Consider the following 288358-nt stretch of genomic DNA (forward strand, 5'->3'; position numbering starts at 1 on the left):
AATAGCCAAAAGAATAGGTTAACTCAAAAAACTTAAGGAACATTTCTCGTACAGATTTTTCTGAGCTTCACTTTTTATTTGAAATTTATTTCTTCAAAATCAATATTTTCTGAGATATTTAATAATATTGTTTTAACTTTAAAGGGGGCTGGGTTGCAAACGAAACTTTTTCGGAGAAAATCCTTTTAGAGATTATCTTCTTCGACGAAGGACAAGCTTTGGTAAAAATTTCGGCAAAATCGACGGGTTTGTCTTCTTAGAACCTCATCTTTTTTATTTTTTTTTTTAATTATGATATAGATGCCTGGAAACTTTGAGTTCTGCCGAGATATTTTGAGTCATAATAGCCAAAAGAATAGGTTAACTCTAAAAACTTACGAAACATTTTTTGTAGAGCTTTTTATGAGCTTCATTTTTTATTTAAAACTTTTTTTTCTAAAATCAATATTTTCTGAGATATTTAATAATATTGTTTTAACTTTAAAGGGGGCTGGGTTGCAAACGAAACTTTTTCGGAGAAAATCCTTTTAGAGATTATCTTCTTCGACGAAGGACAAGCTTTGGTAAAAATTTCGGCAAAATCGACGGGTTTGTTTTCTTACAACCAAACCTTTTTTATTTTTTTTTAAATTATGATATAGATGCCTGGAAACTTTGAGTCCTGCCGAGATATTTTGAGTCATAATAGCCAAAAGAATAGGTTAACTCAAAAAACTTAAGAAACATTTTTTGTAGAGCTTTTTATGAGCTTCATTTTTTATTTAAAACTTTTTTTTCTAAAATCAATATTTTCTGAGATATTTAATAATATTGTTTTAACTTTAAAGGGGGCTGGGTTGCAAACGAAACTTTTTCGGAGAAAATCCTTTTAGAGATTATCTTCTTCGACGAAGGACAAGCTTTGGTAAAAATTTCGGCAAAATCGACGGGTTTGTCTTCTTAGAACCTCATCTTTTTTATTTTTTTTTTTAATTATGATATAGATGACTGGAAACTTTGAGTTCTGCCGAGATATTTTGAGTCATAATAGCCAAAAGAATAGGTTAACTCTAAAAACTTACGAAACATTTTTTGTAGAGCTTTTTATGAGCTTCATTTTTTATTTAAAACTTTTTTTTCTAAAATCAATATTTTCTGAGATATTTAATAATATTGTTTTAACTTTAAAGGGGGCTGGGTTGCAAACGAAACTTTTTCGGAGAAAATCCTTTTAGAGATTATCTTCTTCGACGAAGGACAAGCTTTGGTAAAAATTTCGGCAAAATCGACGGGTTTGTTTTCTTACAACCAAACCTTTTTTATTTTTTTTTAAATTATGATATAGATGCCTGGAAACTTTGAGTCCTGCCGAGATATTTTGAGTCATAATAGCCAAAAGAATAGGTTAACTCAAAAAACTTAAGAAACATTTCTCGTACAGATTTTTCTGAGCTTCACTTTTTATTTGAAATTTATTTCTTCAAAATCAATATTTTCTGAGATATTTAATAATATTGTTTTAACTTTAAAGGGGGCTGGGTTGCAAACGAAACTTTTTCGGAGAAAATCCTTTTAGAGATTATCTTCTTCGACGAAGGACAAGCTTTGGTAAAAATTTCGGCAAAATCGACGGGTTTGTCTTCTTAGAACCTCATCTTTTTTATTTTTTTTTTTAATTATGATATAGATGACTGGAAACTTTGAGTTCTGCCGAGATATTTTGAGTCATAATAGCCAAAAGAATAGGTTAACTCTAAAAACTTACGAAACATTTTTTGTAGAGCTTTTTATGAGCTTCATTTTTTATTTAAAACTTTTTTTTCTAAAATCAATATTTTCTGAGATATTTAATAATATTGTTTTAACTTTAAAGGGGGCTGGGTTGCAAACGAAACTTTTTCGGAGAAAATCCTTTTAGAGATTATCTTCTTCGACGAAGGACAAGCTTTGGTAAAAATTTCGGCAAAATCGACGGGTTTGTCTTCTTAGAACCTCATCTTTTTTATTTTTTTTTTTAATTATGATATAGATGACTGGAAACTTTGAGTTCTGCCGAGATATTTTGAGTCATAATAGCCAAAAGAATAGGTTAACTCTAAAAACTTACGAAACATTTTTTGTAGAGCTTTTTATGAGCTTCATTTTTTATTTAAAACTTTTTTTTCTAAAATCAATATTTTCTGAGATATTTAATAATATTGTTTTAACTTTAAAGGGGGCTGGGTTGCAAACGAAACTTTTTCGGAGAAAATCCTTTTAGAGATTATCTTCTTCGACGAAGGACAAGCTTTGGTAAAAATTTCGGCAAAATCGACGGGTTTGTCTTCTTAGAACCTCATCTTTTTTATTTTTTTTTTTAATTATGATATAGATGACTGGAAACTTTGAGTTCTGCCGAGATATTTTGAGTCATAATAGCCAAAAGAATAGGTTAACTCTAAAAACTTACGAAACATTTTTTGTAGAGCTTTTTATGAGCTTCATTTTTTATTTAAAACTTTTTTTTCTAAAATCAATATTTTCTGAGATATTTAATAATATTGTTTTAACTTTAAAGGGGGCTGGGTTGCAAACGAAACTTTTTCGGAGAAAATCCTTTTAGAGATTATCTTCTTCGACGAAGGACAAGCTTTGGTAAAAATTTCGGCAAAATCGACGGGTTTGTTTTCTTACAACCAAACCTTTTTTATTTTTTTTTAAATTATGATATAGATGCCTGGAAACTTTGAGTCCTGCCGAGATATTTTGAGTCATAATAGCCAAAAGAATAGGTTAACTCAAAAAACTTAAGAAACATTTCTCGTACAGATTTTTCTGAGCTTCACTTTTTATTTGAAATTTATTTCTTCAAAATCAATATTTTCTGAGATATTTAATAATATTGTTTTAACTTTAAAGGGGGCTGGGTTGCAAACGAAACTTTTTCGGAGAAAATCCTTTTAGAGATTATCTTCTTCGACGAAGGACAAGCTTTGGTAAAAATTTCGGCAAAATCGACGGGTTTGTCTTCTTAGAACCTCATCTTTTTTATTTTTTTTTTAAATTATGATATAGATGCCTGGAAACTTTGAGTCCTGCCGAGATATTTTGAGTCATAATAGCCAAAAGAATAGGTTAACTCAAAAAACTTAAGAAACATTTCTCGTACAGATTTTTCTGAGCTTCACTTTTTATTTGAAATTTATTTCTTCAAAATCAATATTTTCTGAGATATTTAATAATATTGTTATAGCTTTAAAGGGGGCTGGGGTACTAACTAGTTTTTCGGTAAAAATCCTTCAAGATATTATCGATTGAGGACGAGCTTTGGCAAAAATTTCAGCAAAATGGGAGACTTCTCTTTTTTATAACCACAACGTTTTTATTTTCTGAATTACGATTTAAGAATGCGAATTTTAACTTAACCTAACCTGAAAATTTTTTCACAATCTGTAAAAATTATTCAAATTATGACACCAAATTGTTTTTTTTTGTATATATAATTTTCAAAAAAAGTACTACGTTCTCCGAAAAAACATTGTTTGGTATAGTTTTCGGAGACAAATCTGTGAACTTATGGTTTTGCGTTGAAATTTTTATTTTTATCGTAAATGTGCCGAAAAAATAAATAAAATAGAAAAAATTAATGAAAATATCAATTATTTATGTCCAAAACTAGGGTGAACTCCACTAACCTTAACATAAAATATTTTTTATTGATTTGAAATATTTCAAAAATTTCGGGCAATAACTTATATAGAAAATTCCGAAATTTGGGGACCTATTCCTCGTACTATGGTAAGGAATAACCGCGAAATATTGTTTATAAAATGTGGGTCATGTTTTTACATTTTTATTTTTACGATAACGAGGTTGGTGCAGTTAACCTTATTTTACACAACTTTGAAACTACAAGGACAGACATAGTATTACGTGTTCTAGTTAAAAATCGAAAAAAGTAACGTTGCTTTCTTAAATTCAATTCAGGCGAATAAATTTTTATTTTATACCAATAATATAATCACTTCCGTTGTCAATAACACGCGAAATTTCAATGAAAATCCAATTTTGAGTGAAATATAACGGGATAGAATCAATCCAATTTCTCGATGCTAACCAGACTTTCGGTATTGTTCGAAGACGTAGAAGAAAAAGTCGGAGAGGTCGGATTCATCATCAATGAAAGTAAAAAGCAGTATATCATCGCTTCAGCAGATAAACCTTCCAACACAGAAGATCTTGTAATAGAAAATAGGAGTACAAATCTTTCTTATATAACAACCGTTAAAAATTCTCAAGCTGGATTCAGGACATTAGTACTATGCAAATCTGGATCTTCTTCTAAATTGCACCACGAAAATGCATACTACAACAAAATACGACAAAGAAAGGTTAAGAAGAGAAGTTATCAGAAAAGTTGTAGATGAATAGAGATCTTAACAAAACCAACAGGTTGTTCCATAAAGGCTTGAAACTCCTAAACTTCCGAACGGAATAATAAGTTTTGATTGTTGAAGACAAAATACTATGAGGTTCGTAGTGCCGCGTGGTATTTCTAATATTTTCAACATTTTTGTTCAATTCAGGAAAGATACAACTGATGAGATTGTTGTTTTGTTCATCTCTTCTGATGATAGAGTCCAACAACTTGTCCTTGTTGCCTCACATTGTTGTCAGCACATTCGAGGCGTTTTTCCTCGGAATCAGTATCCTAGGGACCCAATTTAGGGGTTTTTGCGTCAGGAATACGTTCACGGACAGTGATATTCCGATTTTAGAGCAGCTCATTGTTGCACTTCAAATCAGAAACCACAGCCTTGCAGAATTTGCGGATACCATAAAATTTTCACGGGTGGTAACTTTCATTTGTAGGCACTATCGTTGAATTTAGCCTAGTAACTTCCCTCGAGGCTGTAGCTCATTGGGAACCTTGCAACCCTTGTACTTTTTGTATAAATCCAAAAGTTCACAAATTGTTTGATTATTTAGAGGTGAACCAGTCGCAATAACCTTGAAATGTCTTTGACTTAATTCACATTTAGTTTTTTTATCTTTCCAGTTTAGAATTTACGAGCTTGATTTGTTCTGAAATCGAGGTTAGCTATAATTAAAACACGTTTAATTTTTTTCTCAATTTATATATATTTATGAATTTTTTATATAACTATCACACGGTACGTCTTTGCTAGTACACGAGGCGAAAGCCATTAAATGTGCTATCACATTTTGCTCCACGACACCGGTGAACAAATGTGCCCAAGGTCCACGAGTAAATATCCCAACATCGTCGGCTCCGTGTGTTTCTTTTGCCAAAGGTGCTACGGCCGGCCAGGCGAAATTAATATCACCTGATATATTTTAAAACAACATTATTAATAATTAGCGTGAATATGCAATGTAAAAACTTCGTCAAAAAGAGTATAAATGAAGTTGTTGTTGTGCACGATTGGAGTAGAGTGATTTTGGGAACGCGGGAAAAAATCGGCCGTTGGAGGGAGCAGATCTCTTGTACTTAAACTCTTATCGAAGCGCCTCGTCATGGAGGATCATGGAACGTTTAATGGAGCAGCGATACGCGTTCAAATTTTGCGCAAAACTCGATAAAACGGACAAAGAAACTCATGATATGATTAAGGAACACACTAGATTCAGCATTCTTCAAACCCAAGTGATTTGGTAACGGAAGTGTTGTCAAATGAATGAAAGACAATCTTCCAGGATTTCCTTGACTCTATCAGACTTTTTTCTATAATAAAATCGACGCTGAAGCATCACGGCTCAATAGATGAGACTGAACATTGAAGACCTGAACAGAATTCCGGTGTAGGCGTTTCTGAGATAGATATCGAAGGCGGTTACTTTGAATATTTCTAATCGTTTATACTAAACTATATGAATGTCATACCTAAATCCTCCAGCGTAGGTACAATTCTCTTCTTATTCTTTTTCGTAGGTTTATATCCTGGTCCATTCGCGTAAGATAAAATTGTATAGAGGTCGTCGTCGTTGGCTACACCTCCATATCCAAACACGTCACTTCCTCTTTTCGCGTAACCGGCGTAACTCATAGTATGAGCGTGGTCTGCAGTAACCACAATCAAAGTATCTTGTTCGTTAGTTAATTCAACTGCCTTTTGAACGGCCTTAGCAAATTCCGCTGTTTCATCGAGAGCTTTATGTGGGGTAGTTTCATGGTGAGCTTTATCGATTTTTCCACCTTCCACGAAAAGAAAATAACCTTCGGGACCTTTTTGTAGTACTCTGATGGCCGCTTCGGTCATTTCTTCTAGAGATGGATCAGTTTTGTTGTCTCGTTCCAGATTGTACGCCATGTGATTGGAATCGAATAAACCTAAAGCATATTTGATATAATTTTAGTTGTATGATTGAGAAATGTATTACCTAATACGAAGTCTGTGTCATTTTTCAGATTGAGTAACTGATCTTTATTCCAAACGTATTCATATTTAGCTCCCGCCTTGTCTTTCTGTTTGCCCCATTCGCGAATTAAATCCAAATGATCGCACCTCTCGCCTCTCTTTCCCTCTTCGTCTCTATCGTAAGCTGGTATAAATTTCTTTCTACCACCTCCGAGAATGACGTTGAGGTTTTTACCAGTGGCTTCAAAAATTAATTGGTGGGCTATATCTTGGCATTCCTTGGGATTTTCGTGCGAATCTAAAACGTCGCTATCACTTTCCCAATGTCTGTAAGCTGTATGAGCGAAAACTCCTGAAAACAAACACAATCAACAACGTGTAATAAATTTTAATTAACTATATGGTAACTTTTGACATTCTTAATATTGTTATAAACAAGAAGCTATTTGAACTACGTAAATATGATGTACGTTCCGTAATTTTCTTTGGTTTTTGTTATTTGGAACGTACGAAATTGAATTCCGCCTTTGGCTTTACTAAATTGATATTTTCACTACAAAAATCTCATAAATTTTCGAAGGAAACTTAATCAAGACTTTTCATCGGCGTTGGTGAAACTTTTATGTTGTTGCTCCGGTTCATTCGAGCCAGAAAAAATTATTCTGCAGAACAGTTCAAATAATAGCGTATAAACACATCCTGCTGATAATATTTTGTACTACAATTTGTATTGATGTAGAAGTTTAGTCCTTTCGGTATTTCATTCTTTAGAACTAAGATGTTGAAGTGGACGGTTCGCGGATGTTTTCATTTTCCTGATGGAATATCGCGGAGCTCGTATAAGGGTTGAAAAATTTTTGTGCTACTTCTATTTTTTTAGATGTTTCCTTCTGCTACGTTGGCCGTTTCCACCAACACGGTTGCCGAAGAAAGCCTTAGCCCATGTCCGGTATATTCTTCGGGATTTTTCAATATCAGTTTCGAGACAGCACTGATTGTATGGCATCCAGCTTGTTGTCGATGAAACAAATAATCTTCTGCTGTTCATATTTTTAGGTCTTACGTCTGCAATTTACGGAAGGTATATCATTGGGAATGTCTTGACATGATTTGTTCCATCTGACAAAATCAGAACATCGTCTGAACTCAAACGTTTTAAATCATCTCCATGGCATGCGCCTAAGAACTCTAAAATCAATTTTGTATAAAAATGTAGTTACTTTCTTTGCCATTAGGACCAAGGACTTTTTTGGTAGCCTTGACGCTTCAAAATAGGAATCGTTTTTGGATATTTGGTGTTACCAACAATTTCTTTTATATCTAAACAATTCCTTAGCAATGAGAACTGTAACGTTCAAGGTTTCATTTTGGTTTTTTTCGAAAAAATAAACTAGAAGTTACACACTTTTTGAGATCACGCAATTCTGGATTTTCTTCTGAGTGCCTTTCTTTAAACTAACGTGAATAATATAGACAGAAAATAAAACAATGAAAATAAAATGTTCTAAATTTAATCCTTATCCTTTTTAAGTTGTTTTCAGATAAGTAAAATGAAAAATATCGTTCCCTACACGTCCGGAAATGAGTTGTTCGCCTCACACGATAATTTGTTTGATTCTTTTTTTAATTGTTAATATTTTCGAAGTTTAAGACAAGGGAATTTTTTGTAAGCGTTTACTTTTTCGTTAATATAAATACTGTGGATTATTTCGGACCAGTTGATTACTTTTCCATTTGAAAAGTATTTGAATTATAGTCGTTTTTTTGAATATTTCAATCTGTAACCACTTGTCAAATCTATGGTATTTTTTATCAAAATTTTGCTGAAAACTTTGTCAAGCGAATTGCTTGCCCCCAGTTTTAACAATTTTACTAGATATCTAAGAAAAGATTGATTCTGGAAAAGCTTCACAAAAAATGTTATGAACGTTTTCTAAGTTAACCTATTCTTTTGAGGTTAAATTTCACCAACATAACCTAATATTCTAAAAGAACAAATGTATTGAACCTTTTTTCGTAGAGCTTTTTATGAAATTCATGGTTTTTTATTAGTAAATTTGCTGAGGTTAAAACGAAGGTTGATCTAATCGGAACTAAAGAAAATATTGATTTTGGAAAAGCTTCACAAAAAATGTTATGAACGTTTTCTAAGTTAACCTATTCTTTTGAGGTTAAATTTCACCAACATAACCTAATATTCTAAAAGAACGAATGTATTCAACCTTTTTTCGTAGAGCTTTTTATGAAATTCATGGTTTTTTATTAGTAAAATTGCTGAGGGTAAAACAAAGGTTGATCTAATCGGAACTAAAGAAAATATTGATTTTGGAAAAGCTTCACAAAAAATGTTATGAACGTTTTCTAAGTTAACCTATTCTTTTGAGGTTAAATTTCACCAACATAACCTAATATTCTAAAAGAACAAATGTATTCAACCTTTTTTCGTAGAGCTTTTTATGAAATTCATGGTTTTTTATTAGTAAATTTGCTGAGATTAAAACAAAGGTTGATCTAATCGGAACTAAAGAAAATATTGATTTTGGAAAAGCTTCACAAAAAATGTTATGAACGTTTTCTAAGTTAACCTATTCTTTTGAGGTTAAATTTCACCAACATAACCTAATATTCTAAAAGAACGAATGTATTCAACCTTTTTTCGTAGAGCTTTTTATGAAATTCATGGTTTTTTATTAGTAAAATTGCTGAGGGTAAAACAAAGGTTGATCTAATCGGAACTAAAGAAAAGATTGATTTTGGAAAAGCTTCACAAAAAATGTTATGAACGTTTTCTAAGTTAACCTATTCTTTTGAGGTTAAATTTCACCAACATAACCTAATATTCTAAAAGAACGAATGTATTCAACCTTTTTTCGTAGAGCTTTTTATGAAATTCATGGTTTTTTATTAGTAAAATTGCTGAGGGTAAAACAAAGGTTGATCTAATCGGAACTAAAGAAAATATTGATTTTGGAAAAGCTTCACAAAAAATGTTATGAACGTTTTCTAAGTTAACCTATTCTTTTGAGGTTAAATTTCACCAACATAACCTAATATTCTAAAAGAACAAATGTATTCAACCTTTTTTCGTAGAGCTTTTTATGAAATTAATGGTTTTTTATTAGTAAAATTGCCGAGGGTAAAACAAAGGTTGATCTATTCGGAACTAAACTTATATTATCTAATGTAGTAGTACCTGCAGGTGAAGCATGGGTAACTCTAGTCGTTGTAACCAACCCCGTTCTTTTTCCATTCAACTGAAATAGCCTAGCAATAGAATCTACTTGGTTTTCCGGATTTTTCATGGCCGAGCAGTTTTTTCTTGATACGGCCGCCGAAACACCGATCGTCGCTTTATTGGCTTTAACTCCTCCTAAATATGCAGTCGCTGAACACGCTGAATCTGCAGTTTGGTGATCAACACAGTAAGTCTGCGTTGAAAATGTTGAAAATCGTTAAATACGTAGTTTTCAGTCAAAAAGATTATCAAAATTAAATGTTATTTCGATTGCATGTTGAAAAACTTCATTTTAATATTGAACTAATGTTTGGACTGCGTGTTATTGCGATGTTAGTTGAGTTTCAAAAAAATACAGACTGTCCGAGAAAACTCTAGAGAAGTAAGTTGATTGTAATATTTTGGAATTTATAATAATTGGGAAACTCGGACAAAAAAGATGATTTGGATGGATTCGGTGATTCACTAGATTTTGAGATGCCCGAAGATGATGTTTGATGATCAGTTAGTAAAAAAGTAGTTTTGATTCTTCTCCTGTATCAAATACTATTCAATAAATGAAAAGAATGTAATAAATTGAGTTTTTTAACGAAACTCAAAACTGAAAGACATTTTTTCTTTTGTAAAACTGGTACTTGGTCATAATATGCTCCAATTATGACTTCATGTTAATCTCCAACCTCAAAATATGGTTATCGTCTTGCTTCTTGACTTTTAGTTGCGTTTTGAGTGTTCCATGTAGTGAAAGTGACAGTTCCGTACTGCAAAACGCTTTCGGAACGTTCTGGAGTAGACATTTAACTTTCTTAAATGTGACCCAGCCACTTCAATGTTGACAGTTGACAGTTTCACTTCGATGATTTTGCATAACCTTAAAGTTTTGTCTAAATGAATGTATAACAATGAATGATGATGATCTACAAATTGTATCGAAATCACAAACACATCTACAGAGATTTCATTAACATCTTGTATAGATATACATATTCCATCTACATCCTTGGCATATAAATAACTATTTTCATCTTTGTTCTATGAAGAATTAATGACAGATGTTGGTTATTATTCATAGGTTAAGAAAAGTAGCAAAATTAATATTTTTTAGGTTAGATAAGTGATGAAACGATTAATAATATGATTTTAATTTTTTTATAAACCTAAAAATGTGAAAAAAATGGGAACAAATATTGAAAATGACACCAAAATTTAAATAATTCATGAAAATTGTTTGATTTGTGATATTGAGTGTAATTTTTCCCAAATTGTTCGTTTTCGTACGTACTTCTCGAAAAAAAAAAACACGGTATTCTTCGAAAAAAATTTTGAAGTACAATTTGCAGGGAACTATGAGAGAATTTATGGTTTTTGGATTTTTATTTGATTGAAAAAAATGTTGAGATTCTGATTGTCAAAAATATGTCTCATTTTTACCTTAAATTCGCAAAAAAAATGAACAAAATGATGAAACAATTATTGAAAATATTAATATTTGATTGTTTATGATCAAAAATAGGATGTATCCCTGTCCAAACGTGTTAAATGAAAAATATTTACCTTGGAAAAACCTGCATAAGGAAACTTTTCGAATGACAGCTGTTTTTCTTCACCTCCAATATACACTCTGGTGGCAGATATTGTTGGAATGGACATGCCATCTCCAAGGAAGAGGATTACATTTTTTGCTAAATCTGTACAAATTGAATGAAATGATTTCAAAAAATTCAATTAACGTAACTAATCGCGTGATTTTTTGATATTTTTTTTAGCAACAAACAACAAAGTTTTAATGAAAATTCTCAAAATTTCATGAGCTCGTATTCAACTTTCTAATAAACATAATGCATTTAAATAATTTTATATAATAATAATTATAATAATAATAGATTTATAGTAGTTTTTTCTATTATTCTGAATTTATTCTCTTGTGAAAATAAGACAAAAAAAAAATAAAAGGATGTGAATGACAAACAAATAAAATTTAAATTGAATTACTTCGATTCAATTTCCTCAGAAGCTTTTCTTTTACGGTTGAAACAGCTTGTTGATTCCAATGAAGCTTCTTTTTTTCCGATTCGATCTCAGCCGGTGGCCGTTTTCGTACTAAAGTGTACGTAAAAGGAAATTCGTCATCCTCGAAACCGATTCTACTCTGCCCTTCATCTATAAACATTGAAATAATATCAGTTCAACGATTTATTATTAATTTCAATGCGAATATTTATTACAACGGACCTTTATTAGTTTTCATTTCATACGATTTATTTTGCTTCAAGTCAAGGTTAAGTTCAAGAATCTTTCTTCTAAATCTTGGTTATTGGGTATAAGTAGGCTTCTGTTTTTAAAGTTGAACAAAAAACATACTTAATACCTCCTCAGCTTCAGAAAGTTGCCAATAATGTTGAATAATTGTTTAATTTTTAAAATAACATCCCTTTGAATCGTTTGCTAGTCCTGCATACACAACAAACTTTCCGAGATCCTACGGGATTTAGACGAATTAAAGCTTCGAATTTGAGAAACTGTGCAAGTGCTAAAAAAGCAACGCTTTCAAATGAGCGCAGGCAATCCAGAGTAGTGCTAGCACTTAAAATTATATCGTGGGCTTACTACAAGAAACCGCTAAGTCCAGTTTTGTTAAATTTTCAACTAAAAATACAGTTAGTATAGTCCAAAGTCCAAGTCCAAATACCATAAGTGCTCTGTACCGGCTCTTGCATATCCAATAATACCAATCGATTACATTGTTTACTGTAAAAACCCAAGAATCCTGCAATAGAACTCAAATTCGAATTTCGCGCTCTGTAAAGGGAATTTTGAGAGGTTAGGTTGGTAACACCGATCGAGACTTGCGTCAGATAGACGTAAGCACTATAAAAATAAAGATTATTTTGAAAAAGTTTTTTATTTGAATTTATTCTGGCAATTCAAGAAAGAAGTTTACACCTGAAAGTTTTTGAATCCATTTACAATTTTTTCGGAGTAAATAGAAACTTTAAACTCAATTATCTAGAGACTATACATTTTGTACATAACTTGTTTTTGCAGCAAGCCCACGATATGTATGGTTATCTGGAGTTTTGGTAACGAATTATCTTCTTAGACATTATTTATAAGACCTACATTTATGAACGTGTTACACTCAGAAAGAATAATCACGTGACTTATCAATATTAACGAAAACAATGAAACAATAAGCTTTTCCGCAAATACATTTCGTTATAAAACTATTACAGTCATTTATTGGAACAAAACAAGAATTACTGTCATGCAATCATGTCAACGCAAACCTTGAATCATTTTATTACGTTCTTAAGTTGGTTTTATAAACTTTTACGCTCGCGCTCGTCCTGACGCTCGCGTTACGAGTTCGAGCTGGAAACTATCTCTAAACTTTTTGACTTTTCTTTGTCATTAGAATTTAATTGACTGGCATTTGTTTAGATTTTTTGTTAACGTTGTTTCTAACCCAGTTACATTTGTACTTTTTTAGGTAGCAAGTAAACCAAGTATTAGAACGCGTTCACTGGAATTCTGTGTCTCCATGCTTTGGTAAAATAAAATAAGAAAATACACCCACAATTCAAACACAAATTATACCAAGAAAATAAACAGAAAATGGTTGAACTTTGATGACATATATATTTGTTTTTATTGGCAACATAAAAATCGGCCTTATTCCAGTGCGAGCTAGGCGCGAGCTTTAGCGCGAGCACAGACGTTTGTGTTTATAAATCACACTTCGTAATCGATTTCAATTGCCTTTGAAGCAGATGCTTAGTCTACATCTATTATTGAGAAAGTATCAGTTAAATCCATTTTGAATTGTACTATGAACCATATACAAATATATTAAATTTTTATTGAGACTTTATAATAAATGTTAAATGTTGACAATAACCCTCTAAAAGTATGTTACAACATTCATTTTCACTGAATTGCCCATTCACGAAATTAACGCCCGACTGATCACTGAAATATGTCGAAATATTAACACAATTATTAAAAACAAAAACGTTACCTCAAACTAACCGATTTTATTAATAGATATTGTATATATATGTATCTAGACACTTTCTATATTGAGTTTTTTGGAGTTGTAATCGAGTTGATGCAACATAATATACAACTAAAAACAATCGTTTCTTCATAGCATTATTATTATTATTACATTAAATTGCAAATATATACATATTTAAATAATAAAACGTTTTTATAAATATTCTGGACACTAAATTTTATAATTATAAAGTTATCTACATTTTTAATTCGGAATAATCAAAGAGATTAATCTAAAGAAGTTGATAGGTTAAAGTAATCTTCTTTTTTTAAATGTAGGACTTGTCATTTAGAGCTTGCTTGACATTTTTCGCTTTCTATCAGATCATATCTTTCTCTAATTAGCTCGTTCTATGCTTACCAAAAAATAAAAAGATTTTGGTACAAAAAGGGCTCAAAAACTTATCATCTAAACTTTCTTCTTTTAATTATTGATTTACTCTCTATAAGCATTTCTCGTACAAAAGTTCTCCGGATATTTTGAGAATAAGAAATTTAAAAAATCGAGAAAGTATGACTTTACTTTTTATTCGATTGATGCTGAATCGAGACATTAGTATTCGATTTATGAAAGCTTTGGTTCATAAAGAATCGATTAATAAATATTTCTTTATCATTTATTCGTCTGACTTTACTCTTTATTCGATTGATGCTGAATCGAGTCATCAGTATTCGATTTATGAAAGCTTTGGTTCATAAAGAATCGATTAATAAATATTTCTTTATCATTTATTCGTCTGACTTTACTCTTTATTCGATTGATGCTGAATCGAGTCATCAGTATTCGATTTATGAAAGCTTTGGTTCATAAAGAATCGATTAATAAATATTTCTTTATCATTCATTCGTATGACTTTACTTTTTATTCGATTGATGCTGAATTCAGTCATTAGTATTCTATTTATGAAAGTTTTGGTTCATAAAGAATCGATTAATGAATATTTCTTTATCATTCATTCGTATGACTTTACTTTTTATTCGATTGATGCTGAATCGAGTCATCAGTATTCGATTTATGAAAGTTTTGGTTCATAAAGAATCGATTAATAAATATTTCTTTATCATTCATTCGTATGACTTTACTTTTTATTCGATTGATGCTGAATCGAGTCATCAGTATTCGATTTATGAAAGTTTTGGTTCATAAAGAATCGATTAATAAATATTTCTTTATCATTCATTCGTATGACTTTACTTTTTATTCGATTGATGCTGAATCGAGTCATCAGTATTCGATTTATGAAAGTTTTGGTTCATAAAGAATCGATTAATAAATATTTCTTTATCATTCATTCGTATGACTTTACTTTTTATTCGATTGATGCTGAATTCAGTCATTAGTATTCGATTTATGAAAGTTTTGGTTCATAAAGAATCGATTAATAAATATTTCTTTATCATTCATTCGTGTGACTTTACTTTTTATTCGATTGATGCTGAATCGAGACATTAGTATTCGATTTATGAAAGCTTTGGTTCATAAAGAATCGATTAATAAATATTTCTTTATCATTCATTCGTATGACTTTACTTTTTATTCGATTGATGCTGAATTCAGTCATTAGTATTCGATTTATGAAAGTTTTGGTTCATAAAGAATCGATTAATAAATATTTCTTTATCATTCATTCGTGTGACTTTACTTTTTATTCGATTGATGCTGAATCGAGACATTAGTATTCGATTTATGAAAGCTTTGGTTCATAAAGAATCGATTAATAAATATTTCTTTATCATTCATTCGTATGACTTTACTTTTTATTCGATTGATGCTGAATTCAGTCATTAGTATTCGATTTATGAAAGTTTTGGTTCATAAAGAATCGATTAATAAATATTTCTTTATCATTCATTCGTGTGACTTTACTTTTTATTCGATTGATGCTGAATCGAGTCATCAGTATTCGATTTATGAAAGCTTTGGTTCATAAAGAATCGATTAATAAATATTTCTTTATCATTTATTCGTCTGACTTTACTCTTTATTCGATTGATGCTGAATCGAGTCATCAGTATTCGATTTATGAAAGCTTTGGTTCATAAAGAATCGATTAATAAATATTTCTTTATCATTCATTCGTATGACTTTACTTTTTATTCGATTGATGCTGAATCGAGTCATCAGTATTCGATTTATGAAAGCTTTGGTTCATAAAGAATCGATTAATAAATATTTCTTTATCATTCATTCGTATGACTTTACTTTTTATTCGATTGATGCTGAATCGAGTCATCAGTATTCGATTTATGAAAGCTTTGGTTCATAAAGAATCGATTAATAAATATTTCTTTATCATTTATTCGTCTGACTTTACTCTTTATTCGATTGATGCTGAATCGAGTCATCAGTATTCGATTTATGAAAGCTTTGGTTCATAAAGAATCGATTAATAAATATTTCTTTATCATTCATTCGTATGACTTTACTTTTTATTCGATTGATGCTGAATTCAGTCATTAGTATTCTATTTATGAAAGTTTTGGTTCATAAAGAATCGATTAATAAATATTTCTTTATCATTCATTCGTCTGACTTTACTTTTTATTCGATGGTTGCTGAATCCAGTCATTAGTATTCGATTTATGGAAGTTTTGGTTCATAAAGAATCGATTAATAAATATTTCTTTATCATTCATTCGTATGACTTTACTTTTTATTCGATTGATGCTGAATCGAGTCATCAGTATTCGATTTATGAAAGCTTTGGTTCATATAGAATCGATTCATGAATATTTCTTTATCATTTATTCGTATGACTTTACTTTTTATTCGATTGATGCTGAATCGAGTCATCAGTATTCGATTTATGAAAGCTTTGGTTCATAAAGAATCGATTAATAGATATTTCTTTATCATTCATTCGTAATCCTTAACTTTATTTTTTATTCTACTGATACTGAATCGATGTAAAAGAGATTCGATTTATAATTCTTTTCATATTAATTCGATTCATATGGATTCATTCGCTACAGATTCACTAAAATTCGATTTATATAGGTTAGGTTCAAAGAGAATCTTTTCTAATACATTTAATTACTTTAATTTTCGTTCATAGATATTTATTATATTTTTATAATAATTCGATCAATGTTAATTCGATATAAATCAGAAAATCGATTCATGATTCGTTTCATATTGATTCGATTCATACATAATCTTGAGAACTAGATTTATATACGCTAGGTTCGTAGAGAATCGATTCGTTTATAATACATTCATTTAGTTTATTTTCATTAATAGATATTTATTATATTCTTATCATAATAATTCGTTTAATGTTAATTCGATATAAATTAAAAAATCGATTCAAGATTTCATTTCATATTCATTCCATTCATATGGATGTATTCTATATAGATTCGATTTATGATAACTCGATTTGATTTGAATATAATCGATTCCTACTAATTTGATTCATGTAAATTCGATTCGGAATTAGCTATAATACGTAAGGGCTAAAAGACTTTACGTGAAAGGTAGTTTTAGTAATAATAATATAATAAAAATAATATAAATTAAAACATCGATTCAAGATTTTATTTCATATTCATTCGATTCATATGGATGTGTTCTATATAGATTCGATTCATGATAAATCGATTTATATAGAAAATTTGATTTGAATATAATCGATTCCTACTGATTTGATTCATGTAAATTCGATTCGGAAATAGTAAAACTTTTTATAATGAAAGGACTCACGCGAAAAATTGTAAAAGGAAAGTATAAATGCTTGGGAAAACATTAATACTTTCAAATTTATGATAGAAGCTTAAGGATTAATCTGAGATTGGTTATGATTCATCTTAATTTTTTGACATGAATTTAAAAGTATATTGATAACGGTCGAAATTGAGTCGGAACATAAAAAATTGATTATAGAAATAAAAAATTAAAAAATGAAAATTATTTAAATCGCTAAACAATTAAAGAAACGAATAAATTCATTATTTAACGTACCTTTTTTGTTATTCTTGGGTTTGGCCGAAACGTCAACGCTCGAAAGGCACAAAGCGACAGCTAATAATGTCTGAATTAACATTCTGTTTCATCAACACCACTTTTGTTAATTAAATTCAGACTTATCCAAATATATACCTATATAAACTTGAATAACATTACCTTCCCCACTATTCAAAAATCAATTAATTTTTTTTTATTCGAATTATAACCGCAATCGTTAAATTTTTAAGTACGGGAGCGAGGAAGTCCTTATGGTTTATACCGGAACGAGGACAACTATCACAACAATTATATTAATGGTATCATTAGCTCTAATCTACTTTGACCAGATACCTATCGCTGAGGAAACGACATGGAAAGTGATCGCTTAGTATAGAATCGCGCATTGTTTCGTTAATATTTAACAACCTTCAGGAACTAACCGCTCTCTGAATTGTTTAACAATAACTTGATATTATTAACTATATTTATATGAATTATATCGCACGGGGATTAAGAGAAAGCGATTTAGGATAGTATAAATACTGTTCTGCAAGAGTTGATAAATTTTCATTGGAAAAAATTATTCATTTACGAGGTCTGGCTATTAAATAACGACACTACGCGCCTAGAGGGCGCAACAGGAGCAACGTATCCATATATTGAGAAAAAAAAACTCCGACTGAGTGCTATAAATTGTTGCAAGAGGCCTGAGGGGACAATTATCTATCTCATGCGCGTTTTTTTGAGTGGTGTAAGCACTTTAGTGAGGGCCGAGATGATCAACATCCACGTCGCTCTGTAACTGTTTCAACGGTGACCAAAATCAACCAAATTGTGCGTGAAGATCGTCGATTGAGCATGCGGATGATTATCGAGGCGGTAAACACCGATAAAGAAACGATTAGAAAAAGATCTGCTTTGAAAGGGATCTGATTTGAGTCAATGGAAGGGGTAAAACAAAAAACGGCAGAACCTCTAAAGGCTCTAACTAAAGATGACTTCCAGCACTGCTTCGATCAATGAAAAAAACGTATGGAAAGTTGTGTGGCGAGAGGAGGGAAGTATATTGAAGGGGAGCATTCGAACGTAGAGTAATTTTTGTAATAGAAACCTTTTTCGTAACCAGTTTCGTTATTTAATAGCCAGACCTCGTATATGGTTCATATAGTAACGATTTTGGTTAGGTTTACAAAATAATTGATGATTGAAAGTTTGTTCAGATTCAATTCAAACCATCTATATTGAAGTATATACATACACCGTTACTTTAAAATAATTTCTTACATATTTTTTTAACCAGTACTTTTGTAATTATGGATACAACCGTCAATACCGGATAATTTTACATTTAATGGTTGGCGAAGTGACGGTCGTTTGAAATTAATATTTGTGTATATCAATTGTAGGTTTTTCTCTAATTAATCGTGTTCAAATGTCATGGTTTCGCATTGACATTTAATGGATAAAATAATTGGCAGAAATTTGGGGTTGATTTTAAAAATCTTAAATCACTATTCAGCTCTAACACTATGAGCCCCTGCCTTATATTTATTTTGTTATATTCCAGAGCTTGGTAGAACAAAGTTCCAAACTCTTTCTAGAAATATTGAAACATATTTCAATGATTACAGATCGCTATAGATGAAGACACCCATCAAGATTTCAAGACTAATCTTTAAGGTTATGTCAGTGCTATACTTTGAAGGTTGTCACGTGATACTGGTCACGTTGACGTAACTTTAGAAGCAACTAGTGCGTGATTTTCAATAGTTTATGTTGCTTATGTTTATGGTATCAGAATCGGTACAAAGAAAAATTCCAATCATGACCATGACCAAATCAAAGTCATAACTGTTCGAGAAGTTGCGAAGAGGCTGCATGTATCGCACACAATAATTGAAAAACACTTAAAATGTCTTCGACAAGTTAAGAAGGTTTATAGTTGGACACAACTCGAATTGAAAGAAATTCATTTAACACAAAGATTAAACATTTGGGATATGAACCTTAAACGAAACGAAAAATTTAACAAAAAAAGTCCATGTTGTCAGTTTGGTGGGAATACAAAGGTGTTGAGTTTTTTGAGCTGCTTCCAAGGAACCAAACGTTCGATTCTGATGTTTACTGTCAACAATTAATGGAACTGGATGAATCAATCAAGGTTTAGTGTTCCACCATGATAATGCAAGGCCGTATCCCTGAAAACTATTGGAACTTGACTTTGAAGTGATGCCACGTCCTCCATACAGCCCTGAACTGGCACCATCTGATTACCATTTATTTCAGAATTCTTAGAATGGACAAATTTTCACAAAAGACGATGACTTTCAATCACACCTGGTTCAATTTTTTGCTGATAAGAATAAGAATCACAAAATGAACAATATATAATTGATTAAAAACTATTCTTTGTTGAAAAAATTGTTTTATTTTACTTTATACTACAAAACTACTTGTCTCCAATCAATAGAAATATTGGGGTACGTAAAATGTGTTGCCTATACGGATATATTATGGACGAAAGTTTTGGTAGGTTCACTAGAAGTTTTGAATTTTTCAAATTAATAACTTGCAATAATAAATATTAATGATTCAGTGATTTAGGTTTTATTCTTTTCTCAGCCGCTACTAGACGAAGGTCTTCTCTACGTTTGCCTGCTCTACGAATATCATTTGTTTATGAACGTACCAGTGACACCAACTTCGTTTTTTTTTCTTCTAAATTTCGGAAAAAACTATATAGATATAATTGAGGTCATAATTTTGGTTTTGTTTTATTTAGATTCAACTACCATTCGCGATTATATTCAAAATGTAAATTGATTAAGTTATATTTATACCATATTATAGGTTATTTCGAGTGTAATGATTTGAAACGTCGGCCATATTGTCTTGGTTGTCAAGCGAAGGTTTTTTTTATTTGTGTATTGAGAATTGATTGTTTGGAGCTCTCTTTTTTATTGAAATGAATACATTTAGACAAAAAATGAAAATAAAACATGCTTCTAATAATAATTTCAATGTAAATAATGTAACATTTGTCCCACAAGACATTATGATGGTTGTGACGTCATCCCGGTTTGAATGTAGTAACTTTTGAAATATATTTAGGGAAATTTTTTTCTAACAATTGATGACACTGAATTGTTATCCCATATCTCCATTAGTTGTTACTCTATGATATTTATAATACAGGGGGTAACGATTTAATAATAAATCCGGTACGAAAAAATTATTTTTTTATATTTTTATTATTTGGTATGAGGATAGGAAGGGCGTTTAAGAAAAGAACGAATAAACAAGACTTACCTTTATTAAATAGTTAAATAAATAATATAACACATTGGGAAGAAATGTTTTCAATCATGTATACTTAAAAGACATGGAAACGAAAAATATCTAGTACAATGGAAAGGAAAAAAAAACGAACATTCTAATAAATGAAAAACTCAAGTAGTGGTTGACGCAAAAAGTTAATTTACAATATTCAGTAACGCAAGGCGATCACAGATAAACAACTGTCAAATGTAACATGCATAACTTTAGAAATTTTTCAATTTTAAAATTGCACATTTCGATTGATATGAATTATATCAACGCATTTTATAATATGTATATAATGTATATTCAATTATTTAAAAACATTCAGCTAATTCTAAGTGTACTGGAAATGCACTAAACCGAGACTTTCCTCGTTTTTACAGATAACACATACAAAAGATTTGGCAATTTGTCTTTTTTACCCCTTTAGTGTTTCCCAGAAGATTATCGAGCAATTTTTCTACGTAAGGTATTACTAGAGATTCATTCCAATTACAATAGACCGAAATATAATGTCATTCCAGGGGAAACGAAATATTCAAACTGATATTTAAATTACTCCAACACAATTTGGTTGGGAATTTGAAAAAGAAGCTGCATTGGAAACAATGTTTCATTCTCTTTCTATTTGAATCATTTCCAACTTCCTTAATCCACGTTTCATTCGGTTTTCCTTTCTTCCCTTCGCTTTTCCACCAATCTACTGCTTACCATCATATTGTACAGATAATTAAAACAGTTCAACGCACTTAAAAAGAGTTTTGAAAAGAAACTGCATTGGAAATAAGATTTTTCTTTCTATTTTCCAGCTTCCTTAATCCACGTTTCATTCAGTTTTCCTTTCTTCCCTTCGCTTTTCCACCAAACTACTGTTTACCATCAAACTGTACAGATAATTAAAACAGTTCAACGTACTTAAAAAGAGTTTTAAAAAGAAACTGCATTGGAAATAATGTTTTTCTTTCTATTTGAATCATTTCCAACTTCCTTGAGTCACTTTCATTCGTTTTCCTTTCTTTTCTTCGCTTTTCCACCAAACTACTGTTTACCATCACACTGTACTGATAATTAAAACAGTTCAACGTACTTAAGAAGAGTTTTAAAAAGAAACTGCGTTGGAAATAATGTTTTTCTTTCTATTTGAATAATTTCCAACTTCCTTGAGTCACTTTCATTCGTTTTCCTTTCTTTTCCTCGCTTTTCCACCAAACTACTGTTTACCATCAAACTGTACAGATAATTAAAACAGTTCAACGTACTTAAGAAGAGTTTTAAAAAGAAACTGCGTTGGAAATAATGTTTTTCTTTCTATTTGAATAATTTCCAACTTCCTTGAGTCACTTTCATTCGTTTTCCTTTCTTTTCCTCGCTTTTCCACCAAACTACTGTTTACCATCAAACTGTACAGATAATTAAAACAGTTCACCGTACTTAAAAAGAGTTTTAAAAAGAAACTGCATTGGAAATAAGATTTTTCTTTCTATTTTCCAGCTTCCTTAATCCACGTTTCATTCAGTTTTCCTTTCTTCCCTTCGCTTTTCCACCAAACTACTGTTTACCATCAAACTGTACAGATAATTAAAACAGTTCAACGTACTTAAAAAGAGTTTTAAAAAGAAACTGCATTGGAAATAATGTTTTTCTTTCTATTTGAATAATTTCCAACTTCCTTGAGTCACTTTCATTCGTTTTCCTTTCTTTTCTTCGCTTTTCCACCAAACTACTGTTTACCATCACACTGTACTGATAATTAAAACAGTTCAACGTACTTAAGAAGAGTTTTAAAAAGGAACTGCATTGGAAATAATGTTTTTCTTTCTATTTGAATAATTTCCAACTTCCTTGAGTCATTTTCATTCGTTTTCCTTTCTTTTCTTCGCTTTTCCACCAAACTACTGTTTACCATCACACTGTACTGATAATTAAAACAGTTCAACGTACTTAAGAAGAGTTTTAAAAAGAAACTGCGTTGGAAATAACGTTTTTCTTTCTATTCGAATAATTTCCAACTTCCTTGAGTCACTTTCATTCGGTTTTCCTTTCTTCCCTTCGCTTTTCCACCAAACTACTGTTTACCATCACACTGTACAGATAATTAAAACAGTTCAACGTACTTAAGAAGAGTTTTAAAAAGAAACTGCGTTGGAAATAATGTTTTTCTTTCTATTTGAATAATTTCCAACTTCCTTGAGTCACTTTCATTCGTTTTCCTTTCTTTTCCTCGCTTTTCCACCAAACTACTGTTTACCATCAAACTGTACAGATAATTAAAACAGTTCAACGTACTTAAGAAGAGTTTTAAAAAGAAACTGCGTTGGAAATAATGTTTTTCTTTCTATTTGAATAATTTCCAACTTCCTTGAGTCACTTTCATTCGTTTTCCTTTCTTTTCCTCGCTTTTCCACCAAACTACTGTTTACCATCAAACTGTACAGATAATTAAAACAGTTCACCGTACTTAAAAAGAGTTTTAAAAAGAAACTGCATTGGAAATAAGATTTTTCTTTCTATTTTCCAGCTTCCTTAATCCACGTTTCATTCAGTTTTCCTTTCTTCCCTTCGCTTTTCCACCAAACTACTGTTTACCATCAAACTGTACAGATAATTAAAACAGTTCAACGTACTTAAAAAGAGTTTTAAAAAGAAACTGCATTGGAAATAATGTTTTTCTTTCTATTTGAATAATTTCCAACTTCCTTGAGTCACTTTCATTCGTTTTCCTTTCTTTTCTTCGCTTTTCCACCAAACTACTGTTTACCATCACACTGTACTGATAATTAAAACAGTTCAACGTACTTAAGAAGAGTTTTAAAAAGGAACTGCATTGGAAATAATGTTTTTCTTTCTATTTGAATAATTTCCAACTTCCTTGAGTCATTTTCATTCGTTTTCCTTTCTTTTCTTCGCTTTTCCACCAAACTACTGTTTACCATCACACTGTACTGATAATTAAAACAGTTCAACGTACTTAAGAAGAGTTTTAAAAAGAAACTGCGTTGGAAATAACGTTTTTCTTTCTATTCGAATAATTTCCAACTTCCTTGAGTCACTTTCATTCGGTTTTCCTTTCTTCCCTTCGCTTTTCCACCAAACTACTGTTTACCATCACACTGTACAGATAATTAAAACAGTTCAACGTACTTAAAAAGAGTTTTAAAAAGAAACTGCATTGGAAATAATGTTTTTCTTTCTATTTGAATCATTTCCAGCTTCCTTGAGCCACTTTCATTCGGTTTTCTCTTCTTTTCTTCGCTTTTCTGTTTACTATCATACTGCACTGATGATGAATATTTCACTCATCATCTTTTCTTAATCAGATTATTCTGTGAGTGTTTTGAGCCAATCAATTTCTTTACTGCTCATCTGAAATCCATTTTTCATCACACAATATACTAGATATCAATTCAATAAACATCAATAGTGATAGCAACAAATATATAGAACCTACCCTTGTAGGAATAGCATGAAATTTACCTGATTAATCTTTTATAATGGGTACTAAACAACATTAGATGATAACAGGTACTGTCTAGTCACTTTCTGGTTCACTAAATTTTCTTCTAGACTTTCATGCTTTTTGTCCTATGTCAAAGAATTCTTATAGATTCATAGATGATGGGTGGTTTCAATGTCTTCAACGACTACTGTCTAGTCCAGTTATAGGGAAAGTATGCCAAATACGGCCCTCGGGCCAGTCTAATCCGGCCCGCAGAAACAGCGTTTGGCTGACGACAATTTCTACCAGATTACACAATTTTTAGAAGCTCAGAACAAATTTAATCTGTCGCATCAGGTTTTGTGTGATATAAAAATCAAAAATAGGGTTCACCATTCATATTTTTTTGTTTCATCTGGCCCTCCCTCTAAACAGTTTGACCATGTCTGCTCTAGTCACTTACAAAATTTTGAAACTAATTTTGAGTAGGATAACAAACAACACGATGCTTCTTACTGTGTCTCATATTTAATTAAAGATTTAATTTTTGTAGTTTCTCTACACTTAGTTTTGTTACTTCTACATTTATTTCACTTTTGTGACTTTTTGGCTCTTATATCTTTTTCTTATAACTCTTTTTCTAACAATTCTTCTGTTTCTTTAATTATCTTTCTAGTTACTGCTCCCTTTCTTTTGTACAATTTGTACAATCCTTTTTTTCCATCAATTGCTATTTCACTTTTGTAAATATTTAATTGAACCAATGCCACTTTATCCTAAAATTTAAAGAAAAAAATTTGTAGGAAAAGTATTAAATTATTATTATAAATCGGTCGTCTATATTGAATGATTCACGTTAATAAAACTGTTCAAAAATGGTTATAATAATTTGTTATAAACTTCCAAAGTCTCTTTAGTTATTTTTCTTACAGAGGTTTGTCTAATTCCATGTAAGTTTCACTTTATATTGATATATTTACACCATTTTTATTTATTTATTAAAACAGTTGTTCATTTGAACTACGTGTCATTTGTCACTGATAGTCAGTGCTACAAACTGAAATTTGACAAAGCATTGTCAATTTTATAGAGCATACATAAACCAAATTTTCATTTGTCTTTTGAAAAATTACAAATAAAATTTTAAATCAAAAGATACCTAAAATTAACAACATTTAGACGCATAAACGTATCAAAAGATCTCAAAAATTAATTTGAATTGTAGGCATTCATTTGGAATATTCGTCAATGTTAGTGGTTTTTATTTTTCTCGGTTGACAACTCTGGTGACATATGTCAACATTCGAATTACGGCAATCTAAATTTAAAATGACGACCGTGGGGTAAACAATCTACTTTCTTGTATGTACCCGTGTTAGCTTCTCTTGTTTTTTTTTATCGGTAGTTCGGATTTATATTGTTTCCTTTGGATTTTATGGCGATAAGAGGACATGATAGATAGTTCTTAGATCTGTTTCACTGAATTTGATACAGTAGAAACTGCAGTTTTGTAAGTCAAGTAAGATTCCGACCAATCCACAAAATTTAAAATACTTTTGTTGAAATTGAGTACTTTTTAAAGTTGTTAAGTGATAATCCAGTGGCAGTAGAAATGTTCAAGGACAAGCTGAAAGTGGAATTAACTCCTTGAAAGGTGCTTTTGTCAGAATCTTGATCATTTTCCATTACATTTACCGCTTACCTATACTAAGCACAAAACTGCCACAGTGGGGCCAAATTTCAAAAAGCTGGCCAAAAATTTGAAAAAAAAAATCTTCATTTAGTGATTTTTTCATCATAAATTGGCTAAAATTGCTGGTGGAATAGAATTAAATGATAATAGGTCCGAGATATGATGTGACTGTGTGTTTCGCGGAAAGAAGAAGATCCCTTGTTTTCAAGAACGTTTATTAATTAAAATATTGCTAAACTTTTTTGTGAGTTTTTGTTAATTGGTTCTGTAAATTCGACATCGAATCTGTAATCAGCAAACTCCAAAAACCCCTGAGTGAGATATTTCGAATCGATAACTTGAATCTCTTAGTTTTCGTCAGCTTTTTGAAATTTATCCCCACCATGCACAGTATAGTCAAAAAAACAACAACAAAGCCATGTTTCCGGGAATAATAATGTATGAATATCGAAAAATAATTTCGCAAACCATTGGGACAATTAGCGCGAAAGTATTTACCCCCCGGCGGCCATGTTTAAATAGAGATCAGCTGATTTTGACAATTTGTCAGATTGCACCCTATCTGTGACACATATGATTTTTGTGGTTATGTATATGTGAAGAATTTTAAACTAGCTTACAATATATCACTAGATTAGTTAATGAGAAAAATGAAAATACATTATGATCTTAGGAAGTGGATATATACCGTACCATAAACTGAATTCCAGTAAAATGAAATCTGTTTTAAATTAACAAGTCCACGGTATTTCTTTCTTGATTTGCATGCATTTCGCATTTGGGCAAAAAATTTGTTAAGATGATAGTTGTCTGTATTAAATGAACGATCTTGATTTAGGTATTTTTGATATTGTCAACAAGTTTTGAAACGTCAAAATATTCCAGTAGGAGTAATTTGTATAGAGTTTCATGTAGTTCATTTCAGTTTATAACACTGAAGCTAATTATTTGGAAGTTTCGTTACATGTGCAATTTTAAACAAGGCCTTTTCATTTACAATTACCAAGAAATCACAGTTTCGTATTTGCTTTTTTTTTATTTAGAACATGATTTTAGCTTTCTTTCAACGAATTCGCTTATACCACGTATTATGTAGTACGAAGGGTCTTAATTTTAAGATGATTCGAATATCATGTTTTCTTATTTTATCGTTTTTATACTTAATTTTATAATATTTCTATGATGAAACAATCAATACGAATTGTTATAACCAGTTTTTTTGCCCTACAACTACAATTTGTGTTTTTGGACATCATTTTCGAAATACTAATAATTTTCATGTCCAATTGAAGGTCAATATAATAATTTTTGAAAAAAGGTATGTCAAATGATGTGACAATCACACCATTGTATAATAAATGAGCTTCTAGTAATTCTAAAAGCATATTTTAGTACAAAATATTAGTAAAAATTGTTGCAAATATAAATTTTCTTAGAAAAATATATTTCTTCCATTATTAACAATAATCTTCCTGTAATGGAATCACCATTATAGTTAAAAAAAAGAAAGATACCGATTTTGGTCCAGTAAAAATGAGATATTAGGAAAACTCACTATAAATTTGGGGTAAGATTCTAAATTTACAGTGAACATACATAATACGTGTTACGAGCTTTTCCTTTCGGAGTACATCCTTTTTATCCTTGTACGGCTCTCAAAGTTCACCTTCTGGATTTAAAGGCAGATTTCTGTTTGTGAAATTCCAGTACTAATATTAATATTAAAACGGCCACACAAAGTGACACAGTGATAGTACTAAAGTAAAAAGTCTAACATCCCAATACTTCAGTGCATTATCATATGTATAATTATAATAATAATAATAATCATAATAAGTTAGGAAGTATGAAGGCATATAGATAGTTTTATATTTATACAATTTTAAAAGTTTATTTTCATAAAAATGTATCAGTACCTGATATTATAATTGGACTGCCTCTATCAGTATCAACATTCTACATAATAATATCAAGTTAAATACAAAAAGCCATTCAAAATGAAAGATAGCTATCACAAATAATCTCTTATTAATGCTTGGAAAGACCCAAGCCTGGAGAGTGATCAACAATTGGTAAGTAGATTACATTCACGGCAAATAAAACTCAAAATAACCATTTCCCATCGAATCAATACAGTCTACAACCTAAAATTTTCCAATGTAACACGTTTATTTTAACAACCAAATTATTTCTACTCCTACTTCAAAATTGCGCGTGTGAAGTTAACGTCTCACATGTTAACGACTCATATGTTAACGTCTCACATGTTAACGTCTCACAAGTTAACGTTTCACATGTAAACCTCTCACAAGTTAACGTCTCATTTGTTAACGTCTCACAAGTTAACGTTTCACATGTTAACCTCTCACAAGTTAACGTTTCACATGTTAACCTCTCACATGTTAACGTTTCACATGTAAACCTCTCACAAGTTAACGTCTCACATGTTAACATCTCATTTGTTAACGTCTCATTTGTTAACCTCTCACATGTTAACATCTCATTTGTTAACGTCTCATTTGTTAACGTTTCACATGTAAACCTCTCACAAGTTAACGTCTCATTTGTTAACGTCTCACAAGTTAACGTTTCACATGTTAACCTCTGACAAGTTAACGTCTCACATGTTAACATCTCATTTGTTAACGTCTCATTTGTTAACGTTTCACATGTTAACCTCTGACAAGTTAACGTCTCACATGTTAACATCTCATTTGTTAACGTCTCACATGTTAACGACTCATTTGTTAACGTCTCACATGTTAACGTCTCACAAGTTAACGTTTCACATGTAAACCTCTCACAAGTTAACGTCTCACATGTTAACATCTCATTTGTTAACGTCTCACATGTTAACGACTCACAAGTTATCGTCTCATTTGTTAACGTCTCACAAGTTATCGACTCATTTGTTAACGTCCAATAGTTTGAAACGAGTTCTTATAGCGTCCAGCATAGTTCTATTGTTCCTGATACTTTTTATCGATAGTTCTGCAGTATTAAATACAAAAAACGGCATTTTGAAAAACGACCGGAAGTTAGCGTCTCGTTATAGTTAAACTGAAAAATCAAACAGGAATGGTTCGTCAACGAATAGTTCTGGGTAGTTAACATCGAAAAATTTTCTGAATTCACGAATCTACCCCCGTGAAATGATTTCTTCTAACATAAAATAGAATTAGTACGATGAACTACGATGGTCATAAAAGCTTTCGGTTTCAAAAGGGAAAGTTTCAAAGTTTTTTTTAATGTATTACAAATGAAATCGGGCGGTGATGGTTCCATGAGCGGCCGCTAGAGTTCTCGCGGCAATAGGCCGCCATTTTCTGTTACTAGTTGTGAGTGAGATGGCGTCTGTATACCACAAGGTTTTCTCTATTATTGAGTTCGCAAGAAGTGAATCACAAATTGTAATGCAGCGGGCGTTTCGTGCTGAATTTGGTATTAAACCACCAACTAGAAAAAGCTCTACCCGTTGGTTTAACCAATTTAATCTCTTTTAAAGAGGTTGGAAGTGTGTGTAAAGGAAAAAGCACAGACCGATCGCGTGTGTCGCCACTGTATGGAAAGTTCTGAGACGACGTTTGCTGTACAAGCCCTACCGTTTTCTGTATTTAATACTGCAGAACTATCGATAAAAAGTATCAGGAACTCTAGAATTATGCTGGACGCTATAAAAACTCCTTTCAAACTATGAGACTCCAACTTCACACACGCGTGAAACTTTATCTTCATTTTTTTATCGTAGCGAATACGATAAGTACACAAATAGTTTTTGTATTGAATATTTTAGATTTAGAATATTTTATTCTAATCTAATTATAATTTTTATAAACACAAAATAAGGTTTAGCAACTGGTGTTTAGGATGAACCCATAATCAAGCACATTTCTAGAATCCGGAATTATAAACAAGATAATCAAAAATATGACGTTAGTAAAGAGATTAAAAGACGTATAATGCTTGTTATTAAACGGAATGTCAAAATGCTTATGGAAAACGAGTTTTTCTAGAAGTACAAATATCAAATTCGTAAATTGTACCAAGCTGTACCGGAGGATCAGGAAAAAGAGACATAATAATAATCCAGATTGGCAGGACATGTAGCATGCATCGACAACAGCGTGCACACAAAAAAAGGCGATACCAACGGGCAGTAGAGACAGAGGAAGATCAAGGTTAAGGTGGAGACACAGGGTCTCTGAAGATATTACAAAGATCGGTGCAGCAATCTGGATGGTTCTGGCACACAGTCTCCTGGTTCATCCACCCATTTGTCTGATGAAACAAGGAAGTTTTGAATCATTTTGAAAGATTCTACAAGTCAGGACAGGAAATGTAATCGCCATGGAGAGTCTTTCGGAAGCGGACTGTGCTTGGGTTTTACAAAAACGGTAATTCGTCGACTGTAGCGCTCAACTGATTAGAAAATTGATCCAGAAGTTAAAAGAGACCGGATCAATACTGAAAAAAACAAAATCCGGGCGTTCAAGGTCTTCTAGAACAGTCAAAAACGTAGTTTGGTTTGTTAGTAACGAGCCTGTCTATTCTATAGCTTTAAACATATATTGACCATCATTATTTCACATTTTACACAAAGATTTGGAGCTGCATTTTTACAAAACTCGGTTGGTGCAGGAATTAAAGCATCAGGATGCTGGTCAGAATCATAACTTCGCAAACCAGATGATCTTGGTTCAATTTTCATGTTAATGGACACGTCAATAAGCAAAATTTTCGCTACTGGAACACAACCGATCCAAAATGTAAACGAAACCACTACATTCACCTAAAGTTACCGTATGGGTTGAGATGTCAGCGAGAGGAATTATAGGACCTTGAAGATGAAGTTACAACGAATTGCACTGCGAAACTTTGATGGTTATAACCAAGGAACATAATTCCAGGAAGATGGAGCAACTTCCCACTTCTCCAATAGATCTCTGCGACGAGTTCAAGAAATTTGGGTTAGGTTGGCCTCCAAGCGGTACCGATTTAACACTTATGGACTTTTTTCCTGTAGGGTTATGTCAAATCTAAAGTTTACACTAACAAACCCATTCCCTTAGCAACAATTAAAGGGAAAGATTCGTTTCGAAATGGCAGCTATCAAGAAGAATACCAGTCGAATCGTCATAAATAATTTTAGTGCTTGATTAAATGAATGCAGTACGCGCAACTGTTTACAGCTATGTATTTAAATATGTGATAAATTTCTTTTGAGACATGTTGTATATGATAAACTATCAAAAGTTATATATTTATAAACAATATATTGATTCAATCATTGTTTCAAATTTTCCAGAAGCTTTTAAAAGTTATAAAACTTTTTTTATTTTCCAGAAAATCTACATAATTTCAATTGTAAATTTACTTTCATTTATTAATTTTAGTTACAACTGGAAAAAATCTTCTACTTTTTGCAGACAACGAAATGTAATTTGCTAACTTACTGTTTTACTCAAAATTAAAGATTTAATTTGATTATTTCGGTATTTAATTTTTGATTATAAAAAATCAGGTTGACGCTGTATCGAATCAAATAAATGGAATGATTTAAAAGTCTCGATTGTGACATACAAAATTGCGTTCGCCTTTAATGTGTTTTCATATGCTACATGCAGTTTCTTTTAATCGAAATATGAGGAAATAGAAATCCGAAAAGTTATATAGTTCAGTCATAAACGACAAAATATTATATAGATATCAAATAATTAGAAATATATTTAGAACATGTCAACTAACCACTTGTGTAATACACACAACATCATAGGATAAATAATATAATTATGTACATATTTATAATATTCTGTTAAATACATTAACTATATTTATGTTTCATTGAGTATGGTTTTGCTAAAAGTCCATGGTTTTCATTTTAAACAAATTATAAAAGATTAGTATTCATTTATTAATAATCTATGTCTTTCAATAATTCTTAAAAGAAAAACTCTGATTCATATAGATCGGGTGAATTAGGAAGCTACAGCATGGGTCTAGAATATGATATTAATTTATTTAGAAAGGTTTTCATTGGTTCAAACATTCTTAATTCAACATTGTATTTACATTTTATTTTCCCAGCAACTAGAATAAGTTGTTGGTTTTAAGATGATGATTCTTTTGCACATTAAGGTATACTTTAGCCTCCTAAATTACATAATCTAATTCTTTTAGATTTTTTTTAGGATGTTGGAAACAGAAAGTTTCATTACAAATTATATTGATGTGGAATATCAAATTTTAAATCATGATTATTTTTATTAAAAACTCCATATTAGCAAAAATACTGGGGAAAAAGTTTTATTTAGCATTAAAAACCCAAAATATTGTACTACTGAAACCGTTACCAAGTTTGTGGTGAAACCAATATTCGCAAATACACTGTCTAACGCGCGTTTCCTTAGCCAAATTATCATCTTGAGAGAACGAAGGATTTAAACGCAATTACACTGTTTGACACGAGTTTCGATAACCAAGTTATCACCTTCAGAGACTAGTTTGGTTATCTAAACGAGTATTAAACAGAGAGTTTTGACGTAGAGGTGCGTTTAGTAGAAAAAACTGTCAATTTTCCTACATAAATAGCTTTGCATTGTTTACTTTTCGCATAAATTTAATTAACCTCGCCTATTCAATAATGTGAAGGTATTTTTATCCTATGACATGTTATGTATGCATATTATACGGGGAAAAACGAAAAATGTCGTTATTGCTTAGTTGTACCACATTCCTTTCGCACCAGAAGAACTAGATATACACTACTACTTAAACAAAAAAATAAACTCGAAATAAAAAAAATATAATAAAAACAAATATAATGCTACAACTTTAGATTTATATATATATATACAAGTGAGAGGTAGTGATTAAATATGAGAACAATTGAATGATGACGCTAGTTAAAATAGTGTGATTAGCCTTACACATCTAAATATAATTTTTAAAAAAAGTCAAATAGAACAAATTGTCCCAAACTTCGATACATATATTTATACAGGTTAACCAGGAATTCTTCTATCAAAATTACAAGTAGATATGATTTTATGTCTGTCTAACCTTTATCCTATTTTTTGATCATCAGTTTTTTAACAAATTCTACAGTTAATTCCAAAATGGAATGGTGTTTTTCAAAATGGAAATGTAGTATTGTTAGAGAAAAATAATTTACTATGAGTGGATGGTTGAAATCTTTGGTTTATGCTGAAAAATATGCGTGAAAGAACAGAGGGTTAGTAAGCAACCTCCAGAGGATAGAATCCTATATCAGTGCCATATAAACGCAACCAAATTCCTCTTTAAACATTCCTAACTTCATAAAAATCATAAAGACAACGAGAACTAGTAAATACTACTTTGCTGCTGGCAAGACATTAGAGAAAAATAATTTACTATTGGGGGATGGTTTAAATAAATAGTTTATTCTTTTGCAATAAAAAATATGCGTGAAAGAATAGGGGGTTGATAAGCAACCTGCAGAGGATAGAATCCTATATCAGGGCCATAAAAATCCGACCAAACTCCTTTTCTAATAATGATTATACATAAAAGAGTAGAGGATTAAAAGCAATAAATGGTCGTTACTTACATAAAATCCAATAATAATTTTGTAAATATTCTTAATACACTTGTGTTCATCCCTGAAGAAGATAGAATCTTATATAAAAGTCTTCTAAATTCATCCCAACCCCACTTTAAACATTCCTAACTTAATAAAAATCATAAACACAAAACATCTTTTTTTGATATTAATATGAAGGTCATTAAAACAATTAATTAATAATTTATCTTAATGCCTAATTATATTCTATTCATATATACAGGATGTTTTAAAATGGTAACGCTAATTTGTAACACTTTCGATATTCTTTCATTTGGGTATATAAATGACAAGCAGAAAATTTGAGGTTAGTACCACAAAACACTATAAAGTTTAACGTCTACTATAGACGTTCTGTGCATGAAACACCAGTAGAGTAGTTGAACGTAGGCGATCGCAATTAAAGGGGCTACGCGACTTGAAAATTATTATAAACTATTTGAGAAGCTGTAAATATGAATCAAAAATTTATCATAGAATTTCTGTAAAACCAACATCTAGTACAATGGAATAAAGGTACATACCTCTACCTAAGATCTGAGGCTGTATCTTTCTAAAGTTGGAACTACTCTTCAATATAGAAAGTATATGAATTGCAAAGTCTAATATGACTATGTCAATGGTCTAATATTAGTGGTTTTTATTTTTCTCGGTTGACAACTCTGGTGACGTATGTCAACATTCGAATTACGGTATTTTGTTTTGAATCAGGCAATCTAAGAAAACAGCTGTCAAAATGATGGCCGTGGGGTAAACAATCGAGTTTATTGTATGTACCCGTGTTAGCTTTTGTTTGAGAAACTGTAAATATGACAAATTTATCATAGGACTTCAGTAAAAGCAAAAACCGAATAATATTGCTTTTATAAAAATTTACATCACCTAATTTCATATCCAAGTGCTTCTCAGCTCTTCAATACTTTTCCATCGCGCATTTTTTTCAGGTACGTCGTGTACAAGTCATTTTAGCAAGAAAGATTTATTGGGAACGAATGAAAATGGGGCCTATTTCATGCGAGTTTTAGGAAGTAAAGAGTATACAGTTGTTATTAATGTAGCTGATGTCTTAAAGGTTAGATCACATCTAGTATCTGTAGTTTGCAGAAGAATATTTGGATACCCTGTATATACGTCGTTTTTAGTGTAGTGTTGGTAGATATACAATTTTTTATATAATAAATCTGTTATCATAACACTGATTTCAACTTTTATAATAATAGATTTATTGTTACAAAAGCTGCACTAAATTCTGTCTGTATTGAATACATTTACAGAATTAGAATTAATAGTTGTGACGTATGATGAATGGAAGTTATTCGAAACGTTGTTTTTTATCATTTAAACAATCATTAGTTATTTTATAAGTGTTTCAAGTATCAAAAGATCTCGTTTTCCGAACTATACCAACACTTACACCTGATATAATTTCGAAAAAAATTAAGAGTGTACTAAGCGTAAATATCAGTCACGTAAAATAAATTGATTGCACATTTAAATCGAAAACAGTCCTTAAAGGTCTCACAAAGGATTCAAAGCAAGATTATTATAGTTTTGTATAAAAGTTGAGGGACGCCATATGAATTTTTTTTGTTGATATTCTCTAAGATTTATCAGATAGTTGGTTTGAGATATTACCTAGTAATTAACTATACCATAATTATATGTATATAATATATTATAGAGTAAATTTACAGAATTTAATAAGATTAGATATATAATTTAACACGCTGACATACATCATTCACACAAACTCGATGTCCGAGTGAAAAATATATAGAATAGTTTTTAAGACGATTTTTCGGTATGAAGCAGCAGTTTTTCATATTATTTAAAACATATAGGAAGAAAATGCATATAAAGAATGATTTCAACTAAAGTTTCTCTTAACTGGTATATTTGAATCAACAGATTTGTGATTACGTTAATTCAAATCACTTGGATTCGTATTTTCTATATATTTCTTATAATAAATACCTATTTCAATATTATTAACATCTTTGTTGAGTATTTTTCATTAAAAATCAATTTTTTTCATTAAATACTGAATTACTAAGTCAGTGAGTTTTTATAACCTAACTTCTAGCGTTCAACGTCCATTTTGTGCGCTTTAGGCTCACAAAATGGCGGCTAAGTAAACACGTATAGTTTGTAATAACTGGGGTCAAATGTAATTCAATAGAGATCCCTCTTTATTCATATGACTTGTTTCACCGCCCTTGTGCCATTACAGCCACGCCTTAAAAACTCATTAATAGTTTAAGGAAGTGACGCACTTGTAAACAGTGACTTAAAATCATAGTAACAATTACTAGACTTTGATCAAATTTGTTCAACCAATCACCGCACAGTGAAACAAAGATACCTCTACCTTAGATCAGACACTGTATCTTTCTAAAGTTGGCACTACTTTTCAATAAAGAAAGTATATGAATTGCGCAGTTTAATATATCTATAGTAACAATCGTTGTAGGCATTTAATTTAATTATAGTGTTAGCATTACGACGATTCATTTTGGAATAATCGGTAATGTTAGTGGTTTTTATTTTTCTCGGTTGACAACTCTGGTGACATATGTATTTTGTTTTGAATCAGATAATCCTAAGAAAACAGCTGATCTATGTCAAAATGACGGCCGTGGGGTAAACAATCGACTTTGTTGTATGTACCCGTGGTAGCTTTTCTTGGTTTATTCTAGTAGTTCGGTTGTTTTGTTTTGTGGTGTTAAGAGGTAGTTTTTAGATTTGTCTCAGTGAAATTGATATAGTGGAAACTGAGTACTTTTGCAGTTATTTTAATCAGTCTGCAAGTAAACTTCTAAGCAATTTACAAAATTTATAAACTTAATTTGGAAAAATTGGAATAATAAGGTCTGAAATTCAGCAAATAATTTCACAAACCACACAAAAAACTTACGGCAAAAGAATTTGTTTACCTCACGGCGGCCATTTCTAAACGGGCATCAGCTGATTTTGACAATTTGTCAGATTGCCCAATAACAAATAAACAGAATTAGATATAAACGATAATAATTTTGAAAGAGGCAAAGGTACAGTCGTGAGAATATTTGACGTAAGAAACAAAAAAAAATTATTGTACCATTTAAGGATCATCATTTGGCCTATAAATGTGAATGTGCTACTGTGGTATCTTATATAATTACCACAAAAGCTAGTTTTGATTATTATTCGTATAATATTTTGTATTATTCATGTTTTAAAAGAGTAGGTATAATTTTTTATAATAATTTGTCACTGAATAGTATATTCGGTACTAATTACAAGAAATAAACCAAATTTTACGCAACTATTTTGTCTATAAAAGAAAAAACGTAAAGTTTCCTTCGATGCAAGAATTCTTATTATATTTTTGAAATAATGCTGCAACATCATACCCATAATTTATTTTGTTTTAATTTAACATTGGTGCTGGAGATTCATTTTTTTAATGCTTTTGTTGGGTACAGTGAATAAACATATATTTGTACACATTATATACACACACACATTTGGTGAAGACGATTTTCTCTCGGACAAAGAGTACAGTTAATATTAACCATTTAATATAACACAATTTGTACAATGAAGACAAAATAAGTACAACTCTTAGCGAAGACAAAGACGTATTTTCTGATCTAAATATCGATTAAGCCATTCCCTCGAGATATATTAAGCAAAAGAATATTAAATTAGCTTAATGTGATGTAAAAATATTTTAATTCTAATATTATGAAACACTCGGATTCAGTTATTAAATTTTCAAGTTTATTTATAAATAATTTTCTAATTAACGATTTAAATTTTGACTTTTTTATATGTTTTTCTTAACGATTCGTTATTATCTGAGGTCTTTTTTAAAAGAAAATTAGTTTCAATAAACAGGTAACCAATTTTCAATCAAAAGAGACCTAAAAACAAGACGATTTATCAAAAAATTTCTATAATTTATAGCCAAATCAAAGCCATATAATATAAAATAGGTTCAAAACATTTATGTACCCTTTCAGATTATTCTTTAACTATGTAATCATATAGATAAAGGCCAACACACAGGGAAAAGATGAATTGATAGCTTATCTAACCTCAACCTACTATCTAAATATAGTTAATGTTCGTGATAGTAATAATTATTTCCTAAAGCAGTGTCTGATGTATATTAAAACCTTTTGCAAAATACAAAGATAAGTTTACAAGCAGAAAAATATAATTTTTATATATATATATATATATATATATATATATATATATATATATATATATATATATACGTTTTCAGTTATTTCTAACCTCAAAAATCAGAATTTTGTATTACATGGAGCCTTTTGTACGTGTTTTCAGTTTCAGTAGCTGCAATGATAAATCTTTTGCTCACCTTAATTTTATTTATCTTGGAGCAATTACACTCATCTTTAAATTTTGAATATTATTAACCCTCGTGAAAGTGAAAAATTTCGTGCCGAAGGGATTGACTTCTAAAGCATTTTTTTTTCACAAGCCTCACAATTATATAATCTAGAAAAACAATGCTCTTCAACGAGAATCAAAATAAAGTTTAAAGATTGTCAATATGGTAAATGTTATAGGAAAATCGTTCCATTAATTCTAAGGGAACCACGATAGTATCTGCTTGTTCCCACAACAAAGGTTATTCGGATCATCTGGCTACAAGATAATTGCGAGAGAAATATCAAAATAACAACAATTTTATTACCATACAGAGGTCTTATTCCACCATTTTGAACACTTTCTGTGCAATCTACAGTAATGTGTTTCTAACTGAGTTCATGTTTTGTTTCAAAAAGTCTTCTCGGAAAATTATTTCATAATTTGAAGTTATTATGAATTCATATTGTTCTACTAGGACTAGATCTTTACCCTGTGCTTTAAAAAAAATTTTTTTTCAGTTTGACTAAATAATAAAATTTGTTTTCCACCTTCAACTTTTTCCGATATATTTACCGAAAGCTCTAGGGAATAGCTTCCGAATGAAATACTTTCAACTAAATATTAATTAGAGAGAAAAAATGTACTTATTTGACACAATTAAAAAATTTATGATGGCAAATAGAATATAGCAAAATCTCTTTAGTTTATTTAATTTTTTTTATTTCAAATCAAACACACATGAAAAAAACCACATGAGAATGAATAATGACATAAAACAGTGGCGACAGGTGGGTATGGCACGTTCATATCACTCAACACGTGCAAATAGCCAGTTCCCGCCCCCCTTTTTCACACTGCTGATTAGTAAACTACAGGGCGTTTTTAAAATCCATTACATTTTTTGCAGTGTAGTTTGAATGAAAGTATGTATTCGAACACCGCATTTTTTTAAATTATAGCATCCAAAGCAAATTAAAAATATAAATCCATTTGAAATTAATAAGATTGTGACAAAACTGAACTGGAAATACAAGATATTATTTCAATATACAAGTTTTATCTGAAATAAAGGATATTACGTCAATAAATATTATTTACTTTGAACAAAATTGATGAAGCTCTAAATCCGTAACACTCCAATGGTCTAAATGAAAATAGACGGGCAATCATGGGTCAGTAAACATCTTCCACAAGCTCAAAATTCATCTGTCTGGTATACAGATGGTACGAAGCTAGTACATGGAGCTGTATTAGTAATGATTTTTCTGACAGAGTTGCTAGCAATTTTCTCTGATAACAAAGCTAGCATAGAGACTTAAGTGACCCTTATGTGGCCACCAGGTTTTACCAGGCAATGAGGAAGCTGACAGTTTTGCTAAAAAAGAAGAAAGAAAAATGACCTCTTTTGGATTTCAGTCAAAAGCTTAGGTAGTACCAACACCTTATAAAGAGGATCAAAAAACCCCAGAAAAATAACGTCTTTTGAGCGAGAGAACAATGAGATGCAGAGTAATGAGACAAATGTCTTTAGGTATAGGTACAGAGCAGCGACTAAAAAGCCAAAAAAAGTTACTAAGAGATACAAAGAAATGTATGAATTATAATTAGTTTACTTGGAATATACTTAGGAAAATTATTTAAAAAAAAAAAAACCTTGTGGGATATAATAACTACGGGGAATTTCATGTACCACAATATTAAATGAAAAAAATTCAGTTTTTTATAATAAAATTTAAAAAAAACGTTCAGAGAGTATTAAGTGTGGTGTATACGGAATTTAATTATTTTGATGATTGCAAAAGTTTCTCAAATGTTTTTCGAAGTAACAAAATAATAAATGAAATGGTCTAAAAACTGTGTTGATACATACAACCGAGTGTCTGTTTATTTGATACAATACTAACGGTCAAATGTACGGAAATCATCATCGATTTTTGGAATTTTTTTTATCAAAATCTGATTAATCACAAAAAAAAAAACGATTTTGTGAAACGCCGTTTTCAAAAACACCCTATATTTCATCAAAAAAAACTTCCTGCACTACTTCACACAGTCGGACGTATTCTTGGAAAAAAAAATAATTTCTCATCCTCATGACAACGTGAGTTTGTATTTATATTTAAATCCAAATGTATTCCATTGTTAATTGGATGTATAATTAATAAGGGCTACTTTTATTTTCACCAGTAGGCACCACCGGAGTATAACTACACAAATTTGTTTTATAATAGCACGAAAAAACCACAGTATATATCAACGGTGACGATTATCCATTAAAACAACATTTGAGGTTACATTTCGAAGACCTTAGGCTTTAGTAGCAAATACAAACGTCTATTGACATAATAATTTTTCAATTTAAAGATCCAAATTAAAAATGGAATACAAGTTGAACCAAGATCCGGATAACACACCAAAATTTTCCCAATTATCCACCACCCACTAGATTTTTTATTGCATTTAGACCAGTTTTCACTAGTCCTAAATGTAGTACAAAGTAAGCTTGAGGGGTGATTTAAAATGAGAAAATTTTTTTCTGTTTTTCTTAAATCCTAGAAGAAATACAGCCAATTATCATAAATATATTTCCCAAGTGATTTAACTTGAACGACCATCATCACACCGAACAGCAATTAAGGCTCGACCTATTTGACAATTGATAGATGATCCGTCAACGATCCATCTGTCAAATAGATATTTGGAATGTAGTTAAAGCAGACGCAACGTTATAGAGCAGTCAGTGTGCAAGAGCGGGACACGAACGAAGCATTAAAAGAAGAAAGTAACAGGAAATCAGACCAACTACTTGTATCAGAATATTGGAACGAGCCTGTCGTCCTGATGAGATAACACGGATCCTATAACCTAGTAAAGATGTAAGATGTTTAGGTGAACGCCACTGCATAGGAATCGCTGAACCATCACAGGAAATATCTGAAAGGAAATTGATCAATTATCGTCGGTATTTCACTAAACTTTTTTTATCATTACCTGCAGACGGCTAATGTGATGTCCTATCTAATAAGATCTGACTCAAGAATGTGCATTTGATTGGGTATGGTTGTGATCTTGAGGATTATCTTCATTCGAAGGTGAAGGAGGCGCATCTTTCCTTGGGGGCATACGTTCATTGATTGCATCGAGACCTTTGGCCTCGGCAAAACTGGTGATTTTGTGATTTGGTGAGAATCCTTGCAAAGCTAAAATAATGATAAAAAATATCATAGAACAGACATTTGGTTGCAATTTACATACAAATACTTTGTGTTGAATTACTAAATTGAGTAAAATGGAAGACATACCATTCTTAAGACTCGTTTTTCCTCCTGAAAGTGCTCCTAGAGGTAATGCACCGGTTGGTGTAAGACCTTTCAATTGTAATACAGACTCGCTTTCCTCTCTACAACAAAAATAAAAAGTTTATTAATATTTCGATGTTTAGCTGCAGGTAATCACAATTTTTATAATATAAAAACGCACAACAAAGTTTTATGCTTGTTATAATGGTGTTCGGATTGAGGATTCAAAATACAGCTGCCCCAAGAGTTTTTTAAAATGCCAACGTTTCGATCTTTTATTTGATCTTTATCAAGGCTTCAACATTCGAGTTATTTCTGTGCCATATGTGTTGTCGATAGTTTTTAATAGAACTGAAGATGAAACCTGGAACCTGGGGTTTTCCCCTGGGTTTAAAAACCTCTTGGACAGTTTTATTTTGAGTTCTCAACCCGCAACACAATTCGAAGTTACGAATTTCATATATATTTCTGAGCTAAACTGAACATAAAATGGGAGGATCAATCAAAATTTTAAATTGTTGCAATAAACCAGCTGCTGTCTAAAATCCTCTTCATATCTCACATCCATTTGTTTATTAACACTCGTTTTTCTTCCATAAATGTTTTCCTGGATTATCAAGGGACACTTATGGTTAAAAGTTTTTTACAAATAAAAATGATAAGATCGATTTTGATATTTATATCTTTATTATAAAACCGAAGTTTGTAATTTTTAAATATTTAAATTTCTGATTCATCTGCTTTCTGACTTCCCCGTGCAATTTGTCCCACAATTGGGTTGATGTAGGGCGCTCGAAGGATTACTTTCAGTACAATCTTCGTTTCCGATTCTTTCAAATACTCTTTGCACAGCTCCGAGGAATCCTCGGGATTGTTATCATTTTGGAATGGCCTATATTTACCTTCAATATTTTTTTATAGTCTTCTTACTTCAAAATCCTTACAATTTTCACCAGGAATTCAGTCTACTTTCCTCCAAAACATCCCCATACCATCAACGAATTACACACGGATCTAAAATCTGTTCTTCCGTCTACCTGCGCACAACCGCACTTCTTTTAGAACCAAAAACCTCAAACTTTGACTCATCACTCCATAAAACTTTCTCCCGCTCATCTTCTTTAGTCCACTACAACCTCTTGATTTGATTTCGACGTCTTAAAAGGGGTTTTTTCACTGCCACCCTTCCACAAAGACCAGCTTCTCCCAATCTCCTTTTCACAGTAGAAGTACTCAAAGATAGATTCCTAGATTCATTTATCTGAGACACCGTCATGCCTAGATTATGAAGACTTGCAATAAATGCATGAATTACAACCGATATGGTTTTATCCATTTAAAAAAAAAAAACTTTCGAGTCTGAATTTGCGAGAACGAAGACAAAAGGATGTCTCAGTTCAAAAAGTACAAATGGGACTAAACTGCAATCATAAACACCGAAAATATGATACCCAGTTGAAGAATGATATATAATATATAAGTTTGGCGGGTAGTATATGTTTCAAAGTTTTATGTTTGTAGTTAAAAGTTGATTTTCATTAGAACGCAATTTATCAAGAAAGAAAGTCCCTCTTCTAGCTCAAATTTCCAAAGTAATGATTTTGTGTAAAACTACTACACTTAATGGTTTCCCAATATAAATTAACGACGATTATAGTTTTTTATTAGATGTTTGTTTTGTTCTAGTTGCTTCTGTTTGCATTATGACGCCATTTTGATGTAATATTCTATATAAATGTATTAACACTAATTAATACAAAAATCAATATTTAATAAATAATCGCCGAAGCGACAGTATCGATTTTCAAATACTAGTATGGAATAGCTAGATAAAATTGAAATTAAAAATAACTATACGATGTTTTAGACTGAATTAAACTTTCAAAATGATAATTAAGAGATTATGAACAACATGAGATTTATTAGGATAAAAACTAGTACGAGGATGGCCCCAGAAGTACCTGACAAATTAAAGTGGTGGGATATACTAACAGTAATAAGCTACTTGCTCCTAGTCCAAAGGAGAGTTGCAAACAAACAAGCTTACAAGCTGATATTAAATAAAACAGTGTATAAAAAATATTACTAACCTTAAGACAGAAAATACTCTGGCCATTTTTCCAATTGCTCGGATTTTATTTCTAATAACTTCCTTCCGTAGATTTGCTGCTGTACCTAAAATAAATTTGGACATAATATGTTTATTATATAAACGAGTTTATTGATTCACTTAGGTATAGTAAACTTTGAGACGATCGAAATAAATGTTTTGTTTTCTGCGATTGGTTTCCCTGATTTTTTCGAACATTTCTGGTTGGTGTACCATTCAGAATTGACAATTCTACGTTTCTCTAAAGGAACAACTTTTGTTGGATTTGGTTCGTCTTGAAAGATCCATACAATCGATTATTGTTTCAGCCAGCTTATAGACGTCTTTCGAAACACCGCGATTGAATTTTTTCTACGTTTTTTTCGCACCAATCCACACTCGAGCTTTTTTTCGAGCGATATCCAACGCGAAAAAAATGACATTTTGGACGACCTTCACGAATTCCACCCTATAGCGAATTGCGATCAAGATTTAATTCGGAAAATCATCGAAATACGGTGGATCGAATTGGTGCTTCTTCACCAAAAGATGTTCGCGATTCAAATCCATTTTTTAACCAAGATGAATGTTCAAGTAGCTGTAAACAACTCATGTAGCACTCGTGATGACGTCATGACAATACTTTCGGGGTACGTTCGCCATTAAAAATGTCAAACTTCATTATGTCATTGTCAGATTTGACATATTAACATGAGTGTTGCCATATCTCAAAAGTCAAGTAGCAGCCCTAGTATCAAATCACATATGATTCGCAAATAAACTGTTTTAGTATGTTGTTAAATAAAGAAAATGCTTAAAAGATATACAGGGTATGTAGTATGACTCTTAATCGTATAGTACCTACATCAAAAATATCTACAACTCGCATTTTATTGAATATTATGATACATTACGAAACCTCCAAGTTTGAGAAGTAAGTAATAAAAAAATCAGTTTGCATTCGCTATTTTTGGTTCGAAATAATCCGATTTAATCAATTAACTACATTCTTGTGATACCATTTCTAATATTTTTGCATTTATTTCTATAAAAACACAATTTTTATCTATTGAAATTAATCTAAACGATTTCGTTTAACGAAGTTTATTTTGCTAATTTGATTCGATCATTCCAAAGCTTACGGATATTTTGAGATCTCAAATTAAATAATTTCTACATGCTAAAATCAGCGGTTAATTTTCAGAAATTTTAATGGCGAGTTAATTTAGCACTGTTGATTATAAACATATAAAAAAATGAACCAGAATCAGATTGTTTAAAACACCCTGTCGATTTTACACGTTTTTACAAATAAATAAAGTTTCGAATTTGTTATACTGATTTGTTGAAAACCAAGTTGAAAAATCTGCTTGATTGTTGTAAAAATTTTCGGTACGGGTTACATTATCTAGTTGAAAAAGTTTATAGGACAAACAAAGCAACGTTCATAGTATCACTGATGAATCTTCTTCTTAGCGTGCCGTATCAAATCCCTTTGAAGTTGGCGATCAGCATGACAAAACTCTCTCTATCTTGAGCTAGTCCTGCTTCTCTTATCCCAGTCCATTCTCTGATATCCTTCAACCAAGTGGCTTGTTTCCTTCCAATTCCTCTAAGACCTTCAACTTTACCCATTATAATCAGCCCGCTACCACATATTATGTGTCCCAAATAAGCTAGTTTCCTGCAAGTTGTGTCACCAAACAATCACATGTTTTACAACGCACAGATTAATCGCAAAGGTTTAGCCAATCGAAGCTTGTGGAACGTTTAAAGTTCCTCCCTATCAATCGGTCGAGAGAACCATAAAAGTATTTAGCTGCTGCCGCATTTTTTAACTTTACGTTATAGACTTGTGATTATTTGGTGATTTTAAATCGATTTTTTTCGCTTATTGCGGTGATGCGAAAGTTTTGAAAGACCCTGTATTTATTAATTTGTGTTGTACTCGATCGAATGCCTTTTCGTAACCGATAGAGACTGAAAATACATCGTGGATGATTCTTAAGAATATATTTATAGTGTGACTCATAAAACTTTAAAGTCTGTAGTCGCTGCAGTGCTTTGGGCGTTGTTTTTTTTTTTGGAAAAGTTAGGAATTCGGATTTTAACCAGTCTCAAAGAACTTCAGTCTAATATTTCTACGTTTTCTTCATTTATAATCTTTGGCATCTCTGTTGGAATGTTTTCAGGTCCAACAGCTTTTCTGTTTTTGTCAACTTTGTAGCATGTATCACTTCTGATCTAGAATCAATATCCAGTTCCTTGATATACACATACAAAGCTCTTCATCTATGGTTTTGGATCCCTTAAGGTATGAGGAGTCTTCTTGTTGTACGGACCAGCTACTTCTCCGATTTCTTTACATATTTCTTTATCTGTTTATATTTTTTCCTAACATTTTTCTGTCGTCTTCCATTGTTGTTTTTTGTGTCTTGGACTTAATGTGTTTTTCTATTATTTTGGAAATGTACTGTCAACTTCTTGTTTTATTCGTCTCAGTCGGCTGTTAATATCTTTTTCAATTTGTGTTTTGTTCTCTGTTGTATCCAGTTTTATTGAACTTTTTTGAGTTCGTTTTTAAATCGGCTATCACAGGATTGTGATAAGATGCGATGTCTTCTGATGTATAATGTTTTTCGTCCTAATTGATTCATTTTTTGCACGAAGAAAGGTTTGGAATGAATACGGCGGTAACCAGTTGGCATTGTAATTAGACTGGTGTTGGGGCTGCCAACCTGGAAGACCGCGGAAATATATTTACCCTTCGGTATTCCCTGGATGCAGAAATTTCACCAATTTTGTTCAGTCTAACTGAAGAATGAATAGTAAAAACTGTATCATTTGTTGTTTGAGAAAAAGCTATCATAAAGAAGAAAAATTAGCGAGCAGTATTTCCGAAAATGTTTTAGTACCTTCTCAGTAACTTAAAAGGAATTTTGGAAGGAACCAGCTTTGTTAAAACTCCTCTAAATGAATGGACTATAATTATAGTATAATCAATTCTTATTTTCTCATATTTGGGAATGATATCACGTTTGTTTTTGATGGGAAATTTTCGTAATTGAAATTGTATAAACATGGAGTTTTTCATCGTGTCGAATTCCCAGTCAGTTCGTAATTGACAACCGCGGCGCAACCCCATTTTAATATTCCATTTAGAGCGTACAATTTCCATCGAATAAATATTTTAATAATTGGGACATTTTAATCGAATATGATGATGGCTCGTTTGGTTTTCGTTGGCACATATACATAATGAATTTTTTAATTAAATTAAAGCAATTAGTATGAATGAATAAAACAAAGTTAGTGTTTATTTTCAACGGTGCATTCGTAAGCTGCGACATAAAGAATAGCTAAGGCAACTTACCAAAATATTAAGTTGACAGCAGGGCCGTATGGGATGTAGAAATCGGCAGTGGCGCAAAGTGTAGCGAGCGCAGAAGTATAGAAAAAAATAAAACAAACGGTGCATAAAGAAATTAGCATCAAACAAAACATCGAAACAAAATACAGAACGTATTTTTCTGTATTAAGCTTTGATATAATAAACACCACCTAAAAAATGAATAACAAATCATTGTTTTTAATGCCCGTCGTTGCACATAGCCCGATTTAAAGTTATTTCTACATCGGAATATCACAGAATATTATTTATATATAATTATTAGTATAAATTTCTTTGATTTGTTTACGCTGCTAAGTTTTTGTCGATTTTACGTTTCAAAAACTAATTTTCAATCGAAAGAGACTTAAATAATGACGATTTAGGTACAAAAAATGATCAGTATATTAATTATCCGGAATATAAATAAAAGAACGTATTAAAAACTTGGAATAACTCGAGAAAAGTAACTGGAACTATCGATATTTAGATTTTTTTTCAAGTATAATTAATTTTTCGAAAAGTACGAGGGTCAATCAAACGTAAACAAACATTGGAATCGGAAAAGGGGAGGAAGATACCAGTATGGTACTAAAAGTACCTGGCCTGACCTGTAGATGGCGGTAGTTGCTTGAAAAATAGAGTTTGAAGACGCCACGTTGTTTAGTGATTGTTTGGCAGCCATTTATAACGAACGTTTTCAGCTAATTTGGAAAAAAATTCGTTATTTGATATTTGAAAGTCATTAGCTTTTTGTTGCGCTGTTGAATAACTCATTATTATAAGGTTTTTGGTCTGCAAAAACTGGTTTCGACTATCCTACTATCAAGATAGACGTTGTACAGTACTCCAAACTCGAACAACTTGATCGTAAAACAGTTGGACAACAGAAAAATCTTATTTCGTTGATGAGAAAAAATTGAGTTTCAAACTGATAAAAAAATCTGTCAGTTTAAGATGATAATGTAGTAGATTTTGAGAATGTTTACAAGTAATATCGAGGTTGAAATGTTGTAGTTGAAGATCTGTACGTCAAAAACTGATGAAAATGTACAAGGATCCAAAATCTTACCGCCTTAACAAATATGGGAAAAAGGATATTTATTACGCGTATGACTAGATGATGAACCGTAGGCTACAAACAAGAAATTTTCAGTATTTCCTCGTGTTTATAGTATATTTTTAAAAAATCTATACGAACTACTTCATATAATAGAGAAAAATAAACAACTTTCTGCTATTTTAAAGAAAATCGGAAAACCTTTGGTTTGATTGTAAAACTATATTCAGTTATTCCAAATTTTATAATTCCTGTGGCTGGATTTTAGTTTTAAACCATTTTTTGTTGCCTCTATAAGATTATAAGTAATATTAGTATCTATCTATTGCGTAGTTGGTGTTTATTATTATGCGATTCCTTTTATCAAGATACGAATACGAAATCTAAATACTAAGGAATCTATTTGTACATTTCCATTAGTATTTAGCTTCGATACAAAAATATTTTGTTCCTTCAATTAAAAAATATATGAACAGTGTAAGAAATTTTGATATAGACTTTAGAAATATCAAATTTCAGATTTTTGAATCAATCAACTTAGCTCAGAATCATGCAAAGCGTTAAATTCATGTCAATCAATTTCATACGAAAAAGTATATTCATGGAAACACAAATATTGGTTGCGAAGTGATAATTAATAATATACAAAAATTATTATTATTTTGCAATTTAGCCCTTTGCTACAAGACACGCAAGAACATAGCCATGAATGGTTTGCACGTTGGATATTGTGGAATAAAACAATGTATAAGAATTGTTTTTTCTAGATAATAATAAATAGATAGAAAATATACACATAAGATTTCAGATAAATTATTTAGCTATTGAATTTTTTGGTGCAAATTTGCAATTCGTAAATGTTTTTCTATCCAAATTCTACTCGATGAAATAAGAAATTATCCTTAACCCAGTATAATTTAGAAGTATGCCTCAGAAATTTTTCAGAAAAACCCATTTTTCTTTAAAGTATCGCGTACCTTATAATGCAAATATGGTGAAAAGTTTTTTAAAATTCACAACTAGGCTCATACGAGTTACTTCTACAGCACGTGCCAATGACTAATTTGTTCAGCCTGAATCGATGTCTACCGTGCCTGCAGACAAACCAGTGTAGCCGTTGTCTTCGTTTGTAAAGGGGCCGTTTTTTGTCGTTTTATCGTAAAAACGATATATGTGCAAACAAAACAACGGATTGTGATGAAATTCCAAATGAAACTTGGAAAACTGCAACTGGCACTTATAATTTATTCAAAAAAGTGTACGGCAATGAATGTTTGTGATGTCCAAGTGTTTTTGACTGGTTTAAGCGTTTTCAAGATGGCCTAGAAGACGTTATCTGTAGATAAACCAGTATAGCCGTGCTCTGTTTTTTGTTGTTTTGTCTTAAAAACGATATATGTAAAAACAGAACAACGGATTGTGATGAAATTTCACAAGAAACTGTACGGTAATGAATATTTGTGATGTCCAAGTGTTTTTGACTGGTTTAAGCGTTTTCAAGATGGCCTAGAAGACGTTATCTGTAGATAAACCAGTATAGCCGTGCTCTGTTTTTTGTTGTTTTGTCTTAAAAACGATATATGTAAAAACAGAACAACGGATTGTGATGAAATTTCACAAGAAACTGTACGGCAATGAATGTTTGTGATGTCCAAGTGTTTTTGACTGGTTTAAGCGTTTTCAAGATGGCCTAGAAGACGTTTTCCTGAATCGATGTCCACCGTATCAGTAGATAAACCAGTGTAGCCGTGTCCTATTTTTTGTTGTTTTGTCTTAAAAACGATATATGTAAAAACAGAACAACGGATTGTGATGAAATTTCACAAGAAACTGTACGGTAATGAATATTTGTGATGTCCAAGTGTTTTTGACTGGTTTAAGCGTTTTCAAGATGGCCTAGAAGACGTTATCTGTAGATAAACCAGTATAGCCGTGCTCTGTTTTTTGTTGTTTTGTCTTAAAAACGATATATGTAAAAACAGAACAACGGATTGTGATGAAATTTCACAAGAAACTGTACGGTAATGAATATTTGTGATGTCCAAGTGTTTTTGACTGGTTTAAGCGTTTTCAAGATGGCCTAGAAGACGTTATCTTTAGATAAACCAGTATAGCCGTGCTCTGTTTTTTGTTGTTTTGTCTTAAAAACGATATATGTAAAAACAGAACAACGGATTGTGATGAAATTTCACAAGAAACTGTACGGTAATGAATATTTGTGATGTCCAAGTGTTTTTGACTGGTTTAAGCGTTTTCAAGATGGCCTAGAAGACGTTATCTGTAGATAAACCAGTATAGCCGTGCTCTGTTTTTTGTTGTTTTGTCTTAAAAACGATATATGTAAAAACAGAACAACGGATTGTGATGAAATTTCACAAGAAACTGTACGGTAATGAATATTTGTGATGTCCAAGTGTTTTTGACTGGTTTAAGCGTTTTCAAGATGGCCTAGAAGACGTTATCTGTAGATAAACCAGTATAGCCGTGCTCTGTTTTTTGTTGTTTTGTCTTAAAAACGATATATGTAAAAACAGAACAACGGATTGTGATGAAATTTCACAAGAAACTGTACGGTAATGAATATTTGTGATGTCCAAGTGTTTTTGACTGGTTTAAGCGTTTTCAAGATGGCCTAGAAGACGTTATCTTTAGATAAACCAGTATAGCCGTGCTCTGTTTTTTGTTGTTTTGTCTTAAAAACGATATATGTAAAAACAGAACAACGGATTGTGATGAAATTTCACAAGAAACTGTACGGTAATGAATATTTGTGATGTCCAAGTGTTTTTGACTGGTTTAAGCGTTTTCAAGATGGCCTAGAAGACGTTATCTGTAGATAAACCAGTATAGCCGTGCTCTGTTTTTTGTTGTTTTGTCTTAAAAACGATATATGTAAAAACAGAACAACGGATTGTGATGAAATTTCACAAGAAACTGTACGGTAATGAATATTTGTGATGTCCAAGTGTTTTTGACTGGTTTAAGCGTTTTCAAGATGGCCTAGAAGACGTTATCTGTAGATAAACCAGTATAGCCGTGCTCTGTTTTTTGTTGTTTTGTCTTAAAAACGATATATGTAAAAACAGAACAACGGATTGTGATGAAATTTCACAAGAAACTGTACGGTAATGAATATTTGTGATGTCCAAGTGTTTTTGACTGGTTTAAGCGTTTTCAAGATGGCCTAGAAGACGTTATCTGTAGATAAACCAGTATAGCCGTGCTCTGTTTTTTGTTGTTTTGTCTTAAAAACGATATATGTAAAAACAGAACAACGGATTGTGATGAAATTTCACAAGAAACTGTACGGCAATGAATGTTTGTGATGTCCAAGTGTTTTTGACTGGTTTAAGCGTTTTCAAGATGGCCTTGAAGACGTTTTCCTGAATCGATGTCCACCGTATCAGTAGATAAACCAGTGTAGCCGTGTCCTATTTTTTGTTGTTTTGTCTTAAAAACGATATATGTAAAAACAGAACAACGGATTGTGATGAAATTTCACAAGAAACTGTACGGTAATGAATATTTGTGATGTCCAAGTGTTTTTGACTGGTTTAAGCGTTTTCAAGATGGCCTAGAAGACGTTTTCCTGAATCGATGTCCACCGTATCAGTAGATAAACCAGTGTAGCCGTGTCCTATTTTTTGTTGTTTTGTCTTAAAAACGATATATGTAAAAACAGAACAACGGATTGTGATGAAATTTCACAAGAAACTGTACGGCAATGAATGTTTGTGATGTCCAAGTGTTTTTGACTGGTTTAAGCGTTTTCAAGATGGCCTAGAAGACGTTTTCCTGAATCGATGTCCACCGTATCAGTAGATAAACCAGTGTAGCCGTGTCCTATTTTTTGTTGTTTTGTCTTAAAAACGATATATGTAAAAACAGAACAACGGATTGTGATGAAATTTCACAAGAAACTGTACGGTAATGAATATTTGTGATGTCCAAGTGTTTTTGACTGGTTTAAGCGTTTTCAAGATGGCCTAGAAGACGTTATCTGTAGATAAACCAGTATAGCCGTGCTCTGTTTTTTGTTGTTTTGTCTAAAAAACGATATATGTAAAAACAGAACAACGGATTGTGATGAAATTTCACAAGAAACTGTACGGTAATGAATATTTGTGATGTCCAAGTGTTTTTGACTGGTTTAAGCGTTTTCAAGATGGCCTAGAAGACGTTATCTGTAGATAAACCAGTGTAGCCGTGCTCTGTTTTTTGTTGTTTTGTCTAAAAAACGATATATGTAAAAACAGAACAACGGATTGTGATGAAATTTCACAAGAAACTGTACGGCAATGAATGTTTGTGATGTCCAAGTGTTTTTGACTGGTTTAAGCGTTTTCAAGATGGCCTAGAAGACGTTATCTGTAGATAAACCAGTGTAGCCGTGTCCTATTTTTTGTTGTTTTGTCTTAAAAACGATATATGTAAAAACAGAACAACGGATTGTGATGAAATTTCACAAGAAACTGTACGGTAATGAATATTTGTGATGTCCAAGTGTTTTTGACTGGTTTAAGCGTTTTCAAGATGGCCTAGAAGACGTTATCTGTAGATAAACCAGTATAGCCGTGCTCTGTTTTTTGTTGTTTTGTCTTAAAAACGATATATGTAAAAACAGAACAACGGATTGTGATGAAATTTCACAAGAAACTGTACGGTAATGAATATTTGTGATGTCCAAGTGTTTTTGACTGGTTTAAGCGTTTTCAAGATGGCCTAGAAGACGTTATCTTTAGATAAACCAGTATAGCCGTGCTCTGTTTTTTGTTGTTTTGTCTTAAAAACGATATATGTAAAAACAGAACAACGGATTGTGATGAAATTTCACAAGAAACTGTACGGTAATGAATATTTGTGATGTCCAAGTGTTTTTGACTGGTTTAAGCGTTTTCAAGATGGCCTAGAAGACGTTATCTGTAGATAAACCAGTATAGCCGTGCTCTGTTTTTTGTTGTTTTGTCTTAAAAACGATATATGTAAAAACAGAACAACGGATTGTGATGAAATTTCACAAGAAACTGTACGGTAATGAATATTTGTGATGTCCAAGTGTTTTTGACTGGTTTAAGCGTTTTCAAGATGGCCTAGAAGACGTTATCTGTAGATAAACCAGTATAGCCGTGCTCTGTTTTTTGTTGTTTTGTCTTAAAAACGATATATGTAAAAACAGAACAACGGATTGTGATGAAATTTCACAAGAAACTGTACGGTAATGAATATTTGTGATGTCCAAGTGTTTTTGACTGGTTTAAGCGTTTTCAAGATGGCCTAGAAGACGTTATCTTTAGATAAACCAGTATAGCCGTGCTCTGTTTTTTGTTGTTTTGTCTTAAAAACGATATATGTAAAAACAGAACAACGGATTGTGATGAAATTTCACAAGAAACTGTACGGTAATGAATATTTGTGATGTCCAAGTGTTTTTGACTGGTTTAAGCGTTTTCAAGATGGCCTAGAAGACGTTATCTGTAGATAAACCAGTATAGCCGTGCTCTGTTTTTTGTTGTTTTGTCTTAAAAACGATATATGTAAAAACAGAACAACGGATTGTGATGAAATTTCACAAGAAACTGTACGGTAATGAATATTTGTGATGTCCAAGTGTTTTTGACTGGTTTAAGCGTTTTCAAGATGGCCTAGAAGACGTTATCTGTAGATAAACCAGTATAGCCGTGCTCTGTTTTTTGTTGTTTTGTCTTAAAAACGATATATGTAAAAACAGAACAACGGATTGTGATGAAATTTCACAAGAAACTGTACGGTAATGAATATTTGTGATGTCCAAGTGTTTTTGACTGGTTTAAGCGTTTTCAAGATGGCCTAGAAGACGTTATCTGTAGATAAACCAGTATAGCCGTGCTCTGTTTTTTGTTGTTTTGTCTTAAAAACGATATATGTAAAAACAGAACAACGGATTGTGATGAAATTTCACAAGAAACTGTACGGCAATGAATGTTTGTGATGTCCAAGTGTTTTTGACTGGTTTAAGCGTTTTCAAGATGGCCTTGAAGACGTTTTCCTGAATCGATGTCCACCGTATCAGTAGATAAACCAGTGTAGCCGTGTCCTATTTTTTGTTGTTTTGTCTTAAAAACGATATATGTAAAAACAGAACAACGGATTGTGATGAAATTTCACAAGAAACTGTACGGTAATGAATATTTGTGATGTCCAAGTGTTTTTGACTGGTTTAAGCGTTTTCAAGATGGCCTAGAAGACGTTTTCCTGAATCGATGTCCACCGTATCAGTAGATAAACCAGTGTAGCCGTGTCCTATTTTTTGTTGTTTTGTCTTAAAAACGATATATGTAAAAACAGAACAACGGATTGTGATGAAATTTCACAAGAAACTGTACGGCAATGAATGTTTGTGATGTCCAAGTGTTTTTGACTGGTTTAAGCGTTTTCAAGATGGCCTAGAAGACGTTTTCCTGAATCGATGTCCACCGTATCAGTAGATAAACCAGTGTAGCCGTGTCCTATTTTTTGTTGTTTTGTCTTAAAAACGATATATGTAAAAACAGAACAACGGATTGTGATGAAATTTCACAAGAAACTGTACGGTAATGAATATTTGTGATGTCCAAGTGTTTTTGACTGGTTTAAGCGTTTTCAAGATGGCCTAGAAGACGTTATCTGTAGATAAACCAGTATAGCCGTGCTCTGTTTTTTGTTGTTTTGTCTAAAAAACGATATATGTAAAAACAGAACAACGGATTGTGATGAAATTTCACAAGAAACTGTACGGTAATGAATATTTGTGATGTCCAAGTGTTTTTGACTGGTTTAAGCGTTTTCAAGATGGCCTAGAAGACGTTATCTGTAGATAAACCAGTGTAGCCGTGCTCTGTTTTTTGTTGTTTTGTCTAAAAAACGATATATGTAAAAACAGAACAACGGATTGTGATGAAATTTCACAAGAAACTGTACGGCAATGAATGTTTGTGATGTCCAAGTGTTTTTGACTGGTTTAAGCGTTTTCAAGATGGCCTAGAAGACGTTATCTGTAGATAAACCAGTGTAGCCGTGTCCTATTTTTTGTTGTTTTGTCTAAAAAACGATATATGTAAAAACAGAACAACGGATTGTGATGAAATTTCACAAGAAACTGTACGGTAATGAATATTTGTGATGTCCAAGTGTTTTTGACTGGTTTAAGCGTTTTCAAGATGGCCTAGAAGACGTTATCTGTAGATAAACCAGTATAGCCGTGCTCTGTTTTTTGTTGTTTTGTCTAAAAAACGATATATGTAAAAACAGAACAACGGATTGTGATGAAATTTCACAAGAAACTGTACGGCAATGAATGTTTGTGATGTCCAAGTGTTTTTGACTGGTTTAAGCGTTTTCAAGATGGCCTAGAAGACGTTATCTGTAGATAAACCAGTGTAGCCGTGTCCTATTTTTTGTTGTTTTGTCTAAAAAACGATATATGTAAAAACAGAACAACGGATTGTGATGAAATTTCACAAGAAACTGTACGGCAATGAATGTTTGTGATGTCCAAGTGTTTTTGACTGGTTTAAGCGTTTTCAAGATGGCCTAGAAGACGTTATCTGTAGATAAACCAGTGTAGCCGTGTCCTATTTTTTGTTGTTTTGTCTAAAAAACGATATATGTAAAAACAGAACAACGGATTGTGATGAAATTTCACAAGAAACTGTACGGCAATGAATGTTTGTGATGTCCAAGTGTTTTTGACTGGTTTAAGCGTTTTCAAGATGGCCTAGAAGACGTTATCTGTAGATAAACCAGTATAGCCGTGCTCTGTTTTTTGTTGTTTTGTCTAAAAAACGATATATGTAAAAACAGAACAACGGATTGTGATGAAATTTCACAAGAAACTGTACGGTAATGAATGTTTGTAATATCCACGTATTTTTGACTGGTTTAAGCGTTTTCAAGATGGCCTAGAAGACGTTTCTCCGGATGAAATAGTCGATAATCTTGTTCAATGACCGTCGGCTAAGTATTCCTGCGATTGCTAAATCCATAGGAATTAAAATATTTCACATGGAAATTTTAACATTCCAAAAGTACGTGTAAAACTTGTGCCTCAGTCCGTACTGCTCTTCAAAAGTTTTCTATCGAAGTACAACATCCCAGTGCTAGACCACCCACCTTATTCACCAGATCTTGCACTGTGTAACATCTACCCCTTTACAAAGGTTATTTCCTTCTTGAGGTATGGCCGAGGGCCGTTTTTAGTTGCCCATTCGGTACTGAATCTCTGAGGCATCCTCAATAACCAGTTAAATTTAATGAAAAGCCGTAAAAAAACTACGAGGATAGAAATCAACCACAGTTACATCGACGACAATACAAATAACAAGTTAGACTAAGTAAAATTCCGATGGCAATTAACGAGAATAAATATTATTCTAATCGCAAGTAATGGCTGAATGAAAAAACCATTAAATTTACTATGAAGCATTATTCTACATACTTTATATACAGTATGATTCATTAATGAGTGTAAATATTTTGCTTAATTCCATCATTAAATATGATAAAAAAATCCAATAGTATCGTCGAAGAAACAAACAAAATTAATTCTTTTATTTCGACTGCAAACAAATCTCGAAACAGATATTTTTGTGTTAAATTTTTACATCTATTAATGAATCGCTTTGTAAAGTTCTTCTCCGGGGTACTGGTTTCCATTTTAACTAGTTCAATAAATAATTCAACTTTCATACTTTCCTACGTTTCGAATTGCACCAAGAGTGTTCATAATTTTTAACAAGGAAAAATTTCATGCAGAACGTACAAAGAAAATATTTCTAACGTATATCTCGAGAAACGATTATATATGTATATAAAACTAAAGCTAATTTAACATACACTATTGTTTAAAAGAAAAAAAATCATTCAATTGATATTAAGATCAATTATAACAAAATAATAATAAGTAAAGTTGAGTGCTGCTATGCGCGCGTCGATCTTTTACTACATTTTAGCTTCTGCGAGCGTCAGGTGTCAGTCGGCGTTCGGCCGTCACAACGGGAACAATTCCCGTTTTTTTATTATATCGTTATACAGGATGTTCCGGGACTGATGCACAAAATTCGAGAGTGGCATTGGCATAAAAAATTTCTCATACGACCCTTCGTTGATGAATTATAGGCATTTAAAGTTCGTACGAGAATTTTTTGAATCAAGTCCCGGAGCTTTATGAATTCTTGAGAGATTTCAGAAACGCAAAATTATGTTTTTTCTATAACCAAATTTCCTCAGAAGAAATCAATCTTACAAGGTTGCGATTGGACTGAGTTTATTTTAAATTTTAGTGATTTTAGTAATTTTGGTAAGCACTCTGTACGTAACGTCAAAAATTCTTGTGCTATTTCGTTAATATTATTTTGTTTTAAGTACAACTGTTTATATTACTGTTAATTTGATAAATTTGAATTTGAATTCATACCAAAAGTTCCCAGTTGCTTGGCTTTCTAAGCAAAAATGTGTATGGTACAAAAAAAATGCATAACAAACAGCATAAGAGAAAAGCAAGAATTAAAGAATAGTAAATTTTTTTTATATACAAAATCGATTTTCTACGATGGCAATTTGACACGATTTTCCAATTATTATGAAAATTTGAAATTATAGTTGAGAAATAATTTCGAAATTTGGATCTAGATGCTATTGGAATTGTTTTGACGGATGACAACAATTGAGAAAGTCAAAACGCCCTCGTAAACGTACATCATGAAAGTTTTATGAAAAAATTTTCTAAAAATTATTGTCCATCACGTAAAAATAATATAATTCACGATATTTCATGCAAACTACTTCACTGTACAAGAGACTACGTACGTAAGCACACTATACAGTCTACAAAGATAGAAATATATTATGGAAAATGAGAAGATGGAATTTTTCTCAGTGTAAACGAGATATATTACGTATACGTTTTCAACGTTTGCCGTTTTTCTTTGGGAACAATGCCTATTCACAAATAGTTATCATTATTTAGAACGCTTCACTTTGTTTTGCTAAAAAAACACACGTTTGATCTATTTACGAGGTTACAGTATGTATACAACAAAGTTTTTTGTTTATTTTGAGACTGTTTTGTACACAACTATTGTATTAATCGTTGGAAATAAAAAGCTAAATGCAGCAGCTCCATGGTATTTATTAAAAACTCGTAAAAATGATGAACAGTTTCATCTTTAGCTGAAAAGATATAAACGAGATCTGGAGGAAGGTTAAAGCCCTTTGGACTTAAACAACGCATGGTTCTATTCAAACACTAACTTCTTGTGTATAATATGGTAACATTAGCCTATCCATACTTATTTTTTCCATCTACAGATCATTTTTTGAAGATACGGCGACTAAAACTTATAGTAAAGTACTAAAATTGTTTGGAGGTGATTCTATGAGACGTGGACAATTGTTTCGTTGCTAGAGAATGTTCAAAGAGAGTATTGAAAGCGTGGAAGACAAGGAAAGAGACCAACAGATAAGGGGATTTCACCAATATCTTTAGTTAACGATTCGAGTGATTGCAAACGAACTAAACGTTAATCGTTAAGCAGAAAAACCTTACAAAAAAGACAAAACAACATCCTATGTTTGAAAGTGGGTTGTTTTAGTACGACCCCGAAACGAAATACGAGGTTATCCTGGTGCTTCGGAGTTGTCCTTGAAGAGTTCGTTCTATCTGGAGTGACCTTAACTCAAATATTCCATGGTACAGTAATTGAAATACTTTGGAAAATGGTTTTGGAGTATAGCTGATGAAAAAGACATCATCATAGATGACGAGAAGGAGGACGATTACTTTTGAAGCTTGGATAATTTTCTTGATGTTGATTCTAACGTAATTTTACTTAATATTTATTTCAAAAAGAGGCCTAAATATTTATAATATATCGAGTTCAATCGAGTTCTCTTCTTCAAAAATAGTAGTTTTTCATTTAATTATTATTTTCGTTGGTTACCAGATTGAATCAATACATAAATGAAAAAGTAAAACGTTCCAAGTTATTGCCAGATGTAGGCATCAATATTTACATTGTATATTAACGAATTTTGATAATTTCTGTGAAATAAATTTAAAATTTCCTATAACCTCTAATAAAAGACCAAAGTAGCTAAATCAGGTTGATATTTTTTTAATAAGTTTTGTCGTTATAGTACCAAAAAATTGTGTACCCTTTCCCGTTAACGTTTTATTCTTTAGTGTTTACTTTAAAGCTTTTTCGACGTTGTTACTTTAAGATGAATGGCTTATTTTGCTTATTTACATACCCATCAAGTTAAAAAAGAGATTAATTTGAATGTGAATAGTCCAGAAGCTTTCTGACAATCTCTGCTGATCAAAAACAATAATCCAGGCGCTCATCATATTAAGCAGACGACATACCATCCAGCGTATTCTCCAGATCCGTGCCTCAGTGATAACTGCTCTTTGTAAACTTCAATTTTTTAAGTGAAAATGTCGATTTTCACTAGAAATCATAGTTTTTGTTTGAACCTTTATGAAATTTTGATTAATTCTCGGGATTGTGAATTCGACGGTAAATACAATATGCAACAAGTTGCATCGATCGTTTAAAGGAGAATTGTTAAGTGGGAGGCGCTGTCGATCAACAAGTTAAACGGTTGAATATTGCGATGGAAACACCTACAGAAGTTTCAGCTTTTTTTGAAGCTTATTTGACAATCGTACGAGTGGATTGTTTTGAAGATATTTCTTGAAAAGGAAAAAATTGAGCATTCAGCTGCCGTCAGTTACGATCGCAAAATTTTGGGCAGCTAAATTCAAACGGGGCTGTATCATATTGACCGACGACTAGAGTTGGGGATGACCAAAAACTGCAATAAGTAGGGACACCATTCGAATTTGCTTGATAATGTTAAAGTGTATTATTTTGAATGGATTATGGAGTCAGCAAAAAATTTTGATCGCTAGTAATCTTCATCACCAAGTCTCCTTCGTACTCTACTGCGAACATCTGGAGCTTGTAAGTAAAATCAAGACTTATACGTCTAGAATAGCTACCTGGTTAGTTTTGGATGGGTATTATTACCAGTTAGCCAGAAATTTAATGAAAACTCGTTTAACATAGAATCTTTTTGTTATCAACAACTTTCTAATCATATAACTTGCATTTAAACTTGTCTTGATTGATGTTGTGGGTCAATCAAATTTCTATTTTATTGTTTAAGACCTATTCCGTGCCGTCAACTTCAATATTCAATTTTCAAAAGAGTTTTTCGCATATACAATCACGACATGGAAAATAAATGTTATTTGAACATTATTATGGGTTGTATATTAGAAAAAATAATAGTGATCGCTTTTTTTCATATTTGTTTTCCAAAATGTTGAACATACAATGTCAATTTTGATACCTACTAAATATTTAATCAATGAACCTTGTTTTAGTTTATTGTGCTTTACATTAGACTACATACACAGAAATAATTTACTATACATTGTAAACAATTTGTGTGCGAGTGCGTACTATGCAAAATATCTTGATGTACACCTTGTACAGAGTGTGCATCATTTTTTGTAAATAAGAGGAATGGTAGATAGTTAAAATTTTGATAAATTCATCGAAATATATTATTAATATCATCTTAAATTATGGCATGGTCAAAAATCGTTTTCTGTAAACGGTATCTTTTCATTAATTTCATTGTTATTAATTATTATAGTGGATACTTCTTTGGTTGGTTCCAATACTGCGTATTTACAACCAAAATGGACGAGATAGTTCTACAAAACAGAATAGATAAACGGAGTAATGGAATTAAACAATACGAACGCATATAAACACACAAAACATGGAAATAATGAAAATATTACACGAAAAGAAGAATGTTAACAAGCTAAAGTATCCAGAGACGATTGTATTCATTATACAGGGTATTTTTCAAGAAAACGATAATCTACGAGACAGTATTTCTATCAATGTTGATCTGTGGTTGTGGATCCTGGATATTAACGAATTGAAACAGAAAATAACAACGTATGGAATGAAGAAACTGTGGAAAGATTAAACAAACCTAGTTACGGAATTGACGTATGGCATAAAACATTTCGAACGCATCAACATTCTTCTCCGTGACCGGAGGAACAGGAAATATGTAACTGCGAAGCATTCTGGTCCGGAGTTTCAGGCTGAGGTTGCGGTTTGCCAGAAGCGTCCTCATGTTGCTCAGATTTTTCCACGTTTGCTCAATTCTCGATCTGATTTCGAGTTTTGGGTCGCATTGCTGGTTGACATTGACGCTGGTTTCCATGGAGTCTTGTTCACTATATTCTACAATAACGTCCATAAGAGATTGAAGGTATCATCTGCGTAACGAAGATTGTTTATAATGTTTCCATTGATCTTTATGCGTCCAGTTGTATTCTCGATGGATTCGCTGGATACTGGTAGAGGTTAAATAGTAGGGGAGACAATAAACATCCTTGTCGGAAGCCTTTAGAAAGATTTAAATCTCACATAAGATCATCTAACTCATTTTGGAAAAAGCATTTCGGTTCATCTAACATATCTTTAATATTTTGTGATAAGTTAGGTCGTTTGAAATCTTGTTCTAAGGATTCAGATATGTTTTTAAGCACATAGGTACTTGGATGATACGATTTAGCTTGATTTTTAGTGTTTGGTCGGTTAAGTTAATGATACACAAATAACAGTCTTAGATTCCGTGATTTTCGGTGATTTAGAAACAAATTTGAGAGCCCAAAACTTCTCATTTGTATCCAAAAACATCCTAATACATTTTAGTTTTATGAGATGTCTTTTTGACAGGTATTTGTCAATATTTGACAAATATCTTTTATTTGAAAATTGTTTTGTAGGAGAATATTCTTTAAAATCGGTGTTTTTATATTTCTTTTTTCGATAGTACGAATTTCAACTGGAAAATGACATAATTCATACCTAATTTCAACACGTACACAATAATCGATTCAGGTAGTTAATTAAATTAATAAAATTGATATGTAGGAAAAAATAAACCGTTTAAAGATATTAGGAACGATAAATAACTGTATTAATATAAATAATAATGAAAAATATTCACAATAATGTGACAAATAATACTTTTTATGTGATAAAAAACACATTTGTTAACCATCTAGCGTTCTTCTAATTTACGGTACTGATCAAAGTGACGAATTGTATGTATTGTTGTTTATCTAGACTCTATAAAGTGTATAGTGTTCCGAAGAGAATAAAGTCAATATTTGACGTCTATATATATATTTTGCTAACATCAAATTAAACTAAACAAACAGGCATTATCTATTTTCCGGTACTACGCAAACAATAAGCTAACATAATACAAATAAAACCAAATCTAAGTCTTACCATCTGATTTTCCGTGATGCGATGAAAGAAACAAAAAAGAAATATAACATATCTAAATTTCGGTCTTTTAATTTTTCGATTTAAACGAACTACTGAATTTTTTTTCGAACAAGTTGACATTTTCGAAATATTTTAATTTATAATTTCATTATAATAATTTCGCGAATGAAGTTACTAATTTGGTAACAAAAAAGTATGTTTTGCAGACATTATTAAGTATTTTTTCTTCATATATATATATATCTTCGATATCAATTCGAAAGCCACTTTACATTGTTGAACATAACCTCAACGATATATCTTAATCATTAGAGTGCGTTTCGTTTTGTTTTCACAAGAATCATCATGAACATCTTGATACTTTATAAAGCTATGCAGCCCCATCCTACAACACTGTAAAAAAAGGTGAATTTGAAGAATCGTGGACAAAAATTGTTTCCTTTGGATCCAACATAATCTGGTGTACAAAATAGAACACGCGTCGACTGGTGTATTGAAATCTGTACACGTGACAAATCAGTGATCTAGATATATGGCTCCAAAACAACTTTGTATGACTTTCAAAAAAATTAGAGCCCAACAAAAGTTTCTTTTGGCAGTCCAAGGCGGTTTATCCATTCCGTCCATCTTTAAATCGCTGTTATACACTTATAGAGTTAGTAAAAAGTAAAAAAAATGTACGTGAGATAAAACCGCAGAAAAATATGACATTGAGAGAGAAGAAAATGTCTTCGTATATACCACAACAATACCAGCAAATGTCTACTACAAACCAAAATTGGGGAAACAACCCTAGATCAGTTGCAATAGCCTTGCATGTCTGACGGCAGTACTACAAGTCATTTTAGTTTGCCCCCTTTGAAGACTTTCAGTCATAGAAAGTGAAGCAATGGAGTGGGCAATGAAGGAACAGAATATGGAGCCCGTCGACCTGACCGGGCATCTCAGTATTCTAAAGGAATGTTAAGGATTTGATTGCGAACAAGAACTATTCTACACTGATGGTTAGAAAACGGAAAATGGACAAGTAGGGACAGGAATATATGATCCCAGAAGCTATGCGCAGCCCCACAAACACTTAACTGTAATAAAATTGAATCAAAGCTACTATGGGACTGCATGGAATCTTTGAAATCAACGGGATCAACCAATTAAGTTACTGGGTACCTGACCACACCGGAATATACGGCAATGAACTATCTGATGAAAATTCATGGTCACCAAGAAGTGGAAAAACGACAAGAAATCAGAAATATGGAATAAGACTTCTGAAACAATCGAAATATTTCTTTCCTATTCCACCAATTGGTCTCAAGAAGACTTTCCATTGAACAAAGACGAGCTGAAGAGAATTCCTAGTATGCTTACTGAACAGCGTCTGCTGTACAACCATATGAAGAATATTGGAGAAACTCCCAACAGCTCTTGTCGTTACAGCAGGTAACCAAAGGAAACCACCGAACACCTCTTTTGTGAGTGCGAAGCAAGACAGAAGGTAAGCCCCCAGATGGTGTTAGCAAGGTAGATTCACGACCTTGGTGAACGATCTTCAAGACTAGAAGAAGTCGTATTTGCTTGCAGTAGGTACTTCTATTTTATAGATTTTTTTGATCAAAAATATAAATACTACTGGCACTAATATTTGAAATTTTCATAATAATCAGTTCACACTTTGCGAAACGACTGGAGAATCAGTTCAGACAAAAAATTGTATGATACATTGAGTAAACAGGTATATTAAAAACAAATTTCAATTTAACATCAACAATCAATTATTATTTATCACCTGATTGTAATTTATTCGAATTATAGAATCGAATTTGATGTTGATGCTGATGAGGTTTGAAATACTAAAACCGGTTTATAGTTAAGACATTTTTCGTATCAATTTTTGTTTGGTTTGAGCACCCTTAGTATATATTTTCGATTCTCAATATTTGGGATTTTAAAAAACGTGCAAAATGTCAACCTGTTCGTCGTGATTTTTAATTTAATTATTATCTCTTCGGACTTGTTTGTTCGTCCACTATTACATAATAAAATATTCAAACTACTGCTTGAGAATTTCTAGATGAGAATCAAATCTAAATTGCGATCATCTTATATTCTTTCTCTTAGCTCATAGTAAGAACTACGAAATAATGATTCCCAAGGGGAAAAACAGACGAATCAAAAACTAGATGAATGGTAATATGAAGATGCTTAGAATACGGAAAATTATGGGATCTACAGGAGCTACAAATATAATCACCTACAGAGCACACGTTTTGCAATTTTATTTTTAGATACTCTGTACGTAAAGCCCATTCTTTTACTACGATTTACGAAATGAGAAAATTTGATGATTTTTGTGGAGTGACAAGATTTGTTGTATTCCATCGAATTCATTTGAAACTATTCAATATTCACCTCCATAATTATTTCCAATTGAATCAAACTTTTATTCAAAATGTCAATTTTTAAATAATACAGTGCTTTAAAAAGTATACAGAATTTTATTAAATAAGTAGAAATAGATAAATAGATTTATCATATTCACCGTTTCATTCAGAGAAGAAGGATTTTTTTTTCAATATTCAATCTACAGATGTTTTCTTAATCTATTTTCCAAATATCATGATGTTTGTCCTATGTTAACAACATGACAATTAATACAAAGTACTTCTTATATCATGTTACCTTTTTTTGACGTTTTAATAGTATTTTTGTGAACATAGTTACTTGTAACTTTTAAATATAGAGCGAGAAGAAGTTATTTTTAAGTTCCCATACAAAAATAATTTTTCAAAACCATGTTGGTCGTTTCTAAACTTTATTAAACGACTACTTTCCATCACTGTATACCTTTTATTTACTGTTCCAAATCCAAAACAATGTTTTTTTAAGTTTCCAATTTTTCGAATATCTTGAAGTTTTGGCATGTTTATGCATACCAAAGATTGGGGTTTAATTTTCCACAAATTCCTTTTTCATCGCCACAACTTAATTTGCAATTTTTTTAGATTGTAGTCTGAGAAGTATTTGTCGAAAACATTGTTTCCTGGATAGCATCTCTTCTGGACATTCCCCGACTACAAAATCGGTTACAAACAGTCGAAATTACTTGTTGAGCATCTGTACACAGATGTTGTCGTTTCTTTTCAACTGTTCTAACTAAAAGAACATTCACCGAATCTGCAATTTGACTTTTTGATGGTTGATATTGAAACCAAGGTTGCCACATGTATTATTATTCGCAAAACTTTTGACTAATTTGACCTTTAATACAGCTCACAACTAAATACTGACTCTGAACCGGATATATTATTAAAAATACCTACCAAAATATGTATAATATCTTATTTACGCTCATTAATATCTCATTATTATTCGATTTAGTGAATGATTCAATTTAGGGATTCCACGGGATTAATTTTTTGTGTCGTTTATCTTTACTTTCAAATGATTCACTGATTTTGGAAATTGAATATTATAATGCGGACCTGGACAAGTTGTTTGTAATGTAGTTTCTATTAAATTTGGAAACAAATGATAAATATGAAGGGAAATAGTAAAAGTGAATCGAAATTACGAGAAATATGTAAAAGTCCTTTGAGATATAGAAGATATTATGAATATTATTGATCCAGATACATTGTGAACGACCCCTGTTAGCGAAAAACATTTTATAACAATTTAATTTTTTATCAATCATGTTGTCAACAAACTTGTTTACAACTAATTTAAAGAAAACTAATTATAATATTATACATATTCAGAATTTATCAACAATGTCTTGGACGACAATGGTATATCACCAAAGGAAACCCTTCAAGAGTCTTCCATCGTGGGTAACAAATTCACAATACCCCCATGTAAAGTATAATCTACCCTCCTACACCATAAAGGATCCATTTAATTGGATTAACGTCAATACAGACTTCAAAAGCTTATGACTGAGGTGTTTAGATCAAAATTCCTGTGGTTTATAACCCATTCCAGTATATCCTTTGTATTTGGCATAGAGAAAACGATATTAACAAAAAACTATCAACTAAATTTGCTTCCTTGACTACCATCCTCGGCGACCACAGAGGACTTGGAGCCAACGCTAGTAACAATTGTCGTGAGGAAGCGACTCATTGGTATAACACGCAGATTAGCTTCCTGGCAAAAAGCAAATCACTTTTAGAAATCAGCGAAACTTATTACGCGCCCATTTGTTTGCACAAAATGTTTAGATAATAAAAGAGAATTGACGAAAACAAAAAAGGAGCTGGAGAGAAGATTGCAAGTGAAAAACGAAGAATAAGACGCTAGGAGATAAAATGAAAGACAAAGGATAGGAATTAATGGGAATAGCTATGGAAAAAGAACCACGCAATGACTCAACTCTAACAAGCCTTACACCTGGAAAGCTAGAAAGGTATCAAAGTTAAGTTAAGCTAAGAAAATAAGAATATTTTTGAAAAGAAACTCAAATTATTTCGTTTTTATTTTGAATTCTGTATCGATAACATATATACCAAAGATATACTGAATCAAAAGTCTTGTTCAACGATGAATGTCTGGTTCTTTTGTCAATTTTCATACTATACCTGGGGATTTACCTAAATTTGTAATTAGTTATTCATTTAACCTCTTAAAATTGATAAGAATTGAATTGAATTAGAAAAACTTCCTGCAGGATCTGAAGGAGCAGTTAAACAACATAGTAAATTTAGAGTTTATTAATGATTTTTTCAGTTTTTGAAAAAAATTCCCGCACTTTAATGAACAACGTTGTAAAATTGAGGTTTATTAATGATTTTTTTCGCTTTTGAAAAAAAATTTTCGCGCCTTTATAAACAACGTTGTAAATTTAAAAGTTTATCAATGATTTTTTCAGTTTTTGAAAAAAATTTACGCACTTTAATGAACAACGTTGTAAAATTGAAGTTTACTAATGAGTTTTTTCGCTTTTGAAAAAAATTAACGCACTTTAATAAACAACGTTCTAAATTTGAACTTTACTAATGATTTTTTTCGCTTTTGGAAAAAATTAACCCGTCTTTATAAACAACGTTCTAAATTTGAGGTTTACTAATGATTTTTTCCGCTTTTAAAAAAAATTTGGGCGCCTTTATAAATAAAGTTGTAAATTTAAAAGTTTATCAATGATTTTTTCAGTTTTTGAAAAAAATTAACGCGCCTTAATAAACAACGTTCCAAATTTGAAGTTTACTAATGATTTTTTTCGTTTTTGGAAAAAATTTACGCGTCTTTATAAATAACGTTGTAAATTTGAAGTTTACTAATGATTTTTTTCGCTTTTGGAAAAAATTTGGGCGCCTTTATGAATAACGTTATAAATTTGAAGTTTACTAATGATTTTCTTCGCTTTTGGAAAAAATTTGGGCGCCTTTATGAATAACGTTATAAATTTGAAGTTTACTAATGATTTTCTTCGCTTTTGAAAAAAAATTGGGCGCCTTTATAAATAACGTTCTAAATTTGAAGTTTACTAATGATTTTTTTCGCTTTTGGAAAAAATTTGGGCGCCTTTATGAATAACGTTATAAATTTGAAGTTTACTAATGATTTTCTTCGCTTTTGAAAAAAAATTGGGCGCCTTTATAAATAACGTTTTAAATTTGAAGTTTACTAATGATTTTTTTCGCTTTTGGAAAAAATTTGGGCGCCTTTATGAATAACGTTATAAATTTGAAGTTTACTAATGATTTTCTTCGCTTTTGGAAAAAATTTGGGCGCCTTTATGAATAACGTTATAAATTTGAAGTTTACTAATGATTTTCTTCGCTTTTGAAAAAAAATTGGGCGCCTTTATAAATAACGTTCTAAATTTGAAGTTTACTAATGATTTTTTTCGCTTTTGGAAAAAATTTGGGCGCCTTTATGAATAACGTTGTAAATTTGAAGTTTACTAATGATTTTCTTCGCTTTTGAAAAAAAATTGGGCGCCTTTATAAATAACGTTTTAAATTTGAAGTTTACTAATGATTTTTTTCGCTTTTGGAAAAAATTTGGGCGCCTTTATGAATAACGTTATAAATTTGAAGTTTACTAATGATTTTTTTCGCTTTTGGAAAAAATTTGGGCGCCTTTATGAATAACGTTATAAATTTGAAGTTTACTAATGATTTTCTTCGCTTTTGAAAAAAAATTGGGCGCCTTTATAAATAACGTTCTAAATTTGAAGTTTACTAATGATTTTTTTCGCTTTTGGAAAAAATTTGGGCGCCTTTATGAATAACGTTGTAAATTTGAAGTTTACTAATGATTTTTTTCGCTTTTGGAAAAAATTTGGGCGCCTTTATGAATAACGTTATAAATTTGAAGTTTACTAATGATTTTTTTCGCTTTTGGAAAAAATTTGGGCGCCTTTATGAATAACGTTGTAAATTTGAAGTTTACTAATGATTTTTTTCGCTTTTGGAAAAAATTTGGGCGCCTTTATGAATAACGTTATAAATTTGAAGTTTACTAATGATTTTTTTCGCTTTTGGAAAAAATTTGGGCGCCTTTATGAATAACGTTATAAATTTGAAGTTTACTAATGATTTTTTTCGCTTTTGGAAAAAATTTGGGCGCCTTTATGAATAACGTTATAAATTTGAAGTTTACTAATGATTTTTTTCGCTTTTGGAAAAAATTTGGGCGCCTTTATGAATAACGTTGTAAATTTGAAGTTTACTAATGATTTTTTTCGCTTTTGGAAAAAATTTGGGCGCCTTTATGAATAACGTTCTAAATTTGAAGTTTACTAATGATTTTTTTCGCTTTTGGAAAAAATTTGGGCGCCTTTATAAATAACGTTGTAAATTTGAAGTTTACTAATGATTTTTTTCGCTTTTGGAAAAAATTTGGGCGCCTTTATAAATAACGTTGTAAATTTGAAGTTTACTAATGATTTTTTTCGCTTTTGGAAAAAATTTGGGCGCCTTTATGAATAACGTTATAAATTTGAAGTTTACTAATGATTTTTTTCGCTTTTGGAAAAAATTTGGGCGCCTTTATGAATAACGTTGTAAATTTGAAGTTTACTAATGATTTTTTTCGCTTTTGAAAAAAATTTGGGCGCCTTTATGAATAACGTTCTAAATTTGAAGTTTACTAATGATTTTTTTCGCTTTTGGAAAAAATTTGGGCGCCTTTATAAATAACGTTGTAAATTTGAAGTTTACTAATGATTTTTTTCGCTTTTGGAAAAAATTTGGGCGCCTTTATGAATAACGTTATAAATTTGAAGTTTACTAATGATTTTCTTCGCTTTTGAAAAAAATTTGGGCGCCTTTATGAATAACGTTGTAAATTTGAAGTTTACTAATGATTTTTTTCGCTTTTGAAAAAAATTTGGGCGCCTTTATGAATAACGTTCTAAATTTGAAGTTTACTAATGATTTTTTTCGCTTTTGGAAAAAATTAACGCGTCTTTATAAACAACGTTCTAAATTTAAGAGTTCATTAAAGATTTTTTCAATTTTTGAAAAAAATTAACGCACCTTCATGTAAAATATCACCTTAAAGAACTGTATTATTATTTTTGAAAACGCGTCAGTTTCAATTGAATTGATGCAACCAGATGAAAATCAATCAAATCTATTAAATTCATTAAAAAAAAAAGATTGTCACGATTCGAGACGATTAGTATAAAAAAAATCCACTATTAGTTAATAAGTATTGTTCCACAAATAAAACTGGCACAAGAACGCGTGATTATTAAAAAAATTTCCAAAAAAAAATGATTATCCCAGGAAAATAATGTATCGGGAGACGTAGTTTGATCTGGACTTATCGTTTTTGAAAATTCAACTATTTTCGGAAAATTATTATCGAAAAAGTTAAAAATTTTGTGATTTTAATCAGTTATATGTTTTATTGTAAAACCTTGTAAATTAATTGAAGAATAAATGCCAAAAAGACAGTGTTTTGTATGCTTATTATACTTTTTATATTAAAATTAGAGTTTATTTCAACTTTAATGTATTTTTTGTGTTTCTTTCACATTCTCGCTTGAAGGACCTTTACCAAGAGTGAATACGAAACAGCACAATCTTAATGTATTGCACTTGTATAACTCATAGCTCCAATAAAATTGCTAAAGCAAAAGATCGTGCTTAACCAGGACACTAGAGATCATAGCAGATCTCATTTCTCTTAATTTAGTAACGACTAGATAATCATAAGTGATATGATCGAGAAAATACGCTTTCAAAAAGGCTTCAGAGTAGTTTAGATTGGTATCAGAAGCTCATTACCACTGTGTGTGTAGAAATGAACCTGGAAAGATACTATTCAAAATGCTAATAAAACATCAAGATCCAATGGCATCGACTTAAAACTCTATGAATATAATAAAAGTTTCTTGGTTTAGGTATTCTGCCTTTCTGGAAGAAGATTGTTAAGAAAATTGTCCAAAAGCCTTTCATTGAACCAAAACCTTTTTCTAGAGAAAAATGTCATTAGAAGGAAGAGATCCAGATGATCTAGAGAATCATTAAGGACTCTAAAAACCAAGTATCTTCTCGCTTTATCCTAAAGGCTTTTTTATATGACACTTTTGCATACGATAAATGCCTGAACCACGTCTAAGAAGGTAGAAACTTTCTTTCCTTCTAGCGATTTTTCTATGACATCTGTTATTTTGTGTACACGGTCTATAGTCGAGTTATGTTTCCTGAAATCAAACTTTATGTGAAGATTTCTTTCTACAAGTATAGAACTTATTCTTTTCAGTAATATCTCGAAAAACTTTAATATTATTGGTAGTATTGACACTGCGTTTGGTGGTTTTCCTGGAATTTTCTACAGCTTTCTTTTCGTACACGTTCTCTCACAATTGATATTTTCTTTAGGGAAAAATGTAATTTTGCAGAAACTGACTTAGCACAGATAAAATCGAGAAATTAATACAAATGACGCAGGACATGATTTATAAATTTAAATATACTCCCATAGAAGGAGCTTTGCAGATAAATATCTTGAAAGACGAATTTTTTTTCCAACTAATATGTTGTCATTTCTTGCTTCAAACTATCATTGTGACAGATTCAGAAAAACTGGCCCTCTTCTTAAGGTCCCCTTGGAGTCATTAGGGGCGATTTTTTCTAGTTAGAAATTTCAGAACATTTGGTCAAAAACAATTCTCTTCTTCCCAGGGTTCCTCCGGACATTTCAGGGGTAGTTTTAGGGTTGAGATTATTAATCAGCGTGCTTCAAACTATCATTTTGCCAGGTTCAAAGAAACTGGCCCTCTTAAGGTCCCCTTGGACTCATTAGGGGCGATTTTTTCTAGTTAGAAATTTCAGAACATTTGGTCAAAAACAATTCTCTTCCTCCCAGAGTTTCTCCGGACATTTCAGGGGTAGTTTTGGGGTTGAGATTTTTAATCAGCGTGCTTCAAACTATCATTTTGCCAGGTTCAAAGAAACTGGCCCTCTTAAGGTCCCCTTGGACTCATTAGGGGCGATTTTTTCTAGTTAGAAATTTCAGAACATTTGGTCAAAAACAATTCTCTTCCTCCCAGAGTTTCTCCGGACATTTCAGGGGTAGTTTTGGGGTTGAGATTTTTAATCAGCGTGCTTCAAACTATCATTTTGCCAGGTTCAAAGAAACTGGCCCTCTTAAGGTCCCCTTGGACTCATTAGGGGTGATTTTTTCTAGTTAGATATTTCAGAACATTTGGCCAAACACAATTCTCTTCTTCTCAGGGTTCCTCCGGACATTTCAGGGGTAGTTTTAGGGTTGAGATTTTTAATCAGCGTGCTTCAAACTATCATTTTGCCAGGTTCAAAGAAACTGGCCCTCTTAAGGTCCCTTTGGACTCATTAGGGGCGATTTTTTCTAGTTAGAAATTTCAGAACATTTGGTCAAAAACAATTCTCTTCTTCCCAGGGTTCCTCCGAACATTTCAGGGGTAGTTTTAGGGTTGAGATTTTTAATCAGCGTGCTTCAAACTATCATTTTGCCAGGTTCAAAGAAACTGGCCCTCTTAAGGTCCCCTTGGACTCATTAGGGGCGATTTTTTCTAGTTAGAAATTTCAGAACATTTGGTCAAAAACAATTCTCTTCCTCCCAGAGTTTCTCCGGACATTTCAGGGGTAGTTTTGGGGTTGAGATTTTTAATCAGCGTGCTTCAAACTATCATTTTGCCAGGTTCAAAGAAACTGGCCCTCTTAAGGTCCCCTTGGACTCATTAGGGGTGATTTTTTCTAGTTAGATATTTCAGAACATTTGGCCAAACACAATTCTCTTCCTCCCAAGGTGCCTCCGAACATTTCAGGGGTAGTTTTGGGGTTGAGATTTTTAATCAGCGTGCTTCAAACTATCATTTTGCCAGGTTCAAAGAAACTGGCCCTCTTAAGGTCCCCTTGGACTCATTAGGGGCGATTTTTTCTAGTTGGAAATTGCAGAACATTTGGTCAAAACCAATTCTCTTCCTCCCAAGGTGTCTCCGGACATTTCAGGGGTAGTTTTAGGGTTGAGATTATTAATCAGCGTGCTTCAAACTATCATTTTGCCAGGTTCAAAGAAACTGGCCCTCTTAAGGTCCCCTTGGACTCATTAGGGGCGATTTTTTCTAGTTAGAAATTTCAGAACATTTGGCCAAACACAATTCTCTTCTTCTCAGGGTTCCTCCGGACATTTCAGGGGTAGTTTTGGGGTTGAGATTATGCTAAATTTAAAAAAAAAATTGACCAAAACCTAATTTCCATAAGATTGAGCTCAATTAAGCGGGATTTTTTGCTTTTAATTTATGCTTGTCATAACTTTACATCTTTACATAAACTTATATGCTTTTAAACCGCTTATTTTCGGGTTTAAAACGCCGATAAGTATAAATAAGATTTGTGAAAGAAATAGTTCGAACAAATCCTTTTTATAATATAAATTCTGGATACTGTTGTTTGATATACCCGATTCAGATTCTCGCGAAATCGCGTGTCCCATAAACTTTCGAGTCATGGCGAGCGAGTCATCCACACTCTCGATATATTATATATTCACGTTTTAACGATTCCCCGAAAAAACGACAATGAGCGGGCGATGAGAAAGCGAGTGAAGGCGCCCCGGTGGGGCTATAAAAATACTAAAATAAATCTTTCATTCTAATTATTGAAACCATGAGAGATGTGTCAATATATTTATACCAAAATAATAATTTATGCACCTACTTTATAACTGATATAAATCATATATAATTATTAATGATATGTACATATATATGTCAAATTTGTTTAATAAATATTAGTTGAATTTTCTAAAAACGAAGTGTCGTATAATTTCCGCGATACATTGAAATTATTTTCTAGGGATTTATATTAAATGCTGTGTTATTTAAACTCCTTGTCCAAGCTGCATGTTCTGTGATAACTTACCAGGTTTTTTTATAACTATTTTAGCCTGTTTCGCTGTGTGTAGGGCGCGATTCCAAGGCGACAATATAGACAAATAGTGAAAAATAGAAGTGTCAGAATAGGAGAAAAAATATAAGCAATACGAGTGCATTGGGTCACTGGTGTGTTTTTGAATAGATTTTGAAAATTTTGAAACAAATGTGCCGAAGAGTTTATGCGGTGCTCTTTAGAAAATATTTATATTATATACCTCATATCGTTATATGTATAGACAAGATGCTACTTGGTACAAAAACATGAGTATACATCAAGGGATAGAGTATTTGTGTTAAGGGCTACAATAACATGTTTGGTCGTCTCTGATTCAAGGGCATTTTCATGTGCCTGTCCGACCAATACATGCCTTATGGGGGTCTTCATTAGGTATTTTTATATGGTAAATCAAAATTCCATGCAAAATGTTAGGTGGTAGTGAAGTCATGTCACAAAATGTAGTATGAAGTTTTTTAATTAATAAACTACTCAATCATACAACATTTCTAATATAAATAACTTCGGTAGGATGTCGTTTTTTGATTTCAACGTTCAAAAAAGTTAGACTACCTAATTAACACGTCCTTAATTTTCCCCACAGTCCAGAACACGACGTATTTTATTTCAAACCTTATCCCCGTCCCAAGGGATCGTATTTAAATGTGTTTAATTAGACCTGGGTCCTTGAAACATTACCGTACATTCGGTCCATTAAGCATTTGTGCTAAATTTACATTATCTGTTAACTTTTTTTGGTATCTTTTGTTTTTAACGGTATCGTCTATCACGAATATTTATAAATGTTTCAAAATTCGTCGTACATTTTTATACAATTTACATAAGAGCATAAATAATCGTTCAAAGGATAAAGAAGCGAACGAAATTTGGTTTTTTTTATGTAATGGAAAGATTTATTTCAAATAAAAAGTGTAAAAAAGTTGTTTTTTGTATGCGATCCATAGGATTTTGGGTACTAGGGAAAGTTTTAGCGGTTAACTTTGCCCATGGACCGCACACAAAAAAATGAAGCTTTTTCATTCGATACCCCAGGTACTACACATGATACGATGTCAATTACTAATTCTAAAAACCTCGTTTTTTGTGATTCGATTAAAAAACTGCAATTGTTTTATAGAAATTAGCAAAAAAATCTACAGACACCCGTAGAAGTCGACTGTAACTTTGTTATTTTAAGTGGAACACCCTGTATATTAATACATTTTTGAAATCTTCGTAAAATTTTAGTGTATTTTTGTATGAAAACTTTTTTCGAAAAATGCATATTTTTTGAGTTAGTAATTTTTTTGTAAAAAATTTCACCGTTGTAGACCGTTATAAATTATTTTTTTATCCTTAAATATATGAAATTTTTTTCTGTTCTGTTGTTTTTAGAAAGGTCAGACGTATCTGAATCTATGTAGAAAAATTTCTCTTGTTATACAGGGTGTGTGTAAAAAGTGTTCAAAGTTCAACTTCATAAATTCCAAATTTCTTCATTTTTTTAAATAGAACCACCCGGTTTTTTCCATTTTAATGCATTCAGGGGTAAAAAATAAGACAAATAGAAAGAAATAAAAAGTATTTTTCTCTGTCTTGTCGAGGTCTGTATAAAAATCAAATCAAATTGTATTTACTAATCCTATACCAACTTTTAGTCGTTTCCGAGATATTTGAGGTTTTAAATTATTATTGTATTTTTTAACAGGTTTCAATTTTTAGGCTTTGTAATAAATAGACTGTCATTAGTCAAATACTTTCGAGAATCGTTAAAATGACTGGTTCTCAATTTAATAACGAATAAATAAAATTTAGACCACACCTGCATCTCTAAAAATTTACACAAAACACTTAATATCTGTATAATAATAAGCTTTAGGTATACGAAAGTATACATCAATTTGTCTTATTTTTACCCCTGAATGCATTGAAATAGAAAAAACCGGGTGGTTCTATTTAAAAAAATGAAGAAATTTGATATTTATGACGAAAAACTTCGAGCACTTTTTGTACACACCCTATATAAAATGACAAATTTTTCGAATTAGATTCAAATACGTCTAACCTTGCTAAAAGCAACCGAATAGAAACAATTTTCTCATCTTCAAGGGTATAGTCGTAAAAAAATAATTTATAAGGATGTGCAACGGTTAAATTTGTTACAAAAAAATTAATAACTCAAAAAGTATGCATTTTTCGAAAAAAGCTTTTAGATAAAGTTTTACGTATATCTCGAAAATTTATTAATATACAGGGTGTTCCATTTAAAATTAGAAAGTTACAGTCGACTTCCGGTAGAACCGGAAGTCGGCCAACTTTGAAAATATTTTAGTTAAAAAGATCGTATCCGAAAACCTGAACGTAGAAATTTTCATGATTTTACTATAAGTATTTTCCCATATACAGATAGTTTTAACTCATCGTGGGACACCTTGTACAATTTTCAGATTTTTCTTGGTGAATTTCGTAATTCTAGGTCTATCTCAACACCTCTATACTTTATACTCTATAAACGGTACAGACAGACAAAGATTCAACAAATTGATCTTATAAGGACCTTCGAAGAAAACATAAAAAGTATATGACTCATTTTTAAGAATATTTTTTGAGTTATAACATGAAAAAAAAACAAATTAGCACCCAGCATTAAAAACGTCTTGAAAACCAAACAGAATAAATTCAGTTTCGGTTATTGTACAAATATACATTTTCCAACATTAATCAATCCCCTATTTTCAAAAGGGTAGTACATACAAACTTATATATTGTTTGAAAAATATATTCGTTCTCCAAAAAAAAAAGTTATCGCTTCAAAGTGTATCGAAACAATTAAAAAAATAATTAAAAACGTCTTATGAGTAAATAATATACTAATACCTGATTTTTAGTGGGTATTATACTCCTGAAAATATTTAAAGAAATTGGGAGGCAACGTTAATATGTTTGAAACACCTCAGTGAAATTTTTAGTAATCATACATTGTCATTATTCTAATTTTCGTTTGAAATTCGTTAACATCAATTGTAAAAAATGGTTAGATTAAGGAAAATGCATAAACTAACAGTTCTACAACCATGTGGTCAAATATGTACGAGAATAGGTTCTTAATAAATATTTATTTACGTTATATTTGAAGTTTCCGAATTGTTTTTCAATGCTAATGCCGATTTATTGGCTTAGTTGGATATCTTAAGCTTCTTGTCCAATGGATCACCATAAATCGTTCATGAAATGCTTCACTGACTTTAGTACGAAACATATTTTTGTGATAATTAGTTCTTATCTACCAATTTAATGTCCAAATTAACATTTTTTTGTTACTGCCTTCCATATAATTCAAAATTGTGACGATTCCAGGTGTAGTTAAACATAGTTATGACTTCACTGCTTTAATTAATTGCTTTTAAAGCCTTTCTAGATTCAATACTTTTACGTGTATCAATGAGAGTCAATGTATACCTCAAAATTGGAAAACAAACGCTTATAAATGAAGGTATTTATCAAATCACCCTATATATTACGAATACGTGTCATTTAATATAGCGAATGTAAAATAAAAATTAATTCTCTACGTAAATATCGTCCTAAAGTCGCTATAAGATGAAATATTTTCATACTTTGCCAAATTTCATTATTTTTATGTCCTAGGATAAGGACATCAGGATGTTGGTGGTGGAAAGAATATGATTTCTCAAAAAATTTTTAACTGAGAAACGAAAAAAGTTAAAATTTGATAGAAACCTGAAATTTTTCAGATTTCTTTTTGTAAATAGTGATTTTATTGATGGAATGCATAGTTTCTTAGTTTTCCCCGAAAAGTTTTCAAAAAAAGTCCGGAATTTCGGCAATTTTGACGTTCAATCTCTTTAGTTGTAGATCTGGGATGAGAAAACCTTTTTTAAAATAGTTGTATGAATTATGAGATTCATTATTAGAATAGAGGATGAAAAATTATAATTTTTTTCGTGTTTGGATTGTTGAAATTTGTAAAAAACCTAATTTTCTATTTTAAATAATAGTTGTGAAGCTTCGAAAGCCATTTACTTGTCTATAAATAGCAATTAATAATCGTGTATGGAAATAAATTTTTCATTAATCATTTTGTACCAATAGAGAAGCTTCCAGTGCAGTTTTTTGTGTACCTGTATCGAATAATCAATTGGAAAGCATGAAAATTGATAATTGAGACGGTACAATTTTCGTTTTTCAAAATAAATCGAATATCTACGCATTTCTTTCGAAAAATAATTTGCATGGAATTTCAATTTTATAGAAATTTTCAGGTGATCTACTTCAAAAGAAAAACGCCGAACCCAATAAAAATACCAAACAAAAACCAATTCTAGACAGGCAATCTAATTAAAAAGTTTCTATAGTTTCAGAAGCAAAGTAAATTCAAAATAAAACTGAACCTTACCATCTGATTTTCCAAGTAGCATTGAAAAAAATGAACAAAGAGACATATTTTTTGAATTCTTTGTTTTACTCAAAAGAACAAGCGTGTTTTGTAAGAGCTATTAGAAATTTAATTTTCAAATTTTTTAATATATTTTAGATGTTATGTGTTTATTTGAAAGAGTTATGATTGAAAGAAACTTTACGAAAATATTGGAATAGATCTGTCATAACCACTTTTATTTACACCAGATTTATTAAACATGAAAAACTATGAAAAACATCCACGATTTTCAAAATTATACAACAAATTCCAATTTTCTGGAACAAATTGTCGTATACGGACGATATTAACACTCGCAGGTTATAAAACCTTTAGACTTTACCATAATTATCAATTAAATTGTTTATTTTTACACTCAAGATCGAAAAATTTGGAAATATGTTATGCCGGGAACACACGTCCGGGCGAAATCGGACGGGAGTTTTCTCGGAATACAAGTAGTACGCAATTGCACTTAAGTTCACCTGGAGGATCTTTCGGTTCCTATTCAACATTTCAGTGTCTCTCCAATCTCAAAAATATATGTAAATTAAGTACTGAATCTTTTACAAGAAAAGCAAATTGAATTGAAGATTGAAATGTGAAATGTACGCTAGAAAAAAAACTATATTTTATGAAACACCCTGTATTACATTCTATAAAATTATTCCAGTGGTTCAGTAACGATCCGAATTCGAAATTATTATGAAATTTGGTTTTTAAATTGAAATTGAATCGAGGTAATTTCAAATTTCATAGTTTTCCATTTTCGTTTGTCGGAACGAATGATTTCATTTGAGAAAAACGATAAAAAATAAAAGAAAAATGTACAACAAAAGAAAAAATTATAAATTTACCTTTTACATCAATGTTAATTGAGTTTGTTTATGTAATAATAACCAAAATATAAATGGAATAACATGTAAGATAACATTATCTGTAATCTTTTATCATATCTTTTTTTTTATGTAAAATTATTGTCGAATGAGAAATTCCAGTTCCAATATTTTTCTAAAATGTTTCTATCAGTGATGTGTTTTTATTCAATAAATTTATTTACACAAGTAGTACATCGAAGCAGCTGCAAAGCACTATAAAAACCTTTTGACAAGCATGAGTTGCCGTATTCCGTACAAAACATTAGAGGACGATTCATAAAATTTTGATAAAAATTCGTTTGGCACATTGCAGCTTCGAGAAACAACTTTTGAATGAAAGTTTGTTACACTCGAACTAGAGACACTTGAAAAGAAGAAAATAATTTGAATTCCCGAAGGAAAAGTTGATAATTTTGGGAGCTACGATTCTTCGAACTTGACTAACACTGTTCTGTTCTTAGGCGGGGGTTCTCACTAATCAGTCTGACACAAATCAAACAGCCATTTCAATTTAAATACTTTTCTGTCACAAAATGGAAACCGTTGTTCGCAAAGTACGCATACAATTAGCATTTGAATCGCGGAATATTTTGAAGAGCCAAAAACAAAGAAAACGTCGCAGATAGTGGGGATATTAAGCAGAAATAAATAGGGTGCAATATTGAAAGAATTGACTTCGGAAGATTCGAGCTACTACAAGAAATCGTTCCGAAACTACAAAGAAATAAGAAGCGATCATGAGAGAGGCTTTAGAGGCGTTTCCTTTGGATTATGGCTATCGTTCTTAGCGCTTTAAAATCCCTTTTTTTGAGGTGGATTACTCCTCGTTTTCTATTTTTGTTTTCTTTACAGTTTATCGATTGTCTTGGTTGCTTTTATAACAATTTTCCACTCCTTTCGGTTCCGGCACTTTACCCTCTAGTTCTCTATATTAAGTGCTCTTATGTCTTTCTCTATTTCCTTTCTCAAAGTCTTTCTCGACCTGCCTTTTCTTCTCGACCACAATGGGGTTTATTTCGTCATTCTTTTGACCATTTCAGTTGGTTTTCTTCTCATTATAAGCCCGGCTCAGTTGAGTCTTTGTGCTTTTATGTATCTCACTATATTTTCCTTCCCCAGCTCTATTTCTTGCTCTACTTTCTCCCTCCCGTGTTTTGTTTGGACCTTCATACATCTCATTATCTGTCCCTCGGTTCTATTCAGTTTTTCTACTTTCCTTTTGTTGTTTCCATCGCGTACGTCATTACTGGTCTTATTAGGGTTTTGTACATTCTTATTTTGTTTTGTTTGGTTACGTTTTTGTTTCTTCTTCTTCTCTTCTTTTTGTAACCTTTCCTCTATTCTGTCTCTGATTGTTCATCCCAACGCAATTTATACAACTTCGTTATTTAGCATCTAACGAGTTTTATGCAAGATATGATGCAATAATTTAGTGAGGTAGCTAAATAGTGGATAGTGTAGTAGAATTGAACAAATTTCTCCTTGGAAGCGACGCGTTTTCTCAAGATTCCTCACGAGATATTTCGTTGGAGTAAAACACTATAATGAATATGGATTATTTGAGGAAACCCTTGCACGTGTTTTCAAGTGAATCGACAACAAAAGCTGAGAACCAGCGTTCTTTAAGCTGTCTCAACAACTTACAAGATAAATCTAGCATAGATTATTAATCTATCAATATTTATTTGGTATTATATTTTTTATTGTACTCAATTTACACTTGCAGCTGCTTTGATATCACTACGACGTTGTTTTTTAAAGAATAATCTGCTAAATATAAGGAAAAATAATTGTCGAGTAAATAGCGTGGTCGATATTTCTTGTACACAACATAATCATACGTAAAGAATAATTTAAGAAATTGAAATTCCTTTCTAATATTCTGCCAGGACAATAAATTTTTTGTGAAATGTGAAGTAGACGTTAAGCTGTGAGCAATTCGATTGCGTTGTTGATGTGTGTGATAATTCGAATAAAAGTATTAAACATTCCAAATCAATAGACGTATCGACCACGCTAAAGACAATAAAACCAATTTGATATTCTCGAATAAAAAAAAATAGAATGAAGAGATACATACCTTCCTCCAAAGCGTCGTCTCCGTCCGAGACGAGCTCGTCGTCCGAGCAGATATTGAGTACGTTGACGAGCATCTCCGTAACTTTTTCGCCGACGAAGGGAAGCGACCACGTGAAGACGTCCATGAAATTGGGCAGCCAATACGGATGTGGCGAGAAATTGAACTGACGTATATTCATAACGTTATTTTCGTATTTCAATACGGCCGCCTGTAACAATATTTCCACATTGTGAAACGTACAAAAAATAATTGGAAAATTGAAGTGAATCGGGAGAAATTTCCTTTATCGAAATACACTAATTTATTTCAGGAAATTACAAATCGGAAACTATGGAAAGTTAATGCAACAAATCAAATCGTTACTTCCGTCAAATTGATTCTTGATTTCCATAGACAAAATACCTCGTTAAAATAATTTAATAAGAGGCAATTTGACAAGCGAAGTTTGAAACGTCAGTTTAAACCACAGATATAGACTTTTATCGGCAAAATTTGGTTTAAACGTTCCCTTCGGACTGAAAATTCCAACCACACATTTCCAAATTGTTCACTTTCAAGATATTTTAAATATAAACATCTCAATAGGCCTTGTAGACGTAAAAATTTCTGTACTGCTTTCCTCCATCTATTTGTATTCACGGTGGATTCACCTCAGCTCTGTTTTCCTTTTCTAGATCCATTTATTCTGCTCTATTCATTCCCCTTTTCGCTCTATCTTCCGTTGAAACAGACTATGTTCGTTGTTTCCCTCTCAGCTTGACCATACAGTACCATTCTCTCCCATATGTTTCCTTTTTTGTTCATGATCCAACATTCACTGGTGTTTTTTGGCGAAATAACATAAGGACCGTTTGACATTGGATCCCGTCACTTCCGAGGCTATACCATCGGTTCTAGGAGGAGCAATTTTTGCCCAAGCAGGTCGCTGGCCTCACTTGGAACCTTCCTCTTTTATCCGAGCTTGTGACGCAATCAGTCAGAATGACAGATGACAGGTCAGCAAAGATTGCAGAGAAAGAAAAACCGAATACGACCCGACCACCTACAAGATGGTATGAAAGCTGGTCTTCATCATCCCAGCTGCAGCTAGGCAACCATCGATGCAAAAACGGGACTAAGTCTTAACGTACAATGAAGAAGAAGAAGGGAAGGACCATTTACTTTATGTTTTTTATTCCTGGATATGATTAAAGTGTATATAAACGAGCCGTAGTAGTCAGTAAGCAATCTGATATCATTCCGAACACATCGTGATAGACAAATAAGCGGTTTATTTGAATAAGTATGTTAAAAATCAAATAAGTCATAGGGAATAATTTAGTGAATAGTGAATTTAGTAATAATAAATGAATTAATTAAAGCAGTAATAAACATTGTGTATAACGTCAATAGCTGTTCAAATAAATAAGAAATGTATTACAATATCAAGTACTTGCTTGTTTTTTGTGACAACTAAATGATTTTCGGAATTAATCCATTAAGTACTTTCTCAAAACGCCATATTTGATTTATTACCTCATGTAATTCGGTGGATTTGCATTGCAATAACGGATAATTAAACATAAACTCATAATAACAAAACAGTGCAGTTCGAAAATGGAAATCACATTTCCAGGCACTTTAATTTACAATCAAGTCCAGTCCAAATCGAATTCTTTATTGCTTGTCGACCCAAATGGAAATTTACGTTGCAGGTAATTAGCAGTTGGACGCATCACAGTCGTGGTGAATTTTTGTTTTGTTTCTACAGTGTATATTTCGAGAAAAACTTAATTCAATATTCGTCCCAGTAGATAGCAGGGGAAGTGGTTGTTCATTGATTCTTTTTTACATACTTTTAGTCGTTCAATTAATTGAGGTTACTCAAATAAGGACCCTCAATGTTTGTCACAACTTATTTAATACATTGGAACGATTTCAATTGACTTTAAAGTCATTTTTTCGTGGTGATTTTATGACATTATTCGTCCCAGTAGATAGCAGGGGAAGTGGTTGTTCATTGATTCTTTTTTACATACTTTTAGTCGTTCAATTAATTGAGGTTACTCAAATAAGGACCCTCAATGTTTGTCACAACTTATTTAATACATTGGAACGATTTCAATTGACTTTGAAGTCATTTTTTCGTGGCTATTTTATGTCAATATTCGTCCCAGTAGATAGCAGGGGAAGTGGTTGTTCATTGATTCTTTTTTACATACTTTTAGTCGTTCAATTAATTGAGGTTACTCAAATAAGGACCCTCAATGTTTGTCACAACTTATTTAATACATTGGAACGATTTCAATTGACTTTAAAGTCATTTTTTCGTGGCTATTTTATGTCAATATTCGTCCCAATAGATAGCAGGGGAAGTAGTTGTTCATTGATTCTTTTTTACATACTTTTAGTCGTTCAATTAATTGAGGTTACTCAAATAAGGACCCTCAATGTTTGTCACAACTTATTTAATACATTGGAACGATTTCAATTGACTTTAAAGTCATTTTTTCGTGGCTATTTTATGTCAATATTCGTCCCAATAGATAGCAGGGGAAGTAGTTGTTCATTGATTCTTTTTTACATACTTTTAGTCGTTCAATTAATTGAGGTTACTCAAATAAGGACCCTCAATGTTTGTCACAACTTAGTTAATACATTGGAACGATTTCAATTGACTTTGAAGTCATGTTTTGGTGGCAAATTTAATTCAATAATCGTCGAAGTAAATAGCAGGGGGAGTAGTTGTTTATTGATTCTTTTTTACATACTTTTAGTCGTTCAATTAATTGAGGTTACTCAAATAAGGACCCTCAATGTTTGTCACAACTTATTTAATACATTGGAACGATTTCAATTGACTTTAAAGTCATTTTTTCGTGGCTATTTTATGTCAATATTCGTCCCAATAGATAGCAGGGGAAGTGGTTGTTCATTGATTCTTTTTACATACTTTTAGTCGTTCAATTAATTGAGGTTACTCAAATAAGGACCCTCAATGTTTGTCACAACTTAGTTAATACATTGGAACGATTTCAATTGACTTTGAAGTCATGTTTTGGTGGCAAATTTAATTCAATAATCGTCGAAGTAGATAGCAGGGGGAGTAGTTGTTTATTGATTCTTTTTTATATACTTTTAGTCGTTCAATTAATTGAGGTTACTCAAATAAGGACCCTCAATGTTTGTCACAACTTATTTAATACATTGGAACGATTTCAATTGACTTTAAAGTCATTTTTTCGTGGCTATTTTATGTCAATATTCGTCCCAATAGATAGCAGGGGAAGTGGTTGTTCATTGATTCTTTTTACATACTTTTAGTCGTTCAATTAATTGAGGTTACTCAAATAAGGACCCTCAATGTTTGTCACAACTTAGTTAATACATTGGAACGATTTCAATTGACTTTGAAGTCATGTTTTGGTGGCAAATTTAATTCAATAATCGTCGAAGTAGATAGCAGGGGGAGTAGTTGTTTATTGATTCTTTTTTATATACTTTTAGTCGTTCAATTAATTGAGGTTACTCAAATAAGGACCCTCAATGTTTGTCACAACTTAGTTAATACATTGGAACGATTTCAATTGACTTGGAAGTCATGTTTTGTGGCAAATATGATTCAATAATCGTCGCAGTGGATAGCAAGAGAATTAGTTGTTCATTGATTTATTTTCAACATATTTTTAGTCATTCAACTAGTTGTGGTCCCCCTCTCCGATTTTTAGAGTTTATATTCAATAAAACTTATTGTTGGGACAATTTAAATTGACGCGGAAGTCATGTTCTCCGAGAAAATGTAATGCAATAATCGCTACAACATATAGCAAACGAATTTTTCGTTTTTTCCTCGTCCAAAACAAAAAATGTTTGCCTCATCCTTGTTTTAAACCAGTCGAGTGGCTGCTTGAGTAAATTATATATTTTGATTCAAATCTAACTCACCAGGTAGACAAAAACGAACGTAAAAATCAAAGGTTTGTGATAATATTATTAGTATTTGCTAGTAGCATGTTTTAAATGATTCAAAACACATTTTTTGACATTTATTGAGTCTAAGAGGTTTTTCCCAAACTGTTCATAATACATTTTTCTTAGCTTTTAGTTAGTTCCATTGAGTGCAATGATATTCTTTCTATGAATATAGATTTTGATCGCAAATGGATTCCCACTTATAAAACTAATGAATTTTTCCCTTTTCCCACCTATTCAGATTTTGGTTTCTGTTCTAGCATTTCCCATCATCATTATTCTTGGTCATCTATCTAAATCCCTTGTAATTTGTTTATATTAGTGTTCCGTCACTTTTTTAATGTTTTTTGTTCTTTATTGTGTTCTAATTCATGTTTTCATCATTCTTCTCAAGTTTCATATTTCCACATACTTTTTTTATATTCTATTCTCCCAATATTCCATTCCAATGTTTTCTCTTCATTGTTTCTGCAGTTTCGACCATAATGACTTCGGTTTTAATTTATTTTTAAACAACAACACTAGATTTTCATTAATAGAAGAACGAATAGTATGAACAAAAATTTTGCAATTCCACTCACCTTATTATTATAGACGTCCAGATAATTCGGTGCTGAGAATATCGTAATTAATGAAGGGAAGCCTGTCGTTTGACTTTTTCTGTACATCCTATATCTGAAAGAAACATAAAAATAGTTTATTTGTGGCAGCCATCAAAATCCTACTGGGGAACAGATTTTATATTAAATACAGCACCGAAATTATCTATGAAAAAACTATTAATAAGCAAAACAAAGTAATAATTAACACTTAGCTAATTCCAAATTACAAATCATGAAGTTTTTCTGTGTTTTCCAAAATTAATATACATATTTTGAACATTATTAAATTTTATACGAGTATGTAGCGTTCTTATCCACTTTATGTTGAGTTTCCGTTCCGGAAAGTTGCACCAAATGATAATCAGCCTCTTTTGAAGGTAGCTTTACACCATTTGCTGATATCTGAACAAATAATAGTCTAACTACCCAACCAAACTATATATTTTCTTTTCAATCTCATGAGTGGACAGTTAAATTGATAATTTGACTTGTTAACACCTTTCCAATCTCATGAAATATTAACCATTCGGAAAATTCTTGCTATATCGGGGCCATTCTTAAAAAAAAACAATGTCCCGATCTCCCCCAATAAAATTCTCGTAACGGGCTTAGTTCTCTCTCTAGTTGCTGTATTCAGATGTCCTAGTAATGTAATGAAATTGAGAGCAATAAAAATAAGGTAACTAATTTCAATATCTCTAACACATCTCAATAAGTTTTGGTATTTATTTAAGAAAAACCCCGTACACTTATAAATTGTATTTTTTTCTACAAAAATATCAATTTTTTAAAAGAAGTAAAAATATTTCATAATTTCTTTATACATCTCCGTGCCTTCAGTTAGATTCACACCGAATCGGGGTCTTTTCTATATCGGGGTCGCGTTAACGAATAAATTATATAAAATATAAAAATACTTACCCCGCATCTTGTGCTTCGTGTGCTCTTATTATTGATAAAAGATTATTATTTTGTAGAAAATCACAACAAGCCGTGTAGCTGTAACAAAAATTCCATATCAATTAAACAAATACAACAATGTAATTTTTGCACAACGATGCGTTCAGTTTTCATAATTGTTACTAAAAAACCATAAAAACATCTTCTAACAAGTTAATATTTGATGATCTTTACACCGTTACGAACTCGCCCACTGCTATAGACCGTGAAGCCGGTCCTATCCGGTCATCGATACTAAAGTTTGGTGAATGCGCCGTTTATACGCCGGCCGATTCTTTGTATCGTTTTTAGCGCTATTTCTAGCTGTTTACATTATGTTCTGACTTTAAAAAGCCTTTTTATTAGTTTACGACAAAGTGATTTACAGAAAATCGAATATTCTGGAAAGCAACAGGATAGTTAGTAAACTATTTGATGTCATAGTCATAGGCACATCGGTATAGTTCAACCAAACGATGTATTTAAATAAATTAGTGTGTTAAGAATTATGTAAAAGTGTTGGTGAAGAGTTTAGAGTTAGTATATAAATGTATTACGTAAGTAATATGGATCGTTTAAAGAACATTAAAGTACGTGGTGATTCAATTGATAAGATTGAAATGAGTAGCATGATTCGATAAAGAATTTCGTAAAATATTAAATATATAGTCCCCTTTCAAGTCTATACACTCAGTTCAGCGATGATTCAATCTTCTGAACACAATAAAAAATCTCTAATGGCCAGATCAGGCTAATACGGTGGATGACCAACCAATAATAAGTGCAGTTTTTGAATTTTAGCCTCCAAAGTGCGTTTTCCTGATGGATTTACCTCCAAATGCGGTCGCTTCTCCGCAATACATTCATCCACCTTAAATGCATCGATCTATGAAACCGCTTTTGTACTTTTAAGAGCTGGTTTACCCTTTGCACTACACTGTCTCTATTGTTTTATCGTTTCAGGTGTATAGGGGAGGATCCAGTCAACCACAAAAGGCTTTATAATGGAAATAAATCCTAGTGCAAATAGTTTCAAACACCATCCTGTACATCCTAAGAGAGTCATTACAAAAGGTATCTAATTGATCATCTGCCAAGAATGGTATTGAGATATTTGGTATTTACCCTACACTACAGATAATTATATGCTCTGCCAAGTTAATTAGGTCAATGAGACACATTGACAACATAACGATATTCACCTAAGCACCTACGAGTTGATGAAGAGATTTGAATTGTAAATTGTGTTTGTTTGCAAACCAATCTTCATCATTTCCGTTGCGATTTCAATCCTTCATTATTGTTAGGTAATAAACGATCATCAATAACGGAGCTCAATAGAAACGTTTTACCTAATAGTATAATAAACTCAATTGATTTTGATATATAGGACAAACATCACAATGTTTGAGAAGTAGATTCAATAAACGTCAATAATAAAACAACGTTAATAAACAATGAAATACTAAAATTAACATACTTGGTTAGATTGAATGTTAACCAAAATGGTGTAAATTACTCACCTGTAGAAATATGAACAACCACGTACTGTGTTGTGTGAAAAATGTTCGGCGTTGTTTTCATTTCCGAAATCTTCTAGTGGATCCGACCATAATAGATCGCACATGGGTCCAAACGCGGGAGGTTCCTTAAATCTGTCTAACTGAAAATGAAAACCAGCAAATATTACCAAAGAAAAAAATTATATTCTTCGATATAATATTTGAAAAAAGTATTTTCTGTACTGAATTGAAATAACGAGGCAAAGATCTTGTAGTTGAGTTGAAAAATTATTGGCTACTTTTGAGGTTAAGCAATATATTTTATGTCAATGTCAATGTCAATGTCAAAACAAACAGAAAGTGATGCAACGCTCGCGGGATGGTCCGTAGGACCGTAAATCAAGTTTTCTGCATTATGATACATTGTTTCGCATAGATTTTTCACTGCCATACATTAATTTATATTTTTGTAGTGTAATTAAAAGAGGAAATAAGTTTTATCGAAGTGTGTAGTGTATACCTGGTATGTTAAATTAGTTTTCCGAAGGTAACTTAATATGTTGAGAAGTCAACACGTGTCCGTCTGAGACACAAGTAAAATATAAATAATTCAGCACCATCCGGATGACGGAACATCCCTTCTAGTCATGCAAACACACCCTCGGCAGGATTGTATTAAATATTAATAGAAGTGAAGTTAAAGGAGCATCCTTTGCGGCACTCGATGGTGATGAAAGGAAATTGTAGTAGAATATAAATAACGAAGTAGGCATTAAACGTAGGCAATTCAATTTGCATCATAATTAATATACCGCAGAGAAAATTATAATATATGGACGTGTTTACTCTAAAAATTGTAGAATCTTTCTTGAGGAAGAAATTTAAAATGAAAAATCGAAAAACAAGTAAATTTTCACTTGGAAATAATCTATTAACAACAATTGCCTTATAATTAAAGTCACTGAAGTAAAGAAATCAAAAATGATTTAAAACAAACGATGTAGATGGCGCGCATGTATGTTTTTGCGGCTTGATTATGTGTTGTTGGTTTCTTATTAACAGTGTGACATAGCTTTAGACGCTAATGCACGTTTCACGCGCGCGCTACGACCTTGAGTGAACGTCAAGTGCCCGCCGCCGTTGCGCAACGTATTATCATTCGTTTTTTCGCGCGAGAAGGCTTTAAAACATGGAAATAGTAAGTTCTTGTTGTTTTTAAATGTACAAAAGCGCAAAGTCGTCGAGAATGAGTCACAAAATCGTTGACAGCGAACTAGCATCACACAAGACATCAGAACAACTTGCTGTTGAGGTAGTTGAATGAATTGAAAGCGAAGACAACCAAGTCTGCGCAAGGAAGATAATTGAGCTTCCTTCCTACAACCCGGACTTGTCACCCTTATGTGGAGCACTGAAAGAAGCCCCCGGAGAGGTCAAAAATTTAACACCTTCGACGAGGTACAGCAGTGCGCGCATCCAAGGAATTCTTCGATAACGTCGTATACATTGATTAAGATAATGCTTATTCATATCCCCAACTAATTTTAAATTATAATAAGGTAGATCCTTGGTAGAACTGGTAAGAAAATATCAAAACTTGAGATGACATCGTAGCACAAAATTATCTGTTGTGGGACAATAAAAAACCGTAGGATTCACCAAAAGAACTGGCAGACAATCCCAACTATACTAGCACTGCTACAGAAAAAGTACGCCTAAGCTAAATATTTAGATCTGTTAGATGTTTAGCCCGAAGCCTACTCTGTCGAATACGATGTTTATCGTGTCTGTAGACAAACCAGTATAGCGGTGATCTTCGTTCATTTAGGAGCAACGGATTGTTGTGGAATTTCACATGAAACTTGATAAAACTGATATCTTATATAAAAAAAAGTGTTTAATATCACCAGTCTCATTATTTAATAGTCACGAACTCGTTGATATAGACCGTGAAACTAGTCCTGTTCTAATACCTATACGTTTATGTTTTTTTTGGCCTGAAGATTTCTAGGAATCGAAGATTCTAGAATTACAACATCTCATTTTATGTGATTTTTATTCGGAATTGGATAAAATGGATAAAAAAGTTTTTACTTAGATAATGTTTCCGGTCATTTGCAAAATGTTACCCTATAAAATATTTAACCGAGTTTCGAGATGTAATGTTTTTATAGACCAAGCCGGTAATGGACTTACAAGCACCGACGTACATTTTCCACGGGAATGTTTTCTTTACTACGTGGATGTACTTTATATTTATCGGCCCTCTCTTAGTATTCTTTATGTGTTGCTTTCTTAAATTATTACCTAAAGTGTTTGCGGTCTTAAGTGCTTCGAAATATATAGGAATTAAGGACTCGTAGCATCTCGGTTTTTAATGTGTTGGTTTATATAGATGAAATAAATTATAGAAGAATATGCACTATGTGAAATATCTTATAGTATTAGACTATACAGTGGGATGGAAATGAATTATAATCAAAATAAATTAGAAACAACACGACAAGATGAAATTATTCGAAATGTTATTGCAGACAGCAGGGAAAATACACGAATGTAAATAATAAAGCAACAGGAGTTGAAGAAAATTGGAAATTTTGGGTGAAAAACTTATACAGGGCGCGGAGATATTATAGAACAAATTATTTAAGTTGAAAATCCGGAAAAAGTTGTGCTGTATTGTTGATTTTTTTCAAAAACACGGAAAATTTGTCGCATAGATTTGAAAGGGGCATTTTAAGCAACGGAAAATTTATATTGTATCGATGTATTGGAGGAAAAATTGGAAGAAATGAGAGAGAACTAACAAATAATGAGATAATAGATGTAATTAGAAAGATAAATGTGGAACTGATAAAGTAAATCGGATATAAACTGCGTAAACGATATACGAAATAATAACAAGTATATAGATAGAAGAAGAGATGCTAGAAAAATTGCCAAAACTACAGAAAATTACGCTACTATATACAGGTCTTAACATAAAGTCAACTATAATACATAGATGCCCAGCGAGTGAAGCAAAACGTATCTTATATATTAAAAAAATTGATGATTTCCATTCCGAGTCCGTTCAGGCGTTCTACCCAACAGATTTGCTTAATTTTTTTTTTTTCAATGAAAGGTACTGATGCACAGATCAGCCATCATTCATTGGATTTCATCTAATTTTCACCATTCTCAAGTTATACTCAAATGCGATTTCCCCTTGTACATTACTTATGGGAGTTTTTCACATACACACGTTCTATCCTCAATATCTCAGGTTCTATTCAAGATAGAGATTTCATTTTGGTTTAAGAACACTCGCTGAAACACCTTCTTTCTTTTGAGCTTTTGACCATTTAAATCGGTTGAGTTGGAGAGGAGCTAGGCGCGGACATTCAATGTGGAGTTATGGATTTTTGTAGGTTTTTGGCAATTTTTCTACATTCAAAGATCTATATATCAGGTTCTAATATAGCTACAGAGTTCGTTTTGGTTTAAGAACACTCGCTGAAACACCTTCTTTCTTTTGAGTTTTTGAACACTTAAATCGATCGAGTTGGAGAGGAGCTAGGCGCGGACATTCAATGTGGAGTTATGGATTTTTGTAGGTTTTTGGCAATTTTTCTACATTCAAAGATCTATATATCAGGTTCTAATATAGCTACAGAGTTCGTTTTGGTTTAAGAACACTCGCTGAAACACCTTCTTTCTTTTGAGTTTTTGAACACTTAAATCGATCGAGTTGGAGAGGAGCTAGGCGCGGACATTCAATGTGGAGTTATGGATTTTTGTAGGTTTTTGGCAATTTTTCTACATTCAAAGATCTATATATCAGGTTCTAATATAGCTACAGAGTTCGTTTTGGTTTAAGAACACTCGCTGAAACACCTTCTTTCTTTTGAGCTTTTGACCATTTAAATCGGTTGAGTTGGAGAGGAGCTAGGCGCGGACACTCAACGTGGAGTTATGGATTTTTGTAGGTTTTTGGCAATTTTTCTACATTCAAAGATCTACATCTCAGGTTCTAATATAGCTACAGAGTTCGTTTTAGTTCAAAAACACTCTCTAAAACACCTTCTTTCTTTTGAGTTTTTGAACACTTAAATCGGTTGAGTTTGAGAGGAGCTAGGAGCGGACATTCAACGTGGAGTTACGGATTTTTGTAGGTTTTTGGCAATTTTTCTACATTCAAAGATCTACATCTCAGGTTCTAATATAGCTACAGAGTTCGTTTTAGTTCAAAAACACTCTCTAAAACACCTTCTTTCTTTTGAGTTTTTGAACACTTAAATCGGTTGAGTTGGAGAGGAGCTAGGCGCGGACACTCAACGTGGAGTTATGGATTTTTGTAGGTTTTTGGCAATTTTTCTACATTCAAAGATCTACATCTCAGGTTCTAATATAGCTACAGAGTTCGTTTTAGTTCAAAAACACTCTCTAAAACACCTTCTTTCTTTTGAGTTTTTGAACACTTAAATCGGTTGAGTTTGAGAGGAGCTAGGAGCGGACATTCAACGTGGAGTTACGGATTTTTGTAGGTTTTTTGCAATTTTTCTACATTCAAAGATCTATATCTCAGGTTCTAATATAGCTACAAAGTTCGTTCTTTTCTATTATAACGATTTCTGATACTTATTTAATGGATTCGATGCGAGGGAAGCCGCGGGTAAAAGCTAGTTAACAATTAAAAAAATTGTAAGAAAAATAAATGAAAGCTAGATCAATATTGAAATGCTCTTTATAGATTTTCAATAAGCTTTTGACAAGCAAAGAAAAGACTGAAGAGCTCTCGTTTCCCAAAATTTAACTCACAAATAATAGCATACGAAAAATAATGAAAAGTTAATAAAACTAACAACAGTAAACGAAGAAATGGAATCAAGAGGGAAATTCAAATGAAAATTATGAGATACGGCAAGCAGTTCAAAAAGGGAACAATTAAGATGTTGGAAGCAAAAGATTGAATGGATATTTACGTTTCTTAACGCTGTAGTGGAATTCAGACGACAGAAAAACAAGGGGGAGTTTCAGATGAAGAGTTTGAAAGAGTAGGACCTGAGTAGAATGGAAATAAAAGACCAAGGACAAGACTTACTGAAGAATAATCAACGATAAAGTTGAATAAAGGGAGAAACACCCTATAAAAAGGATGTAGAAAGCCTTATGTGGGGTTCACAAGAAGTACATTTCATTTTGGAAAAATTAACATTCACGTCACTACGTCAAAAGTGATGACGCCCCATGTTTGTGAATTTTTTAGAAAATCGGCTTGTAATAATTCAAATTTTGTATAAGAAAGAATTTTTTCATCAAATAAACGTCGTTTATTTGGGATGCGCGTAGGATAATTTTGATGGCTCGAAAAAGAAAAAACCATCAACTGCGAGTATTATGCAACGTTGGAGAGAAGAAATCAAGCAAAAACGACCCCATTTGGTTAAAAAGAAGTGTTGTTTCATCAGGACAATGCACCAGCTCACACATCCGTCATTGAAATGACCAAAATTATTGTATTGCTACTTTATGCACCCTATTCACCAGATTTAGCTCCCTTGGATTATTTTCTGTCCCCAAACTTGAAAAAACGGCTCGGTGGTTAGAGATATTTCTAAAATGAAGATGTGACATCGGCTATTTTGAGAACATTGAGAAGTTTTTTCAAAAATTTTTGTGTTTTGTTAGGCCAGGTACGTCTGAAATTATCATCGAATTCCTGGACAAATAAATGTCATTTTCTGTTGTTTTTCATCTATAAACTTGTACGTTTTCGAATTAATTCCCTTCCCGTAATCCCTCGGCAGAACAATGAATTTATTTAATGTGGAAATTTGATTCTTACATCGAATGATTTTTGCGTCATCAACGGAATCGTAGAGTTTACAAAGCAGTTATAAACCAAATTATATTATGTCGAGTTCTATTATTGGTTAATGGCTAATAAACGATCTAAACTTGGCGACATTAATTTCCATTTGCACGTGAATATATAAATGTTTGTGTTCAAAAAGATATATCCGGATATTTCGCAGCAACCTTTCAGAACTAGTTCCAGATTTATTTTAGTTATTCCAACGATTGACGAAGTGCCTAAAGATCAATCGAAAAACGGTTCAACAGCGTACTCAATGATAAATTAATTGAAATTTCTACAAACGTTTTCAAAATTTACAAAAACTACTAGGATCGCCAGGCATTGATAATATTTCATTTCATATCACAAGCCTCACCAAGAAGAGTTGAATTCCCGATACCGAAGCGTCGATATGTAACACCAACTTCAAAGAATTGTCTGCAACAAGCCCTTGGAATTCCACAGGTTCAACGAGGTTAATGGTGATTTTATTTAGTACAAAAGGCTGATACGTATTTTTATATCACAAAGTTTAATTTTCAAAAACGTTGAGGCACAATGATTTGAGGCACCACCAGCTTTCGACATTATTCTTAGATATATAGTCGATTTAAAGAAAGTTTTATGTTATGGGAAGTTTAGATTTAGGAATAAACGAAACGCCGAGGATTAAATCTAGAAGATAGTGAAAGATGCAATCTAAGGATTCAGGAATTTATCAATTGAAAACCTTCGTTTAGATATCAGTACAAACTTCAATGTAGACAGTTTTAGATTTTGTCGAATTAGTAAGACATACCGAGACTTTGGACTAAACCTGATTTGAAATCAGACTGAGTAGATCATTTATAACATTATGTCTCAATAATTTCCCAATCCTCTGTTGTTTTTATTAACAATAGGAATGCCAGGATCCTTCTTTATTTCGCTACGAGGATGGTTCTGGAATTACCAGGCTTGACCTAGAGATACAGTAAATGTTTCATGTTTGAAGGTTGTCGTTTGGTTATTTCATTTAAAAAGCCTTAGTCCAACCAATATAAAAGCTGAACTAGATTCTACGATTGGGTTTAAACGAGGCTGTATGACTTGTAAAGACCAGCATCGCGGTGGGCGACCAAATGAGGCGACGACTCCAGAAATGTAGAAGAAAATCCACAAAGCGGTACTGGATGATCCTCGAATGATAGTCCGTGAGCTAGTAGATGTAGTAGGCATTTCATTTAACTGAAAATTTATAAATGAGAAACCTTCGCGCTAGATGGGTGCCGTTCACAATGGAACAAAAACAGCTTCACGAAGATGTTTCCATCGAGAAATTTTTGTACCGTTTTATAACCACGGATGAAATTGGGTCCATCGCTTCACTTTCGAAGCAAAAGAACAATCAAAACAGTGAACTAAAAAAGGAGAATCGGCTCCATGGAACGGAGAGACCGTTTCATCTGCAAGCAAGGTCATAGCGTCGGTTTTTTGGAATTCGTATGGGATGACTATCTTAAAAAAGATAAAACTATCAATGGAGAGTATTATGCGTATTTATTGTAACGTTTGAGCGAAGAAATCAAGCAAAAACAGCCAAGACAATGCACTAACTCACGCATCCGTCATCGGAGTGGCCAAAATTGATGAAATAAGCCCCATCGGATCATTTCCTCTTTCCAAAATTGGAAAGATGGTAGTTTTTGACTATTTTGAGGATATGGACGACTCTTGTTATAAAAAGGGTATCGAACTGGTTGGACCAGATACTTCTGGGACCATCTTCGTACATTTTTCCTCATTCAAGTAAAATCAGGATAGTGTATATAGACTTTAGGGTTAAGATCAATTTGATGGAATGTACATAATTTTATTGCCTCGCAAAATATCGTAAATTTCAGTAGTGACATTAAAATTCGTACAATGCTACCATATCATTTATGGTTACTGTAGGATTTAACCCAGAGGGCATTATATGGATTATATCGTGGTTATAGCGAGGAAGTAGTCAATTGCGTTTGATGGGACTATTACTTTTTATGAGGATAAGCATGAAAACGTTATTGTGGATCGGTTAACACCGTACGGAAATAAAATAAAACGGGATTTTTTAACTTCCAGATGTAACCACGACAATATTTAAATATTCTCCGTATTTGCTGTATCATTGATGCCGCTTTGAATCTTCTGCAATACTTTTTTTGTAACTGTATAAAAGGAAATTCTTTTGTTTTAATATCAATTCAATTTTATTGCTATCGAGTTGCTATTTCGCATTTTCGTTATATTTTCTGTAATAACCTAAATTTCTTGTTAAACTCTTCACGCGTCCCATCGAACTGCAGCAAGGAATGATTGTTATACATGCACAAAAGCTGTCAACATCGTTACACGTAATAATAAATACAAAGGGCCATTCTGGCCCTTCAACAAGGCAAAAACACACCAGCAACAGCGTGTTAGCACGTATAATATCGTGTCGCACGATTTCGTCGAGGTAGAGGTCAAAAGATAAGAGCCGTTGTTATGGGATTGCGTTAGTTTACTGGTTAACACTACCACGACACGTAAGGGGGTGGTTTTTTTAACACACGTATTAATATTAAAAAGAAACGACAGAGTTTAAAATATTTTTTTCAAGTTGTTGTTGAATGATGATAATTTCCTTCTGTTTGTCAGACAGAAGACGCCACGTTCTTTAGTATTTGTTTGGCAGCCATCAATTGTGAACGTTTTCAGTGAAAGAACAATCAAAATAATCGGCTTCGAAGAAGGTAAAGACCTTTCCATCTACAGGTAAGGGCGTCGGTTTTTTGAGATAATTTTCATTGACTGTCTTGAAAAAGAAATCAAGCAAAAACTGCCGCATTTGACTAAGAAGAAAGTGTTGATTCATCAAAATAATGCACCAGCTCACACATCCGTTATTGAAATGGCCAAAATTGATGAATTAAAGTTTGAATGCACCCGCCCGTATTATTTTCTGTGCCCAGATATGAAAAAATGACTCGGTGGTCAACAATGAATAAATTACGTCGGAAGTTAATGGCTATTTCGAGAAACTTGACGATTCTTATTATAAAAACGGCATTGAACTTATTGAATATCAAACTTTACACAATTGAAAACATCCTGGAACCAATATAAGGATAATAGTAGCTCAATTAGATATTTTTTATGTGATAGTAAAAAGGAAATGAAAAAAGCAGCAGCAGCTTCGTCTTTATCAGCAATTTGATAAGAAATCAGTTACGGTTTTGACTATAAGCTTCTATTACAGATTTTTTTGTAAGGTGATTCAAATATAAACTAGAATTTTGCTATAACAAATTTTATTATGAGTTACAGAGCTGCACAGTTTTCCTAGATAATTTTCGTCATATTCTAAACACTTTTGTCACCTTTCCGGAATGTCTTTTTCGTTCCTTTTCAACGCACCAAATAAATAATAATCGCGCGGCGATAAATCAGGACTATAAGGAAGGTTTTCCAATGTTTTCCAACTCAATTCGTTGAACGTTTCCATCCTAAGACGAGCTGTATGTGGTTTGGCGTTGTCTTGCAGCATAAAGTATATTAAATCAGTACAAGACTGCTCAGGTATTTAATTTCCTCATCTATATACAATATATTTTGAAAAAAAAATACACGGGAAATATATATCTTGTTGTTTATTTTTCAAAGCAACTCAATCATCTCGTTTTCAAAATATTCTGAGCAGTTCACGTCCTGTTTTGATATCGATCGATTTCGATTCTAATAAGTCATGGATTTGAAAAGTGGAATAGGACGTTGAAACTCATTCAATAATATAATAGTGAGTAGACAGAACTATTTTATAAAATATACTTACTCTTCGTATATCTTCCAAATTGTGTATTTCTGGTGATAATCCGCCGTGTACGCAGAGAAACTGTTGATTCATGAGCGCCGCTAGCGGCAGGCAGTCGAAAGCATCCATACACGCTTCATATACACGTTCTGAATATTTTATTTTACCTTAAAAGAAAAAAAAAAAGTTCTCAGAATTTATAAACAGTGAATTGTCCCGATATAATTAAATACATCAGTTTTGAACATTAATTTGGTGAGCTTAGACTTTCTAGTACGTAAAAAAACATGGCTAGAGTACGAGGCCCATACGGGAGGTCCCAGGTTCAAGTCCAGTTTCTTCTTATGTAGTAATAACTATTTTTAAGTGGTAAAATAGTAAATATATAATGAGGAATCAATAAAAGCGTGATAGTTTCTTTCAACGAAAATTATTTCACCCGAATAAACTTCTGTTTTATCTGTTCCTCATTTGACTGATATTTTGAAAAACTTTATTCTTATACATCATTTCGTTTAATGTTTAATTTGATTATTTTTTACTAATTCTCCTTTGGATGTCGGAAGCTATCACGTTGGAGATGATTTAAGTTTATGGCCGGAGTTTAGCGTCTTGTGAAGATTTTTGGACACTTTTATCTCGTAAAATGGAGACTGGCAAACCGAAAATGCGACACAATTTTTAGAAAACTAAAGTCCAAAAACCTAATGAAAGATATTCGCAGGAAATTACGCCTAGTTGAAGAGCACGGCCGTTGATTAAGGCAAATAAGATACTCATTGCAAAAGTATGTAGTGCCAAAACAATTGTTTGTCAGAAATAACACGAATACCCTTTGTGAGAGTTTCCACGCATGAAAATCAAGGCAACGACCTTTGAATAACGTGTATTCAACCATTCTCCAAGAACAAACCTTTGTCATATCCACGAAATGATTCAAGCAATTATGACAAGGACCACAGATCGTCGAGGACTGCGCCAATTCAAAAAATATCGAGTCGCACCCACTGCACGGTACGAAAGTGGTGGTATGGGTTACAATAAACGCCTTTGGACTCATCAGATCTTATTTTAGCGGTTACCAGGACGTGTTGAACAATTCTATAAGACCAGACCTAATTTAACCCGCAGATATTTTTTTCTACGGAGATGATAAGTGCTTCTGCTATCACGATAATTTTCCAGAACAATTTTCTCAAGTTTTCTGACGTTATAGTCTTTAACTTAAGTGGATAGGCAACTAGAATGGGACAAGTAGACACTTCCGCCATAATTCCAATGTAAACACGAAAGTTCGAGCGAACTTTTCGCTGACAAACCCACACTAATTGAGATTGTACCGATTTAAGACCAGAACGGGTCAAATTTGAACAGACACGAGCTCGCAAAATTCAAATCAGTTGAGATGAAGAATTATTCGTACATTCAATACGTCCAGGAAGACATCTCGACGATAAATAATTTTATAACGAAGATAAATGAAAAGAATGAAAGTTGAATTTAGAAACATCAATTACTATAGTCATCGTGAAACTGTTTTATATCTAATTTACTAGCATGAAATACGTTTGGTATGAGAAACAGTTTCAAATAATAAATCATACACAGCTGATTAGATTCCCTAAAAGAGCGATCTTCTCTCATTCGTATCGATCGAATGTATTCAAAAGAAAATCAATTTATATAAAATATAACGGTTTCTACGATTGGACGGTTTCCTTCGAAGTGATTTATTGCTTGTCGGTGTCTATAAGACCCGAGCTTAAGAGATTGGTAAATGATGGATGCTAAAACTCGACGTCTGGACAGATAAGTGTCCTCGAGAACGATATGGAGAGCCTTCGATTCGCGTCAATAATAAACCTATCCAATGGAGATGACTTCACCGATTGAAAATCTTCTAGTTAAGCCGTTCAGATATCAAGGATTTTTTAATGAATTATCTTTGCATGGATATAGGTCAGATATTTTGAAAATATTCTATAAAGTTGAATAATTCGACTGTATTAATTTATTTTGTGGATAATAATTAATGTATCAATACGCGAGAAAGAAATTTTCACCAAGTAAAAGTGTCATCGCCACTATTTATAGAATTCGTACGTCAAAAATGATGTTGCAGCGAGGTACACATACACAAAAAAAAACATTTTATGACTTTTTGAAAATATATTTACTACTACGATCGAAACACTAATCGTGAAACCTCGCGTAAATAATTGTACAAACCTATTCTGGTATTGAACAAGAAAAAATCACCTTTGTAAAACAGTAGAATTTAGAAATTTACTATTCAGACAAGACGTACAGTTTTAGAACGAAATATGGGTTGATGGAACCAGTATAAACAGTTAGAAAGCTGTACTTAACAGTATACTCATCGTTCTATGTCAAATATTTCTCCTATTGGTCATTTTGACTCAGTAGTTACTTCTGTTTCATAGCTACTTACGACTCAATTTGTTCTAGGTTCTAAACGGTCTCTTTTATTCCTTGTTTTTTCTAAATCTTTTTTACTTTTTACTTTTCATAACGATATTCTCGCTCTTCTATTATTTCTTTCAATCTTTGACTAGTTATAGTTATATTGAAGCTCCTTTTTATACAGATCTCTTCCACCTACTCGTTCCTTCTATTGTCGTCTCATGCGTATTGTTTTTTATTTGCGCTGATAAAAAATTGAGTCGAACCAACAGCTACGTCACCATCAACAGTAAAACCTCCACCAATATGAGCAGAAAGGCGCAAGCCTTGCAATCGCGAATCATTGACAAAGAAAGTTTCTATTTCTCACAGTCTAACAATATGTTATAATCAGCTATGTATCCTTGTTTACAGTATTGCTAATTAGGGGGTAACTGACCCTTATGAACAGACCCATATCTCAGTTAACAATCAACAAGAATTCTATCTGAAAATGGACACAACAAGTGGTAAAGTTTCTTAACACGTTGAGCCCCGGTGCGTAATTAACCTAACCTATTTTTGGTCAATTTTATGTTAAAGGGTATAAAAAACAACGAATTTAAAAGCAAATTAGTTTGGTATTGTCTATCACGAATTTTTCTAAATGTTTGAACACAAAATAAACATTAGTCAGATTAGTAAATATGACTTCACGCAAAATTTATTTTTGATCTTATATAATATTTTTCAAAACGCGTCGTACATTTTTGTACACTTTACATAAAAGCATAAATAATCATTCTAAGGTTAAAAAAGCAAACAAAAGTTTGTTTTTGATAATATGGAGTGCAAAAATGATGTTTTTTGTGAGCGACCGTTGCAGGGAAAAGTTTTGACCGCGCACAAAAAGTTTTTTGTTGATTTTGTTTTACAAAGATCAGTTTGCTGTTTGCAGAGTTTACCGTCGTTAACAAGAGAATTTTAATCGAAGACGTGATTTCTGAAAAAAAAGGTGATGCGGTATTCGTTGTCAGCACATCGCTAAGATATCCGGTCCTCACTGATGTTTAAGTCCAACAAGAGCTCAGAGCGGGTGAATCTGCGACGAAATGAAAAAGTTGTAAGGGAACGAAAGGGATTTATTAGTTTTAGCCCTGATACAGGATAGAGTCCTCTGCAAGATACTAAAGACGCCGTGGTGATGATCCAGAGGGTTTGAAGGGTGTTTTCGGCAAAGGAATTGTTTGATTAGTTAATACGAATCACAAAAAAGGCTTGGAGATCATTTAGGAGGCTCAGTAGTTGCAACTAAAGTTAAATTTTTTTTTATCTGCCATAAAGTTGACGTGTAACTCCCGTGCTATCGATTCCTCGTGTGAAGTAGCTAAAGCAGAGAAATTATGTAAATACGCAACCGAATGGTTAACTTCGTCGAAGGAGAACCCTTCTACGATTGTGCTCCAAGGATAACCTAGTAGTTCACGAGGATAATTGATGTCTGTTTATGACAGCCACTATGACCAGAACCCTTTCCATATCCGGTCCTCACTGATGTTTAAGTCCAACAAGAGCTCAGAGCGGGTGAATCTGCGACGAAATGAAAAAGTTGTAAGGGAACGAAAGGGATTTATTAGTTTTAGCCCTGATACAGGATAGAGTCCTCTGCAAGATACTAAAGACGCCGTGGTGATGATCCAGAGGGTTTGAAGGGTGTTTTCGGCAAAGGAATTGTTTGATTAGTTAATACGAATCACAAAAAAGGCTTGGAGATCATTTAGGAGGCTCAGTAGTTGCAACTAAAGTTAAATTTTTTTTTATCTGCCATAAAGTTGACGTGTAACTCCCGTGCTATCGATTCCTCGTGTGAAGTAGCTAAAGCAGAGAAATTATGTAAATACGCAACCGAATGGTTAACTTCGTCGAAGGAGAACCCTTCTACGATTGTGCTCCAAGGATAACCTAGTAGTTCACGAGGATAATTGATGTCTGTTTATGACAGCCACTATGACCAGAACCCTTTCCATATCCGGTCCTCACTGATGTTTAAGTCCAACAAGAGCTCAGAGCGGGTGAATCTGCGACGAAATGAAAAAGTTGTAAGGGAACGAAAGGGATTTATTAGTTTTAGCCCTGATACAGGATAGAGTCCTCTGCAAGATACTAAAGACGCCGTGGTGATGATCCAGAGGGTTTGAAGGGTGTTTTCGGCAAAGGAATTGTTTGATTAGTTAATACGAATCACAAAAAAGGCTTGGAGATCATTTAGGAGGCTCAGTAGTTGCAACTAAAGTTAAATTTTTTTTTTATCTGCCATAAAGTTGACGTGTAACTCCCGTGCTATCGATTCCTCGTGTGAAGTAGCTAAAGCAGAGAAATTATGTAAATACGCAACCGAATGGTTAACTTCGTCGAAGGAGAACCCTTCTACGATTGTGCTCCAAGGATAACCTAGTAGTTCACGAGGATAATTGATGTCTGTTTATGACAGCCACTATGACCAGAACCCTTTCCATATCCGGTCCTCACTGATGTTTAAGTCCAACAAGAGCTCAGAGCGGGTGAATCTGCGACGAAATGAAAAAGTTGTAAGGGAACGAAAGGGATTTATTAGTTTTAGCCCTGATACAGGATAGAGTCCTCTGCAAGATACTAAAGACGCCGTGGTGATGATCCAGAGGGTTTGAAGGGTGTTTTCGGCAAAGGAATTGTTTGATTAGTTAATACGAATCACAAAAAAGGCTTGGAGATCATTTAGGAGGCTCAGTAGTTGCAACTAAAGTTAAATTTTTTTTTTATCTGCCATAAAGTTGACGTGTAACTCCCGTGCTATCGATTCCTCGTGTGAAGTAGCTAAAGCAGAGAAATTATGTAAATACGCAACCGAATGGTTAACTTCGTCGAAGGAGAACCCTTCTACGATTGTGCTCCAAGGATAACCTAGTAGTTCACGAGGATAATTGATGTCTGTTTATGACAGCCACTATGACCAGAACCCTTTCCATATCCGGTCCTCACTGATGTTTAAGTCCAACAAGAGCTCAGAGCGGGTGAATCTGCGACGAAATGAAAAAGTTGTAAGGGAACGAAAGGGATTTATTAGTTTTAGCCCTGATACAGGATAGAGTCCTCTGCAAGATACTAAAGACGCCGTGGTGATGATCCAGAGGGTTTGAAGGGTGTTTTCGGCAAAGGAATTGTTTGATTAGTTAATACGAATCACAAAAAAAGGCTTGGAGATCATTTAGGAGGCTCAGTAGTTGCAACTAAAGTTAAATTTTTTTTTTATCTGCCATAAAGTTGACGTGTAACTCCCGTGCTATCGATTCCTCGTGTGAAGTAGCTAAAGCAGAGAAATTATGTAAATACGCAACCGAATGGTTAACTTCGTCGAAGGAGAACCCTTCTACGATTGTGCTCCAAGGATAACCTAGTAGTTCACGAGGATAATTGATGTCTGTTTATGACAGCCACTATGAACAGAACCCTTTCCATATCCGGTCCTCACTGATGTTTAAGTCCAACAAGAGCTCAGAGTGGGTGGATAGTCAGAAAAAGACTTGAGGCAGCTAAAGTTGAACTAAAAAGGCCATGTACTTGCTCCAAATTAACCACAGCACACCGAGCAGCCCGTCAACGAGTTACCAGGGAACACGTTAATTCTTCTAACGAACAATGGGGCGCAGTTGTCTTCTCATACGAAAGCAGAGTGTGCTATAGAAGAGGACGTATCTGCAGAAGACCTGGAGAAAGATTTGTGCAGTGTTGCTTAAGAGAAAACGTGGCTTTTGGAGGCATTTCAATTGAAGCAAACACCGAGTTCGTTTTTTATTGAAACTGGCGGGGAAGCGAGGGAATAAACGACGTACCGATACATGGAAGAACTTTCAAAGGATTACGTTTTATCGACAAAATCTTCATCCTTCATCTCGGTTTTTCTCAAATAAATTCTATTTATACATATATAAATCAAGAATTATTTTAACTTTTTGAACTGCTTTTTATTTTTTCCGCTTTCTTGAATACGCAGTTTTTTCACTTCTTTACTTTGAATAATCGTGATCGGAAGAATCATAATCGTTCATTGGATGAAAGGTTTCAGTTACAATATGAAGTAAATAATCAAATCCAAAGTACATTTATTATTTTTTATAATAATTATTATGTTAGTTGTATGATAGAACAAACTTATACATTAAATTGCAGTTTCTACGACACGCTATTATATTATTTGATTGAGTTTTCAATTTAATGGCCTACTTAAATCACTGTAAGAATATTTTATTACTATTTATCGCAACCTTGAACTTTAAAAGGCCGCTCATGTAATTGGAACATTTCTAAATCGATAGTTGCTATTAACACACACAATTTTAATTTGAAAATTTATATTTTCGAAAGAAACTAAAGGAAAATCTTTAATGCAAAGTCTGTTATATTTGTTCTAGAAAATTTATCGTGGACTATAAAATATTTTTTGTCTTGATTCTACCTTAATAAAATGGTTACCACACATAGCATGTAATCCTGACTTTTCGACTAATTACTGGTTCGTACCCAACAACTTTTTGAACACAGTAAGGTAGATAAAGTACATATGACGTCAGAAGTCATGGAAAAATAAAATTTTATTACAATAGAAAAAGTGTGGGCATTTAACGATCTAACACAAAAACATGTACTATTGTTCAAAGAGATAAAATTTATAGGTGAAATTTAAGCGCCCACACTATTGATATGTACCAACATTCTTATTCCAATTCTTTAATTTTTATGAAATTTTATCAATTTTCTTACCACTCCCACGAGAATCTGCGACGAAATGAAAAAGTTTCAAAGGAACGAAAGGTATTTATTAGTTTTAGCCCTGATATAGGATAGAGTCCTCTGCAAGACGACGTGGTGATGATCCAGAGGGTTTGAAGGGTGTTTTCGGCAAAGAAATTGTTTGATTACATAATACGAATCACAAAAAAGGCTTGGAGATCATTTAGGAGACTCAGCAGTTGCAACTAAAGTCTAATTTTTTTTTTATCTGCCATAAAGTTGACGTGTAACTCCCGTACTATCGATTCCTCGTGTGAAGTAGCTAAAGCAGGGAACCTAGTAGTTCTCGAGGATAATTGATGTCTGTTTATGACAGCCACTATGACCAGAACCCTTTCCAAGGCTTTGATAATTCCTCAGGACGACATAACGTTCGATAATTCAAATGAAATGAACGGAAACTGAACGAACGAATAGTCGAATAAATAAATTGATAATTACTACTAATTAACTAGTTAATTAGTGTTTTTTTTTCAATAAATTCATTAATTATTTTCTTATTATCATAATCATAAAAAATTTGAAGCTAATATATGCAGGAAAAAAATTTCTATTGGAATTTGTACACATACTGCGATTGATTAATGAGAAAAGCAAATTTTTATCTAAAAAATCCAATAGAAAAACCTACAGATTCAACAAAATAAGAATTCTCTTTAGAATTAGGCGTTGAAAGCTTTCTTTGAGCGACGTTTTTCCGCATCCGTATTATATAAGTACTCGTTATGAAGCAATCTGGATTTGGCTTTGATCGAAAAACGAAAAATGAAAATATAGGAAATGTAACAACGCGAAATGATAATTTATTTCGAGATGTTTATGGAATTACTATGTAGACGAACTCGAATAGGGATAAAAAGCTATTAAGCTATTACATTGCATCTAAAAATAAGTTAAATCTAAGGTACATAATAGGAAAATTGAAAATATGAATACTAGATCATAAATTTGATTATTCCGCGTATTTCTTGTGTTAAAACACATACACTGCGATCCAATTTCAAAGATGTTTTATTCAATTTTTATTTTCTATTTAGTTTTCTATCACAAAACGGATGGAACGAATTTATACACTCTGTGTATATCAAGTAATTAATTTATACCTTTACCCGATGTGTTTATTGTTCCATCAAATTGTTGACTGACTTATGGCTGCTTTTATTTATACTAAAAATCTTTCTGGAACCTTCGGATTATCGAAATCTCGAGATAACCGTACGCAGAAATCAGAAACAGGACTGATTTTTATCAGCGGGTTCGTAAGAATCAATTAGAGAAGATTAATTTACAATATTATACAACCAGTACTAGTAAACATTAATGCTATATGTGAACAAAGGCTTCAAGGTAATCACGCATCTAGAAATTACGCGGATTCAGATCTGAAGATCGAAAAGGCCAGTACTTCAACCCTTCTGTACCAATCCAATCTCTAGGAGAATTCGTAACTCGAAATTGACTAAGGGGGTGACTAAAATGTACTGAAGCACCGTTTTGGAAGAAATCTAAGAAAATTTCCGTTAAGTTAGGTCTAATTTTACCCTTTTAGAATTGATATATTAAAACAAAACAATATTACAAACATCAATAGAGGTGCATTGAAAACAATTATGGCCCTATGTGTTGATACCTCATAGGTTAAAAGTTGAGTATAGATAAAAATAAAATTATCATAAACCATACTCACATTCTTGTTTAAATGTGAAATATTCCGTTAGATGTCGACACTCGTGGTTACCACGAAGTAGAAAAAGGGTTGTAGGATAACACAGCTTCAATGCCCACAGGTACAACACACACTGTAACCAAAAGAAAAATACAGATTAGATCAAATTAGATTTTTTGCATCAAGTATAAATACCAAAAGCAATTGAAAAATTATTATAGGAAATTTATTTTCCGTCTTAGAACTTTTATATGTTTTTCTTCATAAATCGTCTCTATTTTAGGTAAAAAGAATTGACATTTTAACCTATTTCGGCCTTAATCAAAATATAAATTTACAATTTACAATAATATATATATATATAAGGTACCTTGTAATGATTGTGATTTTGTTTACATAGGACAGACATCGCAGTATTTAGAAAATAGATTAAAAGGTCATCAATACGGAGGAAAAATAAAGCAGCATTTAAAAACAACGAAATTTCGTTAAATGATTGTTTTTCAAAATATTTTTCATTAATATTGATACGCTTTTGTAAGTGTTTGAACCAATCGTCGAAGCATTTTTTCCATTCCGATTGATGTACCTCCAAAAGTAGCATTTTTTACATACAAAAATTCTTATTTTCGAAAATCTACTGGAGATACTTAATTATTTTATTATGAATTAGTTTGATTGAAATTGAAAATATGAATACTAGATCATAAATTTGATTATTCCGCATATTTTTTGTGTTAAAAACCAATACACTACGATCCACTTTCGAGATGTTTTATTCAATTTTTATTTTCTATTTAGTTTTCTATCACAAAACGGATGGAACGAATTTATACACACTATATCAAGTAATTAATTTATACATTTACCCGATTGTTCCATCAAATTGTTGACTGACTTATGGCTGCTTCTCTTTATACTAAACAACTTTCTGGAACCTTCGGATTATCGAAATCTCGAGATTTTATGAATTAGTTTGATGTATGATGATAGCACATTTCTGATCAAAAGTTTATAGATTATTTTAGATAGATAAACATTTCTGTTTGTTTAGTTTGATAAAACGTAGAATTGTTATTTGGACCGAAAGCGAATTCGAATGAACATTTCCCGCTCCAAGCAAAATGAGTCTGATTAGTGTGTCGATTCATAACTATGGGTGAAACCTGGATCCATCACTACACTATTGAAACGAAAAAAATAGTCCAGATAGATAACTGCGATAACTTATTTCCCAAAAAAGCAAAGGCAACTTCATGTTCAAAAAGGTAAAACAACAAGATGGAAGCATTACGCATCATTGATTTATAAAGTAAATGGAGAAGGTACAGAAATGGATTTGAAGGAAAAGAAAAATATTTTCCAGCAGGGCAACGTTGTTTATTTAATTTCAAATTTTAATAGGCGCACTATGTATACAAAGTTTTCCCGCATACTTGGAAAAGCTGGAAAGACTGAAGTTGATGAAGTACGTTAATCAAAAATAAATTTACAGTGACATTATTTTTGTTTCATTATACCAGAAGCTCTTTTTCAAATAACTTCATTAAAACATAGGAATGATTCACATGTTAATATGTTAATTCAATTAAGAGATTAAATTAGTTTCCATGATTAAATTGAGCTAAAAAACTAATGTAATGTCCTAAGCGTTTAATAAATTACCTTAAATTAGTGTAGCTCACAGTAATATAGAGGGTGTTTCATAAATAATGTACGTTTACAATGATCAATTTGTTAATTAAATAATCAAAATTTTTACCACGCAAAAATTTCGGCATAGATCTGAATATATAATAATCTGACCTCTCTTTGTGATAGATTCCGGTAAATCTTGGATTCAAACAGAAAATTTAACAGAAATTTTTTGAAAAATGATTATTACCGACGACTAATCGTCACACAAAAGTTTTTATTGGCCAAAAGATCCCGCCAATGAGTAATTAACTGTAAAAGCATGAAAAAACAATGTCTGATATACTAAAGAACGATTATATATCTTTTTTTAAGCCATTTAACTTTCTACGGTTCTCAAATATTGATTTAATTTAATGCTCAGTTCATTAAGGCAGGTATACAGATTTTCCTTCATATCCACACACTTTTCCGAACGACTGACCAAATCTTCGATTCCACTATGAAAATATGATTGCTGTGTAGAAAAAAAAATGTTCCTATTGAATTCCATCTTCGCTGTACTTCATTTTTGCCAACAATATGATGGAATCAATCTCTGTGAATCCAAATTCGTGTATAGAAACCTTGGAAAGCGAAGCGGTCCGGACTGGAGTATTGTCGTGAAGTCTGTCGTGAACCTCAGCCGATAATTTTTTGACGAAACGGCCTCAATAAATTAAAATAAATCAAAATAAATCAAAACAATCAAAAGGATGCCCAAGGAAGTCCCGAAATATTGTAGCCACCGAGCTATAGAATTATAAAAATAACAAATCGGGGAAACCTTTAAACACCTACTTTGAGTGCTTACTCGTGTTCAGGAACCTTGGAAAGCGAACCGGTTCGGACTGGAATATTGTCGTGAAACAAGAGTGAACCTCAGCCGATAATTTTTTGACGAAACGGCCTCAATAAATTAAAATAAATCAAAATAAATCAAAACAATCAAAAGGATACCCAAGGAAGTCCCGAAATATTGTAGCCACCGAGCTATAGAATTATAAAAATAACAAATCGGGGAAACCTTTAAACACCTACTTTGAGTGCTTACTCGTGTTCAGTAACCTTGGAAAGCGAACCGGTTCGGACTGGAATATTGTCGTGAAACAAGAGTGAATCTCAGCCGATAATTTTTTGATGAAAACAATCACAAGGATACCCAAGGAAGTCCCGAAATATTGTGGCCGCAATTTTTTTTTTTAGTTTTTCGTGACCTTTGCTTTTTTTGGCACAGTCTCTCCACTCCTTGGGATTTTTTTCCGATGTTAGATACTAATAAGAGATCACAGTTAAATTTTTTTGTAGCTCTTGTCATCCACGAGATAAGTGTATTGGAAAAACTAAGTTTAGAAGCCCGTACCACCTCGCCGGTTCAAGTTATGGCTTAGCCGCAATGTACACTTTTGAAAGGATTCAAATTCTGAAAAAAACTCTTGGTCTTGGTCGAAGCGATGCTATGAAACGCCACCGAGCTATAGAATTATAAAAATAACAAATCGGGAAAACCTTTAAACACCTACTTTGACTGCTTACTCGTGTTCAGGAACCTTGGAAAGCGAACCGGTTCGGACTGGAATATTGTCGTGAAACAAGAGTGAACCTCAGCCGATAATTTTTTGACGAAACGGCCTCAATAAATTAAAATAAATCAAAACAATCAAAAGGATACCCAAGGAAGTCCCGAAATATTGTAGCCACCGAGCTATAGAATTATAAAAATAACAAATCGGGGAAACCTTTAAACACCTATTTTGAGTGCTTACTCGTGTACAGTAACCTTGGAAAGCGAACCGGTTCGGACTGGAATATTGTCGTGAAACAAGAGTGAATCTCAGCCGATAATTTTTTGACGAAAACAATCAAAAGGATACCCAAGGAAGTCTGGAAGTATTGTAGCCGTAATTTTTTTTTTTAGTTTTTCGTGACCTTTGCTTTTTTTGGCACAGTCTCTCCACTCCTTGGGATTTTTTTCCGATGTTAGATACTAGTAAGAGATCACAGTTATATTTTTTTGTAGATTTTGTCATCCACGAGATAAATGTCATGGAAAAACTAAGTTTAGAAGCCCGTACCACCTCGCCGGTTCAAGTTGCGGCTTAGCCGCAATGTACACTTTTGAAAGGATTCAAATTCTGAAAAAAAACTCTTGGTCTTGGTCGAAGCGGTGCTATGAAACGCCACCGAGCTATAGAATTATAAAAATAACAAATCAGGGAAACCTTTAAACACCTACTTTGAGTGCTTACTCGTGTACAGTAACCTTGGAAAGCGAACCGGTTCGGACTGGAATATTGTCGTGTAGCAAGAGTGAATCTCAGCCGATAATTTTTTGACGAAAACAATCACAAGGATACCCAAGGAAGTCTCGAAGTATTGTAGCCGTAATTTTTTTTTTTTAGTTTTTCGTGACCTTTGCTTTTTTTGGCACAGTCTCTCCACTCCTTGGGATTTTTTTCCGATGTTAGATACTAGTAAGAGATCACAGTTATATTTTTTTGTAGATTTTGTCATCCACGAGATAAATGTCATGGAAAAACTAAGTTTAGAAGCCCGTACCACCTCGCCGGTTCAAGTTGCGGCTTAGCCGCAATGTACACTTTTGAAAGGATTCAAATTCTGAAAAAAACTCTTGGTCTTGGTCGAAGCGGTGCTATGAAACGCCACCGAGCTATAGAATTATAAAAATAACAAATCAGGGAAACCTTTAAACACCTACTTTGAGTGCTTACTCGTGTTCAGTAACCTTGGAAAGCGAACCGGTTCGGACTGGAATATTGTCGTGAAACAAGAGTGAATCTCAGCCGATAATTTTTTGACGAAAACAATCAAAAGGATACCCAATGAAGTCCCGAAGTATTGTAGCCGTAATTTTTTTTTTTTTTTAGTTTTTCGTGACCTTTGCTTTTTTTGGCACAGTCTCTCCACTCCTTGGGATTTTTTTCCGATGTTAGATACTAGTAAGAGATCACAGTTATATTTTTTTGTAGATTTTGTCATCCACGAGATAAATGTCATGGAAAAACTAAGTTTAGAAGCCCGTACCACCTCGCCGGTTCAAGTTGCGGCTTAGCCGCAATGTACACTTTTGAAAGGATTCAAATTCTGAAAAAAACTCTTGGTCTTGGTCGAAGCGGTGCTATGAAACGCCACCGAGCTATAGAATTATAAAAATAACAAATCGGGAAAACCTTTAAACACCTACTTTGACTGCTTACTCGTGTTCAGGAACCTTGGAAAACGAACCGGTTCGGACTGGAATATTGTCGTGAAACAAGAGTGAATCTCAGCCGATAATTTTTTGACGAAAACAATCAAAAGGATACCCAAGGAAGTCTCGAAGTATTGTAGCCGTAATTTTTTTTTTTTAGTTTTTCGTGACCTTTGCTTTTTTTGGCACAGTCTCTCCACTCCTTGGGATTTTTTTCCGATGTTAGATACTAATAAGAGATCACAGTTAAATTTTTTTGTAGCTCTTGTCATCCACGAGATAAGTGTATTGGAAAAACTAAGTTTAGAAGCCCGTACCACCTCGCCGGTTCAAGTTATGGCTTAGCCGCAATGTACACTTTTGAAAGGATTCAAATTCTGAAAAAAACTCTTGGTCTTGGTCGAAGCGGTGCTATGAAACGCCACCGAGCTATAGAATTATAAAAATAACTTTGGGGATTTTTTTGACTGCTTACAACATAATTTCACAATGGGACTGAAAAAAAAGCTTCCTTGCATCACACTGTATATTATAAAGCTTATTATATTATAGATAGATATAAGTATAATTAATTTTAATTAGATGGTAACTTACCTCTATACTAAAATAACCCCTATCAACATAATCACCAAGAAAAAGGTATTTTGTACTAGCGGGTGGTCCTCCCACTTCAAATAATTTCATAAGGTCATAAAATTGACCGTGTATATCTCCACATACTGCAACAAAGAAAATACATTATCAGTAAACATATTAAGCTAATGAAAATAGTTTTTTTCAGCTAAAAATAACTCAAATTTACTCTTTTAATATGACTTTAAGAAGAAAATATAACGAAGACAAGGCTATATCCCCTAGTACGTATTTTTGAATAACATTTAAATAAAGTGTGGAATTTAAATTAAAAAAAAAACTAGTTACTATGCATAGTGAAATTTCGGTGAACAAAACTCAGCTCAGAAACGAACTCACTAAAGACAATATCAAGGTTCAAGATCCAATTGTTTCCAATCAATTACGTTAAAAATATCAAACCGAAAAGCGTGTAAAAACATATGTAATACATAATGAACATGTTGTTTGCTTTAAAGGATCATCAGGTGTATGTATTGAATCCAATTAGTTGTTTAATGCAGTTTGTGGTGATACGCAATCTGAAGAAAAAAGCAACAGTCAAAAGATTTTATATAAAATTTGTACAAACAATATATATACAAAAGGGAAAATCCTCAAAGAAAGTTTCTTTCTGATACTAATCATCCTATAGTAGAAAAAAGCTGCCTCAACTGACTCCTGAAATTCGCTATCGTCACAATTATTTATTTCAATGAAATTCCTTCTTTCTGTAAACATTTCAAATCTGGTCTGCTGAAGAATCTACCGAAATAATCGCTTGGTATCACCAGAAATCGGCGTTGAACTGCAGTGGATCCTTAACCATCGAGATTAGATTGAAAAGGTTCTTTGGACAAATAAATCTTTGTTTGAGCTATCCTGTGCAAAATGAACGTTCGATCCAGTGCCCAGGAAAAGATGATTCCACACTGGGTAGCCCCAACAATGAAGACTGGCCTTTGTCTTGCATTTTTAACAAAAAATTAGACACTAACTTTATCACAGATTCTAGCGAGATGAATGAAAATGCTTCCTAGTTCATTTAAAAAAAAAATCAATTACAACCATTCCAAAAATACGCATTCCACATCATGTAAGGGCGCCATTAGTGCAGATAAGTATGTTTGATATAATATATTCTCGTTCTTGATTTTTGATACATTTCAAACTGCTTTTATGAGATGATTTTGTGTACCTATACTCTTTAGAATCAATTATAAAATGCAAGACTCTTGCAGCCAGTTCAAGACCAAGACCATATATGAGGCTGCAAGACCAAGAACGGACTATGCAGGACAAAGACCATATATGAGGCTGCAAGACCAAAAACGGACTATGCAGGACGAAGACCACATATGAGGCTGCAAGACCAAGAACGGACTATGCAAGATCAAAACCACATATGAGGCTACAAGACCAAGAACGGACTATGCAGGACGAAGACTACATATGAGGCTGCAAGACCAAGAACGGACTATGCATGACCAAGACCACATATGAGGCTGCAAGACCAAGAACGGACTATGCAGGACGAAGACCACATATGAAGCTGCAAGACCAAGAACGGTCTATGCAGGACGAAGACCACATATGAGGCTGCAAGACCAAGAACGGACTATGCAAGACCAAGACTACATATGACGCTGAAAAGTACCCCGTTCCATCGGGTTGACGATTAATTGGAGATGTATTCATTTTCCAACAGGACAATGATCCCAAGCATAGTTAAAAATTAAGCGGAGGATATTTAGGAGAGAAAGAGGCACAAGGGGTGTTAATAAATATGTTTTGGCCTCCTCAAAGCCCGGATCTCAATCTCATTGAACTTTTGCGGTAAAAACTTGATAGAAACGTTCGTAATTGCGGCCCATCTTCGTGAGAAGCAATGTGGGGAATGCTTTATGTGAAAGTTGAAGTGATATATCACAAGACACTATCAAAAAATTGATTTTTTGAAAAGAGCCGTAGAATGTAAAGGAGTATTATTTTATGAAAAATCAGTTTACCTAATTAAAACCTTTTTTAGTAAGGATAGTTTTCAAGTATATTGATTGTTTTTGTAGATGATTTAACAGTTTAATTAATTATTGGAATTTGATTTAATTTTCACCAATTTTTTTACGATGGTCTTGAAATTTTGGCCTGCAGTGTAAATTAACCGTTCCTAATTTTTTCCGGTGTGTTTATACATTATATTCTCGAACACTATTTTGTTTGTATTAAAAATATAGACGAAATTTATGAGTTTCAATAGCGTGTGTATAATAATTATTAACATCAACCGTTTTAGCAATTAGCAGAATCTTGTTTTTCGAAACCACATGACAAATAGCGAAATTGTTAATTTCCAAACAAAACCAGTATTTTCTCTACAAGCAAAAGATGAACAAAAGAAGGAAACAAAAGGGAAACTCATTGGACTTTCCATTGCTATACACAAAATAAAACGGCATTTGTCTAGATATTAAAATTGAAACGAAATTTTGTACTTGTTATTACAGTTATTTGTTCGTGTAATTGAAAAAACAACCAATAAACAGAAATACAAACAATCGATTTATTTGTGTAACGTCTCTCGGTCTAAATACCGAAGTTTTACCCTCAATCCCAAATATTGGTCGGGAAAGAACAATGTGCGTGCCAAAGAAATATTTGCTTCTAACTCGAAAAAGGTTCGATGTAGAAAATGCTGATGACGAAGCTAACAACCAATAAGATACTTCACACATCAATAAAACACTGAAAGGAAGCAACAGACAAACAGGTACAAACCTAACCTAACCTAACGAAAAAGTCTGCAGCAGATCGTTCAGCATTCCTTATGGATCGCGAGCGTCTTTTAGGACAGCGAAACTGGTCAGTGTTATCCAGCGCTGATTCCATCCAAATGGAAAACGATCTTCAATCGATGTTGATGCATATATTTGACTGGAAAAGGTTCTTAGATCAAAATTAAAGATCCAATTTCCTTCTTGACCACATTAATGTACACTGAAAGGAAGCAACAGACAAGACATTCTAAGGTACAAACCTAACCTAACCTAACGAAAAAGTCTGCAGTAGATCGTTCAGCATTCCTTATGGATCGCGAGCGTCTTTTAGGACAGCGAAACTGGTCAGTGTTATCCAGCGCTGATTCCATCCAAATGGAAAACGATCTTCAATCGATGTTGATGCATATATTTGACTGGAAAATGTTCTTAGATCAAAATTAAAGATCCAATTTCCTTCTTGGCCACATTAATGTACACTGAAAGGAAGCAACAGACAAGACATTCTAAGGTACAAACCTAACCTAACCTAACGAAAAAATCTGCAGCAGATCGTTCAGCATTCCTTAGGACAGCGAAACTGGTCAGTGTTATTCAGCGATGATCTTCATCCAATTTCCTTCTTGACCACATTAATGTACTTGTCGAAGAAAAATGAGACTCCCATAAGAGAGAAAGAAGTTATGTTATAAGGTAGGTTCAATTTTGTGGAGGAGTTGGTTTATTTCTGGAACAGCTCTGTTATTGAAAAGATTTTCGACTACAGAGCGCGTGTTTCCGTCTATAATCGTGGGAGATATGAAAAAATTAGAAGTACCGACGATAATAACGGAACAGATACAAGAAAACGGTTGAAAACCTGCAACATCAACGATAATAGATTACGAAGATAACGCCGAAGGAGTTGAAAGTGAATTACTCACTTGACCCCGCAGACTTACATCAACAAAGGATTGATAAACAAACATTGAAATATAAATAGAGCGAGAATAATTGAAAATCTGTAAAAACAAATATTCCTGAAAGTTCAACAGTAGAAACCAATTGCGGCTAAACATAATATACAAACTGACTTACAAAAAGAATTATTATCATCGTTTTCTTTGACAAAGAAGGTCAAGATTTTTCCTTGCTGATATTAAAATCTATGGAAATGATTTCCTGAAATTTTTAAAATTAAAATTACGTTTAATCACGAAATTACTGACTTCGATTATAATTTTACACACGAATGCGCAAAACTGTTATCTTATAAAAGAGATTAAATATGCATTTCATGGTTGGAAGTTATCACATTCTTCATGAAAGCGATTTGAGCGTTTTCAGAAACTACTACCGTAATTTGAATCACTTCCTAAGGAGCGGTTACGATAAGTGTTCGAGATTAATAAAAACCAAGTCACGCTTTTTCTACCAACAGAAAAAAAGTGTTATATTTCTGCCCTATATTTTACTTTCTTTAGTCGACATGAAACTTAGAAAGGGAAACTTGGAAAACTGAAAGTCATGCTTCGAAGTCGTGAGTAACGCTGTTGATAATACGATACTAGTCTTCATAGACAAAATTTCAGCTCCAAGTGATAGATAAGTCACTTTACACGATATTTGAAATATAAAATGAAGTAAAAGGCTTTTAACACGTTGACTGCCACGGCAAAGTTCAGAATTCCGTTTAAAATCACAGATTTAATTATATTATATTATTAAAAACTCAAATTCTAGTGCATAGTTATCACAAAAAGAGGTGTTACGAGTTATCTCGTAGTTGGCTCTTCGCGGAAGCCAACTAGGAGTTAATACGTACGCAGACACGATTCTACCTGTCGCTTCTCTAAAGCTAAATCATATACACGCGTCCATATTCGTCAGTAGTATCCCAGAAATTGTCGAGTGCATTACATTTACGTCTTTCTTGACTTGACTGATAAGAAAAGACCGCTGACTCAAAATGAAATTGAATACTACGCAAAGTGACTCCGAATTAGACGGGATTTTTGAGAATTCAAGTGATAGTGAAGATGTAGTCGTCTCCGAACCTGAATTTGATCTCGAATCTGAAATGTCGATGATTTCCAAACAGCAACATCAAATGCGAATGATAATTTGTGGACAGATATGCAACAAAATCCTGAATTATTTCTGTTGCAAGAAAATGTTGGTGTGGTGTGTGAATTTCTTGCATTACTTGTGGAACAAACTGCGCAAGAAATTGAAATAGAAAAATCTAATAAGTAACTTCTTCTAAAATAAAACTGACCAAGTTCAGAGAAGAATTCGTCGTCGCGTTGATTGGAGAAGAGATTTAACAGCAAGAGCTTCATTATTTAGCGAGTCTACCGAAAAAAAGTAGCGTCCGACAAAGCCGTATGTACCCAAAGAGAAAAACGCAGAAAAAACGCGTTATTTCTGTCCAGCATTTAAAGAAAAGCCAACCCTTTGTGCGGAAGATTGCTTTAAGAAGTTCCACAAACAATAAAATATTATTTTATTTCGTTAATTATATTTTTTGTTCCTACCCAAATGTGGGAAGTAAACCACCGGACGAGATAACTCCTAGTTGGCAGTCAACGTGTTAAACTCGTAAAAGAACTGAATTTAAAAAGAAGTAGGTCTTTAAACCAAAAAATTATCTAAATAATGTGCAATAATGAGAAACAATTCACATAACCTCAAAATGTTCAAAACATGGAAATAAAAAACGTAAGAAACGTTTGTGAGCTTGTAGGCGCGTGCAAGTGAAGCCTGTAATGGTACAATGGGTATCGGCATGTCCCTTTTATCAAAGACAGATTCGTAATCGTAGAAATATAAAATTGTAGCAATAGGAATCTATTTTTTTATAATAAAACTGATATTTTCATATCTATCATTAAATGCTTATTGTATACGTTGTAGCTATAAGTAACGAGACTAGAAAAAGTAGGCATGCGTCAAATATTAACGACTGTCAGCTGTTTATACTATTGTAGACAAACCAGTATAGCCGTTGTCTTAATTACCAAAAATATTTGAATATATCGAAGATGCTAATAAACAAATATTTCTAAAAGCGAACAGCAAAAATTATAATTACAAATGTACGTTTTGGTTTATATTTTTTTCTATTCTATTGATTGGATACCCATTTTAAGGTTTCCCTTGGTTATTTAATCTTAATTACCCTCGTAAGAAACAATTATGACTTTCAGGGGTTTCATCTTATTAGAAAATATCGAGTCGCGGAAAAAGTGAAAAAAATCTCAACGGGATTGATGAATATTTTTGGAAAAATTCAAAAAAAAATCATTTTGAATCAATATTTGTCATTTTTTTAACGATAAATTGTTTTAAGAATATCAACGTTAGTATCTAAGGTATAAAAGACCCTTAGGTCTTCCAAATTATGCTTAAAAAACTATTGTATTACGATAATATACGGCAATCGAAAGGTAAATGTAGAAATTTCGTTTCCACTAAAATCATTGGTATGGACAAAAATGTGAAATTTATTCCATCCGATAACAGAGCAGCCTTCCAAGCCCTCGAAATTTTGTAAAATTAAGTCTCTGAACTCGCTAGGATATAACAATATAATTACTATGAAGTGAGTAACCACAAACTTTCATAGGTTTCCCAAGAAGCCATCAAGTAATGAACTGGGAAATGGGGAAATGAAAGAAACTTAAAACTCTTGAACCAAGTTCTGAACCAAGAAATTTCTTATCTTACTAATTGGAATCTACAATTGCAAAAAAATCACCTATTAGAGAACCTGTTAATCAAAGGATTAGAAGGGTTTGGAGTACGACAGCCTCATCAAGTTGATTCAACGTCATTGCAAACGCTATAACCGAAGGAAAAAAGGAATAAAATACGTGGAACTACCCCGAGGGCAAAAAAATAGACATTTCCACTAACCCCATAAAATTATGAAAAAAAATGAGCCCTGGAGGAGACTGATGATTCCAACAGATGAGTTATGGGGGAGTAGTCATGTAGGAAAGCCTTTTAAGTTGATTAAGGTCATCGCACACACCATGACCGAAGTAAAAAAGGAATAAAATACGTGGAACTGCCCCGAGGGCGAAAAAGAATAGACATTTCCACTAACCCCATAAAATTATGAAAAAAAATGAGCCCTGGAGGAGACTGATGATTCCAACAGATGAGTTATGGGGGAGTAGTCATGTAGGAAAGCCTTTTAAGTTGATTAAGGTCATCGCACACACCATGACCGAAGTAAAAAAGGAATAAAATACGTGGAACTGCCCCGAGGGCGAAAAAGAATAGACATTTCCACTAACCCCATAAAATTATGAAAGAAAATGAGCCCTGGAGGAGACTGATGATTCCAACAGATGAGTTATGGGGGAGTAGTCATGTAGGAAAGCCTTTTAAGTTGATTAAGGTCATCGCACACACCATGACCGAAGTAAAAAAGGAATAAAATACGTGGAACTGCCCCGAGGGCGAAAAAGAATAGACATTTCCACTAACCCCATAAAATTATGAAAGAAAATGAGCCCTGGAGGAGACTGATGATTCCAAAAGATGAGATATGGTTGAGTAGTCATGTAGGAAAGCCTTTTAAGTTAATTAAGGTCATCGCACACGCCATGACCGAAGGAAAATAGGAATAAAATACGTGGAACTACCCCGAGGGACAAAAAATAGACCTTTCCACTAACCACATAAAATTATGTTAGAAAATGAGCCCTGGAGGAGACCGATGATTCCAACAGATGAGATATGGTGGAGTAGTCATGTAGGAAAGCCTTTTAAGTTAATTAAGATCATCGCACACGCCATGACCGAAGTAAAAAAGGAATAAAATACGTGGAACTATCCCGAGGGCGAAAAAGAATAGACATTTCCACTAACCACATAAAATTATGTAAGAAAATGAGCCCTGGAGGAGACCGATGATTCCAATAGATGAGATATGTTGGAGTAGTCATGTAGGAAAGCCTTTTAAGTTAATTAAGATCATCGCACACGCCATGACCGAAGTAAAAAAGGAATAAAATACGTGGAACTACCCCGAGGGCGAAAAAGAATAGACATTTCCACTAACCACATAAAATTATGTAAGAAAATGAGCCCTGGAGGAGACTGATGATTCCAACAGATGAGATATGGTGGAGTAGTCGTGTAGGAAAGCCTTTTAAGTTGATTAAGGTCATCGCACACGCCATGACCGAAGTAAAAAAGGAATAAAATACGTGGAACTACCCCGAGGGCGAAAAAGAATAGACATTTCCACTAACCACATAAAATTATGTAAGAAAATGAGCCCTGGAGGAGACTGATGATTCCAACAGATGAGATATGGTGGAGTAGTCATGTAGGAAAGCCTTATAAGTTAATTAAGATCATCGCACACGCCATGACCGAAGGAAAAAAGGAATAAAATACGTGGAACTACCCCGAGGGCGAAAAAGAATAGACATTTCCACTAACCCCATAAAATTATGAAAGAAAATGAGCCCTGGAGGAGACTGATGATTCCAACAGATGAGATATGGTGGAGTAGTCATGTAGGAAAGCCTTTTAAGTTAATTAAGATCATCGCACACGCCATGACCGAAGGAAAATAGGAATAAAATACGTGGAACTACCCCGAGGGACAAAAAATAGACCTTTCCACTAACCCCATAAAATTATGAAAGAAAATGAGCCTTGGAGGAGACTGATGATTCCAACAGATGAGATATGGTGGAGTAGTCATGTAGGAAAGCCTTTTAAGTTAATTAAGATCATCGCACACGCCATGACCGAAGTAAAAAAGGAATAAAATACGTGGAACTACCCCGAGGGCGAAAAAGAATAGACCTTTCCACTAACCACATAAAATTATGTTAGAAAATGAGCCCTGGAGGAGACCGATGATTCCAACAGATGAGATATGGTGGAGTAGTCATGTAGGAAAGCCTTTTAAGTTAATTAAGATCATCGCACACGCCATGACCGAAGTAAAAAAGGAATAAAATACGTGGAACTATCCCGAGGGCGAAAAAGAATAGACATTTCCACTAACCACATAAAATTATGTAAGAAAATGAGCCCTGGAGGAGACTGATGATTCCAACAGATGAGATATGGTGGAGTAGTCGTGTAGGAAAGCCTTTTAAGTTGATTAAGGTCATCGCACACGCCATGACCGAAGTAAAAAAGGAATAAAATACGTGGAACTACCCCGAGGGCGAAAAAGAATAGACATTTCCACTAACCACATAAAATTATGTAAGAAAATGAGCCCTGGAGGAGACTGATGATTCCAACAGATGAAATATGGTGGAGTAGTCATGTAGGAAAGCCTTTTAAGTTAATTAAGATCATCGCACACGCCATGACCGAAGGAAAAAAGGAATAAAATACGTGGAACTACCCCGAGGGCGAAAAAGAATAGACATTTCCACTAACCCCATAAAATTATGAAAGAAAATGAGCCCTGGAGGAGACTGATGATTCCAACAGATGAGATATGGTGGAGTAGTCATGTAGGAAAGCCTTTTAAGTTAATTAAGATCATCGCACACGCCATGACCGAAGGAAAATAGGAATAAAATACGTGGAACTACCCCGAGGGACAAAAAATAGACCTTTCCACTAACCACATAAAATTATGAAAGAAAATGAGCCTTGGAGGAGACTGATGATTCCAACAGATGAGATATGGTGGAGTAGTCATGTAGGAAAGCCTTTTAAGTTAATTAAGATCATCGCACACGCCATGACCGAAGGAAAAAAGGAATAAAATACGTGGAACTACCCCGAGGGCGAAAAAGAATAGACATTTCCACTAACCCCATAAAATTATGAAAGAAAATGAGCCCTGGAGGAGACTGATGATTCCAACAGATGAGATATGGTGGAGTAGTCATGTAGGAAAGCCTTTTAAGTTAATTAAGATCATCGCACACGCCATGACCGAAGTAAAAAAGGAATAAAATACGTAGAACTACCCCGAGGGCGAAAAAGAATAGACATTTCCACTAACCACATAAAATTATGTAAGAAAATGAGCCCTGGAGGAGACTGATGATTCCAACAGATAAGATATGTTGGAGTAGTCGTGTAGGAAAGCCTTTTAAGTTGATTAAGGTCATCACACGCCATGACCGAAGTAAATAAGGAATAAAATACGTGGAACCACCCCGAGGGAAAAAAGAGAATAGACTTTTCAACTAATCCTGTGAGAATGTGGAGGAGAGCGAGCCGCAAAGAAGACTGATGATTCTGTCTTATCTAACTAACTGGAATATTTCAATAAACAAACACCGCAGATTAAAGATCCTGCTAATCGGAATTGGAAAGATCTCGAGTATCAACTTGATTAAGGTCGTCACGAACACCAGTTCCGAGGAAAAGAAGGAATAATGGTACTGCTATCCTGAAGGTAAGAAGAGCTACCAAGGCACGTCTTTCTCGAACACTATAACCTTCAAAATTCAAGATCAATATCCATAGGCATCTTCACACGGCAGGCACCACTCGAACTCCTCCAGTTTAATCTTTTGTACATAAAACAAAGAATAGGTATTTCCACTAACCCTGGAGATGGAGATAGAATCCCTTCTTGAAATGTATCGTTCTTTGAGGAATTGATTTCGCGTAGTTTGCACTACACACTACAGAGATAAATGCATGATTCATTCATTTCTGGTATTAGTATTTTCCAGAAAGTTTCTTATAACATTAGTCCAATAATACTTAATGTCCATGATAAATTTCATTAAAATAGGAAAAGCCGTTTTGAATTTATAATGAAAAACAAAAAAAATTGTCTTCAAGGTCTCCAGAAACTAAACTGATCGACTTAGTACCAAGTTAAGTCCACTGGAGTCGGTCTAAAAATATTTTTATATGTGTATATGAAGATATTGTATGAAATTAAATATTTTTTATATTAAAACAATGCTAAAAATGTCAACTTCACTTTTCAATCGATGTTAAAACATAATATCGTCCTCCTATATTATATAATAATCAGTTTACACCGGAACAGCTCTAGTTATATCGTGTAAATTAGTAGTTAATTTGCATTTATGCCGTTCATCATCATTAATAGCTATTGTTTATCGTTTAGCATTAATTTATATTGATTCCATCGCGTTTTGAATTTACGTAAGCTCGGAATCTTGTCGAACTGGCCCAAATTAATTTATTCAAAATAACTAATATTGCAAAACATTTTTTTTTGAAACTGTTCATCACTCATTCAAAGGTCAACAACATCTGCTAAGATTATTAAAAATATCTGTCATTAAATCCGTTATATAAGAATATCTTGGGCAGTTTAAAAGGAAAATTTAGAGTCCTCTAACCATGGATGAAGTGTTTATTAATGTTTATAAATAGGTATGTTGAAGGTGTCTATAAAAATCAAAAAAGTACAAGCAAAAAGTCTAAATGTCTTGAATGATGACTAAAGCAGTGATGAATGAGAAATCAGAAGGACCCCAGCAGGAATACAAAGACACCGCAATCGAAATGAGGTAGGTGCAAGTGAAGTAGGTCACAAAAAGAGTCCAAAACGCAAAAAAAAATGGATGTGGAAGATGGACAAAAGAAAAGCCGCCGATCCGACCAGAACACGAAAATAAACGCGCAATAATGGACCGACGACTTACTTTTAACTAAAACAACTTGAACAGAGTGGGAAATTTGAGGGAAAGACACCAAATTTTGGTTCGTAAGGAGTATCATAATACCGATAATCAAATACGCAAGAAGAAACTGCATACGCAACAAAAAATCATGATGAAAACAAGCGATTGATGTTTACTGAATTATTTGAACTATAGGACGAATTTGAACCAGAAAAAGTACTTGATATAATGGAAGTGAATCAGAAAAGATGCATCCAAGAGCAGGAAAACGACTTGAGCTAGAACTGGGATGCATTTTCCTTATCAAAGCGGGAGGTACGAAAAATTTTACGTTTAATATTCGTAGGTTTCAATAGTACTTATATTGACGTCATGTTTATTGACAATATTGAAAAGTTAATATTCGTGCGTTTGCAGTAAACAATTTATTATAGACGTACGTAGTTCCAGCATTGCCAGATTGTTTATGAAAAAATTAAATCGATTATTATACGTTATGTTGCTTTTTTTGTCCCTGTATGTAAAAATAGTAACGTTTGTTTATTTGATATACAGTATGTCGCATTGAGACACCGTCATTTAATGATTATTCTATTTAAAAAGTACTCGGAACTAAAAAAAATATTACAAGGACCACTCTGTATATTTTGAGACGCCACGAGTTAAATCTGATAATACTGCTAGTTTGAAATAAGCCAACCCTTTAGTAATAAGCTTTAACTGCAGTTGAGTTGCTGCTACCGCATACAAAAACACAAAAAATATGAAAAAAATGGGTAATTATCCAGATTAGGTTACACCGATTTCGTTAAAATTTTAGTATGTTACAGAGAGAATTATGCTGAATAATTTGATATATATGTAGGGCGCGGAAATCATCCCTTTACATAGTTTTTCAACTTTGAAGTTCCAGAAAATAAAAAATAATTTGTATTTCTTCATTTCTTTAGGATGTAACATAAAATTTGTAGAGAATTTAGGCTAGTTAGTATCGTTTTTATTCGCCTTTGACCATGAAAAAATAAAATTCTATGAATTTTTGTTTTTTACTGTTTATTGATTGATATTCTATTAATATTCTTAGTTAAAATTAAAGGTTAGGTTAGATTAAGTTAGGTTAGGTTAGACATAAGAAGCTAAACTATGATGTATAAATTATTTTTCTTTTTCTGGAAATTCAAAGTTGAAAAATTATGTAAAGGGATGATTTCCGCGCCCTACATATATATATCAAATTTTTCAGCATATTTTTCTCTATAACATACTAGAATTTTAACGAAATCGAAGGGGTGTAACCTAATCTAGATAATTACCAAAAAACTACGGACTACTGATAAGAAGTGGCAAGTTAAAAGTAATTTAGAAAAGGCAAAGGACCAATACGAGTTTTTCTTGCTTTATAAGGGCCGAATAACCGAGACAAGAACGGATAGCCAGTAACTGCCGACATCATTGTTGATAAATCTTTGACCACCGAGTCTGGGAACAGATCAAACTTCAATTGAATAATTTGGACCATTGCCATTGCTCAAACGTTGCAATAAGTTGATAATTTGTTCTTTTTCTAGATAGTAAATGAAAATTTATCCCACGTGGATCCTTAAAAACCGACGCCTGCGGACGGAACGGTCTTTGCCTTCTGTGGAGCCGATTCTTCCTTTTCAGTCCATTGTTTTGATTGTTCTTTCATTTCGGGTATGAAATGGTAGACCCACGTTTAATCCATGGCTATGAAACACTCGATGGAAACATCTTCACAACGCTGTTTTGTTCCATCGTGAGCAAACGCCGTACCAATCTTGCCTACAGCTTTCTCGTGATCAAACTTTCAGTTAACAAGCACTATCGATGGCTCCCAAGCAAATCTAAGCAACGTGGTGTCTTCAAACTTGAAACATATGCTGTTTAGATTGTGTACTGACTTGAAATATGATGAGGAACTGTATAAATAACAAAGGATTGTAGGAATCTAAACGTACGGACTTTTAGGCACATGGTGTAAAGTGCAGTGATCTGGGAGGTGATTTCTTTCAAAATAATTAAAATCATCGTAGTTTTCTTGTAGATAAAAGCAAATAGTCGTCGTATTAATTTGCATTTAGTTGTAGCGCGAGTCGCTTTGTTCAAATTATATCTTCCAAGTATTTACACTTAAATCGAGAGCTGGTGAATTAATGAATTCCAATTTGAAGTTGTTTGTGTGTACACATAGGATATGCTATTAGCATGCACGCATCTTTTCCGTCTTGAAAAGAACAATAGCACGCGATCCACCGGTTGAGTTGAATTGTGTGATAAATGACCTTAAACTAACCGTGTCTCAACTTGGGAGTCGTATGTGTGAAAACCATTTATTAGTTTCCATATTTATAAACTAAATACTTCTGAAACAATACTGTTCATAGATACTCGTACTAATTATGGTTTTTTTTGCCTTGAAAATGATTTTTAACTATTCAAAAGGTCGAAAATATAGAAATCAGCATGAATTAATTTTTTTTAATCTATTCATATATACGTTTTACTTTTAACTGACCTCTTATATACAGTGTGATACACTATAAAATAGATTTTCAATAGGAATGAGAAGGTGGTGTTGTTATACAGTCAAGAAAGTTGATTGGATAAAAATCCCGCTTACGAGGTGATACCCAAAAGTAACCGGAATAGCATTGCCATGGGTGGAGCTTTTGTAGTACTGATTTCTGCCGCTAGAGCAACTCGTAGCCAGTTCAGTGCTACGTTGACCGTTTTTGCTAGTGCTGTTTAACTGCTGCTTCTTTTTTATGATGGCAAATTCAAGTCAACAACGTGCCGCTGTGAAATTTTGTTTTCTACTCGGTAAAAACGCTGCTGAAACTGTTTTAATGTTGAAAACTGCTTACAAAGATGATGCTATATGGGGAAAACTCAAGTGTATGAGTGGTTTTCTCGATTTAAAAATGGCGACATGTCGATTGATGACAAACCTCGCTCTGAACGTCCACCAACTGCCCGAATCTATGAAGAATTCCGTCGACAGACAATTGATCGACTGTCTGAAATCAGTGGAATATCTTGGAGCTCGGTTCAGCAAACAGGTGATTGGTTTTTCCACCATGACAACGCACCTGCACACTGAGTCATCACTGTTAGCCAGTTTTTGGTTAAAAATAACGCCGCCCCACGCACCTTACTCGCTGGTGACCTGGCTCCGTGCGACTTTTTCTTGTTTCCACGCATGAAAAAAGGGATGAAAGGACGGCGATTTGAAAACATTGTAGACATCAAGGAAATATCGAGACAGGAGCTTGCAGCCATATCCAAAGATGAGTTCAAACAATGTTTCGAACAGTGGAAGCACCGCTGAGACAAATGTATTACTTGTAATGCAGAGTATCTTGAAGGGGATAAAGTTTCTTTGTAAATATATAGCATTTAAAAAATAATTCCGGTTATTTTTGGGTACCCCCACGTATACACGAACTTCATTGGGTATTTAGAGTTTGTTTTCAATACGTAAATATTAAATTCTGTTAACTATCGACATTTATCTATGATTTATCGAAGTATGGTGGTTAATATCTCACATTGTAAGATACCAGACCGATGGTAAACTTTTACTTATACTCAGGTTTCGAAATAAAGAGTTTAACAAGAATCGGATCACTTAAGGGGGATAAATCCGGTGCTAACAACAAAAAAACTCTTTAAAAAAGTTATCACCAACATAATTAATTCGAGTACAACACTAGAGGACAATCAAACGTAGATAATACTACAGCGTAAAAAGGAAGAATTTGACTTTTCGTTAATTTAGTAACAAATCTTTCTTCGGACCAGATAATAAGATATTAATGTTAGTGAGGTGGTTGCATTATGTACATAGTATTTTGACAAAAGTTTCCGAAGCTACTGTCTATAAATTAAGTGAAAAAAAGGTATGAAATCATTGATATTCATACTTTCTCTCAATAATCTATCAAAAATCTCTCAAAAATATCAAGACCTGAGATATTTAATTTCAATTTGTTGTAAAATATACGAGGGCGACGATATATATTTTGATATGAAATAAAACTACAAATCTTGTCAGTTTTAATGATTTTATTTATGTTAATCTACATCATTTACATCAGTTGAAAATATAAAGTCTAATTTGGAAACAAAGTCCTTATCTACAAGTCTGTCATCCAGCCTATATGGAATAGAGCTGTGGGGTTGCGCTTCCGAATCTGAAATAAACATTATTCAGAGATCCCAATCGAAAATACTCCGTCGAGTACTAGTTGCTCTATGCTGTTTATCAAATCACACCATTCCCATGGATCTGGGAGTACCCACTTTACAAGAAATGATCATAAAACACCACAAAACTATAAAAAACCACACAAATCCACTACTAGTGGAATTATTGAGACCAAGAAATGCAAAAAGACTGAAAAAACACCTAGTATGAGGTATTAGAGGTTACATTAGTGAAATAAACCTCATGAAGACATTATAGATGTTAGATTATCTAGTACCAGCGAGAAAATTAACTCAATAATTGTTAATAAAATTTTGTCACAACTAAAAAGTCTACATCAATGTACTGTAACCGAAACCTGCACAAATTGAATAAATCTGTTGTTTAGCTTCATCTATCTCTTCTGCCGGGCGACGTAGGGCACGTAAATTAATAATCACACGTGGCTAAATCAGGCGAATTTGTTGGATGTTGAATGACTATCAATTGCACCAGAAAATCCAACTGCTACTAAAAGATGATGGTATTTTTAATATCTTTAGTTTCGTAACTTCGTATTAGGGCATTCCATGCCATATTTATCAATTCCTTTCAGAATTTTATATCTTTTTAAGTAACTTAACAAACAACAACATCAAATTCACGTAAATTTTCAATTTTATTTTTCAAATGTTACGTAATTTTTATTTGGTTGGTTCTGCTTTTGATTTTCTCAAAATCTACAAGAAATAACAAAACAATAATTTTGTTTGACGCATATTTGGCACTTGTTAACTTCGTTACTTGCCAGCTCGTTTGTTATTTCACATGCAGGTATTAAATTTAAATACGCTAATTACAAGTAATTATTACGAATTGTAAATCTTGCAGGAGATCCTCAATAACCACATAAATTTATTTCCAATATGTTAAATTTTATAAGCTCAGATTGTCTTACCAGATGAAGCTTCTTACTTTCTTAGCTTCAATCTTTTTTTATCAAATACTTCCTGTCATTCTGACAGAAATCGTATTTCGAATTTCGAGAAGTTCGCGCTCAATCTTCTTCATATACCTCTAGTCTATGAAGGATTCCAGGAGGACTTTTTGTGTCGTGAAGGATTAACTCTGACCTCCTAAAGATGCGATGAAAAGTAGATTTATCTAAACAACCCTAACATGGAAAATAAATGGTTAGAAAGCGTTTATTTACCAGAGATGCTTTCGAGCGGAAAGTCTGATGGAATTATGATTTAGTGTACATCGAAAACATTCCGTGTGATCGAGCTATCAATACCGAGGTTTATGGTCGAAATATTATGATATGAGGTTTTACCGGAGGCAGCTCCAAACGGGAACTAGTCCAACAGCGACTATCGATGAAAACAACAAATAAAGAAAAATCCAAATATCGGGGTAGGGGGTTCATTGATAATAAAACAACATAAAGAGCCCTAATAGAACAACAGAGCTATAATAAAACAGGGAAAAAAGCACGAATGGGGAATGTAAAGAAGAAATTGAAAAGAGAAAACAAGCCAAACAGGAACAGATAAATAAAATAGAACCTTTTTAATCATTCACGCCTCACATTGACACATTGTATAATCATAAAAATGAATGTTTATAGATAAAATGTTTACTAATAGCAGAACCATTTGGTTTCGTTGCAAATTAGGGCGAAGGAAGCAAAATAAGCGAGGTTGTTTGAGTTTACAGCTTCTCTGAAAACTTCGCAAACACGATTGTCGACTCAAAGTTCACAACGTAATCGATATGTTGGCATACAAACTCCTACGCGAATCAGTTAACAGGTGATATTACTACTATTACTCATAGGTCAATGTATCGATGTTCTAAGATCTAAAAGTTTTCTATAATTTAAATAGACGAAGGTTACAAGATGTCTCAAGGACATAGTATCAATCGATAAGCGACTAGACCAACTACGAGAATAAAATCCCATCGAGATTTATAAATAAGAATCGTAATACATATTTTTTAATTAATATTTGATTTAATATTAAAAAAATATCGCCTCTGCTTAAAATTTTATCTCTAAATTGCTTATTACCAAGTGAACAAATTGGTAATCAGATAAACTCTTCGAGTTATTACAAATTTCAAATTGAAATTGTAGCAAATTGAAAAAAATCTCAAGGGGAACTGAATATAAATACGCCAACAGCTTTTTTAACTTATAAGATTACGAAACTGGGGTAGGAAGTTACTTCAAAAGTGATTAAATTAATCAATTTAACGATCTTCGTAATAAACTACTAGATTCGATGATTAACAGTTGTGGCATTAAAGCAAAGAAGATCGAGAAGATATGAAGTTTGGAGTGCAGAAAGTAAGTTAGAATTAATAAGAAAACATATGACTTATTATGGAATTGAATATATACCCTTCACAGATATCTAACCAAGGGTATATTCCATTCGAAACACTGCTGGAAGTCATCTTCTGAAAGCTACTTCATAACTCGAACTTTTTGATACAGATTTCGTCTTGGAAAATAGATAGAAATCGCAAACCACAAGTTCTGGTGAATATAGAGTCTGAGATGTTGAATTTGGTCAAGCGTATTGACTTGTTGAAGTTGATAACTCATAATATGTCTTCTAGGTCATGTTGAAAATGTTGAAGGTACACCTTGAAGGCTACAGCAATGAATCTATGCTTAAAGCAAAGAAGATTGAGAAGATATGAAGTTTGGAGTGTAGAATTAATAAGAAAACATATGACTTATTATCGAATTGAATATATACCCTTCACACATATCTAACCAAGGGTATATTCCATTCGAAACACTGCTGGAAGTCATCGTCTGAAAGCTACTTCATAACTCGAACTTTTTGATACAGATTTCGTCTTGGAAAATAGATAGAAATCGCAAGCCACAAGTTCTGGTGAATATAGAGTCTGAGATGTTGAATTTGGTGAAACGTATTGTCTTGTTGAAGTTGATAACTCATAATATGTCTTCTAGGTCATGTCAAGCTACACCTTGAAGGCTACAGCAATGAATCTATGCTTAAAACAAAGAAGATTGAGAAGATATGAAGTTTGGAGAGTAGAATTAATAAGAAAACATATGACTTATTATCGAATTGAATATATACCCTTCACACATATCTAACCAAGGGTATATTCCATTCGAAACACTGCTGGAAGCCATCGTCTGAAAGCTACTTCATAACTCGAACTTTTTGATACAGATTTCGTCTTGGAAAATAGATAGAAATCGCAAACCACAAGTTCTGGTGAATATAGAGTCTGAGATGTTGAATTTGGTGAAACGTATTGTCTTGTTGAAGTTGATAACTCATAATATGTCTTCTAGGTCATGTCAAGCTACACCTTGAAGGCTACAGCAATGAATCTATGCTCAAAGCAAAGAAGATTGAGAAGATATGAAGTTTGGAGTGTAGAATTAATAAGAAAACATATGACTTATTATCGAATTGAATATATACCCTTCACACATATCTAACCAAGGGTTTATTCCATTCGAAACACTGCTGGAAGTCATCTTCTGAAAGCTACTTCATAACTCGAACTTTTTGATACAGATTTCGTCTTGGAAAATAGATAGAAATCGCAAGCCACAAGTTCTGGTGAATATAGAGTCTGAGATGTTGAATTTGGTGAAACGTATTGTCTTGTTGAAGTTGATAACTCATAATATGTCTTCTAGGTCATGTCAAGCTACACCTTGAAGGCTACAGCAATGAATCTATGCTCAAAGCAAAGAAGATTGAGAAGATATGAAGTTTGGAGTGTAGAATTAATAAGAAAACATATGACTTATTATCGAATTGAATATATACCCTTCACACATATCTAACCAAGGGTATATTCCATTCGAAACACTGCTGGAAGTCATCTTCTGAAAGCTACTTCATAACTCGAACTTTTTGATACAGATTTCGTCTTGGAAAATAGATAGAAATCGCAAGCCACAAGTTCTGGTGAATATAGAGTCTGAGATGTTGAATTTGGTGAAACGTATTGTCTTGTTGAAGTTGATAACTCATAATATGTCTTCTAGGTCATGTCAAGCTACACCTTGAAGGCTACAGCAATGAATCTATGCTTAAAACAAAGAAGATTGAGAAGATATGAAGTTTGGAGAGTAGAATTAATAAGAAAACATATGACTTATTATCGAATTGAATATATACCCTTCACACATATCTAACCAAGGGTATATTCCATTCGAAACACTGCTGGAAGCCATCGTCTGAAAGCTACTTCATAACTCGAACTTTTTGATACAGATTTCGTCTTGGAAAATAGATAGAAATCGCAAACCACAAGTTCTGGTGAATATAGAGTCTGGGATGTTGAATTTGGTGAAACGTATTGTCTTGTTGAAGTTGATAACTCATAATATGTCTTCTAGGTCATGTCAAGCTACACCTTGAAGGCTACAGCAATGAATCTATGCTTAAAGCAAAGAAGATTGAGAAGATATGAAGTTTGGAGAGTAGAATTAATAAGAAAACATATGACTTATTATCGAATTGAATATATACCCTTCACACATATCTAACCAAGGGTATATTCCATTCGAAACACTGCTGGAAGCCATCGTCTGAAAGCTACTTCATAACTCGAACTTTTTGATACAGATTTCGTCTTGGAAAATAGATAGAAATCGCAAACCACAAGTTCTGGTGAATATAGAGTCTGGGATGTTGAATTTGGTGAAACGTATTGTCTTGTTGAAGTTGATAACTCATAATATGTCTTCTAGGTCATGTCAAGCTACACCTTGAAGGCTACAGCAATGAATCTATGCTTAAAGCAAAGAAGATTGAGAAGATATGAAGTTTGGAGAGTAGAATTAATAAGAAAACATATGACTTATTATCGAATTGAATATATACCCTTCACACATATCTAACCAAGGGTATATTCCATTCGAAACACTGCTGGAAGTCATCTTCTGAAAGCTACTTCATAACTCGAACTTTTTGATACAGATTTCGTCTTGGAAAATAGATAGAAATCGCAAGCCACAAGATCTGGTGAATATAGAGTCTGAGATGTTGAATTTGGTGAAACGTATTGTCTTGTTGAAGTTGATAACTCATAATATGTCTTCTAGGTCATGTCAAGCTACACCTTGAAGGCTACAGCAATGAATCTATGCTTAAAGCAAAGAAGATTGAGAAGATATGAAGTTTGGAGTGTAGAATTAATAAGAATTAATATGACTTATTATCGAATTGAATATATACCCTTCACACATATCTAACCAAGGGTATATTCCATTCGAAACACTGCTGGAAGTCATCTTCTGAAAGCTACTTCATAACTCGAACTTTTTGATACAGATTTCGTCTTGGAAAATAGATAGAAATCGCAAGCCACAAGATCTGGTGAATATAGAGTCTGAGATGTTGAATTTGGTGAAACGTATTGTCTTGTTGAAGTTGATAACTCATAATATGTCTTCTAGGTCATGTCAAGCTACACCTTGAAGGCTACAGCAATGAATCTATGCTTAAAACAAAGAAGATTAAGAAAATACGAAGTTTGGAGTAGAGAAAATAGGTTGGAACAAATAAGGAAAATTGTGGAACATAGATAAAAATATTGAGTGAAATTAGAATTTCCTTTAGATAAACCCCATGTCTAACTACCCTTTATAGTTATAAAAATTAACCGAATAAAAACAACAAATTAACCTAATTACTAAAAACGATGAAATATTGCGAAAGAAAAACGTGTTTTTCGTAGTGTTATACTTAAAAATTGATCCACGAAGGTAAAGTGGAAAATTTTTCGAAAAAGACGTAATATCGGTAGCAACTATCGACTTTTGTATAAAGCCTTTCATTGCGTCAACGTGACCTTATTTACATAGTTCCAATTTACCGACAACCCCGTTTTGTATTCCACTAATTCCCCGTCAGCTATAACAGTTATCGTTGAACCCTCTACCTTCCACTTAAGGGCTTAATTAACTAGAATAATAAATTCATTACCTGATAAGGTCCACAACGGGATCGTATTCAAATTTCTGTCAATTTGTTCTATATATAATAAAATAAATATCTATTTTACAAATAAAAACACTTTCTACGATAATAGTCCCAGAAAAGTCCCTGACCCAACAAAGAAAACACAAAAATTTCGGAAAAAAATAAATTTACTTCCCAACTTAATCTCCTTTCAGATCCACACACTTCGACATCGCCTCTTCATTGTTGGAATATCTTTGAAAATAATCCGAAGGGGCTAAATCTGTCTAATAGAGTGCTTGGGGTAACAATTTAAACTTTTATTAATCAATTTCGGCAATTGCAATGACGAATTTGTGAGCTGGTGCATTGTATTGATGAAACAACATTTTCTTTTAGCTAATCGCCGTTGATAGTTTTTTCCTTTTTCAAACTAGTCAAAGAAAAATATCCATAAAACCGATGCCATGCTCTACAATTAAGTTACCACCATTTTATCATTGACCATTAACTAAATATTTAGCGAAAACCATATTGAAAAAAGTTTGGAGGGCTATAATTAAAAACTTACGCGTTATACAAAAAAAAGTTTCAAATAAAAAAGATGGCAAATATTATTATCTACAATAATGATTTCACTCATTTTTGTCGTACGATGCGCGGTTAGCGAGATATTTAATAAAACGTGTCTTTCAAGATGGCGGCTAAAGTGAAACCACCCCTCATAACGCCCACTTGGATTTACATTCAGAGGACACCCTACCAGATCTTGGTCTTAATGTCAAACATCTTCGCGAAGTTGTTTTTTTTTATTTGTGAACAAACGCGGCACCCATTTTGCGCACAGCTTTCTCATGTTCAAATTTTCAGTTAATACGTGATTTAAAACACAATTTATGGTATTGCCATTATCGACATCCGAGGAAAGTAGATTAATTCAAACATTACCTTTTTACTTCATTTTGAATAAAATACTTTTTGATATAATCTCGTTGCGAGCAGTTCAAGATTTATGTAATTCAAAATAAAAGTTATTTCGGTATTAGATAGATTTGGATACTGTCTAATGGACTTTATTAGTCATAAATATTTTGAGTACCACATATTTTTCATATTTATATTATATACAACATTGTAAATTCACGCTGTCACAACTTAAATTTGAAATATTTGTAAATTTATATATTTTGCATCAATAAATTAGAAAATCTGAAAGTAAATTAATCATATGACGAATTTATTCCCAATTAAAAAGTCGTATGGTCATGGTAGATTAGTTTTTTGACAAGTTACCAAAATTAGAGACCATAATTACAAGTTTACTGTTAAAAAATAGACTTCAAAAGATATTCAAGAGTAGAAATATTTTTATTGAAACTGTTGTTATGGTGTAAAGCAATCAATACATAAAGCTACTTGCATCTGATTCAACTGGAAGATGATTTCCAATATTTACTAAAACTCTGACATTCTTTGGTACCCTGCCTTGACTTCTGGGCAGTTTTTACAAATATTCTGATCGTCTTTGACTACGTAATGACCACAGACTACTGTTTACTCCCATCCCAGCGCAGGGGATACGTTTCGAACCAAGAATTTTGCAAATTTCCTTGAGACTTACAGAAAAAGTTCGAAATATTTGAATTTTAGCGTCTTTCTTCTCGACGCCAATGAATGAAATTCTTTTCATGAAGACCCGCATTACGCGATCGATTATAAAGTTAGTCGACTGTCAGACGCGACTTTTATACGTTATTCGACTCCGCTATACCAGACAGCATCGTCAGTACAATTTTTTTTTTCGTTCCGAATCCTTAATGAAGTTATTTAGTCATTCGTAAGTGTGAAATGCCACTATTAATTTGAAAACACGTCTCGAAAATTTCAAATTGTTTTGAAATACGATGCGTAACTGTTAAATAAAAAAATTAACGCCATAAACATTTTATCTTGAATCCTACTTATTATTGAATTAAAAATATATATCTCCAAGGGTATAATCCATTCGAAACACTGCTGGAAGTCATCTTCTGAAAGCTACTTCATAACTCGAACTTTTTGATACAGATTTCGTCTTGGAAAGTAGATAGAAATCGCAAGCCACAAGATCTGGTCAATATAGAGTCTGAGATGTTGAATTTGGTCAAGCGTATTGACTTGTTGAAGTTGATAACTCATAATATGTCTTCTAGGTCATGTTGAAAATGTTGAAGGTACACCTTGAAGGCTACAGCAATGAATCTATGCTTAAAGCAAAGAAGATTGAGAAGATATGAAGTTTGGAGTGCAGAAATTAAGTTAGAATTAATAAGAATTAATATGACTTATTATCGAATTGAATATATACCCTTCACACATATCTAACCAAGGGTATATTCCATTCGAAACACTGCTGGAAGTCATCTTCTGAAAGCTACTTCATAACTCGAACTTTTTAAAATAAATTTCTCCTTGGAAAATAGATAGAAATCGCAAGCCACAAGATCTGGTGAATATAGAGTCTGAGATGTTGAATTTGGTGAAGCGTATTGACTTGTTGAAGTTGATAACTCATAATATGTCTTCTAGGTCATGTTGAAAATGTTGAAGCTACACCTTGAAGGCTACAGCAATGAATCTATGCTTAAAGCAAAGAAGATTGAGAAGATATGAAGTTTGGAGTGCAGAAATTAAGTTAGAATTAATGAGAATTAATATGACTTATTATCGAATTGAATATATACCCTTCACACATATCTAACCAAGGGTATATTCCATTCGAAACACTGCTGGAAGTCATCTTCTGAAAGCTACTTCATAACTCGAACTTTTTGATACAGATTTCGTGTTGGAAAGTAGATAGAAATCGCAAGCCACAAGATCTGGTGAATATAGAGTCTGAGATGTTGAATTTGGTGAAGCGTATTGACTTGTTGAAGTTGATAACTTATAATATGTCTTCTAGGTCATGTTGAAAATGTTGAAGCTACACCTTGAAGGCTACAGCAATGAATCTATGCTTAAAGCAAAGAAGATTGAGAAGATATGAAGTTTGGAGTGCAGAAATTAAGTTAGAATTAATGAGAATTAATATGACTTATTATCGAATTGAATATATACCCTTCACACATATCTAACCAAGGGTATATTCCATTCGAAACACTGCTGGAAGTCATCTTCTGAAAGCTACTTCATAACTCGAACTTTTTGATACAGATTTCGTGTTGGAAAGTAGATAGAAATCGCAAGCCACAAGATCTGGTGAATATAGAGTCTGAGATGTTGAATTTGGTGAAGCGTATTGACTTGTTGAAGTTGATAACTTATAATATGTCTTCTAGGTCATGTTGAAAATGTTGAAGCTACACCTTGAAGGCTACAGCAATGAATCTATGCTTAAAGCAAAGAAGATTGAGAAGATATGAAGTTTGGAGTGCAGAAATTAAGTTAGAATTAATGAGAATTAATATGACTTATTATCGAATTGAATATATACCCTTCACACATATCTAACCAAGGGTATATTCCATTCGAAACACTGCTGGAAGTCATCTTCTGAAAGCTACTTCATAACTCGAACTTTTTAAAATAAATTTCTCCTTGGAAAATAGATAGAAATCGCAAGCCAAAAGATCTGGTGAATATGGAGTGTGAAATGCTGGATTTGGTGAAACGTATTGTCTTGTTGATGTTGATAACTCATAAAATGTCTTCTCCAGAATCCACTGGAACATAGCATTGCATATCTAAGACAACTAGCGACCTTTGAAGATGGCATTCGTTATTGAAACTTGTTTTAGTAGAATTACCTGCCACAAAAATTGAGAAAACAGCTTTATCTTATCTTTTTTAAGATAAATTCAGGTATCTGGATATGCGTCAATAAAAGTTTTAGATAACCCCTACATAGTTGATGAGAAGAAACCATATTTTCCTCTAAATACACCTTCGCATATATATACAAAGTGCACACGAAAATATAATATGTGAAGATGAAAGAAGTTGGTAGAGATCTAAAAGAAATGCTCTGACAGATGTTTCTATACAAATTGATGACCACGACATGTCGAATCGATGGACCATCCACCATAAAATCCTGATTTGGCACTTGTTTTTGTAATTATTCAACATTAGAAGAAAGTAACGGTTTTAAAACTAAATCGAACGCATATATTTCAATGTTAGACCTAAAATATAAATATATCAACCCTCGTTTGATACGACCGGTTTTAATAACCTATAAACCTTTTGTGTTTCCTTATTTTTATATACATTATCGACAAACTGAACTTCCTATAAATGACCGTGCGTCGAAAAATAAAAGATTTCTCCATTAAATTTATGGACGCTTTACTCAAAATGACAAAAAGGTGAATAATCGCTCATAAAATCCAATATAAAACTTTTTATTTAGAAAGCTGCATTGCTGTTAAGACGCGATAAGTATATTAAGACAATGTTTGGCATTCGACAAAAAGCTTTATGAATAGTTTCCAACGCGAACGAGAGAATCAGCGCGAGCGCGAACGTAAAGCTGTGTCCACACTATGTTTATCGAAAATCGTCCGACTTTCGGCCCGTCCGCATTGGCTATAAGGACGTGTCCATCGATGTTAAATGTTAAAATGCTTTTGATTAATAAAATCAGTGATGCTGCTACTGCAATTATCATTTCCACAGTTGGTAACCAGCTGGATCGCCCAAGGAGGTTTTGAGTCCGAGTACACGCTGAGGATTTTATTGAAGATTTATTACTGGATGATGTGGACGAGCTCAATTTGGAATACCGAAGAAAATTATCGTCCTTTGGTTCAAACCGACCTGATTCGAATTCGATTCGGCTCGACAAAACATGGTTCGACGAATTCGGGCGACACGTCCACACTTGATCGACATAGTGTAGACACAACTTTATATAGTTGATAAAAGTTATAATGTGGAGCGAAATAAAGCAAATTTGGGACGTAGGATTAGAAGTATATATCAAAGATACGTAGAATGTTGTAGATTTTGTTATTAATTGTTTATATTCATATGAAAACCGTTATTGTTTATGAAACACCCTCTGTAGTAGTTGTATGTTTGTTATCACCAAAAATGAACAGTCAGAATTCTGCGCAAACCATTTCTCCGAGTTTATAGAAGAGTTTCTGATTGTTTGAAAACGTATTGGTATGGATTGTATACGGCGGTAAGGTGCAAAAAGTTTTGTAGCTAATAATGTTTTTTAATGGCTTATTTCCAATAAACTGGATCCGCGTAAAAATAATATTGACACTTATTTAGGATAAAATCAATATTAATTTTCGAAAATACATTGCGGTGCTTAACGGAATTATGTAAATAACATCGAGTGCGATTAAAGCGAAATGTCTCAATTCCGTTGAAATTAAATATAAATACGCTAGCTTCAATGTCAAACTATTTTTAAACGTTCGCACAAGCTAATCAGAACGGAGGTGGTTTTCTGTTGAAATATATTGAAATCATCAATGTTCGAACTTTTGTTATGCAAAAGTTACACATTTATGACACGAAAAAAAATTTATATGCGTCTAGTGGAAAAATATACACAGAAAAATAAATTAGGTAAATCATTTTACAGAATTATAGTAATCAGAAACAATTTAAAATCCTCCGAAATAAAAATTTATGAGCTTGGATTTATATAGATGGAAATTAGATGAAAAACTGAAGAAAAATCAATGGATATTGGAAAAATTTGATGAGGAACTGAAGGAAAATAAATAAAAAGCGATGAAAACTTGAGAAAGCAAATGGAAATTTAGTAAAAACTAATGAAAATCGATAAAAATCAACGAATATTGATCGAAATTGATGAGGAACTCAAACAAACTCAATTGATATTGATGAAAATTGATGAAGACTGAAGAAAAACTGAGAAAAATTAATGGAAAGCAATGAGAACATCAGGCAACTCAAGAAAGTAGACGAAAACCAGTATAACCAATGAAAATCGATGGATATTTATAGAAATCGATAAAAAACTGAAGAAAAAAAAGGATATTGAACAAGATTAATAATAAACTGAATAAAAATCAGTGGTAAACAATGAGAACAGCAGACAACTCAAAAAACAGACGCAGACCATTGAAAATTCAATAAAATTTAATAGAAATCGATAAAAATCAACGAATATTGATCGAAATTGATGAGGAACTCAAACAAACTCAATCGATATTGATGAAAATTGAGGAAGACTGAAGAGAAACTGAAAAAAATTAATGGAAAGCAATGAGAACATCAGGCAACTCAAGAAAGTAGACGAAAACCAGTATAACCAATGAAAATCGATAAAAATCGATGGATATTTATAGAAATCAATAAAAAACTGAAGAAAAAAAAAAGGATATTGAACAAGATTAATAATAAACTGAATAAAAATCAGTGGTAAACAATGAGAACAGCAGACAACTCAAAAAGTAGACGCAGACCATTGAAAATTCAATAAAATTTAATAGAAATCGATAAAAATCAACGAATATTGATCGAAATTGATGAGGAACTCAAACAAACTCAATCGATATTGATGAAAATTGAGGAAGACTGAAGAGAAACTGAAAAAAATTAATGGAAAGCAATGAGAACATCAGGCAACTCAAGAAAGTAGACGAAAACCAGTATAACCAATGAAAATCGATAAAAATCGATGGATATTTATAGAAATCAATAAAAAACTGAAGAAAAAAAAAAGGATATTGAACAAGATTAATAATAAACTGAATAAAAATCAGTGGTAAACAATGAGAACAGCAGACAACTCAAAAAACAGACGCAGACCATTGAAAATTCAATAAAATTTAATAGAAATCGATAAAAATCAACGAATATTGATCGAAATTGATGAGGAACTCAAACAAACTCAATCGATATTGATGAAAATTGAGGAAGACTGAAGAGAAACTGAAAAAAATTAATGGAAAGCAATGAGAACATCAGGCAACTCAAGAAAGTAGACGAAAACCAGTATAACCAATGAAAATCGATAAAAATCGATGGATATTTATAGAAATCAATAAAAAACTGAAGAAAAAAAAAAGGATATTGAACAAGATTAATAATAAACTGAATAAAAATCAGTGGTAAACAATGAGAACAGCAGACAACTCAAAAAGTAGACGCAGACCATTGAAAATTCAATAAAAACTAATAGAAATCGATAAAAATCAACGAATATTGATCGAAATTGATGAGGAACTCAAGTAAACTCAATCGATATTGATACAAATTGATTAAGTCTGAAGAAAAACTGAGAAAAATCAATGGAAAGCAATGAGAACATCAGGCAACTCAAGAAAGTAGACGAAAACCAGTAAAACCAATGAAAATCAATGGATATTTAAAAAAATCAATAAAAAAACTGAAGAAAAAAAAGGATATTGAACAAGATTAACAATAAACTGAATAAAAATCAGTTGTAAACAATGAAAACAGCAGACAACTCAAGAAGCTGACGCAGACCATTGAAAATTCAATAAAAACTAATAGAAATCGATAAAAATCAACGAATATTGATCGAAATTGATGAGGAACTCAAACAAACTCAATCGATATTGATGAAAATTGATGAGATATTGAAGTAAAATTAATGGATACTGAAGAAGATTGACGAAAACCTGAAGATAAATCAATAGAAAGCAATAAGAACATCAGACAGTGGAGTTATTTTGATGTTGACGGTTTATAACTTGGTTTCAAATCTTCAGGTACCTTATCATGCTCACTATAACAAATCCCGGGGTGGAATCCAGACTTAATGATCGATTTGGACGATTTTGAATAACTAGTAGTATAGATGTGTGTTAACAGAAGACAAGTTTGGTAATTTTTTTGAGTTAAACAAAACAAACAAACAAACATTTGTAAAACTAGAAGCTTAATGATATCTTTATAACATATTACACCCTTTCGTGGCTCATTTTGTCGTAGTTTCTACACTAATTTGTGATGTTACTTGTTGTTGTTATATAGTTCAATTTGCAACATACTTTTTCTCCACAATCTCTAGAATATAGTAGCAGACACTAAAAATGAAATTGGTTACTTCCATGATGAGAAATGTTTTCCTCGAGGGTGACACAAAAAGCCGTCATTAAGAAAGTGTTCTTAAATTCCCATTTACGCCAAATACCATGGTCGTTATGTTCTTAGTAAGCTGAAAATATTTTTCCTCTTTTTATTTCCGCGTAATGATCCCTGCCATTGCAAATGTCAAAGTATTAATAAACGAGATGCATTTGATGACATGGATTACAATTACATTGTTAGATTAGAATTTCTGACACTGATATCCAATTAATTATATTATTATAAATATCAGTAACAAATAATAGGAAATGATAACGATGATATATGTGAAAAAACCGTTTACAATGTCAGGGATTCATACAATTATGTTGATTTCTTCATTGATGAGTTTAATCGAACTAATACAACAACAAAAGTTGATTTATTGATTGAAAAATTAATGAATATTGGAAAAAATTCGTGAGAAAGTTAAGAAAAATCGATGTTTAGCAATAAAAATCAAAGAAAATTTAAGAAAGCAATTGAAAATCATTGAAAATTTGGTGAAAACTAATAAAAATCGATGAAAATCAATGATTACTGATGGAATTTATTGAGAAACTGTGGAAAAATCGATGAATATTGTAGAAAATTCGTGAGAAAGTTAAGAAAAATCGATGTTTAGCAATAAAAATCAAAGAAAATTTAAGAAAGCAATTGAAAATCTTTGAAAATTTGGTGAAAACTAATAAAAATCGACGAAAATCAATGATTACTGATGGAATTTATTGAAAAACTGTGGAAAAATCGATAAATATTGTAGAAAATTCATGAGAAAGTTAAAAAAAATCGATGTTTAGCAATAAAAACCATAGAAAATTTAAGAAAGCAATTGAAAACCATTGAAAATTTGGTGAAAACTAATGAAAATCAATAAAAATCAACGGATATTGATAGAAATTATTCAGAAACTGAGACAAAAACAATGAATATTGAAGAAAATTGATGAGAAAAAAAATACCACAGAAATCCTAAGAAAGCAAACGAAAACGAATGAAATTTTGGTGGAAACTAATGAAAATTGATGAAAATCAATGATTACTGATGGAATTTATTGGGAAACTGTGGAAAAATCGATTAATATTGTAGAAAATTCATGAGAAAGTTAAGAAAAATCGATGTTTAGCAATAAAAACCATAGAAAATTTAGGAAAGCAATTGAAAACCATTGAAAATTTGGTGAAAACTAATAAAAATCAACGGATATTGATAGAAATTATTCAGAAACTGAGACAAAAACAATGAATATCGAAGAAAATTGATGAGAAAAAAAAATACCACAGAAATCATAAGAAAGCAAACGAAAACGAATGAAATTTTGGTGGAAACTAATGAAAATTGATGAAAATCAATGATTACTGATGGAATTTATTGGGAAACTGTGGAAAAATCGATTAATATTGTAGAAAATTCATGAGAAAGTTAAGAAAAATCGATGTTTAGCAATAAAAACCATAGAAAATTTAAGAAAGCAATTGAAAACCATTGGAAATTTGGTGAAAACTAATGAAAATCAAAGGATATTGATAGAAATTATTCAGAAACTGAGACAAAAACAATGAATATTGAAGAAAATTGATGAGAAAAGAAAAAAAACCACAGAAATCCTAAGAAAGCAAACGAAAACGAATGAAATTTTGGTGGAAACTAATGAAAATTGATGAAAATCAATGATTACTGATGGAATTTATTGAGAAACTGTGGAAAAATCGATAAATATTGTAGAAAATTCATGAGAAAGTTAAAAAAAATCGATGTTTAGCAATAAAAACCATAGAAAATTTAAGAAAGCAATTGAAAACCATTGAAAATTTGGTGAAAACTAATGAAAATCAATAAAAATCAACGGATATTGATAGAAATTATTCAGAAACTGAGACAAAAACAATGAATATTGAAGAAAATTGATGAGAAAAAAAATACCACAGAAATCCTAAGAAAGCAAACGAAAACGAATGAAATTTTGGTGGAAACTAATGAAAATTGATGAAAATCAATGATTACTGATGGAATTTATTGGGAAACTGTGGAAAAATCGATTAATATTGTAGAAAATTCATGAGAAAGTTAAGAAAAATCGATGTTTAGCAATAAAAACCATAGAAAATTTAAGAAAGCAATTGAAAACCATTGAAAATTTGGTGAAAACTAATAAAAATCAACGGATATTGATAGAAATTATTCAGAAACTGAGACAAAAACAATGAATATCGAAGAAAATTGATGAGAAAAAAAAATACCACAGAAATCATAAGAAAGCAAACGAAAACGAATGAAATTTTGGTGGAAACTAATGAAAATTGATGAAAATCAATGATTACTGATGGAATTTATTGGGAAACTGTGGAAAAATCGATGAATATTGTAGAAAATTCATGAGAAAGTTAAGAAAAATCGATGTTTAGCAATAAAAACCATAGAAAATTTAAGAAAGCAATTGAAAACCATTGGAAATTTGGTGAAAACTAATGAAAATCAAAGGATATTGATAGAAATTATTCAGAAACTGAGACAAAAACAATGAATATCGAAGAAAATTGATGAGAAAAAAAAATACCACAGAAATCATAAGAAAGCAAACGAAAACGAATGAAATTTTGGTGGAAACTAATGAAAATTGATGAAAATCAATGATTACTGATGGAATTTATTGGGAAACTGTGGAAAAATCGATTAATATTGTAGAAAATTCATGAGAAAGTTAAGAAAAATCGATGTTTAGCAATAAAAACCATAGAAAATTTAAGAAAGCAATTGAAAACCATTGGAAATTTGGTGAAAACTAATGAAAATCAAAGGATATTGATAGAAATTATTCAGAAACTGAGACAAAAACAATGAATATTGAAGAAAATTGATGAGAAAAGAAAAAAAACCACAGAAATCCTAAGAAAGCAAACGAAAACGAATGAAATTTTGGTGGAAACTAATGAAAATTGATGAAAATCAATGATTACTGATGGAATTTATTGGGAAACTGTGGAAAAATCGATTAATATTGTAGAAAATTCATGAGAAAGTTAAGAAAAATCGATGTTTAGCAATAAAAACCATAGAAAATTTAAGAAAGCAATTGAAAACCATTGGAAATTTGGTGAAAACTAATGAAAATCAAAGGATATTGATAGAAATTATTCAGAAACTGAGACAAAAACAATGAATATTGAAGAAAATTGATGAGAAAAGAAAAAAAACCACAGAAATCCTAAGAAAGCAAACGAAAACGAATGAAATTTTGGTGGAAACTAATGAAAATTGATGAAAATCAATGATTACTGATGGAATTTATTGAGAAACTGTGGAAAAATCGATGAATATTTGTAAAAAATTAATGAGGAAATAAAGAAAAACAAATGGTTAGAGAGAGAGAAATGCTTTATTGTTAAAAAATTGTTACAATTTGTATACAAAAGATTGTAAAAACTAAAAAACTAACATAAAAATAACTAAATAAAGATGCAAATAAAATAAAATTTCAATATACAGAATGAAAACCGCAGAAAACTAAAGAAAGCAATCGAAAACCATTGAAAATTTGGTGAAAACTAATGAAAATCGATAAAAATCAAAGGTTAGTGATAGAAATTATTTAGAAGCTGAGATAAAAACAATGAATATTGAAGAAAATTGATGAGAAAAGAAAAAAAAAACACAAAAATCCTAAGAAAGCAAACGAAAACCAATAAAATTTTAGTAAGAACTGAAGAGAATCGATAAAACAATGAATATTGACGCACTTGCATGAAAAATTGAAAATCAATGGATATTTTGGTGGAAACTAATTAAAACCGATAAAAATCAATGGATATTGATGGAAATTATTGAGAAAATTGATGAGAAAATAAAGAAAAATCAATTGTATCAATTCAAATCACAGAAAACTTGAGAAAGCAAACGAAAATCATTGAAAATTTGGTGGAAACTAATTAAAATCGATAAAAATCAATGGATATTGATGGAAATTATTGAGAAAATTGATGAGAAAATAAAGAAAAATCAATTGTATCAATTCAAATCACAGAAAACTTGAGAAAGCAAACGAAAATCATTGAAAATTTGGTGGAAACTAATTAAAATCGATAAAAATCGATGGATATTGATGGAAATTATTGAGAAAATTGATGAAAAAATGAAGAAAAATCAATGATTAGCAATGAAAATCATAGAAATCTTAAGAAAGCTAACGACAACCAATGAAATCTTAGTAAAAACTAATGAGAATCGATAAAACATAATGAATATTTACGGACTTGCAAGAGAAACTGAAAATCATGAATATTGAAGAAAATTGATGAGAAAATAAACAAAAATTAATTGGATAACATAAAACTTGAGGAAGCAAACAAAAATCATTGAATAAATACAATAAAAAACAATGGATATTGATGAAAATTAGAGAAAATTGATGAGGAAATAAAAAAAATCAATGATTAACAATGAAAACCGTAGAAATCGTAATAAAGCAAACGAAAACCAATGTAATTTTAGTAAAAACTAAAGAGATTCGTTAAAAAATAATGGATACTGATGAAAATTAATGAGAAACTGAAGCAAAATCAATGGATATTTGGTAAAATTGACGAGAAAATTAATGGTTAGTAATGTAAACCGCAGGAAACTCAACAAAACAAACAAAAACCAATTAAAATCCAGTGAAACTGATGAAAATCGATAAATACCAAAGGCTTTTGACGAAAACTGATGAGAAACTCCAGATATTGATAAAAATTGATAAGGAAGTGGGTAAAATCAATGGATATTGGAAACGACTGATCAGAAACTGAAAAAAAAATTAATGAAAAGCGATGAATATCCAACTTCTAATCTTCTGTCCCAAACATTTCAAGGATTAAATAGTTAAAAGTTTCGTACTACTTTTTCAATCGGTTTTCTATAAACATAAATAAATGGAGACTTTTCTTAAAGGGTGAATATCCATTTTCAAATCATTCATACTATTTTAGTATATCAACTATTAGGGTAATCACGATTTGAAACGATGAATAGATAGTTGGATGGTTTTGATCATCGCAACTACCTAAAATTCCTTATAATAAGGTTAGAGCTGAAATGCTGAATCAGTAAATAATTAACGAGGTATATGGATCAATTACCTCAAAGCCGGAGAGCTTCGGAAATAGAATCAGGGGCGGTGTCGGAGACTATGACGATATAGCGACAATATTTCTAATTATAAAAGGTTTATAACTAAGTGAATTAGTTTATATGAACGTGTCTAACACGAGCATGTTTCGAAAGCGTTTGATTTGGAAATGTACCAAGCAAGATTTTTATACCAAATTGAAAATATGAAGTGTCTACCAATAAATCCAACATCGAACAGTTTTTTGAGCCGGTTGTTTTGGCAAAAAACATCTCTAAATACCAAATTGAGCAGACGATTTGGACAAAGATCTCTGATGATCAAATTTACAGATAATATTTCACTTAAAATATCTGCTAGCTCTGTAGTTTCAATACTCAATGGAGTTTCTTCGCGAGTCTTGGATTTGTCAACTCATTTGATCAACCACTATGATGCTCATCTTGGTAGCTCTATTTCCGAAACTTTTCCTTCGTAAATGAGATAGAAGAATCACCCAGAGCAGAATCGAGTTCAACTGATGATGAACTGAAGTATTTAAAGAAAAAATTGTAACATATCAAAACGACGATGAAGACGATGGCTGCCAAACAAATAATAAGCAACGTGGCTTCTTCAAACTTGAAACAAATACTTCAAAGACCTTTCTAAATTAGATTTTTGCTATATATAGATCAGGATGAATAGTTATGAGGCCAACAAAGTAGAAAGCTAGGAAACAATTTAGTATGTAGAATCAAAATAAAGATTTTTTTGATGGTATCTCTTGATGGATTAGAAATACAAAATAAAAAGGAAAAATTAATGAGAATCTTAAAACAGACGATACCTAAAGTACATTTAGAAGCATTGAGAAAAAGATTTAGAGCAAATATTCGAAAATAGAACAAACGAGGAATCGAGAGGAAGACATGGAAGTGCAAAACTTTTAAACAAAACATTGTGATTAATTTTTATTTGAAATGAAATTAAAAGGGGGTGAATTTATGATGGAAGCCCCGATACTAATCAAATTAATTACACCGATTGGCATTTAAACTGATTTCACTAATAGAATCAAGGAAACTCTAATTGTTGTAGCAGATTTTCAGATGAATTAACTTGACAAGAATTATTTTGTGGTAGATTTAACTTCGGAATCGAAACTAGGAAGTTTTGGTAGTTTATAACAGACATGCGTTCAACTTGTCAAAGTTACCGCTATATATTTTGATCAAAAGATTTAACGAAAACTTAATATTAACTGGTATCGAATAAATTTGATCCGAGGTTATTCTAGTACAATACATTTTGTTGAATACTGTTTCTTTAAAGGTTGTAAATGAGTGGAATATGAGAAAAAATATGCTAACATACTTTTTTACTGCCAAAAACGTAAAAGATTTATCTCTTCAATAAAATTTAGCAACTTGTAGTATCGCCATCAAATCATGAAACAGTTTAAATTCATTGGACAAGCTGGATATTCATGAACAAAAGATTTATATCGGGCGATGAAATATCTTGGTGGAAGCTTGATTAAGTGATATAAAAAATTACAAAACACGGATTGTGTGCACGAAAAATTATGGTGTACGTATGGTGGAAGGTATTGGACAATAAAATCGATCTAATGGGTCTCATCGGGACGTGCCACAGATGTATGATTCGTCAAGAACCGACTTATGACTTATTATGAACTTACCTTACGTTAAAATAGCACATTACATCATTTTTTCGGAAGCAAACACGATGAAATACCTTCAGACTTTTCCAGACATCCACAACAATTTATGTTTAAACTATTTTTATGATAAAACTAAGCTAAAACCCCCATTGTATACCAGGGGTATTTGGAACTAAAGATTGTAGCGCCATCTGAGCCTGACTTTTGAATAAATTTATCGTTGAAACTTGCGAGAATATGTGGTACACAAAACTATCTCAATTTCGCGAACTTGAGTTCCAAGGAATAATTAAAGTTCTTTCGGAGTTTTTACTTTTCTTGGAGCTAATGTAAACATTCGTGAAGGACGTGCGAACAACGTTTCACTGTGTTTGAAGACATAATTCATGACGGATAATTCACTAACAAACACGTACATTGTTGGTTAATCAGAGGTTCTAGCGCCGCCTTGAAGAAGCGTCTATCAAACATCAAAATGAACCGTGAAAAAACTTTTTTCATGTTACATAGAAATACTATCTTTTGATTTAACATCTAATTAGCAAATGATAGTTAGTTTCAGAGATATATTTTGTGATTTCTATTCCGTTTGTGATAAAAAAACGATCAAAGTATAAAAAATTTTAATGCACGAAGTTAATACGTCATGTTGACACTTATTGGAATAGTTTGCTTCATAGTCCACCGCAGGTGGCGCTATAATCTCTACATCCAAACCATAGACAAAATATTAAAGATATAGTAAGTGACATAACAAGTGAAATTGTACTATTGGTCGAGAAACACAAAGAGTATCGGTTTACCACTCTCTATCTCCTTCTACTCAAAATGGAGTAGAGAGAGACGTTCGGGCTCACTTGAACAAGCTCAAAATTGAAGAATTTCACAATTTCATTATAATGGTCTTTCTGGAGGTGCATGTTGACGCTCGATGCTGGCTTAGAATGCCAAACGAGGTCACACGGATTAATTTTGACTGGAGCGCCATCTTAAACTGATGCAGCGTCAATACTGTTTAGGTTTTTAAAGCGAATTATCAAGTCAATAATGTAACACGTTGATTAATATTTGTTATTTAATACACACTTTATGTTTATGGGTTAACATACAGAGGTGGTGTATTTAGATGTTTTTTAGCGTTTTAAAATCTAACACTGTTATATTTGACGCTGTATTAATTTAAGATGGCGCTTTAGCCACTCGTCAACATGTAATTACACTTAAACGTTCATGTGAGAGTTTTACTCCTTTAGAATTTAAAAAAGGGTAAATGTCTATTGGTATACGAGGTCTAATCATAAACTGATGAAATGGTCCGACATATATAGCATAATATAGCATTGATTTAACCTTAAATTTAACATAAATGGTGAATTTAATTCTTACCTGTGACGGGAGCTTCTATATCTATCATGGTTTTTTCAGCACGGAGCAGAGCAGCTCCTTCATTGATGATCCGAAGCGCTGCGGCTTCATCAATGCGACCTTCTAATATGAAATGTTGTTTCAACGTATCCGGTCGCGGTTTCGCCGTCCGAGAATCGAATACTTCGGCTACTGTTAATTTATTACTCGGTGGAAACGGTACCGCTGGAAAAAATAAGAAAAATTTCGTCAGAATAAGGTTTTTCATCCCAAATTAACCGGGTTTGCCAAAATTTGCTAAAACAAGTAGAACGTCATTCGAAATGCTTACAGAACTATGATTTTGCTTGATTCGGGGATCGTATCAAAGAAATTGCGGTCAATGAATACTTGTAAATGAAGTACCAAGTCTCAGCAAGCTCTACACAAAGTTTCAAGTTGCTGCTTTGATCAATTTTATTACAGTCGAGCTCAAAACAACTTGACTGAGTGAAGTTGTTTGGTCTAAAGAAGAATTAACACCAAATAAGTCGAAAACAGAATGGACTCTGTTTCCGATGACTTGTGTTCATAATTTACAACAATTCAAGTTGTTTCGCTGGCGATAGGAATCATTAGAAGATGACCCAGGTGCGGGACTACTTCAGAAAACATTAAATTAGTAGAAGAAGTTATTCTTAATGAACTGAGGAAGTATTATTGTAAGGGATGATAAAAATATGGTCCTTTACTATAATCCGACATCCAAAACATACAATCAAAAACAATGTTGAAGATTTATCGAAAAAAGGCGAGGCAAAATGAGCTGTGGTGTGTGTTGGTGACTTTGAGAGAGATTGAACCCACCATATACCCCTGATCTGGTCCTGTCCGACTATTTTTCGTTCGCAAAGCTGATGAACAACGAAGATGAAATTAAAAACTTGGTGTACGAACATTTTAATTCTAATGATTGTATTCTATGCCAAGATTACGTACACAGATTACTAAGAAGTCTTTTAGACCTATGCACCAACTGTCTTATGTTTGTAGACTTGGAGCTATTTCGAGCTATAACATAATGTAAACGTAGAGGATAAGAAACATCCTGGTCGTAGAATACCAGAAAATGTTGAAAAAGTAAGGAAAACGGTGATCAAAAGTCCAGAATGTTTCGAGTTATACGTCAAACGAATCAATAATGGATTTGACGAAAAGAATGTCATTCCTATAAAATGCTCATTGTTCAACAACTGATTTAGCTTACTGGAAGTGATTTTGAGATGTTAATTCACCTAGATGCATACGTATGCTTGAAACGGATCCCTTTGAAACGTGATTGGTTCCAACAGGAGACCGAGTTTACCTTCTCGTCTCTGAAGACGAAATGCGTGTCGCAATTTCGATTTCTGTTATTATGAAAATATGATTTACAACTCCAATTTACATCACGAGTATAAATTATCATTAACGAGTGTATTAAAGAGGTTTGTAATTAGATTTGATGATGAATAAGGATGCCCGTACGAAGAGACGTATTAAAGGGCGCCGTTTGATCGAATTATGGTCAAATCATCCACACTTAGGTCAAATAATTTCAACGTGAACTTTATGCATCTATATTGTCGGCCGCATTCCATTAGTGTTTATCGGAGCTCTAAATTTCAAACTGGTGACAACTTCGGTAAGGTCAAAGGGAAAATGTAATTTGCATCTATTGAAGGATAGTTGGAAATATAGTACGTTCGCAAATTCTTGTTGAATAATTTGAATAAAACGTAGTTGTAGGAAATTTTTGTTCAATAAGCCAAAAATTATCATTCATCATTCAAAGTCATTAGAGATTAAGTGATATTAAGTGTGTTGTAGACACAGATTCCAGTTTTTCGGGTGTTAGTACCCAAATATATACACAAACCGCCATTATCGACTTTCAGGCGTCAGTCGGCGTTGTGCTAAAGCCACGTAAACGTGTCCGCCATTATTGATGCTCCCGCCAAAGGGTGATTCGTTTTCTACAGTCTGAAGGCCATAGTGCTGCAGAAATCCATCGGAGAATGAGTCGTGTGTATGGGAAAAAATTCATGAGTGATGGTGTCGAAAGATGGCTGTAATGATCTGCATAATGAAGGGAGCCAAGAACGCAAATCTCATCGTTTCCGATGATCCGGTTCAACGAGTTGACAGAATGGTTAAAGGAAACCTCAGATTCACTATTACTGCTTTGTCTTGTCTACGGAATTTCTAGATGTTTCACGGTCTATTTGGTTGGTCTTTGAAGAGAGTATTAAAAAGCTTGTCCGTAGATAAGAGAATTGGTGATTATGTCGAAAGTAAGTGTGCTAATCTTTTGGTAATAAAATTATTATTTTATATGAACTGGTCTTTTATTTATAGCCTATCGGAGGTTGAAAAAAAAAACGGCTCTCGTAGTTTTCTACACATTTTTTTTTATTTTTCTTCCTTCTTTTCAGATTAAAAAAAATTAGAAAACTTGTGTCTAAATCTCAGATATAAAAGGGGTACCACTTTGCTCTGAAAATACAAAAAAACAGTTTCACATTGTGCTAAATTTCTATTTAGGAAAAAAGTTACCAAATGCGATTATCTGGAAAACTACACATTTGATACGGAAACTAGAATGATTTTTGAATTTTTAGGAAACAAAAATAATATGATTTGATGAACAGAGTCTTTTTTCCATGCTCTAAGCTGTCCAAGTTTCCAGTCAACTCTGGATCGCCTATATGTCGAACTGATTTCTTCTGTATTGAGTCGAGCATCTTCAGGGTATGCTTCGGAGCTGAGTTCCAAATGAGCGAGTAATATTCCAAAGATGGACGAGTCTGGGCCTTGTAGAGGATTAGAAGCTATTGAGGAGTACATATCTTTTTGGTTTTAAAGAGAGCTTCAAGTTTTTGTGGAGTTGCCTTGACTATTCCAAGACATATTGCTGCCAACCTCAACACCCAACAAGCAAATTTGAGGTTATGGTGATATTTTATGTCCAGACAGGACAAAATCCTGATCTTCGGCGTCAGCTTTCTTTGTAAAAATAACAGCCTGGGTATTTCCTGCATTAAACCGGGTGGATTTGATATATCGATTTCTTTTTGACGTAAATCAATTATTGATGGAGTATCATCATTATATTTTTTATATTTCAAACGTAGAAAACAATAAAATACTTAAAATTGTGCAAACATATAATGGGTTTTCTGCTCCGAGTGACATATACTATTTTTTCGTCAAGCGGAGGTGTACATTGAAATTTTTCTTGAGACATTTTTAAAATACAAATTGAATGACATAATTTGTTACTAGTACAATTATTATTTTACTATTGAAGAAAAATACTTTTAACTAGTCACTTAGAAAGCGCTCTATTGTCTGGTCTAATTACGTATATTTTCCTTTTTAATTAGTACAATGAAATTGAGAAAATTGGACTTGTATAAATCAATAAATTTCGTCTTGACACGTTTACTACTTGTTGAAATTGTTCAACGTAAATACATTGCCCTAAATATTCAATTTTATTTACCCAATGATAGTTTCACGTGACCTTTGTATCAATTTCAATTAACTAGCGAGATTTATTCGTCCTTGATAACGAAATTCCACCAGACCATAATATATTTACAAATTAACTTAGATGTTAGATGAAAACAAACAAAATATATGTTTATTTTCTCAATTATACGTTATACGCCCAAAATGGGCGAAATCTATTATAGAACTTGAACTTTTCCATATTTTTCATAACAGAACTTCAATGATTGAATTTTGGAAGAAACATCTTGCATAATATGAAACCACCAACTTATTGGTGGCGAAATAAACTAACAAATCCAATATTCCGGAATATTCACCACTATATACATAAAAGATGTAACATTTATACAGATCGTGATGAAAAAATGAAAATTTTTAAAGCAGCAATCACACGAGCTCGAACCAGTGCTACTATGAATCAAGCAGTACAAGTTTTGTTAAAATCTATAACTCACTCCACCCCAAAAAGACGTGTTAACCACGGTTGGTTTTTCCATCAATTTCATTGATCCCAAGGCAAATAACTTCAGAAGAAAGTCTCTTGGTTACCATATTCCAGTCTAGCTTTTATTATGTCCCATGAGTCTTCAAGCTCCTTCCTTCCCCACATATTTCTTCTAATATTTTTTGATTTTATCCCCTCCTTAACTTATGATCTCCAATTCTTATAATCCCTTCGTTTTTTCTTTTTCTTCTTCCATTTTTATCATAGTTTTTAATTCTTACATCCATATAAACATTATAATTCTATATATTTTGGTTTTATGTTTCTAAATGTTCTCGATTTTAGGTCCTTTCTGTTCAAAAATTAGAGTTTTTTAAATAATTTTTCAAAGATAGATAAAAATTGACGTTTCGACTTTACGAACTTTGTTTTAATAAGAAAAGTTAATTTTTATTTAGTCCTTACATCTCAAATATATAGCAGTAATCCAATAAATTATTTGCAGTTTCTTTACAATTTACAAAATAGAGCTACAAATTTTATTTAAGTTATTTCTGAACCATTTCTAAAAATTCTCTTTTTCGTGTATTAGATTCCGTTTCAAAAAATTTCCAAATGAAATTACGATTGTTTGATATTTCGTTTTTTTTTATAGTATTGATGACCTCTTAGTCTATATTCTAAATATTGAGATGTCTGTCCTATGTAGACAATATCACAATTAATATAAGGCACTTGATATATAATGTTTTTTGGTGTTTTAGATTTTAATTTAGTGAAATATTGTTAGGAAAGTACTTGTATGGCAAGGAAAAATGTTTTATGTGTTGATGTTTCGTTTCTGTTTTGTTTGTTTTTTGGTTTTATTGAACAACTAGACCAGGCAAGGCAAAAAAAATTCAAAGTTAATTTGGAGAACATAAATTACTACAGGATCGTGCAAATATATACATAATCACGAAATTTCAATTTCAGATATGCATTTCGAGTTTTCTATTTACCATATAAATTTTAACACGAATGAATCAGACTTTCTATTAGATTGAATACGATTTCTACTTCCACCGCGACACTGCTTAAAATATGAAAATACAATGTTTGCTTTTCGACTCCATGTGACTCGAACACAAAAAAAAACATCCGAATCTTCAGTCAGTCGCAGAATAAACAACACTTTAGTGACAGCAAGTCCTACATTTCATGTGAGACACAATTTGATATCCTTTGGGATCCGCTGAATTATGCATGAGACTTGGAAAAACGAAATGGAGACTCGCCATCGATTTTTAAAATGGAAGTTTATTTGCATATTCGTACTTTGAAATTTTATCTTCCACGCGGATAAATATAAATTAAGTGAGTAAACTTTTACTTCTCCACACCGTAAGTATTCGAGATTGTCTCAAAAATAGGTTAACGCAGATACAGGACGATGAACGGATCCGGTTCTGTAAATACATACAAAGAAAAATCCTATGAAATGATTTAATGGAAGAGACCGAAGCAGTTTCAGCTGATAACCACGTTATTACACTGCTTTTGAAACAAAATTTATAGTACCAAAGTACTGAATAAAATTTGAAGCTTTGTCGACGACATTTAGGTTATAATCCTCAACAATTTGGAGGCTAGAGCAGCTGTCTTTCCTCTCATAATAATGAGGCATACAGAAATCAGTCAACGCTCTCGAAAAATCGGCAAAAACAGAATGAAATCTACCCGGAAGTACCTTAATGTTCATTTTGTTCAGACGAGGATTCGTTGAGCGTCCCGCACGTCTGACAGCCGTGATTTCTTCCTGTGGGGCTTTCTCGTACGTACCCTTCCCGATCTCTGAACTGCAATTGAGGAAGAACTGCGAACAGCTCGACATTCTTCGCCTCTTCTTCGAGAAACGTTGCCGTAAATGCATTGATCAAGATGGGCATCAATTTGAACACTTTCAAAAACCCTTTTTCGAATCCCTTTTTTACTCATTTTGACGTTGAATTTTTTATAATAATTAGTAGCTGGAACTTCTGCGAAGGACCCCAACTCGCTAGTACAGATCATGTCCTAGTTGAGTACCAAGCACTTACTCAAAGTGATTTTAGAAGGTTAAAGCCAAGGTATCCAATTATTAGAGTACATAGAACTTTAATAGCTTTATCTGTAGACTATAATAAACTATGAACTATAATACGAAGGTTTATACATATTCCTCTGAGTTTGACGTTGAATGTTTTTATTTAAATGACTCTATGTTTAATCCCCAAAATTCTTTGAAGTATTTTCTACAAACAACAAAACGTAGTTGCTATTTATTTAAGCATTATTCGGGAAATTCTAGCTGGAGAACTTACTATTGCGAATGAATTTGAATAAGTAACTTCGAAGCCCGACGTGGCTCGAGTTGATTACGCCTCGTTCCTATATCAACAAAGTAAATTATTCAAGACAAACTTAATCCTATTACGAACTAAGACCTTTCAACTTCACATTTCTTAATGATAATATCAACTTTGTCTTTCCAGCTTTCCATTTAACCAACAGCTTCAGGATGAAACGGGTCAATACTAAACAAAACCGCCATCATATCAATGAGAAAAAAATATTAATTACGCGGTTTATATTATTGTTTATATATTAATGGTTTTATAATGAAAACACTGTTTACACCACCACAACACCGATTCTGATTCGCTTTTCGATAACCAAGTTATCGTCTTCAGAGACCGAAGGTAAACTGTTAAATCTCTGAAGATGATAACTTGGTTATCGAAACGCGCGTCAAACAGTGTAATTGTGAAAACGTCTATCAGCTATATCTCAGGAACGGATTATATTAAATCTTCAGGAAGAGAAAATTGTAATAAAAGAGGCCCCAAAAAACACGTGGAATCATTTTTAAAGGAGGTTTTGTAAAATGTTGGAATAAAATATCAAAATAATAAACTTGCATCATTTTTTTAAAGTATTTTTCAATCCAAATATAAATCTCATTCGAATAACCCGAACGCGTAAAATCAAATGCGTGTATGAAACGGTCCTGGAACTACAATGCGGAAAGCGCGCATTGTAGGGCGCCGCATCCACCCTGCTGCCACTTCATCTCCCGCTCTTGTTATGCTTTCCCTAGACTCAGCATCCCTTACAAATAACACCGTCGCCGACGGCCATGCAGACACACATAACTCCACGTCGTTTGTAACAACGTTGCCAAAAGTTTCACGAACCCCTACAGGCATAAAAAATATGAAACATTCCGTATCCGTAGATGTATTTCAAAGAGAAATTGGAAGTAAATAAGTTAATTATATCAAACAATGAGTTTCGTTATGATGAATGAACACAATCGATTAAAATCGATTATTTTCATAACCTTATTTAGTCCAAATCATACGATGTTGTTGTCACTTGTCATTAAACATATAATTTGCCAAAAAGATATTTCATCAATCATAAAAGTGGCAACATTGCTTACAAAATCAGCGTTAATGGAAACTAACAAAAATACAAACGAGGCAAGAGAAATACCGAATAGTTTTATTTTGAAAATATAGGGGCACACCTAGTGTGAAATTTTCAAAAAATCGATTTTTTTTTCATATTTCGATACTTTTAAAAACAGCAACTTTTTCCGAAGTTGTTGGAGTAATTACTCGGAGACCAATGATCCGATCGCTATCAAATTTTTTTTGCATCTTCTCTGTATAGTTCTTCATAAGATGATCCTCCAGTTTTTTTGATCTGATCACAATTCGAATTTTGGCAGGCCAAAAACGACCAAAATTTTAGGTAAAATTTAATATTTTTTTTTCAACATGCCGCCATTTTGTCAATTTTTGATTTTTTTGTTCGCCCGAAGGTCACTGTACAGACAATATGATTTAGTTTAACGAGAATTATTTTCGTTAGGTTTTATCAACGGAGAAGGCTGCAATCAGTCCAGCAGTGGAAGACCTCATTTTTTGGCGCGTGTCATTTCGAAAATTTTACTGTGTATTCTAAAAATATGTATAAATATACGTAAAAATTGATTTCCCTTTAATCTTTATATAACTTGGGATATCGTGGAATAAAAATTTTACTTGGGATACGAGTTTCAATCATAATTTCAAAGTTTTCGAATTTTCACAAGCTTTCTTAAGTTCGAAAGTTTTTAATAGCAAGAAAAGTAGTCAATGAATATCAAGACCACATTTTGGTTGGAATTTATTTTATTTCAGTAAAACTTCACGAAAATTTATCGAAAATAAGTTGAAGGAAACACACATCAACTTTGGTGACGAAAAAGTTTAAAATTCCGTCCACATTTGCCGCAACAGAAAGACCCGGTACACATATTAAATCCGTTATCTTCTAATGAGTCTAGAAATACTTAAACCACATGTTACTTCCTGTCACATTCAAATATATTTAGTCTGATATAATCATCTGTTACCACAGTTGCCACAATGTGGAGAAATTCCTGGTTTAATATATAACGCAATTTCGAATTTCGATTACGTGAATGTCAACAAACCGTCTCACCGCAATTATGGACATTAAATTAACATTTAATCGGGTATTTAACTGTCGCGTACACTCATGTGTATATTAGATGATATCAGGTATAACATTTGGCAAATAATAGGAAAAAAAACTAAAATTAGTGTATCAAAAGCGATTCAAATCTGATATCAACTGTGTTATATATAAATCAGTCGAGAAATCACACTTTCCAACCAAAATTTTTTTGAAAGACTATTTCGGTATAGATATGTCAGTCATAACTTGTAATATATAAAAATTATTTGGAAAAAAATCTATTTAGCCCTTGGATCCTGGAATAAAACAACCGAATATCCATCTCTTATTTATTTAAATTAGATATAAGTAACGTAGACGTACATTCATTAGACAATATCGGACATAAACAGCATCAAATACGAACAAGGCATCACAATCATTCACACTGAATCGAAATCTACATGCTTGGTTGTTGAAAACAAAAAATAAGATTCAAATTATCAAGTTTTGTTTCTACTAAATAATTTCAGTGTGGATGAACCATCAATTCGATGTTTTGACTATCCGAAAACGTTTTTGTTTGAACTGATGTTGTAGAGCTCGCATTGTCGTGGTGGAGAACGATTCGTCTTCTGCGATTAGCTTCCCTGATTTTTTCGAACACTTCTGGCAAACAAACGTCGATGTACCATTCATAATTGAGCGTTCTACGTGGCTATAAAGGAAAGTTGGCGACATAGAACCATGGTTCGTTGCCTGTCACGATCTTGTAAACGTCTTTTGAAGCATCGCTATTGAATTTGACACATGACGTTCTCGCACTGTCAGTTTACGCACAGCATCGATGTTTTCTGGTACAACAACATATTTTGGAAGGCATTCACTACAATAATTCTGTAACGAAGTGTGACCACGATGGTATGGTGGTTATAGATGTTGCTTCATCCCCAAAAGTCGAGGCAACCACTACTATTGGTTTAATCCACATCGAAGCCATAGATAAACATCACTCGAAAATGTTTTGATCAAGGTAAATGTTCAAGTACTCAAATAGCCCTTGTTTGACAGCACGTTCTCAGTAAAAATGTCAAACTTCATTATGTCATTGTTAGATTTGACATATTCACATCATTGTTGCCATATTTCAAAATTTAAGTAGAAACTCTCGTAGAGAACGTGTGAAAAGTTTATTGAAGTACAGGCAATATAGTTGATGAGTGATTCCAGATGGTCCACCCAAAATTCTATCGTTATAAATATTTGGGAATGTAATGGAAATGTAACAATATGAAATTATGAGCAGTTGATCAAGTTATGGAACATTGATTTTGCGATTCACATGTTTAAACTGGTTTAAACTAGACAGTGGATTCATATAGATTAAATTTTTGATTCAATATAAAAAAATCGATGATTTTTTATAGTAGATATTCAAAAGTATCAAAAACATTAGGTAATTTTAGACTTTCCCTGTCCCCTCGTTTTTTGGGCTCTAGAAAATCGAAAAATCATCCGATTTCGATGAATTTCTTTTTAAATCTTCGGCGGATTTACGAAAAAAATTACGGGAATAAAAAAATGAAAACCTATATCGATTTCAGGGCTTAAAAGTTCATGAAAATGCACGTATAATTGTTGATAACTTTTTTCCAAATAACCAAATGAAGTTGTTATATTTTTTTTCATAATGCCCAATAAAAAACGAACAAATTAGTGAAAAAATGTTGATTTATCATGTTATTACAATTAAAAATAATAAGAATTTCTCTTAAAATTGACCTTTTCCCACATATAATCATTTGTACCTTTTTTATTAAGTAATTATTAAAGTTATATGAACAAAAACATTCTTAAAATCACTTATTGTGATCAAGTATACAATATTAAAAATTAATTTTGGAAAATTGAAAATTCTCAACATTAAAAAATCTAAGTATCTTACTAAGGTTGACTTTTGAAGATAAAAAATGAATTAACAAACAATTTTCAATTTCTTTTTTCCAAAATGTTAGTTTTTTTGTGTAGATTAACAAAAAAAATATATGAACTGCGTTTGATGCTTTGTAAAAAAGTTATGAACGATTATATGCGTTTATGATCACATTAAAGACATAAAACTGTATTAAATCTCCAGGTGAGATGATTCCCATATTTTTTTTCATAAATCCACCGTAAAACCCAAGATTTAAAAAAAAATTCATCGAAATCGGATGATTTTTCAATTTTTTAGAGCCAAAAAACGAGGGGACCGCGAAAGTATTAAATTACCAAACTTTAAACTGTTTATTGAAAATTTTTGTTCATCACTGTAATATTTATTATACCTCTCACCTTATAAAATCTATATTTCAATAACCATTGTGAGAAATAAATACACACAGTTTAATACATTCAAATTTATTCTAACCAGCAACTTATTTGTATTGTAAACTGATAACCTAATGATCTAGTTCTTTTATCAACCATACAATTCAACTAACACTTATTTCCAATATTAATAAAAAAGTCATTTTATAATCCTAGTCTTATTCATAAATAAAAGTGTAGTCGTTATGTCCTAGTATTATAGTAGTCATTAACTGGTCATTATATGAGCCCATTGTCTATTCAGACCGCTTCTAACCCTCGGATGCCGCCCGTGCACCAAATAAATTTGAAATATTTGGGCTGCACCTGTTGCAGCCTTGATTCAGAAACAAACTAAATCGAACTTCAATAACCTCTCTTATCTCAAAATTATTAAAGAAAACACATATTTGGCCAACGAGAAAAACAATTAGTTTTTATTGACAATAGATATTCAAACAACCTGTTCGATAAAAAAGGAAAAATGTTTTGTTTTTACTGCGCTAAATTTAAACTAATGAATAATTGTCACAAAAATGTTTATTTTTAGTCCTCATTAGCTATGGGAAATATCGGTATTATGTGATAAGGAATAGCTAATAGAAACTATAAAAAATCTAAAACGACAGATACTTTTATCTTTGTATAATTGTACTGATACGATCGGTTAAAAAGTAGTATAGATATTCTGGTGTATAATTCTGTAAACATTTAAATAGACGCAGCCAAATCAGGAATGTAGCACGGCATGGCAGTAGACTGAAACTACGAACCGGGGAGTCGATTTATGTTGATAATTAAATAACTTCTAGGACTTGGAAGATTCTGATAAAATCACGACACAATATAAACACTAAACACCTCAGAACTGTCACAATATTTTCTCGAAATCGATAGCCATGGCGCCTAGAAAATCAATCCTGCACATGAAATGCGCGTACAGAGAATAAATCCCAAATAAAATATAATCACATCACTGACCTTGTATCATACGTTGCGTGGTCGATTGCTTCTGGTTATTCGAAGACATTGCTTGACTTAATTTTATACACTTTAAACTATAAACATCGGTTTTTCGTCGCACAATTATACACTCACCGTTCACAAGCTATATTCTACTCAAGATGGAGCGACGAGCGCTCAACCCAGCCAGAGCTATCAGCTGTGCGCAACTTCTCTGCGTCGGATCATTGCTGCAGGAAGTTCATCAAACACAACTCAAGAATACGACTGTCAGTGATATCTCGCGGCGAATAGATAAAGAATCATCTTATTGCTCATAGTCAAGGTAACTAAGATTTTCGGAAGGTATCACGTAAAAAATAACGTTCTAAATCCGAGATATAGATGGTAGTGATGATATTTTTACGTACGCCATTATCGTATTGTATAAAACTATGAAAATGATATAATACCTCAACTTAGCTCGAAATAAATTGCACTACTTTGTTAATTTTTTTATTATTTATAAAAATTGATATACACACACAGTAAAGGGCGCAAAGGAATTCAATTATAACCTTATAAAATAGTATTTGAAGAAATCTAATAAGTAAAAATGATTATTCAGTAAGTAATTTATTCCTACTCAATAAAATAATCAACTGCGTTTATAATAATATAATAAATTAATTAAATTTAGTTATCAAGTTTGATATAATGATTTTCATCAATCACATTTATTGACGTTTACCAACTGGGAAATAATTATTTGTTCATCGGGTCCACAATGTTTTTCAAGAAGTTTTTGTCTCTTTGGCTGTCTTAGGCAAGTGAAAGAAGCTCCAATAATAAAATTACTTGAGATATAAAATAACATGTAGAATGTAGAATTTTATCCAATCCGAATTTGAATGCGCCGAAATTATTATTGAATTTACTTCTCAGGAAACAAAAGTTTTTTAAACACTTGATACTTGATTTTCAAATTCTATTTACATTTTTATTAATGCTTTATATTATTATATAAGTATTAGTAAAAACATAATCAAGAAGGTGGCCCTAATACTTTTTTCGTAGGTAGATAGCACTGGATCGTGCCAAAAGGCATATACTGGGTGCATTTATTAAGTATAGACTAAAAAAATAAAACTATAAGTATTGTTGGAATAATAGATATGATGATTAGGTAATTGAATGGAGTTTATTTTTTTAAAATAACATCCTTTAAATGCTAACGCAGATTTGTGAGAACTCTTGTCAATAAATTTGGAGTGGTTACTGCCATTTCCTGGTGGATATTTCCCTTTAGCTGACTGATATACTTCGGATTGTTCATGTAGACTTTATGTTTGAGGAAAAAAGTCAAGAGGAGTCAAGTCAGGGGTACGTGGGGGCTCAGGGATGTCACCTCTTTTGAAATTGGGTCTTGCAGGAAACATCTGACCCACAGCCGCCATAGAGTCATTTGTTGTGTGACAGCTCGCTCCGTCTTGTTGGAACCAAGTTCTCGTATTCACTAGAATTGAACTCGCATGTTCTGGAGTCAAATATTCCTCTAAAATCGCAACAGAGCGATCGGTGTTAACGGTGATGTTTCGTCCTCGTAAATCTTGAAAGAATAAAGGGCCAATAATTACTTTGCTTGAGATTTTTTTGCTGATTTTGCTGGCCCTAACCTAACCTAACCTATAATGATGCCTCACTTATAAAAATTGTTTTGGAAAATCTCACTTATGTCTGCATTTAAAGGCAGTAAACCTCAACTGGGTAGTGGGTAGGTAGTTTAAGCTATTCTTGGTAATATTGCACTTAGATATAAACTTCCACTTAATGTTTTAATAATAAAATTGAGACTACCGTGCAAAATCATTGGTTTGTTGTATAATACTTACGACAAAAGACTTGATTCAGATAAGGCACTAACCAGCTTTATATAATGTGTATGAAAAATGAAATGGGCGTAGAAACTACCAAGGTTACTAGAATAATAGACGGTTTGTGACATGCGCATGTCTTTGTAAACAAACGATCAGCTGCTAGAACGCCAGCTGCGCCATTATGTTCACATTTTTGTTTTGTTTATATTTTTATGTCAAACAGAACCCCATTAACATTATGTTGGAGTTATGAGGATGTGTGTTATCTCTTGCTGATCTGGTTATACAAACGAAAATATTTCCAACTAACGAATTCACAGCTGTGAAGAACCGGTGACGTAACCTTGGAAAATACTGAATCAAGATGATGGAATCGAAGAAAACGTGAATATAAACTTCTGATTTAGCGTCAGGTATGTAGAAAATTATTTTTTTTTTTCCAGATGATTACAAATCTTTCTTTGCTCATTAAATAATTGAGAACAATACAGACCCAATTCTAACAAAGAATACCGTGTTTGTCAACTGGATTATCGATGTACCGATCCATCAAATCAATCGAAAAAAATATAGATTAAGTTTAAATTAATAAGAAGCTTCAGTTGTCCAATAAAATGCTCTCAATTCGATTCCGCATATCTTATATCAGATAAAAATCGTACAGAAGCGTTTTGCGCGTAATTTCTCTTATTTGCTTTCTTTCTTGAGTGGCGTTCACATCGTAAAAGCATAAATTTTCGTGTTAAATATTATTTTCCAAAATTTCTTCTCAATTAACTGTTTGTTAGTGTGTGCGATGTTTGTGTGAAATGATGAACTTTTTGAATATTTTTGTTGGAAGGTTTTTCGGAATGAATATGAGTAAGTTTTTGTACTATTTTATTTTAATATCAATAAACTATGAAAATTTTATAATGTGGTTCTAAATAATAATAATATTTAAACGAATTGGCATTAAAATTTAAAATAAAAACTTGAGAATCAAACTTTTAAATGATTTTAGATCTATTCATTCCACGAAGAAAATGCGGATCTTTATTCACTAAATTTCAAATCAGAGAGATACAAAACATAAAGAATCCGATTAATTTGGAACAATTGGGGGAAAGAGATTGATAAGGGCAGTAAAAACTAGAACAATATGATCTATTAGTACCCACCCCCTTTAGTACAAAGTAAAGTTATGGGTTAGCAGAATTCTGAGGGTTTTTTTATGTAAGAGTTATGCCTGAGCTTAATTTTGGCAGGGTACTGGAAGAAGCTGTGACCATTTTGTGTAACATCGTATGTTAAAACTCGTTTTTCAGTCTTACAACACAGCATAGTTGAAAAAACCCAACAAATACACGTTTCCGAGAGGAAATTTCGCACTTCTTTAAACAACAACTCTTTAAGAAGGTTTTCTGCGGTAGAACTGAAAATAATGAGGTCTAAAAACCAACAAATAACTTCCCAAAGCAAACAAATCTGTACAAAGACAAAATTTGCTTACCCCGCGGCGGTCATTTTTAAATGGGTATCCGTACATTTTGGATGTTCGTTGGGTTGCCACATAATACTATATATCCAGCTTCAAAACCCGCTGCACTTTTTTTGAGTGGTCTGCATCTGATTCCAATATATTACATGATGTTAAATGGTTATTTCAATTTTGGTCAACACAACTTCTTTTAATCACACAAACACGTTTAGAAAATAAGGAAAACTACAAAATTGAAGATGGTGTTTCTATGTAACCGAAGAAATGAGCTATCTAACAAATTGTAAAAATCTACTGATGTCCATTAAAAAATGACCGCCGAGGGCTAAACAATTCCCAAACAAAACTCGTTGCGTCAGTTATCGGTGCGTCAGGACTCGAAGGATTATTGTTCGATTGAGGAAGTTGTTCCTTAACACCACTACCGCAAAAAAAATCAATAAAAGCTAACAGCATACGAGAAAATTACTTGTTTACCCCACGATCGCCATTTTGACGTGGATCAGATGTTTTCTTAGATTGTCTAATACATTTATTTACTTGACAGTTAGATATGCATAGCTACAATGACATTTTGACAGTTCGTTGGACTGCCACGCTTCACCTTCTTTTAGTGGTCTGCGTTCCAATATATTCCATGATGTTAAAAAGGGCTACCACACAAATAACGAAAACTACAAAAAAATCACTAAAAAAAACTAAACAGCACCAAACACCTTTGAGGATTAAATTGTTATTCATCGCTATAAAAACCAAATTCAGTGCCATCTAGTGACACGTGATTCCGACAATTATCAATATTAAAAACTTATGTTAGGCGGTATCAAAAATGGTAAAGACAAAAACACAAACATAATAAATTGTGTGTGTAATTCGAAAACACATTTATATGATTTATGAAAGTAATCATCAAATTTATAACAAATTATTTATGTTTCTAATTTTAACTAGTTCAAGAAACCGTGTTTAGCATTTGGTATAATCAACAACAACAAACTGTCAAGATCAATCGATCAAACATAATAAATGAAATTAAAGTAAAACGTTGTTCCGGTAGTTAATTAGAAAATCTAAAATTTCATTTACTCTCAAAACAACTTGTCAGTTTGATGTATTGGTAGTTTATAAATAACATTCTTCGTTTACATTAGCTTTGTTGATGTTACCAGATAGTTGGTGTTGGAAAATGTCTCAATAAGAAGATTTTCTACTATTTATGACAACATTTTGGTTAAGCGGGTGATAAAGATTAAGCAGGTAGTTCCCTGTTTAGCGTCACTATCAACAACTAAAGAAAATCAACAACTAAATTATCAAAGACAATGGCGATGAAGAAGAAAATATAAAAAAAAGGTAAAGTCAGACAGACAAAGAAAAATAAAAGAGAAGGACCGTCTAGGAAATAAAAAACCTGTATGATGAACAAGAAATTAGCAAAATCATGAGATCCAGAAGACAAGGATGGTTGTGACACTTAGAAAGAAGGTCGGAATAAAGATCAAGAAATTGACGATATAAACACGGCAGGAACACGAAAATTGTGGTTAATGTTCAATAGGATTTGTTTAATGAGATAAAACAGCTTTAAAATAAACAAAACAAAATTATATCATAGACGAAAACTTGTCAGTTGTTGTACGTATCCGAAGAAATGAACAATCTAACGAAATGTCAATTGTCCATTCAAAAATGGCCGCCGTGGGTTGAACAATTCCCAAAGGAATGTCAGGTATCCATCCGTCGATCGAATGATTATTATTTGATTGAGGAAATTGTTCATCGGAACATTTTAAGGAAGAATGTATAAATGTAAAGACACTCAACGTAGTCGCTACAAAGATACTCGGTTTTAGCTATAATAGTTTCTCTTAAACAGATCTAGAAAGTGTTTGTGAAGTCTTCATAACACCATACAACAAAAAAAAAACAATACAAAACAATTCCCATTACCGTCAAAACCAAGAAAAGCTAACAACATATGAGAAAATTGCTTGTTTACCCCACGGCCGCCATTTTGACGTAGTACAGTTTAGATATGTGGTTTGTTCACAAAATGCGAAATGGCCCTTTTGAGGAGTATTATCAATTATTTATCTAGTACTTGATCTGTTTGATTGAGTTCTAATTTATGTTTTATCACTTTTCTTTTACGAGGATGAATATCAGGAGTAGTTTGTGTAACTGGAGGATCTAGTAAAAAGATCAGGGAATTAAAAATTGTTTTTACATCAATTGGATGTTGAGGAATTAAATAAATATGAAAAAATTGTCGACTTCACATTCCGTGTAAAATAAAAAACGTTTCATAATCTATTTGTTGACACAATTAATCTTATCGGTTTATTGGTTTAGATTACATAAATTATAGCAGATCATATGTTTATTTTGATAGTAACTGAATTATGTTTCTATATTATTTAAACATTTATCTTCATTTATTGCAATTATTTTCACAAGTAATGTCACAACTGTGGTTTTTAACTTGTGAGCTTGTTTGGCACTTTTGTCAACTTGTAACAAAATTTTTTTATCTGCTCCGTAATGATTTCCTCAATGTCAATAATGATGTAAACAGTATCTTTTTAACGCATTTCCTAAGTCTATTTTTTTACAAATCGTTTTATAAACATTTCAATGCCTATTTGAACTAATAACTTGGACTACTCTTAAATTCGAAGAACCTCACGATTGTTCGTCCTTTTTATGATTCATTTTAATCTTCCATACCACTGTAAACAACCTTCAAAATTTCCATAGACAAATTTTAACAACTTGTAAGCTTGTTTGACACTTTGAAAAGTTTGTTACAACAAACAACATCTGCAGAATCCATACTATTCAAACTTTCGCGCCCAAATTTAGCGTCACCGCCATTTTGTAATTAATATTTGATGACGCCATTTGGTGCTCTCAATAATTGAGGATTTTGAGTTTGTTTCGAATTGTTTAAATAATTTTAGTAGTTAGCAGACTCACTTTTGAAATTTTGGGAACTTAACTGGTTTTTTGTAATTTCTATTAGCAGTTTTAGTTGAAGATAATGTCTATGTTTTGTTTTCGTGATAGATTTGTTACAGAAGACTAGAAAATCAATTGTCTACCTTAATTTATAGGTTAAGTTATTTAAAATTATGTTAAATAGATCAACTACTTTTTTGTTCTTTGTCCTAAGTAATAATTAAAAAGTTTTGACACCTTAGTGTGAGTTTTCACTCTAAGGCTGTGTTTCCCAACGTGGGGCCCACGCCCCACAGGGGGACAATTCGAAAAAGGACTCGAAAAGAGTTTAACCTTTTTTCTCTTGACAATTTAAATGCAATTTGATTGCAAAAGTTGAGCAAAATCTCAAACGATTTGGTTAATTGATATTTTAAACTCGTTTGATGGGGTTGAGTCAGACGGCAGGCTCTGAGCGAACCTCGGAGACTGAGCTTGGAACTTTATATAAAATTTCTGCGCGACCAGCAAGCATCTAATTAAATTTAAAATATTGAATTATTATTGATAAAAAAAAACAAAAAAGTTGGGAAATACTCTAAATCGACGATATTCCATATAATATTTTATCAAATATTTGATATTACATTTTTCATATAAATATACAGTGTGTCCACGTAAATTGGCGATATATGGGACATAACTTTTTTATTATTAATCTTACGAAAAAAAGTTATTCTTTATAAAAATTTCTGCATGGTTCAAAACCTAAAATTAAATCATCAGATGCTAAATTTTTCCAGTCTTATACGAGGTTTTTTAAAAAAATGTGATTTTTGCTCTAAAGTACCTTTCTTTCTGACAATATCGAAAATTGTTATAGAGAAAAGATGTTTAGAATTAAAAAAGCTTCTAAATATTCAACATTGTTTATTTACATCACATTTTCTCTGCGATTACGTTGGAATTTAAGTTTGCACATTAATGCATAATTAATTTAGGATGCACTGGTATAAACAATGTTGAATATTTGAAAGCTATTTTCAATTCTAAACATCTTTTCTTTATAACAATTTTCGATATTGTCATAAAGAAAGGTACTTTACTCTAGAGCAAAAATCACTTTTTTTGACAAACCTCGTATACGACTGAAAAAATTCAACATCTGATGAATGAATTTTAGGTTTTGAACCATGCAGAACTTTTTATAAAGAATAAATTTTTTTCGTAAGATTAATAATAAAAAAGTTTTCCATATGCCGCCAACTTACGTGGACTCACTATATAAAACTTTTATTTTCTTTCGTTTATACTCGTGAAATCGGAAATAAATTCCACAATGTTGCTTCGAATTATTTTATTTGAGTAGACAATAATAAATAATCAGTGTTTAAAATAATAAAGAAATAAAAACTATTTTTATTTTTCATTTCAGATTTATTTATGACACTTGAAATAAACAATATGAATCTAGAAATATTAACTTAATCCTCAACCTAAAATTGAAAATGATTGGCTTCTGCATTACTTTTATGTACTGTATAACCACGGTAAGTTTTATTATCAATATTTTTTTCTTATTTGATTGGATTTCGCCCTTGAGTTTTTAACCTAAAGCACGTGCCAAACTCTCCCTAGAAGCGGTCGTACAAGGGCCACTTTTTCTGTTTACCCCGGTGACAAATTAGCAATCGCCACCCTACGAATTGCAATTATGTCTGTGGCCTTGAAGCTGAGTGGTATCGTCTATAATAATCGTCGGGGTGATCATTAAAAGTTGGCGATCTACGGCCCCCCTTACTATCTGACTCAAGTCTAAACGTCAATTTTTTATCAATATTTCAAAAATTATTAGAAAAGAAAACTAATTTTAAAACAGAAGAATCAAAAATATTTACAAGCATTCATTTAATCTCTTTGGGTTATTTCTGGAAATAATAAATGAAATAATGATTAAATAGATAAGTTTTAATGATTGATTTGGAAAGATTGATATCTCATTTCATTATTTTTTTAGATCACTCCATATGATTATGATAGTCTCTTAGGTAAGTTGTAATTTAGTATTTGAAGTAACGTATATTATTAAAAAATATTTCATAAAAGTTCTCAAGCAATATTACTAAATATTACTAAAAGTTTCGACATATGGTAACACTGATGCGAATATGTCAAATCTGACATCGCCGTCACAAAATTTGACATTTGACAGAGGAAGTTGCCATACGAGTGGTATTTGATTTGTTCACAAATACTTGAGGTCGTCCAAAATTGGTTGTTGTATTGAAGAAACATTTGAATGTCAAAAAGATTTGTTCGTATTGGATACCGCGCAAAATTTGGCAATCGCTCAAAAAGATAAATCAAATTAAACAAAAGTTGTTCGCGAACGAAGCGCTTCGAAGCAAGTGATCGCTTGTTTTTTCGAAATATGGCCGCTGTACACTGTGTCCCATTTTGGTTGAGACTGCACTGTATCCTCAGCTATTATTAAAGATATAGACATGCGGTAAACAGAATTATTCCAACTACTTTTGTTCCTGAAATACAAAAATGTTCACTTTTGGAGATGTTTTTAAGATTGGGCACAAACTAGGTTTTTTTAAATAGAACTCCCTGTATATTTAAGCGTAAAGTTTTTACAATTTTTTTCTGAATACATTGATGTATTGCAACATAATCTTCAATAGGTTTCAGCTTCAAAAACAGAGTCAATATAAATCAATAATGATGGCTGACGGTAAAAACAGAAAATTTAAAAATTTTGAAAAATATGATATAGAATGTTTAAACCTTTAAACTGTATAAGGTAAATATTGTTCAAAAATTGCACCCTATGATCCATTTAAACGATTTGAGTTTCCAAATTGGTTTTCAACCAAAATTAATGAAGATCCGGAATCTAGAATGATTCCTATCGATTTAGGTTGCTTCTAAATCAATCTAGAATGATCCAAAATAGTCATAAAATGATATAAAGGAATCCTAAGCTATCTAGAATTATATAAAGTAATTTAGAATGTTTTGATGGATATAGGATGGTTCTAAATCAATCGAAAATGATATAAAAACGTCCTAAAAGGATAAAGAGCAACACAAAAGTATATATAATTATCTAAAGCAATCTGAAATGTTCCTAGAGCAATCTAGAATGATTCCTATCGATCTAGAATGGTTCTAAATCAATCTAGAATGATCCAAAACCCTCTGAAAACGATATAGAGGAATCCAAACCAATCTAGAATGATCTGAAATGATTCTAGATCAATCTAGAATGTTTCTTATCGATTTAGGTTGCTTCTAAATCAATCTAGAATGATCCAAAATAGTCATAAAATGATATAAAGGAATCCTAAGCTATCTAGAATTATATAAAGTAATTTAGAACGTTTTGATGGATATAGGATGGTTCTAAATCAATCGAAAATGATATAAAAACGTCCTAAAAGGATAAAGAGCAACACAAAAGTATATATAATTATCTAAAGCAATCTGAAATGTTCCTAGAGCAATCTAGAATGATTCCTATCGATCTAGAATGGTTCTAAATCAATCTAGAATGATCCAAAACCCTCTGAAAACGATATAGAGGAATCCAAACCAATCTAGAATGATCTGAAATGATTCTAGATCAATCTAGAATGTTTCTTATCGATTTAGGTTGCTTCTAAATCAATCTAGAATGATCCAAAATAGTCCTAAAATGATATAAAGGAATCCTAAGCTATCTAGAATTATATAAAGTAATTTAGAACGTTTTGATGGATATAGGATGGTTCTAAATCAATCGAAAATGATATAAAAACGTCCTAAAAGGATAAAGAGCAACACAAAAGTATATATAATTATCTAAAGCAATCTGAAATGTTCCTAGAGCTATCTAGAATGATTCCTATCGATCTAGAATGGTTCTAAATCAATCTAGAATGATCCAAAACCCTCTGAAAACGATATAGAGGAATCCAAACCAATCTAGAATGATCTGAAATGATTCTAGATCAATCTAGAATGTTTCTTATCGATTTAGGTTGCTTCTAAATCAATCTAGAATGATCCAAAATAGTCCTAAAATGATATAAAGGAATCCGAAGCTATCTAGAATTGTCTAAAGTGATCTAGAATGTCTCGATGGATCTAGGATGGTTCTAAATCAATCGAGAATGATCCATTTGTTCAAAGACAAACCAAATTAAACAAAAGTTGTTCGCGAACGAAGCGCTTCCCATTTTGGTTGAAACTGCACTGTATCCTCAGCTATTATTAAAGATATAGACATGCTGTTTTCGCGAACCTGTATCACTTTTAAGTACAAACAGAATTATTCCAACTAATTTTGTTCCTGAAATACAAAAATGTTCACGAAATACAAAAATGTTCACTTTTGGAGATGTTTTTAAGATTGGGCACAAACTAGGTTTTTTTAAATAGAACTCCCTGTATATTTAAGCGTAAAGTTTTTACAATTTTTTTCTGAATACATTGATGTATTGCAACCTAATCTTCAATAGGTTTCAGCTTCAAAAACAGAGTCAATATAAATCAATAATGATGGCTGACGGTAAAAACAGAAAATTTAAAAATTTTGAAAAATATGATATAGAATGTTTAAACCTTTAAACTGTATAAGGTAAATATTGTTCAAAAATTGCACCCTATGATCCATTTAAACGATTTGAGTTTCCAAATTGGTTTTCAACCATAATTAATGAAGATCCGAATTTTGCAAAAAAGGTAATATGGTCTGAAGAAAAAGCAAAAGCAAAAAAACCAAAATATTACTTTTGAACGACAGCAACAAGGCTGATTTGGTGGATTTAGTGTTTTATGTCTTATATTGGGGACTAAAATTGTATATACAATTTTTGAGAATAGCCTAACTGCCCAACGATACCTAAATATATTACAAAATAATATGCCAGTGTTGCTGGAGGAGTTACCTTTGACACAGCGACTTCAGATATATTTCCAGCAAGATGGAACGCCTGCTCATAATTCAAGGGTGAGAATATTTGAGTGCTTATTTTAGTAGACGCTGGACTGGCACATACGGGCCTATCAGATGGCCCCCAAGGTCACCGGACTTAAGTATTATAGACTTCTTGGTATGGTCATAGTTAGAAAATAAGATTTATGCAAATAGGCATAATAATATGGATGAGCTTCAAGACTCAACCGAAGAAGCATTCGCCACGAGTTGAGCTGAGATACAGTACAGTTTAAAGCCAAAAAGGGACACAGTGTACAACATAACAAAAATCGATTTTTTCACAAAAAGGTACTATTTGTTTAGAAGATACGTAGATTTTCAGATCATTACACATGCCAAGGAAACCGTTCGCTATAAAGAGACATTCCGAAGAAAATTATCATAAATAGTAATTATCTATTGAAAAAACAATCTAATTTAACTGCATACTGTCGAACATCGTGTTACTTACATAAAGAAAAAATTGAAATGTGATAAAAATTGATTAGTTAGCAAATAAAAATTTCTACACACCCGAATGTTTTACTTTAAGTCTCGGAACATCCTGCATATATATATATATATATATATATATATATATATATGAACAGCTACAACAAGTATAGTTAGAGTCTATATAGTTCATTTTTCATTATTACCAACTATATTCTGATTGTACTCCACCAACTTATAAATATTCAACTTGTTCACTGACATATTTTCATTTCAGAGACGGAAATTCTCACAAATCTATCAATATCAGCGTTTCTTGATGAAAATCGTTATATTCGACTCAATATCAGCTGGAGCGACGTCCTTGGTAAGTTTAGTTATTTATTATTGCAACAAAAATCAGAAATGGCAATGGAAAATTGTTTTCAAAGCATAACTCTTGTTGTTTATATAAATTTCGTTTCAGATTCCGTAGATCAAATTTCAATAAGGTTTGTAGAAGATACTGAAGCTGATAACACTGTTTGTGGTGTGATTGATAGCCTTGATAGAATTTCAGTAGCAGAGGTAAACTACGATACATTGGTCAATATTTTTTATGATTCACAATCAATAAAGTAAAAAAAATAATGTAAAAAAAAACTTTGAGGTTCCCGTTTAATTTATTTATTTAAATTTATAGTGTTGTATCATTCCCGTTATATCGAAATCAATTAATATTATTTTCAGAAAAATAATATCATTATACCATCGTTAACTTTGTCCAATCCTGCTGATGAATTACTAAATGGATGCGAATATAAAACCGTTGTTGAAACCCACGATCTGAATCCAAATTTTAAACAAATAATGATGTATCAAATACCAGGTGAGATGAAAAAAAGCTTTAGAATGATCCAAAAACGTCCTAAAACGATATAAAGGAATCCAAAGCGATATAGACTGATCCAAAGTAACCGATAATATCTTAAAATCGATTTATAATGATACAAAAGGATCTAAAATGTTTTTAAATCAATATAGAATAGTCCAAAAACGTCCTAAAACCATATAGAGAAATCCGTAGCTATCTAGAATGATCCAAAGCGATCTAGAAATGATATAGGTGAATCCAAGAGATCTAAAATTATCTAAACCGATCTAGAAAGTTCCTAGAACAATCTAGAATGATTCAAAACCCTCTTAAAACGATATAGAGAAATCCAAACCGATCTAGAATTATTTAAAGTGATCTGAAACGATTCCAGATCAATCTAGAATGATTCTTATCGATTTAGGTTGCTTCTAAATCAATCTAGAATGATCCAAAATAGTCATAAAATGATATAAAGGAATCCTAAGCTATCTAGAATTATCTAAAGTAATCTGAAATATTCCTAGAGCAATCTAGAATGATTCCTATAGATCTAGAATGATTCTAAATCAATCTAGAATGATCCAAAACCCTCTGGAAACGATATAGAGGAATCCAAACCGATCTAGACTGATCTGAAATGATTCTAGATCAATCTAGAATGATCCAAAATAGTCCTAAAATGATATAAAGGAATACGAAACGATTTAGAATGATCCAAAGCGATCTGAAATGTTCCCACGGCAATTTAGAACGATCCAAAGGGTCCTAAAATGATATAAAGGAATCCGAAGCTATCTAGAATTATCTAAAGTGATCTAGAATGTCTCGATGGATCTAGGATGGTTCTAAATCAATCGAGAATGATCCAAAAGCGTCCTAAAACGATATAAAGGAATCCAAAGCGATGTAGACTGATCCAAAGTAATCGATAATATCTTAAAATCGATTTATAATGATACAGAACGATCTAAAATGTTTTTAAATCAATATAGAATAGTCCAAAAACGTCCTAAAACCATTTAGAGAAATCCGTAGCTATCTAGAATGATCCAAAGCGATCTAGAAATGATATAGGTGAATCCAAGAGATCTAAAATTATCTTAACCGATCTAGAAAGTTCCTAGATCAAGTTAGAATGATTCCGATCGATTTAGAATGATCCAAAAGCGATCTAGAAAAATTAATAGTGATTTAGAATGATCCAGTGATGTAGAATGTTTCTAGATCAATCTAGAATTATCTCGATAATAGAAGAAAACGATAAAGAGCAATACAAAAGTATCTAGAATAATCTAAAGGAATCTGAAATGTTCCTAGAGCAATCTAGAATGATTCCTACTGATCTAGAATGATTCAAAATCCTCTAAAAACGATATAGAGAAATCCAAACCGATCTAGAATGATTTAAAGTGATCTAAAATGATTCTAGATCAATCTAGAATGATTCCTATCGATTTAGGTTGCTTCTAAATCAATCTAGAATGATTCCAATCGATTTAGGCTGCTTCTAAATCAATCTAGAATGATCCAAAAGAGTCCTAAAATGATATAAAGGAATCCTAAGCTATCTAGAATTATATAAAATAATTTAGAATGTTTTGATGGATATAGGATGGTTCTAAATCAATCGAAAATTATCTAAAAACGTCCTAAAACGATAAAGAACAAGACAAAAGTATCTAGAATAATCTAAAGAAATCTGAAATGTTTCTAGAGCAATCTATAATGATTCCTACCGATCTAGAATGGTTCTAAATCAATCTAGAATGATCCAAAACCCTCTGAAAACGATATAGAGAAATCCAAACTGAAATGATTCTAGATCAATCTAGAATGATTCCTATCGATTTATGTTGCTTCTAAATCAATCTAGAATGATCCAAAAGAGTCCTAAAATGATAAAAAGGAATCCGAAGCTATCTAGAATTATCTAAAGTGATCTAGAATATCTCCATGGATCTAGGATGATTCTAAATCAATCGAGAATGATCTAAAAACGTCCTAAAAGGATAAAGAGCAATACAAAAGTATCTATAATTATCTAAAGCAATCTGAAATGTTCCTAGAGCAATCTAGAATGATCCAAAACCATCTTAAAACGATATTGAGGAATCCAAACCGATCTATAATGATCTAAAGTGATATGAAATAATTCTAGATCAATCTAGAATGATTCCGATCGATTTAGGTTGCTTCTAAATCAATCTAGAATGATCCAAAAGAGTCCTAAAATGATATAAAGAAATCTTAAAAAATTTATAATGATCCAAAGCGATTTAAAATGTTCCAAGGGCAATGTAGAACGATCCAAAGCATCCTAAAACGATATAATGGAATCCGAAGTTATCTAGAATTATTCAAAGTAATCTGGAATATTTCTGAATCAAGCTAGTATTATCCAGATCGATCTAATATGGTTCTAAATTAATTTCTGATTATCCGAAAGGGGTCTAAAACGATATAGAGGAATTCAAAGCGATCTAGAATAATCCAAAGTTGTCAAAACCGTCTATATTGATTAGAAAGTGCTCTAAACGATATATAATATTTCTGAAACAACCTAGGATGATTTGAAACGATCAAAAAGCATTTAAATTGATTCAGAAGGGCTGTAAAAATGATTGAGATGGATCCATAGCGATATAGAATATTTCTAAAACAATCTAGATTGATCCAAAGCGATAAAAAAACATATTGATTGATCCCAAAGCAATCTAAAACAAAAGAGAAGCTTAGTCTTCTCTACAAGTTTTGTGGTGTTCCTCCAAGATATCACAGATTTTTTAGGAGTGATCAAGCTTCTCAGAAATTATTTAAAAGTATATGAAATAGCGTATAATTTCTAATATTTTAGAATGTGTTCATGACAAATGTCGATGTAAAGAAAAATCTCCATATCAGCTTAGCAGTATCATTCCACTACACGATGATAATTATCTTCTCAAATGGAATGAACTTTCTCATGAGAACCTTACACTTATTAGTATATATTGGTAAGTGATAATTATCATTATAATCAGATGTTTGTTATTAGCAGAGCCACCAAATTATGTGAACAACATTTTGACAAATGACAGTAGGTCATATACGCACAATCAAGTCTGAGAAAAAGAAGAAGAAGAAATATAATTGGGTATTTCAGAACATAACCTAAAAAAATCATTGTATTGTTTGCTTATTTTTTATAAAGAGATTTTAACGCGTTTTTTTTGTGTTTTAAATTTGCTTTTGTACGGAAAACATAGTTTAACACGATATTTCGAAGCTGAGAACTCGTATGTTACACTAAGATACAAAAATAAGACAATAAGACAAGACAACAATAGACAATTTGAATTCCAATAATATCTTCTTTTACCATAAGGATGTCTATTAAAAATCGTTTGTTTATGGTACGAGGGTCAAAATCAACTGATTTATTCCACTTTTTACTTCTCAGATTTTTATTATTTTTTCGTTATGGTCTATTTTGATTTTAGGTCTCTTTTCAATGAAAATTAGTTTAAAATAAAATGTAAAATTCGACTTTTTGGCCTACTTCTTTATCAAAATATTTCACACTGATTTTCATAGAACAGATCAAGACAAATCAACTGATTTATTCCACTTTTCACTTCTCATACTATTTATATGCTTTTCGTTATGGTCTATTTTGATTTTAGGTCTCTTTTCAATGAAAATTAGTTTAAAATAAAATGTAAAATTCGACTTTTTGATCTACTTCTTTATCAAAATATTTCATACTGATTTTCAAAGAACAGATCAAGACAAATCAACTGATTCATTCCACTTTTCACTTCTCAGACTATTTATATGTTTTTCGTGATGATCTATTTTGATTTTAGGTCTCTTTTCAATGAAAATTAGTTTAAAATAAAATGTAAAATTCGACTTTTTGACCTACTTCTTTATCAAAATATTTCATACTGATTTTCAAAAAACAGATCAAGACAAATCAACTGATTCATTCCACTTTTCACTTCTCAGACTATTTATATGTTTTTCGTGATGATCTATTTTGATTTTAGGTCTCTTTTCAATGAAAATTAGTTTAAAATAAAATGTAAAATTCGACTTTTTGATCTACTTCTTTATCAAAATATTTCATACTGATTTTCAAAGAACAGATCAAGACAAATCAACTGATCCATTCCACTTTTCACTTCTCAGACTATTTATATGTTTTTCGTGATGATCTATTTTGATTTTTGGTCTCTTTTCAATGAAAATTAGTTTAAAATAAAATGTAAAATTCGACTTTTTGACCTACTTCTTTATCAAAATATTTCATACTGATTTTCAAAGAACAGATCAAGACAAATCAACTGATTCATTCCACTTTTTACTTCTCAGACTATTTATATGTTTTTCGTGATGATCTATTTTGATTTTAGGTCTCTTTTCAATGAAAATTAGTTTAAAATAAAATGTAAAATTCGACTTTTTGACCTACTTCTTTATCAAAATATTTCATACTGATTTTCAAAGAACAGATCAAGACAAATCAACTGATTCATTCCACTTTTCTCTTCTCAGACTATTTATATGTTTTTCGTGATGATCTATTTTGATTTTAGGTCTCTTTTCAATGAAAATTAGTTTAAAATAAAATGTAAAATTCGACTTTTTGACCTACTTCTTTATCAAAATATTTCATACTGATTTTCAAAGAACAGATCAAGACAAATCAACTGATTCATTCCACTTTTCTCTTCTCAGACTATTTATATGTTTTTCGTGATGATCTATTTTGATTTTAGGTCTCTTTTCAATGAAAATTAGTTTAAAATAAAATGTAAAATTCGACTTTTTGACCTACTTCTTTATCAAAATATTTCATACTGATTTTCAAAGAACAGATCAAGACAAATCAACTGATTCATTCCACTTTTCACTTCTCAGACTATTTATATGTTTTTCGTGATGATCTATTTTGATTTTAGGTCTCTTTTCAATGAAAATTAGTTTAAAATAAAATGTAAAATTCGACTTTTTGACCTACTTCTTTATCAAAATATTTCATACTGATTTTCAAAGAACAGATCAAGACAAATCAACTGATTCATTCCACTTTTCTCTTCTCAGACTATTTATATGTTTTTCGTGATGATCTATTTTGATTTTAGGTCTCTTTTCAATGAAAATTAGTTTAAAATAAAATGTAAAATTCGACTTTTTGACCTACTTCTTTATCAAAATATTTCATACTGATTTTCAAAGAACAGATCAAGACAAATCAACTGATTCATTCCACTTTTCTCTTCTCAGACTATTTATATGTTTTTCGTGATGATCTATTTTGATTTTAGGTCTCTTTTCAATGAAAATTAGTTTAAAATAAAATGTAAAATTCGACTTTTTGACCTACTTCTTTATCAAAATATTTCATACTGATTTTCAAAGAACAGATCAAGACAAATCAACTGATTCATTCCACTTTTCACTTCTCAGACTATTTATATGTTTTTCGTGATGATCTATTTTGATTTTAGGTCTCTTTTCAATGAAAATTAGTTTAAAATAAAATGTAAAATTCGATTTTTTGACCTACTTCTTTATCAAAATATTTCACACTGATTTTCATAGAACAGATCAAGACAAATCAACTGATTTATTCCACTTTTCACTTCTCATACTATTTATATGTTTTTCGTGATGATCTATTTTGATTTTAGGTCTCTTTTCAATGAAAATTAGTTTAAAATAAAATGTAAAATTCGATTTTTTGACCTACTTCTTTATCAAAATATTTCACACTGATTTTCATAGAACAGATCAAGACAAATCAACTGATTTATTCCACTTTTCACTTCTCATACTATTTATATGCTTTTCGTTATGGTCTATTTTGATTTTAGGTCTCTTTTAAATGAAAATTACTTTGTAATTGAATATAAAGTTCGACTTTTTGACCTACTCCTTCATCAAAATATTTTATACAGATTTTCATAGAAAAGAGCCCTAAAATTAAGACTGATTTCGACATAAACTTGATATAATCTCGAAATGGTTTATGACTCCACTTCACTCCAGATGTAAGGTCTTTGATTTGGCAGGAAATTGGCAGGAGAAACGCGAGTTTATTGAAACAAAGGGAGGCTTAGACGTAAACTTTCATATATTGTGTTTTGTTATTGTCTGGTGTTAATTTTAAGTATCTGACTGTGGTTTGGTTTTAGTACAAGGAATAATAATAGTCTTGGAAATTCTTCTACTACTACTTTCATCAAAGTACAGGAAACTAATGTGTTTAAAGATGGCACGGAAATACTGTTACCAGATATCAAAGAAGATGTTACGTATAAGATCACTGCAAATTTTCATCATGACGGTTGTGCTTACAGAAGCTCGATTACGTTTAAAGGTATTAAAAATATGTGTGAATTTTTTTTTATGGAATAATTATCAGATTTTATTTTATAGTGCCAAAAACAAGAACTACATTGACGACAATAGTAGGATTGATTTTGTTAGTAGTTGTTTTATTAGTTCTTTTATTTGCTGTACTTATAAAATCCAATAAATATAAACGTATCTTCGAAAAGTACACGAAATGCTGGAAACAAGACGAAGTAGGGGATATTTATGCCATAAAACCCTTATCTTGTAGGTTAGTTTCACAATATGTTTACTAATCTTGCCTCAAATTCTAAATCCAAATTCAAATTTTCAGTTTTAGAAAAGAAGAAATTAATAGTCAATATACACCTTTAGAATTTGTTTTGGTAAGTCTTTTTTATCAAACATATTTCTAAAAATCAATCTTATATATTTTGTTTCTTTAGAATTCTTATAATTACGACAAATATGAATTTCCAAAGAATAAAATTATTCTCAAACAAGAAATTGGTAAAGGAGCCTTCGGGACTGTTTATTATGGAGAAGCTTTCGAATTAAATAATAATCCAGGATATACAAAAGTAGCTATCAAACAACTGAGAGGTAAAGCACACTTTATAAAATATTTGTTTGATATTTCAAGTATAATATATACGAGGAAGGTCCCAGAAGTACTTGGCCCAACAAAGAATACACAAAACACTATCTTATTGTCCAAATGAGGCCGTTTTTCCTTATTTTGCTCGCTCAAACGTTGCAATAAGTTCGCTTAATACTCGCCGTTGATAATTTTTCCTTTTTCAACGTAGTCAATGAAAAAACCGACGCCATGACGTGATGCTGGGCTTTGCATGTCGTACGACCTCGTTTAAACTCTGTGACTCAATATTTTACTGTTGATAACGAAGGAGCAGTCTCTTTTGGGCTAAGGTATTTTTCAAGCAACTACCGCCATCTCTAGATCAGGCCTGGTACTTCAGGAACCATCTTGTGTATAAATTAGGTTACAAAATGTCTCACTCTTATTCCATGCATCAATAATAATAATTTCATTATTTTTTTCTGCAATCAAACGTCTACACGGGCTTGTACCAACTTCTTCTTCTCCAATTTATTCTGTAATTGTTTCTTTCAGGTTTATTTGCTTTTTTATTGTGGCGTTTCTAACCCAACGCAAACTTGGTTGTTGTATACGTTCCTCGGTCAAATTTTAATCCGGCGTTTATATGAATTGCGTGATACCAAATACTTCTTTAAACTAATTATACTTCTAAGGATTATCGATATCTAAATACTGAATTCTGGTTAACCATTTTCTTACCTGGAGCTTAAGTAAAATAAAATTATCATCTTATTAATCATAACATCCCCCCACATGTTGCGATAACTTCCATGTATGGGGATACATTTGAAGTGATTGATAGAAATTTTATGACCACAAATATTTTTGCAAATCTCATTTCAGCCTTCCACTGTAGTAGCTCAAGTGAAAGATCTTTATTTCTCATCCCAATACAAAATGCAAGGTCATGGTTATTGTTTTATTTGACGGTGAGGACATGGAACAAGTAGATTCTGAATTTTATAACGATGTAAAGGAATTTTTGTGTGCTTCACTCATTTTATTTAGTACGAATCGAGTTTACAGTCATCCGAAAATGAAAAACTTGCTAAAAACTGTTGAATCAATGCATGAATGAATGTTTATGACAACAAAAACTCATGTTGCTACTATTTTTACTAGTACATTTCATATCCTCAAATACTGAAGGAAGCAGTGATAAGTTTGAATCCGTTCCAACTTCTCAGTCGTCTACTAAAGCAGCTCAAGTGATAGATGTGGATTTAATTGTTATTGGAAATAAAAATTAGATTAATAATTATGATCCCAATACAAAATTAGGTTGTCCTTAAAGGGAAATTTGTAACTCGCATCGAAAGGTAAACATCAAGGTCGTAGTCATTATTTTCTTTGATAGTGAGGGCATAGTATTAGTAAACTTTTAATTATATAAGACTGTAATGGAATATTAGTGAAATAATGTGTGTTTTTATCCACTAAATATCTTTCTGTTTATCTACATTTAGATTTAGTACCATTATTTCGCCTTTTTATTTCGTTTTTGATAAATCGTTTCATTTTTCTATCACACCTCGTATAGTATCGATTAAAGTAGTTGAGACTTTTTTCATTTAAGTAAATACGGTTTTTCTGATATAAACTTTGTAATGGGAATCTGCAATATATAATTGAAATAACCTAAAAGTTGTTTTAATTCTGAAATGTAATATTTTTTTTTCATTTTGTAGAAGGTGCTCCCGATGAGGAAAAACAAGATTTATTGAACGAAATTCGTATTTTGAAAAAAGTTGGGGAGCATGAAAATATAGTTAAACTTTTAGGTTGTGTTACCATAAATCAACCATACATGATACTGTTGGAGTTAGTACCTTGCGGGTCTCTGAAAGATTATCTTCTCAAATTGAGAGAAAATTGGTCTATGAGGAAAACTCAGTTTTTCTTTACAGAGTGAGTTATTGTTCAAAAAATATTTGCTCTACATTAAAAACATACAGGGTTTTTCCGGAAAGTAATAGGACTGATTTTCTTCCGCCGCGATTGTACTTCAGAGCGTGCGCGCACCGACTGGATTCGGTAGAGGGCGTTCGTAGCTAACAAACGAGCGGCTGGTCAGTTGTCTCCGAGCACCTGGAGAGTCAGGACAGGCATTTTCGCGCGACGTGTTTCTGTGAGTTGTGCAAGCCGAAAATGCAGCGTTCGTTAGAGCAGAGGTACGCGATTAAATTCTGTGTGAAACTCGGTAAATCTGCGACAGAGACGTTTGATATGATCAAGCAGGCTTACCCAGATGTTGCTTTAGCAAGAAGTGGTGTGTTTCGGTGGCACCGGGCCTTTTTGGAGGGCAGGGAAGAGGTCGCCGATGAAGACCGTACTGGAAGACCTTCGACTTCGACAAACACCGACAATGTGACTCGTGTGCGCAAAGTTTTGAACACAGACCGTCGACTAAGTATTCTTTTGATTGCCCAGATGTTAAATTTACCAAAATCTGTGGTTCATGACATTGTGACGGAGCATTTGAACATGCGCAAGGTGTGCGCGAAGATGGTCCCAAAAGTGCTCACTGACGACCAGAAATTGCGGCGAGTGGAATTGTGCCAAGAAAATTCGAACATGTGTGAAAGTGACCCCCAATTTTTGAATAACGTAATCACAGGTGACGAGTCATGGATCTTTGAGTATGATCCCGAGACAAAGAGGCAATCTTCCGAGTGGCACACACCGGCGTCTCCTCGCCCAAAAAAGGGAAGAATGAGCAAATCCAAAATGAAAACGATGCTCATTGTCTTTTTTGACATCAAAGGCATGGTCCACCATGAATTTGTTCCTCCTGGACAAACCTTCAACGCCAAGTTTTACGTGGAAGTGCTCAAGAGACTCAAACGAAGGGTCAATCGGGCCCGACAAGACATCGCAGCAGACTGGAAGTTGCACCACGACAACGCCCCGGTTCACACCGCCTTTTTTGTGAACAGCTACCTGACTAAGGCCGGCATTTCAACGCTTCCGCAGCCGCCCTACAGCCCAGATGTGGCCCCCCTGGACCTTTTTTTGTTTCCTCGCCTGAAAAGGCCGATGAAAGGCAAGCATTTCGAGACGACAGAGGGGATCCAAGCAGCATGCACCGCGGCTCTCAAGGCTATTCCGGAGAATGCCTTCCGTGACGCCTTCGATGCTTGGAAATCGCGCTGGCAGCGCTGCATCGACGCAGAAGGAGCCTATTTTGAAAGTTTTTAAAGAATTGTAACGATTTGCTCAATAAATTTTTTTAAATCGACCCAGTCCTATTACTTTCCGGACAAACCCTTAATTCAGTACCCTTAATTCAGTTTTACCCTAATACTAAAGCAGTTTTTCCCAGAAATATTGACAAAACCATGTTTTTATTTACGAATTTTAGGTTTGACTCTCAAAAATTGAAATACGCAAAAGTTATATTTGAGTAAGTACGTTGACAATATTAACAAAATAAGTCTCCGCATCAACAGTTTCAATTACACGGTCCTTCAAGCCCTTCATAGGTCACAGATTCATATTCAGCTTGAAGGACTTGGTAATTGTGATTGTTGTGGTAGTGATAGCAAACAATGTGTTCAGTATATTCATAATTTTATCTAAAATAATGAAAAAAATTATTTTAGCACCACCGATGATTCTTATATAACCCCTGATAATATTTCTCTGAATGATTTAACAGAAAATGAAGTATTGAATTTGGAGTATATGTCTGAATCTTTGAAACCCGAAAAATCTCAAGCTCCCCAATCACCAATCTCGATTGTTTCGAGTGGATTGATTTCTTGCGCAGACAGTAAGTCGAATGTTAATCATTATTACATCGTTACAGTATTACATCTAAGATTTATTTGAAAGATTTTAGTTTTTATACCTTTTAAAATTGAAAAAAGTTTTAAATCTAAATTTAAATTTAAAATTACTTCGACTCTGGTGGTAATTTTTATTAATCTGTGAATGTCTTTCCACTGTTGGAATTTCAGTCTTTCCTCTTTCATTTTCTCATCATTCATTATCGTTATCTTGAAAATTCTTTGATATTTTAGATATCGAATCATCAAAATTTTCCAACAACTTGTTGTCGTTCAGGAGTTTGATTTTATATAATCGATCACTGATTGTTTTAGCGGAACTTACTTCTTTGCCTAGTTTACCACCAACTCCAGAAATAAGAGGAAAAAATGATGGATACTTCCAAAGGGCTGAACCTCTCTTAGACAATGGAGAATTGCAACAATTTGCCCAGCAAATAGCTCGTGGTATGGGGCATTTGGAAAAAATAAAAGTTACACACAGGTATTTTTTGATATTAACATTGCGCACAGTTTTTTCATGTTCAAATTTTCACTTAATATGCGATGTAACTCACTTTTTCAAATGCTTAATATGTCTGCTAGTTCAAGCACTTTCAGTCGACGATTATCCAGTACCGCTTTGTCGATTTTCTTCGTCGACACCTCATTTGGTTGACCACTACGATGCTGCTTAGGTTAGGTTAGGTAAGGTTAGGTCGTACCGCCTCTACTACCCAATATTTTACTGTTTATAACGAAGGAGCAATCCCACCGAGAGTAGAGATCTTTCGAAAGTATTGTATCACATAACAATGATCTATTTTTTTCATGTTTACAAATTCACTCAAAACGTTCACTATTGATTGCTGCCAAATAAAAACTGAAGAAATTTCTAATGCAGCGCTATTTTTCAAGCAGCTACCGCCATCTCTAGGTCACGCCAGATACTTCTGGAACCATCCTCGTTGAGGAATAATGTCCACTGTTGCCATATACGGTCCGAGGTTCTCTGTTGTTTTTTGACAGTCGTAAAGCTACCCGAGTTTCGTCTACTGTTAGTGCTTCTACTTCTTGGTTATCACCTTGAATATCACCATCAACCGTAATTCAAATTATAAACTCAGCAGTAAGCAGTTTTTCGTAATGATCTTTCCATTTCCACCCCCAATTTCTTGTCCCATTTTTACTTTTTATGACTTCTTTGCTCTACAGATTATGATACTATTAATTTCCACCACTGGGAATTTGATTCAAAAAATTTTTTTTTCAGAGATTTGGCAGCAAGGAATATTCTTATGACCAGTGAGAAAATCTTGAAAATTTCTGATTTTGGCCTGTCACGAGTGGGAATTTACGTCAGTAAACAAGGGCAAAAGTTACCCTTGAGATGGATGGCTATTGAGGCGATCGAAGAAAAAACGTGCACCAACAAAAGCGATGTTTGGTCGTTTGGGGTAGTCCTATGGGAAATTGGAACTTTAGGTAGAAAAAAAATGTAATAAAAACGATCCACTTCCTTAATTGATTTTTTAGGTGGATTTCCTTATTCAAAAACTCATAATAACCTAATCCTTTATGAATTGAAACAAGGAAAGCGACTCGAGAGACCTAAAATATGTACAGACGAACTTTATAAACTAATGATGGATTGTTGGAGTGAAAAACCAGAAGATCGACCAACATTTAGTGAAATTATTGATCAGTTAGACGAAAGGAAAAAGATTTACGTTAATTTTAATAAATTGAGCCCCACCTATGATTTTCCTATTTCTAAAGAGCCAGAAATTTTCTAATACTGAAATACTATACGTAGTAAGGAAGTTTGAGGTTATGGAATAGATGATATAAAGCCTCGGCTCCGCCTCGGATTAGAAATTCAACTGTCTGCTTTTAGGTTGAAATGTACATTTTTGTATAGACTGATATATATTTTTTTATCTACTTTCTGTACCTTCTAGTTTAATTTTGTTTAAATAAATAGATAGTTGAAATTTTTTTAATTGATTCATCCTAATCGATAAAGAACCCGTTTGACGGTGATGGTAATGAAAAATTTCAAAATATATTAACAACTTCTAGAGATTGATATCATTTTTCAAAACGCGCTCATAATTGCGGTGCCAAAAAACCTTTTCCTTGCGATCGCGAACCGACTTCACGTTCTCAAAAAGCGACTTTTGACTGAGCGACTCCACTTGATATCGATAAACGACTTATTTTAGTATCGTGGAGCGACTCTCCTTTTATTCGTCGAAAACCGAATATTCGTTGGGATTGCAGAGTGACTTTACTTAAGGTCTTTAAGCGATTTCTTCAATTACCGCTGGGCGCCTTTTCTTCACGTTCTCGAAAAACGACGACATCCGGTATAATGATGATAATAAAAACTAGAAACCGGAAATTCTGACATATTTCGACTGATTATGACAAAACTGAATGTTGTAAATGATACTACATGTTTTTGTTTACACTTTGTAAATATATGATCTTTTCGAATTCTATGATCTTGACAAACTTAAAACTGGCAACAACGAAAAGTAATAACACACGGCTGCCAACGCTTATAATGTAATTTTCCCTAATACACGAGCATTGATTTCATTTATACGATGTATTCTCATTCTGTGATCTGATATAATGTTGATAATAAAAACTAAACACCAGAAATTCTGACATATTTCGACTGATTTTGATAAATCTAAATATTGTAAATAATACACCAGCATTGATTTTACTTATACGATGTATTCTCAATCTTTGATCCGGTATGATGTTGATCATAAAAACTAGAAACCAGAAACTCTGATATATTTCGACTGATTTTGATAAATCTAAATCTTGTAAATGATACCACACGTTTAAAATGTAATTTCCTCTAATACACGAGTATCGATTTTGTTTACACTTTGTAAATATACGATCTTTTCCAATTCTATGGTCTTGACAAAGACAAAACTAAAACTGGCAACACCGAAGACTAAAATCAATGTTTATAATGTAATTTTCCCTAATACACGAGCATTGATTTCACTTATACGATGCGTTCTCATTCTATGATCTGATATAATATTGATAATAAAAACTAGAAACCAGAAATTCTGACATATTTCGACTGATCTTGACAAATCTAAATCTTACAAATAATAACAAATGTTTAAAATGTAATTTCCTCTGCTAGACGAGTATTGATTTTGTTTACACTTTGTAAATATACGATCTTTTCGAATTCTATGGTCTTGACAAAGACAAAACTAAAACTGGCAACACCGAAGACTAAAATCAATGCTTATAATGTAATTTTTCCTAATACGCGAGCATTGATTTCACTTATACGATGTATTGTCTTTCTATGATCCGGAATGAGATATTTTACTTATCAGCTGATTGCGGATCGTAACCCAGATCGAGATTATGATCAGTTTATCACTTTAGTGTCATTCGTAATTTTTTTTTTCTGATTTTTCACCTTAATTCAGTTGTGTAATAGATTTTAAGTGTTTGAATAATTATTATTATCGAAAATGTAGAAAAGTGTGGAAATCGCAAACCTGAGTAAAATTATGATTCAAAAAACCGAATATAAACAACCCAACTATCAGCTGATCGCCTTTATCTACGATATACCGGGCATTTGAATAATAAAATAACAAAATGGCGATTTCAATCTATAAATTATTTTCAAACTCACAAATTTTCTAACGCAAATGAATCGATAATGAAAAGAAAAATGCTGTATATCTACTTGGTAGCATTTTAGCATTATTTGCTGGTTATATGTATTTCGATTAATGCTGATAACCGAAGAGCCATTGTAAATCACAGATAAATTGAATCTAAATGCTATAAAAAGTGGCCCCAATCATTGTCCTTTAATCGCAGTATATTTCATGTTATTAATTTGATTAGATAAGATATGGTATCTTTTCGAAGAAAATTGTGAATAGTTCAGTCAGTTAGTTCGAAGATGACAGTAACTTCGTTTGTAATAAAATGACAACACAAACTGATGCGGTTCCTAATCAAGTAAAGCGGCAACATGTTACTAGAAAATCGTCAATATCTGTTATTCCACCAAAAGTATCAACAATTTTGAATTATTTTCAAGGTACGTGTGTCTATTTAGATAGAATTTTATATAAACTGTTTTCAATTATTCCTTCTTTTAATATTTTGTCAGACGTTTTATTACTAATTATAATTTGTTTGAAAGCCGTTTACAGTCAGTAATGACTACGAAAACTGCTATTTTTTGACTAGGAGTTGTAAATAAATATTTCAATAATATTATTTTGCGACAATGATGCAATTTCTTGCATCATCCCAAGTTTTTTTCAATTTTGAAAACGTATTAGGTAATAAATCTTTTTTGCTAGATTAAATATTAATTTTTACGCAGCTTCTACTAAAAAGTCTTAACAGAAATTAATAAATCGTGTAATGAATATTAGAAAAAGCAAACTCGTACTTTCTTAGCCTATAAAACACTTTAAATGGTGTTAATATATAAGGTTTATTAAAAATAATGAAACTGTTTAATCTTAAGCTGAAACATGTAGATTTAAACTGAGCTGCTAGTTAAAATGAGCTCAGTTTTTTTTGGAATTTGTGCTTTGTTGTGTAGGTACTGAATAATCAATTGAATAACAACTTAAGATGGTAGCAACTAACTGTTTGACCACTCCTTGATTCTACGCCGCAAATTTCATTTCATACTTTTTACTATTTCATGTATATACGTGGATGGTTCCAGAAGTACCTGGCCTGCCCTAGCGATGGCGCTAGTTACTTGAAAAATCCCACTTTTATGTTAGAAAGTACACGATCTATTGTGTTTTCTTTGTTGCGCCAGGTACTTCTGGAACCATCCTCGTATGATGTAATCGTAGTGGTTTTCTTCTGTTGTAAAGTAGTCTATGTTTTTGTTTTGAAAACTAGAACCATTCGTGGAACGTAAACACTTTAAAACAGACAAATTTGAGTACAGTCGGTCGGGAAATGAAGCGGGCTTGGTTTTTATAGTAAATCAAGAGAATTTCTTAGACAAAGAAATAGAACAAAGAAGAGGAAGTCGAAGAGATGTTAACGAACTAATTATATGTTTTCAAAGACTTGGTTTTAATATTGATCAAAAAAATATCCTTCCAGATGCTACAACAGAAGTGATACATGATAGAATAAATAATAGTAAGTTGGTAACTGACTAATTAAGTTTTAAGGTAAATTTATTCTTACTATTTGTTAAGAATAAGTATAACATCGAAATATGCAAACTTTATGTGTATGTTTAGGCATGTGTAGTTTGGAAAACGTTGCCAAATCTACTAAAATTTGCGTTAATAACTCCAACATGTTGTTCAGATCGTTTTACATTGTCTATCTGAAGTTTTTTTTCTTTACTTGACAAAGCTGCACTGCTTTTTCATGAACAATTAGTAACTACAACTATTAATTGAATGAACCCCGTAGACGCTATTCCTAACCGACTACGACGCACAATAATCTGGTGGTTGTACTTCTTCTTGTCAAATAGTAACTGCTGAAGATAATATCAAAAAAAAATCGATTTTCTTTCATTTATTAATCATTTTAGTTGCCGATGAAGACTTTAGCGGTTATAATAGTTTAATATTTTTTTATCTATCTCATGGTTGTGAGCATAACAGATTGCATACCTATGATGGAACAATCGCCGCCCACGACATCTGGGGAAAGTTTAAAGAAAATCCTAGTTTTAAAAACAAACCGAAAATGTTTGTTTTCCAGGTAACTACTTTGAGTACTACTCTGAACTAGCGAATCATATAATAGCTAAGAAAAAAATCGATGAACTAAATTAGTACTGGAGGGTAGATTAAAAATTAATTTCAATACTAAGAATATTATCATAAAATTGATTGTGGAAAGTTTATATTACTTTGTAGAGCAAAATAGTTTTGACAAAAAATGTAGATCATGTAATTTTCTACATAAAATTTAATCACGTATTTTCTCCTAATTATCTCTATTTCTGAGATATAGCGATTCGAAGTTGAAAAAATATTTTCCTCTCGTTTCCACGACATACAAGTGGTTGGGACTATTTTTATCGTAGTTATCCTGGTGTCCTTCGTAAATTACTTTCTTTTTATTCAAGATTCTACTAAAAACGTCGAGTAGTTAGCTTTTTTCAACCATTTATGTTCTACTTTGATAGATATTAGGTTTCACCGTGTTATTGCAGAGCCAATCAAACATTTACTCTCTTTTTGGTAACATGAATTCATGTTATTTTAGGCATGCAAAGGAGAAGGGAAGTCAACAACCGGAGCTAGTACTTCCTTCAAACCATCATCACTTGTACCTCCAAGTACTTTCCAAGCAAACAACTTATATCCTGATTTGTTGATAGTATATTCTACAGTAGAAGGTGACATAAAGATTTTTTAATAATTCTTGTCCTAAAAACATCGAAATCATTCATATTTTATACAAACGCCAGTAAAGAAGACATAAAACAAACAACAATGAATTTGCTAATTTTATATTTTTGGAAACAAGATTTTTTTATTGAAATATAATTTTTGTAAGTCTTAACACCATCATATTCGTGACTACACACACAGATAAAGCTCTCGGGCCATCCCATATTTTCTAGAAATTTACTGAATTGATTTCGCAAAAAAAATGCAAAGTACATTGAAATTCAAAATAATCTGATTCTGATTTTAAGAAAAAAACAACCTCAATGTTCAGGATGACTTCTTATATCTGTTCCCAATGGAATTTTTAACAGCTTATGCTCTTCTAAATAATGCTCTACCACGTGCTCAAACGGATCGATACCCAGTGAATTTGCTTACAAATGTACTTGTATACATTTCCAGAACATTTTAGACCATTTCAGACGATAAAAAAGTTGTTTTCTCGTGAAATAATTGGTCTAATAGAGTTGTATAAACATATATTTCCTATCAAAGTCGGTAAAGAACAAAGTATTTATCAAAATCGAGCAGCGCTGCAAGCTCTGGTCCTCTTCATATCTTAATAAACGTTTTTCCAATACGGTAAAAGTCAATTTGTGCCATCTAACTCAAAAAATGCATAGAAGTAGCCTTGAGGTCGAAAGCGTCTAGAAACACTACACGCCACCCCACGCCACGCGACATCCCGATATTATCGTGTACACATTTGTTTGTATATTATGTAGGAAATCATATTGACGCAACTCTTGTTGCATTTCGAGTCAATCTTTGATTTTAACCCAATGCGATGAAACTTTTCCATAGACTGGCATACAAAGACGAGTAGAGAAGCATACTCGTGACGGTTGGCGTGGCGTGGCGTGTACGTAGACAATTAAATTAAACGGAAAGATATATGCACACATATTCGGTGGCACACATATGTGTGGAGCTCCGCCTTTAGTAATATAACATCAAATATACGGTACCAATGATAAGCACGTTGGTTCTTAGGAATTAAAAACCAATTATTAATTTCTTTATTTTTATTTATTTATTTTTTAATTATTAAGAATTTTTTAATTGAATAGTCAAAATAGCTTCGGAATTGAGTTACTACTTAAAACTTACTATTTAAAAAGTTTTTTTATATAATATTGAACGGAAGTTTTCACATCAGCCAATACGAAACCCGGTAAAGAAATGACAAAAATATTTGTGAACATTTAGATACATTAAACAAAAATTGGTAGTGTAGTGGATTGGTATTCTGTCTGCTAACCAAATTGGTTGGCTTCAAAACTGATTCTAAAATCCACCAACACACAAAAATACATTGAAGAAAAAAATCAATGCGATTGGTAAGTTTGATGATCTCCAAACATTTTTTTAAAGAGAGGAATCACTGCTGCACTCTTTTTTAATATATGTTGATTTTTGGACGATATTTGTAACGCAGAAAAACGGAAAATCCGGCTTCGCATAGATAAGATGTTGCAAAGGGGATTAAAATTCTCAAAACTTTTAAACTCCAGCAGATCGGTTGAAGCGAATTTTGTTGTCGCAAGAGAGGTCTTCTAGTGAAAAAATTTTGGTGTACAAGGTGCGTGGAAAGGATTTATTTATGTAAAAAGCAAGCATAAAAGTGTCAAGTTGTAGTACTAGGGAATTACTTACCTTGGTAGCTGATTCCAAAGGCTTGTACTTCTCCAAAGAAATGAGTTGAAGTTCTGAGCGACTTCAAGGGAACTCGTTGCTCATAAACCACGAGTAGGTCTCGCAAGAACTGCTTCATCCATCCGGATAAAGTATTTTGCAAACAATTCCGTAGGTTTGGTAGGATGTTCCTTGAGAAGGGACAGTAAATCTTGAGAGGATTATGGAAAACAATTTTAAGCGCTATCTTCATTAATTTTTGCAGTTTTTTCTTAAATGCTGCAGTGATAGTTTGAAGATATATAAGATATTGCTTTGCAGAGCGATACAAATAAAATTTCCATTTTCAAACGACCAGCAGTAGTTTATGTCATCAAACTGCGGTGAATTTAGTTGTATCCACAAAATTGTCACTAAACAACAACTGCTTCAAATTAACAAGCAAGTTAGTAGTATAAATAATTGTCGGTAGAAGTGAAAAAATAATTATTTTATACTGGGAAATGTTTCAGGTAACGTATCGTTTAGAAATTCTTTGCAAGGTTCATGGTTCATTCAAGAACTTTGTAAGAATTTTTCTATATATGGAAAACGAGACGACGTGGTCAGTCTGATTATAAGGACGTCAAAGTGCGTCGCTAGTAATTACTATCACACAATTAAGGAGAAGGCGATCGATAGCAAACAAATGCCTCTGTTTGTATCGACTTTGAGAAAAAAATTTTACCTTAACGTATCGAAAGATAGGGATTTGCTTTTAAGAGTGATCGAAACTAACGAACAGATATTAAAAGAGCTCAAAGACATAAACAAGAAATTGAACGACGATGGTAAAAAGAAGAAAGAATTGAAATAATTATTTTGTGATAAAATATATATTTATAGTTGTTTACTTTCATTTTATTCATTATAATAAAAGTTATCATTGAGAATTATTGTTATTTATTTATATCCCGCATATTAAAAAATTCCATAATGAAAAATATATGTCAGGACTAAATTATAGACTCATGCCCAATGGTTAATAATCCGTAACTTTTACAGGGACAGCCTGTACAATCTAAGGATAGCAAAAATTGATTTTTCAATCGATTTTTTAACGAAAAGTTACTCTTTGATTAACTCGATCAAATTTATGGTTTAGGAGATATGTAGATATTTAGATCGTTGTACATACGAATACCATAAAGAGACATTCTGAAGAAAATTAACATAAATTGTAATTATTCATTGAAAACACTTACAGGAGGTATTGAAACATAATAAAACATTTTGGAGAACTTACGGATAAATAAATAAACGTTTGTATTACATACTATCGATGATCATATTACTGGCATAAGGAAAAACTTGAAAGAGAATAATAATTATTTTTCATTCCAGTAGGCTAGTACGTGATATTCAATTAAAAATTGCAAGCTACTTAATTTATTAATATCAGTTTTCTGTCGATGTTTTCAAAGCCTGTCATCAATAATTATCACGTCTTATTTAAAATTTCATTATGGCTGAATTTACTTTTATTGAATATGCCGGCATGCATTTGATGTATGATTTGGTTTCTGGTAACTCGTCAGAAACCAGAAGGTTGCATATTGATTGCTTTCCATGCAGGATTATTTCCGATTGTAGAACTTTTGTTAGGGTTGATCGCAGATGACGCGAAACAGCTTTTTCTATATAAATTAAGTAAACTAGTATTTGATTTTTATGGATATTTACTTGTTTTGTTAACCATTTCAATGAAGGTCCATATAAAGAGGACGCAAACTGATAATTGTTGAGGCCACTGCGATCAGAATGATATTAATGAAAAAAATGGTTACTAGGAATATTATTTCATTCCTTGCTCTATAATCTAACATTTTTATCAATAAATATCGTAGATGTTGTTGAAATAATATGAATACGTCCCTATTATAAAAGGGTTTTTTGATTTTGAATAAAACAAAGGAAATAAAACATAAGATCTAAATCGATGTTTATCTCAGGATTCCATAGAAAAAATCTTTATTTTCAACTAATAACAGGTTCTAGTCATAGTTTTAAAAAATGATGTTGATAAAATTTTCTTTATGTATATAAATTCCTAGAAAATATTTGATCTTATCAAGGTTATCAGATATGATTTTTTTTTGTATTCGTATAGAAATAACGTGACTCATTATTAATAATTATAATCATATTTGGTATCGAAAATCTTTTTTTAAATTCAATTTATTGACATTTCGCAATCTTTGTTCATTTAAACAATATCTATATGATAAAAATAACGACAAACGTATAAAAAAAATATTTTAAAGTAAAAAAAATGATATCGTTTTATAACTTTCAGCCCTAATTCATGAAATTTAGTTGTTAAATGATGTTTGTAATGATTATTATACCGTTTATATAAGACAAATATCTTACTAATTTGGAAATAGATTGGCAGATCACGAAAAATATTCAATAATCGAGATATTTTATATAAAACAGTTAATATTGGAACAAAATATATGACAAATATCTTACTAATTTGAAAATAGATTGGCAGATCACGAAAAAAATTCAATAATTGAGAAATTTTATATAAAACAGTTAATAATGGAACAAAATATATGACAAATATCTTACTAATTTGAAAATAGATTGGCCGATCACGAAAAATATACAATAATCGAGATATTTTATATAAAACAGTTAATAATGGAACAAAATATATGACAAATATCTTACTAATTTGAAAATAGATTGGCCGATCACGAAAAATATACAATAATCGAGATATTTTATATAAAACAGTTAATAATGGAACAAAATATATGACAAATATCTTACTAATTTGAAAATAGATTGGCAGATCACGAAAAATATTCAATAATCGAGAAATTTTATATAAAACAGTTAATAATGGAACAAAATATATGACAAATATCTTACTAATTTGAAAATAGATTGGCGGATCACGAAAAATATTCAATAATCGAGATATTTTATATAAAACAGTTAATAATGGAACAAAATATATGACAAATATCTTACTAATTTGAAAATAGATTGGCAGATCACGAAAAATATACAATAATCGAGATATTTTATATAAAACAGTTAATAATGGAACAAAATATATGACAAATATCTTACTAATTTGAAAATAGATTGGCAGATCACGAAAAATATTCAATAATCGAGATATTTTATATAAAACAGTTAATAATGGAACAAAATATATGACAAATATCTTACTAATTTGAAAATAGATTGGCAGATCACGAAAAATATTCAATAATCGAGATATTTTATATAAAACAGTTAATATTGGAACAAAATATATGACAAATATCTTACTAATTTGAAAATAGATTGGCAGATCACGAAAAATATTCAATAATCGAGATATTTTATATAAAACAGTTAATATTGGAACAAAATATATGACAAATATCTTACTAATTTGAAAATAGATTGGCAGATCACGAAAAATATACAATAATCGAGATATTTTATATAAAACAGTTAATAATGGAACAAAATATATGACAAATATCTTACTAATTTGAAAATAGATTGGCAGATCACGAAAAATATTCAATAATCGAGATATTTTATATAAAACAGTTAATATTGGAACAAAATATATGACAAATATCTTACTAATTTGAAAATAGATTGGCAGATCACGAAAAATATTCAATAATCGAGATATTTTATATAAAACAGTTAATATTGGAACAAAATATATGACAAATATCTTACTAATTTGAAAATAGATTGGCAGATCACGAAAAATATACAATAATCGAGATATTTTATATAAAACAGTTAATATTGGAACAAAATATATGACAAATATCTTACTAATTTGAAAATAGATTGGCAGATCACGAAAAATATTCAATAATCGAGATATTTTATATAAAACAGTTAATAATGGAACAAAATATATGACAAATATCTTACTAATTTGAAAATAGATTGGCAGATCACGAAAAATATTCAATAATCGAGATATTTTATATAAAACAGTTAATATTGGAACAAAATATATGACAAATATCTTACTAATTTGAAAATAGATTGGCAGATCACGAAAAATATTCAATAATCGAGATATTTTATATAAAACAGTTAATATTGGAACAAAATATATGACAAATATCTTACTAATTTGAAAATAGATTGGCAGATCACGAAAAATATACAATAATCGAGATATTTTATATAAAACAGTTAATAATGGAACAAAATATATGACAAATATCTTACTAATTTGAAAATAGATTGGCAGATCACGAAAAATATTCAATAATCGAGATATTTTATATAAAACAGTTAATATTGGAACAAAATATATGACAAATATCTTACTAATTTGAAAATAGATTGGCAGATCACGAAAAATATACAATAATCGAGATATTTTATATAAAACAGTTAATAATGGAACAAAATATATGACAAATATCTTACTAATTTGAAAATAGATTGGCAGATCACGAAAAATATTCAATAATCGAGATATTTTATATAAAACAGTTAATATTGGAACAAAATATATGACAAATATCTTACTAATTTGAAAATAGATTGGCAGATCACGAAAAATATACAATAATCGAGATATTTTATATAAAACAGTTAATAATGGAACAAAATATATGACAAATATCTTACTAATTTGAAAATAGATTGGCCGATCACGAAAAATATTCAATAATCGAGATATTTTATATAAAACAGTTAATAATGGAACAAAATATATGACAAATATCTTACTAATTTGAAAATAGATTGGCAGATCACGAAAAATATTCAATAATCGAGATATTTTATATAAAACAGTTAATAATGGAATAAAATATATGATTTAAATTTATAGATTTCACTTATGTATCTATGAAAAAAGTTGTGAAAGGGTTTCTAATATATATTTATTATAACTTTTAGTTAATTTCAATAGGAAGGAATTTTTCTCAACGAGAACACCTTCACTCGGGTAAAAATGAAATACCTAACCAAATATTTGAAAACAAAACTTCATCAGTACGAAAAACAGCTATTTTTCCTAATAAATAAAGGAAAATTTTGGAGAAAACGTATCACGACACCAAGATCCGATAAAAAAATTCGGTTTGCTCAAATAAAATGAATAAAGTTCTGGAAACTAGAATGTCAAATTCTATGTGACCATTACAAACAGGAGATTAACATCTTGTCAGTGTTTCAACGTCATAAGATCAAAAGAATTGCTAAAGTAAGGGCGGATAAACTTTTTGTATAACCTGAAATCTTCTGTGGAATCAGCTACAAAACACTAGAGAAAACATTTGAAAATGAGATAGAATAATCTAAGTCGGAGAGACTAGCTGCCTGGGAGCTTATTAAATATAGAAATTGAAGCAGTCACATCAATTTTATATCCTAAACTTTGAAAGGTGGAGTAGATCATTTGCAAACACTGAGAGTTTCCAGTGTCACTGCAAGAAAAGAAGTCACAAGAGATCCTTTGGGCTGCAGACATCATGAACTATACCTACAAGAAAACTATATAGCTAAGGTTAATATAGGAAACTGACATATCATAAAGTGAGTCCAAGACGCCACAAGATAAGATCAATACCAGCAAGTCCTAGAAACTCGTATGCTGCCTTCATATAATTCCTTGATGAGAAGGAATTTCTATTTATGTAAGATTTATGCCTCAGAAAGAAGTGCCAAACAATGCCGATGTCTAGAAAACATACCGAGAAGAATGAAACACTTTTTTTTCATTAAATTACTCATAAGATATGTATCTAATAATTATAAAAATACTATTATTTCGTGAAGTACTAGATAATTGTCAATGTCAAATAATATTTTCATAAAGGCCAAACTTGAGTAAAAACATCAAGAGCTATTTCTTTCACCTTTTGAGCCTCTCAATAAAAAAACTAACTGAATCATATTATAGTTCAGTTTCAAGAGGATCTGATAAGATAGATTATATTAACGAAACGCTAAAAAAAGTGTACCCAAAGAGGTACCCTTAAAAAAATGCGTAATATATATGAGGAATAAATAAAAAATACCGGGGAAAAAAGTTTTATAGATTTAATCAAGTACAAGTACTGTTCTTCGCTTGGTTTGCGGTTACTCTGTTCATTTGTTGTTCTGTGATCTCTTTAACTGTTGCTCCACGTGATTGGATCATCAACCAATTTATTACCACTAGTATGTCTCATAAGGAATTAATAATTGCAACGATGCACAAATAGAGTGTTTCAAATATTCAATCGGCTCGTCAAGAATTTTCTCTTCAAGCTAAATCTCTTCATCCTGGACCCGCGTTGGCGTTGGAGTGATCTATTTAGCTGTTGCTCCACGTGTTTGGATCATCGACCAATCTATTACCACTAGTATGTCTCATAAGGAATTAATAATTGCAACGATGCACAAATAGAGTGTTTCAAATAATCAATCGGCTCGTCAAGAATTTTCTCTTCAAGCTAAATCTCTTCATCCTAGACCCGCGTTGGCGTTGGCGTGATCTATTTAGCTTTTGCTCCACGTGATTGGATCATCAACCAATCTATTGCCACTAGTATGTCTCATAAGGAATTAATAATTGCAACGATGCACAAATAGAGTGCTTCAAATAATCAATCGGCTCGTCAAGAATTTTCTCTTCAAGCTAAATCTCTTCATCCTGGACCCGCGTTGGCGTTGGAGTGATCTATTTAGCTGTTGCTCCACGTGTTTGGATCATCGACCAATCTATTACCACTAGTATGTCTCATAAGGAATTAATAATTGCAACGATGCACAAATAGAGTGTTTCAAATAATCAATCGGCTCGTCAAGAATTTTCTCTTCAAGCTAAATCTCTTCATCCTAGACCCGCGTTGGCGTTGGCGTGATCTATTTAGCTTTTGCTCCACGTGATTGGATCATCAACCAATCTATTGCCACTAGTATGTCTCATAAGGAATTAATAATTGCAACGATGCACAAATAGAGTGTTTCAAATAATCAATCGGCTCGTCAAGAATTTTCTCTTCAAGCTAAATCTCTTCATCCTAGACCCGCGTTGGCGTTGGCGTGATCTATTTAGCTTTTGCTCCACGTGATTGGATCATCAACCAATCTATTACCACTAGTATGTCTCATAAGGAATTAATAATTGCAACGATGCACAAATAGAGTGTTTCAAATAATCAATCGGCTCGTCAAGAATTTTCTCTTCAAGCTAAATCTCTTCATCCTAGACCCGCGTTGGCGTTGGCGTGATCTATTTAGCTTTTGCTCCACGTGATTGGATCATCAACCAATCTATTGCCACTAGTATGTCTCATAAGGAATTAATAATTGCAACGATGCACAAATACAGTGCTTCAAATAATCAATCGGCTCGTCAAGAATTTTCTCTTCAAGCTAAATCTCTTCATCCTGGACCCGCGTTGGCGTTGGCGTGATCTATTTAGCTTTTGCTCCACGTGATTGGATCATCAACCAATCTATTGCCACTAGTATGTCTCATAAGGAATTAATAATTGCAACGATGCACAAATACAGTGCTTCAAATAATCAATCGGCTCGTCAAGAATTTTCTCTTCAAGCTAAATCTCTTCATCCTAGACCCGCGTTGGCGTTGGCGTGATCTATTTAGCTGTTGCTCCACGTGTTTCGATCATCAACCAATCTATTACCACTAGTATGTCTCGTAAGGAATTAATAATTGCAACGATGCACGAATAGAGTGTTTCAAATAATCAATCGGCTCGTCAAGAATTTTCTCTTCAAGCTAAATCTCTTCATCCTGGACCCGCGTTGGCGTTGGAGTGATCTATTTAGCTGTTGCTCCACGTGTTTGGATCATCGACCAATCTATTACCACTAGTATGTCTCATAAGGAATTAATAATTGCAACGATGCACAAATAGAGTGTTTCAAATAATCAATCGGCTCGTCAAGAATTTTCTCTTCAAGCTAAATCTCTTCATCCTAGACCCGCGTTGGCGTTGGCGTGATCTATTTAGCTTTTGCTCCACGTGATTGGATCATCAACCAATCTATTGCCACTAGTATGTCTCATAAGGAATTAATAATTGCAACGATGCACAAATAGAGTGTTTCAAATAATCAATCGGCTCGTCAAGAATTTTCTCTTCAAGCTAAATCTCTTCATCCTAGACCCGCGTTGGCGTTGGCGTGATCTATTTAGCTTTTGCTCCACGTGATTGGATCATCAACCAATCTATTACCACTAGTATGTCTCATAAGGAATTAATAATTGCAACGATGCACAAATAGAGTGTTTCAAATAATCAATCGGCTCGTCAAGAATTTTCTCTTCAAGCTAAATCTCTTCATCCTAGACCCGCGTTGGCGTTGGCGTGATCTATTTAGCTTTTGCTCCACGTGATTGGATCATCAACCAATCTATTGCCACTAGTATGTCTCATAAGGAATTAATAATTGCAACGATGCACAAATACAGTGCTTCAAATAATCAATCGGCTCGTCAAGAATTTTCTCTTCAAGCTAAATCTCTTCATCCTGGACCCGCGTTGGCGTTGGCGTGATCTATTTAGCTTTTGCTCCACGTGATTGGATCATCAACCAATCTATTGCCACTAGTATGTCTCATAAGGAATTAATAATTGCAACGATGCACAAATACAGTGCTTCAAATAATCAATCGGCTCGTCAAGAATTTTCTCTTCAAGCTAAATCTCTTCATCCTAGACCCGCGTTGGCGTTGGCGTGATCTATTTAGCTGTTGCTCCACGTGTTTCGATCATCAACCAATCTATTACCACTAGTATGTCTCGTAAGGAATTAATAATTGCAACGATGCACGAATAGAGTGTTTCAAATAATCAATCGGCTCGTCAAGAATTTTCTCTTCAAGCTAAATCTCTTCATCCTGGACCCGCGTTGGCGTTGGAGTGATCTATTTAGCTGTTGCTCCACGTGATTGGATCATCAACCAAACTTTTGCGTTTCTTGGTTCGTGAAATTGTCTTTGTGTACTCAGCTACGTCGTCCAAGCTCTCTTCTTTCATGATCATCATCTATACGATAATCCCGGGAATTGAGTGCTAGCAGAACTACTGGGATGGTCCGGCAATGGCTAATACAGCTGGTTTTGATACTGAGCCGTATGTACCAGCCAGGTTAATCTTTTGAAGTGGTCCTCTATCTGCGTAGTCTCCAGATAGTTCTCCATTATCAAGTCTAATGTGAATCCTAAATATTTTATGGATTTTTTTGTCTCGATGAAGAGTTCCTCGATTTTTATCGCTTGGATATTGTCACATTTTTCCTCCTGCTTCTAAGAAGATTATATAGGTCCATGGTCATCGAGCCATCTCCTCGGAAACCGCATTGCGCTGGTTAGCTCATCTTGAATTTTTTCTTTGTCTCTTCCCGTGAAGAACTTATAGTAATAGGTGATATCTACTACACAGTCTTTTGTTACTAGGGAGCAGAAATAAGCTTATCAGACTATTAAGTTTTTCGTCATGCTATCCTAGGTGAAACACCTAATTTCACTCAGTAATATCGCTACCTCAAAAATTAGATCAATAATTGGGGGATTCTACTAATTATTTTGAATTTTATTTTATGTTTTACCAATTTTTCGATATATAAATTCGTAGAAGTTCGATTTTTTTATCTTATCTTCTGATTAAAGGAGCGATAAACAGAATACTGAATTTATTGTGATCAATATAATCAAAAATAGTTGAAAATTAACAAAGCAACGCCATGAACAGTAATGCTAATCGACTTTCTTATATAGAAGAAGACATTGAAATAAAACCTTCTGCGGAATTGATACCAGATGAATACAAACATTTTACGGAACCGAACCAAAAAATTTTCCTATATACATTCACCAAAAATGGTGAGATTTATGAAAGCAGTGAAAGAATATTTTTAACAACTATGGACAACTATGGATACGTATTTGCCAATAAGTATAACTTAGATAAAGATAATCTGAAGGAAGCGCTAGAAAAAAGTAAGTTTTTAAAGAATAACAGATTTTTTTGCACTCGTTTACATTCAGCAGTAAAGTACTTGGGTTGTGACCTCTTTGGAATGACCTTTTCTATATTTCTCCTCACCTCCATCTTGGTGATACGTGAAGGAGTTGATTTCTTCGATCCCTATAAATCTATTTCTACTACGAGCCCAAGATATTGCAGCACACATGTTGCTTATTGTAGTTAATTGTTAATTTTGTAGTTTTGATGCCGAACGTTAAAATCTTTACCACGAGACAATTAACAACATCATAATTTAGAGTTGGTGGATGGTAGTTTGGAGCTATGAGACTATGTGGAAGTCATGGCTCAGTGTTATCGCTGCGAAATGATCATTGAGATCTAGGTCTAGGTCACAATCACAAACAACTTCACACACAAAGTTTGTCGTTGCTTAATCTCTATTGGGACGAGGTTTTCCACCGTTTCATAACCGTCGACGTACTACAGATCTACTACAATAAATTAGAGAAAATAGAGCAGCCAAACTCTAGTACCAACTTATTAGGTGCATTCTATGAATATTTGGTTAAAAAAAACCGTTCAAAATATTTATGAATTAGGCTACGAATCCCTCCCTCATCCACTCTATTATCTCCGATCGACTATTTTTTGTTTCCAAATAAATAGATGGAAAAAGATCAATACCTATTTTGGTACCAGGGATAAATCTTAAATTGTCTTAAACTTATTGACTTATCCCGGTAATTATGAATGATATTTTCAGTTGCCAAAAGTTGTAACAACGATGTAGCTGGACTAATTCTTTTCTTTTCTGGTAATGTAACTAAATATAGTTATTTTGAGAGCGATATACCTGAAAATCGTATAGCGATCCACAATATTTGGTTAGGTTTTAACTCGAGCTCATGTCTTCAGCTGAAGAATAAACCGAAAATATTCATTTTTGATGTAAGTATCCGTAGATATTAACTGTTGCTTTTTTTTTGGTCATATATATATATTAATATAATCAACAGATTATTATAGATTCAACAACTCGTCAACTGATCGCATTTCCCTTTTGATTATAACCCGATTACTGTGTTCAGTTTCCGAACTATCGTTCGTATAACGGTAACTGTCCTAGTGCGCAGAATCATCACCATACCAATGATGGGTTGGAACGAACCTATTAGCTTCGTTCGCGGGTCAGTTTAGGAACCGGACTCGAGCGCTCTTTCAAGAGTGTTCAAGAAATTTTAAAAGTGCGCTTGCGATCGGCTCTAAACTGATTCGGAATTTGACCCGCGAACAAAGCTATTTTCGATTTTTAGCTCATAGTTACGCCAACACTCATACAAACTGATGGGAGATTGATACATAAGGGATACGACACCCCAGCGGAGGCGGATATTTTGGTTATATGTAACAAATCAGAAGGTAATTAATTGTATCAAGACTGTCAATTTTAGTCCGGGAGATATAATAACATTTTATGCCGATGGATTGAAACGAAGAAAATCAAATGTCATCTGTCATACCCGCGTTGGGTGTGAGTGACTATGAAAGTTGTCAAAACAACCTACACCCGCTACTTGAACAGCACTTTTTAGTCGTAAACTATTGAGATAACATCTTATTCATTTCATTTTCATCGCTACCTCCCGGACTAATTCTCTTATATACTGTTAATAGTTATTTCATTTTTAATACTACCTTTGGGACTAATTCCTTTACTTAGTATTTATGATTGATTTTTATCATCATTTCAATAATTGAAGTTAAAAAATTTTGTTTAAGGAGCGACTGATTTCGTATATCAATTTTGCGAGAACATCAAAGAATACGGAGAAACGGAAAACATTATCACTCTAGCTAGTTGTGTAGATGAGGACACACCGCTCGTAATATCTACATTAACCAGAAATTTCTATTTCACTCCCAGTTTCAGTAATTCTAGAGGAAATTATCGTATAATAGAAAAACATCAGGAAGATATTAGATCACAAATCGATAACTTGAAAAAAACAGCAATTAAACACACGGAAAAAAAGAAGAAGTCTTCCATACTTGACAGTTTTAGGTTAGGAAAGAAACAAAAAGACGAAGAAGTCTTTGCTGAACCAGAAGTATCTTCTAAAGATATAAAAAAAGCTCCTAGTGATACTAGCAGTAGTAGCATGTCGACAGGACATAAGTCGATTACTTCTTTAATACAATCTAGAGGTTACAGTGGTACGAATTATCAAAGAACGAGATTAATGTCACAAACTGAACCCGAAGGTTCTCGATCAAGCACCAAAAAGAAAAATGAAAATAAGAAACCGATTTGGAAACCATAAAAAAGTGTTGAAGTTATATTAGATCAATAATCAAAATATTACTCATTTATCTGAATGAAATTTGATTTTAGGGTTTACAAAATTTTTGTATTGTCTCCTTAATCACTTTTGTAAATAAATTGAACTGAAATAACAACTCATATTTGTAAATTGTGAGAAAATCAACTCAATTAATAAACTTACTTATAAATATTGATATATGATTTATTTATTCCTTTTTCGAAAATTAATCGATCACACAACAAAAAATCGAGCGATTTTTTGAGAAGAATAAATCGATGTATGTAATGTAAGTTTGACGTTTGGCACATGGTACGCCTCTAACCTCAATTTTGTCACATTTTTAATTTAAATACCTGTGTTATCAAATAAAACAATTTAAAAAAATGGATAGTCTCTCGTCGTTAACGGGTGCACAAAAAGATGAACTCATGGATAATGTTAAACAACAAATTGCAGTAGCCAATGCCCAAGAACTTCTTACAGTAAGTGAATTTTACAACATTGAAGTTTTCATAATAGTATCGTATTTATATTTTCAGAAAATGACTGAAAAGTGCTTTAAAAAGTGTATTTCAAAGCCCGGAACATCATTGGATAGTTCAGAGCAAGTGAGTTGTCAGTTTTATTATAACTAGAAATATAATCGTGATTTTAGATCTTTATTAATGAATAACGTATTTTTTGTATAAAAAAATCATCTTATTTTATATTTAACTTCAGTCTCTATCAAAATATTGTTAATATAATAAAATATATTGTTTAGATATAATTTCAATCTGCTGTTAGGTATAAATGTAACTAAATTATGAATTTTTCTATCAATTACTGAAATTTTAAGATATATTTTGTATCTATATTTTGGGCTTCTCTCTTTAGAAATCCTGGTTTTGTACTAAAAACTCTATTTACTTTTTAATGCATTTGTTTTTCTTAAACTTGGATATGCCTCTCTTATTTGGGACCTAAACTACCAAACTCTTATCAACAAAATAATTAATATTCAATGAATATTAATTATTTTGTCATATGTCATATGAATATTATATATATAACTCTTTGTGTGTTCTTCCTTTATAAAATTGTGACGGCTAAAATTTGTTCAAAATTGCTAGAACTTCTAAGACTCCATATCTTTAATTTGCCACTCAGTCCCACTGTTTATTCTACTTTCCAGTTGTTAAAACTGTTTTCACCTTTTTATAAAATGGATCAATATCACTGTCATATGCAGACCAGCTTTGTTATGCTTATTTTTTGCATCCATTTTGTCTATTGAAAATCATTTTTTAAAAAGCTTTTAGCAAATTCCTTGGTCTTTGCTGTCCAACCCATTGAGCATTTGCTTTCATTACTACTGCTACATCACTTTTAGCTGTATTACAGTGTATTTCTAGATAAACTAAGAACTTGAATAATCTGTGTGTGGTATTTTCAGTTGAATCTGTTTTTTTTTTCAGAAATGTGTAGCCATGTGTATGGATAGGTATATGGATTCTTGGAATTTGGTATCAAAGGCTTATAGTATGAGGATCCAAAGAGAAAGAGGAAATATGTAAATAATTGTGATTATTAGAAAATAAATTATTGTTAGTAAAAAAATTTCCGAAGTTCATTAGTAGTAGTAGAAATTTTTTTAGTTTTATTTTATTTTACTTGGATCATCGGCATTCAAAAATGTAGGAATAAAAATAAAACTACAAGCTGTTTTTTTTTCAACTTTTTATCTATTAGTCCTAAGAAAATCACAACTTTATAAGGCACAATTTTTAAATAATGTAAAAACAAAGTAAGTACAAAAACATTACACTAAGTATACAATAAATTAACTTAAGATATTCTCATTAAGAGGAATGTAAGATATTACTTATAGAAACCTAGACATGTGAAGAAATGAGTTTGAAAATTTCATCAACCCAATACCTAAACCTAACTAAACCATTATAAAAAAACAATTTGGAAAAATTGATTGATAACAAAAGTTAATCAATGTAAAAGGATATAAAATGAATTTTGAAGAAGGTAAGAGCACTATGGCACATCATTAATAGAAACTTTCCTCTCAAATGTAAACTATAAATACTCGAATAGTGTCATAAGGGAAAAAAAACAAATTATCAAGTAATAGTCATTTGAAATTAAATCTTAACTTCGTTTTCCACTTTTCTGATAACTCAAAACCTGACAATATTACCGCAGTACTAACTATTTACATGACATTATTTGAGATTAAATGTTCTAGAACTGTGGTACGATAAAAAAGATTTTCTAATTTTTTGACTTATGACACTATTTTAATGGAAATGCGATTTCAAGTCCAAACGGAAACTAGCACTTCCAAAGATGATTTATTCAGTTTTTAAAGTATATTTCAAAATAAACACAAACAAACTTTATTCTAGTTAGTGGATCACAAATTTTCTACCAACTATTGCCTCTTCGGTATTGAACATTTGAGACAGCTATAAAAAAAGTGGTTTCATAATAAGCAAACTTGTACTATGAGATATTTTTAAATAATCGACTAAACAATATCATCTTTAAAGAGCGTTAGTTTCATTAAGAGAATCTTTCTGATAGTAAAAAATAAGGTTAGATCTAGTATGTTAAAAAGAAAGTTTCTGGACATCTGTATTTATTATTAATATTTCATGGCACAGCAATGAATAGTTGTAGAAATAGTGCAGCAAACAAAGTTAAAACCATGTAAAGATGTAGAAATAATGAAAAAATTATTCCAGAAATTTAGAATCAGCTAACAACTATGATTAAGTTGTAATAATAAATAAATATTGACGAAAATAGAGCGTTTGATAGTTATAAAAGTTCTGTCCATCAGATTATTAGACAAATAAGGGTGTAATAAAAAGTACAAAATCAAATAACAGACATTTTTTCACCATGCAAGTATTCAACATTTATCAATCAAAAGATTTGTGTAGTAAATATTCACTTATAATTTTATTCCTCGTAGTATAAAACATTAGAGCCAATAAATAATGCTTAACAATTTTCCATTTACACCAAAACATTCTGGTCCAATTCAAAGTGTGCAGCTAGGGTATATACTCATTGTCATTGAACATTTAATTTGAATTATTTATTTTTTTTGTGAACTTCCTGCAATCTTTTGTGGAATTTTTGTTTCTTTCCTATTTAATGGTGTAGTTATTTCATTGCTGTTACTCATCTGGTTCGTTTGTTGTAGTTCTTTTAACAAACTAATGTTGCTATGATCCGATTTAAGAGATAAATCATCACCGCTATACATAAAATCTTCTTCATATTCATCATCTATATCAAATAGTTTATCCATTTCGCGTATATTTGAATTATCTTTAAAATCTTTGTTATATAAAGACGGTAGAATATCATTAACTTTGGGTTTATTGAGCGGAGGGAGATCTGCCAGTGAACTCAAGTTATTTTTTGATTTGGATTTTTCAGACTTTGGAGGAGATAGTTTAGTTTTGTCAGTAAGTTTTTCTTTGATTTCAGTCTCTTCTAAACCGTTCATTTGGACTTCAGGAACTTTTTCTTGATGCATTGAATCTGTATCTTCTTGCAAGGAACTTGTTTCAACATAAGTATCATCATTTTGTCTTCTACTATTTGAGGTTTTGGGAAGTTCAGTTCGTACATATTGGGAGTTATTATTGTCGTTATTAGGTTTAATAATAGATTTTGAATTTATTATTGGACTAGACACATCAAATGTTTTGTTTAGATCCTCAATTGTCTCTCCGTTTGTTATTTGTAAAGGGATTTTGATATTTTCTTTACTAATACTACCTAAAAAAATAATTAAAGCTTGTTCAGTGATAATAAAAGACTAATATAGCAGATAAATGCAAAATAAAAAGAAAACTCAAAATATAACGATTAACTGGGGTAAAGACGTTTGGGACAGAAAGATTTCGAGACAAACATTGAGTTATGAGAAAAAAATAGACAAACCTTCGATAATTATAGAAATAAAGGACAAATAATAATATGGAAGATCAAGTAGAAAGTGTAGAAAATGAAATGTCACCAAAAGATAATCAAAAAAAGATCAGAAAAATACAGACTAGAGGTTAATTATGGAAAAACGTGAAAAAAAATTAGTAAAAGTTGTTTCGAATAACTGAATTGGTTGGGTTGCCTCCTTTTTTGCAACTGAAGAATTTAGGCGAGAAAAAAAAGTACATAGTATAAAAATAAAGCACAATTCACTTTTATTTATTACGTCGGTTTTAGCTTCCCATTTTGGGGGGAGGTTCATGAATTAATATCAAAAGCCTGCCTTTGATAAGTATAGGAACAAATACTAATAATACCAAAAAAACATTTAAAATTTGAGATAATTCAAAATACAACAAAGATCATTGAAAAACATAAGAAGGTATTGTATAAAATCCAAAAAAAGGGTTTATAAAGTAAACCAAAGATGCATTTCAATTTATTTCGTAGTTAGGTAGAGAGACTTTCCATCTGCTCCTTTTTATATCATACATATCCATAACTAAGCAATCAACAACATCGATTCACAAGGAAATATTTTCATTAAATTTTTACGTATTCACTCAAACTGAAGCTAAATTTAAAAATAAACACTAAGCCACAATATCAATAGTAACAGGAAATATAAAAATTCAACAGGAAAAACAAAAAAAACTTAATATGGGAAGTAAACAGAACAATTAGGACATTCTTGATATAAAAAACTTGTTCCTATGTATTGAGCACTTCTAGTCACTTGATTTCCTTCAAAAGACAAAAATTGGGGCTGACCAGACAAACCAGAAGTATTTACACAGGAAGTGAGAACAAAATTAAACAGTTAAACCAGCTTGATTACCTTGGGAAAATTGTTGACAAGAGATGATCCAAAGATAGCTAGAAAAATGTACAAAGTGCTCATTAATTTAACATACCTGAGCAAATATTTTCTGGTACAGAGATACTATCTGATTCACTTTGTAGACTATCAGATTTTTCTTCATGGTTTCCATTCACATTGAGATTAATTTCCAATGTCCTTTTTGATTTTTGAGCAATTTTCAAAATCTGATATAAGAGTGGTTCACTATTATCTTCAATATTTCCTAATCCAAACTGTTGCGCAATTCTTTGTTTTTCCTCTTTTTGACAATTGCAATCTAAATACGACTCAGGTTCATATACAGCTAATGTAAAACTTAAATTAAAAAATTCCAGGAATTCGTGGACTATGTAAAACATAGATTTGCCCTCTGTTGTTTCCATAAAAGTTTTGATCTTGTTATTTAGCAAAGGTGTTTGTGAACTAATCTGAAATAAATATCCTTCAATGAATTATTAATCAGAATGTATCAAGTTTCATAACCTACCTTTTCATCTTCATCCAAGGCAAGAAAAAGACTAGCACGTAATTGAGCCTAAAACACAAGACAACTTTTTTGTTTCCAAAATAAATATATATATATATATATATATATATATATATATATATATATATATATATATATATTTTCTTTAACATATACTCTACGTTGATTCCATAATTCAAAAGTATTTGATCGTCTCAAAGCTATTTATTTTAGTCAAAAACTTGATAGTGTTCTTGTTGGCCAAAGTTTTCCAATTAAGGTCATAATACATGCATCCATTTAAATAAAACGATAAACTGTGTAAATTTAGACGAATTATAAAATCCAGTGAAATAACGTTATGTTAATATGTGTATTACGTCCTATTTATAAAAAAAGTAAACTAATTTTGATACCTTTATTTTGGCCAGTGTACCGTTGAATTTTAAAGTTTGGGCAACTAAATCCTTCAATTCTATTTCTTCTTCTACTGACATTGTGATTGATAATATTTACAATAAGCATATGTAAGTGATAATAAAAGTTTTTAGTTAATAAATGACCAAAATACTTTTTGTTTTATTCCAAACAAAGTTCACGTTTATAAGACAAATTGACAATTTGAAATTTGACAAGAAGTACTAGTGATGTGCTTCGATTTTTTCGTAACAAATTTTGGAAGTGGTGTAAATTCTTCAATAAAAACCAAGTATTTATAGAGGAATGGAAAGAAATAATCATAATATGGTCCATTGAACTTATGCTACTATGAGTTTTATGAAAAATTCGAATATAATTGAGTTCGAAAATTTCTGAAAAAATATCAGTGACTTATAGCTGTTATGAATCAGTAGAGATTGACACACATACTTTACAGAAAAGAATTTGCTTGATTTATTAACAGATAAAGCAATACAGTTCATAGTAGTAGATTTTTCTTTTAATGAAAAGAATTCTTTTAGTATTTTAATAAGATTTTATCCATGAGCATTACGTAGTTGAAACAATGCGATTATGCATACATTTTACTAATGTGTCCACTGTTGGTTGAAAATATTCTTTCTGTAAACAATTCGAATTTTACAAGTAATATATTTTGAAAAGTGAGTATCCTGTAGAAGGTATGTGAAAATATATAAAAGTCCTACTACAAAATTAATCTTAAATCGAGTTGTGCCATCTATTATTTGGGAGAACTACTAATTATGTAGTTAAAAATGTGATATTCCTAATAACAGTCGAGTCTAATTGATTCTCTTTCTGTTTTAGAGATTCCATTGAAACATTTCTAATTTGAAACACCCGTTAGATATATTTTAGTATAGTATATAATTTGTTCTGCTAATACAAATGAACGAAATTTTTGCAACGAAGCCCTTGACTCATCACCACTGGTGGATCTAGGGGGCACAGAAAATTATCTTACAGTGGGGGTATCAAATTATTTACTAGATTGAATTTTAAGAACTAGAATTTATAGCATTAAACGTCGGTTTCATAATCCCCTTCTAACTAGCCCTTTCTGACTACCTTAAAGTTCAAATTCAAAGAAAAAATTTCTTTATGTCTATTATGAAACGTGCGACTCAATTTAATGGAAACGTTAAATTTAAAGTTTCGTTTAAATGTGTTATGAAGTTTTAAGAATAAAATTTTCAACTAATTACTAAAATAGGGCTAAAAAGAGTGTTTTTGCGTTAAAATCTTCCATACCCCTTGATCCATGGGTGGTGCCCCCTCCAAATGTATATCCTTGATCCGGCCCTGCTCATCACAGCCGATTATGCACCCTGAATAAATCCACACATTGATGGAGCTTAAGAGAATATACTTTTCAAATGAAATTATTTGCTTTGATTTAAACATAATTACAAACAAATTTTGAGTTGTATTAGATTTGTTTGTTTCTTTCTTTTCAATGAACTCTAATAGGTTATAATGTTTCAGTAAAATTGTAGTTGCAGGATTAAAAAAAACTAATTATAAAAAAAATTTAATAAAGACAATAACTATCCACATAATAATATGTATTTGTATTATTGTGAGGTGTAAATCTGAATATGGTAATGTAAGGACTCCAAGAATCCAGGAGTGATTGTAACTTCAACGTAATTAAAACCAATACCTCCTGGTCCAATAACAGGTGTGGCGCTACTGTGACCCAAATCGCTGATCTAAATGAAGAATAAATTCATTTAAATACTTACACTAAACAAATTACTGAAGTTGCTCCAATGGTTCATGATTTTTAACTGAAAAATCAAATTAGACCGAAACTACTCAAACAGCTGACAGATTTATAGTTTCATAACCTAAAATATTTCTTTTTATTCGTGAAGGTAACAAATTCAGTAATATATGATTACAAATTTTCTAAATAAAATATTTGTTCGTGAAGCAACAAATGTATAAATTTGTATTTAAATATTACACTGAACATTAAATACTTACAAGTATGCAAGATATTTTGTTGTCATAAAATCCCACAGATGGAGCTACAATGTGTATCTTTTCATTTATTGTTCCTTTAATTTCGTAGTCCAACTGTTTATCACCCCTAGAAATGTTCGATAGGGTTAAATTATATCGATTATATATGTAGACATATATAATAAAATGAGTTAAAGTATTTTCGGAAGTAAATAACTTGAAGTAACGTCAATATTGATTATTACAATCAGTTTATAACGGACGTGTCATATAATAGACAAAAATATTGAGATTATGATTATGAGAAAATGTTTTCGCATTTCTATTATGACAAATTGTTTGAAAATTTAAATCTATAAAATGTTTTCGTCCAATCAACACCAGGTACAGTAGTTGATGTATGAATTTTGATCGTGTGGTAAAATGTTGAGCTGGGTCTGGTTCTTGTTTCTAAGTATATTAACCAATGGCAATACGGGCTTTCTCTCAAGGCGCAACTGCTCCAGCTAAGATGTCACCTTCACACCTTGGGCATCACGGATGATTTGGAGTGCCGTTGGTACATGGAGGAGGACGAAACTGCAGACCACGTTATCTGTGAGTCATACGAGCGCGGTTTAAACACCTGGGCAAACCCCACAACCTGCCTAACGACTTCAAAGGGTTCAAGCCAAAGCGCCTGATCGGCTTCTCAAAGGACATCGGACTTTGGTCACGCCAAATATGGCAATACAGAAAAAGTTATGTTAACAATGGGATAAAATTCTCATGGTTGTAATCTGCGTTGCTTGAGCTCTGAAACACTTCGACCCACCTCATGACAAAGGTCGTCGTGTACATCTGTTTGCGTTTGTTACATTTGTCCCATTATTTTCCATAATATCATCCATAAATACTGGATTACAAACAAAAACACGAAAAAATCACGAAAACAAGAAGCAGTACACACGTCAAAAGGAATAAAAACATTTTTAGGTTAGGTTAGGAACGTCAAACGTCAACAGCAAACAGGAAGTGAAGTATATGAATCGGCCTTAAATCTAAAACTTGTAAAGTTTTCTTGTTTGTCCACCACTATCTGAACCAGTCTCGAATTTCCTCTTTGATACATAATCTACAACTGAAAGTGACATTCCTTTGTTTAGAATCAGTTTCCGGTGTTTCCCGTCATGAAATATTATTACATTTCAATTGAATACTCAAGAATAAGCAGAGATTAACCGATTTATTGACAATTCCCAAATTACACAGTAAATTTTCAAAGTGATCTACTTTTACCAGTATCTAAATAGTCATGGCAACTGCACTTAGATGTAGTTATACTTTTCTACCCACCAAAAGGTGGAGCGACAACCTTGAAGCTGGATAGGAGGCAAGGATGTCGGGGTACGCCTAATACGAAGAAGAAGAAGAAGAAAAAGGTTGATAACAGCTTTTGGTTTGATCGGTTACATCAGCTGATCGATTGCTGATTGATTTATTAACCTAACTTTTATGTTTTTCGTGGTTAATATCACATTTCTGACATTGGTTTAATTTACTGGAGGATTGGTAGCCAAACAAAAGAGAAGGGGATAAGTTTTGGTTAATGCGTGGTGCTATTTCTTTAAAATATTGCATACTAAAAATCTAGCACGTTCTTATATACTATATATATATATATATAAAAAAAACTAGCAAAACTAAAATAAGAATGAATTCCAGCAAAAGAAGTCGACAAAAAGTTATATTCACCAAGGAAGACCAAAAGTTAGTTTTATAATTAATCAGCTTATTTATTAATATGTAAAAATATGTTATATTCACTATGTTTGATAACAGATATTTTATATAACTTCATATTCACTCCGCTCTTCGTAGCAGCTCTCTTGGTCTCCGGTATACTTTCCTTTTTGGGTTGGTACCATGGAGACATATTCTGGTATCATCTGCGAATAGAATAGATCCCATTCCCCAACGTCCAATTCTTGCCGATGAGCTGGAGTAAGTTTTGAACCAATCGTAGGTGTTTTAGGAGTCAGATTATTTTCCTGCAGTTTTCGTCTTACTGTCCACTGAAAAATAGTCACTTCTTGCACCTCAAGGAGCTGTCGTTGCACTTGAATGGCATTCATGTCGCCTATGAAAGGATCCAGTCTCCTTATAACGCTAGCCCATTTTTCTAACAACAACTCGCTGACCAAATCCATTTTCGATTAAAGGTATAACTTGGGCGGATTTTTGTGGTGTAGTTTACATTAAACTAACACACTTGAACGCTATTGATATTGTAAAAAACGATAAGTCTTGCTTTGAAATAACATATTTCTATTTTTGATCTGATGAATAATTTAAAAAAAATATATAGTTATAGTCAAAAGTTTACAGTGGGTCTATTTCTATGCACGCAAGTGTAAATATTCGAAATAGACTTTTTACTTGCCGTGTCGTTGCCTCAAAATAATGTCCAATATAAAAAAAATCTTACGGTTTCGTTTGATCAGGGCAATCGACTACACTGTCACTTCTTGCGGTATAAAGTTCAGTACACAGCAGGAAAATTATGATAAAATGTTTAAACATTTTCGTTTATAATTATAACTATTATTACTTGTGTGAAACAATATATGATTTTCCGATATTAGCGAGCCTTTTTATACAAAGTTGATGATTACACAGTTTCGTTGATAACGTAAACGACTGAGATAACAGTATATTGACAAGAAATCAAATTCAATGCATTGAAAATTATAACAAATATAATGTACATTTTCATAAATACCGTAGTCGTAGTTTGGGGCAAATATAATTATAATGTTAAAGTGGAATGTTGAAATTTTATGTCTTCGTATGATAGAGGTTCAATACATCTTGTTTTGTTTGTGTTTATAAATGTTTTCTTTAAAAATATTTAATTTCAATGTTTTAACAAACTAATCCATTTATCTCATTGACGCTTCAACATTTCGAGCTTTCGAGTCTAGGTTAGGGGAGTGAGATTCGTATATGTTGCACTGTCTTGATGGAAGAACCAGTTTTTTGTTTGTTGCAAATTGGGTCTTCATTATCAAGCACCATTGTGCAATATTCTTTACCTAACTTAAGCTAACCTAACCTAATCTAACCTAATCAAATCTGACGTTTGACGTTTCCTATCGAGTGGACTGTGGCTTTGATTCTGGGTCACAACAATCTGGATTAGTTTCAAGCAGCTCTCGTTTATTTCTGATTGTCTCTCAGAGCTTTACGAACAAACTTTGATCCACATTTTTCGTTAGAATTGTCTGAATACGAGTCCAATAAAACCTATTATTTACTGATAATCATTTTTAACGAGTAGAAACTAAATTTCAAAGCTGCACGTTGTTCAAGTTCATTTCAGTGATGATCAAAACTAGTTTTTTAGAAGTAACTGAAAGTTATTTTCGTAATTATACACTTTCACGGTCACCTGGTTTTTTGGCACTAGAAAATCGAAAAATGGATGGATTTTAATGATCTTGGTCTCAAAATGTTCCATTTTACGGCGGATTTATAAAAAAAATTAGTAGAAATAGCTGGAATGAAAATTTCCCATAGTTTTACTGTTTTAAATCGTAAAAAAACGGTTTTGCAAAATAATCCTTTACAAAAAATTATGGTAATTATACACTTTCGCGGTCACCTGGTTTTTTGGTTGGGCTAGGTTAGGTTAGGTTTGGTTAGATTAGGTTGGCTCTAGAAAATCGAAAATTGGATGGATTTTAATGATCTTGGTCCCAAAATGTTCCATTTTACGGCGGATTTATAAAAAAAAATAGTAGAAATAGCTGAAATGAAAATTTCCCATAGTTTTACTGTTTTAAATCGTAAAAAAAACGGTTTTGCAAAATAATCCTTTACAAAAAATTATGGTAATTATACACTTTCACGGTAACCTGGTTTTTTGGCTCTAGAAAATCGAAAAATGGATGGATTTTAATGATCTTGGTCTCAAAATGTTCCATTTTACGGCGGATTTATAAAAAAAATTAGTAGAAATAGCTGGAATGAAAATTTCTCATAGTTTTACTGTTTTAAATCGTAAAAAAACGGTTTTGCAAAATAATCCTTTACAAAAAATTATGGTAATTATACACTTTCGCGGTCACCTGGTTTTTTGGTTGGGCTAGGTTAGGTTAGGTTTGGTTAGATTAGGTTGGCTCTAGAAAATCGAAAATTGGATGGATTTTAATGATCTTGGTCCCAAAATGTTCTTTTAGGAAAACATCGATGATTTTCTTCCGATGATTATCAACAATCGATGTTCACTAAATGAAAAAATATCGATGGCAAACATCGATAGTTTCACGAAAACATCGATGTTTTTGCAATCGATGATTTTCTTTCGATGTTTTGCAGTTATCGATGGTTTTAAATAAACATCGATGTTTTGGTAATTGCAATAATTCCTAGTTGTTGAAAAGCTACTTCAATTAATAAATTTTAAATTAGCCAAGATTAATTATTTCATTATTTGAATATTCTCTCAAGCAGGTCTGATTTTAACTCTTTCAGAAATTGCCTCTAAAGGATATGGCTGCGAAATTTATTTTTCTGCATGAACTATGGTAATTATACACTTTCGCGGTCACGTGGTTTTTTGGTTAGGCTAGGTTAGGTTAGGTTAGATTAGGTTGGCTTTAGAACATCGAATAATGGATGGATTTTAATGATCTTGGTCCCAAACTGTTCCATTTTACGGCGGATTTATAAAAAAAGTACGAAAATTAAAAAAAAATAAATATTTTTCACAGTTTCATGACTTTAAATGCAAAAAAATGACTTTCTACATATAATCCTTCGTAACTGTTTCTGACGTCGTTGAATCAAGTTCGTATATTTTTTTTCGCAATTTATATAAAAAATGAATATTTTGAAAAAAAAAGTTTTTCTATTATTTAAGGCTTAAAACTATTAAAAACCGCAAATTCAGCCACTACCCCCGTGTTTTTCATAAAATCGTCGTAAAATGGAACATTTTGAGACCAAAATTATGAAATTTATCTATTTTTCGACTTTTAATGGTCCAAAAACTATTAACATTGAAGAATATAGTACGAAACTAGTATAGTACCGTTATTTTTGTTTATTAATTATAAGATAACTCCGTTTTTGTTTACTTATTTCGATATATGATAAAAGAAAGACCAAAAGTGGTTAAAAGGTAACTGCAGTATAAATTCGCGTTGACGACTGATTTTATGTCAAAAATAAACTTCGAACGAAAAGTTAAAAAGTTTGTGCAGGCGTAGAAGGTTTCTGTTACATCGGAGAAAGCTTAAAAAATGAAGAAAGTAGCATCAAGATATGATAATCTAAAAACCTTTTAATGCTATGTAAATTCATCATTATTTTCTTAAATTCGTAAAATCGCAAAGCTTTCGAATTGTTTATTTTCAAAGATTGGTTTTAAAAATTAATTATAGATCAAAAAACACTTATAAATATCCATTTATTGTGTCCCAAGCGTTGTCTTAATGATTACGATCAATTATTCATTCATTCAATATAAAAACAACATTAGTAATCGATAAGGTTTTTTTTTGGATAAAGAGGTATGGCATTAATTTTTAGGAACAAGGTTCCATATAGTACTTCAAAAAACATATTTGTTCAAGCTTAGATATCATTAAATCAATTGTTTATTAGCTGTCAGACATAAGTGTTTACATTCCTAATTTTATTAACAATTCATTTTATCGTTTTTTGTGTTTAAATTGCTGTAATTATGGCGAGTGATTTGGGACAAATCCACTAACTCCTGTGGACGGAGCGTTTATTAATACCATTTGTTTTCTCTAATTCCTAGGGATGTGTATCGATGGTTCGATGTTATCAAAACATCGATGGTTTCACGAAACCATCGATCTTTTTTCAATCGATGATTTTCTTTGGATGTTTTGCAGATATCGATGGTTTTAAATAAACATCGATGTTTTGCCTCTCAGAGGATATGGCTGCGAAACTTATTTTTCTGCATGAATTAGATGACAAATTTTGGAAAATCCAATACCCTTATGTTTTTATTTTAAAAATTAATTTCAGTATTTTATTTACCAATTAATTTTAGATAATCGAAAACTTGTATTTACCTATCAGCTATTACGCAAAATCAGTTAATTTATAAACAGAAAAATCAGTTAATTTACAACGTTTGTTTCATTAAAATATGATCCGAATTGTTTTTTTATTCCTTCTTTGTTCTTTTAGGAAAACATCGATGTTTCGAAACATCGATGATTTTCTTCCGATGGTTATCAACAATCGATGTTCACTAATTTAAAAAATATCGATGGCAAACATCGATGGTTTCGTGAAACCATCGATTTTTTTTCCATCGATGATTTTCTTTCGATGTTTTGCAGTTATCGATGGTTTTAAATAAACATCGATGTTTTGCCTCTCAGAGGATATGGCTGCGAAACTTATTTTTCTTCATGAATTAGATGACAAATTTTGGAAAATCTAATACCCTTATGTTTTTATTTTAAAAATTAATTTCAGTATTTTATTTACCAATGAATTTTAGAGAATCAAAAACTTGTATTTACCTATCAGCTATTACGCAAAATCAGTTAATTTACAAACAGAAAAATCAGTTAATTTACAACGTTTGTTTCATTAAAATATGATCCGAATTGTTTTTTTTATTCCTTTTTTGTTCTTTTAGGAAAACATCGATGTTTCAAAATATCGATGATTTTCTTCCGATGGTTATCAACAATCGATGTTCACTAATTTAAAAAATATCGATGGCAAACATCGATGGTTTCGTGAAACCATCGATTTTTTTTCCATCGATGATTTTCTTTCGATGTTTTGCAGTTATCGATGGTTTTAAATAAACATCGATGTTTTGCCTCTCAGAGGATATGGCTGCGAAACTTATTTTTCTTCATGAATTAGATGACAAATTTTGGAAAATCTAATACCCTTACGTTTTTATTTTAAAAATTAATTTCAGTATTTTATTTACCAATGAATTTTAGAGAATCAAAAACTTGTATTTACCTATCAGCTATTACGCAAAATCAGTTAATTTACAAACAGAAAAATCAGTTAATTTACAACGTTTGTTTCATTAAAATATGATCCGAATTGTTTTTTTTATTCCTTTTTTGTTCTTTTAGGAAAACATCGATGTTTCAAAATATCGATGATTTTCTTCCGATGGTTATCAACAATCGATGTTCACTAATTTAAAAAATATCGATGGCAAACATCGATGGTTTCGTGAAACCATCGATTTTTTTTCCATCGATGATTTTCTTTCGATGTTTTGCAGTTATCGATGGTTTTAAATAAACATCGATGTTTTGCCTCTCAGAGGATATGGCTGCGAAACTTATTTTTCTTCATGAATTAGATGACAAATTTTGGAAAATCTAATACCCTTACGTTTTTATTTTAAAAATTAATTTCAGTATTTTATTTACCAATGAATTTTAGAGAATCAAAAACTTGTATTTACCTATCAGCTATTACGCAAAATCAGTTAATTTACAAACAGAAAAATCAGTTAATTTACAACGTTTCTTTCATATTTTCATTAAAATATGATCCGAATTGTTTTTTTTATTCCTTTTTTGTTCTTTTAGGAAAACATCGATGTTTCAAAACATCGATGATTTTCTTCCGATGGTTATCAACAATCGATGTTCACTAATTTAAAAAATATCGATGGCAAACATCGATGGTTTCACGAAACCATCGATCTTTTCTTTTGATGTTTTGCAGATATCGATGGTTTTAAATAAACATCGATGTTTTGGTAATTGCAATAATTCCTAGTTGTTGAAAAGCTACTTCAATTAATAAATTTTAAATTAGCCAAGACTAATTATTTCATTATTTGAATATTCTCCCAAGCAGGTCTGATTTTAACTCTCTCAGAAATCGCCTCTAAAGGATATGGCTGCGAAATTTATTTTTCTGCATGAACTAGATGACAAATTTTAGGAAATTTTTTATTTCAAAATGTTTATCTTTTTAATAAAGTTTGTTTTGAAGTTAATAACCTTGTTTTTCTCCTAATTATTTTTGTGTTATAATGAGTTAAAAATTACAGATGATTTTTATTAGGTAATTCAGCTAAATACACATTAAAAATAACTGGGTTTCGTTTTCGACTTAATTTAAAAATTAATTTCAGTATTTCATTTACCAATTATTTTTAGATAATCAAAAACTTGTATTTACCTATCAGCTATTACTCAAAATAAGTTAATTTACAACGTTTGTTTCATTAAAATATGATCCGAATTGTTTTTTTATTCATTTTTTGTTCTTTTAGGAAAACATCGATGTTTCAAAACATCGATGATTTTCTTCCGATGATTATCAACAATCGATGTTCACTAAATGCAAAAATATCGATGGCAAACATCGATGTAGAATGTTGCTGACATTTTTCTTATAGATTTCCAATTTTTGTTACAAGTTTCGCTTTAACAAAAGCTTTTCCCTTCTTTTTATCGCATTTTTTTTGGTTTTCTGTATTATCCAATCGGAATAACTGTCGACAAATATCGTAAATTAGGGGAAAGGGGGGCATGACGGGGACCTTAACGTTTGAAGGGGGCTAAAAGGCTCAACTTTAATTATTTTGAATGATTATTTCTTAAAAATAATTCTTACATTATTAATCTTTGAGAATTAGGAACTTGTTACATTAAAAATAAGAAATTAAAAAAATAATTTTGTCAAAGTCATCGAACACTCGATTTTGACCCACTGGGGCAAGATGTAGATGAGAGAATTACTTAATTTTGACCACAATACTCGCAAATAAACGCTGCCTCATCGTCCTCATCTTCTACTCCAGCACAGCTACAGTGTGACCAATTCCCACAGTGGGAACACGCGACCCATCCTTTATTTGATTGATTGATTTTAATGGCGATTTTCTCCTTTTTAGTCAATTTGATATTTTCGTTCTTTTTTTGTTCTCTCGCATCTTTTTTTCTCTTTTTGCTTTCTTCAACCGGCCTCTTCTTTTCGATTGATTCTTCCAATTCATTTTTATATGGAAAAGAAGTTATAATAGCTGATTTTCCTCGTTTCCTTTTCACGCGTGAAATTTTCCGGGTGGCAGGATAAGACATCACTTGTTGAGGACTAACAACAGATAATACTGATGGTGGAGTAGTTGGTTTTTGGTCAATTTCTATATTATTAATCCATGAAGAGCATCCAGGTTCAGGTTCTGCCTCAATCATCAGTGGTTGGTCCATAGTGGCTTTGTCAGATACCTACTTCAGCTGTCGCATCTGAAATTATCGTTTCATTCATTGTATTTTCAGGAATAACTGAACCGTCTGTTGATATCAACGGCCTATTTAGAGCTAGAGCTTCATTATCCTGCGTAGAAGCTTCTTGAAATGGTTCAGTGATAGATGATCTTTCTATTTGTGGAATATCTGTTGTCAGTGAAGGGGCAAAATCAATTTCAGAAAAAACTGTTGGATCGTATGGCCAAATCCTACATTTTTTGTAACCATTAACCGCCGTTGCCATTGTAGATGCTTGGTAAAATGCTCTGCCAAAAATCTCTGCCACTTGCCGGGTAGTTACCACCATATCAGAGTGACTCCGATTCCAGGCAGTGATTTGAAGATCGTAATAAGTGCTCAAAGGTTTCATATATGCTACGTCAGCGACTTGAAACATAATATAATAACCCCTTTGGAACTCCAGGGTTGCTGCTAATTGCTAATGCTATTTCCATACATACATGAACGATTTTTAGATTTTCGATACTTGAATCTAAACTTTCCACAGAGACATGGACATGGAATGTCTCAAAATTGTCCCCTCACCCATAGTCCATTATCAATTAAATATAATTTAATGGTCCTTCGAGCCGAATTTACTGACATAGCGATTTGAAGTATCATTTATTTATGGAAACTTTATTTTCTTCTAGTATTTTTTCACCAAATTTTACTAGTAATTTTGATTCTAATCATCATAATTTTATTAAGAATTTCATTCGTCGAGAATTGTTGGTAATTGTCTGTGCTATTGTTAAAATTTTTTAACCGAAGCTGTCACTCTAATTACCATACCGTGTTAAAAGTAAAACAAGATATTGTGTTCAAAATTAATTCGCGTATAAACATTTTTCTTTCGCATAATAATAATAATATCTGGAATTGATCTTTCTTCAGTCACGTAGAAAATTACTTCACAATTGCATAAATATGTAAGAAGGATATTAAGAATTGTTTGATTTTTCTCTTATCTTTTTGAATCATTAGATTCTGTAATATATACAACAATACCGAAATAATTAAAAGGATATGTGCAATTGCAACAATGAATTTTTCATATAAATGATGGTGATTGTCGAAACGATCAATAGTCACAAATATATCATCAACATGGATACATTGGTATGTATATTCTCTTGTTTAATAAGTTTCTGTTGTTATGTCTTATAAGTCCAAGAGTTTTATAACAAAATGAAATCCGACTCCGCTAATTCCTTTTTGTTGTTGTGTCTGAGATTTTTTTTTTCGAAATTAAAGTATACTCAGCTCTGTTTTTGTGATTTTCTTTCCAACTCAGTATTATAAAGAAGTTAAATAACCTCGACATTGACATGATTGACATGACGATGGACTTTTTCTTAACTAACTCTTTGCTAGTTTCATAAATGGTTGTCCATTTCCAGGTCCCTATTGCGAATGTACCAAGGGGTGTTTACTACGTTTCTCACTGTTTTATTTTGGAATATTTAGTGTTTAGTTTAGTGTTTAGTGCTAAGTTTTTAACTTTGGTACATCCCCACAGTTGGTTACCATAAGTTACCATTCTAATTAACCAGTACATTTTACTATTTATCGGTCCAAATTGTTTTCTTTTCTTTCTAATACGAATTTACCATATTGCGATTATATCTAACTAGTCCGGACCCGTGCTGCTCCGCACTATGTGGATAATTGTAGCTTCGTCATAAAATCTATCAATACTTATGTTGTCAAAGGTATACAAAAAGTATCGGGGCACGGTCAAAAAATCAGACATCATTTCTACATTGTTCATAATACAATAGACTATGTAATTTCACAATACTTCCTTTCAAAGAACATTGGCTGTGCGTCGACCATTTGGTTTAATCTCTACCTTGGCATTTCTGGACGATTTCCCACGTGATAGGGCTACATACAACTCTGTAGCTATATTAGAACCTGAGATATAGATCTTTGAATGTAGAAAAATTGCCAAAAACCTACAAAAATCCATAACTCCACATTGAATGTCCGCGCCTAGCTCCTCTCCAACTCAACCGATTTCAGTGTTCAAAAACTCAAAAGAAAGAAGGTGTTTCAGCGAGTGTTTTTAAATCAAAACGAACTCTGTAGCTATATTAGAACCTGAGATATAGATCTTTGAATGTAGAAAAATTGCCAAAAACCTACAAAAATCCATAACTCCACATTGAATGTCCGCACCTAGCTCATCTTCAACTCAACCGATTCAAGTGTTCAAAAACTCAAAAGAAAGAAGGTGTTTCAGCGAGTGTTTTTAAATCAAAACGAACTCTGTAGCTATATTAGAACCTGAGATATAGATCTTTGAATGTAGAAAAATTGCCAAAAACCTACAAAAATCCATAACTCCACATTGAATATCCGCGCCTAGCTCCTCTTCAACTCAACCGATTCAAGTGTTCAAAAACTCAAAAGAAAGAAGGTGTTTCAGCGAGTGTTTTTAAATCAAAACGAACTCTGTAGCTATATTAGAACCTGAGATATAGATCTTTGAATGTAGAAAAATTGCCAAAAACCTACAAAAATCCATAACTCCACATTGAATGTCCGCCCCTAGCTTCCCTCGAACTCAACCGATTTAAGTGTTCAAAAACTCAAAAGAACGAAAGTGTTTCAGCGAGTGTTCTTAAATCAAAACGAACTCTGTAGCTATATTAGAACCTGAGATATAGATCTTTGAATGTAGAAAAATTGCCAAAAACCTACAAAAATCCATAACTCCACATTGAATGTCCGCGCCTAGCTCCTCTCCAACTCAACCGATTTCAGTGTTCAAAAACTCAAAAGAAAGAAGGTGTTTCAGCGAGTGTTTTTAAACTAAAACGAAGTCTCTATCTTGAATAGAACCTGAGATATTGAGAATAGAACGTGTGTATGTGAAAAACTTTCATAAGTAATGTACAGGGGGAAATCGCATTTGAGTATAACTTGAGAATGGTGGAAATTCGATGAAATCCGATGGTTGATGGCTGATCTGTGCATCAATATCTTTAATTGAAAAAACAATTAAGCAAATCGGTTGGGTAGAACGCGTGAACGGACTCGGAATGGAAATCATCAATTTTTTTAATATATAAGATTATTAATGCATCTAAATGTTCTTGATTTTGTGTCTCTTCTGTTTTAAAATTAGTTTTTTTATTAATTTTTTGAAAAAAGTTAAAATTTGACGTTTCGAATTTTCTTCAAGTCCTTATCAAAATATATTTTAAGTCTTTATCAATATTTGTTAGAAAATTGAAGTAAACTTATTGACTAATGAAGTTTTAAGGTTTGTTTTATTAGACTTATACCTAAAATAACGTCTATTAAGTTAATTATTTTGAAAATAAAACAAATACATTGAAAATTTTAATTGTAAAAAATAAAAATAAATTTGATGACCCCGACGTGATTTGAACACGCAACCTTCTGATCTGGAGTCAGACGCGCTACCGTTGCGCCACGGAGTCCATATCAAAATTATTACAAAACACGTATTTAATTATCTTAAATACTATATTTTTATAACAAAATTTTAACACAAAACATCAAATCAAAATTAATTTACTTCGGATAGTTTATTTAAGTAGAACAAACACTATTTGTTTAATGTAGAAATCTTATTATATAATTTTTCGAAGGTATTGTGGATTTTCGTAATGTTATTTGTTGTATCAAGTTGCCAGTATCCTAAATCTCGGGAAAACAATTACCCGAAGTTTCCAAATTACAGAGAAACCAAAATTGTGAAGCAAGAAAGTAACATAGGACTCCCAAATTACAATTTCTCGTAAGTAAACTGTTGATAATTATAATACACAATTCTTCTTTTTCATAGTTCGAATTTGTGCCTTGTTAAATTTAGCACAATAGACATTTGAAATGTTTTATCTTTATATTACGTATTCGAATCTAAATATTAAATGAATTTCGTTCTATTATTTCCAAAAGTCATCCTCCAAATGTTAATCGAATCTAACAACAATCATTGACACTTTTTATACGGTTTTGTAGTTATGAAACAAGCGATGGATCTCGAAGAGAAGAAGCGGCAGTACTCAAAGATACCGGTAATAAAAAAGAAGCGGTACTGGCGGTTAGCGGTTCATATACTTACGTAGGTACAGACGGTGTGACTTATAAAATTACCTACGTTGCCGACGAGAATGGTTACAGGGCCTCCGGAGAACATTTGCCAACAAATAAACAATAGTACAGTTTATGTCAAATTTTATTTATTTTTATTAAGTAATAAAGAGTTGAGCAAATAAGGAGCTGCTTATATAATTAATGTTCAGTTTTGGCATAACCCTTTTCTCATCTTCGATTTTAATAGGAATGAAAATAGAATGGGCCATAAAAATATTCTCCAGGCACAATCAATCTACTCACATCATTATTACGTGATTATTGAAATCTCTTCGATGTATTGGAAGAATAACGTCTGTCATAAACGTTAATAAACGTCTGTAGAAGCCTTAAAAGCCAAGACTCAAATCTAATGAATGATTATTTAACAAACCAACGTTTTACGTTTGATTAATTATATTATCCTCATGATATTTTCACAAAAGATTATATAAGAAAGAATGTTACCTCACGTGCGTTCTTTAAGATTCAATTTTTTACATTTTTGCTCACAATTACAAAATCTTGTAGGTTAACTTGAGACAATCGCGTCCCGTACATTATTCTCTATCATTCCTCTATTACAAAATAAAAAAGAAGAAGAAAAACTAGCTTCTAAAATTAGTAAGGTTAAACATTTGGATGTGAATAATTTGACTGGGAAAAAGTTGGACAACATAACTGATGAAATGTTCGTTCCACTGGAACAGTCCATCTTTTGATTTGGATATCTGTGATAATAAACTGGACTGTTCCTTTGGTTAATCAAATATGAGTTATGAATTCCACATAAAAAAATATTTTCTCTGTTTTTAAAATTCCGTTGAAACAGTTCTAATTTTAGTAGCTGCACAAAATCTTCGTGAATAAGTTGTTAATCATTTGTTAAATTTCTGTAATAATGTGATACCATAACCAATATACTGTTAACTAACGGTCAAGGAAAGCTAACAGTTAACCTATCGTGTTACGACCTGCCCTAACTAGGGATAATTAACCCCTAGATAAAGTGAATATGTAGTTCAAGGGACAGACCTGTAGATGTCTCTAGGTGTTATCTTCTTTTTTGTTTTTGGTTGCCTGTATTATTGTGTTATTGTGATCGGGTTTTCAACTTTCTCTGTGTTGTTTTTTGGCGCATTATTAGCGATTTTCTGTCGGTGTGTCCGTTTGTAGCAGCGATGATTTATGTGTGCATCAAGTGCACGTTGGTTCGAACGCACAGATTATATAGTCCAGGCGAGATAGCTCAAAAATCATCATTTTGCTGAGTTTTCCATGATATGTGTGAAACTTTGTATTTCGGTGGTGGAAAGTGTGTACAAAGATAAATCCGTGGTCTGAAATAATTTTTTATCATTGTCAAAAACACGTATATGTTAAGAACCCGTTACGGTTTTAGGTTGTCACTAGATTAAAACATCCTCCAAATAAAAGGTTTATTGATTTTTGGTCAAAAATATAACACAACGTGGTGAGTGAAAAATTACTAGCTAACCTTACAATTAATACATCATGTCGCGCCAAAAGTGCCAATGAATGGATCATTGACAAACTGCATTGTTGCCAACTCTATAATTTATAAAATCTCAACAGTATATGTGTCGAATTTTAAGGCAATTTCTCATTTTTTGGCCTACACGTAGCCCGGATCTTAACATGTCTGGGACCATCTAGGATGGCAAATTCAGCAACATCCGGCACCAATAAGAACATTAGATGATCTTCAAAATGTTCTTTTTAACTTCTGGGAATACATGTCGCAAGGATACGTCCAGAACCTGTTTAGAAGCCTTCCAAGTCGAATGGAAGCTGTAATTAGAGCGAGGGGCGGCAACACACGCTATTAGAAATTCATTGGCTGGTTTTAGTTTGAGCATCGTTCATTTTTTTGTATAGATGTTTCGTACAGTTTTTTTGATATTTTGTATGTTTTGGTAAATCAAACTTTTTGTCCTCTGTAGATTAAACTGATATAGAATAAATGTCGCAAAACGCGTATCTATTGGTGTTTTAATTCGTAATAATAATAAAATTCGAAAAACAATCAAAACATTTAAAATATTTAAAAAATAATGAGTAATGGGATAATTTTTGTGCGGTGTTTATTTCGATAAAAATCGCAACAGATCAAAACGTCATTTTTTTCTAATAGTGCCCCCCATTCCTTTCGTTTCGGCAAATTTACAACTATACAGGAATTAAATAGAAAAAAATCGCTACACGCTTCCTATAATAAGGATGGGATGCGGAAGACAAAACGAAAAACCAACAGCAACATCCAAGATTTTCCAAAATTAGTTCAAAATAATTAAAAAAATGAATTCCCCACAAAAAGCCCTTTTAATTTAAGAATGGTTAGTTTATGTTCGGTTAGGTTAGGTTAGGTTAGATTAGGTTAGGTTAGGTTAGATTAGGTTAGGTTAGGAGATTATGACATATATAAATATATATAAACATTTTAATCTAAATACAGGGTTTGAAGTTACCGTCTTTAAACTTGCAAATGTGCGCTCGATGCACCCTCCTATATTTGTCCAGGCAATTTAGGAAAAATCGCGTGGTTTTTCACGATATGTGTCAAACTTTGTATTTCGGTGGTGGAAAGTGTGTACAAAGACATATCAATTTCTCATTTTTTACTTATAGCTTCGTTGCTAGTGACTTTACGTAAAAAAAGTTAAATCATTTTTTTCTTGTCATTAAAAGACCTATAAAAGTAGATGTTGCACGTTGAAAAATATTAATTAGTTCAAAAGATAAACGAAAATAACAATGACTATTGTTGTTTCTAGATAAACAATTATAAAAGAGTTTATTTATTGTCATTGGGTCTTGTAATTGTGCCAAATTATTCTGAACTATAGAAAAAACTTGGTCTATGCGTTGAATGTTGTTGTGCTGATTTTTTGATGAATAGATTTCATTATTTTATGTAGGAAGTCGACGTCCATTTATAAATAATTCAAATTTTGCAATCAAGGCAATTTTTTTTCGATATCCCTGAAAGCTACGTTTTACACACATGTCTGTGATCAAATAAGTTTCCATATTGAGTGGTTTTTGGCTATGCAAATCGATTCCTCTCGTCAAATTAAAAAAAATCATCCTTTTATCGCAATTAGTCCCCGAGAAAAGTACTGCTAAACACTTTTTATGTAATGATAGTACTGTATATAAAAAATTATGGGGTATTCGCTAAATTTGTTGTACACAGTTAATGTTTCAGTTTTCCGGTCTGTATTTCCGTGGTTTTTCAACGAAACTCAAATTTTCTTTTTCTATTTTTATGCACTTTTGTTTGAAGTAACAAAAAGTTATGAAAAAAAGACGTATCCGCTCGAAATTTCATTTTCAACTAAGGGGGTTTTGAAAAAAAAATTCCTTTGATTGCAAAATTTCATTTTTTTATCAATTAACGTCGACTACCCATATAAAATAATGGAATCTACTTATCAAAAAATCAGCACAACCACATTCAACGCATAGAGCGAGTTCCATCTCCAGCTTTTGCCCACGCAATTTTTCGATAGTTCAGAATATTTTGGAACAATTACAAGACTCAATGACAATAATCTAGAACTAATTAATATTTTTCAACGTGCAGCGTCTACTTTTATAGATTTTTTAATGACAAGAAAAAAATGATTTAACTTTTTTTACGTAAAGTCACTAGCAACGAAGCTATAAGTAAAAAATGAGAAATTGATATGTTTTTGTACACACTTTCCACCACCGAAATACGAAGTTTGACACATATCGTGGAAAACTACGCGATTTTTTCTAAATTGTATAAAGACGGTATCTTCTAACGGTATCTCCTAATCTAACCTCATCTAACCTAATCTAACCTAACCTAACCTAACCTAACCTAACCTAACCTAACCTAACCTAACCTAACCTAACCTAACCTAACCTAACCTAACCTAACCTAACCTAACCTAACCTAACCTAACCTAACCTAACCTAACCGAACATAAACTAACCATTCTTAAATTAAAAGGACTTTTGTGGAGAATTCAAAATACGCATTTTTTTTAATTATTTTGACTTAATTTTGGAAAATCTTGGATGTTGCTGTTGGTTTTTCATTTTGTCTTCCGCATCCCACCCTTATTATAGGAAGCGTGTAGCGATTTTTTTCTATTTAATTCCTGTATAGTTGTAAATTTGCCGAAACGAAAGGAATGGTGGGCATTATTAGAAAAAAATGACATTTTGATCTGTTGCGATTTTTATTATTATTACGAATTAAAACACCAATAGATACACGTTTTGCGACATTTATTTTATATCAGTTTAATCATCAGAGGACAAAAAGTTAGATTTACCAAAACATACAAAATATCAAAAAAATTGTACGAAACATCTATACAAAAAAATGAACGATGCTCAAACTAAAACCAGCCAATGAATTTCTAATAGCGTGTGTTGCCGCCCCTCGCTCTAATTACAGCTTCCATTCGACTTGGAAGGCTTCTAAATAGGTTCTGGACGTATCCTTGCGACATGTTATCCCAAAATTTAAAAAGAACATTTTGAAGACCATCTAATGTTCTTATTGGTGCCGGATGTTGCTGAATTTGCCATCCTAGATGGTCCCAGACATGTTAAGGTCCGGGCTACGTGCAGGCCAATCAGGGTGGGTATCTCGACCTCTTCCAAGTACTGTCGAACCACTCTAGCAGCGTGTGGACGAGCATTATCGTGCATTAGCACAATGTTGTCACCGATATGAGATATATACATGGGGTTCTAGGATATCGGTTACGTACCTGTCAGCATTTAGTCTTCCATCATTCTTTGGTACTAACTCCGTGCGACCCTCGAAAGAAATTCCTCCCCCAAACCATGATAGAGCCACCACCAAAGCTTTCAGTTTGACAAGCAGCCAACAGATCTGTTTGCAGCCTTCGAACGGTGGTATGCCGTTAACCTCAAATAAGGATCATCTACTACCCAAGTTACCCTTGTCCGGGTCTTCTGGTTGGCTGTCCTATTTCTTGGTAGCGAATAATAACTCTGGATATGGTGCTTTGTTGAACTCCAATTACCCCGGCGACGTATCTTTGACCGCGGCCATTTTGTACGAGCGCGATGATTCTAGCGACTTCTTCATTCGACACATGTCTTGTTAAACGTTGAGGTACGTCCATTATTAACAAAATAAATTCAAATTTTCACTATACAATAACACAATTTGCTTAGAAAGTTCTCGATCTGAATGCGTTCTCCAAGACAGAAATGATTTACTCGAGTATTTTTGCTTCCAAAAAACTTTGTAAGAAATTGGGATATTTTTTGGTCCATGATAAAAGACCAGAAATGTCTATTGAGTTGATAGATATACAGATTGTCCCAAAAAACTAAAATTAAGTATTAAAAATATCCTAAAACACTAGTGATGCCATAATTTTTGTGGGGTGTATATTACGTTCACAAAAACGTTAAATTTTTACTTGTCTTTGAAAAAGGTCTAAGAAAAAAGATTATTCACTAGATTTTAGTTAGTGATTTGTGGTTCTTTCGTGTCAGTGCGTAGAAAATATTTTTAAATAGTTAGTTTCAGTCACCGAAGTGACCAAATTCTTAAAAAATTTTGTCGCTCGAGATTTCACTTTTCCATTTTTGCGACTGGTACCACTAACAGACCTAAATAATTAAATTTGACTCAAATTTTCACTGTAGTAATAAAAGCTAATGTGAAAGCTGCCTAATTCGCAAAATAAATTTAATTACCTATCTTTCATACTACGCGGTTAAGTTGTTTGTCATTTCAATTTAATCAGAAAAAAAAATCTTCATTATAACGAGGAGGAACGTTTGTCCTTCCTTTTAGAGGTGTAGGTCACACTTTCATATGAGAAAGAATGTACATGATTTAAAGTTAATATTCTTCGTATTAAAGAATGTATTGCTTATATGTAGTTGGGAATGGTAATTTCTTCTTCTTGCGAAATATTACTTAATTTTATTTAGGATTAAACACAAAATTTGTATTTTTTGGTTAGTTTTTAGACTAAAAATCAATATTTATGTATCTATGTAGATATTGGGGTATCACATACAATGCGACCCAATAGATCTTCGAATTTTATCTTATACCCTTCCAGATGTAGTGCTCTTTAGATATTGAGGCGACAGTACCCGGTAGGATGTTGATACATCCAGCAGATCTATTCTGGTAGTTGTTTTCCAACCTGTCTCAGCCCCTGATACAGATCCCATGAATAGTTTTAGCCAGCTTATCAGCTACTTCACAGTGTAAATTTTATGATATCGAGGCTCAAAACTCAAATCTTTTTGGTAGGATGGCAATAGCTCTCCTCTAGATTGAACTGGACAAATGTTTTAAAAGCATTGCTGCTTGAAAAATGGTTCCTTACACTCCTATTCCAATTCTGTCTGCTGCTTTAGATCCGTCCGTTAACATTTCTCCTTATATCTTTATATCTTATAGCAAAACTTTTTCGATACATCATCCCCAGGTATGCCCCAGGTTCGGTCGGTTTTTCTTTGACGATTTCCTCTCTGAACAACAAGTAATGTCCGCCACGCTTTTCAGTACTATGTGCGAGATTTGGAATCACTTCTAGCACAAATGTTGCGCATTATTTCATGGCCCCGGTTGCACATATACAAGTCAGCTTTTGTACCTTTAAGAAATTGTTTCTTGTGGTAATAATTGACTGATCAATCTGAGTTTTCGTTACAGTTGGACCAAGGTTTACTCAACCAAATCTGATGCCACAAATTACACGACATTAACCTCACTTTATAGTAGTTGGATAAAATGTGAGTAGCTCCTTAAGTTTAAAAAAAATTAAGCACTAAGCTCTTGCCTTAAATCAATCGTATGCATCTGGCTTATACAACGAAGTTCAGGTCGAGTATACACGACTTCAGAGAGAATATAGACTAAGAAATGGCTCTGGTACGGACATGTGATAAGGATGAATCAGAACAGATGGCCGAAGAAATAGAATAGGAGACGAGGAAGAGCCTCATGGACCTGGAAGGATAATCTTCTTCTTCAAGTACCATACACTTTGCAGCCTGTAGGTGTTCTCTTGTGTCCCTCTTCTTCTGCACGACGAAGACAGGAATGTTGTTTACGCCCTGATCCTCTTCTTCTGTCGATCTTTTCCGTCAGTATGAGCTTGAGAGTTGAGTATCTCAGTCCTCGCAGGATACTTTTCGTTGTTTAATTACCGCGACCAGTTCTCTCTCTAGTCAGTACTTCTTTTCGTCATGTGCTCGTTCCATGGGATCCGTAGAAGTCTACATTTCCATTGCTTCTATTCTGTTCAAGGATCTCACTTTCAGTCTCCACACCATCCAAAAGGATTGTCCAAATATAACATTTTACCACCCTCAATCTAACGTTTAGGGGGACTTTTCGCCGGATTAGGAAGTTATTAAACTTTGTAAAAGCTGTTTTTATCCATTTGATGGATAGCAATTGCAAAAACAGCTGCATTATTGTCTGCTTATGAACATTGGTTTGATTTTATGCGCGTTTATTGTGAGTTCGTATTCGGTTACAATTTCGTTGATAGAATTGACTAGTTCTTGTAGATTTTCTGATGGTGTTTCGTTGTTAAAGAGTAGCTAGTTCTCAGTTCCGCTGTTTGATCTGCAAACAGCTTTTGTATAGCTCGAAGGAAATAACTGAACAAAATATGGAAGACGGAGAAATATCCAGGAAAACGAATGGATAGGAACACTCTGTATATATATTATACATTGACGCTTTTTGTTTATCCAATATTCATATTATAAGACGTAGAAAATATTTTTTTTAGTTATGGTCATTCCAAATATTATAATAATAGGAATGAGTGTCCATCATTTGTTACAATAGAGAAACGTTTCGAAATTATTTTCGTAATTACTTAATAAACTTCGTCGGGTTTCTTTAAAACACGCTACCACGTGATAAAATGATAAATAGTTGGCAATAAAAAGATTAATTGATTATTTTGCAACGGCTTTTTATGTACGACTGAAATTTATAGCTTCTAATAGTAAAAGTTTTCACAAAGAACAGATTTATTAATTATATACTTATTTATTGATTACGACAAATATTCATAGGATTTATGATGAAGAATTTAACTTCATTTTCAATTTCAGGACTTAATGTTATGAAATATTCGTCCAAGTGTTTCGTAGCATTTCGCTACATTGTATCACTAAAGGAAGAATATCTGCAAAGAAGCTCAAGAATAATAGGTGAAGCTTCTGTAGATCAAAGATAAAATCATCAGAAATGAAAGAAAAAGTTTTTGTAAACGCCAAAGCAAAAATCTGGAATCTCTTCTTAATATAGCAACCGATGATGTATATTGTAGAATTCTACACGATCTAAGAAAGTGATCCAGTGATTCAGTGAAAGTTAACATCAAAATTTTGACCGCTAAGCGATATATTTTAGATTAGATTTTCAAAATTCCGAATTTCGCAAATAACTCGAAATCTATGCCAAATTCCGGAAAAAGTAAGAGAATCAAAAATGTAGTTTAAGAAATTTTCTATAAAAAAGGTTCTTTGTAATTTTTCCCTAAGAGCTGTCATTTCTTTGTAAAATGTTCTCAAACTTTGGGGTCGCATCTTACTAAAAAGTAATCTGCGTATCTGCTGTATCCGCTGTATCTTCTCGGAAACTCAACATTTCGGGACTAAAGAAAATGCATTTTAATCGTTAGAGTCTCTACTTTTCAACTGCATCTGAAAAAAATTGAGAATTGTAAAATTTTCTTGGGAAACAACACGAACGGGATTGTTTTTTGCTGGTTGCCTGGGTGCACTTAAAACACATGGGTCTGTGACTCTGATACACCCAGCAGCGAACTCTGTTAGTTGTTAGGTTATGAAAAATCATATTTAAGCTATTAATTTCCTGCTCGGCATTTTTTTTTAAAAAATTTACCTCTAAATTTCAAGTCTTTTTTGAGTTATCCGCAAAAAATGCACTGTTGGAAAAATCCAGTAACACGAACACGCTTTTTGTAAGAGTAATTTTGAGATTAGGAAAAAATCACAAGGAATCTTTTTTGTAGGAAATTTTTTGAACTACATTTTTGATTTCTTCACTTTTTTCGAAATTCGGTATAGATTCCGAGTTATTTGCAAAATCGATAGAGCACCCTCAGAACGAACAACCTAAATCCATAAAATCGGCGACATAACTAATTTCCGTGGGTTTTGGCTCTAATTGGACTGTACTTACTGGACTATTATATCTTTAATGAAAATCGAATAAATTTCATAAAGTTCAAATTTACTTTGATCTCAAACCTTTCTTAGGTGTGTTCATCGATTGCGATTGATCGGTCTTTGAGAAAATTACTAAGTGGACAAACTGTATGATCTTAATTGAATTAATAGATTGGCATATCAAACCCTGTCAAAAGCCACTGCGATTTCTATAGATTCCAAATATTTCTTTGTAGCCGTTATTCTCAAAGTGGTCCAGGTAGACCACGGGAGACTCGACGGAGTATGGCAAATTGGGAGTCCACAATTGTAAGCGGGGGTTTTGTTAGTGAAGAACTAAAGCTTCTCTTATCAATATAGGTTGATAATATTTTAGAAATCTCAGCGACTGTTGCTTGTATAAACTTGCATATTCAATGAAACGCGTCGAGTCCTGCCCTGAGTGATTTTCTTAATGAAAAACTAATTTCATCGACAAAAGTTATTTCGGGAGTAACAAATGAAGCCCCTGCTATGATATCGTGGGTTTATAAGCCATCTTAACGTAATTATACCAGAGAAAACTGTGCTAACCACCGACAAATTCTAGCGACATCGCTTATTTGACCTCAACTTACAATTACATTGGGACAGCCTCAATTTAATAAGAACAAAGTGTGTTATTTCAGCTTTTATTAAGGAAAATATTAGTAGAGGTATCAAAAATTTTGACTGTAGGTCCCGAAAAAAATTTAAACACAAGAAAATATACTGTATGTCCTTTGACCATTCCGAATAGGAAGTTTTCTAAATAAAATTTGTGATAATTGATTGGTTTTTATGATGTAGATTTGTGTCCAGCTTGACTTCCTTAAAATCCACTCAAAGTACAATCAATCAAAATTTGATTGAAAGTTGATTTTATTATCAAATAATTAACACGATCTATTCCATTATTTTTTTTCTCGAAAACTGTTGATTCATCGTTGAAATTCATCCACAATGCAACAAGTTTCCATAGATAGATCTTATTTTCACTTTTTTTGAGATTCGGAAATTGGTAGCTGGATTATCTAAAATTTTGAAAGTGGAAATAAAAAAGGAAGTTGTGTTCATAGAAATGTACTCCCGGAATGTAGAAAAAGATATTTACTCGGTTGTAAGTTCTGTTATTTGAAAAATGAAAGTATAGAAACGATGAACCAGGTAAATCGGGTCAAAAAACAAAAAAAAAACAATGAAAAAAGATGAATAATTGCTCACGGTGTATAAAGGTTAAATTTTTTATGCTACGCTGGAACAAAAATATCATCTACTTCTTGAGGCTACATTTTTTTTTATAAATAGGCACTTCATTAAAATAATTATGTTTGTTAATAGAACACAATAATTTTTTGTGGTGATTACTGTTAATAACTATGCCGGCTTCTTTTAAGTCATACAAACATCAATAATCACGTTTCATAATAATATTATTTCGATAAATTGCATATTAATATGGTTTTTCGAATATTCTCACGAGATTCACTCAATATAGGGTGACCCAATCACATATTTCGACATTGATAAACCTGAATATAATAACGTTTTTTCTGAAATATACTGAGTAAACTAAATGGTCATTCCCCCAATAATTTAATCGAATACAGTATTTTTATTTGTTGTTTTACAACAATAATCAAGGGTTTATCATGTCTATGCATGCAAAAAACTAATAATAATGATACAGCAACACAAACTGAAAATCACAATCCCTGATATCGATTAACAGCAAGATGATTAGTTTAAAAAGATAGTAGAAGGATTTTTCTATCCTTTATCTATGGTAGAAACACCTGAATCCGCGAACTGACCAACAAAAGGAGGCTTATATGGAGAAATACAAGGATTGAAAACAAAAAATTACAACATTTTTTACTTAATTACAAATTACTTAACATCAGCAACTTAAATTAACAGTTTCACAGGTGAAGTACACCAAGAAACTGCGAATAGGTTTGGTTAAACTTTACCCTACAACCCCAGATAATTGAGACATCTTCATTGTCGGTAACAAACCAGACGTTTGAGGGAAGAAATCAAGAAAAAACGGCCGCATTTGGCTGAAAAGAAAATGTTGTTTAATCAAAATAATGCACCAGCTCACACATCTGTCTTGCCAAAATTAATGAATTGGTCGAAGACTTTCCAACAATGAAGAGGTGTTGAGTAGATCTTTTGTCTTAGGAATGCGCGTTTAAAGTGCTTTCAAAATATTAACGAGAATAATGATAACTCTGTTTAATAACATGGCGTGCAGAAAAATTAATAATACAAGTGATGATGATAGAAAATGACAGAATGAAATCGTTTAGTAACAGTGCAGTGTTTTCTTACAAGATAAGAGTGGAAGGCAAAGAATATCCAGTATGTTTTAAGGTGTTTTTAAGCATATTTGGTATTACTAGAGGGAGAGTACGAAGACTACAAAATAATCTTTTGCTTCAAGGTAAATCACCACACGATAGAAGAGGAAGGCACCGGAGCCTGTAGCCATATCCAGTGATTTAAAGTTCGACAATAACATTCTTCAAGAGGAAAAAATCCAAACATATTGTACCTTCCAGAAACACTTTTTGTCAAAGCAATGTAGTCTTGGACTTGGAAGAACGTGTTAGTATCGAAACAGAGAAAAATCTTCATCTAGGTGAGGCTGACAAATTCTATGAGATAAAAAGGCAATGTAATCTTAAAGCAAAGCAAATGCAAAATTTGCCATTGCGCCTCATTCAAACTGTGATGTTTTTTAGCCAGCCAGCTCTGGTACTATGTTTTTGGAGTACATGATTTGGCAACTATGTTCGTGCACGATGAAACTGTTGGCAATAATGTTACTTCTTTGTTGCTGCATTATTTTAACAAGACGAATATAAACAACAAAGACTTAGTGTTGTTTAGTGATGGATGCCCGGGGCAAAACAAAAATTATTTGATGGTTAGATTTCTTTACGCCTTAGTTCACATTCGAGGACATTCCCGACTGCCCAACGATCAAGATTTTAGGGAAGAAGACTGCAGAAGTACAGTTTGACTGGGATAGATTAATATCTATTATTAAAGTCAGTAAGAGTGATTGAAATGACTGCTAAAGTAGACTATATACAGACTAAGCAATCTTACACAGGTGCCTGGGAAACAATACATCTGCGAAACCGGAATAAGCTTGGTGCCGAACTAACATTAAAGCCACCGTAACAAGATGAGATTTATACATGCCTGGAAGTTCCCAAGAATGTCCACTTTTATCTCAATCTGCAATCAAATCTTGCTCAGCCCAGCACCTGAAGCTGAAACATACAACGAAGACAATAGCAGTGACGAAGAAGATTAAACAATGATACCGATTTCCTTTGTAGTTATTACAACTTAACATTGCTTAAAAAAATCCTCAGTGCCATAGAAATTACCGTAAAAACAACCATATGTCATACATAAGAAAAAAACAAATTTAGCAAAAAGTTGGACGACATAAAATCTTTTTCCACTTTCCCAAAAAAGTCAAAGTCAAAATTATGGTGGTTTTTGTAAGAAACGCCTCAAGTTATGGATTTAATAACATATTTTTAGTACACCTTATAATCACAATGCTTTGTACATCATTTCCATTATATAATTTTGTTAACACATTTATTGGAATATTGTGAATTGAAAGGTTATTAATGTGTGCCATGATAGATAGCGTACGACTTACGAAATTGACTAGACCTAACAGATTTACTCGTACATATCACACCATACTAATTATTGAATTTTGAATATGATTTACTGAGGTTTGAAAGTCTATCTAAATGTAATGATTGTCTATAATATTTAAACAATAAAGTGAATTACGAGATAATGAACTGCAACAAGAGGAAATTACATCATTTGAAGGGTTTTATCGATAAGAAAAAACGTTTAGTGCTACATACAATGTAGTCCGAATAAATTTTAACGTTATTATGTACTACGTGAAAAAAAAACCGAAACGGCTCCATTTCTATTTTTAAATTGACATTTTACAGTATGAAAAATTATCTCCGACTGCACCCCATCTGAATTATAAGCACCCCCTCGACAATTCCAAATAAAAAAGGGGGTCGTGTGGTACTTTGTGGGAAAGGGATTTTTGTCATCGTTTCGGCAACATAAAGTTTTTTTTTTTAAATTTAGCGCAATCATAAATAATAAAACAAGAGCTCAAAAGGCGGTTTGTGTAGTTTTTAATAATAGATTCCCTGGTCAACACGTTTCGCAATTTACAATCAGCAAAATCGAAAAAAAGTTTCGAGAAACTTAACATGTGAAAAATATTGAAAAACCAGGTAAAAGTGATGGTAAAACAAGGTTTCTTCCACCCCCAGGTGGATTGGAAGACGTGTAGACGATCGAATGGTCAACTAGATCGCCCGATTTGACTCCTCTCGATTATTTTAATAGACCAGACAATATCGCCGATTTAAAAGTTAAGACGTGAATTCCAAAATCGCCTCTGTTATTGTCAAGAAGTGAATGGTGGTCATTTTGAACATTTAATTTAAATGTAAAGACATTATCAAAAAATTTTACATCTTAAAAATTAATTTTCTCAGGTATAATTGCACCAAATTTAAAAAATTTCATATTGCTGAACAGAGGACTAAAATCTCTTTCTCACAAGATGCCACTCGACCCCCTTTCTTATTTAAAATTTTCGAAGGGGTGTTTATAATTCAGAGGGGGTGCTGGAGAGGGATAATATTGTCAATTTATGAATAAAAATCGATCTGTTTCAGGGTTTCTCTCACATAGTAAAGAATAAGGTTAAAATTGAATTTATTCCATACACATTGAATGCATTGTATAAAGTAGCAGGTTTAAGAGGGAGGAAGTTATAATTTTCTAAAGGGATACGTTTATAGAAAAATGTTGATACTTTGTACTAAAGAAAAATGCATTTTTTTTCTTGGATTTTATGATTTGTTCTGAAACAGCAACAAATTAACATACATAATTAACAAACTTGACACTAATAACGTGTATTCCCTCCTCTTGCACCGATGACTGCTTGAAGTCGGCGCGGCATACTTTGAATTATGTTGCGGATCACATTCTGGTCGATGTTATCCCATTCCTGCAACAGCAATCTTCTCATCTCCTGGGTAGTTCTTGGTGCTGGTGTGTGTCTGCGGATCAGTCATCCCAACTCGTCCCAAACATGTTCTATGGGATTCATGTCTGGGCTGCGGGCTGGCCAGTCAAACCGCCTAATTTCTACCTCATCCAGATACTCCCCGACAATTCTGGCTGTATATGGTCTCGCATTATCTTGCATGAAAATGACACGTTCCTCCATAGTCCCATGGTCTTCTAGCACCTCCGTAATGTACCTGTGAGAGGTTAGGGAGCCGTATTCTATGAAGACCAACTCTGTACGAGCTTGTGTAGTGATTCCCGCCCAAACCATAACTGACCCACCGCCAAATGGAAGACGCAAACTTTAGCATATCTTTCCCCAGGTCTTCTCCACACTCATCGACGTCCATCTGACCCAGTGAGGCAAAAACGCGACTCTTCTGAGAACAAAACCCAGCTCCAGTCATCATCATACCAGCGAACGTGATCTCTGGCAAATGTCAATCTTGTAGTCCGATGCTGGCGTTGCAACGGGGGACCTGTACCCATTCTTCTGCAGCATGAAGGTCCATTCACTAGCAGTAAAACCGCAGTAGTTATTCCGCAAACTTGTGGACACCCAAAAACGGCCATTTCGTTGAGTGGTAATTCTTTTTCGCCCAGACCCTGGTCTTCTAGTGATCAGGCCAGTGTCCAGAAAGCGCTGATACACCCTTTGCACACCACAAAGACTAGCACCAACAATTCTTGTCACAACAATCGGACCTAAAGGCATTATGGACCTGTTAAATCACTACAGTTTGCAATCGTTAGGTTTAACACAAAGAATCAACAGTAAACTGGAAAACAGGCAAGGGAAATACGAATGTCCAATTAATCGTAATCTAATACATCGAATGACAGCTAATGACAGCTGTCAAGTCTCGGAATAAATTTTATTTAACGCCTACTTATCCTTATCAATATTGACGCTAGAATTATTCGCAATTTCTGAAGTGATCTCAATTTTTTGCTGGCCAGTGTATATATGAATAGACAAATATGGAAAGAACCCATAAAAAAATTTATTATTGATTTGTAAGAAGAAGAATATATATAAAGTATATATATTTTTTCTGAATATCATCGGTACTTTATAATAATATCTGGAGTAATTATTTGAATAAATTTCAATTTCAAATAAGTAGGTCTAGTACCATCGTGAGTAAACTCATCATCTCGTGTCACCTACCTCCGAGGCAATGCACTTTTACATCAGCCTCAACTCTTCAATATTCTACGCATTATATTATTCAACGCAAAGTTATTATTTAATATTATTGACACACAAATTTCGGGTGGGATGGTTCTAGTAGTATAAATAGTTATGGGTATCTAACAGGGTAGTTAGTTCTTCAATAACCCAACCGCAAGACAAACTAAAATGAATCGTATGGTACGTAAATATACAGTGATAAGTGAATTTCGTGGTAATTGCGTTGAAGATGACTAGTTGAAAGTTCAACTACTTTTACTTTCATTTTTTTTTCAAATTTATTTAGAAGATACAATACGAGATGAATTACTAAACACTTATTCATTCTCAGATTATATAAGCAGTGATAAATTTACAAATCAAAATAATATTTAACTTCTTCAATCAATTTTTAATCTGTTTTCGACATATGTACTGCTTTTAATTCGTTTTTTTTTGAATTTGTCGGTTTTCTCAAATTATAAAGTGGTAACTTTATATATTTCCAAATATATCACTAATTCTTTCTCATTTTCAAATTTTATTGCTAATTTTCCGTAAAATTCAGATGTTTTTGTAATTTTTCCTCTTCTCCTTCAGTATTCTGATTTTCAGTTCCCTACATCTTGCTGTCTCTTTTATTTCGCCTCTTTGTATATACTTCGTCCATCTCCAAGAGTTTTCGTCATCGTCGACATCGTCGTCATCGTCGTCATCGTCGTCATCGTCGTCGTCGTCGTCATCATAGCAATTCATGATTTCTGTTAATCATTTACTCTGTTTTGGCCATTCATATGTCAAATTGTATTAAAACTTCTTCTTTTTTAAACATTTTTAATTTTAAGGAACTGCATGGTAGTAAATTTGGTGCGTGAAGTAGATGTAGATCGCCAGGAACAATTCTAGAAGGCAGAAACTCGAAAACTTGAAACTTGAGGTTTTCGTTCTTCTTCTGATTCTTTTTCATTTAAAAATCGCTCATGCCACGTGCAACTAGTCTTCAGTTATCACATTTTCCATAGATCTCTCTTTAATTATTATCATTTACTAGTTTTTGTTTTAATTTATTCTCTTTACTATCGATTTTCAAACTTTATCGTACTACTATGTTTATTTTTAGTTCTTGAACCGTTTTTGCACGAAAACAATTTTCAAGAATGCCAATTTCATCACATTGTACGTCAGTATCAATGAAAATGATTATTAACTTTACTTAATAGCGGATTTTTGAGCTAATTATTGAAGAATCGTTAGTACGAGGTGTCTTCAAAATAGTCCCTACGTGGTTTAGAACTGTTTATTTACATCAAACATGAAGAAATGTAAATAAAAATGTATCAAATATGCACGTGCATCTTCCCATTGTATGCAAATCACTTTCTAAATTTAACTTTAACAAAAAACTAATTACGATCAATCTCAGATCATCGCAATTTGATTGTATTTACTTTGTAACAAAAAACCGTCTCATATAATTCATTTTGAAATGGTAAAAGTTGAGCTTAATCTATCTGGTCATTAGTAAAATCTTTTTGCAAATCCTCTAGTTACATAATTTGTTTATAAACGACTTCTTTAAATAAGACAATGATTTGTCTTCTTTTTAATAGGTATAATCTGATATAACAAAGTTTACATAATGTATCATTCGCTTCCTATATAGTCTATTGCTAGCTTTATATTTTTTTATTAAAAAGAAATTATATGTTTAATGATTAATGCTTATCCACTTTTCGGTTTTCAGATCCTAGTCCTTTCTGCTGTTATCAGTGTTTCACTGGGTCAACAGAGCAATCAAGCCGAACCAATAGCTATTGTTCGATATGAAAATGAAGGAGTTAATGCTGATGGATCATACCAATGGAAGTAAGTTTTCTACTTTTGGAATAGCGTGCTGAGTAAACAATATAAAAATAATTAGCTTCTTAATACCAACAATGAAACAAAAGCTGAAAGGTTATTTATTTTGTTATAGCTTTGAAACTGCCAATGGAATAGTTGCCGAAGAGCAAGGTTCCATTAAGGAAGTCGAGGAAGGACCAGGACCAGATGTTCAAGGACAAGTGCAATACACCGCTCCAGACGGTTCTCCAATTTCTCTTTCTTACATCGCTAATGAAAACGGTTTCCAACCTCAAGGTAGCCATTTACCCACACCTCCACCAATTCCAGACGAAATTTTGAAATCTTTGGAATACAATGCAGCACATCCTGAAGAAGACAATGAAGAACAAAACAGAATCCAGAGAAGGCAGGCAGCCGCTGCTGCTCAATCTCAAAAAAATAATAACAGGTTCAGATATTGAGCATCTTGATGTTCTGAATATATGTATTTAATTGTAAATATTTGAATAAAAATATAAAATCAACGTTGTTGTTTTATTGAAAAAAGCGAATAATTTAAACAGCATAAATTTTTCAATAAGAATCTAAACATTCTAAACATTCATTACGATCTTCTTTCAAATCTGAAAACCATAATCGAGGTTATACCACGTTACATGTCAAATCGTTTAATTACTACACAATTTTCACGTAAAAAAGTTACTTTGAACATAAAAAATTGAAATTTGCCTTCATAAAAAATGAAGCTACCTTGTTATTAATTTTCGATTAGTTCCTTAATTATAACAATCGATTCAATCATCCGTCATTCACTAAAATATTTATTTGAATCGAAAAATCGATTTTATTCAGATAGATACAAGTAGATTTATTCATTCAATTCCTTCTCGAATCGGTTGGAAAATTATATCGGGCTTAATAATCCATCACTGTCACGAAATTATCAACAAGTTTATCCAAAATTTCTCTGATAATCAAACTGGAGTTACCTACATACAAATTTTCTAAATTCACAATACAATCGAATCAATAATCCATCATTCTCTAAAATATTTATTTGAATCGAAAAATCGATTTTATTCAGATAGATACAAGTAGATTTATTCATTCAATTCCTTCTCGAACCGGTTGGAAAAATTATGTTGGGCTTAATAATCCATCATTGTCACGAAATTATCACCAAGTTTATCAAAAATTTCTCTGATAATCAAACTGGTGTTACCTTTTTACAATTTTTTTAAATTCAGGATACAATCGATTCAATCATCCATCATTCACTAAAATTTTTATTTGAATCGAAAAATCGATTTTATTCAGATAGATACAAGTAGATTTATTTATTCAATTCCTTCTCGAATCGGTTGGAAAATTGTATCGGGCTTAATAATCCATCACTGTCACGAAATTATCAACAAGTTTATCAAAAATTTCTCTGATAATCAAACTGGTGTTACCTTTTTACAATTTTTTTAAATTCAGGATACAATCGATTCAATCATCCATCATTCACTAAAATTTTTATTTGAATCGAAAAATCGATTTTATTTAGATAGATACAAGTAGATTTATTCATTCAATTCCTTCTCGAATCGGTTGGAAAATTATATCGGGCTTAATAATTTATCACTGTCACGAAATTATCAACAAGTTTATCCAAAATTTTTCTGATAATCAAACTGGTGTTACCTTTTTACAATTTTTTTTAAATCCAGGATACAATCGATTCAATCATCCATCATTCACTAAAATTTTTATTTGAATCGAAAAATCGATTTTATTTAGATAGATACAAGTAGATTTATTCATTCAATTCCTTCTCGAATCGGTTGGAAAAATTATATTGGGCTTAATAATCCATCATTGTCACGAAATTATCACCAAGTTTATCAAAAATTTCTCTGATAATCAAACTGGAGTTACCTTCATACAAATTTTCTAAATTCACAATACAATCGATTCAATAATCCATCATTCACTAAAATATTTATTTGAATCGAAAAATCGATTTTATTCAGATAGATACAAGTAGATTTATTCATTCAATTCCTTCTCGAATCGGTTGGAAAATTGTATTGGACTTAATAATCCATCACTGTCACGAAATTATCACCAAGTTTATCCAAAATTTTTCTGATAATCAAACTGGAGTTACCTTCATACAAATTTTCTAAATTCACAATACAATCGATTCAATAATCCATCATTCACTGAAATTTTTATTTAAATCGAAAAATCGATTTTATTCAGATAGATACAAGTAGATTTATTCATTCAATTCCTTCTCGAATCGGTTGGAAAATTGTATCGGGCTTAATAATCCATCACTGTCACGAAATTATCACCAAGTTTATCAAAAATTTCTCTGATAATCAAACTGGTGTTACCTTTTTACAATTTTTTTAAATTCAGGATACAATCGATTCAATCATCCATCATTCACTAAAATTTTTATTTGAATCGAAAAATCGATTTTATTCAGATAGATACAAGTAGATTTATTTATTCAATTCCTTCTCGAATCGGTTGGAAAATTGTATCGGGCTTAATAATCCATCACTGTCACGAAATTATCACCAAGTTTATCAAAAATTTCTCTAATAATCAAACTGGTGTTACCTTTTTACAATTTTTTTAAATTCAGGATACAATCGATTCAATCATCCATCATTCACTAAAATTTTTATTTGAATCGAAAAATCGATTTTATTTAGATAGATACAAGTAGATTTATTCATTCAATTCCTTCTCGAATCGGTTGGAAAAATTATATTGGGCTTAATAATCCATCATTGTCACGAAATTATCACCAAGTTTATCAAAAATTTCTCTGATAATCAAACTGGAGTTACCTTCATACAAATTTTCTAAATTCACAATACAATCGATTCAATAATCCATCATTCACTAAAATATTTATTTGAATCGAAAAATCGATTTTATTCAGATAGATACAAGTAGATTTATTCATTCAATTCCTTCTCGAATCGGTTGGAAAATTGTATTGGACTTAATAATCCATCACTGTCACGAAATTATCACCAAGTTTATCCAAAATTTTTCTGATAATCAAACTGGAGTTACCTTCATACAAATTTTCTAAATTCACAATACAATCGATTCAATAATCCATCATTCACTGAAATTTTTATTTAAATCGAAAAATCGATTTTATTCAGATAGATACAAGTAGATTTATTCATTCAATTCCTTCTCGAATCGGTTGGAAAATTGTATCGGGCTTAATAATCCATCACTGTCACGAAATTATCACCAAGTTTATCAAAAATTTCTCTGATAATCAAACTGGTGTTACCTTTTTACAATTTTTTTAAATTCAGGATACAATCGATTCAATCATCCATCATTCACTAAAATTTTTATTTGAATCGAAAAATCGATTTTATTCAGATAGATACAAGTAGATTTATTTATTCAATTCCTTCTCGAATCGGTTGGAAAATTGTATCGGGCTTAATAATCCATCACTGTCACGAAATTATCACCAAGTTTATCAAAAATTTCTCTAATAATCAAACTGGTGTTACCTTTTTACAATTTTTTTAAATTCAGGATACAATCGATTCAATCATCCATCATTCACTAAAATATTTATTTGAATCGAAAAATCGATTTTATTCAGATAGATACAAGTATATTTATTCATTCAATTCCTTCTCGAATCGGTTGGAAAAATTATATTGGGCTTAATAATCCATCACTGTCACGAAATTATCAAAAAGTTTATCCAAAATTTCTCTGATAATCAAACTGGAGTTACCTTCATACAAATTTTCTAAATTCACAATACAATCGATTCAATAATCCATCATTCACTAAAATATTTATTTGAATCGAAAAATCGATTTTATTCAGATAGATACAAGTAGATTTATTCATTCAATTCCTTCTCGAATCGGTTGGAAAATTGTATTGGACTTAATAATCCATCACTGTCACGAAATTATCACCAAGTTTATCCAAAATTTTTCTGATAATCAAACTGGAGTTACCTTCATACAAATTTTCTAAATTCACAATACAATCGATTCAATAATCCATCATTCACTGAAATTTTTATTTAAATCGAAAAATCGATTTTATTCAGATAGATACAAGTAGATTTATTCATTCAATTCCTTCTCGAATCGGTTGGAAAATTGTATCGGGCTTAATAATCCATCACTGTCACGAAATTATCACCAAGTTTATCAAAAATTTCTCTGATAATCAAACTGGTGTTACCTTTTTACAATTTTTTTAAATTCAGGATACAATCGATTCAATCATCCATCATTCACTAAAATTTTTATTTGAATCGAAAAATCGATTTTATTCAGATAGATACAAGTAGATTTATTTATTCAATTCCTTCTCGAATCGGTTGGAAAATTGTATCGGGCTTAATAATCCATCACTGTCACGAAATTATCACCAAGTTTATCAAAAATTTCTCTAATAATCAAACTGGTGTTACCTTTTTACAATTTTTTTAAATTCAGGATACAATCGATTCAATCATCCATCATTCACTAAAATATTTATTTGAATCGAAAAATCGATTTTATTCAGATAGATACAAGTATATTTATTCATTCAATTCCTTCTCGAATCGGTTGGAAAAATTATATTGGGCTTAATAATCCATCACTGTCACGAAATTATCAACAAGTTTATCCAAAATTTCTCTGATAATCAAACTGGAGTTACCTTCATACAAATTTTCTAAATTCACAATACAATCGAATCAATAATCCATCATTCTCTAAAATATTTATTTGAATCGAAAAATCGATTTTATTCAGATAGATACAAGTAGATTTATTCATTCAATTCCTTCTCGAATCGGTTGGAAAATTATATCGGGCTTAATAATCCATCACTGTCACGAAATTATCACCAAGTTTATCAAAAATTTCTCTGATAATCAAACTGGTGTTACCTTTTTACAATTTTTTTAAATTCAGGATACAATCGATTCAATCATCCATCATTCACTAAAATTTTTATTTGAATCGAAAAATCGATTTTATTCAGATAGATACAAGTAGATTTATTTATTCAATTCCTTCTCGAATCGGTTGGAAAATTGTATCGGGCTTAATAATCCATCACTGTCACGAAATTATCAACAAGTTTATCAAAAATTTCTCTGATAATCAAACTGGTGTTACCTTTCTACAATTTTTTTAAATTCAGGATACAATCGATTCAATCATCCATCATTCACTAAAATTTTTATTTGAATCGAAAAATCGATTTTATTTAGATAGATACAAGTAGATTTATTCATTCAATTCCTTCTCGAATCGGTTGGAAAATTATATCGGGCTTAATAATTTATCACTGTCACGAAATTATCAACAAGTTTATCCAAAATTTTTCTGATAATCAAACTGGTGTTACCTTTTTACAATTTTTTTTAAATCCAGGATACAATCGATTCAATCATCCATCATTCACTAAAATTTTTATTTGAATCGAAAAATCGATTTTATTTAGATAGATACAAGTAGATTTATTCATTCAATTCCTTCTCGAATCGGTTGGAAAATTGTATCGGGCTTAATAATCCATCATTGTCACGAAATTATCACCAAGTTTATCAAAAATTTCTCTGATAATCAAACTGGTGTTACCTTTTTACAATTTTTTTAAATTCAGGATACAATCGATTCAATCATCCATCATTCACTAAAATATTTATTTGAATCGAAAAATCGATTTTATTCAGATAGATACAAGTAGATTTATTCATTCAATTCCTTCTCGAATCGGTTGGAAAATTATATCGGGCTTAATAATTTATCACTGTCACGAAATTATCAACAAGTTGATCAAAAATTTCTCTGATAATCAAACTGGAGTTACCTTCATAAAAATTTTCTAAATTCACAATACAATCGAATCAATAATCCATCATTCTCTAAAATATTTATTTGAATCGAAAAATCGATTTTATTCAGATAGATACAAGTAGATTTATTCATTCAATTCCTTCTCGAATCGGTTGGAAAATTATATCGGGCTTAATAATCCATCACTGTCACGAAATTATCACCAAGTTTATCAAAAATTTCTCTGATAATCAAACTGGTGTTACCTTTTTACAATTTTTTTAAATTCAGGATACAATCGATTCAATCATCCATCATTCACTAAAATTTTTATTTGAATCGAAAAATCGATTTTATTCAGATAGATACAAGTAGATTTATTTATTCAATTCCTTCTCGAATCGGTTGGAAAATTGTATCGGGCTTAATAATCCATCACTGTCACGAAATTATCAACAAGTTTATCAAAAATTTCTCTGATAATCAAACTGGTGTTACCTTTTTACAATTTTTTTAAATTCAGGATACAATCGATTCAATCATCCATCATTCACTAAAATTTTTATTTGAATCGAAAAATCGATTTTATTTAGATAGATACAAGTAGATTTATTCATTCAATTCCTTCTCGAATCGGTTGGAAAATTATATCGGGCTTAATAATTTATCACTGTCACGAAATTATCAACAAGTTTATCCAAAATTTTTCTGATAATCAAACTGGTGTTACCTTTTTACAATTTTTTTTAAATCCAGGATACAATCGATTCAATCATCCATCATTCACTAAAATTTTTATTTGAATCGAAAAATCGATTTTATTTAGATAGATACAAGTAGATTTATTCATTCAATTCCTTCTCGAATCGGTTGGAAAATTGTATCGGGCTTAATAATCCATCATTGTCACGAAATTATCACCAAGTTTATCAAAAATTTCTCTGATAATCAAACTGGTGTTACCTTTTTACAATTTTTTTAAATTCAGGATACAATCGATTCAATCATCCATCATTCACTAAAATATTTATTTGAATCGAAAAATCGATTTTATTCAGATAGATACAAGTAGATTTATTCATTCAATTCCTTCTCGAATCGGTTGGAAAAATTATGTTGGGCTTAATAATCCATCATTGTCACGAAATTATCACCAAGTTTATCAAAAATTTCTCTGATAATCAAACTGGTGTTACCTTTTTACAATTTTTTTAAATTCAGGATACAATCGATTCAATCATCCATCATTCACTAAAATTTTTATTTGAATCGAAAAATCGATTTTATTTAGATAGATACAAGTAGATTTATTCATTCAATTCCTTCTCGAATCGGTTGGAAAATTGTATCGGGCCTAATAATCCATCACTGTCACGAAATTATCACCAAGTTTATCAAAAATTTCTCTGATAATCAAACTGGAGTTACCTTCATACAAATTTTCTAAATTCACAATACAATCGATTCAATAATCCATCATTCACTGAAATTTTTATTTAAATCGAAAAATCGATTTTATTCAGATAGATACAAGTAGATTTATTCATTCAATTCCTTCTCGAATCGGTTGGAAAATTATATTGGGCTTAATAATCCATCACTGTCACGAAATTATCACCAAGTTGATCAAAAATTTCTCTGATAATAAAACTGGAGTTACCTTCATACAAATTTTCTAAGTTCAGAATACAATCGAATCAATAATTCATCATGCACTAAAAGCTTTTAATGGAATAATCGATTTAACAGAGCATTAGACCAATTCAACATTCGTTATAGCAACTATTCTAATATTTTCATCAATTTTTTGAATTTTATAATGTGAATTGAGGCATGAGGGGTCTATCAGAAAGCTTTGTACTCAATGGTACACTTTATCTTAGTATTGAACTATTGAACTATTTCGCGAAATGATCCTTGACTTTGAAACTTGTTCCGCTAGTATGTTTCGAAGTTAGCTAATTCCAAAAATGGATCAGGAAAGCAGCATACGACTCATTAAACCTTACCAAAGGTACCGATTTGTAAGGGATGCCCAAGCTAAGGCACATAATAACAGAATGATGCATGGAAGGATGGTGTAGGCGTCTTGTATTACCTCTTTTCTTTTTCTTCTCCAAAAAATCATCGTCGTAGCTTCAAATGCTAACTCTGTATTTAGTCTCTTTTAACCTGTTTAGAATCCGAAACTTTTTGTTGAGTTTCCCGAAGATATTTGCGCGCAGTGACAACCCGCCATCAGATTTATATCGAGTAAATGATATCTTTTGAATCTAAATCTGTTCCTACAAGATGCGTTCAACGTTTGCGTCAACATTCACCTTCCAAGCAGGCTGGAATTCTACCTAAACTTACAGCATACAACAGATAAAACTTATTTTCAAATAAACCGGATGATACTGGAAACGACAAACGACAAGAAGAGTGTGTAGATGCACTACAACTATTGGTTCCATCTTCGTTCCAATGTTGGGTATTCCTTTATGAAAAAAAACCAGAAACCAACTTTTCATGGTCAACATTGGAAGCAAAATTTTGGACGTATCGGAAAGAATCGTTCGAATTACAATTATCTATCTCGAGCTCTTGTTTTTGAGTGGTGTAGGCGCTCCTAAAGGCTCCATTGTTTTTGAGTGGTGTAGGCGCTTTAGTGAGGACCGAGAGAGCACTGAAGATGACCAGCGCCCAGGTCGCCCTGTGACTGTTTCAACTCCGGAAACACTGACCAAAATCAACCAAATTGTGCGTGCAGATCGTCGAATGATCATCCGGATGATTGCTGATGCAGTAAACACCGATAAAGAAACGGCTAGAAAAATTTTACACGAGAAATTGTACATGACAAAAGTCTGTGCGAAGTACCAAAAAATCTGACTCCTGGCCAAACGGTTTTGCATCAACGGATCTGCTCAGATTTTCTTGAAAGAATAGAAAAAGATTTACTTTGAAAGGGGCCCGATTTGAATCGATGGAAGCGGTAAAGAAGAAAACGGCAGAGCTCCTAAAGGCTCCAATCAAAGAAGACTTCCAGAACTGCTTCGATCAATGGAAAAAACGTATGGAAAGGTGTGTAGCGAGGGGAAGGGAGTATATTGAAGGGGAGTATTCAAATGTAGATTATTTTTTATAATAAAACCTTTTTCATAACCTCTTATGATAAATTATATCTCTTATATATTAAAAAAATTGATGATTTCCATTCCGAGTCCGTTCACGCGTTCTACCCAACCGATTTGCTTAATTTTTTTTTTCAATTAAAGATATTGATGCACAGATCAGCCATCAACCATCGGATTTCATCGAATTTCCACCATTCTCAAGTTATACTCAAATGCGATTTCCCCCTGTAAATTAATTATGGGAGTTTTTCACATACACACGTTCTATCCTCAATATCTCAGGTTCTATTCAAGATAGAGACTTCGTTTTAGTTTAAAAACACTCGCTGAAACACCTTCTTTCTTTTGAGTTTTTGAACACTGAAATCGGTTGAGTTGGAGAGGAGCTAGGCGCGGACATTCAATGTGGAGTTATGGATTTTTGTAGGTTTTTGGCAATTTTTCTACATTCAAAGATCTATATCTCAGGTTCTAATAAAGTTACAGAGTTCGTTTTGATTTAAAAATACTCGCTGAAACACCTTCTTTCTTTTGAGTTTTTGAACACTGAAATCGGTTGAGTTGGAGAGGAGCTAGGCGCGGACATTCAATGTGGAGTTATGGATTTTTGTAGGTTTTTGGCAATTTTTCTACATTCAAAGATCTATATCTCAGGTTCTAATAAAGTTACAGAGTTCGTTTTGATTTAAAAACACTCGCTGAAACACCTTCTTTCTTTTGAGTTTTTGAACACTTAAATCGGTTGAGTTGGAGAGGAGCTAGGCGCGGATATTCAATGTGGAGTTATGGATTTTTGTAGGTTTTTGGCAATTTTTCTACATTCAAAGATCTATATCTCAGGTTCTAATATAGCTACAGAGTTCCGTTTTGTTTTGAAAACACTCGCTGAAACACCTTCTTTCTTTTGAGTTTTTGTACACTCAAATCGGTTGAGTTGGAGAGGAGCTAGGCGCGGACATTCAATGTGGAGTTATGGATTTTTGTAGGTTTTTGGCAATTTTTCTACATTCAAAGATCTATATCTCAGGTTCTAATATAGCTACAGAGTTCCGTTTTGTTTTGAAAACACTCGCTGAAACACCTTCTTTCTTTTGAGTTTTTGAACACTCAAATCGGTTGAGTTGGAGAGGAGCTAGGCGCGGACATTCAATGTGGAGTTATGGATTTTTGTAGGTTTTTGGCAATTTTCCTACATTCAAAGGTCTATATCTCAGATTCTAATATAGCTACAGAGTTCGTTCTTTTCCATTATAATGATTTCTGATACTTATTTAATGGATTCGATGCGAGCGAAGCCGCGGGTAAAAGCTAGTTTGTTTTTATATTTGTTTTCACTCTCTAAAAATGACTTATAAAAAGGAAAAAGCCATTAACAAAATCCATCATTGAAAAAAATATATATTATCCGTGCTTCGAGCATTCAAGTATGTGGTACAAAAATTCCAAAGAAATTTATATTCCGACGATTTTTTTTGTCATCGGAGGTTACTTAGGCGCGGTGCCGTTGAAAACCGGGAAAACTTATGGGAAGTTTTGTGTTATTTCAACAACAATTATCAGTATTATTAACGTTTTTCTATTTTTAATGAAGTTACATTTGAGGAATATGATGAGGAATCCTATAAGTTACAGTTATTTGGCTCGCCCGGTTTTGTTCACTTGTTTTCATTTGATTGGTGCGAGTGATATTTTCAGACGAGATAATTCCTACAAAACCATCTTCGATAATATTTTTATATTGGAAATGAATTATCCAAGGAAAATTGATACTTTCTATCGATATATTGAATCGGTTGGAATTATAATTTTACCTTTTGGTATACTGACAGAATTTTACATTTTCCACTTTGACTTCATACAATTATTCAACCTCCTCTTTCATTTTTTCACGATACTCAAACTTTCTATTATTGTTGTGATCATTTCTTCTTTCCTCAATTATTTATATAATAAATACAGCGTTATAAACAAAATATTATCACAAGCAAATTCTTGTCGGTATAATAAATTTGGATACTTGAAACATGTACGAAATCTCAAAAAGCTACTCCAAAAACTGCATCAAACTGCTATGGAGGGTAATGAAAAAATGGGAGGATTTTGCTTGATATTATTTATGTATGCTTTTTGGCGTGCAATCGAATCTTTATTGTACGTTGTTTTATGGAAAAATTACGACACTTTCTTCCTTTTTTTAATGACTTATAACATTGTAGTAGTACAGGTAAGTATTTACTTGTGTTATTCAATTTTTATTTGCTTTAAAACACTATAAATTTGGTTCCTTTGTGACCAGCTGTTAACCTATGTCCCAACAGTTTATTGGATACTTCTGTTGCCAATTTTGGGTTCTCCCTGTATAATGACAGAGCCCCAAGTCCGACCAAAACATTATATCGTCTCCAACGTGGTATTGACGTACAAAAGCGAGGTAATATTGAATATAGCTTTCAGAATCTGAAGCTTCCTCCTTAATCGATCCACGTAAGGTCTGGATGATCATCTTGACGAAATCGCGAACCAGATCAGAGCTTTATCAGCGAATTTTTTAATAATCAATAGGAACATTATGATAAATAATCTTGCCCCATACTATGAGGTATGATGGGGTAATGAAATTTGGACTTGAAGGGGAAGGTTATTAGTAATTCTCAGAAAACAAAAAAATGTTTATTTCCTTCAGATCTCTATCGTCTACTTCAGCACAAGTGTTGTGAGCCCAGCGCCCACAGAGCTGGCAGCCCAGCCAAGGTTCCGACGATGCCAGCAAATTGTTGTTTGTTAACATCATTACAATATAAGCAAATGGCATCTTCGTCATTGTTCTTTTGTTTTTTGAGACGAGGATGATTAGAATTCAATATTTTCCCCGGCTATTTCAAAATTTATTTATCAGTATTCAAATTGTGTATCTTTTTGTTTTTAACTGCCAATTGACATGCTAAATTGATTGTTGTTAGTCCAAAAAGACACTATTCCATCTATTTCAGGTAGGTTTCACCGTCTTTTTGGGTGTAAATATAGATTTTTTCGGGCCTAAAGGTAAACCAATAATAACTTCAATCCCATCCTTCGTTTTCTCAACATATCGCTTTAAAGTAGTCTCAGGCAGTGCGTATGCAGAAGCAGCTTTTACTGTGTTTCATTTCTTTGCTTAAAACTTTATCTACAGCTATTTTCATGGAATCTATCGATCATTCTCTTTTTTTTTGGTTTATTTCTTGTTAGTACGTACCATGATTTTACCTAAAAAAAATAATAAATCAATGTTATTTATTGAGAAACTTAAATGAACTTAAAACTTCAGACGGCCATCTTGTCTCATAAGGTCACTCTGAACAAAAAAAGTAAAATGTTTCGGATTCCTATAAACTTACCATATCAAAATAAACAAAACTATTAACCAAAGATCAAAAAGACATAAATGAGTTCATAATTACCTTGAAATAATGATTTTTAACCTTATAAAAAATTTTTTAGACGACGCCATCTGAAAGTTGATCGTTCTGTATTCATTTACATAACAAAAGTTGAGTCTTAAGTGTTCCATGTAGTGAAAATGACAGTTCCGTACTGCAAAACGCTTTCGGGACGTTCTGGAGTAGGCAACTTTAACTTCCTTAAATGTGACTCTAGCTACTTGTTGACAGTTGACAGTTGATAGTTTCACTTCGATGATTTTGCATAATTATCGTTGCCAAAGTCCTATGAATTTCTTTATCTAATCTGATATGATTTGTATATTCGAAATTGCATAATTTTAGATTTGGTGCTTCTATAGTTATTTTATTTCAGATTTTTTCTATGATAATTATTATGGCTTGCGATAAAGTTACCGAAAGGGCAGATACCTTAATCCAAACATGTATCAACACATTAGAAGAAGACGAAGCTCTAGATTTGGCAACTATAAAAAAAGCGTTAGTTCCAAAGTTTACAGCTGCGGGATTTTTTGAAATAAACCGAAACATACTACCAACTTTTCACTTCAATGTATCTATATATTTAATCATAATTTTACAGTTCAGAGCCGCCAACGAATCTACTTTTTATTGATAGATTGGCACTTGTACATAAATTATTCACTTATTAATAAAGCTTTTAATATAAATACTTGGTAAGTTTTATTCGCAATCAAAATCCAACGGGCTCAACCTCGTTTACGAAGAGATTTTCTTCAACGGGTTAGATTTTGTGAATGGTTAATGAATGAATGACGAGAATCCCCATGAGATTATTTAGAACCATTTTCAAAATGTTTTTCCAGTGTACCCATGGATTAATATTGTAGAGAAGTTAATTGGGCCACATTCTCTGGCTCAGTCACTAAATAGAATTTCTCGAAAATTATCTCCCTGAACTACTTGAAGACTATATGAGACAAAGCTATTGATTCCCGCCCGATGGTGCTCCAGTACACTTTAGTTGGACTGCTAGGCTAGATGCAACATGTCCCAACCGTTGGATTCATTCAGGAATGTCCCATTATTGGCCTCCTCGATTTCCAGAGTTGAATATTTGTGATTTCTGTTTATGGGGTTACTTTAAATCTATGACAATCGATATGATTTGAAAAAGGTAAATTCTAAATGACCTGAAATGATATGAATTGACGTGAATCGATATTAATCTGCGTCAATACACATCATCATCAAACGACAGTCGAATTAATCGATGTCAATCGATATGATTTGAAATAGTTAAACTTTAAATGTTCTAAAATGACATCAACTAACGTGAATCGATAACAATCGACGCAAATAGACATAAGTCGACATCGATCAACATCAAATGAGAAGTTTGATTCTAAATGTCCTGAAATGATTTGAATTGACGTGAATCGATATCAATCTGCGTCAATACACATCATCATCAAATGATAATCGATTTAATCGATATCAATCGATATGATTGGTAATAGTTAAACTCTATATGTTCTAAAATGACATCTACTGACGTGAATCAACGCCAATAGACATCAGCCGACATCGATTAACATCACATGACAATTCAATTGATGTCAATCGAGATGATTTGAAAAAGTTTGATTCTAAACGACCTGAAATGATATAAATTGACGTGAATCGACATCAAAAGTCCTCAATCATCAAATGACAATCGACTTAATCGATATCAATCGATATGATTTGAAATATTTAAACTCTATATATATTCTAAAATGACATCAGCTGACGTGAATCAACGCCAATAGACATCAGTCGACATCAAATGACAATTCAATTGATGTCAATCGACATGATTTGAAAAGTTAGGTTCTGAATGACTTGAAATGATATAAATTGACGTGAATTGATATCAATCGACGTCAATAGACATCAGAGATGACAGATGACAGATGACAGACGACAGAGTCTAGACGACACCCATAGTTGATATCAACGATTTGAATCGTATAAATTTAGAAACACCTTGTTTATAATGTTCGCAATTTTGAATGTATATCCTACAATGTGAACATTTTGTCTTGCTGCTACATTTTCTAAATGTGTGCTAATACAAATCATTGATATTTATCTGTTTTTTTCTGTTAGTTCGTACAACTGAAAAAACTTTAATCTAAAATCTTTTCGTCACTTTGGTTCATTGATTGTTTGTTTATGAAGGACCTCGCAATCTTGTGATACAATTTTCATTTGAATTTTGAATAAAGTAATATCAAAAATTCATTATTTTATGTTTTGTTTGTTTCACTTTTTTTAGTTTCTATTACAATCAAAGCTATACAGATATCACATACGTATTCATCAAGCTGGGCGGGAGATTCGAAGACCTTGATATGAATTTAGACTTTAATATAATATTTTAAACTGATATCGTTTAGCCAATAATTGAATCAACCCATTAAATTTTGTTAACAATAAACTAAAAGTAAAAATACGTTGTCACAACCACCTTGGAAGCGATTGTACTTTTACATGAAATTTTAAATGTTTTGAATTTTATGCATAACTATTATTCAACGGATGATTATTATTAAATGTTAATGACACACAATTTTTTTTTGGTGGGATGAAACCATTGGTATAAAAAGATACGTCTTCTCAACGGGGTAGTTAGTTCTTCATAAACACTACTCACGTAATACAAGTCAAGATGAAGCATATGGTACGTAAACAGTGATTTGTGAACGAGTGAAGTGTCAAACATATTTATTTTATAATTAACTATTGATAAATTAATCACTAAGTACGTAAAATTATCTATAAAACTTTGATAAATTGGAAATAGTAGAGAAATTTCCATGTGAAATGTTAAGAAACATAAATTTAAATTGGAAAAGGTTCTAGAACGATCAACACGTTTTGTAGCAGTTGATTTCAGCTTTAAAAAACATTCTGTGATCTTGAATCTTGAATCTTGAATCTTGAATCTTGAATCTTGAATCTTGAATCTTGAATCTTGAATCTTGAATCTTGAATCTTGAATCTTGAATCTTGAATCTTGAATCTTGAATCTTGAATCTTGAATCTTGAATCTTGAATCTTGAATCTTGATTCTTGAATCTTGAATCTTGAATCTTGAATCTTGAATCTTGAATCTTGAATCTTGAATCTTGAATCTTGAATCTTGAATCTTGAATTTTGAATCTTGAATCTTGAATCTTGAATCTTGAATCTTGAATCTTGAATCTTGAATCTTGAATCTTGAATCTTGAATCTTGAATCTTGAATCTTGAATCTTGAATCTTGAATCTTGAATCTTGAATCTTGAATCTTGAATCTTGAATCTTGAATCTTGAATCTTGAATCTTGAATCTTGAATCTTGAATCTTGAATCTTGAATCTTGAATCTTGAATCTTGAATCTTGAATCTTGAATCTTGAATCTTGAATCTTGAATCTTGAATCTTGAATCTTGAATCTTGAATCTTGAATCTTGAATCTTGAATCTTGAATCTTGAATCTTGAATCTTGAATCTTGAATCTTGAATCTTGAATCTTGAATCTTGAATCTTGAATCTTGAATCTTGAATCTTGAATCTTGAATCTTGAATCTTGAATCTTGAATCTTGAATCTTGAATCTTGAATCTTGAATCTTGAATCTTGAAAATTGAATCTTGAATCTTTTGTTATGACTTATTCTCGTCACTTGACTCTTGCATCATAATCTACTAAAACCTCATTAGGCACTTCTATATAATACACAAGATATTTGATTGTTGGCGATTGTGAACAAGATCACATACGGATTTTATTATATTTTGTATGAGTGAATAGCGAAAGCAACGAATATAATTAAATTGAATGTAATCGAAATTGTCCTTTTCGTATTGATAAAAAATTATAGCGGACAAGATTATATGCAGAAAAAGTTAGGATTTTGAAAAGTTGCATAACAATGGACGTTTCAGGTATGTTAAAAGATGCTAAAAAAAGAAGGAATGTATTATGACACGTTTAATATAAAATATTTCATATTATATCGAAATTATTTACGTCGAAAGTGGTAAAATCAGTCTAACGCTTTTCTAACCTCATTTTCTGTTACCTTTGAAATAGGTACGTTCAATTATTCGATTATATTCGATTATATGAACGATTTCAATCGATTTTAAACTATCAATCGAATGTAAAGTTCGATTCACAATTTACTATAATACTTTATCTAATCAAATTTTATAACCAATAAGGGAACGTTCCAATTCTAATTGGAATTTAGCTTCGTTCGATCTTAACACGTTAAGTAGCGATCATATAGGGACTGTACGACGTATTTTATTTCATCTTCTCCTCGGCCGAAGGGGGCGTACTTAAATATATTTTACAGTTTGGTTGGATCATAGAAAAATTACCCTACACTTGATCCTTTCGATTTTTTTTCATATTTTGTAGCTTTTTTCAACATAATCCAAAAAATATTTGATTAATTTTTTCTTTTTGTGCTACCTTCATGATCTCATCTAATATTTCTCAAAACACATCGCACATTTTTGTACCATTTACATAAAAACATAAATCATCGTTGATAAGGATAAAAAAGCCAACAATTTCGAATAAAAAGTGCAAAATATAATGTTTTTTGTCTATATGACCGCTCTGGACACCGGGGAAAGTTTTAGCGTTAAAATTTCCTTCGGGTCCACAAAAAAGCATCATTTTTTCGCACTTCTTATTTCAAATAAATTTTTCCTTGGATCCACACTTCATTTGGAGCGTAAACTTTTATAAACTTCGTAGAATCAAACTTGTTTCGTATCGTATCTCTTGATACAACTTATTTTCCAGATATTTGTTTTTGTTGCACTCATCGCTATTACTTTGGGGCAACAGGTGAAGCAAGATGAACCAATCAAGATCGTACGATTAGAAAATGAAGGTGTAAACGCCGATGGATCTTATAGATGGAAGTAAGTAATATCACACTTTTTGTTAATATATTTTCATCATAATCCAACCAAATGAGAAAGTAAGGCAATTTAAATAACTGGAAATGGATTCGAATTACCAGAAAAATATTCAATAACAGTGTTAAGTGTTAACTTTGATGTTTAAATTAACTTTGGTTTCCACAGTTTTAGTGTCCGAACAGTAATTAGAGATATTATAATCAAAATTGATGCATAGGCATTTCTTCAGTTGTCATAATTATCATCCCTAATGGGGTTACGCTGCAATTATGCTCTTCAAATCCTCTTGTTGGAGTGGCGCATATTTTCCGCCACAATTTCCCATTTCGTGTCTTTTCCTGTCAGTTTATAACTCCTACTCTGCTTGGATAATCTTCCATCCCTTTTAACCATTTTGTCCTAGACCTGCAGCGTAATTTTCTACCACCGCATCATATTAGATGGTATAGATTTGTTCGTCAGCTAAAACTCGGTCTCATCATCGTTCTGATTATATTTCTTTCCATTTTTCTTAATCATTTCTTGTTAGTCATTATTTCCAGCTGAGTACATCATCACTGGTCTAATCATCGGTATAATTATATTGATCTTCGTTCTTTTTGTGAGTAGTTTTCTTTTTAATAATTTCCTATTAGCATCGAAGGCTCTATCAATAATGGTGATAGAATCTTATTCCATACGTCCCCCTATAGCTACTTCACTGGACAATCTTTATTGGAATCATTTCCTCAAATTTAATCTTCCTGATTAGTTGGTATATTCTTTCTCGAAGTTTGGTTCCTCTATACTTTATCAGTTCTATGCTTATTTCATCTATACCAGGTGCTTCCTTTCCTTGATCATTCTCCTCCTGTTCCTCGTCTTCGTTCTGTGTGTGTTTCAGTTAGAAAATCCTTAAAGTAATCAACCCATCAGTTGTCGTACACGCTTGTATTATGATTCACGAATAAATCCCCCAATTCCTTTCGTGTTTTGTTACAGCTTTGAGTCTGCCAATGGAATAGTTGCCGAAGAGCAAGGTTCCATTAAGGAAGTCGAGGAAGGACCAGGACCAGATGTTCAAGGACAAGTACAATACACCGCTCCAGACGGTTCTCCAATTTCTCTTTCTTACATCGCTAATGAAAACGGTTTCCAACCTCAAGGTAGTCATCTACCAACTGCACCGCCAATACCCGAAGACATTTTGAAAGCTTTAGAATACAACGCGGCACATCCCGAAGAAGACAATTTATAAAATACAGAAAATTTCTATATATTTAATTGTGTTGTACACAAATTTTTTTAATAAAAAATATTCATTCTAATAGATAGTTGTTTAATTGGTTGATACAAAAAATTATTGCTGATTAAAAGCTCCGTCCTTTTACATGCAGACACGAGAACAAATTTCACAAATTAATAAATGACCTAGACGATGTTGAGTTCAAGAACTATTGCAGAGTCAGTCGAGAATAAATTTGGGAATTACACGAATTGTTAGCGAGTGATATTCAAAAGGAAAACACAAATTTTCGGCAAGCAATAAGTACTAGCAATCTACTTGCCACATTCTTTTGTAATTTGTTCCCAAGGTTTCAATTTTAAATGAGCATCACTACACTCTTTTGAACTGGTGTCGTATAGCTTAGTGTGTCCTGTTATTGCATTGATCTTAAGGTATACTCCTCTAGAAACTGCTCCCCGGATCATGCAGGAACCATCTCCATAAGCACTCCGCTCTTCGAAACAGTTCTGGTCTCATCCGAGAGCAGAGCAGATCCCCATTGTTCCAAAATCCAATTCAGATGATCCAGTCCAAAACGCATGCTTGCTCACCGTTGAACTGGAGTAAGTTATTGAACAATCGCAGGTGTTTTGGGGGTCAGATTATTTTCCTGCAGTCCACTGCAGTCCACTGACTAATAATCATGAAGCTGATGAATAATTAATACAGTTAAAGATAAAAGTTTACAGTGGGATGATGTCTAAGTTAGGTTAGGTTTTCATCGGTCGAGATAACTGGGACTACGACCTGGACTATAATTTCTAGAGTGCTCCTTTCTTGTCATGGTGATGTGCAAGCTCATTATTAGTGATTAGTGTGAGAGGGAAACCATATAAAAGGTATAGAGATATACAGGGGAATCAAAGACAAGTATTTATTCATTAATACTGCGTATACTACAATATAATTACAATTAATCGAAGATTTGGCACTATTTTTGATGCGAACATACTGTAGATTGGACGTAACTTACTTTGTTGTTTACAAAGCTTCTCTTTAAGAATGATTTGACCTTTAATACATCGTATTTTCTTGGTATTATTTGATTTAGTAACCGGTTTTATTTAGGGATTCCAAGAGATTAATTTTTTGTGTAATGATGTTGTTTATCTATACTTTGAAACGATTCACTGATTCTGAAAATTAATTATTGTAATGCGGACCTGGAGAAGTTGATTACTATTCATTTCGCAGTGGTGTTCGGTACTTTTTATGTTCCCTACCCATTATTTACTTGATTTATCGTTCGGCGTTACCTTCTATTTTCTATACATTTACAGAATTTAAACGATGATGAACATAACATTATACAGTCATCAACAATTTTATCTAGTTTCTTATTAACAATACATAAACACATTATGTAATATTGAAGAACGCGAAATAAATTTATTACATTTTTTTTTTCAATAAGAAGTAGTTATGAAAAAAGTCATGTTATATCTATTTATGTGTCGTAACCTTGAAAAAATCTTCATATCAATTAGATAAAGCAATTGATTAAATATAAACGGTCGCTTCTATATATTTATAGGAATTAAATGATGTTACGAAATATGAATAAATACCAAGAGGATGACACTATTTTTTTCTCTTGACCAGTACCTGATAAAATATTCATGATAAATGACATGATGTTTTATTGGTTTGATTATTTACCGATGAATGTTTTATAATAAAAAAGATGCATCAATTCGTTTCAACATGAAAAATCAAGGACACTCAAGTAGGTTACTATATTTATTAATATGAAATTAACTGTTTATTCTATTCGAAATTTCAAGATAACTCAATTACTTCTACTAATTCGTTTTTTTCACTACCACTATTTATTTAAAGCTAACTAACTACGTTTACGCAAATCGTTTATATTTAAATATAAATTAATTAAAAGAAATACTGGAAATAAACAGCCTGCTATAATGAAAAGTTCTGAAAAGACACATCAAGACGCCACCCGAAAAGCGCTGAACTAAAATTCCATACTAGCTGGACAGGCCCGGCCTAGGGAACCGCACAGAATGTATAATTTAGAAAAAATAGGCAACTTTAAATACTTATAACTCAGAAACGAGAAAGATTAATGAAGCTGCTTCAAATTATCTTTCTTAACTGAACCTGCTTTAGCTAAAGTCGCAGAAATATCCATATATAAAAAATGTTAAAGCTACCGCCGGAAAATTTTTAAAATTTCATAGTAGCTGGACAGGGCCGGCCTAGGGAACCGAACAGAATGTATAATTTAGAAAAAATACGCAGCTTTAAATACTTATAACTCAGAAACGAGAAAGATTAATGAAGCTGCTTCAAATTATCTTTCTTAACTGAACCTGCTTTAGCTAAAGTCGCAGAAATATCCATATATAAAAAATGTTAAAGCTACCGCCGGAAAATTTTTAAAATTTCATAGTAGCTGGACAGGCCCGGCCTAGGGAACCGCACAGAATGTATAATTTAGAAAAAATACGCAGCTTTAAATACTTATAACTCAGAAACGAGAAAGATTAATGAAGTTGCTTCAAATTATCTTTCTTAACTGAACCTGCTTTAGCTAAAGTCGCAGAAATATCCATATATAAAAAATGTTAAAGCTACCGCCGGAAAATTTTTAAAATTTCATAGTAGCTGGACAGGGCCGGCCTAGGGAACCGCACAGAATGTATAATTTAGAAAAAATAGGCAACTTTAAATACTTATAACTCAGAAACGAGAAAGATTAATGAAGCTGCTTCAAATTATCTTTCTTAACTGAACCTGCTTTAGCTAAAGTCGCAGAAATATCCATATATAAAAAATGTTAAAGCTACCGCCGGAAAATTTTTAAAATTTCATAGTAGCTGGACAGGCCCGGCCTAGGGAACCGCACAGAATGTATAATTTAGAAAAGTTACGCAGCTTTAAATACTTATAATTCAGAAACGAGAAAGATTAATGAAGCTGCTTCAAATTATCTTTCTTAACTGAACCTGCTTTAGCTAAAGTCGCAGAAATATCCATATATAAAAAATGTTAAAGCTACCGCCGGAAAATTTTTAAAATTTCATAGTAGCTGGACAGGCCCGGCCTAGGGAACCGCACAGAATGTATAATTTAGAAAAAATAGGCAACTTTAAATACTTATAACTCAGAAACGAGAAAGATTAATGAAGTTGCTTCAAATTATCTTTCTTAACTGAACCTGCTTTAGCTAAAGTCGCAGAAATATCCATATATAAAAAATGTTAAAGCTACCGCCGGAAAATTTTTAAAATTTCATAGTAGCTGGACAGGCCCGGCCTAGGGAACCGCACAGAATGTATAATTTAGAAAAGTTACGCAGCTTTAAATACTTATAATTCAGAAACGAGAAAGATTAATGAAGCTGCTTCAAATTATCTTTCTTAACTGAACCTGCTTTAGCTAAAGTCGCAGAAATATCCATATATAAAAAATGTTAAAGCTACCGCCGGAAAATTTTTAAAATTTCATAGTAGCTGGACAGGCCCGGCCTAGGGAACCGCACAGAATGTATAATTTAGAAAAAATAGGCAACTTTAAATACTTATAACTCAGAAACGAGAAAGATTAATGAAGTTGCTTCAAATTATCTTTCTTAACTGAACCTGCTTTAGCTAAAGTCGCAGAAATATCCATATATAAAAAATGTTAAAGCTACCGCCGGAAAATTTTTAAAATTTCATAGTAGCTGGACAGGGCCGGCCTAGGGAACCGCACAGAATGTATAATTTAGAAAAAATAGGCAACTTTAAATACTTATAACTCAGAAACGAGAAAGATTAATGAAGTTGCTTCAAATTATCTTTCTTAACTGAACCTGCTTTAGCTAAAGTCGCAGAAATATCCATATATAAAAAATGTTAAAGCTACCGCCGGAAAATTTTTAAAATTTCATAGTAGCTGGACAGGGCCGGCCTAGGGAACCGCACAGAATGTATAATTTAGAAAAAATAGGCAACTTTAAATACTTATAACTCAGAAACGAGAAAGATTAATGAAGTTGCTTCAAATTATCTTTCTTAACTGAACCGAACAGAAAAAATACTTGAAAATAATTTCTGATTTTGCAACTTTAAATGCCTATAAATCAGAAACGGGGGAACGCGTAAGAAAATTTTTTCTGTCACAGCGTTTTTTTCACGTTATCTATCTCGAATTATCTTGAATTTTCTGCATCAAGCACCCGAACACTTTGTATAATTGCTTTAATCACAAGCAGTTACTCAAGTTTTTATTCGAGCATTTACTTTGATTTAAAAAGTAATTGCTAGATTTTTATTCATCATTTTATCAAATTTGTTTTGAAATGCGTAATTTTTAGTTACCAGCGTACATTTTATAAGAAGTTTATTTCTGTTAATAAATTAAAAAGTACTGATAAATGACATAATCTGTAAATTTACTCGTATAATGAAATTGTAGGTAGTCATCCGATGTTCATGATATATTACTATTCATTGAATGAATTTGTACGTGAATATAAATAAGTGAATATATGAATATTAATTAATGGCAGGTAATTTTGGTCGTTACTTACAATTTGACCATGAAAACCGTAAAAAATATACAGAAATCTTGTGAAAAAAAATCGATTATTATTACATACTAAATAGACTTCACTCCCGTATTGAACTTCAAAGATTCAGTCGTCGACATTATCCTTATAGAGCTCCTTTTCTTCTTTTTCTTGATCTCTTAGTACTTTACCATCCTCATCTTCACAATCCAGGAAAAGATCCATCAAAGATATTCCTAACGCCAAAACGAACTCAATGATTTGAGACAAGGTTTATTCATTCGAAGGTAACTAAATTAAATACTTTTAACTAGGAATGGAAATACAAGAAAATAAGAAATTGTTTAATTAGACTAAAAATATGGAAAATATGGAAGATACTGGCCGGAATGAGGAGTTAACTTATTGAGTTATAAAGATAATACAAAATATTTGTGTAAACAATGAGAATGCAGTCATAATATTCATAATATGCGCTGTTTCAAGCGAAAAACTTTGTGTGGAATATTCGCAGCTACAGAGAATTGAAATCAGTGAGTGAACATTTGCAGACGATGTTATACTAGTAGTAAGCAATGAAAAAGAATTACGAGAAGACATTGAAGTGTAGAAATCAGCAGTAATAGACATAGGAATGAGAATTATCAAGAAGAAAATTAAAGTAAAGGTGATCAGAGAATAAAAGATAATCTTCTTTTAGCTCCACACACTTTTCACAACGATGTTCAATAAGTTCGATAGTTTTTACTTGATTTCTTCGGTCTTGGTCTTCTTTGGAGGCGATTCTCTCTTTTCAGTCCATTGTTTTGATTGTTTTTTGAACTGCCCACTATGTCTGTTAGCTCCCGCAATTTCAGTCGACGATCATCCAGTGGATTTGCTTCAACATTTCTGGAGTCGTCACCTCTTTTGATCCACCACTGCGATGCCGGTCTTCACAGGTCGTCTACTACCCAATATTTTACTGTTTATAACGAAGGAACAGCCTCTGGACTAATACTTGGCTGTCAATCAAATACTAAACAACGTGGCTTCTTCCAACTTGAAACATATGTTGTATTGATTGTGTAATTTATGATACAGTGATATTTTTCCAGCAACTACCGCCATCTCTAGGTCAGGTCAGATATTTCTGTGACCATCCACGAACATCATGAACACTGAAGATACTTAAAACAATATACAGAGGAATTCGAGCATTTGGATATGAATATTGTGTATTGAGAGGCCGATAAAAAGTAAAATTGAGGCGACAGTAACGAAATATTTCAAAAGAATGACAAAAAAAGATAAACTAAAAAACATACATATAAGAAAAGACCTAAACGTACGATTTCCGTGACGCCTGGATGTGACTATGCCATTTTGTAAATCGATTCAAAATAAGTCGGAAATGAGGAATAAAATTTTCCGATATCTCGCTTCGTTTTCGAGATATCGATACTTGAAGCTGGAGGTATTTATTTTTATTTAATATTTGTTTATATCAACCTAACCTAACCTTGTCGTGGTGCACTTTGAGTGCAAAAAGTTCAAAAATCGTGAATTTTTTAAAGCCAAAAATATTTCTTCGGGTGAGGATTATTTTAGTTTTATTTTATTACTATTTTGCCCCAACGGGGGCTTCGCTCCTCGAACCCCCAGAGGCTCTGCCCCTGGACCTTGAATTCTGGTCTGTTAAAAAGCCACAGGCCGCGAGGAACGGGTGAGTTTGAAGATTGGGGGCAGATAAATTCGGAGCGGGTAGATTTGGAACGATTTTTTATTTTTTATTCGTTTGATTTTGTCGTTAAAAATAGCAAAAACTTTTTCAGGATTATTCTGAAATACTACAATAGTCCGGCTTTTCAATTATGATCCAAACAAAAATAAATAGCTTTTGAAAACATTCAGATTTTTGCTCAATTTTTACATTGAATTACTAATTAAATCTTCAAACTATCAATAAATATTTTTTTTATTGTATAAATAATGAAAAACAACCGACAATTCTTTATGAAAAACATCAAATTATTCATGTATTTATCGTATGTTATTAAAATTGTCTTATTTTGTTTTTTTCAATATAATTTTGGAGTATCAGGGTAAATAATATAAAAATTGGATAAGAAATATTTTGTTTATTGAATTACAAGATTCATATTGAATTTGAAGTGATAAAATATTCATTTGAAACGAAGTATTGAACGCCATCTGTTCAATAAAGCGAATTTTGAACTAACGTTTGATTATAACTTTAAGTATCGATATCTCGAAAACGAAGCGAGATATCAAAAAATTTCATTCTTCATTTTCGATTTAATTCGGCCTAATTAAGCCAAAGATAATACAATAGTGGGGATACTTATAAGGGATAAAGGAACAAAGTTCTGTTATGCGAATAAGAAAAATAATCGTGAGACAGATAATGTTCTAAGAAGTGCTAAGAAAGCTTAATGAATCTGCTTCAACAAATCTTCTTTAACTTAATCTGCTGTAGCTATAGTCGTAGAAGGGCAACAACATTGTGTGTCAGCAACTAAGCAATTCTAATTTTCGATCAAAAGAACCGTGATGTCACAGACGACGAAGAAATCAGCGAAATTAATCAAGGGCGTAAATTACAAAATAATATAAGTGGGGACAAATTTTACAAGAGAAGGAAGTTAGTTTACAAGAAGCTACTTTCCAAAAATCTCAGTTTAAAACACGTTTTGCGTATTTTCACCAATAGAAACACCCCTTAAAAAATTCTATGTATAGAAAAGTTCCTAATTACACTCCTGTATTTATAAGGTTCCACCCTTCAATTTAGAAAATATATTCATGGCGTTTTGGTAGTTTTTATGAAACTATGTATTATTTTTTACCTTGAATATCAGGAATGCAGTGTTAAAACGAAATACGGTTTCCCGAACTAACACCTCTGACGTAATCCCTAGACACAGATGTCATCTTCAATGCTCACGGCTATTTACTGGCATTTCGTAAATATTTTAAAGTTCATGTGTAACTATAATTATCCGATAAACAATAATACGTTTTTTTTTTGGGTTGAACCCAGATGTAGAGTGGGGACTTTACTTGAAAAAAAAATATAAATATCTCCATTTCTATTCGGTACGGTATAGTTGAAAATTCATCACAATTACAACAAAATGAAACTGGTAGGTGATTTGCTTCACATGAATTTTTCCAATAAGTTATTGATAAATAAATAAATTGTTGATATTGCTGAAATTTATGTTTTTGTTTTTTAATTCTCACTGTTTAGAGACTTAAGGCTGAATAATAAATATTCAACCCATATAAAACATTATTATATTTTTATAACTTAATAATAATACTTTATTTTTACTTCCAGGTGATATTTGCATCTGTAATTCTTGCGGTGAGCTGCGCCCCCCCTGCAGCAAAGGAAATAAATAAAGAAGTAATACCAATAGTGAGGTTAGAAAATGAAGGTGTGAATTCTGATGGATCTTATAGCTGGAAGTGAGTGAAAAACTTCATACGTAGTGAATTCAGATGACAGATATAGTTTTAGTAAACCCATTTCACGATTTTTTAAAAAACAAACAGTGATTTGTAGATTTGCAATATCAGAAGTGATTTCTGCCTTATACAACACACTTTATTTGTTGTAATTCCAACGAAAATCATTTGTAAATCAACTTGATACTTGAATTGAATATCTGGAACTCATTCTGCGTGTATAAAACACTAATGGATACTTAAAATTCATCTGGCTCTTCATAAAACCCCAAGTTCGGATATTTTTTTAGTAGAGAATTGAAGAGGGGGAGGTTAATTGTAAATAATAAACATTTACTTATCTTTTTTCACAAAACAGTATCACTAAATCCTATAATTAAAAATTTAAATGACTTAATATATATAATCGTCGAAGTAGATAGTTCCAAGAGGGTGACATGTTCGATTGTAAGAGGTGTGGAAAGTTGCCTAATCAATAGGGCCGATTATTACGTAGAAACATGTGTTTTTGTCTCTTTTTTGGAGTATTCCAATCATCAATATATTCACCTATTTTTTAGCACAAACTAAATCCTATAATTAAAAATTTAAATGACTTTAAAATATATAATCGTCGAAGTAGATAGTTCCAAGAGGGTGACATGTTCGATTGTAAGAGGTGTGGAAAGTTGCCTAATCAATAGGGCCGATTATTACGTAGAAACATGTGTATTTGTCTCTTTTTTGGAGTATTCCAATCATCAATATATTCACCTATTTTTTAGCACAAACTAAATCCTATAATTAAAAATTTAAATGATTTTAATATATATAATCGTCGAAGTAGATAGTTCCAAGAGGGTGACATGTTCGATTGTAAGAGGTACGGAAAGTTGTCTAATCAATAGGGCCGATTATTACGTAGAAACACGTGTTTTTGTCTCTTTTTTGGAGTATTCCAATTATCAATATATTCACCTATTTTTTAGTACAAACTAAATCCTATAATTAAAAATTTAAATGACTTTAATATATATAATCGTCGAAGTAGATAGTTCCAAGAGGGTGACATGTTCGATTGTAAGAGGTACGGAAAGTTGCCTAATCAATAGGGCCGATTATTACGTAGAAACATGAGTTTTTGTCTCTTTTTTGGAGTATTCCAATTATCAATATATTCACCTATTTTTTAGCACAAACTAAATCCTATAATTAAAAATTTAAATGACTTAATATATATAATCGTCGAAGTAGATAGTTCCAAGAGGGTGACATGTTCGATTGTAAGAGGTGTGGAAAGTTGCCTAATCAATAGGGCCGATTATTACGTAGAAACATGTGTTTTTGTCTCTTTTTTGGAGTATTCCAATTATCAATATATTCACCTATTTTTTAGCACAAACTAAATCCTATAATTAAAAATTTAAATGACTTTAATATATATAATCGTCGAAGTAGATAGTTCCAAGAGGGTGACATGTTCGATTGTAAGAGGTGTGGAAAGTTGCCTAATCAATAGGGCCGATTATTACGTAGAAACATGTGTTTTTGTCTCTTTTTTGGAGTATTCCAATTATCAATATATTCACCTATTTTTTAGCACAAACTAAATCCTATAATTAAAAATTTAAATGACTTTAATATATATAATCGTCGAAGTAGATAGTTCCAAGAGGGTGACATGTTCGATTGTAAGAGGTACGGAAAGTTGCCTAATCAATAGGGCCGATTATTACGTACAAACATGAGTTTTTGACTCTTTTTTGGAGTATTACAATCATCAATATATTCACCTATTTTTTAGCACAAACTAAATCCTATAATTAAAAAATTAAATGATTTTAATATATATAATCGTCGAAGTAGATAGTTCCAAGAGGGTGACATGTTCGATTGTAAGAGGTACGGAAAGTTGCCTAATCAATAGGGCCGATTATTACGTAGAAACATGTTTTTTGTCTCTTTTTTGGAGTATTCCAATCATCAATATATTCACCTATTTTTTGGCACAAACTAAATCCTATAATTAAAAATTTAAATGACTTTAATATATATAATCGTCGAAGTAGATAGTTCCAAGAGGGTGACATGTTCGATTGTAAGAGGTACGGAAAGTTGCCTAATCAATAGGGCCGATTATTACGTAGAAACATGTTTTTTGTCTCTTTTTTGGAGTATTCCAATCATCAATATATTCACCTATTTTTTAGCACAAACTAAATCCTATAATTAAAAATTTAAATGACTTTAAAATATATAATCGTCGAAGTAGATAGTTCCAAGAGGGTGACATGTTCGATTGTAAGAGGTGTGGAAAGTTGCCTAATCAATAGGGCCGATTATTACGTAGAAACATGTGTTTTTGTCTCTTTTTTGGAGTATTCCAATCATCATTATATTCACCTATTTTTTAGCACAAACTAAATCCTATAATTAAAAATTTAAATGACTTTAAAATATATAATCGTCGAAGTAGATAGTTCCAAGAGGGTGACATGTTCGATTGTAAGAGGTGTGGAAAGTTGCCTAATCAATAGGGCCGATTATTACGTAGAAACATGTGTTTTTGTCTCTTTTTTGGAGTATTCCAATTATCAATATATTCACCTATTTTTTAGCACAAACTAAATCCTATAATTAAAAATTTAAATGACTTTAATATATATAATCGTCGAAGTAGATAGTTCCAAGAGGGTGACATGTTCGATTGTAAGAGGTACGGAAAGTTGCCTAATCAATAGGGCCGATTATTACGTACAAACATGAGTTTTTGACTCTTTTTTGGAGTATTACAATCATCAATATATTCACCTATTTTTTAGCACAAACTAAATCCTATAATTAAAAAATTAAATGATTTTAATATATATAATCGTCGAAGTAGATAGTTCCAAGAGGGTGACATGTTCGATTGTAAGAGGTACGGAAAGTTGCCTAATCAATAGGGCCGATTATTACGTAGAAACATGTTTTTTGTCTCTTTTTTGGAGTATTCCAATCATCAATATATTCACCTATTTTTTGGCACAAACTAAATCCTATAATTAAAAATTTAAATGACTTTAATATATATAATCGTCGAAGTAGATAGTTCCAAGAGGGTGACATGTTCGATTGTAAGAGGTACGGAAAGTTGCCTAATCAATAGGGCCGATTATTACGTAGAAACATGTTTTTTGTCTCTTTTTTGGAGTATTCCAATCATCAATATATTCACCTATTTTTTAGCACAAACTAAATCCTATAATTAAAAATTTAAATGACTTTAAAATATATAATCGTCGAAGTAGATAGTTCCAAGAGGGTGACATGTTCGATTGTAAGAGGTGTGGAAAGTTGCCTAATCAATAGGGCCGATTATTACGTAGAAACATGTGTTTTTGTCTCTTTTTTGGAGTATTCCAATTATCAATATATTCACCTATTTTTTAGCACAAACTAAATCCTATAATTAAAAATTTAAATGACTTTAATATATATAATCGTCGAAGTAGATAGTTCCAAGAGGGTGACATGTTCGATTGTAAGAGGTACGGAAAGTTGCCTAATCAATAGGGCCGATTATTACGTAGAAACACGTGTTTTTGTCTCTTTTTTGGAGTATTCCAATTATCAATATATTCACCTATTTTTTAGCACAAACTAAATCCTCTAATTAAAAATTTAAATGACTTTAATATATATAATCGTCGAAGTAGATAGTTCCAAGAGGGTGACATGTTCGATTGTAAGAGGTACGGAAAGTTGCCTAATCAATAGGGCCGATTATTACGTAGAAACATGTGTTTTTGTCTCTTTTTTGGAGTATTCCAATCATCAATATATCCACCTTTTTTTAGTACAATTGTTGGTTCACGTAAAGTCAATTTTTACTGTGATATGTTTATTTAATAATCATTTTATATGAATTTTAGTTTTGAGACCGGAAATAATATAGCAGCTCATGAAGAAGGTACTGTTAAAAAGGGAGATAAACCCGATGAAGCCGAATTAGAAGTTGTCGGAGGTTACGAATATACTAACGAAGACGGCACCAAAGTCCAAATTAGCTATATAGCTAATAAAGATGGTTTCCAACCCCAAGGGGATGTTCTCCCAACTCCTCCACCAATTCCACCAGCAATTGCAAGGCTTTTGGAATATATTAAAGCTCATCCTTCAGAAGAAGATCAAAAACAGTGAAAGAATATTTGATTTCAAATTAGATATACGGCAGTTTTTGTATATACAATGTAAATAAAAAATATTTTTTATTTTTGTTGTTTTTTTACTTCAGCAAAGCGGTAATTTTATATTATTGAAGTCGATGCGTTTTTCGGTTCTGGTAATTCCAAAAATCATCCGATTTAAATGATTTTTTTTCTTCGTTTTCACGACAGATTTACAAAACAAATTACGGAAATTCAAGGTTTTCAACGTTCATTTGAATCAACAAATTCACGTATAATTTAATAGTGATTAATTGAAGTTTTAATTTTTTTCCTTAAACCATACAAAAAATCCAACAAATTGAAAAAATGCATGAGAGTAGGTGTTGGGAAGGGCGTTAAGTTAGGTGGAGTTTCGGTTAGGTTCAGAAAGGAACATATGGAGCCACCGAATCATTCCTATTATCGAAGTCTGGGTGAACTGGGAGCAAGAGGAAACTGAACTACTTCTTAACCCAAGCACTCACAGCCCATGGATGCTTTTCCAGGTACCTTTATACCAGGCGGTGATCAGACACTCATAAATGCATCTAGCAGTGAGAAAGACGATGCCTAGCATACTGTTGTAAATGGGAAGAAGTGAAAAACTTGTATATCCGGAGAAGTGGACGAAATTTCAATATTGCCAACGTGATGGAATAATGCTCATTATAAATTAAAGAGAAAGAGTCTTTGCAATGGTATCCGCTCTTGGTCCATTGCACAGTGCGGGTGCCCATGGGGAGTTTTGGTCGGTAAGAGGCCGACAATACCCGACGCTGGGTGTTTATGAGGGTTTCCTCCCTTTCAGGAAAAATGTTAGGCTTGGAATAAGTTTTTTTTTACAAAAGATATAAGAACTTTGCAAAAGCTATGAACGATAATGTCCAAAGAAGAGAAATACGTTTATGATAATCCATTTTTTAGAAATTTACCTCTAAATTTCAAGTCTCTTTTGAGTTATCCGCAAAAATGCACTGTTGAAAAAATCCAGTAACACGAAATTCGCTTTTTGTAAGAGTAATTTTGAGATTAGGAAAAAATTACAAGAAACCTTTTTTGTGGGAAATTTTTTAAACTACATTTTTGATCTCTTCACTTTTTTCAAAATTAGGCATAGATTCCGAGTTATTTGCAAAATTTGAAATTTTGAAAATTTAAACAAAAATATATCGCTAAACGGCCAAAATTTTGATGTTAATTTTTACTGTATCTATAAACCACTCCCAGAACTACCCGAATCCAGAAAATCAGCGACATAACTAATTTACGTGAGTTTTGGCTTTAATTGAGCTGTACTTGAACTTAATGAAAAATACCAAAGTTCAGGTTTGAAATACCAGCTATGGATTAAATGCGAACATCCTCCAAAATATTTATTTCTTAAGTCGAATTTATTGAAAGTAAAAGCAAGTAAAATCGGCTTGAATAAAACATTTATGCACGCGTCAGCGACAAGTTTCAACAAGCTCTACACAAAGTGCCAACTAGCTGCTTAGATCCATTTTATTATAGTGGACGACCACACAGTCAAATTGTTTTGAGAAATGTCTCTAATAGAGAGAAAATTGTTGACTAAAAAAAGGATTAACACCAACCCAAATCTTTAGAAGATGACCTACTTGTGAAGGTGACTACTTAATGAAACATTGAAGTGACTGGCGCCTAATATTAAAAAAAATTGCGGCACGCACCGGCATTTCCAAAACAAGTATTCCAAAAGTCTTAAAATATGACAAAAATGGTGACTCTTATTCTCAAAAGCAACGTCGAGTAGAATGTTGTGAGCGATTTTTGGATATTTACCACGAGGACCAAAAAAGTGTGATCCGATAAAATCAAAGGTCACGGAAAGCACCAAAAAAGTGATTGTTACAATATTTTGCGACTACAAGGACTTCAAGGCATCAAGTCCGAAGAAGTTGCGTCATAAAATTGTTAACAAATCAGTCGAAGTGACAATTATCCAGTCTACATTGCACATCCACCGTATAGTCCTGATCTGGCCCTGTCCGTCTACGAACATTTTAATTCCGAAGATGAATCTTAATTAAAATATTTATAAGTTTCATTTTCGCTCATTTTAAGTTACTAAAATAGATAATGAAGTCGTTGTTTATTATGTCAAAGTATTAATAATTGTTTTTTAAGTAATCAAAATATGTTTGTTAACCACTAGAAATTAATTATATATAAATATTTCAACATGCACTTCGTAAGACATGAAATTAAAATTATTTTTATAAATCCACGCCTCTGTTGTATAACTAACAATCATATTTGACATAATCAACTTTGTTTATATTATGATTCAATACTATACAGTCAAAATTAGTCTTAAAGACAATAAAATGAACACTTAGGAAAGAATGAAATTATATTAGGACAAACTGTATGGAATGGACAACTAAGAAAGGCAGTTGGCCATATCTCAGAGACGGACTATATTATTACAGCTTCAGGGAAAAAGATTATAACAAAAGTAACCACGAGAAATACATTGAAATTATTTTTAGTACGTTTGGTCCACTACTAGAGGGACTATTTGAAAATATAAAATTAATAAAGCAAAATTTTTTACAATTTAACCAATTAATTTGCACTGGTTTAGTCTATCTCTTCAAATAAGAGTTGGAGCATTGTTATAAAAAATGTCCTAAGTCCGGTTCTGCTCAGCCGATTTTTATAAGCTAGTATTCTTTCAAAGTGCTTTATTCAGCAATACGAAATATATAAATTCTAAGCAATTTAAATAGCAATAATTTTTCGAGTTTCAATGATTTTAAAAAATGAGTAATATTTCTTATATAATTCTTATTTAGTGTTTACTGTTTTCAATGTACAAAAAAGTTCAAAAATTACAAAACTCGACATGTAAATTGCGCTAATAATAGATAGATAAACGTCTATAAGCCCAAATATAAAATCAGTTACTCCCTAACTCTCTGGAATCTTTAAATAACGCAATATTAAGACAGCGTACGGTTAAACCCTCAATATTCAATCCATTTTCACTGAAATAAAAGATAAAAAGCCCATCAAAACATAGTATATGAAATTCCTTGCTCAAATTGTGACAAAAAGTACATTGGTCAGTCTAAGAAGTCACTCACTAATCGAATAACTTGTTTTATTTTAATTCTATTAAACCTAACCTATGAAATCCAACTCATGACTACCTAAAATATTACCTAACCTTACCTAACCTAACCTAACCTATAAAAATTCAATGTGATTTTTAAACTAACCAATCACTATTCAAAATCATTCACAACAATCTAACTTTTTGCTAACCTAAAAAACTCAACGTCATTCATAATCTAACTAATGAAAACTAATAACGATTTCGATTAGTGTTTGAACGTTTAAATAATGATCGGGTTGACCTAATCATAATTTCTTACGCATCGGTAACACCACAAAACATAACCAACAAAAAGGTCTGAATTTCAGTAAGAAAAATTTAGTTCTGTCACTTACCGATCGTGGCGCTTGTATAATAAAAATGTGCCATTACTGCCAATGTCAATTGTCAAGATAAATAATCATTTGTTTGAATTTCCCGAACGCTGTCTTGATCTGTGTTGTAAACGGGAAAAATTTTGTAAAATTTAATGCTCAATATCAAATTATCGCATGTGTGAAAATAATTTTCTGGAAAGTGATTTTACAAATTTCAATAGAAAACATTTGAAGTATGAAGCTATCCTATCTATTCCTATCCCTTATCTACCTTAATTGTCTACTTCCGTTTATGAATTTTTCTTGGCTTAGTTGAAAATGTTTGTGAATATTATTTTGTAAATAAACGTGTCCCAGTTGTTTTTTATTATGAATTGAGGAAACTGCGAAATCGGAACTGGATGGAAATTAATACAGTAGATATTCTATGTTGTAAATTTGAATAAACCGCGAAAATAGGTTAGTTCTGCAAAGTACCATCGAGGGCACTGGTATCGAAAATCCGCCATGTTTTTTCCATTGAATAACAAGCTTTCATTACTACTTAGGGTATGTTCTGTGTGCGAAAAGACGAAAAGAATTAAGCTTCAGTGTAACAAATTTTAATTTAATGATATTAAATTTATCCGACGTTATTTCTTCAATTGATAGGCGATCCTCTCAAATCCAGGCCATTGTCAGGTTTCATTAGACTTTACAATGTTTGTATAACCCAAAGAAAAAGTCTCTATATTTTGTTGTCTATTTTATTGCAAATAAGCTAATTGTTATGTAAATAAATATCTCATTGAATGTAATTTGTGACACTGTCTGGATGTAAATTGACGCCAGCGGCTGTATTATGAGAATCTGTTGATGAATTATCATAACCTCACATTCTAACTTTGTAATTATTCATATTTTATCGAATATTATTATGAGAACGTACCATTTACCGGATTTTTAATACTTGTACATACATACAAAGATTTAAGTGAGGATGACAATGATGAAAACTTTCGACATAAGCAAATAAGATCAAGATAGTCTTTATAAAAATGAAGAGGGGTGTGGTGTCGATTATAAATACTAAGACACTTGCTGAAAACAGCACAGTTTGAGCTTACCTTAACTATACTTCTCAAACACAATGAAATTGGTAGGTTTTTTTGATATAAGCAAGTGGAGAAGTGTTGACAAGTGGATTTTTTTGTGTTGAAAACTTCGAGAAATGTGTAATTTCATTGTTATAGTTTTTTTTTTGGTGAATATTCATAATTTTACTATCGAAATCAACACAAATCTAAGTCAATTTAATTTATTTTTATATATTTTCTATATTTGAATCTTGCTGGTATATAATCTTATATTCTTTTTATCAAAATTTCATCAATTTCAAGAAATATTAACAATCTTTTTTATATCCATCATTTATTTCGTTATTTCTGCTTTCTACACAAACACAAGGTCAAGAAGTTTCTTAAAATTCATCAAGCAATCATTGTTGGCTTCAAACAAACTGCGTTTCAGTGATTTTTTCCCTAAAATAGGTCCTTAATATGTTTTTTTTTCACTTTACCTTTTAAAATAGATGATTAAACATTATTCTACATACGTAAATTCGTCGTTATCTTCCGCCAAACATCTTGCTGCTTGACTTGTATCTCTCGGATTCTTTATTAATGTGCTTGCTAATATTTGAACTGCTACAAATGTTAGCGCCCAAAAAATTACGAGTTTGTTCAAGTTATAGATCCTAACCTAACCTAACCTAATCTAATCTAACCTAACCTAGCCTAAACATACCTTAACTTTGAAATTATTTACAAAAAATTGTGTGGAAACATTGTGTGATTGATCAGTAAAATTATTTATTGTTAGATCATCGTCAGTTTAGCCTTCTTGTCAGTCTGTTACGGACGTCCCGCTGACGCACCAACAGCCAGTGATGCTCCAATTGCTATCGTTAAATTTGATAATGAAGGAGTAAACGCTGACGGATCTTACAAATGGAGGTAAATAATCTAATTCATCTTTATATATCTATCTAATGAATCGGGTTCGTAGGTTAATAATTAAATCCATCAATTAACTTTATTTTCCTTCCTTAATCAAGAGGATTTCTAGACAGATATTTCTACTATTGAAATATTTGAAGATGGATATTTTTAGTACGACATAATGGATGATTTATATCGCTCTTTTCTTCAAAGTACTAATATTAACAACATTAACAGGAAACACAAAGTTGGAAAGGACTTGATTTTGCTTTGTTGTGGACTTCTCAACGCTAGAGATGGTGTCAAAACTTCACCCTTTGAATACGTTTAATTTTTGGAAAATCGAAAGTTATTTGTAGCTTACCGCGTTGTATTGATAAATAATAAAGCCTATTTTACACGTATATATCTTAGCATATCGATTCGCAAACATTCAAGAACTCAAATCGGCTGGATAAATGAATACACACATTTTTACTTTATTTTGAGGTTCTTAGCTTTTAACTAGTTAATAATTTTTGAGTTGCTACATGTTTAATAAGCGAAAGTTCATTGTTTCAATTCAAATTTCAACTTTCAGCTTTGAATCGGCGAACGGAATCAAAGCTGAAGAACAAGGATCTTTCAAACCAGGTGCCAGCGACGGTGAAAGTATAGCAGAAGTTTCAGGACAGGTTGAATATAAAGGCGATGACGGTAATCCAATCCATCTAACCTACGTAGCTAACGAAAACGGTTTCCAACCTCAAGGAGATCATTTACCTACTTCTCCTCCAATTCCTCCAGCCATTCAGAGGTCTTTGGACTATTTAGCTGCCAATCCTCAACCCGAAGATGATGCTACGTCAAGACGAAAATAAATTCAAGAATAATATGGTTTTTGTAAAGAAAAATTGACCGAATTCAGTCAACATTTGGAAAACTTTTCATCATATTATTCTATTTATTTCTAGTTTTGAATGGGCATGTTACTTATTTTTATATTTGATGTACTTTTTTACTTATATATGTGAATAAAAAATTGCGTTTCACATGTTTGTTCTTGTTAAAGTCATACCCACAGAATTCACTTCGAGGTTGATATTTAGATTGTTGTTAAACGACGATCTTGTTGTACACGTGTTCATTTCAGTTTCCTTTCGTCCACGCTTTCGTGGTCCTCCTTGAATATTTTTTACCATCGACGAAACACTTCTTCACCTAACCAAAAATCATCATACTTTCAATACTAAACCTTTCTTTGTGAACATTCTTGTACTTTCTTCAGCACGTGAAATCGAACTATAGAAAAAAATATAAGAATTGAAATTATATTTTGTTTGTTTACTAAAGTTTCATATTCTCTACTTGAAGATTCTACTTTTGTTTCGTAGTCAAATAAACTAAAGAAACAGTGAATCTGGAGAGATTTATTCGAGGCTCCATCATTATAAATCCACTTGCAATTTCTACCTACTTGTTTTTGTAAAATTAAAAGTTAATTGTTCCAAATTAGAAAAAAAAAGATGAAGATAAACAAAGAATCTCTTGACGAAGTGAAAACTTGTAGGGGCGACATAGTAAAAAAATTTAAAGTGAAAAAAGATATAAAACAGTAGTAGATATCGATCTTTTGAGGTGGAAATCTATTTTCCATGGTCCAACATAAACGAAAATTGATTTTAGCACACGATAAGTTCCTCCAAAGTAAGGAGTTCGAGAGGACAAATTTGCCAGAAACTTTTTGATTTACTTGACGTTTCAAGCAAAACTATCAGAAGGCATTTTTCGAACGTAAAGCTAAAAGATACTTTCCTTTATCATGTCTTGTCAAAAAAAGGCTTTAGTGTGGTTACAAAGGTATTACCACAACCAAAAACTACTTTAAAATCAACAATTTTGACGACCTACCTTAGATCCATAGGTTTTATTTAGGTGGCTTGAGGTCTAGTGAATTTAGATTATTCTACCATCTTGTAAAATGAATCTCTCATGTGGTTCTTCATTAGGAGGTTTCTTAAGTTTAGTACAACAACTTCTTGCTCATTCAGGTGACTTGTGGTCCAGTGGAACTGAACTATTCCATCTTCCGTCATCTTGGATGATGAATCTCTCATATACGAATAGTTTTTTGTTATGGGCTTTCTTGAGTCTAGTACCACAAACTTTTAGCTTATTCAATGACTTGTAGTCCACTAAATCTAGATTCTTTCATATTCTACCATCTTGTAAACTGAATCTCTCATGTGGTTCTTCATTAGGAGGTTTCTTAAGTTTAGTACAACAACTTCTTGCTCATTCAGGTGACTTGTGGTCCAGTGGAACTGAACTATTCCATCTTCCATCATCTTGGATGATGAATCTCTCATATACGAATAGTTTTTTGTTATGGGCTTTCTTGAGTCTAGTACCACAAACTTTTAGCTTATTCAAGTGACTTGTAGTCCACTAAATCTAGATTCTTTCATATTCTACCATCTTGTAAACTGAATCTCTCATGTGGTTCTTCATTAGGAGGTTTCTTAAGTTTAGTACAACAACTTCTTGCTCATTCAGGTGACTTGTGGTCCAGTGGAACTAAACTATTCCATATTCCATCATATTGGATGATGAATCTCTCATATACGAATAGTTTTTTGTTATGGGCTTTCTTGAGTCTAGTACCACAAACTTTTAGCTTATTCAAGTGACTTGTAGTCCACTAAATCTAGATTCTTTCATATTCTACCATCTTGTAAACTGAATCTCTCATGTGGTTCTTCATTAGGAGGTTTCTTAAGTTTAGTACAACAACTTCTTGCTCATTCAGGTGACTTGTGGTCCAGTGGAACTAAACTATTCCATATTCCATCATATTGGATGATGAATCTCTCATATACGAATAGTTTTTTGTTATGGGCTTTCTTGAGTCTAGTACCACAAACTTTTAGCTTATTCAAGTGACTTGTAGTCCACTAAATCTAGATTCTTTCATATTCTACCATCTTGTAAACTGAATCTCTCATGTGGTTCTTCATTAGGAGGTTTCTTAAGTTTAGTACAACAACTTCTTGCTCATTCAGGTGACTTGTGGTCCAGTGGAACTAAACTATTCCATATTCCATCATATTGGATGATGAATCTCTCATATACGAATAGTTTTTTGTTATGGGCTTTCTTGAGTCTAGTACCACAAACTTTTAGCTTATTCAAGTGACTTGTAGTCCACTAAATCTAGATTCTTTCATATTCTACCATCTTGTAAACTGAATCTCTCATGTGGTTCTTCATTAGGAGGTTTCTTAAGTTTAGTACAACAACTTCTTGCTCATTCAGGTGACTTGTGGTCCAGTGGAACTAAACTATTCCATCTTCCGTCATCTTGGATGATGAATCTCTCATATACGAATAGTTTTTTGTTATGGGCTTTCTTGAGTCTAGTACCACAAACTTTTAGCTTATTCAATGACTTGTAGTCCACTAAATCTAGATTCTTTCATATTCTACCATCTTGTAAACTGAATCTCTCATGTGGTTCTTCATTAGGAGGTTTCTTAAGTTTAGTACAACAACTTCTTGCTCATTCAGGTGACTTGTGGTCCAGTGGAACTAAACTATTCCATCTTCCGTCATCTTGGATGATGAATCTCTCATATACGAATAGTTTTTTGTTATGGGCTTTCTTGAGTCTAGTACCACAAACTTTTAGCTTATTCAAGTGACTTGTAGTCCACTAAATCTAGATTCTTTCATATTCTACCATCTTGTAAACTGAATCTCTCATGTGGTTCTTCATTAGGAGGTTTCTTAAGTTTAGTACAACAACTTCTTGCTCATTCAGGTGACTTGTGGTCCAGTGGAACTAAACTATTCCATATTCCATCATATTGGATGATGAATCTCTCATATACGAATAGTTTTTTGTTATGGGCTTTCTTGAGTCTAGTACCACAAACTTTTAGCTTATTCAATGACTTGTAGTCCACTAAATCTAGATTCTTTCATATTCTACCATCTTGTAAACTGAATCTCTCATGTGGTTCTTCATTAGGAGGTTTCTTAAGTTTAGTACAACAACTTCTTGCTCATTCAGGTGACTTGTGGTCCAGTGGAACTGAACTATTCCATCTTCCGTCATCTTGGATGATGAATCTCTCATATACGAATAGTTTTTTGTTATGGGCTTTCTTGAGTCTAGTACCACAAACTTTTAGCTTATTCAAGTGACTTGTAGTCCACTAAATCTAGATTCTTTCATATTCTACCATCTTGTAAACTGAATCTCTCATGTGGTTCTTCATTAGGAGGTTTCTTAAGTTTAGTACAACAACTTCTTGCTCATTCAGGTGACTTGTGGTCCAGTGGAACTAAACTATTCCATATTCCATCATATTGGATGATGAATCTCTCATATACGAATAGTTTTTTGTTATGGGCTTTCTTGAGTCTAGTACCACAAACTTTTAGCTTATTCAAGTGACTTGTAGTCCACTAAATCTAGATTCTTTCATATTCTACCATCTTGTAAACTGAATCTCTCATGTGGTTCTTCATTAGGAGGTTTCTTAAGTTTAGTACAACAACTTCTTGCTCATTCAGGTGACTTGTGGTCCAGTGGAACTGAACTATTCCATCTTCCGTCATCTTGGATGATGAATCTCTCATATACGAATAGTTTTTTGTTATGGGCTTTCTTGAGTCTAGTACCAAAAACTTTTAACTTATTCAGGTGACTTGTAGTTCACTAAATCTAGATTCTTCCATATTCTACCATCTTGTACATTGAATCTCTCATGTGGTTCTTCATTAGGAGGTTTCTTAAGTTTAGTACCACAACTTCTTGCTTATTCAGGTGACTTGTGGTCCAGTGGAACTAAACTATTCCATCTTCCGTCATCTTGGATGATGAATCTCTCATATACGAATAGTTTTTTGTTATGGGCTTTCTTGAGTCTAGTACCACAAACTTTTAACTTATTCAAGTGACTTGTAGTCCACTAAATCTAGATTCTTCCATATTCTACCAGCTTGTAAACTGAATCTCTCATGTGGTTCTTCATTAGGAGGTTTCTTAAGTTTAGTACAACAACTTCTTGCTCATTCAGGTGACTTGTGGTCCAGTGGAACTAAACTATTCCATCTTCCGTCATCTTGGATGATGAATCTCTCATATACGTATAGTTTTTTGTTACGGGCTTTCTTGAGTCTAGTACCACAAACTTTTAGCTTATTCAAGTGACTTGTAGTCCACTAAATCTAGATTCTTTCATATTCTACCAGCTTGTAAACTGAATCTCTCATGTGGTTCTTCATTAGGAGGTTTCTTAAGTTTAGTACAACAACTTCTTGCTCATTCAGGTGACTTGTGGTCCAGTGGAACTAAACTATTCCATCTTCCGTCATCTTGGATGATGAATCTCTCATATACGTATAGTTTTTTGTTACGGGCTTTCTTGAGTCTAGTACCACAAACTTTTAGCTTATTCAAGTGACTTGTAGTCCACTAAATCTAGATTCTTTCATATTCTACCAGCTTGTAAACTGAATCTCTCATGTGGTTCTTCATTAGGAGGTTTCTTAAGTTTAGTACAACAACTTCTTGCTCATTCAGGTGACTTGTGGTCCAGTGGAACTAAACTATTGCATCTTCCGTCATCTTGGATGATGAATCTCTCATATACGTATAGTTTTTTGTTACGGGCTTTCTTGAGTCTAGTACCACAAACTTTTAGCTTATTCAAGTGACTTGTAGTCCACTAAATCTAGATTCTTTCATATTCTACCAGCTTGTAAACTGAATCTCTCATGTGGTTCTTCATTAGGAGGTTTCTTAAGTTTAGTACAACAACTTCTTGCTCATTCAGGTGACTTGTGGTCCAGTGGAACTAAACTATTCCATCTTCCGTCATCTTGGATGATGAATCTCTCATATACGAATAGTTTTTTGTTATGGGCTTTCTTGAGTCTAGTACCACAAACTTTTAACTTATTCAGGTGACTTGTAGTCCACTAAATCTAGATTCTTCCATATTCTACCATCTTGTACATTGAATCTCTCATGTGGTTCTTCATTAGGAGGTTTCTTAAGTTTAGTACAACAACTTCTTGCTCATTCAGGTGACTTGTGGTCCAGTGGAACTAAACTATTCCATCTTCCGTCATCTTGGATGATGAATCTCTCATATACGTATAGTTTTTTGTTACGGGCTTTCTTGAGTCTAGTACCACAAACTTTTAGCTTATTCAAGTGACTTGTAGTCCACTAAATCTAGATTCTTTCATATTCTACCATCTTGTAAACTGAATCTCTCATGTGGTTCTTCATTAGGAGGTTTCTTAAGTTTAGTACAACAACTTCTTGCTCATTCAGGTGACTTGTGGTCCAGTGGAACTAAACTATTCCATCTTCCGTCATCTTGGATGATGAATCTCTCATATACGTATAGTTTTTTGTTACGGGCTTTCTTGAGTCTAGTACCACAAACTTTTAGCTTATTCAAGTGACTTGTAGTCCACTAAATCTAGATTCTTTCATATTCTACCAGCTTGTAAACTGAATCTCTCATGTGGTTCTTCATTAGGAGGTTTCTTAAGTTTAGTACAACAACTTCTTGCTCATTCAGGTGACTTGTGGTCCAGTGGAACTAAACTATTCCATCTTCCGTCATCTTGGATGATGAATCTCTCATATACGAATAGTTTTTTGTTATGGGCTTTCTTGAGTCTAGTACCACAAACTTTTAACTTATTCAGGTGACTTGTAGTCCACTAAATCTAGATTCTTCCATATTCTACCATCTTGTACATTGAATCTCTCATGTGGTTCTTCATTAGGAGGTTTCTTAAGTTTAGTACAACAACTTCTTGCTCATTCAGGTGACTTGTGGTCCAGTGGAACTAAACTATTCCATCTTCCGTCATCTTGGATGATGAATCTCTCATATACGTATAGTTTTTTGTTACGGGCTTTCTTGAGTCTAGTACCACAAACTTTTAGCTTATTCAAGTGACTTGTAGTCCACTAAATCTAGATTCTTTCATATTCTACCAGCTTGTAAACTGAATCTCTCATGTGGTTCTTCATTAGGAGGTTTCTTAAGTTTAGTACCACAACTTCTTGCTCATTCAGGTGACTTGTGGTCCAGTGGAACTAAACTATTCCATCTTCCGTCATCTTGGATGATGAATCTCTCATACACGAATAGTTTTTTGTTATGGGCTTTCTTGAGTCTAGTACCAAAAACTTTTAACTTATTCAGGTGACTTGTAGTCCACTAAATCTAGATTCTTCCATATTCTACCATCTTGTACATTGAATCTCTCATGTGGTTCTTCATTAGGAGGTTTCTTAAGTTTAGTACAACAACTTCTTGCTCATTCAGGTGACTTGTGGTCCAGTGGAACTGAACTATTCCATCTTCCGTCATCTTGGATGATGAATCTCTCATATACGAATAGTTTTTTGTTATGGGCTTTCTTGAGTCTAGTACCACAAACTTTTAACTTATTCGGGTGACTTGTAGTCCACTAAATCTAGATTCTTCCATATTCTACCATCTTGTAAACTGAATCTCTCATGTGGTTCTTCATTAGGAGGTTTCTTAAGTTTAGTACAACAACTTCTTGCTCATTCAGGTGACTTGTGGTCCAGTGGAACTAAACTATTCCATCTTCCGTCATCTTGGATGATGAATCTCTCATATACGAATAGTTTTTTGTTATGGGCTTTCTTGAGTCTAGTACCAAAAACTTTTAACTTATTCAGGTGACTTGTAGTCCACTAAATCTAGATTCTTCCATATTCTACCATCTTGTACATTGAATCTCTCATGTGGTTCTTCATTAGGAGGTTTCTTAAGTTTAGTACAACAACTTCTTGCTCATTCAGGTGACTTGTGGTCCAGTGGAACTAAACTATTCCATCTTCCGTCATCTTGGATGATGAATCTCTCATATACGAATAGTTTTTTGTTATGGGCTTTCTTGAGTCTAGTACCACAAACTTTTAGCTTATTCAAGTGACTTGTAGTCCACTAAATCTAGATTCTTTCATATTCTACCATCTTGTAAACTGAATCTCTCATGTGGTTCTTCATTAGGAGGTTTCTTAAGTTTAGTACAACAACTTCTTGCTCATTCAGGTGACTTGTGGTCCAGTGGAACTAAACTATTCCATCTTCCGTCATCTTGGATGATGAATCTCTCATATACGAATAGTTTTTTGTTATGGGCTTTCTTGAGTCTAGTACCAAAAACTTTTAACTTATTCAGGTGACTTGTAGTCCACTAAATCTAGATTCTTCCATATTCTACCATCTTGTACATTGAATCTCTCATGTGGTTCTTCATTAGGAGGCTTCTTAAGTTTAGTACCACAACTTCTTGCTCATTCAGGTGACTTGTGGTCCAGTGGAACTAAACTATTCCATCTTCCGTCATCTTGGATGATGAATCTCTCATATACG

General features: G+C 32.2%; 12 protein-coding genes and 1 non-coding gene across 15 annotated transcripts; 9 read left to right on the top strand and 4 right to left on the bottom strand.

The window, feature by feature from the left end:
* Nucleotides 1-5080: 5080 nt before the first annotated feature.
* On the bottom strand, nt 5081-161738 carry LOC130450287 (uncharacterized). Its single transcript, XM_056788613.1, has 16 exons — nt 161541-161738; nt 149765-149968; nt 111977-112101; nt 106519-106630; nt 97623-97768; nt 87970-88109; nt 86429-86506; nt 85487-85580; nt 80955-81162; nt 73550-73582; nt 11566-11733; nt 11128-11261; nt 9532-9766; nt 6361-6690; nt 5864-6310; nt 5081-5306 (listed from the first exon to the last, which is right to left on the bottom strand). The coding sequence occupies exons 1-16, from the start codon at nt 161587-161589 to the stop codon at nt 5104-5106; spliced, it is 2706 nt and encodes a 901-aa protein (XP_056644591.1). The 5' UTR covers nt 161590-161738; the 3' UTR covers nt 5081-5103.
* Nucleotides 161739-162051: 313 nt separating this feature from the next.
* LOC130450289 (platelet-derived growth factor receptor alpha) lies at nt 162052-186792 on the top strand. Of its 3 annotated transcripts, XM_056788615.1 has the most exons (18): nt 162052-162128; nt 163602-163791; nt 169231-169345; nt 169813-169843; nt 173492-173581; nt 173681-173781; nt 173944-174082; nt 176925-177063; nt 180250-180434; nt 180494-180680; nt 180744-180795; nt 180856-181012; nt 182720-182939; nt 184393-184434; nt 184634-184803; nt 185135-185303; nt 186072-186283; nt 186335-186792. In XM_056788615.1, the coding sequence occupies exons 3-18, from the start codon at nt 169304-169306 to the stop codon at nt 186592-186594; spliced, it is 2196 nt and encodes a 731-aa protein (XP_056644593.1). In that variant the 5' UTR covers nt 162052-162128; nt 163602-163791; nt 169231-169303; the 3' UTR covers nt 186595-186792. The 3 variants fall into 3 exon arrangements, with proteins under 3 accessions (XP_056644593.1, XP_056644592.1, XP_056644594.1); XM_056788614.1 differs by lacking the exons at nt 162052-162128; nt 163602-163791 and adding an exon at nt 164068-164239; XM_056788616.1 differs by lacking the exons at nt 162052-162128; nt 163602-163791; nt 185135-185303; nt 186335-186792 and adding an exon at nt 164096-164239 and having other exon boundaries at nt 186072-186238.
* A 1445-nt stretch (nt 186793-188237) lies between these two features.
* On the top strand, nt 188238-193829 carry LOC130450290 (caspase-3-like). Its single transcript, XM_056788617.1, has 5 exons — nt 188238-188906; nt 189737-189985; nt 190392-190564; nt 191075-191207; nt 193410-193829. The coding sequence occupies exons 1-5, from the start codon at nt 188792-188794 to the stop codon at nt 193751-193753; spliced, it is 1014 nt and encodes a 337-aa protein (XP_056644595.1). The 5' UTR covers nt 188238-188791; the 3' UTR covers nt 193754-193829.
* Nucleotides 193830-202538: 8709 nt separating this feature from the next.
* On the top strand, nt 202539-205394 carry LOC130450291 (uncharacterized). Its single transcript, XM_056788619.1, has 4 exons — nt 202539-202888; nt 203641-203825; nt 204191-204296; nt 204657-205394. Exons 1-4 carry the CDS (start codon nt 202633-202635, stop codon nt 205196-205198), a joined length of 1089 nt encoding a protein of 362 aa, XP_056644597.1. The 5' UTR covers nt 202539-202632; the 3' UTR covers nt 205199-205394.
* A 101-nt stretch (nt 205395-205495) lies between these two features.
* Nucleotides 205496-206901, top strand: LOC130450293 (mitochondrial import inner membrane translocase subunit Tim13). The gene is made up of 3 exons (XM_056788621.1): nt 205496-205683; nt 205741-205809; nt 206659-206901. The coding sequence occupies exons 1-3, from the start codon at nt 205585-205587 to the stop codon at nt 206755-206757; spliced, it is 267 nt and encodes an 88-aa protein (XP_056644599.1). The 5' UTR covers nt 205496-205584; the 3' UTR covers nt 206758-206901.
* Nucleotides 206902-206908: 7 nt separating this feature from the next.
* Nucleotides 206909-211171, bottom strand: LOC130450292 (centrosomal protein 43-like). The gene is made up of 4 exons (XM_056788620.1): nt 210945-211171; nt 210550-210597; nt 210115-210490; nt 206909-208990 (listed from the first exon to the last, which is right to left on the bottom strand). The coding sequence occupies exons 1-4, from the start codon at nt 211023-211025 to the stop codon at nt 208299-208301; spliced, it is 1197 nt and encodes a 398-aa protein (XP_056644598.1). The 5' UTR covers nt 211026-211171; the 3' UTR covers nt 206909-208298.
* A 1369-nt stretch (nt 211172-212540) lies between these two features.
* Nucleotides 212541-215554, bottom strand: LOC130450294 (uncharacterized). The gene is made up of 3 exons (XM_056788622.1): nt 215426-215554; nt 212980-213085; nt 212541-212702 (listed from the first exon to the last, which is right to left on the bottom strand). Exons 1-3 carry the CDS (start codon nt 215518-215520, stop codon nt 212565-212567), a joined length of 339 nt encoding a protein of 112 aa, XP_056644600.1. The 5' UTR covers nt 215521-215554; the 3' UTR covers nt 212541-212564.
* A 7786-nt stretch (nt 215555-223340) lies between these two features.
* Nucleotides 223341-226428, top strand: LOC130450404 (endocuticle structural glycoprotein ABD-5-like). Its single transcript, XM_056788776.1, has 3 exons — nt 223341-223352; nt 225857-226005; nt 226230-226428. Exons 1-3 carry the CDS (start codon nt 223341-223343, stop codon nt 226426-226428), a joined length of 360 nt encoding a protein of 119 aa, XP_056644754.1.
* Nucleotides 225614-225685, bottom strand: Trnaw-cca (transfer RNA tryptophan (anticodon CCA)). Its single transcript has one exon. It is a non-coding gene; the product is annotated as a tRNA-Trp (tRNA).
* Nucleotides 226429-242083: 15655 nt separating the features above from the next.
* Nucleotides 242084-244226, top strand: LOC130450295 (endocuticle structural glycoprotein ABD-4-like). Its single transcript, XM_056788623.1, has 3 exons — nt 242084-242109; nt 243653-243774; nt 243884-244226. Exons 1-3 carry the CDS (start codon nt 242098-242100, stop codon nt 244212-244214), a joined length of 465 nt encoding a protein of 154 aa, XP_056644601.1. The 5' UTR covers nt 242084-242097; the 3' UTR covers nt 244215-244226.
* A 14571-nt stretch (nt 244227-258797) lies between these two features.
* Nucleotides 258798-262352, top strand: LOC130450296 (endocuticle structural glycoprotein SgAbd-1-like). Its single transcript, XM_056788624.1, has 3 exons — nt 258798-258832; nt 260953-261074; nt 262056-262352. Exons 1-3 carry the CDS (start codon nt 258821-258823, stop codon nt 262309-262311), a joined length of 390 nt encoding a protein of 129 aa, XP_056644602.1. The 5' UTR covers nt 258798-258820; the 3' UTR covers nt 262312-262352.
* A 7462-nt stretch (nt 262353-269814) lies between these two features.
* LOC130450297 (endocuticle structural glycoprotein ABD-4-like) lies at nt 269815-274560 on the top strand. The gene is made up of 3 exons (XM_056788625.1): nt 269815-270000; nt 270198-270328; nt 274222-274560. The coding sequence occupies exons 1-3, from the start codon at nt 269992-269994 to the stop codon at nt 274487-274489; spliced, it is 408 nt and encodes a 135-aa protein (XP_056644603.1). The 5' UTR covers nt 269815-269991; the 3' UTR covers nt 274490-274560.
* A 4449-nt stretch (nt 274561-279009) lies between these two features.
* On the top strand, nt 279010-280924 carry LOC130450299 (endocuticle structural glycoprotein ABD-4-like). Its single transcript, XM_056788626.1, has 3 exons — nt 279010-279094; nt 279817-279950; nt 280516-280924. The coding sequence occupies exons 1-3, from the start codon at nt 279086-279088 to the stop codon at nt 280793-280795; spliced, it is 423 nt and encodes a 140-aa protein (XP_056644604.1). The 5' UTR covers nt 279010-279085; the 3' UTR covers nt 280796-280924.
* The last annotated feature ends 7434 nt before the right edge of the window (nt 280925-288358 follow it).

Source organism: Diorhabda sublineata, chromosome 11, assembly GCF_026230105.1.
Source record: "Diorhabda sublineata isolate icDioSubl1.1 chromosome 11, icDioSubl1.1, whole genome shotgun sequence".
Classification (NCBI taxonomy): Eukaryota; Metazoa; Arthropoda; class Insecta; order Coleoptera; family Chrysomelidae; genus Diorhabda; species Diorhabda sublineata.

Excerpts from the sequence above, each read along its gene's own strand:
- LOC130450404 (XM_056788776.1), top strand. Across the intron at positions 226,006-226,229 it reads CTCCCAAATTACAATTTCTC|TTATGAAACAAGCGATGGAT; the intron begins GTAAGTAAACTG and ends ACGGTTTTGTAG.
- LOC130450291 (XM_056788619.1), top strand. The coding sequence starts at position 202,633 with ATGAACAGTAATGCTAATCGACTTTCTTATATAGAAGAAGACATTGAA. Across the intron at positions 203,826-204,190 it reads CGAAAATATTCATTTTTGAT|CTCATAGTTACGCCAACACT; the intron begins GTAAGTATCCGT and ends TTCGATTTTTAG. Across the intron at positions 204,297-204,656 it reads TATATGTAACAAATCAGAAG|GAGCGACTGATTTCGTATAT; the intron begins GTAATTAATTGT and ends ATTTTGTTTAAG.
- LOC130450292 (XM_056788620.1), bottom strand. The coding sequence starts at position 211,025 with ATGTCAGTAGAAGAAGAAATAGAATTGAAGGATTTAGTTGCCCAAACT. Across the intron at positions 210,598-210,944 it reads GTACACTGGCCAAAATAAAG|GCTCAATTACGTGCTAGTCT; the intron begins GTATCAAAATTA and ends CTTGTGTTTTAG. Across the intron at positions 210,491-210,549 it reads CCTTGGATGAAGATGAAAAG|ATTAGTTCACAAACACCTTT; the intron begins GTAGGTTATGAA and ends TATTTATTTCAG.
- LOC130450295 (XM_056788623.1), top strand. Across the intron at positions 243,775-243,883 it reads GATGGATCATACCAATGGAA|CTTTGAAACTGCCAATGGAA; the intron begins GTAAGTTTTCTA and ends ATTTTGTTATAG.
- LOC130450289 (XM_056788615.1), top strand. The coding sequence starts at position 169,304 with ATGATTGGCTTCTGCATTACTTTTATGTACTGTATAACCACG. Across the intron at positions 180,681-180,743 it reads ATAAAACCCTTATCTTGTAG|TTTTAGAAAAGAAGAAATTA; the intron begins GTTAGTTTCACA and ends TCAAATTTTCAG. Across the intron at positions 184,435-184,633 it reads TACGCAAAAGTTATATTTGA|CACCACCGATGATTCTTATA; the intron begins GTAAGTACGTTG and ends AAATTATTTTAG.
- LOC130450293 (XM_056788621.1), top strand. The coding sequence starts at position 205,585 with ATGGATAGTCTCTCGTCGTTAACGGGTGCACAAAAAGATGAACTCATG. Across the intron at positions 205,684-205,740 it reads ATGCCCAAGAACTTCTTACA|AAAATGACTGAAAAGTGCTT; the intron begins GTAAGTGAATTT and ends TTATATTTTCAG. Across the intron at positions 205,810-206,658 it reads CATTGGATAGTTCAGAGCAA|AAATGTGTAGCCATGTGTAT; the intron begins GTGAGTTGTCAG and ends TTTTTTTTTCAG.
- LOC130450287 (XM_056788613.1), bottom strand. The coding sequence starts at position 161,589 with ATGTCTTCGAATAACCAGAAGCAATCGACCACGCAACGTATGATACAA. Across the intron at positions 106,631-111,976 it reads GGGGTTATTTTAGTATAGAG|TGTGTGTTGTACCTGTGGGC; the intron begins GTAAGTTACCAT and ends TTTTGGTTACAG. Across the intron at positions 97,769-106,518 it reads TTTCACATTTAAACAAGAAT|GTAAAATAAAATATTCAGAA; the intron begins GTGAGTATGGTT and ends TTTTCTTTTAAG.
- LOC130450290 (XM_056788617.1), top strand. The coding sequence starts at position 188,792 with ATGACAACACAAACTGATGCGGTTCCTAATCAAGTAAAGCGGCAACAT. Across the intron at positions 188,907-189,736 it reads AATTTTGAATTATTTTCAAG|AACCATTCGTGGAACGTAAA; the intron begins GTACGTGTGTCT and ends TTTGAAAACTAG. Across the intron at positions 189,986-190,391 it reads ACATGATAGAATAAATAATA|TTGCCGATGAAGACTTTAGC; the intron begins GTAAGTTGGTAA and ends TAATCATTTTAG.
- LOC130450297 (XM_056788625.1), top strand. Across the intron at positions 270,329-274,221 it reads GATGGATCTTATAGCTGGAA|TTTTGAGACCGGAAATAATA; the intron begins GTGAGTGAAAAA and ends TATGAATTTTAG.
- LOC130450296 (XM_056788624.1), top strand. Across the intron at positions 261,075-262,055 it reads GATGGATCTTATAGATGGAA|CTTTGAGTCTGCCAATGGAA; the intron begins GTAAGTAATATC and ends GTTTTGTTACAG.
- LOC130450299 (XM_056788626.1), top strand. Across the intron at positions 279,951-280,515 it reads GACGGATCTTACAAATGGAG|CTTTGAATCGGCGAACGGAA; the intron begins GTAAATAATCTA and ends TTCAACTTTCAG.
- LOC130450294 (XM_056788622.1), bottom strand. The coding sequence starts at position 215,520 with ATGTTTAAACATTTTATCATAATTTTCCTGCTGTGTACTGAACTTTAT. Across the intron at positions 213,086-215,425 it reads TGCCCTGATCAAACGAAACC|GGGTGATAAACAGTTGGACT; the intron begins GTAAGATTTTTT and ends GAACATTTCTAG. Across the intron at positions 212,703-212,979 it reads ACAAAATATCTTGCATACTT|ATCAGCGATTTGGGTCACAG; the intron begins GTAAGTATTTAA and ends TTCTTCATTTAG.